This window comes from Hippopotamus amphibius, chromosome 2, assembly GCF_030028045.1.
Source record: "Hippopotamus amphibius kiboko isolate mHipAmp2 chromosome 2, mHipAmp2.hap2, whole genome shotgun sequence".
Classification (NCBI taxonomy): Eukaryota; Metazoa; Chordata; class Mammalia; order Artiodactyla; family Hippopotamidae; genus Hippopotamus; species Hippopotamus amphibius.
In genome coordinates, this window is record NC_080187.1 from 217,599,649 (window position 1) to 217,888,006 (window position 288,358).

Genomic DNA, 288,358 nt, shown 5'->3' on the forward strand with positions numbered 1-288,358 from the left:
TTTCTCTCAGTATTTATTTGACTGTTTTCTCCCATTTGCCAGTGATATTTAGAATGGATTTATCAAGTTCACTACCACTCTCCTCCCCACAAGCAATCCCTTTAGGATCTAGCTTGGAACTTATAAATTACGTTGAAGATAATTTCCCATTCAGAGATATTGTTCTCTCTCTGACTTTGACGCTCCACATTAGAACATGTTGACAATAAACAAGGTTAAAGGTGGTGCATCCAGCAGGCTCCCGGTCTTGCTGGGAAGCCCAGCTTCTCCCTCCTCCCTGCCCGCAGGCCTTGAAAGGTCCATTAGGCCATCCTCTGTCTTCATTAACTCCTGTGCCCTGCAGGCCAGGCAGAAGCCGTAGGAAGTAGGAAGGGCCTCTCCTCAGCTCTCCCCACCGGCTGCCCGCTTCCTCTAAGTGATGGGCTTGCTGGGGAGCAGCTGCAGAGTCACGGCAACCTCGTCCCCACCCAAGCGCAGGCACCTGGGGTTAGAATCACGGGGCTGCAGGGAGAGGGAGGGAGCTTGCCTGCCAGCACCCTGGGGTCCTGACTGGGGGGTGGACTCCCCTGGGCAGGACAAGGATACAAAAATCCTGATGCTCAGCTACCTCTACTTATACTATTGATGGGGGGGGAGAGAGAGTTGGAGAGGTTTCTAAGGACAATTTACAAGAGTAGAAGAGAATGACAGGAGTGAGGATGAGCTGCTTTCCCTGCAAAGATGCCACACTACAGCTACCCAGACCTCAGCCCCTCGCCCCACTCCCACCTCCACTGCCCTGTATAAAGTGTAGCAGGTAGACCAGCAGCATCCACATCACCTGGGAGATTGTTAGAAAGCAGAAACCTGGACCCACAGGCGTCCTGCTGAGTCAGAGTCTTCAGTTTAGCAGCATCTCCAGGTGATTCACATACACGTTACAGGTTGGGAGACACCCTAAAGGACCAGGGAGGTGTGCGGCCAGGATCCCGAGACTCACCTGAGCTGGAAGGCGCTCTCAGTCACTGCTGAGATGAGGACCCACCCCAGCAGCCTCTCTCCTGAGCCAAGCCTGATCTCAGGATCAGCGCCTGGGCCCGGGTCACAGCTGACAAACAAACGAACCAAACCTCTCAGACACCAGTTTCATCAGGAACCAGCCCATTGCTGCACTGATCGCTGTGTGGGGTGAGGAACAGGTGTGAGGTCAGCATGACACACGCCGGGGTTCCGGGTGCAATGCCTCCCCTTACAGGGACTGTGACACGAGGCCCCTTTCTGAGTCTCAGGGGACTCACCTATAAAATGGCAATAACCATGGCCACCTCGCTTTCTCAATAGGCAGACAGAGGGAATGCCTAGGAGAATGCTGTTCCCCACTGGGTGTTTATTAGAAAAAAATGTTTGTACAAATACTGCCAACAGGTGTTTTTCCAAGCCAGGAGGTTACTATGTTTACTTAAGTATAAGTCACTAATTCATTCATTCAATATATTTATTGAGCATTTCTCTCTGTCTGGCACTGTGCTAGGTGCTGTGAATGTATATGGTGCTAACTATACCTGTTTCTGCCAGGATTAGTTTCCCAGGGCTTTCATAACAAAGTACCAGAAACTGGGTGCCTTTGTCACCGAGCAGGACTCTCTGGGGCCTTCCCAGGACAGACCCCTCTTCCATATCCTCTGCTTAGCTCCTTTCTGAAGAACCTAGATGACAGTATCTGATGCACATTCCTGAGTTGTTTTACAGAGGCTAAAACCACCACCAAATGGAAGAAATGAACTACTTGATGAGCATGAGCATGTAGCCCCCAGACCTGCTGGTGCACAAGGATTGATAATATAACCCCCATGACACAGCCCTGTACCTCACCATCAACAAATCAGAGAGTAGTCCTCGAGGTGATCACATACCCTGCGACTCCCATCCCTCACCTGGTCTTTAGAAATGCTTTCCTGGAACCCATCTGGTGGTTTGAGCATTAGCTGCCTGGATTCCTTGTTTGGCACCCTGCAATTAATGCTGTACTTTCCTTCACCACAACCTGGTGTTGTTGAAGGAATCGGTAGAGGTAAGCAGGACACTGAGGCTTGTAATACAGGAAGCAATGTTTATTGTACCGGTACAGGCCCAGTGGACTCACATCCAAAGACTGAGCCCCGAAACAAAGAAAAGTTTCCCCTTTTATAAACCAGTTCCCGTGCTTTTTGGGAGCCTATAGCTATGTTTATCTAGGCAGGGGCAAGGTACAGAGACCAGAGTGCAGAAGTTAGGTTTTCCGTTATCTCCTTGACTCAGATGTCTGGGCTGTTTATGGCAGGATCTCTGTAAAAGAGGCCATAAGTTACTTATTCCTTGAGGCTTGCATTCTCTTCTGTTTGCCTCTTCCTTCCCTGCTTTTATTATTAACCTGCCTCAGTGTCAGTAGATTGGATTTACTGCCCACAGGCGAGCAGATCCAAGTTTGGCTTGGTAATAGCTTAAAGCAACAGGAACATACATTGTTTCATCTTTGAAGGCTAGAAGTCCAGAGTCAAGCTGTCATGGGGAACAGGTTTCTTCTTGAAGTTCTGAGGGAGAACCTGTTCCATGCCTCTCACCTGGCCTCTGTGGTTGCTGGTGGTAGCATAACCCACTGTCTGCCTCTGTCATCACACAGAACTCTCCTTGTGCCTGTATCAGCATCTCTAGTACCCTCTTCTTATCAGGACACTGGTCACTGGATTAGGGTCTGCTCTAATTCAGTATGACCTCATCTTAACAAGATGACATCTATAAAGACTCCATTTCCTCAAAAGGTCACATTCACAGGTCCTGGGTAGTGCCAAACATAAAGCCAGACACCAGCTAAAGTGGGAAAGGTAGACTTTGTTCAGTGCTAACCATCACAGTGGGGGAAAGTGCCCACAAACTCAACTTCGATTTGTGCAGAGGTGAGTGAGTATTTTAAAGGGAGCAGGAGAGGGGGGGAAGGGGAATGAACTGGGATTCCAGCAAAGACTAGGCTTGTTGATCGTGCTTCTCTGGATGAGAAGCAAACCTCTCTAACTTTATGGTGGGTGGTAGTAGCACAAGTTAGAATGAGGTGCCCACTGGGCTAGGAGGGAGTTGTTTCTCTGAATGTTTGCATTTCAGAGATAGCTCTTGGGTCCTTGAGAAAACAGTTCTGGGTGGTGGAAGAACTGTGTTCCAAAAAGGGAGAGAAAAGGTTTGCAACTGCAAGCTTTCTAAAGTAGCTGCTTTGTGTGTGTGTGTGTGGGGGGGGGGGGTGTTTAGGGGACATATCTTTTTCTTTTTTTCTTTTTTTCTTTGCCATGTGGCATGTAGGATCTTAGTTTCCCAACAGGGATGGAACCTCGCCCCCTGCAATAGAAGCAGGGAGTCCTAATCACTGGACTTCCAGGGAAGTCTCTACGGGACTATCTTTTACTAAGTCTTAACTGGGAACAGAGATTCTCCTGGCAGCCTTGCACTATCTCAGGCAGATACTTTAAGGGGGACTGGGGTCATTCTACGGATGTGGTCTTGAGCTGTTAGGAACTTTGTTAGTGTTTGTTCAGGGCCTTTGGTGTGGAGCTGAGGGAGTGGAAAAATCATTTGTGTGGAGTCTGCCATTTTTACAGACCAAAGGTGAGTCCTAGTTGAAGAGGGCTCAGAGGAGCCTGTCTAAACTTCAACAAGAAGAAAGCCTTTGTCAGTGAACGTGAATTTGGGGGAGACACTTTTCAACCCAGCACACTCCCTCAGCACTCCCATTTCAGTAAGTGGTTCATCATCCACCCAGTTACCCGAGTCCACACCCTCGAGCCATCCTTGATCATCCCTGTCCTCACCACCCTCCCCACACACCCAAAATCCAGCACCACTGGCAGAGTCTCCTGGCCACTGTATTTCTAGTTTGTCCATTTCTCTCCATCTGCACATTCCCATCCAGGCCTCAGCTGCCATCATCTCTAGATTGAATTCCCAAGAGCCCCTAACTGGTTCCCAGCTACCGCTCTGGACCCCTAGACTCTTGTCTTCATCCAGCAGCCAGAGCAAGTCAATTAAAACAGTCCTATCACATCACTACCTCTTAAAACCCTCTGGAAGAAAATCTAGACCTTCTGCTTAAATGATATGTGTCCTGCCTTTCTCTGTCTAACCACATTTTCAACTCTTCTCCCCCTTGGTCACACCCTGTCAGACACACATGCCAAACCTGCCCCTCTGTAAAGACTCGGCCGTCTCCAATACCCTTTGCCCAGAGCTCTGTACAGTTGGCTCCTTCTGTCACTCAGGTCTCAGCATAAACATCACCTCCTCTGAGAGCTAGAGTACCCATTCCTGGTTCCTCCGCGTCCCACCACTCCGTCTCCTTTCTCCAGTGCACTCAGCACCACAACCAGAGTCTACCCTGTCTGTTCATTTCTTTACTTGCTCATCATCTCCCCCTTATTCTTTTTCTCCCGTATAGGACTTTGTTTTGTTCATTACTGTATCCCTAAGACTTAGAACAGTAACTGTGACATACAAAGTGCTCAGTAAATGTTTGCAAACAAAAGAAGAAAGACAGGCTTCCTCTCTGCCTTTGTGAGGCTTCTGTCTGCAACCTTCCTACTGGGCCATTTCCAAGACTGGCTATACTCTACATCAACCCAAAGCAGTGGTTAAAATATTGATTCCCAGGCATCATCTGCACATGAGTGAATTGGAATTTCCAAAGGAGAGCCCTGGAAATCTTTATTTGGGGACCACTGCTTTAGATGATCAAGAATTGATTCAGGTCAGGGTCCTGGGAGAAAGGCTCTTGCGTGTGTGTATCAAAATCTTGTGGCTAACCGTACGTGCTCTCAGGAGGACATTAATAGCTTCATCTAATCTTGATTCATCCGGTTATCAATGCTCGGCATGCAGGAAGCACTTAAGAACTATTAGTTGGAAGGAAAATGAAATGGAATCTGTACTTGGTTGTCACAACTTTCCTGATGCAGTGGAGGATCAGTGCTCTGGGAACCAGGCTGACTGGGATTGCACCCCAATTTTTCTGCCTCCTAGTTGGGCAGCCTCTGAGCCTATTTCCTCATCTATAAAAAGAGAAATAGTACCTAGACCATGGAGTTGTTTCATTCATTCATTCATCCATTTACTCCCTCATTTATTCATTCCTTCAAAACATTTATTATCTTCTGCTTTCCAGGATTGAGCCAAGGTACAGGGGATATAGAAATGAATGAGAGGCATTCATTGCAAGGAATAATGATTTTTGTGTCCCCAGGACCAGAAATGTCCCACCCCTCTTCTTGCTTGTAGCTATGGTCTCAGCGAGGCCCAGAGTAACACAGGAGAAAGAACCAATTCTGGCATGCAGAGTCTCATGGAACTTTGTTTAAATCTGGAGGTTTCCAGCATTATGGGAACAGGCATGGGACTTCCCAAGCCAGCTCAAAGGCAGTAACTTTCCTCAAAACTTATTTAGGATAAGATCACTTTCTATACTGCAAATCTTCTTCCACTCCACAGAACTAGTATTTGCTGGGTATTTACTTACTACTATTCCTACTGGGTATGTGCAACTGGTGGAGGTTGCCAGTTGCAATAAAAGAAATATGGAGGGACTTCCCTGGTGGCACAGTGGGTGGGAATGCGCCTGCCAATGCAGGGGACACGGGTTCAAGCCCTGGTCTGGGAAGATCCCTCATGCTGCAGAGCACCTAGGTCCATGCGCTACAACTACTGAGCCTGCGCTCTAGAGCCCAGGAGCCACGACTACTGAAGCCCAAGCACCAGAACTACTGAAGCCCACGCACCTAGGGCCCGTGCTCTGCAGCGGGAGATGCCACTGCAGTGAAAGGCCCGCACACCACAACGAAGAGCAGCACCCACTCGCTGCAGCTAAAGAAAGCCCATGCAGCAACGATGACCAAATACAGCCCAAAATAAAATTAATTAATTAATTTAAAAAAATAAAGTGAATGGGAATGTGAGGCATCCCATTGGAAAAAAAAAAAGGAAATATGGAATAAGAAACTGGTTTGAATACTTTCACCACCCTCCCCCCACCAAAGTAAATGTGGTAATAAATATAGGAATGCACGCAGAAAGTCATTTAATTATGACCTTGACCCAGATATAGCCTCTTATTTTAGGTACAACTCTCTGAAATGGGTATCATTCACAGATTATATATTCCATGTGTATCTTTTAATGTGAAAAAAAAACCCTAACTGATCATTCACATGTAATTTTTTTTTTTAGGTTGTATTCCTTCACATGTAACTTTTTTTTAACTTTTTAAAAAAAGTTTTAAATTTTTATTTTATGTTTTTATAAATTTATTTATTTATTTTATTGGCTGTGTTGGGTCTTCACTCCTACACACGCGCTTTCTCTAGTTGTGGTGAGCGGGGGCTACTCTTCATTGTGGTGCACAGGCTTCTCATTGTGGTGGCTTCTCTTGTTGCGGAGCACAGGCTCTAGGTGCGTGGGCTTCGGTAGTTGTGGCACATGGCCTCAGTAATTGTGGCTCATGGGCTTAGCTGCTCTGTGGCATGTGGGATCTTCCTGGAGCAGGGATCAAACCTGTGTCCCCTACACTGGCAGGTGGATTCTCAACCACTGCACCACCTAGGAAGTCCCTTCACACAACTTTTGAAAGGTGCAATGTGAATGAAGTGCCGTAGAACCTGCTACAGATACAAGTGCCTTTATATCAATGACTTTTGGACCTTTATTTTTACCGTACTCCATATTATACACTACACTGATTGTACTTAGAGCCTATGCATGTCTAACTGAAATAATGTTTCGTGAAACAGTATTTACTTGTATCACATGTATTGATTTCACATTTTTATTCTGCGTATTAAAAGTTAAGATGCTATTTGCTAACCACTAAATTGTCAGAGTACACAGTCTAATAAAACCACACCAAGTAATAGCAATGTATGAATATGAACAGGAACAAAATCTTCAGATTTCTAGATGGATCAGATTTTTAGAACTTATTAAATTTAGCTAGTTGCCAAAAAAAAAAAGAAAAGAAACTGGTTTGAGGGGAGATTGTAAGTTCAGTTATGGGGATGCTGAGGCAAAGAAACAAGACTCCTCTCCTTATCCCCCCCACCCCCACCCAAAAGCATACATACTGTGTAATTCCATTTACATAAGATTCTAGAAAGTACAAACTAATCTATGGGACAGAAAGCAGATCAGTGGTTTCCTGGGGGAGGAGTGGAGGGAGTGATGGATTACCAAGGGGCAAAGGAAACTTTTGACACTTATGGAAATGTTTGCCCTCTGAATGTTGGTTTGATGAGTATACATATAAATATTAAAACTGACCAAATTGCACATCTGAAATATCTGCAGGTTATTGTACTTCAACTAAACCTCCATAAATTTGGAATTTTTTTAAAACATGTGAAACTAATCTATACCATTAGAAGCCAGAATAGTAGCTCCATTTAGGAAGGGTAGTGACTGGAAATGGGCACAGGGCATCTTTGGGGGGCTGGTAATACCCTGTGTCTTGCATCTCCCCCAGTGCCACAGCTTCCCCTGGTGGGGCCATCACTTCCCAGGACTCCATCGATGGGCTGCATGGCTTTACCCACATTGTGTCATTTAATCATCAGGACGGCCCTAGAGCGGAGGAAAAGGAGAAAGTAACTTTTCCAAGGTCCCAAGTGGCAGAGCAGGATGGGAACCCTGTCTGCGGACTTTGCAGCCCTAACTGCCACCCTAAGGTTTGAAAGCCATGGAATCTAGGGGCTGGAAGGATGACGGGGAAAACTCACTCTGACCTGCCGTGTAACAGAGGAGGGTTCTTTGAGACCAGGCAAAGTGTTGGGCACTGAGATGGCAGCAGCCCAGATGGTGAGCCCTTGGAAATGCCTGGGGTGGGGCTGCCCAGAGGGGAGGGGTCCAGCTGCTCCTCGTCTCCATCCCCTCAGGTTGGGTGGTTGCAATTGCAAGATTTCAGCTCTGAGTCATCCCGACTGGTGTCCCTGAGCCCAGCTGCAGAGCCACCAACACGGCTTTGTGGCCTCAGCTGCTGCGGGCCCCAGATGCCATTAGCATAGTGAAGAGTGCAGATTGCCTGCAGGAGAGAGGGAGCAGGTGGAGGAGGAGTTGGGGGGCAGAGAGCGGCAGAGCCAGGGAGCAAGGGATCCATCAGAGGCCAGACATGGATGGAAATTGCAGCTTCACTTACCGCCCCAGCCATGGGCAAGTGGAAGGGCCGTGGGCTCTGGTACCTAGTAGTCCTAGGTTCAAACACCAATACCACTGATGGACTTTCCCTTCATTTATAAAATGGGACAATAAATTCTTGTGATGACAAAATGAGAGAATTAATTATGACGTATCTGGCATCTCGTAGAAGCCTGGCACATGGTGGCTTCCTCCCACCGGCCCCAAGAAATGAGGACCAAAGACTTCATCCTGTCCCTGGAGCCCTTTCAGACTAGTATGGAGCAGACCCTTTTAAAAACCACTCTGCTAAGAGGCTGAATGAAGCAAATCTCACTAGAGCTGCCAAGGGATAGAAGGGAAGGCTTCTTGGAGGAGGAGGGAGCATCCTGGTAGAGTGCTTGTCACATCAAGCCCGCCCTGAAGGAACTGTCAGGGTTCAATCAGGGAAGAAGCAGTTATGAGCTGAAGGATTTATTACAGGAATTAGACCCCACTTGATCGTGGGAGGAGCTGGGGAAGTAGAGGTGCTGGAGAATCAGAGAGGGGTCACCAAGCGTTCAGTCTGAGAAGCCATGTACAGCCACCTAAGCGGACTGCCAAGCGGATGCTCCTGGAGAGGACTCTGGGCAGCTGTGCCAACCCGGATCTCCCACATCAGTGGGTTTGCCGCTCAGCATTGAGGGGTGGGCTTGGGGCCAGTATTGGCCAGCAGGGTCAAAAGCCGGGAAGAAGAGCTGGATGCAAAGCAGAGCTGGACCCCGCAGGTACTGCTGCGTCTATCACTGCATATAACCACAGCAGCCTTCAGACAGTAATGGCTGCCTCTTCACTTCTGCCTTCCAAATCTCATGCAAATTCTTCTTTTGGCTGACTCAACCCCAAACCAAACACAGAAGGGGATTCTGGGAAATGTAGTTCCAGCTTAACCAAGTTAACACAGTTTAAGCCACCGCAAAGGATGAGTGGGGGAAGCAAAGACAAGGAAGGGCATCCAGGCAGAGGGAACTGCACTTGCAAAAGCTCTGAGGCATGAACACTCCAAGCTGTACCCACCTTAGTTTCCACCCACATTCTATACATATCCTGTTGTTCCCTCCTGGAGTATTCAGTAGTTTTCCTTGTAATTTGTCAATCTTCTTTTCCTTATGTCGTTTGTTTAATGTGTGTCTTTTCTGCTAGACTGTTAATTCTATGAGGGCAGAGACTCTGCTTAGCCATCAATTTATTTCCAGCACCAAGAACAGATCCTGGTACAAAGTAGATGCTTGGAGCATAGTCTGTTATTGTACCCTAATATCCATTTCCCCCTACTTCCACCATGGTAGAATCCCTGATTATTTGCTGGACTATAGCCACCCAGAACAAAGACTACATTTCCCAAGCTCCTTTGGAGCCTAGGGTGACTAAGATCTGCTCAGAGGGATGTAAACAGAAGTGTTAAGTGGCAGTTTTCCAAGAAGTTTCCTTAAAAGACAGTTGGCCTGTGCTCTTAGCTTTTTCTTCTTGACTCCTTACTCCTCTGGTTACCTGGAGTGCACATGTGATGGCTGGAGCTCTAGCAGCCATCTTGAAACATACAGACAAGGAGTATCATCTTAGAGCAGAAAGCTAGAAGGACCATGTGTCCTCAGGAAGTTTGTGAAATAAAGTTATTATATTAGTCCTGTATTGCCAACCCTCAGGTATCTATGTGAGAAAGAAGTAGATTTCTATCTTACTTACACCACTATTACTTTCAGTTTTTATTCTTTACAACCAACCCAAATGGAACTGTTATAATGCTCAATAAATGTCTGCAGTGTGAATGAAGGAAGGAAATAGGTTCATGGCATGTCTGGGTAGTGTTTAGAGTGAGGAGGCTTAGGAGGCTAAGCCTGCTAAGGAAGGCAGACCTTGAACCTTGGAAGGAGTCAGTGCTGAGCCAGAAGGGTTAGAACTGCCATGCCATGATCTGGAGCCTGAAAATCTGAGATCTTCCCAAGATCCAGAACCTAGCCTGTTGCACCCTGGGACCCTCCAAAGCTCAGAGTGTCAGGAGCAAGTAGAACTGCTGCTGCAGGAGCGCAGTCCTGGCTCCAGTGTCACAGTGAAAGGGTGACATTTACCAAAATGGTTTGAATGCTTGGGAAGAAAACAAAACAAAACAAAACAAGTCTCTTCACCCAGACCCAGCTCCTGGCTCCTGGAGTGTTCGGGTGGGATGCAGAAGCTCAGGGAGGCATCTGGGAAAAGGGGCTCTACCCATCCCCACAGCCCTCTTCTGCTCAGTCCTCTTCCTGCTCCCCTGGATCATTGCCACAGCCCCCCACCCCCACCCCAGCCTGGCCTCTCCACCTCCAACCCATGCAGTCTCCAAAGTTGTATTTATAAAAGTGCAAAGTGCAAATATGAGCACAATTACATCACTCCCAGACCTTCTGTGGCTCCCAGCAGACTATGCCACTGCAACTACCTCTCTTCGGCCTCCAGTTCTCACCAATGCCCCTTACACTCCATATCAAATCACAGTGAACGCCTTGGGGTTCCCTCACTGTGTCATTTTCTCCAAGTCAAACCCCCTCTTGTCAACTTTGCTTCCAAAGTTGGGCTGGAGTCCCCTACCTGCCCATCCCTTCACCAAGCTTGACAACTGCAGCCTTTTCTTTCAAGACTCTGCTTGAGGATCACCTCTTCCAGGAAGCCTTCCCTGACTCCTCCTGCAGAGTCAGTCTCTCTCTCCTCTGTGCTCCCAGGTCCTCTGTGCTTTCATCGATTGCACATTGCAGCACTCACATCACTGCACCACCTCGAACAGACAGCGAGGTCCTCAGAGCCAGGAACCACAATTATTTAAAATAACAAAACTTTTTTCTTTTTTTGAGGTGAAATTCACATAAAATTAACCACTTAAAGTGTACAATTCAGAGGTATTTATCACAGTCACAATATTGTGCAGCTACCACCTCTGTTTCCAAACCACTCCAGAAGAAAACTGCATACCCATTAAGCAGTGATTATTATAAACATTCATAGAACATTTTAAAACAGAGGTAAAATACAGGTGGTATTAAAGTGCTTATAATATTTTAAATTTTTAAAAAGGGTCCAAAATCTCTATTTCTCTGTACTTCCAAAGAGGAACTTGAAAACAGCATTCTTAAAAGTACTTATTTAAAATTTCAGCCCAAAATCTCTCCCTTAGAATGCAAGAAGAGTAGGGTAGAGAGGAAGTTGATTTATTTATCTGATTACTTGTCAGACAGTTAGAGAAGCATCAGAACCCTGCCTTGAGATAGGGTTGTCAGATAAAACACAATAGGCTGTCAGATAAAACTGGTGGAATCTGAATTTCAAATGAACAATAGTTTTTTAGTTTAAGTATGTCCCATGAAATATTTGGGACATATTTCATTAAATCTGGCAACCTTACTTGGGAGTTGTTCTGAGAACTGCAGGAGATGCCAGGAAGGACAGTGTTTAGAAGTACTAGTGCTTGTGGGGAGGCAGTTCCTACCAAGGCAGCCTTTGAGGGTGTTCCTGTGCCCTAAAAACAGCACCCTCCTCCCTCTCCTAAGACTGGACCAGCTCTAGATTCCCACCTTCCCCCTTCCCCCAGCTCAGGGGACTATGTGAAAGTCACAAAGGCAAGAGAAAGCTTTAAGGCGCTACTTGGTCTTCCCAAAGTGTGTCAACTTCTGACCTCACCTTTCACAGCTCTTGCCCAGTTCCTTTTACACATTTTCAGCAGAGGACGATATGGTTTGGTTTGAGGAGAGTTTTTGTCTTTTTTTTTCCTTTCTTTAATCTGTCCGGGATATTTAAAAACATTTTCCCTGACATTTTATTATGAACAATTTTAAACAAAGTTGAAACAACTTCCAGTTTCAAAAGAAGATGGAATTGAAGCACTTCTCCTGACCCTTTCACTGACGCAGCCAAACCCCCTGTATGTTATATACAAACAAAAGATAAAAGGACTCTGAAAGGTGGAGAGAAGATGGCAGATTGGCCAGGAACCTCAGGACCTGAGGAATGACAAGGCAGGTAGTTCCTGGGTTTTCTTTTTTACCTAATATATGCCCAACTTGGAGCTAGAGAAGCCAGCAACCTAAAAACACCAAGAGGCACAGACAAAAAAATGCCTTAACCTAGGCTACTCTTTAACCAATGGACCAAGGAGCAGCCCAGCAAGATAGAAAGCTCTAGACAATAACTGTTCCCCTCCAGCCAAACACCCTTGAAAAAACAGTGGTCCCAGCCACATCCTATCAGCAAAGACTTCCATCCTTACCCCACTGTAGCAAGGAGTCCCTACCTCCCCACCAGGGTGTCAACGGGGAGTGGTAATAAGATGCCTCTCCCCTTCCCAGCCAGACTGGTGTCAACCAAGGACACCGAGGAGGGAGCCTGGACTTTTACCCACATAGAGCACTAAAACACAAGATTGAAATAAGATCTGGAGTCTCAAAACATCGTATCTAAAATGTCTAGGACACAACCTAAAATCACTTGTCATACCAAGAAGCAGGAAAAATTCAACTTGAATGACAAAAGACAATCAATAGACACCAATACCAAGCTGATACAGATGCAGGAATTATCTCACAAGGATTTAAAAGCAGCTATCATAAAAATGTTTCAACAGGCAATTGCAAGCATGTTTGAAACAAATAAAAAAAAGAAAATTTAAGAGAAATTAACAGTAATCTCTAAAATACCTGTCACCTAGATTCTATAATTAACTTTTTACTATACTTGCTTCCTCACCTATCAATCCATCCCTCTATCCATCCATCACTCCATCTTATTTTTTTATACATTTCAAAGTCAGTAGCAGACTTCACTACACTTCTGCTCATGTGGGCTATGTTCAAAGCTGAGCCCAAAGACCTCTGGCACTATGCTAGCCTGCAACCTCACAGAGTTCTGGGCTCCTTGGAGGCCAGAATAAGGGGAGAGTTACATGTCTTGTGGCTGAGTGATACATAAGAGTGTGTGTGTGTGTGTGTGTGTGTGTGTGTGTGTGTGTGTATCTCCAGTATTTGTTTCTTCTTAAGAGGGAAGCACTAACAGGAAAAAGCAGTCCAGGATGTGGATTAAACAACAGGAATTTGGATGTGGACCTCTGCTCAGCCCTTATCACTTTGGTTAGAGAGGCTGGAGCCCAGAGGATCAGCCGCAGGCCTCAGGACCAACCCTGGACACAAAAAAATAGAGCTCAGTGAATCCTTGGAGAGCACACAATCTATCATTTCACTACAGGTGGAGAAACCAGGTGCTGAGTCTGCTGTAGATTTGTGGCAGATTCCAGGCTGGTACTCTTTCTCTTTAGCCAGAACCACTGCAGCCTGGGCCTCAGCTGGTGAGCCAGCTGGCCCTGCCCACTGCCAAGGCAACTACAAAAAGAGCATGCACCAGTCGTGGGCAAAGCCCAAGGGCCACGACATCAGCCTGTCTCTCTGGCCCTTGGAGAACTGCTTAGCCTGCAGCTGGGGCCAAGGGACCCAGAACACAGCAGGGAGGGTGCTTCTCATCTCACAGCCATCGTCCTCCTGGGCCTACTCACCAAAGGCACTCTTTTTTTATTAAAAAAATTTTTAATTACAAAATATCTCAAACCTACATAAATCAGTAGGAAATCATATCATAAACACCTGGTTACCAGTATCCAGCTTTCTCAGACTTAATAACATTTAGTCATATTTGCTTTAGAGCTCCTTTTCTTGTTTTAAGAAATAAAAGCATTTTCAATACAAGTGAAACCCCCAGAACCTCTCCCCAAGCTTAATCCTCTTCCTGTCCTCAGAAGTAACCACTACTCTGAACTTAAAGTTTATCACTCCTGTAATTCTTACACTTCTGCTACTTATGTGGGTATCTTTAAATATATATATATATATTTAAAATATATTTTTAAATGTTAGTGAATGTGTATATATCCATATATAATATGTGTGATTTGTAAAAATGGTTCAAAATTTACTTTTTTGCTTAACAGTATTTTTTAAAGATTTATTTAAGGTTAATTAACATGACTCTAGGTCAGGGGTTAGCAAACTTAAGAAGCCAGATGGTAAATATTTTAGCTTTGCAGGCCACATGTGGTCTCTCTTGCACATTCTTTGTTTTGCTTGTGGTGGTGTTGTTTTGTTTCTTACAGCCCTTTAATAATGTGAAAACCATTCTTCTGAGCTCCCCAGCTGTACACAAACAGGACATGGGCCAGATTTGGTTCTAGGTCATATTCTATTGTATGAATACCCCATAGTTCATTCCTCCATGTTCCTATTACTGGACATTTCAGTGCTTTCCAGTTTTTCACTGTTACATGCTGGGCAAGTATGAACATCATTGTGTAAATGTGTGAGTACACACCAAGATGTGGAAGGGCTGGGCATTGGACATAAGTATCTTTGACTTCACGACACAGTGCCAATTTCTCTCTGTAATCAGTACCATTTTTCATCCCCAGCAGCAGCATATAAGCATCCCTTGTTGTTCTGTATCCCTGCTATAGGGCTTTCAAAATCATATGAAATAGTATCTCATTGTTGTTTCTATTTTCATCCTCCCACTCCTATTGAGGTTAAATATCTTTTCCTATGTTATTTTCCCACAGAATTAGAACAAATAATCCTAAAATTTATATGGAATCACAAAATACCAAGAATTGCTAAAGCAATTCTGAGGAAAAGAGAACAAAGCTGGAGGCATAACCCTCCCAGACTTCAGACAATACTACAAAGCTACAGTAATCAAAACAGCATGGTATTGGCACAAAAACAGACAGATGGATCAATGAAACAGAATAGAGAGCCCAGAAATAAATCCACATACTTATGGTCAATTAATCTTCAACAAAGGAGCCAAGAATATACAATGGAGATAAGATAGTCTCTTCAGCAAGTGATGCTGGGAAAGCTGGATAGCTGCATGTAAATCAATGAAGTTAGAACACACCCTCACACCATACACAAAATAAACTCAAAATGGCTTAAAGACTTAAATACAAGACATCATAAAACTCCTGGTAGAGAACAGGCAAAACACTCTGACATAAATCATAGCAATGTTATCTTAGTTCAGTCTCCTAAAGCAATAGGAATAAAAGCAAAAATAAACAAATAGAACCTAATCAAACATATAAGTTTTGTACAGCAAAGGAAATCATAAACAAAATGAAAACAGTGCACAGATTGGTAGAAAATATTTGCAAACGATGCAACTGACAGGGCTTAATTTCCAAAATATACAAACCGCTCATATAACTCAATAACAAAAAATGAACAACCCAATCCAAAAATAGGCAGAAGATCTAAACAGGCATTTCTCCAAAAAAGAATACAGGTGGCCAATAGGCACATGAAAAGATGCTCAACATCTCTAATTATCAGAGAAATTCAAATCAAAACTATAATGAGGTACCACCTCACACCAGTCAGAATGGCCATCATCAAAAAGTCTACAAATAATAAATGGTGGAGGGGGTTTGGAAAAAAGGGCTTTGGGGAAAAAATGTGGAAATGTAAATTGGTGCATCCACTATGGAGAACAGTATGGAGGTTCCTTCAAAAACTAAAGATAGAGTTACTATATGATCCTGCAATCCCACTCCTGGGCATATATCCAGAGAAAACTCTAATTTGAAAAGATATATGTACTCCAATGTTCATAGCAGCACTATTTTACAATAGCCAGGACATGAAATAGATCATCAGATGAACAGATAAAGAAGATGTGGTGTATATATATACAGTGGAATGTTACTCAGCCATAAAAAAAAGAATGAAATAATGACACTTGCAACAATACGGATGGACCTAGAGATTATCATACTAAGTGAAGTATGTCAGACAGAGAAGGACAGATATCATATGATATCACTTATATGTGAAATCTAAAAAAAATGATACAAATGAACTTATTTATAAAACAGAAACAGACTCACAGACATAGAAAACAAACTTATGGTTACCAAAGGGGAAAGGGTGGGGAGGGATAAATTAAGAGTTTGGGATTAACAGATATACACTACTATGTACAACACAGATAAACGACAAGAACCTACTGTATAACACAGGGAACTATATTTGATATCTTGTAATAAACTATAATGGGAAAGAATCTGAAATATATATATATATATATTTGACTGAAATATATATATATATACACACACACATAGCTGAATCACTTTGCTGTACACCAGAAACCAACCCAACATTGTAAATCAACTATACTTCAATTAAAAAACAATGAGAACAAAAAGCCATGTCTTTTCCTATGTTTATGGGCCATTTAAGTTTCCTCTACTGTGAATTACATGTTCGTGGCTTTTGCCCATTTTCTCTTTGGTTGGCTGCCTTTTTAAAATATTAATGTTTATAGGAAATCCTTAAATATTCTGGAATGTATCCTTTGCTGATTATATGAATTGCAAAGACCTTCTCTCAGTCTGTGGTTTCTCTTGACACCAAATTTGAGGTATGTTTGGTTGGGTAGAAGTTTAAATAGTTTAGTCAAGTCAGATCTAATAACATTTTTCTTTTAGGCTTATGTTTCTAGCATTTTGTTTAAGAAGTTACTTTCTACCTGTTATGCACTGAATGTTTGTGCCAACCCCCAAATTCATGTGTTGAGATCCTAACCGCTAATGTGATAGTATTAGGAGATGGGGCCTTTGGGAGGTGATTAGGTCATGAGGGTAAAGACCTTATGAAGGGGATTAGTGCCTTCATAAGAAGATACAGGAGACCACTTGCTTCCTTTCTTTCTCTGCTCCCTGCCATGTGAGGATAGGATACAAGGAAAAGGCAGCTGTCTGTGAACCAGGAAACGGGCCCTCACTAAGAACTCAACCATGTGGCAGATCTGATCTCAGACTTCCAGCCTCCAGAGCTGTGAGAAATAAATGTTTATTATTTAAGCCACCCAGTCTATAGTTTTCTGTTATAGCAGCCCAAACTAAGACAATTCCTTAGTCATCATATCTTCCTAAATTTCCTTCTAAAAGTTTTTAAAGTTTTTCATTTCACCACTAGATCTTTAATAAACCTGGAATTTGGGACTTCCCTGGTGGTCTAGTGGTTAAGAATCCATCTTCCAATGCAGGGGATGTGGGTTCGATCCCTGGTGGGGGAACTAAGATCCCACATGCCATGGGGCAACTGAGCCTGCAGGCCACAACTAGGGAGTCTGTGTGCCTGCAACTAATAAGCCCGTGCACTCTGGAGCCCATGCGCCACAACTAGAGAGAAACACGTGCACTGCAACAAAGAGTCCTCACACCACAGTGAAAGATCCTGCATGCCACAACTAAGATCCAATATAGCCAAAAAATAAATTAATTAAAAAAAAAACACCTGGAATTTAGTTTTGGTATGATGGGAACTAGGAATCTAATGGTATTTACTTTCCATGTGGATAATCCATTGTCCCAACACCGTTTATAGAACATTCCATCCTTTCCTCATTGATCTCCAAGGCAACATCTGTCTCATTTCACATTTCCATGTGTCATGGGTTTCTTGTTGGGTTCTCATTCTCTTATTTCACTCTTAATTTCTATGGCATTATTGTATGTCTAAATATCTTAAATAGTTCCATTACCACCACCCCATATGTCATTCTTATTCTTTAAAAATGTATTCATTTGGGGGACTTCCCTGGTGACACAATGGTTAAGAATTCTCCTGCCAATGCAGGGGACACGAGTTCAATCCCTGGTCCAGGAAGATCCCACATGCCACAAAGCAATTAAACCTGTGTGCTGCAGCTACTGAGCCTACACTCTGGAGCCTGCAAGCCACAACTACTGAGCCCACACACTGCAACTACTGAAGCTACACGCCTAGAGCCCAATCTCTGCCAAGAGAAGCCACCGCAATGAGAAGTCCACACACTGCAACGAAGAGTAGCCCCCACTCACTGCAGCTAGAGAAAGCCCATGCATGCAACAAAGACCCAATGCAGCCAAAAATAAAATTCATTAATTAATTAATTTTAAAAATTAAAAATGTATTCATTTGGGTTGCCCTAGAAGCAGAGCCTGAGACAAGGATTTGGATGCAAGAATTTTCTTTAGAAAGCAGTTCCAGGAAAAACAGGTAAGAAAGTGAGGAAGCAAGATAGAAAAGGGAAGAAAGTCAAAGGAGGTGCATTAAAGAGCAAGATGGAAGTTCACCTGAGCTCAGTCTCACTGGGCACTTCAGCGTTACTCCAAATGAGGGGCAAAGCAACTGAAGTATTTATCTACTAACTCTCATTCCTCATTGGCTATTTTTAAAATGTACCCAGGATTAGTTTTAATCAGGTATGGAAAGATATACAGACATAGAAATGACTGTCACAAAGGAAGAAGTTTTCTATACCCACAGATCTCTAGAAACAGGAGGCATGGCATGGCATGTAGGGCCACAAGGGGAAGAACCAAGATCAGTCAGGAGGCAGAGGGAGTGAGAGGAAACATGACATGAGCCTTTATTGTGGTTTCTGCAGGAGAGGCAAGGCAAGATAAGCAGGCTTAGGATTGGCTAGTTTGAATAATTTCAGTTGCCTCTGGGGCATATCAGCTGTCTGTAGTTGTCTAGTACTTGCCCCTAGGATGACTAGGGAAGATGGATAGTAGCTTGGAGTATAAGAGCCTGATAAGGAGGTGGTTGAGGGCTATGGGCTTTGGATGGTTGGTTTGCATATGAAAGTTGCACTTGCAGGTGAGTCCTTTATTATCTCTAGAAATTGGCTAACCCCTGGGAGGGGGAATCTCTCCAGGATCAGCAAAGCCTCAGATGTCAAAACATCAGAAAATAAAAAGGCATGATTAACACATCAAGGCTGCTCTTGGAGGCATCAACTCCCTGGCATGTATAGGGTTGGTGATGCTGAGGGATAGGAGCAGGGCACCAATGGTGTCTGCTACACTGTTCTTGGCCCCTTGGTTTCTACATGGACTTTGCAATCTACCCATTAAGTTCCACGAAAAATTCTATTAGGTTTGTGCGGGAATCACATCATATTTATATGTTAATTTGGTAATAAGTGATATAATTATAAAATAGGTCCTCCTGCTTATAAGTATTTCCATTTTATAATTTGAGTTCTTACATGCATAAACATGTTATACATTTCCATTTTATCAATTCTTCCTTTAAGTCCTGGAGTAATTTTTATAATACTCTACATGAAAGGTCTTGTGTCATCTTTTGCTTGATGCTTTCTCAGATTTTTGTTGCTGTTGTGAATAGAATCTCTTTTTCTATTACATGTTATAATTTGGTATTACTCATGCATACGAATGCTAATAATTTTTAAAAGATGATCTTGAATTCAGCAACCTACTCTCTTACTGGTCTTAGTAATTTATCTGTATATTCTCTTGGAGTTTCTACAGAGACAATATACTGTCTTCATACACAGGTAGTTTTCCTTTCCAATTTTTAAATTCCTTTCTTTCTTTCTTTTATAGGTTGAATTATAAAGGTTACTGCTGTTGTGCAGCCTGTGACCTAAAAAAAAAAAGGCAATTTCATATAATTTAAGCTAACACATGAAGGCCTAGGACTGCCAATGTTGTGTTGAATACTACATGATAGAAACCATGATAGAAGGCATCCTTGCCTAAGTCCTGACTTTTTGATGGAAATTGCTTTTAAAGTTTTACCATTAAGTCTGATCATTGCTACATGTTTATTAGGTGAAGGAAGCTAGTTTGCTAATAGTTTGCATTGCATGAGTAATCTGTTAAGGTACATTAGTGAGTTACCTAATGTTGACTCACTTGTATTCTTGGAATAAACTCTACTTTGCCATGATGTATTATTTTTGTGTGTACACTGCTGTTTTCAACTTGGTGTGTTTTTTTTTTTGTATCCAACAGTATGCATTTTATGACAATAACATGTACAGATTGAGCACCCTAGGGCTCTCTTTATATCCTAAAGAAAATGAGCATTTACATTATTCATGGGCTGTACTGAATTAAAAAAAGATCAGTTGTACACTCACCCCTTAGATAGGATAAACTGCCCTGGGGTATACAGCTTTAATACCATGATTAAAGTTGTTTGCAAAAGGAACAGAGAACTAAACAAAACAAATCATTTTTCCTTGGGAGTGGAGAGTCTTTCATTTGCTGTTATAACCAGCAAATACCATTCATTAAGTCAAAAATGGAAGGGGGGCCCACAAACACCATTTGAGCAAGCTGACCAATACACACCACAGTTTTAAAAATGAAGGTTATATACTGTATGTTATAAGTTCCCACTAGGCAGTGTCAACATGACATCTATTTCTTTGCTTGCTTTGTGATCATACCCCTTGGAGGTGTTACGGGTCTCGTGGCATTCGGCTTCTTTTTCTCTGCAGGCTTTAAAATCTGAAAAGAACACAATAGTGTTTTGTCCACATTGATCATGGCACCTGCATTGTCAAATTCTCCACAATAATTGGGTGCAGAAAACAGAGTGACCAACTGCCTCTTTGCAAAAAATTCATATCCATCTTCAACCACCTGATGGGCTCTACATATAAGATCCAAATCATGCTTATGGAGAAATTTTGCAACCACTTCTGCACTAAATGTGAAGGACATGCCTCTGTCATTTTCACCCCAGCCTAAGACATCTTTATCGGGGTCAGACCACAAAAGATCACAAAGAAGACCTTGATCTGGTACATCAGTTGGTCGCATAATTCACCGTATCTACTCCATAGAGTTAAGATCAGGTGATAAACCTCCATGACAGCAGAATATTTTCTCATCCACCGTGGCTGCTATCGGTAAACAGTTAAAGCAGTCTGTGAAAATTTTCCATAGTTTAATGTTATATCTTCTTTTACATTCATCATAAAATCCATAAATTCGATTGATGCTGACACATTCGTGGTTTCCTCCGAGAAGAAAAAAATTCTCGGGATATTTGATTTTGTAAGCCAATCACAGGCAGATAGTCTCCAATGACTGCTTTCATCTGTCCACAGAGTCCCCAAGAAACAGGTAATTGCTTTCTGGCGGGAAACCACTGTACTCAAAAAGTCGAAGCAAATCATAGTATTGCCCATGGATATCACCACATATTTTGAGTGGTGCTTCAAATTCTAGTAGGATAGGCTGACTGAGAAAGACTTCTCGGGACTTTAAGCACAGTCCTCTGATTTCATTCCCCTGTAGCTGGATATTCTTACCAGGCTTGGACCCTCTCACTTCCAGCAGCCGTTGGGTGATGCTGTCGATGTTGAGCTTATCTACATCCGCCACCGCCTTCCACCGCCGACCCTCCCGCAGCGGCGCCGCCGCTGGCTCGCGCCCTGGATTCACACCTCCTTTCCCAGGCCACAAGCACAGAGATGGTGGTGGCGGCGGTGGCAGAAGCCGCGGCGGGTCCCCCCGCCAACCGCCCCGCTCCCTGCTTCCTCCTTCTCTCCCCACTGGAACCACAACTTGGTGTTATTTTACTTAGAATTTTTAATCTACATTCATGAAGACTAAAAATAGCTAACATTTATTAGGTGCTTTCTGTGTTCCAGGCAGCATTAAGGCATGTTCCATTAATTATTTCATTTCATCCTAGAAGGCCTATTGTTTTGAAGGTTAATTCCTCCTCTGAAATATGAGAGAACTGAGGCACAGGGAAGTCAAGTCACCTCCCCAAGGTCACAGAGAATATTAGTACTGACACCAGAATACAAATCCAGACTGCCTTGCTCCAGAGGCCACGCACTAACCACTAATTCGTGCCATCTCCCTGTGACAATACCCATAAATCATATTGGTCTATAATTCTCTTGTATGTCTTTGGTTTGGTACCACAATTATACTATCCTCAACAAATAAGTTGGATAGCTTTTCCTCTTTTTCTTTCCTTTCTAAAAATTATTTGTCATACTTCTATGAAAATTTATTTCATCTGGAGTGAATTCACCTATTTATTGTGTTTGCTATCTTTCTTAGCCTTTGATTGCTTACATTTTCAAATCTTGGTTTGCAGGCTCACTTCGCTTTTTTTTTTTTAATCTCAAATTTACAGAAGAGTTGCAAGCACCATACAAAGAACCTTTTCCCCTTGCATCATTTTGAATACATTTGTAACACAGGCTTCTGAACACTTTTATGTGCATTATCTACAAAGATATCTCCTATATAGCCAAAATTATCACTGACACAGTACTACCATCTGATCCCCAGATCCCATTCAAATTTTGCCAGTTGTCCCCATGAAGTCCTGTATAGCAAAAAGATCCGTTTCAGAATCATGTGTTGCATTTAGTTGTGGTGTCACATGAGTCTCCTTCTATCTGAAACAGTTGCTCAGTCTCTCCTTGACTTTCATAGCCTTGACACTTTTGATGATAACAGACTAGTTATTTTATAGAATGTCACATAATCTGGGTTTGTCTGATATATTCTCATGACTAGATTCAAGTCATACATCTTTGGTAGGAATATCACAGAAGCAATTCTGTGCACTGCACCCTATTGGGTAATGTACAATTTTGATTTGCCCCATTATTCATGATGTTAACTTTGATCACTTGGTTAAGGCAATATATTGCTTTCCTAATGATGCTATAAGAAAGTACCAAACATGTAGTGCCTTGAAACAACATGATTTTTTTTTCTCTTACAAGTCGAAAGGTCAGAAGTCCAAAATCAGTCTTACCGGGCTAAATCAAGGTATTGGCAGGACTGGTTCCTTCTGAAGCTTCCGAAGGTGAATCTGTTCCTTGCCTCTTCCAGCTCTGGAGGTTGTCTTGGCATACCTTAACTCATATCTACATCACTCCAATCTCTGCAATCTCCGCTTCTATTTTCACACGCATTCTCTCACTCTGATCCTCTGTCTCCCTTTATAAGGACCTCTGTGACTACATCAGTCCCACCAGGCAAATCTCCCCATCCCAAGACCTTTAATTTAATCACATCTGCCAAGTTCCCTTCACCATATAAAGTGACATCCACAGCTTCCAAGAATAGGATGTGGACATCCTGGGGGGTCATTATTCAGCCTACCACAGGTGGTATCTGTAAAGCTCCTCTGTCAACTCTTATCCCCCTTATAATTAATAAGTATTTTGTGGGGAGGTACTTTGAAACTATGTAATTTCCTCATTTCTCATCAAACTTTCATCATTTATTTACTTCAATACAGTCTTAAAGTTTCTAATTTTATTTGATGAGTACTCACTATCATTATTTATTTTAATGCTATAATTGTCCCAGATCTTTCCCTATCTCTCTCTGAGCACTTCACTTACCTTCCAGTAAAAGTTAGGCTATTTTGAATGGACATTACATCCTCTCCCTCTCTCTCTCCCTTCCTACCCTCCCACCTTTGCTTACCTAACCTAAGGTTTCACACTTGCTTCCAAGTTTTATGGCATTTTCAAGCTCCCATACTGCGGTATAATAGGAATAATACACTTCCTATGAAGTTAGGGCCTCGGACAACAGATCAGCGGCAGCACCCCTACCCCAGCATCCTTTCAGGTACTGGGGGACATCTCAGCCCCCAAGAGTCTTTTAGCCCCCTTTTATTCCTAAGGACCTGCCACTGCCTTTGGCTTCCAGAGCCCAGCAGGCTCCAGGCTTCAGCCCCCCATCACTTTGCATTTCTTTTCTGATTTTAGTTCATGGAGATCTTATTTTTTCAGCCTGGCTATGTCTTTTTGGTTTGCTTTATATATTTCACCTATTTATTGCCGCCGTTTGGAGAAGAGAGGATGCATTCAAACCCAAGTTCTCCAAGCCATCTTAAAGGGAAACATTTCAACAGTGTTCTTTTTAAAAGAACATATGTCAACATGTCAGACTGCAGCAAAAAAGACATTGGGGGAAGCAATATGATAGCAAGACTGAGTGCCCTGGAGAGAATGTGGCAAAGTCGCCGTTTTTCGGTGATCACCCCCCCAGACCCTGCCCTTCCCACCTGGTCCCTCCAGTTGTTAGGTTTGCCTGTTGGGGCCCAGACAGGGGAGGAGGTGGGGGGCTGGAGCGAGAGAGAGGAGGGCCACGGGCTACAGGAATACGCCTAATGCCCTTTTGGATCCTGGACTGAGGCACCACTTCTGGCCAGGTCCAAAAGTAAGGCTGCCCTGGCGCTGATGCCTATCTTGTGAGGTCCTCCAACTCCCAAGGGAATGATACTGATTCCAACACTTAGTGAGGACCACCTGGCTGGAGGAGGGGGTGCTTGCTCCCTTCAGTCACCTGAGCCGCCTGTGGTCAGCACAGGTTGTAAGGCTCAAGGGGAGGACACAGCCGGCCCACTCTGGCTCCATCCCGTCCCTTCCTCAGTCACCCAATCTAGGTAAGGGGCCCCTGAACTATGCCACCCTCCCAAATTCCACCCCCTTTTCTAAGCGCCCTTTCCCCAGTGTCTGCAGATAGCTGCGCCCCACTCTAGCTGGCTTACTCTCCACTCCCTGCAGTGCTCCATTTTTCTTCAGCAAACCCCATGGGCACAGACTCGAGGTCTTTTCCTGAAAGACCTCCCCCCGAGTCCTGACGGCAGGCAAAGCCCAGGCACCTCTCGGCTGGAGTACAACCACTTTCCCCAGCAGTAGAGGGATCCAGAGCCACTGTCTGCCTCAGTCTCCCCAACTGTAAAAAGGGTGCACACGCTTTCCGCCGGCCTCCCTTCAAGGAAAGTTGGAGGCGGGAGTAGGTCGGGAAGTACAGAGGCCAGCCCCCGGGGGACGACCCTAGGCGGTTGGCGGAGACGAGCCAGTCCCGCCCCGATGGTGCCGGCCCCGCCCCTGGGGTCTCAGCGCCCCGCCCCATCCCCGAGTGGGCGTAGCTCACAGCTGCCGCCCCCAGCGGGGCTCGGCTGGGCTCTCCGCGGGGTCCTAGTGCCCGCCGTTACCACGACTTCAGACCTCCGAGGCCGCGGGCACGGCTCTCACTCGCCTGCTCGAGGCTGCCAGTGCCCGAGTGGTCCGACCGCTGAACTCGCCTGGGCTGCCTCTCCAGCCCCCGCCCCCGTCATGAGAAGTGCGCTCCCCCTGCTCCTTTTCTTCCTGATTGTCCTTTGCGGGCAAGGTGAGTTCTCTTCGGGGAAGGAGGGAGGGGCGCCTGGGTCGGGCAGAGCCCGGCTGGGCTGGCCACAGGTGGGAGGGAAGGGAGCGTGCCCTGCACCCGGGGGAGTGGCCCGAGATCGTCCGGGACGAATGGGGGCGTGGGCGGGGCTAAGCCCACTCGCGGCAGCAGGGGCGGGCCAGGATGAGTGGGTCTGCGAGGTTTGGGGTGGGGACCGCCTGTCCTCTGCACGGCCGCCAGGGCCACCCTCCGTATAGAGCGCCTTTGGGCTGGGCAGCGGGGCTGAGTGGTACCCGCTTGACGAGCAGCTCTGCTCAATCCCAGCGCTATTGTAGACGTAGGGAAACTTAGCTTGGGGGTGAGGAGGGGTACCCAACTCCCCAGCCCAGATGCGTTTGGGGGTGGATCTCCTACACACTTTTACGGTACCTCTGCCTCTGGTCACTCACCCCTAGGGGTTGGCCGGCGGGGAGAGCCAGCTTGACTGAGTGTGGGGCTGGTGAAGTGCAGCCTGCCACTCAGGAACCTGCAGATTCTGACACCTGGAAGGGAAATCCAGTCAGCCCTTCCCAGGCAGAGTCCAGATACGGTGAGGATTGCCTGCTCCCCGCCTCAGTCTCCCCACCTGAGTTCCAAGGACTCTTCAGCTCCTACCCTGCAGCCCAAGCTTGTCCTCACAGCCTTCGTCAACCTAGAGGACCAGGGCTATATCTTCCTTGGACAGAGACACACCATCGGGGGTTTTGGAGGTAGGAGTCGGGGGACGTACAAAGTTCCTACAGGCAAGCAGAGATCTTACCAAAGACTGTGTCTACACTCCACATGTGCGTCTTGCCTCTGTCACCACTTGCTCAGTGACCCTCTCTGGGCCTCGGTTTCTCTGTCTGTTCAATGGGGATGATATGCCCTGACTACATACTTGGGGACTCAGATGTGAGTCAGCTGCACTGTTTCTTAAGTACAGTCCCGGGCCCACCTGCATCAGAAACACCCAGTACACATCCCCGGGCCCCATCCTAGGCTCACAGGATGAGAATCTCTGGAAACGGAGCCTGGGAATCTGCACTTACACAAGCATGCAGGTGATTCTTCCACGTGATCAGAGAAGCTGCTGACCATATATCATGAGCTCTCTGTGAAACGTAAAAACCTCAACTTCTTGAAAAAACTCCGTAGCTGCCCTTTAATAAATACAAATCTCTTCTTCCTTTCCTCAGTTAAGGACACACATCCCCAACTGAAAATCGCTCAGCCTTTCAGGTGCCCACTTGCCAAGATTCCACTGACCCTTTACTTTCTGTGGTTTGTATTCCAAACCAATAGGTATTGCCTTTCCATTTTACCCATACGGATTTTACCGTCAGCTCTGCTCTTCTCAAACTGTACACACACTCACACATTTTAGAATTCCATCTGTGGCCTCCTCTCAGACTCTTAACCCCTTACCGGTGGGGAGCAGCTGTTCCAGAGGAGGCCTCCGAAGGCAAGCCCTGGACAGAGGCAGGGCGGGCCCAGTCCGCCTCCGAACCACTGGGTCATGACTGACCCCTAGTGGTGGCCTCTTTGTGTAACTGTGCCGGCCCCAGGGCTGGGAGGTGACCCCAACTGTGCCCCCGAAGCTCCCACCTGTTCTGGGCCACCCCTGTCACCTGGGAGTGAGAGGCCTGTTCCTCGTCTTTTGAACCTGGCAGGCCTCAAAGGCATAAAGCAGCAGATTGCAAAGCCTTAATGTGTATCGTCTGCAAGTCCGGCTGCACCCCGTGCACATATACAAGTACAGACACAGGCACAGGCACGAGTACACACTTGGCTCTGGACGCCAACGTGGCTGCTTCAGGGACAGGCTCCTCACGGGGAAGTCAGCAAGGGCACAAAAGAAGGCACAGGGATCAGGGCAGGGCCTCTACCTGAAAGAGCATCCTAGACCTGGCTCTGCCTCTGACTTGCTACGGCTCCTTGAGTAAGTTCCTCCCCCTCTTTGGTCTCAGTTTCCCCAGGTAAGAAATAGAGAGTGGGCTAAATGGCCTAAGGTCTTCAGAACCTCTTTCTCTGGATCCCACAGCTGGTCCTCAAGATGGGTGAGGGTCTCTAGGGGCCAGCTGAACGCCTGAGAGGCAGGACAGGCCCAAAGGTGAGCAACCTGAGCATCTCAGGTGGGCTCAGAGCTGGAACGCAAGCCCCCACAGCCTGCAGAGCAGCCCTGGCCTCTGAGATACCCAGGTAAACAGCCTCCTGGGGGCTGCAGAGATGTGGGATCCAGCCTCCCCCAGCGCTGCAGGGCTGGGGGGCCGGGAGCCTCAGACTCTGACCCGAGCTGTCCCAGACATGCCAGATGGACTTGGGCAAGTCACACCCTGCTGAAATGATGGGTCAACTCAAATATATATAATAAAGAGGGGCTGTGGGAGACACCCAGCTATAGCCTGTGGCTACAGACTGGCTTCCAGGGTATTCAAGCAGCTGGCCTCTGGGAGGGGGTCTGGGGTATGAGAGGCAGGGCTCAGAATGTAGGCCAAGCATCCACAGGACCCCCTCTGGACAGCCTGGGGCAGTCGGGGGGAGGGAGAGTGGGCAGCAGGTATGCTGGGAGCATCTTCACAGGCACTGAATATTGCATCTGCTCCAGTTAGGCAACGAGTTGGAAAGTGCATGGAGCAGGCAGGGTGGTGGCTGCTCCCTGTGGCCTTGTGTCCAGCCCAGCTCCCACCCAGGAGTCCACCTCAGACTTCCTTTGTCGGGCAAGTCACACTCTGGGCCCTCTGGCCTCATCCAGAGGGAGGGATTTGGTAGGACAGAGTGAACTGGCCCCTCCGGGGAGGATGCCATCCCAGGCCTGGGCCTGGTGAGCCGGCAGACCCACCCCCAGCTCGTCAGCCTCCCTTATTTCCTTATCCTTTTCCCACTTTCTTGCCTGCCCCCACACTATTTCCTCTGCACATCCTCATCTCTTCCCCCATTCCTGGGGTCTCCTGTTCAGGTGTCCTTGACCTTTCTCTGAGGCTCCCTCTTCCCAAGGCCCCTCCCTGACCTGCGCGTACCTGAAGTCACCAGAGTGAACAAGATGAGCTCCTGAACCTCACCTTCACTCCAAGACGTGTGAGGGAGATGGAACGAAGACCCAAATACCATGTGGCAAGAGATCTGGGCTGTGAAAAGGGGCAGATCTGGGACTGTGGCAGCTCAGTGGGGCTCCCGGCCAGGTCAGGCTCCTTGCAGGAGACTGCATTTGCTGGTTAAGAGTATGATTCTGAGTCCAGACCTCTCCTTTAAGCTCCAGACCAGGAGCCAACTGCCAGCTGGACCCCTCCATTTGGTGTCTCGAAGTGCACCTTGCACTCTGTAGGGCCGAGTCTGAACCCAGGAAACTTCCCCTAGCCCAGGCCTTTTCTCTTTTAGTGAAAAGCATCATCATCTCCCCAGCTCTGAACACAAACCCACGTTTGAGTAGCACCTCTCCTGCTCTACATGGAAGGCTCTCTGAGGGCAGGAGCCATTTCTAGGCTCGTGCTGTTATCCTCAGCACATAATGCAGTGTCTGGCACAAGAAAGACTTCGGATATTTGATGGCTGGTGGCCCAGGGGCTGTCCCGGCAGAAGAAAGAGTGTGCTTGAAGATTTAGAAGTGAGACAGTGAAGGCCACATGGAGAAAGGAAAACAGTATATGTGGCCAAAATATAGAGTACCTGGGCATAGAGGTGGAGAGGTAAGAAAAGATCAGGTTGAGGAAGAAATGCTGATGCCAGGGACTTTGGATGCTAAGCTGAAATATTTGGATTTGAACTCTACCTGCAGCTCTGAGAGGTTACGGGCAGGGATGGGCTCTGGTCTAGTAGCTGTAGGAAGACCACTCTAGCATTGTATGGGACATGATGGCAGGGGCAGAGTCGGGGTGGGGAGACCAGCAAGAAGGCTATTGGAAGAGCCCGGCGCAGGGTGGTTAGCTAGGACCAGGAGGGATGGATAGGGAAGGACAGACTAAGAGATTTGGAAAGTAGAATAGACAAAACTGGGTGGCCACTTAGATGAACCAAGGGAGGGGTCAGAAAGAGATGCCCAGGCTTTGGACTAGACGTCTAGAGCGTGGGGTGCCATTCATTGCTAGAGGGAACGGGAAGAGGAAGATGTAGGGCGTGGGAGAAGACAGCTGAGCTCTGGCTTGAATAGATTTAATTTGAAGTCCCCAAGGAGAGGTAGGCCTGCCAGCACCTTAGCTGCTCCAGCTGGCCTGAGGGCACCTGTACTCTCTGGCCCTCACAGCTCTCCCTTTCAGTGCCATCAGCTGGGTGAGGACCCAGAAGATCTGACTGTGTGTTTTCCCAGGGGACTGCCGCATGGCCAACGCAGAGGAGAAGCTCATGGACGATCTCCTGAACAAAACCCGCTACAACAACCTGATCCGCCCAGCCACCAGCTCCTCCCAGCTCATCTCCATCCAGCTGCAGCTCTCCCTGGCGCAGCTCATCAGCGTGGTAGGTAGAGGGGACAGCTGTGCCTTCCCCATGGCTGGACACTGTACGCTACATGCTCCTCGTGTGAATGCTCCCCTCAGAGCTGCTTCCAGGGCCAGGGTTTCACACCTGTGCGTGGGGAGAGGAAAGGACCACAGGGAAGATTAACGGTGGGCATGGTCACCTTGGGCACCCCCAACTCAGGGACAGCAGAGGGGAGAAGGGGAACTCCCTAGTAGCCTTCCTCAGCACCCCCCACCAGGCTCCACATCCACACATCAAGACCTGACAACCCACCTTGTGGACTCTGTAATCCATTCTTCGTTTCCATACCTGCAGTGACTGCCCTCATTTATCCAGACCTTCACCCAGTTGGCTAGACCGATGCAGCAGCTGCCTCTGGTCCCGTCCCTACACCTGCACCCATCAGTTTCTATACCCTAGTTCCTATCTCCCACCCAACAGGTAGGGGGTATGTGAAGCCATCCGTTGAGGAGACTGGGGGAGATGATAGGGTAGAAGGAGGAGAAGCTTAGGGCCATGTTGGAGACCCACCTGTCTATGGCAGGCCCACTGGCTGCCTACCCAGTGGCCATTCCCCCCTCACAACTTCTTTGTTAATGAAACTATGACTTCATTAGATACTGGATACTCATGAGCTTCATGGGTCCTTCTCTGGCTTCCTTGCCGCATATTATTAAGTCTTAGCTAACCACTGTAATTCTATTCCTCCAGCCAATAATCAGTTAAGCGTCGGGCATGAGCTGTAGCCCTGGCATTGGGATGTAGGGGCTGCCTAGAGGGGTGGGCGTCTCTGGGAAAGTTTTCCTCAAATTCAGAAAGGGACCCAAGAAGAGATTTGCCATTTCCTGCCACAGACATTGTCATGTGAAGATTTTATATTTCGAACCATGGCCACCATCTCATGATCATGGGGGAAAAAACAAGAAAGTCATAGAGTCCTGACATCACTGTTAACAGCCTAGAATCCTGACATCATTGAATTACTGCATTAACCAACACTGAAATGATTGGCCTGCTCTCTTGTTATGTGATGTAATAGACGTCTCTATTGTTTTAGCCACTCGTAGTTGGATGTTTTATCGAACATTCAGCTATGCTTAAAGCCAAAGCATTTTAATTGGTTCTGGGATCATGGATTTGCAGGTGACTCCAAACTGGGAAACTAGAGTGCACAAAGTGGGCAGGACATCCCTAGCAAAAAGAAGAGCACATGCAAAGGCACACACAGCATTTTTGGAATGAACGAATCATAACTTAGAGGCAGAGTCAGGGGTCTCAAAGTTTAGGCAGATTCCTTAATTTATGCATATGGAAAAAGATCAGATGGGAACAATCTAGGACCTTGTCTGGGAGTTCTGGCAATACCAGAGTAGATCCAAAATTGCCTGACTCCCAGCTCTGTACACTGACTGGCCACTCCTTTTCTCAAGACCTTGCCAGGGCACTGGAAACCCACTGTGCCTCTCCTCCTGAGCCTTGGGAAGCCAACCAAGGGGGCTGAACCTCCCTTGGTCTGGCGGCTGCCTTCTTACCGTCAGCCTCTCTCTCTAGCACACTCGGCTCTCACAAGCCCAGCGCCTCCAACCTATAGCTCTCATGAAGGCTTTGGCCAAATTAATGGCTGGCTTCCTCCCCTGGGACGCAGCACAGCCCAAGAATGGGGGAAGGGTGAAAAGCCTGTGCTCTCTGTCCCTCTCCCCTTCACAGGCCAACTGGAAGGAATAAGCACTTCCATCCAGGCTGCTCCCAGGCTGGTGTCTGAATGTTATTGTCCAGCCAAAGGCTTTTTGCTTAATGGGGTGAGCCGAGCTGCTGCCCTGCAGCTGCTGCCCTGGTGAGGATGAACAGGAAGGCAGCTCTAGCCACGCTTCCAGGCTAATTCTGCCCCTGCCAGATCTGCTCTGTGGTCCCTGTGGGATAATAGAAGTTACCAAAGGAGGAGGGCACACAGCCTCCAGCCCCCACGCCTGTGAGTGTAGCACAGTGAACCGTCATAATCCTGAAAGCTGTGTATAGAGCACATATGAGGTCTGGGGGGTTCTTTTTCCTTCTGTATTTCAGGGTTTGGTTTTCAAGGAGGGAGAGTTATGGGCATAACCAGTTTAAAGGTGGAAGTTTCTAGGGAGCAGGCAGGGAATTTGTGACGTGTAAGGCCAGCAGGCTTTCAGAAGCAGCTCTTTGGGAAGGCCGGGGCTGCCTTTGGGAAGGCAGCTGCTGTGGGAGTAAAGGGGGCTGAGGCATAGGACTAAGGAACAAGAGAACTTTCTGGGTGGTAGAAATGTTCTATAGGAGGTGGGTTACCTGGATAATGCATTTGTTAAAACTGAGCAAACGATACCCTTAAGATCTATGCATTTCGTGGTGTGTAAATTGTACCTCAATCTCACTGTATGTAAATTGTGCCTCAACTTAAAAAAAATTTTTTTAAGACAGATGAAGGTTTTCAACTTTCAGTAAAGACAGTGTAACTGTTGCAGATTAACATTTCCACAAGAACAATTAGAAAAGCCAGACAAAAATGCCTCTCCTCTCCCAAACCTGTTTGAAGGTCTTGGAGGGCTTAGCCAGGATAAGGGACCAGGATCCAGGAGGTGACCCTGACGGTCTCTGGTGCTTTTCCCATCGTTTGATGATTGGTAAACAGTATAGAGCAGGGGCAAGGGAGCTGAATACAAAGTGGTGGCTAAGAGGTTGGGAAGCCTAGCTGAATGCTTGGCACTCTTATGGGGCTGGGATGACACAAATTGGAATTGAGCCCCACTAAGGAGATGGGACCTTGGTGAGGACCTTGAGGACCATCCCTCAGAGTCAAAATGAATCAAGAACAAAATGAATCAAAAACAGACCAGACCTCACAAAAACTAAAACCTGCTTTGAACCAGCTTAGTCACAGACTAGATGAAGGTGATCTGCCCTCCTCTAACTGCCTGCCATAAAGCCAAAGTCAGTCCTCCCTGGAGGCAGATAAAGTCAGAGAAAAACTTATTAGGCAGGCAATAAGACAAGACAAAACAAGAAAAATCCAAGACAGAAAAGAAAGAAACAGACGCACAGATGATTCACATATTGGAGTCATCAGACATAGACTTTAAAATAACCGCCATTAAGATGGTAAAATTTATGTTATGTGTATTTTACCATTATTAAAAATAAACAAAATAAATAAATGTTCTTAAAAAGAAATGCCATGTATTAATATGTTCAAGAAACTTACAATGATGGAGAATTTAAAATTTACTAGATGGGTTTAATAGTAGATTGGTCATAGCAGAAGAGAAAGTTAATGAACAGGAAAAGAGGTCAATCAAAAATATATAGACAAATGATAGAAAAAAAGGAAGGAAGATACTGAAAAGAAGATAATATGATATGTGGTTTAAAAAATGTCAGGTCTAATGTGTATTTGGAGTTCCAGAAAGAGTGACAATAAAAATAAGGCAGAAGCAGTCTGAAGTGATTCTGATGGAGAATTTTCCAAAACTGACTAAAGACATTAAGCTACAGATGCAAGAAGCTCCATGAACACTATGAAAGGTAAATACAAAGAAAATCATACCCAGGTACATCATACGCAAACTCCTGGCAACCAAAGACAAAGAAAATCTTAAAAGTAGTCAGGTGGAAATAAAAGTCAGAAGCAACAATAAAACTAACAGCTAAAAATGGAAGCCAGAAAATTGAATGACATTTTTAAAATGCTGCAAGAAAGAAACCACAAACCTAGAAGTATACAACCAGTAAAAATATAATTTAAAATTGAAGTTTAAATAAAGATGTTTTCAGACAAAATAGAGAGAAAGAGGGAGGAAGGGAGGGAGAAAGAGAGAGAGAGAGAATGTAATACAAGAAGATCCAATACTAAAGGATATTCTTTAACCATAAGGAAAATGATCCCAGATGGAGATGGAAATACAGAAATATAGGAAAGAATTAAGCACAACAGAAAGGGTAAATATATAGGTGAATTTGAATTGATATTGACAGTATAAAACAAAAAAAATCTTGCAATGTTTTAATTATATGTAGAATTAAATACATGTCAATAGCCTAAAAGTAAGTAGGCAGGTAGATGAAATTGAAATGTTCTAAAGTTCTTGTCTTGTTCTGGAAGTGATAAAAGTACTAATTTATATTAGAGGCTAAAAAGTCAAGTATATGCATATTGCAGGCTCCAGAGTAACTACTAAAAGAAGAGTCACGTTAGTATGGGGAGAAATGGATAATAAAATAGTTAATCCAAAATAAGACAAGAAAAGAGAGAAAGGGAATAAACAGAAAACAGATGGTAGGTTTAAACCCAACTATATCAGTAACTACACTAAATGTAAATGGCCTAAATACTCTAATTAAAACAAGACATTGGCTATTTACAATAGCCAGGACATGGACGCAACCTAAACGTCCATCAACAGATGAATGGATAAAGAAGATGTGGTACATATATACAATGGAGTATTACTCAGCCATGAAAAGGAATGAAATTGGGACATTTGTAGAGACATAGATGGACCTAGAGACTGTCATACAGAGTGAAGTGAGTCAGAAAGAGAAAAACAAATATCGTATATTAACACATATATGCGGAATATAGAAAAATGGTACAAATCAACTGGTTTGCAAGTCAGAAATAGAGACACAGATGTAGAGAACAAACATATGGACACCAAGTGGGGAAAGCGGGCTGGGGTGGGGGTTGGGGTGGGATGAATTGGGAGATTTGGATTACCATATATACATTACTAATAAGAAAAAAAAAGGTCAAATTTTACACTTTAAATATATGCAGTTTATTGTGTGTCAAATGTATCTCAATAAAAGTTCTTTAAAAAAAACAAAAAACGAAACAAAACAAAAAAAAACCAAGACATTGGGATGGGGGAAAAGACAATTTGCATGCATCCCTTTCTCCTCTTCCCATCTACCCCTCAACAGCCTGGAATGTGGGTATAATGGCTGGAGCTGCAGCAGCCACTGTGGACCATGCAGGTGAGGGCCACACTCTAGGTGTAGTAGAGAAGAAATCTGGGAGGAACCTGGGTCCCTAAGGACTTTGCAGAACAAACCCGCCATATTACAGGCATACCTCAGAGATATTGCATAAGAAAGGTATGACTGTATGTCCAAACTGTTACATGAGAGAGAAATAAACTTTATTTAAGCCAGTGTTACTCTGGCTTCCAGTTACTGGCAACTGAACCTTTTTCTACTGACACACTTACCAAGTTTAGGATTCAGGACAGGTTCCTAGAGGAAGTGACTCCCAAGCTGAGATGAAGATGTTGAAAATTATCTTGGCGAAGAGGAGGCAGGGAAAATGGTATAGAGTGAGAGCACTACACACATTCAGAGAACTGAAGAAGGCCAGAGTGAGGGCAGGGGTGAAGGGAAGAGCACAGAATAAAGTTGGCAAGACCTTACAGACCCTGTGAAGGAGCTGGATTTTTATTTTACATGTGAAGGAAGCCACAGAAGTGACCTAAATAAAGATAGGATTAAGGTGGAAATGGCAGGAACTTTTGAAGTTTCCTCTGGCTGCAGAGGCAGAATAGATGTGTGTCTGTAGGGGGTACGTGTGCAGGGTGGTCATAGACCAGTTGGGAGGGTCTTGCAGTGGTCCAGGTGAGAGATGGATTATGGTGGCCTGGACTATTAGGATTCTTGTATTCTTCAGAAAATATTTATTGCATATCTGATACATCCCAGATACCCTGATACTCTTCCAGGTGCTATCTGCCCTCAAGGAACTTAGATTCTAGTAGGAGGTGGCATACAATACACTAATAGAGGTGTCCAGTGGCAATAAAAGCTGTGAAAAAAAATGAAGCAGGGTGAGAGGGAGAGAGGTGCTATTTTATGTAGAAAGGTCAAGGAAGACCTGAAGAAAGTGAGGAAGTCAGCTCTGTGGATTTCCAGGAAGAGGGAGTAGCATGTGCAAAGGCAGAAGCAAAGAGACAAGTGCAGCCGAAGTGGGATGAACAAACGGGAGAGTGCTGAGATAGGAGGATCTAGATCTAATGGGGAGGGAAGTGAGGAGGGGGCAGATCATGGTTGGCCTTGTAGGCCCCAGCCAGGACTTTGGCTTTCACTTTAGATGAGCTAGGAGGGGAGTGGAGGGTTTCAGCAGAGCAACCCAGTCTTAGGAGCTGAAATTTTAAAAGAATCACCCTGGGTGCTCTATAGAGAATAGACTAAAGGCAGGCCAAGGCAGAGCAGGAGGGCCATTTAGGAGGCTACTGCAATAGTCCAGACAATGATGATGGTGGCAGAGGAGACGGGGAGAAGCAGACAAATTTGAGACTCATGTAGGAGATAGAATCTATAGGACTTACTGATGGATCAGAGAGCAAGGGATCAGGGACAACTGGCAGGTTTCTGACTTGTGGAATTGTATGGCTGGGGGGTGCCATTCACTGAGATGGCAACGCCAGTGGAGGCCCAGGTCTGGGTGAAAATCATGAGCTTTGTCTCAGGCACGCTGGGTGTGAAATACCTCTGAGCTGTCCCAGAATGTTAGGTGGGCAGTTGGTCACAGGGCCCTGGAGCCCAGAGTGATAAATTGGGGTCCATCACCTCCTACCTGGTGAACTGATAGCCTCATTTCCCTCCCCAGAATGAGCGAGAACAGATCATGACCACCAATGTCTGGCTGAAACAGGTAAGTGCCCTGCAGGGTCCCCAGCCCAAGGAGGAGTTTTCTCCAGGGCTGCCCCTTGGCGGTGAGGGACCTGCAAGTGATGGGGCCTTGCCTGTCTGCTCAGGAATGGACAGACTACCGCCTGGTCTGGAACAGCTCCTGCTATGAGGGTGTGAACATCCTGAGGATCCCTGCAAATCGAGTCTGGCTGCCTGACATCGTGCTTTATAACAAGTAAGTGGCAAGGCTGGCCAAGGTGGTGAGGGCCAGCCCAGCGGGTCCTCTAGTCCTGTGCTTCACCCAGACTTCCAGGCTGTCAGGCTGCAAGAGGAATTAGAGATAAGCAGAGCCAGCACCTTCAGTTACAGATGGGAATCAGAGGCCCAGAGATGGGGAGAGACTTGTGTCTCACTCAGGCACAGCTGGGACCCGGGCCAGCATCCTGACCCCAAGTCTGGTGCTCTTCTGTCCTCGATACTGTCTTTTTGACCTTCAGTTGCTTTGTCAGTGTTGGGCGTTGGTAGCACTGACTTGATATGCATAAATATCTCAGGGAGGTGGAGAGGGATAAAGAGACTTCCCAGGTTGTAGTTGTACCTGCAGAAGCATGAAATGAAATGGTCTAAGGACAGAAAGACCTGACTTCAAATCTTAGCTGTACTGCTTACTGGTTTTCTGACCTTGAAGAAAACAACTAGCTTCTCTGAGCCTGGGTTTTCCCATCTGTAAAATGGGGATGATTGATGATGATACCTACTTCATTGGACTGTTGTGAGGCTTAAGTGAGCTAATCCACATGAAGCCTTCAGGCTGCTTCTTGGCAGGACTCTCTCCACTACGCAGTTGCCAAGTAAAGCAGGCCTTTCCAGTGAGGGCATGGGGGTTTGGGAGAGTGATTGGTGAGAATCCTGCCGGGCTCCCTGGCGAGTTCTAAGAACAGCCAGGCATCATCTATGGATTTCATGATGTTTTCCTCCATGCCCTGCCCCCACCCCCAGCGCCGACGGGACCTACGAGGTGTCTGTCTATACGAACGTGGTGGTCCGCTCCAACGGCAGCATCCTGTGGCTGCCCCCTGCCATCTACAAGAGCGCCTGCAAGATCGAGGTGAAGCACTTCCCCTTCGACCAGCAGAACTGCACCCTCAAGTTCCGCTCTTGGACCTACGACCACACGGAGATCGACATGGTCCTCAAGTCGCCCACGGCCAGCATGGATGACTTCACCCCCAGTGGTGAATGGGACATAGTTGCCCTTCCCGGGCGAAGGACGGTGAACCCGCAGGACCCCAGCTACGTGGATGTGACTTACGACTTTATCATCAAGCGCAAGCCACTCTTCTACACCATCAACCTCATCATCCCCTGCGTGCTCATCACCTCCCTGGCCATCCTCGTCTTCTACCTGCCCTCCGACTGCGGTGAGAAGATGACGCTGTGCATCTCTGTGCTTCTGGCGCTCACCGTCTTCCTGCTGCTCATCTCCAAGATCGTGCCGCCCACCTCCCTCGACGTGCCGCTCATCGGCAAGTACCTCATGTTCACCATGGTGCTGGTCACCTTCTCCATCGTCACCAGCGTCTGTGTGCTCAACGTGCACCACCGCTCACCCAGCACGCACACCATGGCACCCTGGGTCAGGCGCTGCTTCCTACACAAGCTGCCCACTTTCCTCTTCATGAAGCGCCCCTACAGCAGCCCCTCCAGGGCCCCCCAGCCCAGCCAGGCTCACCTGACCAAGTCTGAGGCCACTGCCACCTCCTCTGCCATGGGCCCCGCCCGCTCCTCCAACCTCTACAGGAACTCCATGTACTTTGTGAACCCCACCTCTGCAGCTCCCAAGTCTCCAGCCGGCTCTGACTCCGTGGGTATCCCCAGGGATTTCCGGCTGAGGTCTTCTGGGAGGTTCAAGCAGGATGTGCAGGAGGCTTTAGAGGGGGTCAGCTTCATCGCCCAGCACATGAAGAGTGAGGACCAGGACCAGAGTGTAAGTTGCCAGCCCAGCCCCCAACATAACATAGTCAGTTTCCCGTTTCCTGAAGTTAGTTCACGAGACAATGGCTCTCGAATTCTTTGTTTAAATAAGGAATCCAAGACTGAAATGAGTTTTAGTCTAGTTTCATGCCTCGGGAGAGAGGAAGGAAGTACCAGTGATCCTTTTTGTTCGTTTTGGTTTCCCCCAAAGCAGAGCCTGATATAAGGACCTGGGCAGAGAGAGTTTTTTGAGACGTGATCCCAGGAAGCAAAGTGAGAAAGTGAGAGAGGGAAAGGAGGAAAGCCAGTGTGGGTACCAGTGAGCAGGATATGCCAGGGGCTCTGGGGACTAGTCCAGTCAGAGACCCTCTGTGGAAGCCTCAGAGTCATCCTCCGGGAGGGAAAAGGGTATTTGCCCCTCAGGTCCCATCCCCCTTGGCTCGAGTAGCCTTGGGGCATTAACTCCCCTGCACTTCCTGGTTATGCCAGCTGGTTGTGGAGCAAGCAGTTTTGGTGCTGGAGAAAGCCCTGGGGCAGAGAAGAGAGAAGAAGCACAGGAAGTGGGAGGCTGTCGTGGGCTGGAAAATGATTCAGCAGCCTTTACGGACATAGGTGAGCCAGGACACCGAGGGCATCTGCTCCCATCCTCGTCAGGCTTGCCAAGAAGCCACACAAACATTTATAGCTCTTAGGAGTATAGACCCAGCCATTTAAATATTATTGCTACCAGAGTAATAAGTTATCAAGAAGTTATCAATATCTACTACTATTAGAGATTTCTAAAAAGAGGTTACATTGACGGTCACAGGACAGAGCAGTGAGTTCTGGAGTTTAGGTGTCTTGACTGACTCCTTTGAACAAGTAATGCTTCAAAGGACAACTTTATAATAACTAAACACAGAACGTGATGGTAACGGTTAGAAATGTTCACATACGCTTCCAAACTGGGCAGGAGAACAAGTTTCAGAGTCTTGTGAATGTTCGCATTTTAACACCTTATCAGATCAGATTCTCTGAACAGGTTTTTCTGATACAACATGCAGCTGCATGGGAGAAAGAGGGCATCGCCTTGTTCTTACCTTTCTGCGATTCCTCTTCACCAGCCGCATTCTCAAGGGAAAGCATGGGGATTCCATTAGTTAGTGTCGAGAGAAAAGAGCGAGGCAGAAAAGCTCCAAAAGTACACTGTGAGAAAAGAAAGAAGAGAGTTGTTAACAAGCAGAATATAGGACACAAGCTCCTCTAGACCCTTGTCCTTGGAGTATGGTCCTTGAACCAGCAGCACCCGCCTTGGCTGGGAGCTGGTTTTTAGAAATAGAGCATCTCAGGTCCCACCCCAGACCTGCTGGCTCAGCAGCTACATGTTCACCACATTCCCAGGGGATTCCTAGGCTCGGTCCAGTTTGAGAAGCACAGCTCTACAAAATTAACAGATATCAGTTTCTAAAAAATTAATTTAATTATGCTTGCTTTAGTTCAGAACCATTCGGTAGCTCAGCATCCATCCCCTAATTCCCTGACTCCCACATGCAGCCTGGGGTCCTGCTGGCTAATTAGGAACCACTTGGGCAACTTTTCAAAATACAGCTTTGGGGCCACCTGTTCAGATTGAGCTGGGATCTCTGTGGGAGGCGGTCCAGGAGCTGCATTTTTAACCAGACCCCTGCTGGCTCCCATGTACATGCAGGTTGAAAAGCTGGTCTCCTGCACCCCTGGCTGAGCCGGCCCCTACCCTGAGCCCCCTCTTCTAAAGCGCTCACCAACCCCTAGGCACGCACAGGCCTCCTCCTGTTTCTAACTCAGTTAATTAAAAGCATCTTGTGGGAGGGAGCCAGGCAGGACCCACGGTTATTTTCATTGCCTTTGTTCATTGAGCTCCAACCACACACCAGGCGCTCTGCCAGGACCTGACATACGTTACTGCCAACTCTCCCAGGAACCAGTGAAGGGGCATTTACTCGAACCCCCATTTTACGATAGAGAAAGCTAGGCCCAGAGAGGCTCATTGACTTGCCCAAGGTCACACAGCTGGCACAGAGCCGAGCCAAGCTCCGTACTCAGATCTTTCTAATGTCATTAGCATTTCTTGCCCTTCCCAGTGCCTTGCCCTGAACTGACACATGGGGGCCTTATTGGTTGATTGACTTTCTCATGTCTAGCTGGAGAGAAGAGGTTTTCTTCCCTTCCAGAGCATGCCCGCCCGCCCCTAAGCCAGCCCAGGCTGTTTCTCATCTTCAGCACTTTCACCCTCCCTGGTGATTAACTGGTCACTTTAAATAGCACAAAAATATAAAAAGAGGGGAAAAGGCGCGCGCACGCACCCTCGCGCGCGCGCACACACACAGTTGTTTGCAGTTAGGGCTGTCAAGAAGAAACCCAAGAGCGCCGTGTGGAGAGTGTGCAGTGCCTGCTGTGTCTAGGAAACAGGCAGCAGTTGTGTTTGGCTGCGGTGTGGGGCTGGTTGACCAGGGATCATCCTGGAAGGTAGAGGCACACCACTGACCAGGGCTCTGACAAATTGGGTCACTGACATCAGCTTGCCCATTGCTGCCCGCATTTGCAACTCCAGAGCCTCTGCTGAGTTCTGCTGATCCAGCCACTCTCCACCAGGGCAAGTGCGCACGCAGAAGGATCCAGGCGGGCTGGGGTGTGAAAGTGGGCATGGGAGCAGGAGACCAGGGTGCTGGGTCTCTCTGGCATCTCCCCCAGGCCAAGGAGGCAGGCACACCTGTGGTGGCACCGGAGGAGGCCAGCCATGTGTGTGCCAATCCTATACCCACACCTGGGTCTGAGAAGACCAGAGAGAGCCTGTGGCAGGGGGTAGGGGTGGGGGGGATGGGGGGGGATGCAGTGGGGAGGGCAGAGAAACCCAGATGATGTGGAAGGAGGCTGGGTCTTAATTATAGGAATTAGCAGACACTGCTGTTAACAGAATTGAGCGAAATAAATAGCAGGATTTCCGGGTGTCCTGCAGGCCCCGTTGCCCAGCCATCACTCAGCTTGGTGCACTTCCAGTCTTTCTTTGGGTGAAGCCAGCTCAGGCAGGGGGCTTGGAGTGAAAATGAGAGCAGGGGTCTTGTGATCATCAGGTCTCATCCCCTTTATTTATAATCCAGTTTGGTTTTGAATCACATATGTGGCATTAACAACCCCTTCCGTTCCTAACCTTCCTGTATAGCCCAGTTCCCAGTGGCTCCGTCAGGCCACGCGCGGCGGGTAGGGGTGGATTGAGGATCTGAGAGGCACACAGGTTCCCGGATGAGAAACCAGTCTCAGACTCAGAACTTGCCACTCCAAGTTCTAAGTGGCCTGCAGAGTTCCTGGCCAGATACGAAAGCCACAACTCAGGGGCAGGAGGGAAAGCAGGGAGGACCCCCTCACTCGGCCCCTGTAACCGGCCCCTCTATCTGCCCACAGGTCACTGAGGACTGGAAGTACGTGGCTATGGTGGTGGACCGGCTGTTCCTGTGGGTGTTCGTGGTTGTGTGTGTGCTTGGCACTGTGGGGCTCTTCCTACCTCCCCTCTTCCAGACCCACACACCTTCTGAAGGGCCCTAGGCTGCCCCGCATGTCTGAGGCCCCCAGGATGTGGGGTGAGATGATGTGAGTGGCCAGGTGGACAGTTTGCTGCTTCCTTCTGGGTCACAGCTGAGAGGCCCTAAAAAATTAGTCTATCAGCCATCATCCCCATCAAACAGCCATGGCCTTGGGAGGGGCAAGGATGGGGGGGCCCGGACCATCCTCTCTGAAGGCCTTGGAGAAACGCCAGGAAACCCCCTGCAGGAGGGTCTTTGGACACCTTAATTCCAGCCTGTCTTCCTTCCCTGCAGCGGGCAGCGGGGATAAAGATGAGCTATAAGAGCGGCACCCATGGTGCGCCAGGCATCTTGCCTGCATCCCCGCCTATCTCTCACTCCCTCTCCCTCCACTCCTCCTTGTCCACTAAGTTCACTGGCCTTATTTTAGTTGCTCACAAGCTTCAAGATCTTCCCAGCTTAGAGCTCTGCATCTGCTGTACATTCAACCCAAACCTTCTTCCCCATATGTCTCCTGAGCTCTTCCCACGGCTACATCATTCAGGGCTCTGCTCCAATCCATCGTTTGTCCAATGTCACCACCTCCAGAGGCCTTCCCCAGTCACTCATTCCAAAGCGTTATCTCCCACAGCCATGTTACCTGACACCTTCCTCCAGCGCCCCTCGGTACCCGAGGCTCTCATTTGGCAACATGTTTATTGTCCACCTCTCACCCACTAGAGTGTGAGCTCCATGAGAGCAGGGGCCTGGCCCTTCATGTTTGCTGCAGTATCCCCAGGGCTTAGGACAGAGCTCGGCACACGGTAGGTGCTCAATAAATGTTTGTTGAATGAATACAAGGCTCCTATTCCTCCTTCAAGCTCAGATGCCTCCCCCCCTCAGCAGCCTTCCCTGGTTCCCCACCCAAAAGGATGACTCTGTCCCCCACAGCCCCCATCACGTTCTGCTTTTTATCCCGGCTGGGTCAGGTGTGTCTCCCTCACAGATGCTCTGATTGGTTTCCCCAACATACTATCTTTTGCACAGTGCCTGGCATGTGGTAGGCACTCAAAATATTTGTGGAATGGAAGAGGATTTTTTAAAAAAAATCTATTTTAAAAATTATTATACAATAAAACTGACTTTTTATGTACTGTTCTATTAATTTTAACACATGTATAGATGCATATAATCAGGATATAGGAGATATTCATCACCCAAAACAGCTCCCACCTGCTACTCCTTTCTGGTCACGTGTCCCTCCACCCATAACCCCTGGCAACCACTGAGCTTTTCTCCATCACTATAGTTTAATCTCTTCAAGAATAACCTTTAGTGAATCGTATAGCATGGAACCTCTGGAGAGCGGCTTCTTTCATTCAGCATAATGCTTTGGAGATTCATCCAAGTTGATGCGGGTACCAATAGTTTGTCCTTTTGCATCCATCATACGGATGTTGAAGCACATGAAGGTTGTTACCAGTTTGGGGCAATTATCAATAGCATTGCTATAAACATTCACTTATAGGATTTTGTGTGAACAAAACTTTTCATTTTTCTAGATAAATCCTCATGAATGTGACTGCATTTATATATACTTTATATAAAACTATCAAGCTGTTTTCTGGAGTGATCATACTGTTTTGCATTCCCACCAGCAAAGTGTGAGAGGCCCAGTTGCTCTGCCTCCTCATCTGCACTTGGTACTGACATTTTTTAAAAAAAATTTAGCCATCCCAGTGGCTGTTAAGTAGTATATCACCCTTGTTTTAATTTGCTTTCTCTAATGGCTAGTGATGTTGGCCATCTTTTTGTCAGCTTTTTGCCTTGTTTGGTCAAGTGCCTGTTTAACTCTTTTGCTCATTTTTAAAACTGGGTTTTAGTTTTCTTACTGCTGAGATCTTAAAAATAGCTATTTAGGTATAATTTACATATCATAAAATTCACCCATTTTAAGTGTACAATTCAATGAGTTTAGTAAGTTTATCGCTATAACCCCGTTTTAGTGCACTGGCATCACCCCAATAATATCCCTCATGTACATCTATTCTTACTTTTGAGTTTTGAGGGTTCTTTATATGTTCTGGATTCAAGTCCTTGGTTGGATATCTGATTTGCAATATTTTCCAAAAAAAGGGCTTCTTGTCAGGAGAACAAGAATGCTCTAAATGGGGGCCTGACAGTAAGCCCCAATTCTTACGAACATGTTCTGAATCCTGCAAAACGTCTCCTTTTGTTTGGTTTTAATGTGGGTAGGTTACCTATTCTGGAAATAATAAAGGTGATTGACATGTCCTGTGATAAAGGGCTCCAAGGAGGCCTGCAGGTGCCTGGCCCCACTTCTCGTAGGTGGTGGGAGAAGCCAAGGGGCCACAGGATGGTTTGTTCCCTCACAGAACATCCTGGAGGACCCTGGGGTGCAGACGGTTGAGTGGGCAGAGGAGGTTCTGCAGGGCTTAGGGGCCAAGAAGTGCAGTGCTCTCTCTTGATGGCTCCATCTCCAAGACTTATTTTTAATTTTATTTCTTTCGTTTTACTTTTTATCAAGAGACATTGCAAACAGATTCTATGGGCTAACAAACCTCCAGGTGCTTCTCATCTGGCCTCAACAATTACCAACACAAAGGCCAATATTGTTTAGACTGACTCCAACCCTCCCCCTCGTGGTAAATCACCAGGACTCTTAAAAACACAAATACCATTATCACGCCTAAAATATTTAACAACTACTTAATAGTGTCAAAATCTTGAGTCCTCGTCCTGAGACTGTGTTAGAACCTTACAAGCAGACCGGCGACCGTGGTCCAGCCCGGTGGGCCCTAAGCCCGGGGATAGGGGAGACTCGCACTCACCCAGGAAGCCAGGGACAGAGATTCGGCGCCTATTCTTCCCCGCGGTCTGCAAGCACCTTCTCCGATTGGCCCGGCGCCGAGCCGTCCGTGGGCTGCATGGACCACAGAGGGAGGGACGAGACCGCCCAGCGCCGCGCACCACAGGGCTCGCGCATCCCTCCTTTCTGGCGCGAGCGCACCTCTCTCCCCGGGAGAGGCTCGGAAAGCGCTCGGCGGCGGGCGGGGCGGCGCCCGGGACTGTGGGTGGGGCCGGGGCAGCCGGGGCTCCGCGCGCCGCGCCCTGGTCCCGCTCCGAGTGGGCGGGCAGCGCCGGGAGCCCGGCGGCGCGAGGCTGTCTCCGCGACTGCCCCGCCGGCTGCCCACCGTGCGGCGCTGCTCCCGACCGTGCGGCTCTGCTCCCGACCGTGCGGCTCTGCTCGGCCTGCCGTCCGCCCGACGCCGCCCGTCCCGTCCGCGCGGAGCCTCTGGCCCGCGGGCCGACCAGCCATGGGCGCCCACCCGCGCGGCACCCACGTCGCGAAGCTCTGGCCGCTCCGGGCGCTGCTGCTGCTGCTGCTGCCGCTGCTGCCAGGTACGGGCGCGAGGCGAGGGGGACCGGAGGGACGGGCGCCCCGCCCGGAATGCGGCCCCGAGCGCCGCGCGAGGAGCTGGGGAGAAGGGCGCCGTGGCTGGGGACCCGGATGCCGCGTGGACTGGCTCCGGCCCAGTGGCGAGTTACGGGGGAGGGGGTGCACGTTTCTCCCTTAGCTCCTCCATCATTGGGGCGCTGTCAGGAGGCGCGTGGAGGGCCCGCACGGGGACCCTTCCTTCCCCAGCCCGGGGTTACAGATTCGAGTCCCGGCCCTGCCCATCGTCCTGCTCAGCTGCGGGTTCCACTGTCTGCATCCCGCCCACCTCCTCGTTTTACAAATAGATGGGGGAACTGAGGCCAGAGAGGGCTAAAGACTTGACCAAGGCCACCTGGGGCAGAGGGGTTTCGTTTAGGGGCGCTAGCCTCGCCTCCTTGTCCTCGCTTCTCCGCGCTGCTGGCACCTGCCCGCCTTCTGTCTGGTCTCTAGCAGGAGCCTGTTAGGGAGAAGCCGACCCTGAGCGCCGCCAGAAAGCCTTCTGAGCGTCCTGGAAAGGGTGGTAGATACCAAGGGGCGAGGCATTTGGCAGGGCGGCAGGCGATCCCTGCAGCTGGGCGGGTAGTGGGTTGGGAGACCACGTTGTGACCGTGCACTCAGAGCGCTGTTCCTGTCCCCCGCCCCCGGTGCTGAGGTCCCCACTACTCAGAGCGCTGAACACTCCCCACGGAGCTCCTGAATGTGGCCCCTTCTTTATTTGGCACGGGGGTCGGCAGTCAAAATCCCTGGAGAAGTTGGGTTGGATTTTACCAATTATTCCCCTCATCCCCTCCCCAGATTTTCCCCAGATCTGTGAGAAGCAACAGACAGCAGACTCTAGATGCCTGGGGTGTGGTTTATAAACAAAGAGGGTCCCCAAGGGTTTCAGAGAGGGAAGGGTCTTTGATCAGGATGTGAAGACAGCATTAGCAGAAACTATGGGTCACACTCTGAGATCATAGGAGCCATATAGGCACCTGCTTCTAAGAGGGTTGGTGGCTTAACCCCTACAGGGTCCTGGGTGGGAAGAAGGAGGGCCCTAGTCCTGGGCCACAGTCTCCCTCTGGGGTGCCCCTACCCTGGGAGTGGACTGGTCATCTCTCCATTGTGGCTGTACCCAGGCAGATTGCATTGTATGACACCCATGCCCTGCAGTAACAAAGATGGTAAGGATGGTTCTCGAGCTCTTACAATATGCCTGCATTAAGCTAAGCACTTCACACATAACAACACTACGAGGTGGATACATTTATAATCTTTCACAAGTGAATAAAATGAAGTTTAGAGAGGTTAAGCCACTTGCCTAAGCTCACACAGCTCACAAGCAGTCTATCAGGGTTTGTACCAGATCTATCCAAATTCAGAGCCCAGGCTTGTAACCATTGTGTTACTGAATGTGTGTGACCTGACGGAATCCCTCTCTCTTGGGCTTCAGTCTCCCAGTCTGTAACTTGAAGGACTAGTCAGAAAGTCTGGAGTTCCAGAGAGTACCCCCAGCAGGTGGAGAGGAGGCTGAAGGTGGGTGGTGTCCCTGGTGAGGGGGAAAGTGATGACTTCCCCAGGATCTGATGGAGCTACTTCCCTCAGCGGCCAACGCCTCCGACGCCGAGCATCGTCTGTTTGAGCGGCTATTTGAAGATTACAATGAGATCATCCGGCCAGTGGCCAATGTGTCTGACCCCGTCATCATCCAGTTTGAGGTGTCCATGTCTCAGCTGGTGAAGGTGGTGAGTGTCCGAGCCACAAGCTGTGGCCATGGGGCATAGAGCTTCTGGAATAGCCTTTCCCATAACCAGCCTTGTTTTTGTAATTCACCATCTAACTTAATCTCTGTTTCTAGGATGAGGTAAACCAGATCATGGAGACCAACCTGTGGCTCAAGCAAGTAAGTGACCAGACCCTGAACACTGCTGCCCCCTGGTGGTAACTTCTTTATTTGCTGTTCGTGAATTAAGGGCCAAAGCCCCAACTTCCCTCGGGTGGACCCAGATTGGGGTCCTCTGACTGGCTGGTCTGTCTCTTCCTGGGCTTAGGGGTCACATGCAGTGCTCTACACGCCTCTGGAAGGATTTCAGGGCCCAGCGACTCAAGTCACAGACTGTAGACTGCATCCTGGAAAGAGAGACCTCCATGCTCACACAAAATGGGGCGGACCCAGGCCCGGAGCCCTGCCCCCACTGGGGTGGTACCTCTTCCCCTTTCTCTTGCTAAAAACTCATCCTTAAGTCAGAATCCTTTGCTGTTGTTGTTGTTGGGAGGGTGAGAGCAGGGGTTCTGGGTTTTCCTGTTCAGATTGGGACCAAAGACATCGGCTTCCACATGTCCTCCCCCAGGAGGCTTTGTGCAGACATGGACCGATAACTCACTGGCCTAAGGGTGACCCTTCCACCAGCCCAGCCAGCTGGCCGCTCGACTCACGCAGCCTTCATTCCCGGGAGGCTGGAAAGCCGGATGGGCACGGTGCCCACTCAGCGCTCTGTGGTACACGTTCCCTCTGGCCACAGCCACATGTCTCTCCCCTCAGGTGCTCAGGACTCAGCTCTCCCAGCCTCTACACCCAAACACTTCCTGGGCCCTGGTGGGATCATGGCTCCTTCCCCAGACCCTTCAGAGGCCAACCCTGCTTAACCTGGAGATGGAAGAGGGTTCTGTGTGTCCTTAGCGCCCTGTTATGGGGGCTTAATGGCATGTCTGAGCCATTTCAGGAATGTAAACAGCAGGAGCTTAAGGCAGGGACTCGGACCTGGCACTGGAAGTGCCTGGAGAAAGCCCTAGTGGTCCTAAGTGATTGATGGGGACTAGGCTTGCCCCATCCACGGAGGAAGCGGCTGCCAGCAGCCAGGAGGCAGCCTGCACACTCAGCCCAGTGCTGTCTCCCCACGAGCACCCACATGAGGAATTGGGCCAGTGTGGTCTGCATCACCGAGGCGGCTCTGGGATGTGCAGCAGAGCTGGGGAGGTCACCAAGATGGGTGGTGTCAAAAGGAGTAGAACCATGCTGGTCCTTCTGCTGCCTCCTCCCCCCAGATCTGGAATGACTACAAGCTGAAGTGGAACCCCTCCGACTACGATGGGGCAGAGTTCATGCGTGTCCCTGCGCAGAAGATCTGGAAGCCAGACATTGTGCTGTATAACAAGTAAGGTGCTGGGTGGCCCCCACCCTCTCAGGGCTGTCAGCCTGGACCTGGGTCCTCGGCCTGCTGTGCTTTACAGCCTAGCCTTCCTGAGACCTTTTCCGAGAGGGCTTCATTCATTTGATTGATTCTGCAGGTATTTATTGAGCATCTGCTATATGCCAGGTGCTGGAGATACAGTGGCACAAAACAGATAACCGCCCCCCGTGCCCCCCGCCCCCAGCCTCTAGGAGTTTACCAGACACCGGGGAAGACAGGCATGAGTTACAGTATCCGAATATACAATTAGAGACTGGAGGAAGGACAAGGAAGGAAATACACGGGAGTGGGCATCTGTCACCAAGGTGGGACCTGACCCTCCCTGAAGATCAGGTCCCAGCTCTGCCCCATGTTAGGCTACAGGAAAGCTTCATTCTTCTCCTCACCTGACGAACGCTCCCTGCCCCTGCCTGACGCTGAATGTGCACGTGTGCCCACCAGCTGCAGGAAGCCTTGCCTCTCTCTTTCAAAAGTTCTGCCTCTGCTGGTCTGAATCTGTCCATCATGGTACCACCGAAACCTGCCTCTCTTTCCTAAGCCCATACAAACCTGACACCTCCCACACTGAACCTCTGTTATTAGGCAAATATAATTTTAATTGACATTTTACAGTATGTACTAGTTTGTTCTCCAGATACTGATAAACTTCAATTTTGCAACTGTGCTTTATCTCTGGAGTTATAATGTCTTAAAAAACCACTGATCAGTTTTTAGCAAAACACTTCGTATTAGAATTAGTCTAATCTGATTTTAAAGCACGCTGTGTTTAGGTTTGTATGCTGTATTAGTACAAATTAACATGTTTTACTATTAGTATTGGGACTAGAGAAGCTACATTTTTGGCTGAATCCCACTTTCTAGTCATGGGCGAAAAGAAGGTTTTCTTTAACCACTCCAAAGGTGGTCCATGTTTTGTTTACTGCTTTCCCAAGAAAACATAGCATTCATAAATACGTTTTTTTCATGCAACTTATAAACTGGTCTTTAAAGAACTGGGACAGGAGATAAATTAACTGGTTTGCAGAATGTGAGGCATCCTAGAAATCTGGTCCAAAGGCTCTTAGGGAGCTGAGCAGGGTAGTGAGATTTTTTGCTACGCCAGAATTAAGAAAGCGGGCCCAAGACGAGCAAGCAGCAAAGTCCGCATCATCAGTGGTGTTTGCTGCAGGTCCTGTCCTCAGCTAAAGAGCCCTACCTATGAAGTGCACTATCCTTCAGGCACAGGGTTGAAGGGAGGGCATCTACGGATTTGGGTTTTGCTGACCTAAAGAGTTACATTTTCCTTAGGAAACTTCTGACTTAATGTTTGGTATATTTCACTTCCAATTACAAGTTACATTTCTATTGAGATAATTCTGCTTAAAAAAAAAAGAGTGGGCCCAGATTTTAATCTTATGATTTGAATTTCATAGCTGTTTTCTTGCTGGCAATCTTGGGTGAACAGCTGGGGCACTTTAGGGATGCCTGCTTTTAACAATACCGAGAGACGCAGTGAAAAGCTTCAAATCGGATGTGGAGAGGAGCAGATGTCATAAGGAATTTCCTTGGACTCTGAAGCTGAAAATGAGATTTAGAAAAAATCAGCCAGCTCCTCTCTCCTAACTAAAACTTCAATTTCTCTCAACCTCTGGTGAGAGTTTCTTTTCAACACACTAGAAACACCTCTTACATTCTTATGGCAGTTCCTCCTATGAGTTTTTGTTTTTTGAAGTTCTTTCTCTAGAGAGTGTTCATGGACACAATACACCCTAAGTTCTCACAAGTCCATAATTCATTGTGGCCTTTTTAGGTGATACTTTTAGGCCATTTTGCTCATATAAAATCCTTGGCTCATATTTAACTTCCCTGAAAATCTTAAAAATGCTGACTCATGTTCTGGTATGAAGTGTTGCTGTCACAAACTATCACCAATCTACTTGTCTTTCTCTCGTAAAATCTGATAACTTTGGGGAGAGAAAGGGGACTCTATTAATAAGTGTGCCAGGACCACAGGTGTAAACCAGAACCGTCCTGGACGAATTGGGATGCATAGTCAGCTTGTTTACAAAGGGCTTACTCTTTTTCTTGGGTAACCCAAAGATATTTTATCCTTTATCTTTCAAATCTAGTTGTTTTACTCTATGTATATGTACCATATACATAATAAGCTTTATTTTATTCCAGTAAATTTTTTGTGAATTAGAGGTTTTTTTTTAATTATTTATTTATTGGCTGCATTTGGTCTTTGTTGCTGCGTGCACCTTAATCTAGTTGCAGCGAGCAGGGGCTACTCTTTGTTGTGGTGCGTGGGTTTCTCATTGCAGTGGCTTCTCCTGTAGCAGAGCACGGGCTCTAGGTGCACGGGCTTCAGTAGTTGTGGCATGTGGGCTCAATAGTTGTGACTCGTAGGCTCTAGAGCACAGGCTCAGTAGTTGTGGCGCACAGGCTTAGCTGCTCCGCGGCATGTGGAATCTTCCTGGACCAGGGATCGAACCCATATTCCCTGCATTGGCAGGCAGATTTTTAACTACTGCACCACCAGGGAAGTCCTGAATTAGAGTTTTAAGATTTGTTCTGCTCTATTGCTTTATCTCTCCAGGAACTCCATTTTCACATATAGTTGAACTTCTTTACCTATATTCTCTCTATATTATTTTCTCTCAAATTATTTTTCTTTGTTTTCCATTTTGAAGAATGTTTTTTCGGACTTCCTAGGTGGCGCAGTGGTAAAGAATCTGCCTGCCAATGCAGGGGACATGGGTTTGAGCTCTGCCCTGGGAAGATTCCACATGCCACGGAGCAACTAAGCCCGTGCGCCACAACTATTGAGCCTGTGCTCTAGAGCCCATGAGCCACAACTACTGGGCCCATGTGCCACAACTATTGAAGCCCACGTGCCTAGGGCCCGTGCTCCACAACGAGAGAAGCCACTACAATGAGGAGCCTGCGCACCACAATGAAGAGTAGCCCCCACTCACCGCAACTAGACAAAGCCTGTGTGCAGCAACGAAGACCCAACGCAGCCAATAAATAAATAAAATAAATAAATTTATTAAAAAAAAAATGTTTTTTCTTCTTTCTGCTCTTTATTTCCATCACTACACTTCCCATGGTGTCTGCTTGTTGCTATGTTCTAGTTTAGTCTTTATTTCTAAAATGATTATTTATTTATTTGGCTGCATTGCGTCTTAGTTGCAGCACACGGGCTCTTCATTGGGGCATGTGGGCTTCTCTAGTTGTGGTGCGTGGGCTTCTCTAGTTGTGGTGTGCAGGTTCCAGAATGCGTGGGCTCAGTAGCTGGGGAGCGAGAGCTTCATTGCCCCACGGCATGTGGGATCTTAGTTCCCCAACCAGGGATCGAACCTGCATCCCTTGCATTGGGAGGCGGATTCTTAACCCCTGGACCACCAGAGAAGTCCCTAAAGTGATTTTTTAAATTTCTTTTCCCTGTTCTTTGCTAAGGTCTGTCAGTTCTTTACTCACCCTCCTGTGGCTTACCCAGATTCTTAGCTTTATTTCTAATCCATGCTGCTCTTTCAGAGTTTCTAAAGATTGCTCTTTTAGCTTAATTTGTAACATCAGATGATCAGTTTCGTCTGCTCTGTGGCTATAGTTTTGTGGCAGGCACTTATCTGCTTCTGTGTTATTCAAGTAATTTTCATATTTTTCTTACAGTATGTTAATATGGGGTTCAGTCTAATCCTTTTTTGTTGCTCTTGTTTAAATAGATGGCCTCTGCCGTACTTTCAGGACAGGTTCCCAGAGGGGATGGGAGTGGCTAAGGGTGGGTCTCTTGTGTCTCCTGCCTGGGAGTTCCCTTGAAGCATTAAAATGCTCTGTGTAGCCACCTCCACAGCCTGAGAGCTGCCACTTCCAGAAAATCTACTTCTCTAGTTTCTGAACCATCTTCTTCTTTTCTCACCCCCAGTTTCTCGCCCTGTTCAATTTGGATCCTACCCTTTGCCGCTTTTTTCTGGATGGGTCTCTGTCCTTCTGGAAGGCAGGTTTAGGGGCGGTAGGGGGGTCGTATTTCTGAGATCGAGAGCCCACACCTGCCTGGACTCCTCTGCAGACCTGCGTGGGCCCGTCTTTTTGTCCTCTCTCCCAAACTGGAACCTGCGGTGTCCTCTGTGTGTCACTGCTCCCCTTGCTGAGGCTGCAGGGCAGAGTGGGGTCCTCTTTTTTGAGGGGCGGATAGTCCTTAGTGATTTCTGCCCGGGGCTCTCAGGACAGGAGAACTCCCCTTCCCCTTCCCTCGGCCACCTCCACAGCAGCTAACCCCACCCAAATCCTGCACAGGTCCCGCTGGTGGTGGTGGTCCGACCCCACACTCTCACATCTGAGGTTCCTGGAGTTCCACGTAAGCGAATTTTGTTGACCGTGTGGGCAGTGGGGTTTTTCTTTTGCTGTCTCATTGCCCTCTTTTTCGGAGGAAATTTGGAGAGATGACAGGAACGGCTGCCATCATGATCTTTCTCATCCGGCTCACCACCCTCGCCCCACTTAAGCTCTTACTCTTTCCTTCTATTAATGCGTCATGTGCCCCCGCCCTGCGTTTTCTTTTTTTAATCAGCTCACGTGGTTCAGCAACACACTGGCTCAGACCTTTCCCCCCACTGCTGATACTTGCTGCCAGCCATCTCTTGGGTACCCGGAGGGTGGTGGTGGTGGGGTGAGATCTTCATTTATTTTTTGGTCCTTCATTCAGTCAACTAGTACTTACCGAGTGCCCTCTGCGTGGCCGGGGCTGTGCCAGACCCTGGTCCCCAGCGAGGTCTTCCTCTTCGGTCTCCTGGTGGCAGAGCTAGGCTGCGGCCACTGTCAGCAAGCAAGCTTCCTGGTCTGGGCAGACCCAGCCGGAGGGTCCCGTGGGCAGCAGCCACCATGACCAGGATCCCTGGAAAAGAGCAGACATGCGCACCAGCAACCGAGGGAAGCTGATCTCTGGGGTCTGGCCTTTGGGGCACTACAGCTGAGGACTCAAGTTCGGACGGGTCAAGGCTCTGCCACAAACTCTCTGTGGGACCCTGAGCTAGCGAGTCCTGCTCTCGGACCTTCAGTTTCCTCTTCAGTAAAATGAGGGGATGAGACTAGAGCAGGGATCATGAAGCTTTTCTGTGAAGGGCCAGGTATCAATAGTAAGTAAGGCTTCGTGGGCCTCACAGTCTCTGGCACAGCTACTCAGCCCTGCCCTTGTAGCTCAAAAGTAGCTGCAGGCAGTAGACCACAAATGGGCGTGGGTGTGTGCTCCAATAAAAATGTATTTACAGGCACTTCCCTGGTGGTCCCAGTGGTTAGGACTCCACGCTTCCACGGCAGGGGGCACGGGTTCGATCCCTGGTCGGGGAACGAAGATCCCACACGCTGCGTGGTGCAGCCAAAAAAAAAAAATTATGTACAGAAATAGGGGGCAGGCCAGTGGGCCATCATTTGCCCTGGACTAGACCCTGGGCTCTGAAGGTCCATTCTGTTGACCCAGCATGCCCTAAGGAAAGTTGTTGTGGAGGCATCTGCCTTCCCAGGGGTCCTCTCAGCCCTCTGCGTAGTATAGGCCAGCCTCCCAGGGCTCCTCGGTGCCCAACATGGTCAAGTCCACAGAGTCCTCACCCCACTTCTCATACGCCTCCTTTCCTCCTGGAGCCACGATTCATCTTCTTGTGGGGAACTGAGGGCCCCGTAGGAGTAAAGTGGGGCTAAGAACATACACATGCAGCAGAGAGCACCTTTAGGACAACCCAGCCGGCTGGAGTAAAGGCAGGTAGTGGATCCGACATCAAGTCTTCACGTGTAATGACTGTCCCTCTAGATAGACTCATGTAAGGGTGGGAAGGCCAAAGACCAGCAAGGAGACAGGCCCGGACACACCCCCTTCTGTCTTCACACGGTGCTGTCCAGTAACAACCAGACAGGATACCCCTGAATGTTTCGGTTTGTCATTTTTTTTCAGCTCTTTGGGCGAAAGGGTATGGCAGTTGTTCCCTTTAGAAGGACATGAATGCCTTCAAATACAGAAGTCTAAGAAATCAACGGGGCTGACCCAGGGAAATGTCAAGAGCCTTCACTGGGCAAGGCCATTGTCCTGAGAACCAGCTGGCTTCCCTCTCAGATGCAAGACTGGACAGGGTGTTGAGCTGCTCATCAGCAAATCTTCCACTGCACAAACAATTCTTTTTTTTTTTTAAAGTTAATTTTATTTATTTCTTGGCTGTGTTGGGTCTTCGTTGTTGTGTGCAGGCTTTCTCTAGTTGCGGCAAGTGGGGGCTACTCTTCATTGTGGTGCACGGGCTTCTCAGTGTGGTGGCTTCTTTTGTTGCAGAGCGTGGGCTCTAGGCGCACGGGATTCAGTAGTTGCAGCACGTGGGCTCAGTAGCTGTGGCTCGAGGGCTCTAGAGTGCAGGCTCAGTAGTTGTGGTACACAGTCTTAGTTGCTCTGCGGCATGTGGGATCTTCCTGGACCAGGGTTCAAACCCATTTCCCCTGCATCGGCAGGCAGATTCTTAACCACTGTGCCACCAGGGAAGTCCCCAGCAATTCTAAGAATAATGTATATCTCTGCATAGAAAGGAAGTCAGGGTGCATGTAAGCTATGAAAGGGAGAAGGGACATGGGGAGAAAATGGGGAAGGATAGGGATACAGAAGGCAAAGGAACCTGTCCTGCTGGATTTGAAAGACAAGGAATCAGAAAACACGATTATGCATTCTAAAACAGTACAGTGAAGAATGGGGAGTGTGGTGAATGGGAGAACCAGGGTCTAGAGATTGGGCCTGATAACAGACCCATCTAACAGGGCTCAGTATAATGGGAGTGGGCTCCCACGGTGGTCTCTGCAGCCCCTTCCAGGTCCACAGTCTGGTTTTACATACAGGTGTGTACGCACATTGGGTGCTCAATGGAGACAGAATGAGGAGGCATTACAAGGGCCAAAGCATAGGGACATCGAGTGGCAAATATCCCCGAAGATCACCTAAACACCTGCCTCCAGAGAAGCAATTTCATTAATTTATTTCTTTAATTAAAGAAGAAAATCCCTGGCATTTGGGAGTGTCTCAGTAAATATCCAGTTGGGAGCTGTATGGTGTGGCATGAACCAGTATGTCAGATTGTTGGGGGTTGGAGGGTCCTGGGCCTCAGTATCCCCATTGGTAAATGGGAAGGTGACCTGCAAGACCTTCTACAGCACTTTGAGCTCTCATATTTTGCAGTTTTACAAATCATTACTTGCCGTTTACCTGCTGGCAGTGTGAGAAGCTGCACTAGATGACCATGTGGTGATGACCTAGGTGCCACTCATCTCCTCTTTGTCTTTGCAGTGCTGTTGGGGATTTCCAGGTGGATGACAAGACCAAAGCTTTGCTCAAGTACACGGGGGAGGTGACTTGGATCCCCCCGGCCATCTTTAAGAGCTCTTGCAAAATCGATGTGACCTACTTCCCGTTTGATTACCAGAACTGCACCATGAAGTTCGGTTCCTGGTCCTACGACAAGGCCAAAATCGACCTGGTCCTGATCGGCTCCTCCATGAACCTCAAGGACTACTGGGAGAGCGGCGAGTGGGCCATCATCAAAGCCCCCGGCTACAAGCACGACATCAAGTACAACTGCTGCGAGGAGATCTACCCGGATATCACATACTCACTGTACATCCGGCGCCTGCCCCTGTTCTACACCATCAACCTCATCATCCCCTGCCTGCTCATCTCCTTCCTGACAGTGCTTGTCTTCTACCTGCCCTCCGACTGCGGCGAGAAGGTGACCCTCTGCATCTCGGTCCTCCTCTCCTTGACTGTGTTCCTCCTGGTGATCACCGAGACCATCCCGTCCACCTCGCTGGTGATCCCCCTAATTGGCGAGTACCTCCTGTTCACCATGATTTTTGTAACCTTGTCCATCGTCATCACCGTCTTCGTGCTCAATGTGCACTACAGGACCCCGACCACGCACACAATGCCCACGTGGGTGAAGACCATATTCTTGAACTTGCTTCCCAGGGTCATGTTCATGACCAGGCCAGCAAGCAACGAGGGTAACACTCAGAGGCCAAGACCCTTCTACAGCGCTGAGCTCTCAAACCTGAATTGCTTCAGCCGCATAGAGTCCAAGGGCTGCAAGGAAGGCTCCCCCTGCCAGGATGGGCTGTGTGGCTACTGCCACCACCGCAGGGTAAAAATCTCAAATTTCAGTGCCAACCTCACGAGAAGCTCCAGTTCTGAATCTGTCGACGCCGTGCTGTCCCTCTCCGCTCTGTCACCAGAAATCAAAGAAGCCATCCAAAGTGTCAAGTATATTGCTGAAAATATGAAAGCACAAAATGAAGCCAAAGAGGTAAGGATATGTCTGTTATTACATTGGTCATTCATTCATTCAACAAACATTTTATTGGCTCCTTGTGGGCAAGGCTTAGGGTAGGGTTAAGGAATTAGACTCTGGTGTCAGTGGCCTGTTCAGACCAGATCCTTCATTTCCCAGTTACGTATGCTTGGATATGTAACCTCTGTGAGCCTGTCTTCTGTAAAATGGGATGATAAAGGTTGTGAGTGTGTGGTGCCCTGCATTTAGCTGCTGGGTTGCCAGCAGTCTGGGCCATTAGAACACCTGATGCTAAGAGAGTGGATTAGGAGGTAGGCTGGAAGAGGGCATGAGGGGTATTGATCAGCTGAGCTGACATTTTAAACTTTACTAATTGTGTCTCCCACCCCCCTTAAAGAGTAATTTACATAAAGTACATGCATCTTAAGTGTAGAGCTCAGTGAATTTTTACATTATGTTTACACCCATGTAACCTCGAGCTAGGCAAAGATATAGAACATTCCCAGTGCCCCAGACAGTTCCCTCATGCCCTCCCCAGTCACTACCTCCCTTTCCTGCCTCAGTAACCACTGACCCCAACCTTTTTTACATTGATTAGTTTTACCTATTCTTGAACTTCATGTAAGTGGAATCACATAGTATAAACTCTTTCATATCTGACTTCTTTCATTCAACAAAATGTCCAAAATGTCTGAGGTTTATCCTTTTGGTTCGTTATTGGTGTGTAAGATTCTACAATATGACACCACCACCTTCTGTTTATTCATTCTACAGTTGTCGGACATTTGTTTTTTTCCAGTTTGGGGCTCTATGAATAAAGCTGCTATAAAGTTATACATATCTTTTTTTTTTAATTTTATTTATTTATTATTTTTTGGGGGGTACACCAAGTTCAAAAGTTATACATATCTTTTGATGAATACATACATTCTTTTCTCCTGGATACATACCTAGGGGTGGAATTGCTGGATCATCGGAGAGATGTATTTTTCACTTTAGTGGATACTGTCAGGTTTCCAAAGGGTTTGCACCAATTGACACACACCCCTGGCAATGTTTTATAGTCCCAGCTGCTGCATGTCCTCGCCAACTGGGGTGGAGTGGCATCTCTTGCTGTTTTAATTAGCATGTCCCTGTTGAGTAATGATTAGGGCTCTTTTTCATATGCTTATTGGCCATTTGGATATCTTCTTTTGTGAAATATCTATTCACACTCCTGCCCATGTTTTTTTAATTGCGTGAACTTCTATTTCCTCCAAAAATCTTACGCTAGAACTAGTGATAGGTGTCAGTAATGGGGAAGCTTTGCACTTATGTGTTTGCCTGTTCCCACTCTGGGTACCCCCAAGGTCACCAGAATCACGTTCAATAATTTTTTTAAGAAGCTCTGCTTTAAAATTAACTGGCTCTGCCTTAAGTTGCTTATTGGCAAAGAGCTAATTACCAGATAATTTCAGCTCCTAATGCACGGTAGGTAATTGATGTTGGTAGGGAATGTCTGCAGCTTCTTTTATTCAGCTGTGAATGGCATATTGAAGTCGATGAGACAGGCGGGAGAGAGCAACAGCGGCCCCATCTCTGCACCCCACCCCTCTGAGCAACTCTGAGCCCGTCTTGTGACTGGAACAATGCAAAACCTCCCGCTGATGCCAGAAATTTCGCCCCAAAGTCGGGCCCTGCTCTAAATTCAGTTGGAGCAGTTGGGTTTCGTTTTGGTTTTTAAGTCTTTGTTAAATTCGTTACAACATTGCTTCTGTTTTATGTTTTGGTTTTTTGGCCACTAGGCACGTGGGACCTTAGCTCCCCCGAGACCGGGGATCGAACCGGCACCCCCTGCGGTGGAAGCCGAAGTGTTAACCACTGGACCGCCTGGGATGTCCCTGAAGCAGTTGTTGGACATTAAGTACATGATTAGTGAAAGTCTCATTTGTCCAACACTAATACTTTTGCACATATTCCCTACCCTTTCTTTACCCACTTTTAAAATAATCACTTTTCAGTGATAATTTACTAAAGAGTGAGATCTAAGTACCCATTGTCTTTGTCAGGCTATGAGAAACCATCTTTCTTCCAAAAATTATTTACGAGGCACCATACAAGGTGTTAAGAGTTTCACGAGGGTTTTGGTTAGCATTCGCGTTTCCACAAGACGTGCGATGGAAGCAGACATCTTTAAAAAAACCTTGCTGAAAGGGAAGTCACAGCTGAAATGCCAGGAAGGCAAATGAGTGAAATAGCCTGAATGCGGCCACAGCTAAGGGCATGGGGTTCATCTCAAGGGGCAGCCACTGCTCACCTCTGGGCATCTGTGACCACAGGGCAATGTGGTCCCGTTGTTTTTTCCAAAGAAGCAGAAATCTGGACCACAGGCCAGGGAACTGCAACCTGTTTATTAAAGGGTGGCAAACGTTAGAGTAAAGATGCCTACTCAGTGCTCTGAGGAGTCGGGCTGTCTGACTTCTCTCTCTCACTGTGTGACTGATGCTGCTGTTTACATCGTTTTCTAGAGAGATTTTAATTTCCTAATTCCCTGGCTCCAACTTGGCTGGTGTTAACTGTCCTGGGCTCCTAGGAACTTGGACTGAACAGGCTCAGTTCTCCCAGAGCCCTCTCATGACTGTCCCTAGACACACCAGGTTCCAAAGGGACAGGAGTGTCACCATGTCACCTGCCTTGGCTGTTCTCCTTTCACGTTGTATTGGTCACTCCCACTTGTGAGGGGGTTAATACCCTAAATTCAGAGTTAGGGCCAGGATTAGGTTACAAGTTAGAAGACTAGTTAGGGAGCTTGTGGTCTCATGTTCATACTCTGTTGACAGTTCTGACGGCTGATCATTCGAAGTTGGTTCCACTGTGTGAGTTGCTTTTGAGGCCTTGGACGTGTGCACAGATCACAGCCGTGATCTTCGGAGCTAATCATCCTGAGACAGCTTGTTTTGTTTGGTTGTTTTGTTTGATAGAGAGATATATCTATATATCTATATGTCTGTCTGTCTGTTATTTCATTCATTCCAACCAGAGTCTGACTTTTGATCAGTGATTTATTTACACGTGTTGCAGTGACGGTTTTGTGAGGGTTAAATTTTGGCCATCTTATTTCATGTTTTCCATTTACTTTTTTTGCTTCAGTTTTTGCTGTGCATTAGATAATTTGAATCTTTTTTTGCTGGTTGAAAGCCATGTGCTCTATTTTTATTCTTCTGCTAGTTCTTACTAACTGATTTAAACCCATGCTCAAGTTCTCTTTTCCATATCAGTCTTTTGTTTTTCAATATCTGTATCTTGGCCCCCACCCCAATGTCTGTCCCCTCTGACCTTCCACACAGATATTACTAGACCTTTAGCTGTGAATTTTTATAAATATATGTTTTTGGTTTTTGACCTTCCTTTTTTTTTTCAGTCTACAGTCAACTTCACTAAATCACTCACTTACCCCTCACATACGTCTGTGGTGTCCTCCTGGATTTCTTTGTGTTGGCACGCCTTCTCAAGAGTGTTTATGGGTAAACGCTCTGGGGCCTGTAGGCTTAAAAATGCACTGTGCCCTCACCTTTAAGTGAGAGTTTAGCTGGATACAGAATTCTAGTGTTGAAGCTCTTTTCCTTAAATACTTAAAAAATAATACTCCGTGGCCTTTTTAACTCAGTGTCATTTCTGAAAGGTTTTAAGTTAACCTGAATGTTATTCCTTTGCAAGTAATCAATTCTATCTGGAAGCTATTAGAATTTTCTATTTGTAGAGAAAGCAGCAAACACAGTGTGTCGGTGTGGGTCTCTCCTATTCTGTTTGGCATTCCTAGGAGCTATTTCATTCTGAGGTTTTTCCTCTTTCTTTAACTCTGGGGAAATCAAGGTTGTTTCTATAAAGATCTCCTCCTCATCCTTCTTTTCTCTTTCCCTGAACTGCTGCTGTACAGACTGGACACCTCTGCTGCCAGCCTCTCCATCTCCCAGCTTTTCTTTGACTTCACTGCCCCAGGAGATGTTCTTACTCTCCTCTCTGTTTCTTTCCAGGGCTACAGTTAACCCCGCCAGTCATCCCAGCTCTTGAGCTCTTTATTGCAACCTGCCTATTGTTCATACTCGTATTTCCACTTGGTTCTTCTGTAACACTGCTTCTTCCTAAATTCATGTTTCCAATATCCTCTCCTGCCTCTGAGCATATCATGTTTTGTTTACATCCTTAACCTATGTGTTCCATGAATTTTCTTTCAGATACCTGTTTGTCTGTTGGGGGCCTGTAAACTCACTTTTTCTAGGGATGGCCAGCCATCCTTCCTGAACTGCTTTTAAGGGAGGGGCCCAAATCTAGGCTTCCCGAGGCAGAGGACCCACATGGCCACAGACTGGGCTAGACCCCCCCCTTCAGGGGCGCTTCTCTCCAGGTGACTTTGTCCCTCAAGATCTCCTCCATGTCTCTTTCACTCAACTACAATTGTTCTTCTTGGATGTGGGGAGCGAGGAGGGAAGCCTCGGGCCCCACCAGTCAGTGGGCACCTTCTCTGCTCTGCTCTTCCCCTCAGCCAGGCTCTACTTTGCCGACAGGTGGCCCCGCCTGCATCTCTGGACTGGGAATGGCAGGCTGGAAAGAGGCACAGGGTTGGGGGAGAAAAGAGCACAGCCAAGCTCTCCCCAGTCCTTCCCTCCACCGAGACCCTCCTCCTCCAACTCCACGCTTACACTCAGCAGGCCACACCTGGCCAAGTTTCTGACAGCCTTTAAGGCACAGTCCCCGCTTGGTTCTGGGACATCTCCAGGGTTGGGCTGGGAGAGGGAGCTAGTTCTCCATTCTGCCTAACACTCACCTTACCTGTTCATGTAGCATTAATGCCAAAGTTTCCAGAGAATGGCCAATATCACTGTGCCTTAAAGACCCAGAGTTAGACATAAAATTAATTTGCACCCAGCTGTATCTGCAGCACTATTTGTGTTCATGTGTAAGACCCGAGTCCCCTCTTTCTTCACCAGGCTAAACCATGTGAAATGTTGTCAGAGGGAGATTCATACTTGGTTAATGGTCATTTTTAAAAGCAGCATTAATATCAGTAGGTATTATTCATTAAAGACCCTGTGCCAAGCACGTATTTCATTTAATCCTCGTAACAACTCTCTGAAGTAGGTACTGTTCTTATCCCCGATTTACCAGTGAGGAAATTGAGGCTAAGGGGGGTCACATAATTTACCCAGATTCTCATGCTAGAAAGGAGCAGGGCTGGGATTATAACAAGTCTTGGTTTTTCCACCCCACTGCCTCCTAGAGCCTTAGGCGGTTTAGCCAGTACAGGGGTCGGTAGGAATCACAGAGTCTATTGTATATTAGAAGCTTTTACAAACCAAAGTCTTAGGAATTCAAATAAAGTACCTTGTGGCAGATAGAGCATTATAGTTCTAATCCATTGACTTCTCAGTGTCATCGAGAGGACACATTTGCTCAAGCTCATAATGGTAAAAAAAAATCCTTGTCTCCCAGCCCCATTTCAGTGCACTTAATTAAATTACTAAATCACATGCTGCCTCTTTATTATGTGATTATTTCTTAAAAATCAGTTGATTCATGGGTTCTCTTTTTCTCAATCCAATTATGGTTTCCTTGCTTTCTGAGTTGTCTAGGAGTATAATTAATGTACAATTCTTTCTATTTCAAGCCTAAATTGAAACTGTATTATCTACAATTAGTCTTGTTCTTTCTTCCATCCTTTACTTTGTCAGCAATTATTTCTGATTTTCAGTCTGTTCTATAACTATACAGAAGTCCATGATACTTTAGCCTTATAATTGAAGATGGTGGTTGGCCAGCTGGGCATTGTGGTGGGGGGGGTGGTGGGAGAGAGAGGGATGATGGGTTTGCCCTGATGTGCTTATTTCATTTTTTTTTCTTATTTCATTTTTGAAACAGATGTTAAAAGGAAATTAGTATCTAAAACTGGAGAAGAGCTAGTACTTTGAAATAACGGTAAATGACGTTGGATTGTATTAGCTATTCTAACAAAGGCCCAGCCTCCTCCTACAGAGGTGTAAATCAAGTAACTGGTTTTAACTAACTTTATAAATTGGAATTCAATATGGGGATAAAAATGGGTTATATACATGTTAATAAATTTCTGATTTAAAACACATTTAGGGCTTCCCTGGTGGCGCAGTGGGTAAGAATCTGCATGCCGATGCAGGGGACATGGGTTCGATCCCTGGGCCGGGAAGATTCCCACATGCCACAGAGCAACTAAGCCTGTGCGCCACAACTACGGAGCCTGCACTCTAGAGCCTGTAAGCCACAACTGTTGAGCCTACTTGCCACAACTACTGAAGCCCGTGTGCCTAGAGCCCGTGCTCTTGCAGGGGAGCCACCACAATGAGAAGTCCGCTCACTGCGACAGAGGAGCCCCCACTCACCACAGCTAGAGAAAGGCCGTGTGCAGCAGCGAGGACCCAACGCAGCCAAAAATGAAATAAAATAAAACAGATTTAATATGACAGATATTTTATTCCTGTCTCTCTAGTGCACAAAGAGAAACTTGAGAATGGTAGATTTCTTCAGACTACATCGATTAGAAAAAAAAAGTTTCTTGCATGTTGGCAGCTTCTACTGAAACACATTTATTAAATAATCAATATTGAAATGTGTTCACTTTGCCTTTTCCTTCCTGCTTTATTTTCTCCTCTTTCATGATTTTTGTTTTTGTCTTTCAGATTCAAGATGATTGGAAGTATGTTGCCATGGTGATTGATCGTATTTTTCTGTGGGTTTTCATCCTGGTGTGTATTTTAGGGACAGCAGGATTGTTTCTGCAACCTTTGATGACCAGGGATGATGCATAAGCACTAAACTGTGTGTTACCTATGAGGTTACTTATGTGTGTTGGGGAAGGGGGCCCACTTTTAAAAATTTTATTTTTTATTGTGGTAAAATACACTTAGCATAAAATTTATCATCTCAACCATGTTTAAGTGCAGCGTTCAGTGGTATTAAATATATTCACATTGTTGTGTAACCATCACCACCATCCATCCCCATAACTCTTCATCTTGTAAAACTAAAACTTTGGATCTGTTAAACAATAACTCCCCATTCCCCTCTCCCCCCAGCAACCATCATTATACTCTGTCTTTATGATTTTGACTACTCTAAGTATCTCTTATAAGTAGAATCATACAGTGTGTGTCTTTTTTTGTGACTGGCCTGTTTCACTTCCCAGAATGTCCCTGAGGTTCATCCATGTTGTAGCATATTGCAGAATTTCCTTACTTTTTAAGGCTGAATAACATTCAATTGTAAGTATATACGTTTTGCTTATCCATTCATCTGCTGATGGACACTTGGGTTGCTCCCATGTTTTAGCTGTTGTGGACGATGCTGCTATGAACATGGGTGTACTCTCTTCGATATCTTGCTTTCACTTCTTTTGGGGATATACTCAGAAGTGGAATTGCTTGATCATATGGTAATTCTATTTTAAATTTTTTGAGGAAGTGCCATACTGTTTTCCACCATGGATATTCCATTTTACATTCCCACTGATAATATACAAGGGTTTTTTTTTATTCTTAAGTTTTAGGAGTTCTCCATATATTCTACATGTTAATCCTCTATCAGATTAATGACTTGCAAATATTCTCTCCCATTCTGTGGGTTGCTTTTTTACTGTTGATAGTGTCTTTTGATGCACAAACTTTTAAAATTTTCATGAAGTCCAATCTGTCTGCTTTTTCTTTCATTACCTCTGCTTTTTGTGTCATATTCAAGAAATCATTGCCAAATCCAGTGTCATAAAGCATTTGTCCTGTTTTCTTCTAAGAGTTTTATTGTTTTAGGTCCTACATTTAAGCTCTTTCTTAATAGAGCTTCCTATCATCACTTCCTACTGGCTTTGCTTTTGGCATTTCAAGGTTTACTTATTATCCAGTTGTCTTGACTTTTGTAAAAAAAAAAAAAAAAAAAGATTCATGCAAAAAAAATGTCAAGAGTATTATAGCTAAATGAACATTTAACCAGCCTTTTGGGTAAGGTAAAGAAATGTCAAAATATAATTCTTCTACAGTAATAAGTAGCATGCTGTGCTAGGGACCATGTAAAAATGGACTAAATATGAAAACTGGTTTTTTTTTTAAAGTGGTCAAGGCATAATTGGATTAAAAAAAAACATGCTGTTCAGAAATGCAAAAAATCTTTTGGTTCAGTATCACAATAGATTTCCCAATGGTTTTTTTATCTAGCTCATAATCTCCTTGAAGTTTATATTATTTCAGCAAGACCTCACTATTATCACTTCTTACCATGCACTTTTTTTTTTACTGTTTTTTAAGAGTCTAAGGACCATACCCTCATTGTAGATGGCCTCAATTATTAATCTTGCATCATTCTAGATTATTATACTATGAGAAATTATACCTAGTCACACATTCATGGTTAATGAACCTTTGGAACAGGGTTTCTCAACCTTAGCACTAGTAACATTTTGGGCTGGATAATTCCATGTTGGGGGGGTGGGGTCTGTCCTGTACCTTGCAGAATCTTTAGCAGCAGCCTGGCCCCTACCCACGAGATGCCAATAACATAACCCTATCCCTTGCCAGCTGTGACAACCAAAAATGTCCCCCAGGGCAAAACTGCCCCTGGCTGAGAGCCATTGCTTTAGACAAATTATGAAGGACAGAATATCCCATGCTCCACTTCTGAATCTTAATAACCACTGGGAAGAGATGATGATTCACAGAGACCCTTTTAATCTTCTCAGTAGTCAGTTTGATGTTTTTCCTACGCGAAAATAAAGCCGACAAAATTGCAACCCACCGTGACTCGTGTTTCAATAAGCCAAAAGAAGACTTCTATAAAATATATTTACATGTAGATTTTTTACATGAGTAGTGGAGATATGAGAGGAATGGGGGATGTATATATACACGCTATGACAGCCAGCAGGCAATTTAAACTCATGGAGTGAGACTTTCACTCATTAAATACCATTAAACACCTGCCTACAATAAAATGCAAATTACACACGATCCCCTCTGCCTTGCAAAGAGTGTTGACTTGAACTTAGACCTGTTACTATAAATAAGGCATTTTTTCTCTCAAGAGCTAAGAGTTCTAAAGCGTATGCAGGATTTCTATCAGTATTTTCTTCCTGGTCATAGCTGACTCAGGGACATTTAGAGAAGAAATTTTAACTTGTCTACCTGCGATACTTGATACTGTACTGAATAAGTATAGTAGGCTAAGACCAGATTACATCTAAAGGCCCTTGCAACTCTAATATTCTAGTACTGTGGTTGTTGGAATGAAAGAGAGAAAATTGAAACATCACAGGTAACATAACATATGTTCTTATACATAATTAGAATACCATCTTTAATCGTAGAAGATGGTTTTCTCACAGAACAATTTAGTAGTATCCACAGACATGTTCTTATGATGGGATTCACTTAGTTGTGGAGACTTCTAAGATCAAGGATAAAAAGATGCTACCAGAATTTATACAGAAGGTAGTTCTATTAATTGTGGAAAAAAGTGGACAAAAGGATTGAAATGAATGTTAAGAATATGTTACTGCATGTCCATAGGAGTTGTCTAGTGTATGATTTCATGATGGAAGGTAAGCTGTAAAGTAGTTAATACAATAATTATTCAGTGTAAGCGTCTACAAAATAAAGAAAGCCTTAAAGGAGTTCCCAATTCCCATTTTCATTTTCTAAAAATGTTGGTTATAGAAAAGTAGCATCACATTCAATCACTGTCATACCAAGTAGCCAGATTATTTAATACAGCAATATGATACTAAAGATTAGCTGTTACCCAATTAATACAGGACAGAGAGAATTTTTGAATGTGTACCTTTACCAAATGAAATCAGTCTTCCAACACAACAGGAATTTTCCAGCACAGTCAAAAGATGAACTTCACTGTTGATTACAAAGTAGAATTATTTGCCAGCATACAAACATTAGATTTTTACTAGTACAGTTTAGATAATATTTTGTGCTGCCACTTTCAGAAGATCAAATGTTATTCAGCCAGTTATTACTTCAATCATGCAGGTAGATGTTCTAATGGGCAATCTATTAAGATAAACAGATGTTAGTATCTGTTAATCTGTTAAAGCTTGCATCAAATATTAAACACAGTTTACATTTTCATAGTTTTATAGGTGCCATAAGAAATATGTGCCTTTTAACTAAATTCCTACTACAACCCCTTGGGAAGTATCACTTATTTGCATTTCCAATATGAATTGGTACTATTATATTTGCCCATTTATAGATAACAGGAATAAAAAGCCCAAGAGATCCAACAATTGAAACCAGAAGAAAAGTCCACAGAAACATCCGATCAAGAACCTGGGCTATGAATTTCCAATCTTCAACAACCTGTATCCAAAACAAAAAAAACAAAAAAAAACCCCACATTAAATTATTAAGACACAACACAATTTGTAAATTTACACATCGACTTATAATACAAGTGGCTTATTTTGATAAAATTTTAATAAAATATAGTAATTAGATATTTTATAATAAACTTTAAAACATCTTTTTTATTCTTACTATATACATTTATTTCTATTATTCTGGCCCACTAGTGTTTACTTATTTTAATTTTTAGAGATAATCCAGCCTGAAGTTAATCTCATGACAAATTAAAAGTTGGTTCAGAATAATATATATTTAACAGCTGTTAATCTTCCTCACCTCACCTGTTTTATTTAGTTCTGGATTTCCTAGGAATCATTTTAACCTAAGCTCATGAGTTCAGATCTTCTGGCCTGGAGCTCATTCCCTCCCCATTTTTGAAGCCCAAGCTGGGAGCTGGCTCAGCAGGTGTGAGTGACCTCAAGGAAAAGGCAAAGACCAGGTCCTGATCACCAGAGGCTCCCTCCCACCAGGCCACTTCCTTGACCATGGGCTTCCCTAGCCCCTGCTCTCTACAGGAACTGTGCCCCAAGTTTCAGGATAATGTAGGATTTAGAGGATTATAAACACCCTACTGCTTCTCTACTTACAAGTCTTTCCCCTGAAAATAAACCCCATTTACTGGCCCTCTCGGAAGGAGCCCTGACCTTTTGCACAACACTTCACAGACATTCATTAAATCCCATCTCAATCCATATCATTAATATCTGTATTTTTTTAAAGACTCCATTGATAGCTTCACCTTATAAACTAATTTAATTTTACGTACACCAAATAGAACCTTTATGATCCACAAGCATTAAAAGTTTATTAGAGTAACACAACATTGTAAATCAACTCTACTTCAATAAAATTTTTTTGAAAGTGTATTAGAAACATATGTCAAACGTCCCTCTGGGGAGAGGGCTCTTATTTTACCAGATTCATTCCATCTGCTCCCACACCTGCTAGAAATTTTTCCATTTAAAAAAGTTTTAGAGATTAGAATTCATATACATTTTTTTGCTAGGTACTATTTATTTTTTGATTACATTATTAGTTTCAGGTGTACAACATAGTGATTCAAAATTTTTATAGATTATACTCCATTTAAGTTATTATAAAATACTGGGTCTATTCCCTGTGCTCTACAATATATCCTTATAGCTTTTTTATGTATAGTGGTTTGTACCTCAATCCCCTGCCGCTATCTTTCCCCCCATCCCTTTCACCACTGGTAACCACTAGTGTGTTCTCCATATCTGTGACAGAATCCATATAATTTTAATGTGACTATTCAAAGTAAATTCAATTATCAAAATAGTATTATAGTCATAGCTTTAAAAATATTACACAGTAGAAATAAAGAATAGTGACAAGACTAAAATATTACATTTTGAAAGAAGACTCCAGTTCAATATGATCACATTAATAAAATATATTCATAGTTCAATTCTTGCATTTTTAAATATGAATTAACCTTAAGTAAGGAGCCAATGAGTTATTTTCCTATAATAAAGTTTCTAGCAAATTTTTGTTTTTAAGCAAAGTAAGCATAAGATTAAGTACTACAGTAAGCGTCACTTGTTCACGTTGATGTATAATATATAACACCTGAGAATACCTTACTGCTTTTAATTTCACTAACATGCTCTTATAAGTGAACCACAAAAAGATTTATTCTAGAAAAATATCTTGGCTGTATTTACAAGGCCTACATTAGACTCATTCTTTAAAAAATGAAATCACTTTCGATAAATTATAATGCAGTTGTGCCTGCAGATTACCATAGAACCCAGAAACAAAGTTACTGAAGATCAAATTAAAACAGTGAATCACGCCAGAGCCAAAACCCAAAGGGAGGGATTACTGTGCCTTAGAATAACACAGCAATCTGCATAACACAAAGCATGTTTAAAAGTCACCCAAGATGCTGATGAGGGAAAAGGAGACGTGAGATTTGTGTACATGCCACGTTTTGCAGATGTTTTAACTGAAAGTTTAGTAAAGATCTTTTACAGAACGGTGTGTCAACATCTCTGGCCCTCAGTCTGTGCTTAATCTTACGGCTCACGCTGTTTGCCTGACTTAGAATCAAAACAGATCTGCGTTTGTAAATATATGTGGTCACAGACCTCACGGACATCATTCTCCTTCATGACGTGTCTTGTGATGTAGCGAATGGAATCAAGTGCACCTTCCAGTGTGTTTCTAGACGATTTTGGTCCACGGCTGCTCTCCGTTTCCTCCTTCTGACTGAAGTACCGATCTACGTGACGGCGCATGCAAAGCAGTTTGGGAAGCTTGTGCAGAAATATCTTGCGGACCCACGGAGCCATAGCGTTATGCGTTGAGGAAGAACGGTGATGGATGTTGATAGCAAAGACAGTGACCATGATGGATAGTGTCACAAAAATCATGGTAAACACCAGGTACTCTCCAATCAGAGGTATGACTTTGGAAGATGAGGGTATGATCTCTTCAATAACAAGAAGGAAGACAGTCAGAGACACGAGTACGGAAGTGCAGAGACAAATCTTTTCACCTTCGTTTGAAGGAAGGTAGAAGACAAGCACGGTTAAAAACGAGAGCCCAATACAGGGTATAATAAGGAACAAGGTATAAAAGAGAGGCAGACGCTTAATTACAAACGAGTACGTGATGTAAGGATACCAGCAACAGCTGTCGGTTCTGTTTCCTTTGCTTCCTGTCGCGCTCACAATTTCCCATTCTCCATTATCAAAAAAATCTCTCTTGTCAACATCTTGGTCCACCAAGATTATATCAACCTGTGATCCATCGTAAGTCCAAGAACCAAATTTCATGGAACAGTTTTGGAGATCAAATGGAAAAAACGTGACATCGATGGTACAGGAACTTTTATAGTTTGCAGGTGGAGACCACGTAACAGTGCCATCGTACCTGACGACAGTTTTTGTACTGGCCCCTTCAAAACGTCCATCTGCACTAAAATACACACACGCACAGTAACAACACAGTGATTAAACAACCCGGGCATACATTTTACAAGCCTAATGTATAAAAGAAAGCCTATACCATAGCGTGAAATGCTTTTTAAATTATTGCACTTGAGATATACCTGCTACACGTAGGGGAATCTAGTTTAAGGACATCACCCTTAAATATCTAACTCTGCTGAAACTGAACCCCTATTTCCACATCTGCTCCAGGACTGACAGATTTATATGCACAGAATCCTGAGATTCAAGTGGCTGAAATGATTTCATTTTGATTACACACAAAATGTAATTAGGCTATTTATAACAATGGTGTGCACAGAGCCAGGACCTGAATCCACATTCCTAAACCCTTCCACCTCCCCCTGTCCTCCTACCCCTGCATGACAGATACGGGCTACTTCCTACACTAACAGGAAAAGAACAATAGCCCCAAGATGGGCACAGCCCTGGAAAATAGCCTTTCCTCTCCAACTCTGCCACCACGTGAACGCACGCACTGGAGAAATCTAGCAGGAAGCATCACCACCAACTATCTTTGAAATATTGTTCTCGATCTTAAAATTCATGTGATTTTTGCACACTCCTATGTAATATATCCATATTAAATATAAAAATGTTTGCAATGACAGAGTAAAATGATGCTCCAGGAAGCTGCATCATGCTTTGTTTACTCCTTCCATGTTGAGAAGCATGGACGTAAAGGTTTGAAAAGTGAAAGATATTTTTACTTAGGATTTGCTCTGTCCTCATGCCAATGCATTCTTGTAAATAAGACAAAGTGCATTGGGATAAGCACAAATTCCCAGAAGTGTCCCAGAGTGGTTGGTCCTAGAAAAAAATGAAACTGGCATCCAGAAGTATCCTCGCCCCTACATTAAAAACCACCCTCAAAACACACTTGAGTTCATAATTAATCCAACATTCTTCACTGTGGGAAAATTATGATACAGTATTTAAGCAAAATTAGAAGGATGCACATTTAAACATAAAGTATGACCTTAACTATTTTTTAAAAATTACCGAAAAATCTGGAAGACAGTCTGCCAAATATATAGTCTAGAAAATAAGAGGGTAAATGGGGATGTCAGGCTACTCCCCCCTCCCATCACATGTGAGCTGTGTGATCTTGGACAAGCATAACTACCTTTGGCCTCCATTTTCTCATCTGTCAAAAAGATGCAATCATACCTAGTTCATGAAGTTATCTCAAGAATTGAATGAATAAAACATATAAGGTATTGTCAAGGTCAGTGCCAGGCACAGAATAAGTTCACTATACATGTAAGCTAATAACAGCAGTTGCCTCTAAGTAATGGGATAATGGGATTGATTATCTTCCCCCAACTTCCTCATGCCTTTCTGGACTTCCCAAACGTCTTACAAATTTTTGAAATCCAAGAACACTTTTATGTTCCGAAAACAATACATCAAAAAAGGGAGAGGATCCACAAAACCTATTTGTAGGTTCATGAAACAAAAAAACACAAGATTTAGTCATGTGACTTTATAGCTAAACAATTTTCAAAAGAAAAAATTACTAGTGCCTAATAGTAATACAATTTTTTAAAAAAAAAAACAGAAAATGGTATTTTGGATACAACTTACTTATCAAACAAAACGATGTCTGGGGTCCAGAGAGAGTCTGAAGGGACTCGTATGACTTTTATTCCACCGTAGTCATCAGGGTTCCATCTTAATTTTACATCTGTCCATTCCTTTAAAACAAAGAAACCTGACTCAATCTCAATAAAATTAATAGTCAAAAACAGTGAACACTACACTCTCTTTGCCAAATCCAGACATTTTAGACACGAGATCATCTCTGCTCCCAACAGAGAAAACTCACCTCCACGTCCTTCTTATGGGCACTGGAGGATGGCCCTGGCCCTCATGCGGTGGCTCTAGCCATGGTCCTCAGGAGACACAGGCAAGGACCAGAGTTGGGTGCGTTCATGCATCTGCTCAACACCTCTCCTCCCACCAGCTGAGCGTGCCCAGGAGCTGCAGCCATGGGAACCTAAGGTCCAGGTTCGAGGGAAACATTCTCTTTTCTAGCTGTCATGTGACTGATTGGCTGGACTGGTCCATGCAAAGAGCAGCTGGATTTATTACACATTCCACATAGTTAAACACCTTGCCCACTTCCACACAGTAACAATTCTGTGATCATGTCAACACTTGCACCCCAAGGAAAGCACACATGTCTTCTAGGAGTTCGGGGTTAGGAAACTGGCAGTAGGTATTAAAAATCAGGGGTAATAAAGAACAAACAAAGGGAAGTACTCAACAGCAGTTGGGGACATCTGGCCCAGAAAGAAAAGAAGTCCTTTATATAAGAGGGACTATGAACACAGAAATAAGTCATTGCATTCTGGCCTGTTCCCATCTCACTCAGAGTAAAAGCCAAAATCCTACAGTGGCCTCAGAGTCACTACTCACAATCTATGCTAGGAGCACCCATCAGCCTTCTGTTGCTTCACTGACCTCATCTCCTACCCCTGTCCCATGGCCACTCACCTCCAGCCTGCTGGCTTCTTTGCTGCTCCCTAAACAGGTACCCTGCAGCCTCAGGGCCTTTGCACATTTGGTCCCTCTGCCTGGAACACTCCTTCCCCAGATATGCACATGGCTTGCTTCTCCCCACCTTCAAGTCTTTGTTCAAACATCACCTTCTCAGTGGCCCTTCCCCTGCCCATCCTATTTAAAAGTACAGTTCCCAACACTCCCTATCCGTTTTCTCAGTGCATTTTTCTCCAAGCTTATCAGCTTGAAAGGTACCTTACAATATCCTGTTTACTCTCCCCATTGGAATGAAGTTCCTTGAGGACCTAGACTTTTGTCTGTTTTGTTCACTCCTGTTTCCCCAGTGCCCAGAACAGTGCCTGGCATAGAGTGGGCACTTAAATAATATTAACTGAATGAACACAAGACTCCATCTATCTCATCCTTCTGCCTCCTGCCAATCCGCCAAGACCAAATACTCATGTTCCTTCTGTGCTACACATCCTATAATCACAGTGGCACCAGTCAACTGTTGGGTGGGTCTTTGCATTTTATACATACCTGTTTCAACCAGACATTGGTTGTCATTAACTGATTTTTCTCATCCTATAAAATAAAAATTTAAATAAGTCTGATTATTTCAATTACAGAAACAATAATTCTTTAAATAAGAATTTTCTCAGCTTTATACAAACACTGCTCTCTACATAGTACTGACGTTCTGTTCATCAATTCGGCTCTCTAGAAGAGCAGGATCTTTTTTCCCAGCCTAATTTCACATTATTCCTTCCAATATACTTTGTGTTTCAGATAAGCTGCCCTAAAGGACACCGTTGGCATTTTTAGATTTAGTATTAATAGTCTCAACTACTACATTTCTTCAAATCTAAGATGCAATCTAAGAAGCACAGCATTATTTTATGTACTTAGCACAAAGAAAGAAAAAGGCTGATAATGAATTATAAGTTGTCATTAATTATAAGACGGCTTGATTTCAGAAGTGCTAAAATGTGGGAAAATGTGCATCTTACAATCGGTGAGATACAATGTATGCATCCTTGAGGGACTGTAACTTGTCGTCATTTGCTTCTGCTAAGGCAGAAAAAAAATGGAGGTCAGAGCCTTGAATGGCAACTTCATAAAGCTTTTACATCCTACTTTTCTAGAGAACCAGGGATCCTTGCCACTCATACCTTCCTGCTGTCTTATCTTCGCTTACGCCAGTCCTTCACTGAATTTTCAAGGCCTAATTAAAATGACAACTCTTCCATTAAATTTTACTGAAATATTATGGAGCCAGCTGAACTAGTAAAAATCATCATGACCATCAACCACAAACAGATCTTGTGTAGGATACAATGCTCAGAGCACAGAGGCCCACGGAAGCACGAGGCAGTCCCTATAGCTGGGGAGAGAGGACAGGCTATAAATAGCTTAGGTGACATCCCAACAACAGATGAATGACATAGGAGAAAGGAGGAGGCCAGAAGGAAGCACATCCCTAGGGACAAAGGCAGCTGTTATGTCCCTACATGGAAAGAATGGGTCCTAGGAAATACCGCATGGCCATCCCTCTCATAACAGTGTTTTCCAACCAGCAATTTTCCTTGATTAAAACACTAGAGCTGGAAAGGACCTAGAGATTTTATCTACTGTAATCCTTTTATTTTGCAAATGTGGAAACTGGCCCAGTGAGGCAACTTGCTTAAAATCACACCGCTAATTGGTGGTAAAACCGATTCTAGAACTCAAAACTCCTAAATTTAGACCCTACACCACCAGCTACTGTCCACCCCAAAATCACACACCACCTGGAATAACTGCTGAGGCCTGTATTAGAATATGCCTTTCAGGCAAAAGTTCTAAACAGAGGCATTAAAAATTAGCAAAGTTCTAGTAAACATATTACCTATGATGCTACATGGCAGTAGGTCATCTGTGAGAATCTAATGAAAATTATAGATTGTTTCCAGAAAAATGTGAACAAACATATAGATTTTGCTCTGTGAGCTAGGACCTAGTCCATACTTAGTATCTTCAACAGTAACAGATAAAAGAATAATCCATAAATTCACAGCTGGCCCCAAGGATGTGGGGTTAGCATTGCCTTAGGGGATAGAGCCTATTTTAAACCTCAAGTATCTCTTAAGCATCTATCATGTGTTCAACACTGCGGAGGATGCAACAAAAACCAAACTGAGGGAAGACAAGTGTAGGAAGACACTCAGGAGGAGACCACAAATAAATGAAGTGTTAACTACTCATAAGCATAGCAGAAAAGGTTTAGGGGTCATAGGTTTTTTTTTTTTTTAACCTGATCATAGAAATCAAATCAAAACAAGCTAGCACTGGGATTTTCAAAAGTGAGAGTGAGGACACATAAGAAATAAGACAGGAATCTGAGGAAACTTCAAGGAAGAGCCACTAAACAGAATCACGAGGTTGCAGGGCAAAGACCTTAGCGATTAAAAGGGACATAAACCCACTGAAAAGCAGTTCCGCGAGCCTTCCAGGGCCTGTGGCCCTCATCTTCCTTGACCCCAGTCCTCCTCCCCTCTCATTGGCACTGACCGCACATGCTCTGGGCTCTTTTCTCCAGGGGCAACGCTTCGTTAACTTCTCTGCTTGGCTAACCCTTGCTTCTACCGCTTTCTATGAATGTTCTTCAAGCGTCAGGCTCCTGCGCTCTCTGCTTTAAAAATGCATCCGTTCAAAGTTTTCAGGAATCCCCCCCAGGCCAGTAATTCCACACTGACATCCCCAGCCTCATCCCTCACCTCGGGGCCAGTCTTGACTATCCAAGGGCCTCGTGAACACTGTCTTTTGAACGTGCCACGAAGACCTCATACCAAGAGCAAACCCATCATCTTCTCTGCCCTGCCCCCATAACAACCAATTTTCTCTTTCAAATTGGTTACCCTTCTAACCACCTAGGCTTCAAAACTAGACACCTCTCTCCATATTCAGTGGCCAAGTCCTGTTCCTTCCTTTTTTTTTTTTTTTCAAGTCCTGTTCCTTCTCATATGTGGTCTTCTAACTTAACTCTCAAGTTTCTAATCTCTCACTCCTCAAAGCCACGTATTTAACTATCTTATTGATCTTCTTAAAGTATCGCTATTACCATGTCTGTTACCCATCAGATCTCTCATTCATTCAGCATTTACTGTGTGCCAGACGTCATGCTAGGATCTGGGACAGACACAAGGACTAAAGCTCACTCTGCTTTGAGGAGGCCCTGCCAGCACGTGAGTGCCAGTCAGTGCAAGTGGAACAGAAGAGAGACTGTCTTAGGAGGTTTGGATTTCAGAGTCTGACAAATGAATTTGGCCTTGAAGGATATAAATGGCTTGTGCTGAGAAGGAAAGTTCTCCAGACAGAAGCAACGACAGGAACAAAGGCACAGGGGCACGCAGGCATCACTCCTCACTCCTCCACCACCTAGTCAGACCACTGATCTAAACAGCCAAACAAAAAGGCTTAGCATCACTTACGTACCTGTCGTTATCCTGTTCCTTGTTATTAAAGCTTTCTCTCTGCATGCCAAATCCTACACTTAGCACAAGGCCAGCTCAAGGGCCACTTCTTCTACCCTGCCTTCTTTGATAATCTCAGTCCTCAAGATCTGAATTCCCAGATCTCTGTGACATCACGATTTAGTACTACAGCGTTGTACACTTACTCCCTGTACATGCTGGCAGTCCCAACGAGAAAGAAAGTCTGAAAGCAAGCCCTACTAACTTACTTCCTATTTTTAATTTATATTTAAAATCTTCCTGGATTGCCTAGCAAAAAATCAAGTACAGAGTCCATATTCGCTGATCTTTCTGGAAGCAATTAGGTGACATATATCAATCAACAGACTTCAAAAATGTATATCCTTTGAGAAACTTTGCAATACTGTAAAGCAATTATACTCCAATACAGAATAAAGATTTTAAAAAAATGTATATCCTTTGATTCACCACCTTTCTTAAGGAAAGGAGAAATTTAAACATTTATGTACAAATATTCATCATTGCCACTTATAATAGGAAAAAATGGGAATAAGCTTCTGCCAACAATAGGAGAATGTTTAAATAAATTATAAATGAAATAAAGCCATTAAAAATTACATTTGAAGATTACATAATAACATAAGAAAATGTTCATCATGTAACAATATGGGAAAAAGCAGCAATCGAAATTATATCTAAAATAATATTCCAATTTTGTAACATATCCACAAAGAAAAAACTGACAAGAAATACAACAAAATGTTACCAACGGTCATCTCTGGGTGGTAGAATTACGTCAATTTTTATTTTCTTATTTGTATTTTTTGAAGCTGAGACGAAGCGAGAGAGTAGCACAGACATATGTATACTACCAACTGTAAAATAGATAGCCAGTGGGAAGTTGTTGTATAACAAAGGGAGTTCAACTCGAGGATGGAAGATGCCTTAGAGGACTGGGACGGGGAGGGTGGGGGGGACTCGAGGGAGGGTGGAGGGGGAGTCAAGGGAGGGAGGGAATACGGGGATATGTGTATAAAAACAAGATGATTGAACTTGGTGTACCCCCAAAAAATAAAAAATAAATAAGTAAAAATTAAAAAAAAGAAAGAAAATAAATGCATACCTATAAATGGTATTTATATATATACATACACACACACACACATATATATACTCATTGACTACTCTGGGAACACAACAGGGAAATAATTATTGAATGACATGATCAGAGAAAGAAGAAACTAGTTTAAAAATTAGGGTGAACCTTTTAGTTTAAAATAGAAAGAATCTCCTGACAATAAGAACAAGTTATGATGGGAATTCACTTCCTGGTAAATGTCACATGGAAAAACCTCAGAAATGTTTTAAGTGTGACACTGAGGCAATGATCTGCCAAGATCCTTTTTGGTCCTAAAAATCTACAACTCTTAACTCCTGGGTTTTTTCTTCCAAAATTTTTGACTTTTTGGTCGTATTTTTTAACACATTTAAGGAGAAACATCCATATAAAATGTTTAATATCTTCGAATTGTATTAAAAAAATAGACCCATTTTAATTACCAAATGAGCTAAATTGATTTCTAAACTACACAAGATTATATAAACATACAGTATTCCTATGTCTGTGGGGTAATAATTGTTTTTCCCTGGTGAGTTCCTTGAGGAAAAGAACTACATTCATTCCCCTCTGTAATCTCTGCAGCCTAGCACGGTGCCTGGGCACACAATACACTCTCCATAAACCCGTGTGAAATTGAAGATGGAATGATATGCACACCTACCACATCCACTAATTGAGATATTGCAAGGCCAAACTTTATTTTTATTTTGTCATTCAGGTGTTCCACAGGACGAACCCATCTTTCGTAGTCTTGAAATAAGTCCTTAAACAAATTGTCTTCATGTTTTGCAACAAAGGATGGTTCAGCTAATCCTGTGTAACAAATTTGTAAAAGTTAGTGGGTTGGCTTCTCTCCCACCAAATACCTCTGCTTTTAAAAAGTTTGGCATTACTAACGAACCAAAGTATTATTTAGGCTACTGTCAAAGGAGATTTTAAAATGAAATTTTAATACAACTGTTTGTGATTCATAAGGAACAATCTGATTCGATATATTTCTTAGTTAAATCAGAGCATTCACATGGAAATATGCTGAGTTCCAGAAGAAGCACTCAGGACTTAATACAGAGTAATTTAAAATCTAAGTAACAAAGCTTTTAAGTTACCGGGGCTAGGGGGTTGCTTGTCATAAAATTCCAAACCTAGAAAACAGATATATTAAAGTTTATTGGTCAACTATACATGTAAAATAAACATGCTTTAATTTATATGCTTTTAATATACAAACAAATACTGAATAAATTATTCAGATTTGCCATACCTTTGTTTGCTATACATTTGTATACAATTACCTTAGGGCCTAAGACTTAAAAAAGTAAAAGACAAAATTTTGAAAGTTTTAGATGCCATAAGCCAAAGCCTGGTCAGATTTATGCATCACAGTTATGTTTATGCTTCTACTGAGCTTAAATTAAGCAAGCCTCTTGAAAGACATGAGTTTTCAGTGTTTTATGGACACTGGGGTCTCCATTAAGGAAACGTGGAATGTGTGAAATTCAAGGATGGCATTTACTCAAGACTCATGATTTAATAAAGAAAAAACATTTATTTAAAACAAAATGTCACAGGCTTATTTATCATAAAGTATATACATAGGGATTTAGAGTAGTAAGTGTTGGTCTTTCTCGTTAAACGATTTAACAGAAAATTAGTACTTTCACAAAACCTTCTCTTTTTGTTGTGATAGACCATGTTTTCTATATGGAGCTATTAAAAAGCATCTGATTACCCTAGCTAGAGGAAACCATTCCCTGATTTTCTTTCACTGCCTATTTCTTCACTAATAGAGCAGCTTATTCCTCAGAGTTTATGTCTTGCTTCCCTGGACAATTTAAGATATTTGATTTAACCTATAAACAGCATAAAGTTTGTGAAATGCGCAGCGCTGGAGATATTTCAATTCAATCAGAATATTATACACTAGAGAGTCATTCTTTTTAATGTTTAAAAGCTGTTAATTTCAGAGGTTCAAGCATTACTGAACAATTTCTGCTATTCTAATCCTATTTTAAAATGTTACAGTCTCTGAAACACCAAAAGTTTCAGGTTGTTAATAGACAGAGAAAACAATGTTTTTAAATAACATCTAAGGGAACTGTGCCTTAGGGAAAAAACTGTCACTGAAATTGCCACCTCAGATTTTGTTTGAAAGAAAGTAGATAGGGTATAAATGAATAAAATGATAAATTTATCCCAATATTCTGCTTAATGAGAACCCTTAAGATACTGCCTTGTGAATACCTTCTTAGTACATCCAATACTAGAAATATCATTTTCTTAGTACAACTTTACAAAACCGCCAGATGCAAAGGGCAGTAGTATTTTAGCACAAAACCTTATTATTTTAAAGAACTTTTATTGAGATATAATTGACATACAATACACTGCATGTATTTAAAGTGTACAATTTGATATTTTTTTTCTTATTAGTAATGTATATATGGCAATCCCAATCTCCCAATTCATCCCACTCCAACCCCCCTTGCTTTCCCCACTTGGTGTCCATATGTTTGTTCTCTACATCTGTGTCTCTATTTCTGCCTTGCAAATGGCTTGATTTGTACCATTTTTCTATATTCCGCATATATGTGCTAATATACGATATTTGTTTTTCTCTTTCTGACTCACTTCACTCTGTATGACAGTCTCTAGGTCCATACTTGACTCTACAAATGTCCCAATTTCATTCCTTTTTACAGCTGAGTAATATTCCATTGTATGTATGTACCACATCTTCTTTATCCATTCATCTGTTGATGGACATTTAGGTTGCTTCCACGTCCTGGCTATTGTAAATAGTGCTGCAATGAACATTGGGGTACATGTGTCTTTTTGAATGATGGTGTTCTCTGGGCATATGCCCAATAGTGGGATTGCTGGGTCATATGGTAACTCTAGTTTTTCAAGGAACCTCCATACTGTTCTCCATAGTGGCTGTATCAATTTACATTCCCACCAGCAGTGCAAGAGTGTTCCCTTTTCTCCACACCCTCTCCAGCATTTACTGTTTGTAGATTTTCTGATGATGCCCATTCTAACTGGTGTGTGAGGTGATACCTCATTGTAGTTTTGATTTGCATTTCTCTAATAATTAGTGATGTTGAGCAGCTTTTCATGTGTCTCTTGGCCATCTGTATGTCATCTTTGGGGAAATGCCTATTTAGGTCTTCTGCCCATCTTTTGATTGGGTTGTTTGTTTTTTTGATATTGAGCTGCATAAACTGTTTATATATTTTGGAGATTAATCCTTTGTCTGCTGATTTGTTTGCAAATATTTTCTCCCATTCTGAAGGCTGTCTTTTTGTCTTGCTTATAGTTTCCTTTGCTGTGCAGAACCTTTGAAGTTTTGTTAGGTCCCACTTATTTATTTTTGGTTTTATTTCCATTATTCTAGGAGGTAGGTCAAAAAAGATCTTGCTGTGATTTGTGTCAAAGTGTGTTCTTCCTATGTTTTCCTCTAGGAGTTTTATAGTGTCTGGCCTTACATTTAGGTCTTTTATCCAGTTTGAGTTTATTTTTGTGTATGGTGTTAGGGAGTGTTCTAATTTCATTCTTTTACATGTATCTGTCCAGTTTTCCCAGCACCACTTATTGAAGAGGCTGCCTTTTCTCCATTGTATATCCTTGCCTCCTTTGTCATAGATTAGTTGACCACAGTTTATCTCTGGGCTTTCTATCCTGTTCCATTGACCTATATTTCTGTTTTTGTGCCAGTACCATATTGTCTTAATTACTGTAGCTTTGTAGTATAATCTGAAGTCAGGGAGTCTGATTCCTCCAGCTCCTTTTTTTCCCTCAAGATTTCTTTGGCTATTCGGGGTCTTTTGTGTCTCCATATAAATTTTAGGATTTTTTGTTCTAGTTCTGTGAAAAATGGCACTGGTAATTTGATCGGGATTGCATTGAATCTATAGATTGCTTTGGGTAGTATAGTCATTTTCACAGTGTTGATTCTTCCAATCCAAGAACATGGTATATCTCTCCATCTGTCTGTGTTATCTTTGATTTCTTTCATTAGTGTCTTACAGTTTTCTGAGTATAGGTTTTTTACCTCCTTAGTTAGGTTTATTCCTAGGTATTTTATTCTTTTTGTTGCAATGGTGAATGGGATTGTTTACTTAATTTCTCTTTCTGATCTTTCATTGTTGGTGTGTAGAAATGCAAGAGATTTCTGTGTGTTAATTTTGTATCCTGCAACTTTACCAAATTCATTGATTAGCTCAAGTAGTTTTCTGGTGGCATCTTTAGGATTTTCTGTGTATAGTATCATGTCATCTGCAAACAGTAACAGTTTTACTTCTTTTCCAATTTGGATTCCTTTTATTTCTTTTACTTCTCTGATTGCTGTGGCAAGGACTTCCAGAACTATGTTGAATAGTAGTGGCAAGACTGGACATCTTTGTCTTGTTCCTGATCTTAGACGGGATGCTTTCAGTTTTTCATCATTGAGAATCATGTTTGCTGTGGGTTTGTCATATAGGGCCTTTATTGTGTTCAGGTAGATTCCCTCTATGCCCACCTTCTGGAGACTTTTTATCATAAATGGGTGTTGAATTTTGTCAAAAGCTTTTTCTGCATCTATTGAGATGGTCATGTGGTTTTTATCCTTCAATTTGTTAATATGGTATATGACATTGATTGATTTGCATATATTGAAGAATCCTTGCATTCTAGGGCTAAATGCCACTTGATCATGGTGTATGATCCTTTTAATGTGTTGTTGGATTCGGTTTGCTAGTATTTTGTTGAGGAATTTTGCATCTAAATTCATCAGTGATATAAGTCTATAATTTTCTTTTTTTGTAGTATCTTTGTCTGGTTTTGGTATCAGGGTGATGGTTGGCTCACATAATGAGTTTGGGAGTGTTCCTCTGCAATTTTTTGGAGAGTTTGAGAAGGATGGGTGTTAGCTCTTCTCTAAATGTTTGATAGAATTCACCTGTGAATCCATCTGGTCCTGGACTTTTGTTTGTTGGAAGATTTTTAATCACAGTTTCAATTTCATAACTTGTAGCACAAAACCTTAATGGTGCAAATTCTACTTAGAGGTCATGTTTCTTCAGCTGGTTCTAAATGTTTTAAGTTTATACTGCTCCTAAACCTCAAAATGTTAAGAAGGAGATCATCCAATACATTCTCTCACTTCACAAAGGAGGATATATGACCAGAAAGGCCATTGCTACAGAGATTGTCAGTGGCAGAGTTCTGAAGGCCTCCCCACAACCTCTTGCTCTTTCCACCCTAACATCTTCCACCTTGCGACAAATTTCTAAAAGAGCTTAATAATGGCACACCCTCCCCCCTCCCCTGAGAGCTCAAGCCCACACCAATGTTTGCTCATTTATTCATTCAACAAACATTTAACAGAATGTGCCTTGTATCAGGCACCATGCCATATGCTAGAAATACACTGGTAATCAAAGACAGCATCCACATTTACAGTGCAGTAATAAGGACTGACTCAGGAAATGTGGTACTATTTGTAAGCTAATTTCTATAGAAACTGAATCAAACTAAAAAATTCTTTTTTAAAAGTTGTTGTGAATAGTTAACATTTCCTCATCCTACTCAAAATAAGTAATTTAAATCAATCACTTTCAACCTAGGTTCCTTGGAATCCAAGGGGCATTTACACTACACTGTTCTCATTTATATTATACTGTTCTGCATTATTTTTCAATTATGTCACATTAGTCTTGGGTCGCCAAAGAAACCAATGTCCTGGAACCTAGGAATCATTTCTTTAGTTTGGCATTCCTACAGTATTATACTTAGTACTATCACAGCTAGTTACTTAAGAGTAGTTTTCCTTTCCTCACTACTTAAAGAGGGAACCAGAAAAAATTATTTGCAAATCATACATCTAACAGGGGACTTGTATAATAAAAGACCCAATAACCTAATCAACCCAATTTAAAAAACAGGTAAAGGATCTAAAAGAAGAAAGGCCATGAAAAGATGTTCAAAACCTTTAGCCATCAGGAAGATGCAAATCAAAACCATGAGATACCACATCATACACACTAAGATGGCTATAATATATAACACAGATAAAAACAAGTGTTGGTAAAAATGTGGAGAAATTGGGACCCTCATACACTGCTAGTGGGGATGTAGAGTGATACAGTTGCTTTGGAAAACAGCCTGGCAGTTCCTAAAAAAGTTAAACGAAGGGTTACCATAGACCTCCACTCCTAGGTGTATAGTCAGGAGAAATGAAAACAGATGTCCATACAAAAACTTGTATATGAATGTTCACAGCAGCATTATTTGTAATAGACAAAAAGTAGAAACAACCCAAATGCCCAGCAAATGATAAATAGACAAAATGTGGTATATCTAATGGAATATTATTTGGACATAAAAATGAATGAATTACTGATTCATGCTAGAACCTAGATGAACCTTGAAAACATCATGCTAATAAAAGAAGCCAGTCACAAAAGACCACATATTATATGATTCCATTTACACAAAATATCCAGAATAGGCAAATCTACAGAAAAGGAAAGCAGCTTGTGGTTGCCTGGAGAGGAGATGCTTGGGGGGTGGGGGGGAATGCAAATGTTCTGAAATCAGTTGTGGTGATGATTGCATCTGAATATACTAATATCCATTGAATTATACACTTTAAATAGGTGAATTATATGGTATGTGAATTATATCTCAATAAAGCTGTTATTAAAAGAGAATTTTATGAATGACTAATGACTGAGAAATAGATGTACAAACATAGTAATAAATCAGAAATGAGAAAATAAAACAAACAGTATAGATATAACCTTCAGAAAAACTACTTGAATAATTATACCATAAGTTTTCTTAATAAACACAAAACCTAACATGCAATGCCACTGCATTTATTTTCCTTAATTCTTTTTGATGTTTTATACCTTTCCCAGGAATAGTCTATTTTTTAAAAACTAAGATTTTGTACCTCCCAACAAACAAAAGTCCAGGACCAAACAAGCACTTCACTGGTGAATTCTACCAAACATTTAAAGAAGAATTAATACCAGTCCTTCTCAAACTCTTTCAAAAATAGGAAGGAACACTTCCAAACTCATTTTATAAGGCCAGAACTACCCTGATACCAAAATCAGACAAAGATGCCACAAGAAAAGAAAAATAACAGACTAATATCTCTGATGACCATAGATTCAAAATCCTCAACAAGATATTAGCAAACCAAATCCAAAATATATTTAAACAATCATACACTACAGTCAAGCAGAATTTATTCCAGGGATACAAGGATGGTTCAATATCCAGAAATCAATCAGTGTGATACACATTAACAAAATGAAGGATAAAAATCATATGGTCATCTCAATAGATGCAGAAAAAGCATTTAACAAAATTCAGCATTCATTTGTGATAAAAGCTCTCAACAAAGCAGAAATAGAGGATACATACTTCAACATAATAAAGGCCACGTACAACAAGCCCATAGCTAACATCATACTCAATGGTGAAAAGCTGAAAGCTTTCCTTCTAAGATCAGGAACAAGAAAAAGATGCCCATTCTCACCACTTTTATTCAACATAGTATTAGAAGTCCTAGCAAGAACAATTAAGCAAGAAAAAGAGATAAAAGGCATCCAAATAGGAAAGGAAGAAGTAAAACTGTCACTATTTGCAGATGACATGATATTATATATAGAGAAAACTCTAAAGACCCCATCAAACAACTTTTAGAACTAATAAAGGAATTCAGTATAAAGTTGCAGGATACAAAATGAATATACAAAAATTTGTTGCTTTTGTATACACTAATAAAAAACTATCAGAAGGAGAAGTTAAGAAAACAATCCCATTCACAACTGCATCAAAAAGAAAAAGAGGGACTTCCTTGGTGGCATGGTGGTTAAGAATCCGCCTGCCAATGCAGGGGACACAGGTTCCATCCCTGGTTCAGGAAGATAACAAATGCCGTGGAGCAACTAAGCCCATGAGCCACAACTACTGAGCCTGCATGCAACAACTACTGAGGCCTGTGTGCCCAACAGCCTATGCTCCACAACAAGAGAAGCCATCACAATGAAAAGCCCATGCGTTGCAACGAAGAGTAGCCCCTGCTCACTGCAACTAGAGAGAGCCCATGCACAGCAACAAAGACCCAATGCAGCCAAAAATAAATTTTTAAAAAAGTCTTCTATTTGAAATATATCAATGAAATTTTAAAAAAAGAAAGAAAAGAAAAAGATACATAGGAGTAAATTTAACTAAGGAGGTGAAAAACCTGTAGACTGAAAGCTCTAAGACATTGATGAAAGAAATTGAAGAAGACACAAATAAAGGGAGAGATATGCCATACTCATGGATTAGAAGAATTAGTATTGTTAAAATGTTCATACTGCCCAAAGCAATGTACAGATTCAATACAATCTCTATAAAAATTCCAATGGTGGGACTTCCCTGGTGGCACAGTGGTTAAGAATCCACCTGCCAATGCAGGGGACATGGGTTCGATCCCTGGTCCAGGAAGATCCCACATGCCGCAGAGCAACTAAACCTGTGCGCCACGACTACTGAAGTTCGTGCACCTAGAGCCCATGCTCCTCAATGAGAAGCCACCACAATGAGAAGCCTGCACACCACAAAGAAGAGTAGCTCCTGCTCTCTGCAATTAAAGAAAGCCCATGCACAGCAACGAAGACCAATGTAGCCAATAAATAAATAAATAAATACATAAATAAATTTATTTTAAAAAATTCCAATAGCATTTTTCACAGAAATAGAACACACAATCCTAAAATTTGCATCGAAACACCAAAGACTCCAAATAGCCAAAACAATCTTGAGAAAGAACGAAGCTTATGGCATCATATTCCCGGTTTAAAACTACATTACAAAGCTATAGTAACCAAAAGAGTATGGTATTGTCATAAAAACATAGATCAATGGTACAGAATAGAGAGCCCAGAAATAAACCTAAACGTACACGGTCAACTAATTTATGATCAAAGAGCCAAGAATATAAATGGGTTATAAAATAAATAAGTCACAGGGATGTAACAGACAGCACAGGGAACATAGTCAATATTTTATAATACCTTTATATGGTGTGCAATCTATAAAAATATTGAATCACTACATTGTATACCTGAAACTAAGATAATATTGTAAGTCAACTATACTTCAATTTTAAAATTGTATATATATAGATAGACAGACAGACAGACAGATAGAGATAGATAGATATACACAATGGGGAAAGGACAGCCTCTTCAATAAATGGTCCTGGGGAAACTGGAGAGACACATGCAAAAGAATGAAACTGGATCACTATCTTACACCATACACAAAAATTAACACAAAATGGATTAAAGACTTGAACATAAGACCTGAAACCATAAAACCAGAGGAAAACATAGTCAGTATGCTCCTTGACATTAGTCTTGGTGATGATTCTTTGGATTTGACACCAAAAGCAAAGCCAACAAAAGCAAAAATAAACAAGTGGAACTACATCAAACTAAAAAGCTTCTACACAGCAAAGAAAACTATCAAAATGAAAAGGCAACCTACAGAAAGGGAGAAATTATTTGCAAATTATATATCTGATGAGTTAATATCCAAAATATATAAAGAACACATACAATTCAATGGCAAAAAAGCAAACAATCCAATTAAAAAATGGGCAGAGGACCTGAATGGACACTTCTCCAAAGAAGACATACAGATGGCCAATAAGTACATGAAAAGGTACTGAGAAGCACAGATGAGGATGTAGAGAAAAGGGAATCCCATGCACTATTGGTGGGAATGTAAATTGGTGCAGCCACTATGAAAAACAGTATGGAGGTTCCTGAAAAAATTAAAAACAGAACTATCATATGACCCAGTGATTCTACTTCAGGGGCTTTACCTAAGGAAAACAAAAACACTAACTTGAAAAGATATATGTAATCCATGTTCATTGCAGCATTGCTTACAATAGCCAAGATATGGAAACAACTTAAGTGTCCACCAATGGATGAATAAAGAAAATGTGATACACACACACACACACACACACACACACACACACACAGACACAGGGACAGTGAAATGTTATTCAACCATCAAAAAGAAGGAAATCTTGCCATTATGCGACAACATGGATGGACCTTGAGGGCATTATGCTAAGTGAAATAAGTCAGACAGAGAAAGACAAATATATGATCTTACTTATATGTGGTATCTTTAAAAACACACACACACACAAGAAAAACAAAAAAAACCAGTTTATAGATACAGAGGAACAGATCAGTGGTTGCCAGAGGTGGGGTGGGGGGTAGGGAGGTGGGAGAAATGTGTGAAGAGGCTCAAAACGTAAAAAAAATTCCAGTTATAAAATGTCATGGGGATGTAATGTACAGCATAGTGATTGCAGTTACTAATACCATGTTGCATATTTAAAAGTTGCTAAGAGATTGAATCTTGAAAATTCTCATCACAAGAAAAAAAAAACTGTAACTGTGTATGATGACAGATGTTAACCAGACTTACTTAAAAAAAAAATAATACCCTTTAAAGCAGTGTGAGGTTCACAGCAAATCTGAGGGAAAGGTACAGAGATTTTTATATGCCCTGCCCCCTCCACATGCATAGCCTCCCCCATTATCAACATCCCCTACCAGAGTGGTACATTCCTTGCAACAGATGAACCTACACTGATACATCATTATCACCAAACTCAATAGTTTACCTCTCGATGTTATATATTCTATGGGTTTGGACAAACGTATAATGGCATAAACCCTTTGTTACGGCATCATACATAGTATTTTCACTGCCCTAAAACTCATCTGTGCTCTGCCTATTCATCCCTTCCCCTTCAACATTGCCCCCACCACCCTACAATCCCTGAATTTTTTACTGTCTCCATGGTTTTGCCTTTAATAGTCTATTTTTGATAACTATTTTAATAATAGATTATGGCATTTGCAATGGTCTGAATGTTTGTTTCCTCCCAAAATTCATGTTGAAATTCTAACCTCCGAAGGTTATAGTATTAGTCTAGGTAGGGCCTTTGGGAGGTGCTTAAGTTGTGAGGGTGGAATCCTCATGAATGGAGCTAAAGCCTTATAAAAGGGCTCCAGAGAGCTCCCTAGCACCTTCTGCCACGTGAGGACACGACAAGAAGTCTGAGACCTGGAAGAGGGCCCTCACCTGACCACACTGATCTCGGACTTCCAGCCCCAAGTGTGAGAAATAAATTCCTGTTGTGTATAAGCTACTCAGTGTGTGGCATGCTGCTATAGCAGCCCAAATGGACTAAGACAGCATTGGAGTAATACAAATATCAACTGCACATTTATTTTCTTTGTAAACCTCAACAGCACATTGCTAAATTGTCAACAGCAAGTGTGCGAACATCCTTTATAAGTGAAGAGACTAAAGTTCTGAGAGGTTGTCATTTGCCCAGGATCACACAGCAAAAGGCTGGGAAGCTGACTTGTCACAAGGCTTTGAAGCCAGGTTTGTCACCTAAGTCCATGTTTCTTCCACAAGTGATTCCACTTTTACAGGTTAAGTGCCATTGAATCACAGAACTCTAGTTGCAACCCAAATCAATCCTCTTTCCTCTTACTCAGTAGGCTGCTTCAGGTTATGGAAAATGAGAATAGGAGACTCTTTATGCATTTAAATGTTAAGCACTAACATATAAAATGATACAGAGAAACATCTTTATCTTTCTTTTCTTCTTTTTAAGAACTTTTATTGAGATACACGTGACATATAATAAACTGTATGTGTTTAAAGTCTACAATTTCATATTTTTTTCTTATTAGTAATGCATATATGGCAACCCCAATTTCCCAATTCATCCCACTCCAACCCGTCCCCAGCCCGGCCCCCGCTTTCCCCACTTGGTGTCCATATGTTTGTTCTCTACATCTGTGTCTCTATTTCTGCCTTGCAAATGGCTTGATTTGTACCATTTTTCTATATTCCGCGTATATGTGTTAATATACGATATTTGTTCTCTTTCTGACTCACTTCACTCTGTATGACAGTCTCTAGGTCCATCCATGTCTCTACAAATGTCCCAATTTTGTTCCTTTTTACAGCTGAGTAATATTCCTTTGTATATATGTACCACATCTTCTTCATCCATTCATCTGTTGATGGACATTTAGGTTGCCTCCACGTCCTGGCTATTGTAAATAGTGCTGCCATGAACATTGGGGTGCATGTGTCTTTTTGAATTATGGTGTTCTCTGGGCATATGCCCAGTAGTGGGATTGCTGGGTCATATGGTAATTCTAGTTTTTCAAGGAACCTCCATACTGTTCTCCACAGTGGCTGTATCAATTTACATTCCCACCAGCAGCGCAAGAGCGTTCCCTTTTCTCCACACCTTCTCCAGCATTTACTGTTTGTAGATTTTCTGATGATGCCCATTCTAACTGGTGTGTGAGGTGATACCTCATTGTAGTTTTGATTTGCATTTCTCTAATAATTAGTGATGTTGAGCAGCTTTTCATGTGTCTCTTGGCCATCTGTATGTCATCGTTGGAGAAATGCCTATTTAGGTCTTCTGCCCATCTTTTGACTGGGTTGTTTGTTTTTTTGATATTGAGCTGCATAAACTATTTATATATTTTGGAGATTAATCCTTTGTCTGCTGATTTGTTTGCAAATATTTTCTCCCATTCTGAAGGCTGTCTTTTTGTCTTACTTATAGTTTCCTTTGCCATGCAGAAGCTTTTAAGTTTCATTAGGTTCCACTTATTTATTTTTGTTTTTATTTCCATTACTCTAGGAGGTGGGTCAAAAAAGACCTTGCTGTAATTTATGTCAAAGAGTGTTCTTCCTATATTTTCCTCTAGGAGTTTTATAGTGTCTGGCCTTACATTTAGGTCTTTAATCCATTTTGAGTTTATTTTTGTGTATGGTGTTAGGAAGTGTTCTAATTTCATTCTTTTACATGTAGCTGTCCAGTTTTCCCAGCACCACTTATTGAAGAGGCTGTCTTTTCTCCATTGTATATCCTTGCCTCCTTTGTCATAGATTAGTTGACCATAGTTTATCTCTGGGCATTCTATCCTGTTCCATTGATCTATATTTCTGTTTTTGTGCCAGTACCATATTGTCTTGATTACTGCAGCTTTGTAGTATAGTCTGAAGTCAGGGAGTCTGATTCCTCCAGCTCCTTTTTTTCCCTCAAGATTTCTTTGGCTATTCGGGGTCTTTTGTGTCTCCATACAAATTTTAGGATTTTTTGTTCTAGAAGAAACATCTTTATTTTTCTTAGTCATATACGTGATCCCTCCCCTGGGAAAGGCCTTCCTGATGCCAGTGATCCTAGGATAAAAGAAGAATCCTGCTGTTCTCAAACACTGGTGGTAGAAATGTAAGGTGTTACTGCCTTTTTGATAAGTAACCATAATATTTTAATCTTGCAAAATTTATTAAAAAATAAAAGTATATATTCCCTTGATCTGGCAATCCCACACCTGACTCCCATAGCAATAAAGGCCCCAGTACATAAGGACATATGCACAAGAATGTTTACCACAATAAGCACTGTATCTGGAAACAAAACAAACAATGAGAATATAAATATCCATTACATGAAATATTATGCAGTCATTAAAAGGCTTACAGGACAATGGTGCCAGGACCACTCAATGTGGGAAAGGACAGTTTCTCCAACAAATAATGTTGGGAAAAATGGTTAGCCACATGCAAAAGAATGAACTTGGATCCTTACTTAACATCATATACCAAAATCAACTAAAAGTGGATTAAAGACCTAAATTTAAGACCAAAACCCATAAAACTCCTAGAAGAAAACATAGGGGAAAATATTCATGGCACTGGATTTGGCAATGATTTCTTGGAAATGACACCAAAAGCACCAGCAATACAAACAAATATAGACAAATGGGACTATATCTAACTTAAAAACTTCTGTGCATCAAAGGATGTAATCAATTTTCTAAACAAATATATACAGAATCTTTATAAATTCACATATTTCTCCAAAAGTGTACAAGTGGTCTCAATTTGTTCTCCACAGGGCACTGAATGTAGTCTTTGTACAGTTCAGAGAAGATATTGATAGAAACTGAACTAGAGTTGAAAACCAATACTGTGTCATGTAAAAATGACAATTCACAGCTGAATCGAAACATTGCGAATGCGTTAATACCTGACGTAAAACAACACTTTATCTAATAACAATATTAACCTGCTTGCTAAATAGGCTTCAATTTATAAGATGCATATATTTCCCAAACTGTTCAACATCTCTACTTATAAATTAATTCACAGGATTCATATAGTTGCTTTTTAGTTTCAACAGGGTGTTAGCAAATATAACATGAAATGGTCTCTTTGGAAAGGCAGCAAATATTTGCAAATCATGTATCTGATAAGGAGATAATATCCAGAATATGTAAAGAACTCCTACAACTCAACAACAAGAACCTCCCCAAATAACCCAATTAAAATATGGGCCAAGGACTTGAATACACATTTCTTCAAAGATGACATTAAAATGACTAACAAGCATATGAAAAGATGCTCAGCATCACTAATCACTAGAGAAACATAAACCAAAAACCACAAGATACCACCTCAAACATGGTAAGATAGCTACAATTAAAAAAAAAAAAACAGAAAATAACAAGTGTTGGCAAGGGTGTGGTGTGGAGAAACCTCGTACAGTGTTGGTAGGAATGTAAAATGGTGCAGCCACTTTGGAAAACAATATGGCAGTTCCTCAAGAAATTAAAAATAGAATTACCTATGATCCACAAATTCCACCTCTGGGTATATTTCCCAAAGAGTTGAAGTCAGGATTTTAAAGTGATACATTGGCACACCCACGTACGTAGCAACTTTCTTGCAAGAGCCATAAGCAACACGAATGTCCATCTATCCATCTATATATGAATGGATAAACAAAATGTGACATATACACAGAATGGAATATTATTCAGCCTTAAAAAGGAAGGAAATTCTGATACAGGCTACAACATGGGTGAACCTTGAGGACATTATGCTAAGTGAAATAGGCCAGTCACAAAAAGACAAATACTGCATGATTCCACTTACATTAGGTATCTAAAGTAGTCAAACTCATAGAAACAGAAAGTAGAATGTGGTTACCAGGGCCTGGGGGAAGAGGGAAATGGAGAGCTGTTGAATTTTGAGAGCTTCAGTTTTGCAAGATGAAAAAGTTCTGGTGATCTGTTGCACAACAAAGTGAATATACTTAACACTACTGAACCATACACTTAAAAATGGTTAAGATGGTAAATTTTATGCTATGTATTTTTTTAAACCACCATTGAAGTTTTCAATTATTAAAGAAAAAAAGCTGCTATTGAAACTGTCACCCACAGAAATGGCATCTGAAATTTGAATAACAAAAAAATGAGTTTGTAATAAAAAAATTTCACATCACATAAAAACTTGAACTGAACAAAACACAGCACAAGCCTTCAGGGTTTTCATGAGGTACTGTTAAAGGGGAAAAAGGGATAGAAAAGAGACTACAACGTAATCCTACTTTTGTAAAATAATCAGTTATTAAAATCTATATCTATCTAGCTAGATAATTATATATGCCTGAGGAAAATTATGGCAGTTTGCATACTAAACTAACAAGGGTAGTTAACAAGGGTTATCTGAGAGGATACTGATGTGAGTTAGGGAAGGAGGGAGAGCGAAGAGATGGGAAAGGGAGAGTACAAAAAAGGAAAAAGGGGTAACACCACACTCAATGAAAAAAATAATTCTCAAGGAGCCACACTCCTCAGATAGGCTACAAGTTTCTTACACTTCCCCACATCTCAGTGTGTATTCAGCACATAGGCAGACTGCCGACATTAGGTAAACGTTTGAAATTACTTAGTTACTGGAATAAAAGTGAAGTAATATTTTTACATAAGAACTGGACCTTAGTAACAAGCTGGGTGGTGCTATCATCTTTCACCATCAGCTCTATGGTTGGAGCTTGAGCCATAGGTCAGGCCCCTGGGTTAACGGATTTCTTATTTTTCATTTCTACTAATTAAGAAAACCCTAACTTACAACTACAGTGTCTCAGGAATGGCAGCAAGCATTGGTAGATCTGGAAATTCAGCTTAAACAGGGACCTGAAAATGACCTTGAGTGCTGCATCAGGCTTTATATGGGCTGCTATCCAAGTGTCCTTCAAGGCCAGTCCCTTCACCGAGTCCTGCTGACTTGACTTCTCTTGTCCATCTCCTCTGTGTTTTCCTCCTCCTCAAGCCCAGGGAGTTATTTCCTCCTGTCAAGGAGAAGCTGTGCTCTAACATTATGTAGCCTACGTTAAGTTGCCCTCTATGGTCCAGGTTTTTGAAACTGAAAAAGGCAAAAATGAACTCCTAGACCCACTGCCTGCTGTCACATCACATTCCTTCTCTGAAGTTTGAGCACAGAGCTAGCTAGCTCGAGCAGGTAGGGGGAAGAGCCAAAGGGAAAACCAGGGTCAACATAAAGAGGGCATTAATATTTCAAAAATATTATCCTGTCACATTGACATGCTCAAAACGAAAAATCATATTTGAGCGATTCTAATTATTCAAATGATTGATCAGTCCAAACTATTCAAGATATGACTGTTCCAAGAAGCTGTGCTACTTGAGAACATCTTGAAATCAGAACAAATGGCATTATTAATGGCATGAAAAAAAAGTTTCTCTCAAATCCCACCAGTTTAAGAACGCATGTGTGCACTTTTCCCCTTGAGAGCCAGGAGAGCGCAATGCAACAGAGAGTGCCCATTTCTTCAGGCACCAGGCTGAAAGACACACCTGGTGCCTGTGATCTGCTCTTATTCACAACTGTTTAATACCTCCTTCAACACTGAACCAAGATCAGGAAGCACGCTGTCCCCACCAGCTGCTCTCTGTGAATGAAAGCGCTGGGCCGGCAGCACCACTTACTTGCACAGCTACACCCTTCCCTGCTGCCCAGAGTTGATGCTGTCAGAGATGTTCTCAACACACTTTTCCAGTCTACACCAGGGATCACAAAAGGATCCTAACAAAATTTAAAATCTCTTCTTCTATATCCAGAGCCCTCAGAGATAAAAATAAAATGCCATCAGGCACACCTCCCTCACACCTCAGGTGTAAACCAGAGGGTGATTTGTGCTCTGCATTTAGTGGTTTTGTCTGACCAGAAAGCAAAATACTGGAACGCACACAAGAGATAGTAATAGCTCTTCCACATAGCATGCTATTAATACCATGAGACATCCTGCACTTGTCATTTAATAAAGGGACTTTGGTAATAGTCACTCTGCTTTCTCTACTAGCAGAATAACTTGTGCCTGGATTCACAAGCTTCTTACCAACAGCAGGCCTTAAACCCCTTTTGGGCACATGGAATTCATTCTATTCTGAATGTCGTCTCTGGGATCTTGGTCTCTTCTCTGACTTCCGCAACAAAATTCATCAATTTTGTACTGTAAATTTATCTTACATTTATTCAAGAAACTAACTGGAGACTTCCCTGGTGGTTCAGTGGTTAAGAATCCACCTGCCAATGCAGGGGACACTGGTTCGATCCCTGGTCTGGGAAGATCCCATATGCCACGGAACAACTAAGCCCGTGCACCACAACTACTGAACCTGCGATCTAGAGCCCAAGAGCCACAACTGCTGAGCCCACGTGCCGCAACTACTGAAGCCCACGCACCTAGAGCCCATGCTCCGCAACAAAAGCCACCACGAGAAGCCTGAGCACCACAAAGAAGACCCAACACAGCCAAAAATAAATAAATAAATCTAAAAAAAAAAAAGAATTAATATTTAAGAGAGAAAAAAAGAAAGAAAATAACTGGTTCACCAGAGAGGCTGCTGTCCTTTGAAAATGTCTCAAATGCTTTCCGGGCTGACATTATTTGACAAAGTTTCACAATCAAATAACCCCTGGGTATTGGGGAATGGATTACTGACAGGGTGAAATCTGATTGCCAGATAATCACTGGTTTGCTTTCCTTTGGGGGAGTATATGTGAAATCAACATATTTGCAGATACATTTGTCCCAACACCTACAGATATTTACTCTGTATGCTTTACTACATTATAGCAAAATTCTGAATCGTACATTACTCATCATTATCACTATTTTCAAGCCACTGATCCATTTTTATAAAAGGGAATAATGCAACAGCTAATGTCAATAACTACCCTTAAATTATATGAAGCCTGGCGAAACTCCACAACCTTAACATGCTACCAAGGACAATCTGTTACATATACATTCTTTAAAAACGCAAACATTGGGGCTTCCCTGGTGGCTCAGTGGTTAAGAATCCAATGCAGGGGACAAGGGTTCGAGCCCTAGTCCGGGAAGATCCCACATGCCATGGAGCAACTAAGCCCGTGCGCCACAACTACTGAAGCCCGTGCGCCACAGCTACTGAAGCCGGCGCGGCTAGAGCCTGTGCTCCACAACAAGAGAAGCCACTGCAATGAGAAGCCCGTGCACCTCAATGAAGAGTAGCCCCCACTCTCTGCAACTGCAGAAAACCTATGTGCAGCAACATAGACCCAACACAGCCAATAAATTAATTAAAAAAAACCAAAAAACAAAAAACACTGTGCTAATTAAAAAAAAAGAAAACAAACGCAAACACTAAGAACAGAACGGCACACACGTCTTTAAAAAACAATAATTAATCTTACATTTCAAGTTTGTAAAATATATGCAAAAATTATCATTCCAGTGCTGACCACCTGATAGACCTCAGGGATGCTTTGCGTTTTCGGGACGCACTTTCAGAAACATCAGTCAAGCAAAGTCTTTCAGAAACTACTGGCTTAAGCCCATTTAACCCTTACTTTGGCAGGGAATTTTTTTTAATGTACCCAACAATTACTTTTAGAAATTTTTCAGGAGGCTTGTAAAATTGCACTCAGCAATGCAGATGCTAGAAGTTCTACTCTAGCTCTCTGTGTACTTAAAAGAGAGAATCTCAAAAGGTCATTTTGAAGGGTACTACAACTAAAATAAACTTAAGGAAAAAGAAAGATTACTTTTATGGAATCTGGATCTCTTGTGCAGACTTCTCCTCTCAGCCCACACCCAAATAACCATTTCCCCAAAAAACTGCATCTCTTTTAGTGAAACCACATATAGTTTCAAAGAAATGTAACCTTGCTCCTTAATTTTAGTATGGTGAAGAGAAAGGGACATAGAACCACAAAGCTGAAAACACTAATTTGAACACTCAGCACCACTAATTATCTGTTAATCTCCATATGTCACAATTCTCTAATCTATATGAAATCAATACATATAAAACCAAATTCATGATCTCCCCCAAAACAGTCCCCTTAAGGGATTCTCCATCACAGTGAGTGGTCCCATTATCTGCCTAGTTCCACAACTTAAAAACCTAGAAGTCATCTTTCATACCACCTGCATTGCCAGTCCACGAGGAAGCTGTTGATTTTACCTCCTAAATATTTCTCAAATCCATCCATTTCTTAACAACCCCACAGCCACCATCCTAGCACAAGCTATCTGCATCTCTCATCAGAATGAGGGCAAGCCTACTACCCTAAGTGGTCTCCGTGAAGTTTCTTAGCCCTCTCCAATTAGTTCTCTGTACTGATACATAAGTGATCTTTTCAAAACACAAATCTGATGTTATTCCCTTGCTTAAAACCCTTCTGTAGCCTTCCATTAAGATAGATCAAAATCTTTAAGGTGAAACGCTGCCCAGTCTACCCCCCGCAGTCTCTCCCCTTTGCTCTCTCCAGATACACTGATAGTTCAGCTTCTCAAACACACCACACTATTCCCTCCTACAAGGAGTGCTCTCCTTCCCTTCTGAGATGTCCTCCTCCTTCTTCACCTAGTTAACTCCCACTGATCCTTCAGATCTCAACTTCTTCAGGACTCTGTTCTGCCCCTAAAGCCTCCATTAGGTTCCTCTGCAGAGAACCATGTTCCTTATCTGGAGTGTATTTATACAATCTTGGATGTATTTAATTAAAGTCTGTCTTCCCAACAGTGGTGGAAACTAATGGCATCAGGTACTGTGTTTTATTCACCATCTAATGCCAGCACCTAACAACATACTGGTACATAGTAGAAGCTCTGTTTGTTGAATGAATACATGAATGGATAAAGGAGTCAATACCATCTGACAATTCCCATTTATCTCTAATAATTCAGGATTTCATCATTGGTTGCGAGAGCAACTGTCACAAGAGCTACACGAATTTGCTGTTGAGGATTACAAATCATGGGACTTCCCTGGTGGTGGAGTGGTTAAGAATCTGCCTGCCAATGCAGGGGACACAGTTCGATCCCTGGTCCAGGAAGATCCCACATGCTGTGGAGCAACTAAGCCCATGTGCCACAACTACTGAGCCTGAGCTCTGGAGCTGGTGAGCCACAACTACTGAGCCTGTATGCCACAACTACTGAAGCCCACACACCTAGAGCCCGTGCTCCACAACAAGAGAAGCCACCACAATGAGAAGCCCGCACACCACAACAAAGAGTAGCCCCTGCTACTCTTTCTCTCACAACTACAGAAAGCCCACGCTCAGCAATAAAGACCTAATGCAGCCAAAAAATAAATTAATTAATTAATTTTAAAAAAAGGATTACAAGTCACTAGAGAGCTTCTTGAAGTTAGAGAGACCTTGTCTTACTCAGATTTGAATACGAAGAGAGGCAATATAACATATTGGCTAAGAACTCAGTGTTTTAAGTCCACAGGTTGGGTTCTATCTAGCCTCTAATACTTACTGTCTGACCTGAAGGCAAGTTACCTAACTTCTTTGCATATTAGTTTCTTCATCTGTAAAACTGATCTAAAACAATACCTACCTAATAAGGTTACTGTGAGGATTAAATAAAACTGTGCCTATAAGTGCCAGACCAGGGTCATTCTTTTTTTTTTTTTTTAATTTTATTTATTTATTTCAGGGTCATTCTTATCAGTACATAAATGATTGCTAAAGTAACAATAACGGATAGACCTCAAAAGGCAAACACATGAAAATATTACCACAAAGTCAATCACTGCCTGCAGAGCTACTGGTTTCTACCTAAAACTTCCACAATAGCCCAACAAAGATCATCTCCCTACAGATTACCCTAGGCAACGGAACCTTGCCAAAAAATGAAGGAAGAACACGTCTGTGGCATCGGGCACTCTCAACACAGTGCAATGACAGTTCAGTGAAAAGCTCTCCTCAAGTCTATATCCTTTACAGCTAATAATAATAATTAGAATACCAACCTACTAATAGCACATAAATCACATATCTCAGAAAAAACAAAGAGAACCAAGCTGCGAAGCACAATGAAAACAGGACAAGAAAAAAAAAAAAAAACCATTAACAGGAAATTCTTCTTATGTAGTTAGAAATACAAGAGAAAAACTAAATTGAATACGTAAAAGGTACAAATATGTATACTGTTATTAACTCTCTGAGAAATTTAAATTTGGGTTTTACAAATCCATTTGTAACTCCACGTATCATTACTCTGGTGTTGTCTCAAGTTTGAGGAATTAAAAGAATGACTTATTAAAGAAATTTCACTTTTAAATCACTTACTGAAACCACATATATTTTCAAAGAAATGTAACCTTGATCCTTAATTTTAGTATGGTGATTAAGAAAGGACGCAAAACTGCAATGCTCAAAACCATGATTTGAACACTTGGCACCACTAATTAGGTGTTAAATTCCACATTCCTCCATTTCCTAATTCACATAAATAAGGATATCTGTTGGCAAAATGTTGAAAACTGTTAAACGTGTACAGCAAGAACTCTTAGATTTGTTATACTTGAACATTTATGTTTGGATTTTTCCACTATAAAACATTAATAAAAAGGATACCTTCTGCTTTGCCACCTCACTGTTATACAGAAAAACTGAAAAAGTGCATTATCTTACTATGTCAGGTACTGTCTAAGGAAGTTTAAAATTCTTTTTAAAGTTTGTTCCACTAAATTCGGTAGGTAGCTAAATAGATAAGGATTTTAAAAACCAATTCTAGGAACTTAAGACACAATAGTGTCCTCTATTGGCATTCTTCCATGAAGAATCATGATTTTCTTATCAAAAAGTATTGAAAAAAGTAAAAAAGCCAAAAGGTGTTCTGCAGCTAAGTATGAATATTAGCAGTCCTTTGCCAATCCTCAGATAAAGATAAATGAACAGACAACTGCTATCATTTTGTTTCTTCCATAAATTCTTCTTAAGTCTTTAGCATCTGCCGCAACCTGGGTACATTAGAGCCTAATGTGTGATACCTAGTTTAGTTCATTCATTTATTCAACAATTGTTGAGTGGCTGCTTCCTGTGCCAGCCTCTGCTACGTGCTAGAGGTAAAGCAGAAAACTCTAGCACCTGCCTTCCTGGGGACAAATTTTCATATTTATTTACTTTCATCATATCATGATTATAAACTGTATGGCTCTGCAGAGAACACCCCACAATGTGAAAAGTACCCCCTGCATATGTGAACATGGCTGTAGCCCTGAAGTCTAACACAGAATTTCTCAACTCAACACTATTGACAGTTTGGGCTGGATAATTCTTTGTTATAAGGGGTTGTCCCGTGCACTACCGGATGTTTGGCAGTATCCCTGGTATATACCACCCCCTCAATGTGACAACCCAAAATGTTGCCAAACATTACCAAATATCCCCTGGCAGAGGGATGCACAAAACCCCCTCAGTGGTTGAGAGTCACTGGTCTAACAGTAGCTAGTAAGCAGCAGAGGTAAAACTAGGACCCAGATTTGTTTCTGTTCTTCTCAAAATAATACTTTAATTACAAAAGTAATGTATGATCATTGTCCAGAGTCCAACCAAAAGCATGTAAAGAGTAGTAATTCTCCCTCTTCCTCTCATCTCCCTTCCTCAAAGGCGAACCACTGTTAAGTTTGTTGTGCAGACATCTTAGAATGCACGTACACAAAGAGGAAGAACAAATGTTTTCTTTTCAACTTCTGCAACTTGCTTTTTTCATTCAATTCTCTATGTCAATGTACATCCATCCATCTCTACTCTTTCTTCATAAGCCGCAAAGTGGTCTGGGTTATGGGTGTGTCACAATTTATGTAAGCTTTCACCACTGGTGGGCATTTATAGTCTTTAGTTTTTGGTTATTTCTAACAATGCAACAATGGAAAAATGCTGTAGTTAACATCCTTGTGCAAGGACTTCTGTGACACTGACTCTCAGAAGTAGAGCCGCTGAGTCAAGGGTATACATGCTTTAAATTTTGCTGGTTACTGCCAACAGCCTTCCCTTTCTTCTTTACGGGCTGCCATAGAATAAGATAACATATCTAAATGGTTTGTAAGAGTGATATATATTATATATTCTCAATTCATAATTAAAGCCTTCCTGGAGTAATCTTCCCCTGTAAGTCTCCTCATATGTTTTTTAAGTTAACAAAAAGTGTCTTGTATACCTTTTTAAAAGATCCTCTCTGCAGCAGTGCTAGGAGGGCTATTTTAAGCAATAGCAAGATAAAAAAGTGGAAGTAATCAACCATCTTGTAAATGAGAAGAAATGCGTACTACATCCAACATTTTCAATGTGGCAAATAGGTATGCTCACCAATCATTATTTTCAGTGTTACAGATGAAATGCCGAGGGTTTTTTTTTTTCACTCTAGGATTTTCATTATATTTTCTATTGATTTTTATCACAGAATTATCGGATAAAATTTCTCTGTAACTGATATGCTTTAGTAAACCTAATTTAACATCTTGCCCTGACTCTCAGAACACTTGCAGTAAGAAAATGACCTTAGGCAGTGTTAAATTTAGGTCCAGTCAATAGTTTTCAAGAAGAGACAACGTGCACACTTTAAAAGTTTAAGCATCATCAGATTGAACAAATGCAGAGTTCACTGTCGTCATCTGACACCATAAACCTCTCAACAGGCAATAAATATGTATTATGAGCTAGTATATTTACAGTGTCATGAGCTAAAACACCCGATGGAACATGAAGTTGCCTCACTATAGCCTGTGTGACCTTGATAAGACTCTTGCAAAGTTCCTCCTTAGGACTGTCCAAATATGAATGAATAGTGGGGACTGGAAGGAAACATGGAAAGGGGAAGACAGCTCTGTTTGTTAGGCTGGTGGGATAGTGCTTAGCTTCTAGTGGTCTTATCCTGTTTGGGCTATAGTTCATTGTAAATTCTCTATTTCCATGGTTACTTTCATTAGATCCTCTTGAGAATCCAATTCATATGAAAGGGAAACTGACCAGCAGCGCCCATATCACCCAGGGGTCTGGTTAGAAATGCAGAATCTCAGGCCCCGCCTCTGAACCAGTGCCTGCACTCTAACAATACCCCGGAGGATTTCTGTGCACATTACAATTTGAGAAACCCTTGTCTACAAGACTTAGAGCAGTGATTCTCAAGGGTGGGGGAAGAGGGGGACAGTTTTGTCCCCAAAGGCTCATTTGACAATATCTGGGATATTTTTTGGTGGATGCTACTGGTGTCTCGTGGATAGAGGCCACGGTTCCTGCCAAACAATCTACAAGGCAAAGGACAATCTCTAGAAAAAAGAAATATCCAGCCCCAAATGTCAGAGACTGAGTAACGCTGATTGAGAGGAAAAGCAGTTTTGCCCAATTCCATATACACACTGTTGATTGTAAAATAAAAAGAAATATAATATTAAAAGTTCATATTGTCCTTTTTCTCAGAATTCAAATATTTAATTCCTATTTTTATTGGCAAAAGGCTATATTTTATAATTCTTCTTTAGAAGAAAAGAGCGGGAGGTCACTGAATTAAACACAGAAGAAATAACACCATGCTTCCCCAAAATGGAAAGAGAACATTTAAATTAAAATTTTAGTCACAGAGCAGAAAAGGATCATTAAAAATAATCTCTTCTATCATATTGTCATTATAAAACTATACCTATGCAGTTCTGGAGAGCAGTTTTATAAAGAAACAAATTGTAAACTTTTTTCCAAAACTATTCAAATATTTACCAACTCTCACTGTCAAGACATGCTTATTTAATATTAAAACTACATCAGAAAGAATTCCAATTCTTAGGGGAGAAAAATAATGCTATTAGAAGAAAAATGTTCTGTACTGAAATTAGTGTACTAAAAACTCATATCCTAATTATAAAAAATTACTTGCCAGATCTAATTTGTAGATTATAGGTTGAAGAAAACCCTATTCTGACAAACAATTGAAACCTTTTCAAAGTTCCATCGATAGGCTACATTTACAAACTCGGGCACATCTGAAACATATCGAGATACACAAATAAAACCCTCATCTGAAACATGTCCAGATACGCAAATAAAACCCTATCTTCCAGGTGCTCAACCTAGCTCATAGAGCATATGTAGTATCTGCAAGGGAACAAAAATAATTTTTAATTTCAAATTAAACTGTGTGAAAAGTTCGTGTCCTTACATAAGGCATCTAGATACTCTTTAGAATGTAATCATAACAAAAGCAGAGAAAACAGTCACTATATGTGTATTTCTATTAGCTTCTTAAAATGTTAATGAAAATGACAAAAGGTGAGAAGAAAAAAATCTTACATAGCTCTCATTTTCTATGAAATAATTATTTTATTTTCCTTTGAATGAAACAGAATTCAGCCACTACATACACTACTAATAAAGTTTCAGCCATTGAAAATGTCACACAATAGAGAACTCAGAGGTAAGCCCAAGCACATATGGGCACCTTATCTTTGACAAAGGAGGCAAGAATATACAATGGAAAAAAGACAGCCTCTTCAATAAGTGGTGCTGGGAAAATTGGACAGCAACATGTAAAAGAATGAAATTGGAACACTTCCTAACACTATACACAAAAATAAACTCAAAATGGATTAAAGACCTAAATGTAAGGCCAGACACTATAAAACTCCTAGAGGAAAACATAGGCAGAACACTCTATGACATCCATCAAAGCAAGATCCTTTTTGACCCATCTCCTAGAATCATGGAAATAAAATTAAGAATAAACAAATGGGACCTCATGAAACTTAAAAGCTCTTGCACAGCGAAAGAAACCATAAACAAGACAAGAAGGCAACCCTCAGAATGAGAGAAAATAGTTGCCTACGAAACAACGGACAAAGGATTAACCTCCAAAATATACAAGCAGCTCATGCAGCTTAATACCAAAAAAGCAAATAACCCAATCCACAAATGGGGGGACGACCTAAATAGACATTTCTCCAAAGAAGACATACAGATGGCCAACAAACACATGAAAAGATGCTCAACATCACTCATCATCAGAGAAATGCAAGTCAAAGCCACAATGAGGTATCACCTCACACCGGTCAGAATGGCCATCATCACAAAATCTGGAAACAACAAATGTTGGAGAGGGTGTGGAGAAAAGGGAACTCTCCTGCACTGTTGGTGGGAATGTAAGTTGGTACAGCCACTATGGAAAGCACTTTGGAGGTTCCTTAAAAAACTGAAAATAGAACTACCATATGATCCAGTCATCCCACTACTGGGCACATACCCAGAGAAAACCATAATCCCAAAAGAAACGTGTACCGTAATGTTCACTGCAGCACTATTTACAATAGCCAGGACATGGAAGCAACCTAAATGTCCATCAACAAATGAATGGATAAAGAAGATGTGGCATATATATACAATGGAATATTACTCAGCCATACAGAGGGATGAAATGGAGCTATATGTAATGAGGTGGATAGACCTAGATTCTGTCATACAGAGTGAAGTAAGCCAGAAAGAGAAAAACAAATATTGTATGCTAACTCATATATATGGAATCTTAAAAAAAAAAAAAAAAGGTACTGATGAACCCAGTGACAAGACAAGAATAAGGATGCAGATGCAGAGAATGGACTGGAGGACACGAGGTTGGGGGGGGGGGGGGCGGGGGGTGAAGGGGAAGCTGGGACGAAGTGAGAGAGTAGCATAGATGTATACATACTACCAACTGTAAAATAGATAACCAGTGGGAAGTTGCTGTATAACAAAGGGAGATCAACTTGATGATGGGTGACACCTTAGAGGGCCAGGACGGGGATGGTGGGGGGGAGTCACAGGAGGGAGTCGCAGGAGGGAGGGAACATGGGGATAGGTGTATAAATACATCTAACTGACTTTGGTGTACCTCAAAAACTGGTACAAGAGTGTAAAGCAATTATATTCCAATAAAGAGCTTAAACACACACACACACACACACACACTAATAAAAACAAAAACAGCAACAAGAAAAAAGTGGCACACAACTACACAGCTAAGAAACATAACTGACTAATGACTATCTAATTTCCATTAATCACTCTCCTAATCATGGTCAGGTCAGTTTAAGAGGCTTGTATTATCTTAATGTATTAGGTTAATTATCTACACTTTAATACAGACAAAATTGTGTCCTGAGTATCTTTCACAGCTCTGTGACCTTCCACCAGCCAAATAAGTATGGCTGCAGGCAGACTAGATATTTCCTTTTCCTAGAGATTGGCTCACATAAAGCCGTAAGGAAGAGTTATTAAGAGCCTAAGATGAATATGAAAACAATTAAATGTAAATGTAAAATTAGTTATGGTTGAAAGGACCTAAAATCCATCTACTACCACCTTCTAATTTTAAAGACGGATAAATCAAGGATCAGTAAGGTCAAGCAATACGCCCAAGGAAACACAGCAAATTAATGGCAGGTCTCCGGATTCCAGACAGTACTTCAGCAGTTTTACACGAAAGCATATGAACAATTAGGAGCAAGTGTGCAATTCCATCATTCTTTCAACGTCACTTTGTTCTTCAAATGCTCACTTACCAAGAGCAACAGAATCTTGGAATTTTAGAGTTGGAGAGGGAAGCCTTTCATGATCCCTCCTCTTATAGATGAGGAAACTAATATCCGGAGAGATCTTACTGTTCTGTTCATTCATCCACAAACATTTACTGGACTCCTATTATACAATCAGCTAGGTTTTAGAGATACAAAGCTACACAGGATAAGATCATAGTTCTTAAGAAGCTCATGTGGGACCAAGAGAAAAAATGTATGTAAATGTAATACAACATGATGATTATTATAAGAGAGGTATTCACTAAGAAGAGTGGGGGCAGAAAGGAATTAATCAGCTCTGATTGTTTGGATATCACACTGAACATCAAGCATGAACAGATAGCTATTTACACCATTTAATCTTGGCTACAATGTTTTATATTAAAACCGGTGAAAAAAGTTCCACTTTCACCAAAAGCAGTAGAGACTACTGTTTTCTAGAGTGTCAGGCAGAGTGCCTGGCATTTCATACATATTATTTAATCCTGAAAATAATTCAGAGGTAAGCACTATTATCCCCATTTTTCAAAGAAGAAGGACAGCTGAGTCAAGCTTGTCCAAGTCAAGATACACCAGAATCATAATTTGAACCCAGGTTTGCCTGGCTCCAAAATCACATTCTTTTCTTTCTGTTAAAGTATGACTCTCTCTGCACAGGATTTTCTTTATTTGTTTAAATCATCCTCCATGTTATTTCTCTACAGTCTTCATTAAGCAATACATCCTGCAATAAATAATTCCAGTCTTTCAAGATTATCACTTCCTAGAATCAGGAATCAGAGTTTAAAAACCTTAAGGAAGAAAAGACAAGAAAAGGTTCTCCTTATATCCAAATAAAGTTTCCTCACTCATAAAAACTGAAATACCAACGTAGTGAACTTCAGCTTTTATCACTTAGTTAAAGGATCCTTATCTTTTCTATGTTTAGATCACACCATAGGTGCTCCATAAGTGGTAGTATTTTTCTTCAAGGTATTGAGAGGGCTGACCCAAACTTTCTAAAGCTTTGAATTTGAAAAAGCATTAAGCATTTTCTGTTGTTGTTTCTATTCCTGTCCAGAACATTTTGAAATAGAGAGGGCTGGGGAAAAGCTCTATTCCAAGATGCTAAGGAGGAATTTAGGATGCAAACGGTTAGTCCGCTGCCCAGCCTTCCACAACTAACACGTTTCATCTTCGGGCAAGAGATTTCAAATGCTAAGGGGCGAGTTGGGGAGGAGGACGGAGCCAAGGGGTGGAAGATCAAATCCTAATCCCTAGTTTTAAACCCAAGGAGCCTTCATACTTTCCTGTGAATAAAGTATCAACGTGGGAAGCCCAGCTGAAACCAAGAAAGGAAAGCCCTGCTGGATAACGACGGCATCTTTTACTGAAAAAGTTGTATCGAAGTATACACCAAGTCAGCTAGCAGTCTCCAGTGATGCGGGTCATGGAGCAAAAATCAAAGTGGCCTTTTCTCTGCACTTAAATGAACATATTTTAACTGAAACCTCACACCAGGCCCCCAGGAGAAAAATAGGACCGCCCTCCGTATCAAGATTTTCGGCGCGGGCCGCAGCCTCGCGGCTCTCGGGGCACCTGCCGGGTAGCTGCCGCGGCCGCCCCGGGGTCCCCGGCCGCGCGGACCCCGCCGCCCGCTCCCCGAACGCCCGGAACCGCCCTCCGCCGCCCAGGCTCACCTCCGGGCACGCCGCCCCCTGCGCCCTCCGGGCCCCAGCGCCCGGCCACCAGCTGAAAAAGGAGGAGGAAGCGGAGCGGCCGGGGCCCGAGGCCGAGGACCGCGAGCCCCGACCCCCGCGCCGCCATCGCCCGGGACCCACGCGGAAACGCAGCGAGCCGCCCCGCGACGGCCGCGCGGGGAACGCCGCCTCGAGGAACCGAGCGGGGAGGGCAGGTCGCAGCCAAGGGCTAACAGCGGCTGCGGGGCAGCTGCTCCGCTCCTCAGCGGCGGCCGGGGCAGCGCCCTCCTCCCGGCGGATTTGGGCGGGCTCTGCGAGAGCGTGAAGAGGCTGGGGAGCCTGGCCCCGCCCAGACCCCGCCCCCAATCGCCTCTGGTTCTGCCCCAGCCCCGCCTCGTCCTCTCTGGCCCCGCCCCACCTGAGCATAGCCCCGCCTCCGCTCCGCCCCGTCGTTCCCCAGGCCCCGGTTTTGGCCCCACCTATCTGTCCTAGCTCCGCCTTTTCCACATCTGGCCCCGCCTCACCACTCTGGCCCCGCCTCCAGACCCGATACCTGGTGGGTGCGATCCTGGAGCTCTGAGTCCCAGGAAAGGCAAGGCCAGAGGATGGCATCACAGGCAGGTCCTTAGTCTAACCACCGAGTGACCTTGGGTAAGCCACTGCATACCTATGATAACTACCGTTAATTAATGTCTGCTCTGTGCCCAGCACCAAGAGGGGAACCAGACGGACAGACTGCTCTCAGCAGACAGGAAACTAGTAAGCATAAATAAAGTTACTGAGTTGTGACGAGAGATGCAAAGGAACCACGCAGGAGGCTGAAACATAGTGGAAGGGGGCTTACTCCCAGGCTCCCGGCTGAAGCTCTCTCCACTCAGTCCTGCTACTCACTGAATTCTTCCTTGCGACCAGTAGCAGCTTGCCGGCCTCAAAAGGCTGTTACGGGAGCCAAGTGATCCCCAACAGGAGACCAGCGAGGCGACCCTGGGCAAACCACCCTCCCTCTCTGGGCCTATATCTTCATCCTTAAAAGGAGGCGGATAAACTAGAGGACTCGGATGGTCCAGGTCTGACACTCATTCAAGCCATCCACAGAAATGATATGCAGGTGCCTCAAATGTGGACCATGCCCTCCGTGCTGCGATCAATTAAGATTAGTAAATATTAGTGACTCCATCTGCCACAGACACTTAGCAACTTCGATGGTGATTGATGATGACTGCTAGAATCCCATCTCAAATCCCACTAGATCCTACATTTCATCCCTTCTATTCATAATTGATTAGAAAGCTTCATTTGGCTGAAGAGATTCAGGCAAATCATCTTTAAACTTCAGTGGCAGTGCGTTTCGCTGATTCTTCACAGAAAGCTTTATGGAGTTGACACCTCTAAGACTCCTTGCTAGTGGAAATATCACTCCAAGCTCCAGATTCTGTGAATCTGTTTAAAAACTAAACCTGGTTGCAAAGAATCCAAATGGTGAAAATTAGTTAAGACCTTTTTCCCTCTCTCTAAATACAACCAGGAAAATGGAAACAATATCCATTGAAGCTAGTCTGCTTAAGCTGGATTTAAGGAAAGAAAGAGGCCACAGAAAATAACCAGGTTATTCACTAACTACACTTCTATGTAGGAAGGAAAGACAGTACTTATTGTCCCTTATTTCTCTTTTGCTCTGAAGAATTTATGGGGCTTGTAGACACTTACACAATTCACCCTAACAGTGTTTGGAGAAAGTAAAGTGTTATTCCGCTTCTACAGCTAGGGGATTTGAAACAGAGCGGTTGAATAACTGTTGAAGGTCACAGCACCTGTCAGTGGAAAAACTAGAATTAAATGGTTGTTAGCTCAGCCACAGCAAGCATAATTGGAACTCCTAGGGTTCCCCAGAGTGTTATATCAATAACCATGAGAACAATGGTTATTTACATAATCTGTGAAAAGAAATTAGTTGTTACTGTTTTTAAGTGAAAGACAAACTGTGTAATTTATTGGGCACTTTAAAATCCAAGCAAATAATTATAGAATATAATGTATGCATCTTGGATGGCTTTTTCTAGGAGGATACACCAATTCCTCTTGGTTGCTGGATGTGGTGGCAGAACTTGACTTGGGTAACAGGCATTTTCACACTGCTAGGAGACGCTGGCTGATCAGATGACAATGGAAACTGCTGCTGTTGCTGTGGCCACCACCTACAAAGGTCCCCTAAAGTAGCATCTGTTTAACCAACGTTCTGAGATTTGACCAAACGGACTGGCATACAGTCTACAGTGCACCCCCATCCCAGACACCACATCTCCTCTGAAGATTATGGAATTTTTATTACACTTTCCTGAATTCACCCATCCTATTCCTTCGCCCTTCCCCTGGATATCCAAACCCACCCTTTCTTCAAGACCCATTTCAAATGCCACTAGCCGCTTGAAGCCTAACCTCGTTCCCCTACCAGCCACACCTATCTCCCTTCTCTGAACTTCCCGAACACCTTTATTTCTCTCACAGCACTTACCACGTTCCATCTTTTGATCCATTTCTCTATAAATCTTATGTCCTTGGGACTTCCCTGGTGGTGCAATGGTTAAGAATCCGCCTGCCAATGCAGGGGACACGGGTTCAAGCCCTGGTCCGGGAAGATCCCACACGCCATAGAGCAACTAAGCCCATGTGCCATAACTACTGAGCCTGTGCTCTAGAGCCTGCAAGCCACAACTACTGAGCCCACGTGCCACAACTACTGAAACCCAAGCGCCCAGAGCCCGTGCTCCACAAGAGAAGCCACCACAATGAGAAACCTGCACACTGCAACCAAGAGTAGCCCCCACTCGCCACAACTAGAGAAAGCCCGCGTGCAGCAACGAAGACCCAATGCAGCCAATAAATAAATAAATAAATAGATAAATAAATCTTATGTCCTCTACTAGATAATGAGCTCCTAGGTTTAGAGTCTAGGTCTTATTCATCTTTATAATACCCACTAGCCAGTCAGTGCCTTGCCATAGAAAGTGGAATGTAACAATTATCATATTAACCTTGCTAGGTAGTGGGAGAATGTAATAATCTAAGTACTTTTTAACACACTAGCACATTTAAACTCCAGCAGTATTAGAAGGGTGGTACTTTTATTTCCCTTGTTTCATTTTGACCTCTCCTTCTCACAGCTCTTGGCAAGTTCCTCTTCTTCCACCCAGGACCTGCATGTTGGGAATTCCACAGGCTCAAATCTGGGACCTACCTCTTGTCTCTGTACACTCTGCCCCCACCTCCACATCCCCCTCCACTTCTGTGATCTTGTCCATTTCCTTGGCTTTAAATATCTTCCACACACTGTCAATGACCAGATTCACACCCAGGTGCTAATCTCAACTCTGTGTCTCTGTGTATATGACATCATCGTCACGTGGACATGTCAATTAATATGTCCCAAACCATTTTGTCCTCTTAGTCTTCCCATCTCAGTCCGTGTACCACCATCCAACTAATCACTCAAGCGAAAAACCTGGAGGTCATCCTTGGTTCTTCCCTCTGCTTCACCCACCAAGTCTAATTCAACCTTATGTGCTATTTACCTTGAATCTACCTGGAATCCACATCCTACTCCTCCTTTTCTAGTAGTATAGTCAAGTCCATGCTTATCTCTAGCTTAGACTCCTGACCTGCACTCCCCAGCACATTCTGAGGGCAGCCTGAATGATCGTCCTAAAACAGAAACCAAATCCCAAGTCCTTGCCACCCTGCTGCCTGCACTGACATGCACCCCCTAAACCACACGCACGCACGCACGCTGTGTTCCTGCGTCACTGGCCCCTTTCAGTCTCTGGAACCAGCCAGCAGCGTCCTGCCTTGACAAGAACTGCTCCGTCTGCCGGCCCTTATTCTCTCCCCACTCCTCCTCCTCCCCTGCTTTGCCTAATTCTTACTCCTCCTTCAGGACTGAGCTTATTTGTCACCTCTTGAGAGACAAACCAACCTAAGCTGGGTCTTCCACTCCCTCTGCCTATGACTCTCTATCACTGCCCCCGTCCCCTCCCATCACATGTCACCATTTTTAATGACATAACTTTAGTGTGCCTGATTCCCCCTATAGAAAATTAGCTCCCGATGGGCAGCAGCTGTGTCTGTTACCCACCCGTGTGAGCCCAGTATACTGAGCGCCCAGTACATGCTCAAAATGTTTGTTGGATGAATAAATGAATGTTAAGTAGTTTGTCCAAGATCTCCGAGCTAGTGATGTAGAAAATAATGAGCAGGGATTCAAACCCAGCTGGCCTGACTTCAAGCGAAACTGACTCTCTCTCTGTAGACCCCAGCCGTAATCTTTAAACCAGGGCCTTAAAACCTGCCTTGCAGGAGATAAAGCTGGTAAAGCAAGCGCTCAGCTGCAGGGCCCAAGTGTTCAATAGGTGGCAGTTATTATTTGTGTAGCAGTTATTCTCTGATGTGCTTTTGCACTTACAAAACCCTTAAGCAAAGGGCAGTTGGTGATTTGGAGTTAAAAGAGAGTGCATGAGAAGGGAATTAGGAGACCAAATAAATAGCAGGAATCAAAAATAAACATTGTCATTTGCGAGTGGTATGACCTAATGAGTTGTCTTTTATATCAATGTTGTTGTTGATCTTTCTGTTTTATAATGGGGTCAACTGAGCTAAATTCAGAGCCAGGCAGAGTCTCTGAATCTTCCATTCAGCATTTCCATTATGGCTTGGTGATAAATTCTGCTGTGAGCCTTGAAGATGAGAGCCAAACTGAAAAGTTAATTAAAGATAAAAATGGATGCTGTCAATTTTACTGCTGAAATTAAATGCATTTTCACAGATTAAATGGAAAAAAGCAAGTATTGATAGGATATTAAAATCCAATCCTTCAAAAGAAATGATATAAAAATAAAAGATCCCTTTCAGGGGCTATTTTAATGGCTGTAATCAAAATGTGAAAGTGCAGACATATTTTAATACAGAGAGCTTTAAAAGAAAATTAATTGGCCACATTTTTATTAGATTGTAATAACTAAGTAGTGGTACAGAAAGTCAAATATCACAAAAAGTATAAACCATGTATAAAACTGAGCTGTTTCAATAGTATTTAATAGTAGCATATATATACTACAATGTCACAGACCCAATTTCCAACAGAAAAACACAAGAGAACAAGGAAATGGCAATTTACTACAAAACAGAGTAAGTTTTAATGTGTACTGAACCAGCTCTTATTATAAATGAAGGTATTGTTTTCCACCTAAAAAAGCACACTACAATATCCCATACTCTCTAAATGTTGAAAACTTTTATATCTGGAAGGGATGAATCATATCATGAAAGAACTTTTTAAAAGACAAATATGAACAGTACTCTATTGTGTACTTGTAACTTGCGAAAGGATAGATCTTAAGTCTTCTCCACACACATACATAAAATGATAACTATGCAGAGGTAGTGGATATGCTAATTAGCTTGATTGCAGTGATCATTTCACAATGTGTATGTATATTACACATCAAGTTTGTGTATGTCAATGACAGCTCCATAAAGCTGCTAAAATATAAAAATAATTTCTACAGCAAAAAAAGAGAAATATGGATTTCTGTAAATTCCTTCAGCAGATTTGCAATTACTATGCAAAAGCTCAACATTTGTATACTAGATAAACACAATTTATTAAGAATATATAAATATTTATTGCATTAAGTGAAACGTTCTTCATAGGTGACATACATTTTTAAAAAGAAACTTATGCCCTTATTTAATGACTGCAAAACAATTTTGCACGATTCTGTGCAAAAGGTAGAATTTAAATATTCTTATCAAACATACAGCCTATATCTCACTCACTTTCTATTCTAGAAATGAAAGGTATTTATAGACACTGCCACATATGCCAAAAACAAATCCAAAGGACAAGTTATACTGCAGGTGTAGACTACAATTCTCCAGAAATTTGTAGCTATGCACCAAGAGAACTGCTGTGTTAGAACCTGAATTCATTGATTGCCAATTTAATTGTTCCCAGACTATTCCCACTTCAATCAGGGATATTAAGAAGTTCTGATCCTCAAAAGCACTCAAGAAATTTAAAAGTAAATATATTTCACTTCCATCTGTAATTTGTAAACTGCCATATAACGTTTTTAGGGATGTGAGGATAAATTAAAACCAAAATGGAGCTGTTTCCTGTGTTTGGGAACCTGCTCTAATGATCCGCTCCTCTATTTAGCAAGTTCACTTTCTCATCCAGCTTCATTTCCTGTGAATACTAATTGATGTCAAGTTTTCTATATGGATAAGAAGCAAGACCAGATGAGTAACCTTTCAGCAATACAAAAAAACTCCCTGTGAAGGTTAGAGTAATGTATGGCATTGATTGTTCCAGAGAATTGATTACCTTTAACCTAATTCTAAGCCACCTGATCCAAGTATCTCAAAATTGGAAATCATTTGCTAATTTCCTGTTCCACAGCTGTCTCACACGAGACACAATCTCTCCTTGCTCTTCTATAACAGGCCTGATTAATAATCTTGTTTATTTTCTGCCTTCCTCCCCTCGGCAGTAAGGTCCATGAAAGCAGGGACATTAGCTACCTTGTTCACTGCATCATCCTGAGAACTTGACAAATAGCTGATTCTCAAATAATTGTTGAATGAAAAGCTAGGAAGTGACAGAGCAAGGATTCACGCGAGTGTTTATCTGACATCAAAGACCAAAGACTGCACTTCCCAATATGTCAAGAACTTTCTGTATTTCCCAATGTATTATCCCACAGAGTGTTGGAGAGATCAGATGGCCATCAAAACTCTGCTTCACCAGTGACTGAGAAGATCTGATGTAATCAAGGATCAAACACATCCTTTTCCTTACAGGTGACTTCAAGGATTCTTTAATTTTCAACAAATTGAAAACACTCTAGCAGTTAAGGAGAGACGGGCTGGAGAAGGACAAGTGTGGGAGCTCCCATAGAAGCCCAGGCAGGGGTGATAGCAATGTCTTGCACCACAACGGTAGCACTGGAGCTGTGTAACTTGGCACAAGTGACTCCCCTTGTCTGAGCTTTGGTTTTCTCAACTACATAATAGAAAGGTTGCCTCTAAATCACTGAGCACATTGTAGGCCCTCGATGCCTGAGTGCTATAATTATACTAAAGGTTTTACACAGTTATGGTGAGAATTAGCACCAACGAATATAAACTGACACATTGATGTACTCAACAAATGACAGCTTCTACTCTGTTGTATTAAGAAACAGGGTTTTCTAAGGCTCCAAAAAGCTTTAGACGAGCAATGAGAAGGAAAAAACGTATTTTAAATTTTCCTTTAAGACCATTTAAAAGCAGCTTTTCTGTAATTTGCCAGAGTCGACCAGTACACTTATTCAGCAGATGAACTGGGCCAGTGCAATAAGTTAACAGTGGCTAACTCTGGGCAAGGTAATAAGGGCAATTTTTATTTAATTTGTTGTGTATTTTCCAAAGTGAGCATGTACAGCTTTTGTAATTGGGAAAAGTAAGTTGTTAGATTGTTTAGGACTCAGAAGATAATTTACCCTGGATTCTCTCATTCTGTGTGACTCAGTGTTTCAGAGAATGTTATTATATAAGGCTCTTGAGTACAGAATCAAAGACGTGGCCTTTCCTAGTGTTAGGCATAAAGGAACTTAGGGAAGAGATTCTTCCTGCCAGGATGAAAGGAAGCCCAAATCCTCTCCAACTGTGAGCCCTACTTCAATGATAACTAACGAATTCATGTATGTACATTTACTCAAAAAGTCAATCCAGTTCCCATTTTTTTGGGCTCTTATAGGAGAATATAGGGGAAAGTAGACTCCTTTTAAAATCTGTATTGCTAACATGAATATATAGTATAAAGATGGTTTAAAAATAAGCCAAGATATGACCCATCAATTCCACTACTAGATATACAGAAAAAAGAAATTAAAACCTACATCCACACAAAAACGAATACATGAGTATTCAAAGCAGCAATACTCATAACAACCAAAAATCAGAAACAACCGTAATGTCCCCAAACTGTTGAACAGATAAAATGTGGCATAATCACACAATGGAATACTATTCAGTAATAAAAAGAAATGAATTCATGCTACTATTTCTCTTATCTAGTAAACAAAGGAATGAATTACCAATACATGTTACAATGTGGATAACCTTTGAAAATGTTACATTAATAAGAGGCCAGTTACAAAGGACCACATAGTATATGATTCCATTTATATGAAATTTCCAGAATAGGCAACCCTGTACAGACAGAAAGTTGATTAGCAGCTGTATAGGGCTGAGGAAGGACCTGGGGGTGATGGTAAATTGGTACAGGATTTCTTTCCGGGGTGATGAAAATGTTCTAAGATCGTGGTGATAGCTGTACAACTCTGTGAATATACTAAGTCATTGACGTGTACCCTTTAAATGAGTGAATTGTATGATCTATTAATTATATCTCAGTGAAGCTGTTACCAAAAAATAAATATGCCAAAAAGGGCAAATAACTACCTTATTTCATATAATTCTGAATTCATTCATTTTCTTTTCCCCTATTAATCAGTTCATTAGAAATATTTTAAATTTAACTCTTTTGTGAAGATATGAGTTCCGGAAAGTAGAGATAACATCAAAGAATTATCAGAAACTATTTAAAGTAGCTATAAGATGGTCTCTCTCTCTCTCTCTGTTTTTTTCTCCAGTTAAGTCATACCTTCAAACTTTTTCTTTGAAAGGTTAGGGAAGACTCATTTTTTTTTTTTCAATACTGGAAAAAAAAATCAGGCTCTCCCCCTCCCCCCCAAATATCTTGGACAAATCACATATATTTAATATTTGTTCTAGTATTTATTCTAGGTTTTACAAAAGAAGGCATTGTCTTACACAGTATTTGTAATTAAAAGCAAATCATTTGTTTAAAAAAAGGACAGTTTGCAAAAAAATGGCTTTGGTCTTTTATAATTCTCATTAAAACAATATCTGGCCAAAAAGGAAAAAAAAAAAAAGGACAATTCCCAATTAGCCTGAACAATGGAATTAAAGTTGCATGATTAAATAGTGCCTTTTAAAAATAGATACCGATTATACATTTTAAATTGCGCACGATAAAAGTGATAAAACCACAGATTTATTAGAAGAGTGTTATATACTTTGGCACAGGGAATATCTTTATACACATGATACTAACAAGAACCATAAATGACTGATAGCTTTGCCTGCGTGAACACAAAAAGCCTTCAGTATGCCTGCATCAAAAATGAATTTTTTAGCTGTTAAATGCTCTGACAGAAAACTGAGCAAAGGAGATGGACAGTGCACAGAAGAGTACAAATGAACAATATCCGGAAGAAAAAGAAAAAGAAAGCATGTGACATGGTTTTACCTACTGTGTAATGTGCAATATTGTTTACAGAATTCTTTCCTCCCAGGGATATTAGTCTCCACTTGATTTCAAGCCAAAACAGCAACAAGAAAAAAGATGTTGGGAAATTTTAAGAGTAATTAATCATATTCACTTAACATCTTTTTAAATTAGAACGTAACTACTTACCTGAGTTAGAGACCCTAGTCATCCTCTACCCCCACCCTCTCATCCCTCACTGTGTGGGAGCCTCTCTCCTCTCTGTTCCCTTTCCCACCCTCTTAGACCCTCATCCTTCTTCCCCTATTTCGGTAGCCTCCTAACTGGTCTCCCCGCCTTGTGCCTCTTCCCACTTAATCCATCTTCTGGACTCCAAGAGTTAGAGTGTAGTTGTTTCTCTCATTTACTTAAGAATCTCAAGGGCCTCTGCACTGTGTCAGGCACAAATTCCAAGATCTGTGAAGCTGTCTTTTCTCCTTAGTGTACACGTCCCACCTCACCTCCCTGTGGCTACCCTCTTTCCCCCAACAAGCTATGGTGTAGCTCTGCTCAGCACTGACTTTCCGTAAAAATGTGACGCTTTCCCACTGCCAGGCCTTTACACCAGCAGTTCCTTCTGCCTTGACTCCCTAGCTTCAGTGTACAGCCGCCTGGAGTCTAGCACATCCTCCACATTGTTAGGTAGTTGATGACAGCCCTGCTTTTCCTGCAAGACTGCACATTAAGAACTGAGGGCTGGGGGAGGGGCAAACTGGGAATTTGAGATTAACATATACACACGACAGTATATAAAACTGATAAACAAGACCTAGTGTATAGCACTGCGAATTATATTCCATATCTTATAATAATCTATAATGGAAAAGAATGTGAAATAGAATATATATAATATGTAACTGAATCACTTTGCTGTATACCCGAGTCATTATAAATCAACTACACTTTAATCAAAAAAAAAGAACTGAGGACACGTCTTATTCACTCATGAATCCCTGCCACCTAAAATTACCAGGAAAATGGTAAATATAAAGAAATAAAGAAATGAATCTACGTTCTGATTTTTTTTTTCCAGAATGTGGCATATTTTGTACTGCTAAAACAAATACTTTCATGGAACTTTCAAAGTGCTAGACTGTAGAAATTCCAGAGTCTTATTTTCTGATTAAGAAAAACAGCAGCAGTTAAAATTATATGCAGGAACATACAATTTTTTTCCACATGAATTATTTTTAAAAACATGATTTGTACTCACCAAAATGAAATCAACTTTTTTTTTTTTAAAACTCATTATTATTTTTATTTTTATTTTTGGCTGTGTTGGGTTTTTGTTGCGCGCAGGCTTTCTCTAGTTGCGGGGAGCAGGGGCTACTCTTTGTTGTGGTGCACGGGCTCTAGGCACAAAGGCATCAGGAGTTGCAGCACTCAGGCTCAGTAGTTGTGGGTCGTGAGCTCTAGAGCACAGCCTCAGTAGTTGTGGCACATGGGCTTATGTGGGAAGACATTCTGGAACCTTTTTGAAGCATTGAAAGTGTTGAAGTATGTGGGCCGAGCGATGGGATTCAGAATGTCCTGCTTGAGCAGTGGAGGAGCTGAGGGTGCGGGGCGTGGAGACTAATATCACCCTGTTTGGTCCTGAGGGATGGCTGGTTAGCCAAAGACGGGTAAGATTCCTCAGAGGAGGAACAACCTAAGACAGGCACAGCCGCAGAGGGGCCAACAGGGGTGGTGCATAGAACCTTCCTTATATCACCGTGTTTGGCCCTGGAGGATGACTGGTTAGCCAGAGACGGGTAAGATTCCTCAAGGGAGGAACAACCTAAGACAGGCACAGTTGCAGAGGGGCCAACACGGGTGGGGCACAGACCCCCAATATCTGAGAGAGGTCTCCTGCCCCCAGGGCTGTTTTGCTCTCCACCCCCAGCTCAAATCCACACCTGCTCAACTCGGACCCAGGAAGTAAACAAAGATAATTGCCTCAGTCATGTGAGGCCTTTGATTGTTTATGAGTGTAACCCTGAGAATGTTAGCCCACGAACTCAATAAAAGCAACCTGGGATGAGTCAGCAGGGCTCTTGATCCGAGAGGTCTTGAGCCCCCCCGGTCCCACTTTTCTCTTCAGTCTGTGTCTGTGTCTTCTTCAAGCTTGCGGCACCGGTCACTCACCTCGAGTCGCCGAGCTGGTCTCGGCAGGCTTAGTTGCTCCATGGCATGTGGGATCTTCCCGGACCGGGGCTCGAACCTGTGTCCCCTGCATTGGCAGGCAGATTCTTAACCACTGTGCCACCAGGCAAGCCCCCAGCTCAAGTTTTTGATTTTAAAGTTTGACTCAAGATTTACAACTTTGAGTCTTTTGGTTTCCTATTTGTTTCTGTTAAGGTGCTCCGGTACCTAGTGCCCCATGAGCACCCTCGAGTTTTGCCCAGGTGAGAGGATGAAATGCCTGCGGTAGGTGGAGGTGCACCCATTCAGATGAGGATCGCTAAACTTACATTTGCGAGGCATCATCAGGAACCGGAGGGCTCTGCAATCTAGGGCTAAAAACATGCCACAGAACAGAGGAAAGAGAGGCTGGGTGAGAACCTAGGCTAGCAGTCAGCCCTAGAGGAGGAAAAAACCCAGTGAAAGAATAGCCCCTGCCACACCCCCACCTTCTGCGTTTCCCCCCCAGTATGAAATTATTTCAACAAAAGTGTGAAAATGTCAACATTTGTCCATCATTTGGGTGACGTTCTAAAGACTCGCTCCTCATGTGACAGTAACATATGCTAAAAACTCTCTTACTCACTACAATCTTTGAAGTTGTCACAACTTTAAAGCAAGGGTTAAAGGGGTGGTCAGAATATGGAAAATCCACCAGTTCTACTGACCCAGATGGAAAAGGAGTGTATTTTAGGATTTGACTCCACCATATCAAGAGCCACTATTCATCCCTTAATATTTGTTGCCTAATACGGATGAGTTTCTGTTCTAGATATTGGACCATAGCTGTTGGATGAAACAAAGTCGTTGCTCTGGAAGCTTATATTCCAGTGGGGTAGATGGACAATAAATAGGTCAGATGGTGTCAAGTGCTGTGGAGGAAACTCAGCAGGGAAAGGGAAAATGTGTGTGGGGGGAGTAGACTGCTCTTCTGCAGGAAGTAGCCAAATAAGGTGATGCTGAAAGACAGACCTGCAAGAGATGAGAGCCACACAGATGTTCCCGGGGGAAGAGTATTCCTAAGTCCCTGGGATGGAAGAGGAACAAGGGTGCTCATCTTATGAACAGAGTGAGGAAGGGAGCACAAGGTGGAAGAGAAGGTAGCAGGGGGGCCAGAGCATGGGACAGCTTGTAAACTAGTATCTGGCTTTTACTGAGCAAGAAGGGGAGTCACTGGAGAGTTCTGAGCAAAGCAGTAGCACAATCTCACATTTTGAAAGGCTGCTGCGTTGAGAATTGGCTGAAAGGAAGGAAATAGGCAGAGGCTGTAGTAATAGTCCAAGTGAGAGACTATGGTGGTGTGCACCCGTGTCCCTGCGGTGGTAAATGGTTGGATTCCAGATACCTTCTGGAGATAAAGCCAACAGGACTTATATATATACTTCTCCATCTACCTCTGCTTCTGTGTATAGCAAGACTGAAAGGTCATTTTAAGACATAGAGTCAACCCTTATTATGTACAGATTTTGCATTTGTCTAATAAGCCCACAACCAATACTTGCAGTGCTCTCCTGGTCACTGTGGACACACACAGAGCTATAGGAATATTTGTTGCCTGATGTGCATTTTTCCAGCTCAAGTCAAAACAAGGGGCCACTCTGCCTTCTTGCTCCAGCTCATACAGTAAACAAGTGTTCTTTTGGTCTATTTTGTGCTACGCTTTTTGAATTTTGTGCTTTTTGTTGGTGATTTCACTTTTTAGAATGTTTCCTCAGTATAGCGCTGGCTAGTGTTTCTAAACACAAGAAATTTGTGATGTGCCTTACGTAGAAACTATATGTTAGATAAGCTTCATTTAGGTATGAGTTACAGTGCTGTTGGCCATGAGTTCAATATTAATGAGTTACCAATGTATATTAAAACGTCTTTAAACAGAAACACACATAAAACAAAGTGATGTATAGATCTGTTGATAAAAGTGCTGCGACCAGAGGCTCTAAGGAACCTGTTACTTCATTAGGAACAATGGCTCAGAATTTGCTAATCCAGTGTTCATGGTGACTTTACAGAACATGGCTACCATAAACAAGAATCAACTGTACAGAGTAAAAGAGAAATTTAGAAGATTCAAAAAGCACTATGTCAAATGGGCTTGGAAATACCTCAGCGTGAACACCACGGGCAGAAAACTCCAAGACACTGCTAGTCCTTAAGAGCACTTAGGAAGGATTAGGCTGGGATCCCACATCTGACGGACAACACTGCTATGGCTCAGTGCACTGGTTCTCATCCCTGGCTGTCCATTAGATCACCTGGGGAGATTTAAAGCAATGGTAATGCCAGGGTCCACCAGAGGCTGATTTAATTGGTAAGGAGTACAGCCGGTACAAAGAAATTTAAAAGCTTTCCAGGTGATTCCAACATGCAGCAAAACCCCTCTCAAACTTCAGCATGCATTAAAAACACATGCAGAGCTTGTTGACAGATTGCTGGGCTCTACACCAAGCTTTTTATTCAGTAGGTCTGGGATGGGACACTAGAATTTCCATTTCTAGCAAACTCCCACGTGATGCTTGTTGGTCCACAGACTACAATGCCCTACAGCACTTCCATGAGGACTCTATTCCAAGTAACAGCATCCTAAGCAAAGCTCAGCGATGTAGCTCCCTTAGGCCAAACTGAACTACTCTCATTTTTTGGTTCCACTTTTCCTGTGTGACCTTAGTTTCCCTGCATAATCTTCCACGTGGCTTGGGCTGCTGACTGTGGGCAGCTGGTCCTACTGCAGGCTTCTCAGCATCCTTTCCTCAAATCCACATATGAAGTCTGGCTTAGCTCAGCCCATGTATTCATTCTCAAAACCATCCCAAGACACAGACACAGGTAATCTGTGTCTGAGGAATGTGCTCACCTTTGCAGAAGGAGTGGGGTTCTCTGATTGACAGACCTACCAGGACCAATTGGAGTAGAGGGGCAGAAAACCAGAGTGGAAAACCTGTAGCTTACAGGAATGATGAGCTCAAGGTACTGGTCATCTCTCGGGGGTAGAGGGGAAGAGAAGAATGAGACCTGAAAGGGACACACAGGGGGCTTCAAAAGTACTGATTAATTCATTTCTGAAACTGGGTAGTGGGTACACAGGGCTTTCATTTTAATTATGTCTTTCATGTTTTACTATAATTATGTTTGCATGTATGCACATGCGTGTGTGCATGCGCGCGCGCACACACACACACACACACACACACACACACACACACAAAGTCCAGTATGAACATCCATCAATATCAAAGGCTGGCAAACCTAGAAGAGGAATGTGACTCTTGTTTCCCAAGACAGGCTTCTGACAGGGTAATATCAGATGAGGCCTAGGAGGACTGCTCTCTGTTTTGCTTGAATTGGGCTACAGGTTCTCCTAGATGGTAGGGGAAACAACAGAATAGGAAATCTTCCCTGCACAGTTCCCATCTTTCTCTTTTTATGATGTTTACATTTTTGTCCATTTTAACATCTTACTTAAAAGTAACTGCAAGGGCAGCCAGAGTATACATAAAGCATGGAAAGACCATAGCCCTATTAATCCTGGTATCTTTAACAGCTATTGCTAGAGAATTTTTTCCTTCACCATTTCCAATATTTTGAAGTTTTATTCCAAAAAAAAAAAAAAAAAAAGAGGGAGAGTATGATTAAGATGCCCAAAAAGAGTAATCATTATTACAATATTCACATAGACAGCAATAATAAGGACCCAATTCAGTTGGTACCATCCTATTTTCCCACTGGACAAGTTAAAAAAAAAGTCAAAGCTTTCTCAATGTACAAGAGTAGGACAGCTTTTACACTGAAATGGTGCCCCAAATGAGTTATAAAATCTCTGATTTTGTCTTCTATTTTTCCTTTTCTTTCTGTTCTTTTTCTTTCTTCTCACGCTCAGCTTTAGCTTCTTCTTCCTCGTGTTTTTTGATCAACTGTTCCACTTCCTTTTGTTTGAGAACTCTGATGACTGTCTTTCCATTCTCTCTTGTTAGTGTGGCAATTTCCACTAGAAGCAAACACACACTTGTAATACAGGCAGCCATACTTAGCCAACACACTTAATAAGCAATCACAGTTTAATCTCTTCATGCCATCTGAGCCTTAGTATACCACTTTTCCAAGTTTTCTGCTTAATATAATCCATGGATACTTTTATGGAAACAAAATACCTTCAATCCTGTAATGTTTTTATGAATATTTTTACTTTAATATCGTCCTTATCTTCACCCATACTAACCTCGTAAGCTGCTGTTCTGTTACTTTTTTGGAAAAAGTACAACTAGCCAGTTGGTCTAGCTGGCCTGACCAGAAGGAACCATAGTTTCCTCGTTGGAACCTCTGAAGGTTCAAGCCAGAATGTTTAACCAGTACTTACACTTATTTTTCATGAACTTTTCAAATCTCTTTTCAAAACAAAGGCATGAAAAGCATGACTATGGATGAGAAAAGCAGACTAATACCAAAAGGAGAAGAAATTCTGAGTAGGGGAAACTGAGTTGTGCCTCCTTGAAATTAGGTAGAAATAGACAAGAGAGGACAATCTGGAAGGAAATGGCATTTTTAAAAGGAACACCAGGAGCTAAGTTACCCTAAACTAAATCAATACATTAATTTACCACAATTTTTGAAAAACGTTATTTAGAAATATTGTCTTACATGGTCATATAACTTTAGCTAAATAAAGCATTTACAATTGCAAACGTGGGCTTAACATAAGAGATCAGTAGATTCAGAAGAACAGAGGGTACCACAACTCATGCAAACATTATACCTCTGATAAGGTACGCCACACACATATATATAGACATGTAACTACTTTCACATTCTTTATTATATATATATAAATGAGCATAGATATCATCAACAAGAAGTCCATAAAATAAAATAGCATGGCTCAGATTTAACTGTGAATATGGAGAACATTCAGGCTCAAGTCCTTAAGCTTGGAATGTAGTGTGGATTGTGGTTCCAGAACTCGTCAGTGTTGACCTTGGTCAAGTCTTAGGAAATAGCTATAAGGCCACCTAACTTATAAGGCTGCTGTTTCAATGCACTATGATAACATGTTAAAGGCCTAACACAGGAGCCACTCAATCGATCCCCTCACTAAGCAAACAGATTAGAAGAGTGGATATAAATTACCTTTTTCAGCAGAGAGCTTACTGACATCCATGGTCTTATTCAGGACTTTGACAGCTAAAGCAAGCGCTGACTTCAAAGTCATTTCTCCTTCTTTGTAGTCTTGTTTTAACATCGACACAGCTGCCTACAAAACATACAAAGAATCAACATAAGAGAATTTCCTTCAAATATTTGCATTTTTTAGGAACGTGAATAATTCCTTAACTATTATTCGCATTATAACCAATATAAACTATTTTGATGGCAGGGAGGGTAGACATGGGATGTGGGTGTGAAGGAGGGATGCTGATCTATGAATGGATCCCAGGGATCCATGACAGAATTCAGGGGGTCTGTGAACTACTATGTGGGAAAATTAAAAAAAAAATACCAAAAACCAAAAAACTAGATCTTATATTCATAACTTCTAACTGAAAAATAGCACTTCCTTTCATTATTATCGTAGACAATAAGCCCTAGCAGTAGTAGTAGTACCTGTGACTTCATCACCAATAGAAATCACGGCTATTTTCATATCATATTAAGGCTGTTGCAGCTACCTTAAAAGCTGTTTACACTCATCACTACTTTAAAACTATGGCAGTTACTAGACCCTTTGCTAGATTTTATAGCAACACAAAAATACTCACAGCACTATTATTTCCAATGCATGTGGCTTTCCATCCTCCATAATTTCCGCTAGGGTCACTCTGATAGAGCTGAAAGCCATAGTGCTTGTCCCAGCCAATGTAAAGCAATGAAACACCAAAGGGACGTTTTCCTTTAACAGAGAAAACAAAAGCCAAACATACCACAATCTAAATTTAGTATCACTATGGTTACTTGAGCTCCGTGAACGTAGCTAACCCCTTTTCTGTGAAGTTAAGCATTCATAAACTGTTTCATGTTCTGGCCACCATAGATAAGCTCCATCAAAAATTCCACTTCTGTTTTTGGGATTTGGACGCAGTCAGAGGAGGAAAAAGACACAGAGGACCAGTGCTGAATTTCATTATTATGTAAAAAGCAATTTGTTTCCTGATTTGAAAATGTTATTTTGGCCTTTCAATAGTCTATTAATAAAATGTTTGATAATCTACATAGTGGAAGCCAGTTAGTTCATGAAGCGGGTATGTAGTGTCTACTTATTTCATTTTCCATTACTTTTTACCACCTCAAAAAAGGTTATTGCTCATAAATGTTTTAACTTTTGGGAATAAAATTTCCAAAAGTTTCAGTACCTCCAAACTGTGTATAAGCTTGTTTGATATCACACAGTGCTGTGACCAACTGCTCACAAGGAATTGGCTCCTGATACTGCAATAAATACCTAGGATAATGAAATTGCCAGATTAATAGTTTTCTCTACAACACTCAATCTACACACTCTAAACAAAAAAGCTCTGAAAAGAAATCTCTGCCATGGGGACAATATAATAGTCACTTACAAATAATCTGAAGGGGGAGGGTAAAAACATGGCAACATCTTAAAAATCATACAGTAAATAATATTTTACAAGTTTGATTAAAAGAAAAAAACACTCTAGTTTTCAGTTAATAGATTGTTAATGATTTTAATCTTTACAAAAATGAGTTCTTCTTAGCTATGTTGCAACTAATTTTACACATCATCAATTATACTACTTATGACCATACCTTTGAGCAATGAGCCTCAGTTCATTAGTCAGAACATTAGCATCAGAAGTTATGCCTGCCACACTGCAGGCCATATCCCTTGAGGAAAAGAAAGACATTTATCTGTTAGTAGGGAAGATGTTTGCCAGGCATATTTGACAAGTTTTAGAAAGTACTAAGTTCTATTAGAAATTCACCATGCTTGCTCACAGCTGCTACACCCTTCAGACAAAACCTACGTGAGTTTTATCTTTGTAGAAACTTTCAACTTCATGTCACTCAACACATAAGATAAACAAATGTCCCCTTAAGTTCTTCACAGCAGATGCATGTACCACCACCACTCTATGAACAGGGCAAGAGAATAAACACTGGAAAGCTAGGGCAAATCCCAAGAAGATTCAATCACAAAAAAGAAAAAGGTTTTGCCAGACAGGAAAACAGACTACCCCACACTCTTGGGTAGTAAGTACTCTCACCTCCTAAGGCCTAATTTGATGGGGATGAGGGTTAGGGTGAGGGGACCTGAAGGGCAGGATATTTTACAAGCCTGCCTAGGAAGCCCAGTGCTAGGCTTACAGGGAGGGTGCATTTCCTTTCTCTACCCCCTGGTTCCCTGAAGGTTGCCCTGGCTCTTACAACCTCGACACCCTCTGGCACTGCACCTAATCAAGCCTGCCAACTGCGAAGGGGCCCAACAGTGACTTTGTGGAGGGATGACACGTTCTTGGGTGAGCGTATCAAAAGGCCCTATAACTAGAATTCACCTGGCCCACCAGTGAAGGGGAAGTCTCCAATAAGCAAATCCAGCTCTCTGCTAGCTGCAAAGTCCTGCATACCCAACTGTAACACAAACTTCGCTAAGTGTCTAAACTTTTCTCAGACTTCCAGGAGACCTGTTCTTTGGTAAGATTTAGTACAATTCAAAATAACTTCTGAGTATTCTAAACAATACCTTCAGGGCCTCCTATATGCCAAACACGGTGCTAGTTTATTTTATTCATTTTAATTCATTAAACTGCCACAACCACTCTAGTAGGCTCTGAGGCCCAGAGAAGTTAAACAATGAGTGTGAAGTCACAGCTTGTATTGGTGGAGCCTAGATTTAACCCAAACCTGTGTGACTACCAAACTTGTACTCTTATCACTATACAATGCTGATTCTCCACTAAGTACTTGGCCCTGCACTTAAAAAGAATAACATATGGTCCTGGGCCTCAAGCAAATAAATTGAAAGCAAAAATTTTCAGAAGTTAAAAACACAACAAACTGTTCAATTCTACCATGTCACATGGAATAGCCCTCCCAAAGTATAATAACGTGTTTTAAACTCTCTTCCTTAAGATTTCACTCACTCATTCAGTTTATAAATTTTTTCAGAAAAAAAGACTTCATCAAGAAGCTTGTGGATGTTGCGTCTCTCTGCTGCAAGTAGAACACCATCGTTTGCTAAAATTCCCAAACAGGTGCCTGCATGTCCAATAGCTTCCATGGCATATTCAACTTGGTACAAACGACCTACAAGACACAAGCCGTGAGAAACCAAGACTCTCCTCCTTGTTCTTGCACCACTGGTTCAAGAGAAATTAGCAACAACACTGGAGAGCTACTAGCAAGAGTCCCATTTGTACTCGCAGTCCCTATGATGCACGTAATCAACCTGGTGATCATAATTACAAAAAGAAGTATCGAAGTACAAAAAAGATGAACAACTTAGTATTTAAAAAAGTTTGTAGGTTCCACTCCCCTCTAAAACTCAAACACTTAAAAAACTTTTTTTTTTATTTGAGACAGATCTAACAATTTGTATTTTACCTTCTGGGGAAAATATAGTGGTCCTGGAGTCATATCTTCGAGACTGCAAAGGAAAAACATACAAGTGATTCCTACCCACTAAAAGTAAGCCAACTCCTGCAAGCCCACAAATCATTTTACAGAACACATGCTGGTATACAAAATTCAGAGTGTGGGAGGAAACTGATAAGAAGACATCATTCCATTTCAATTTTCTCATGTAAGTCTGTAAGCTGAGTACAAGCAATACGTTTCATCAGGCAACAGCTTACTGGTATGTGTATCAACTCACCATGTTTTCTGAGCTTTATGATAATTCCTGTAAAACGAAAATAGGATAATTATTAAGGGGACACTTACAATTTAAGAAGCATTTCTTGACTTGGAAAAAAAAGTCTGTTTTGTTCACGCTCTTCATTCAGCCAACATTTACAGTGCACCAGGCATTATGCTAAACGCTAGAATACCTGGATGGGTAAGACCAATCCTTTTCCTAAAGAGCTTACAGTCTGGTTGTCAGGTAAGGGAGGAAAACACAGAAGGACAATTATAAAGCTATGTGGAAACAGAGGCGCTAAGGGTAGTGTGGGAAGAGGGTTGGAGAAAATCAAGAAAGTATATTTTGCAAAACAAATACAGAAAATGAGCGCGAGTTAGCGATGGGAGAGGCAGAAATAAGGCTGAGAACATTCAGGGCTAAGAGGAAGAACACGGGAAGAAAGCCTGAACAAAGGGCACTGAGGCACGATAGCTCAATGGGAGAGACAAATTGCAGAAGTCAAAAACGAAATATGAAGAAACTAAAGAACTAAGCAAGTATCCAGACCGTGTAGAGCTTTGAACGCCAAGCGACGAGGCTTAGGCTTTCTTCAGAGAATATTATCGGGTCCTGAACTATGAAGGGGAGGAGCGGGACGGTCATCTTTGACATCATTACTATTCCTGCAAAAGACAACACTGGGGCTTACTTAGCGTGATTTGGTGGAAAAGCCAAACTCAGGCCTCCAGAGCCCATTTCCCCAAACTCTGGAATACTGGGCATTCAGAATGGAAAGATAGGCAGGGATCAGATTCCGGAGGACAGCGTGCCCAGGTAAAAACTGTGAATTCTCTCTCTCAAAAAATGGGGCTCCAACGAATGATGCTGGGCCAAGGAGCCACAGGAGCTGATTGGCATTTAGAAAGATCACTCTGGCTGGTGAAGCCTTGGGCAGGGTAACCAGTTATGAGGTTGCTGCAACAGGCAGGTGAAAGGTAAGGCTGGCCCTGAACAGAGCGCCAGGAGCGCGCAGCGAGGAGACCCGCCGGAACACAACTCTTTCATCCCCACGCCTGACGCCGGACAGCGGCCCAAGGCGAGTCCACCCGCACCTCCTTTCCCGCAGGTTCACCTTCAGGGACGGAGGCAGCCCTATAACTCCGTCCTGCCCAGCGGCCCCGCGCCCGCCCCGCCGCTTGAGCGTCCCGGACCCCGCGGTGCCCGCTCCGTCCCGGAGCCAGTCCCGCGGCCGGTGCAGCACGGAGGAGCCGGTTGCAGAGTCATCGTGCCCACGGCTCCTCGACGGCCGCTGCAGGCCGCGAGCAGCTCTGCCGCGACGCTCACGACCCCCGCCCGCGGGGGGAGAGGCCAGGCTCCCCCGGGTGCGCAGGGGGCACAGGCTCACCGGAGGGAAGACGCTGAAGAGGCGAGACCTACACGGGGCGCCTTTCCTCGCGGTACAAAACCCGCCGCCACGGCCCGAGTGCCCGCTGCTAATATGGCCCCCGCGCGTGCGCAGAACCGCCGGGGGCGCGGCCGCCGAGGACGCGGAAGTCCTTCTGGGAGGCGGAGCGGGAGCCGGCGGAGCGGGAGCCGGCGGCCCCCGTGGGAGCTGGGGAGTTGGGGTTCGAAGGCTCTGGCGCGGCTTCTCAGCCCGATCAGGGGGCACTAGAGCGTGGGGAGGAGGGCAGGGAGACCCTGGCCAAGGAGGAAGTGGAATCATAGCTGCTGTCCCTTTCCCATGCCTCGCGCTCTGTTTTCACTTTCGCTTTCTCTTCAGCACTAAGTCATAGGCCCTGGAGAGAAATGGTGTGGGGCCGCCTATTAATTGCTTGCCTTTCCTGCCCTCTTCTCAAGATGGGCCCGAGCACGGCAGATGTTACCCTTCACCCTGCCTCTTCTCATCCTCTCCCTTCTTGAATCTGCCTTCCACTTTTAGTGCTGATACATGCACTTTTGGACACATAAAGCAAATGATGGTGGGGTTTACACCTTTGGGAGAACTTTCACCTTAGTCTCCTCCTCTGCCTTTCAGGTCGTTAGAAAGGATTCCCCTGACCAATTCAGTTAAAGCAATACCCTACCATCACCATACATACACATTATCTTCTATACGGAAATTGTCATGTTTATTTATGTGTTCACTATCCGTCTCTCCTTTCCACCCTTTTTTTCATCTGGCTTCAGTCCCTATGTAAACTACTAGTCATGCTTTAAGTTTCTTTGAGCTAGATGATTGACTAGGTCTGAATTAATGTGTAGTCACTTGTGGCTAGGTCTGAATTAATGTGTAGTCACTTGCTCAGTCTCCTCCAAGAAGAGGTCCACAGGGTACGGACTCTGTCCTCTTCACGTTGGGCAAAAATTATTATTGAGGGATCTGGGCTTTGAAAAGGAGGTAACCTGGGAATGAGTTATGCTTTGAGGTCTCTCCTTTCATTTCTGCTTCCCAGGCACACAGGGAGGTGAGTCAAGGCAAAATGGCAAGGACCACACTGAGACAGGTGGTGCATCCTTAGGTAGCAGTGTAACTTATGGAATCTCCGAGGATCCCTGCCATCTGAGTTCATTCAGCAAAATTAAGCATTAAGAGTTTTAAATAAGTAGAATTTATTAGGTTAAAAGAAGAGGGTTCAGTTGAGATAAAAGAGCAGAAGTAAAAATGAGTTTTTAACAAGTTTGGGTAACAGAGTAATTCAGTCTGGCCAGAGTGAAGAAGTCAATAAAGGGAGGAAAGGCAGAAAGGTATTTTAGGCCAAATAGTAGAATGCCTTCAATGCTGGATTTTTTCTCTGTAGGTAGTGGGAAAAGAGGATTAAAGTGATGTTTTAGGATGATGAAGCCTCATGACCTCCCATCCCACGTGTTCCTCCTACAGTGTGACAGGGATGCTTCCCATTGAGAGGTTCTGTGTCCCCTTGCCCTGAATCTGGGTGAGCCTGTGACTGAAATGGAAATAACATCATATGACTTCCAAAGGCAGGGCATAAAAAATATATTTCTGTCTTGTTCTCTTGGGAAAGTGTTTCTTAACACCCTGGCACCATGCCGTAAGGGAGTAGAGACCAAATGGAGAGATGCTTCATCAATCAGATGAGGTACCAGCATGATCCACCAGATTTGTGAGTGAGGGTTCCTGCAAATGATTTTAGTCCCCCATCACTGAATCTCCCCCAGCCATCAGATCTCCCCCAGTGTTCAAGTCTTCCCAGCCGAGGCCCCAGGCATTGTGGAGCAGAGACAAGCTGTCTCAGGGTCTATCTGAATTCATGACCTGAAGAATCCATAAGATAAAAAAAAAAAAAAATTGAGCTTTTAAGCTACTGTTTTTGGTTATCACACAGCAATATATTGTAATTAGAATTTTTATCTGCCCCTAATATGAAGGATGTAAGTTGGAGAGATTAAGGATAATAACACCAGAAAGTAAAGCTCTGTTGCAGTCTAGAGGGGATAAAAGCCTGGACAGAAAAAGATTCTTGCAAGAGTAGAGTCTTTGCCAGAGGTATGGTATTGATTTCCAAGTCTAGAACTGGGCTTTCTCCTCATTGGTGGAAAGAACCAGACTGGCACTTGTAGACGTGCAGTCATTTTAACAGTTCATCAGACAGATCTTTATTAAGGGTGTGCTAGAGACCTGGCACTGAGCTAGGTTCTGAAGATAATAAAATAAACATTATTCAGTTTATTGCCACCAAAGAGTTTATAAACTACATTGACCTGATTGATTGGAGATAAGCTAAGGCAAACACCAAATAGTAAAATATCAATGCAAGGCAGCCCGTAATTAAATACTGAAAGAGTTTGTCAGCAATATTTGCATTAAGAATTCAGTAAGGGCTTCCTAGGTGGCGCAGTGGTTAAGAATCCGCCTGCCAATGCAGGGGACACAGGTTCGATCCCTGCTCCAGGAAGACCCCACATGCCACGGAGCAACTAAGACCGTGTGCCAAAAAAAAAAAAAAAAAAAAAAAAAAGAATTCAGTAAAAGAGAATCCACGTTAGATGGAGCATGCAAGCAGGAAATCTGTAGAGTTTCATGGTATAAGAAAATGAACACTGGGGCTGGGAATGAAATACAAGTTTTGGTTAATTTTTCTAGTCCTCAATTTCCTGAATGGTCAAACCTGATAAAAATCACAATGCCTTAAATTTGAGAAGCATAAGTGCTTTCCTATGAATGATCTCATTTGATCCTGCTAACACAGGTGTGTATGTGAGCCCATAGGGAGGAGAGGAGGGGAGGGGAGAAGCGGGGAGAGGAGGAAGTGAAGTGGCTTGGGTCTCTGGCTCTCTTGGAGCAAATTGCTTCAACTTTTGAAGCACCTATTTCCTCATCTGAAAATGGGGATTAATCATAACAGTACTTCTCTCATGGGTTTATTGTGGAGATTAAGTGAGATAATGCATGTGAAGTACTGTGATATAGTATGAAATATATGTTTGGTCTTTGTCCTCAGTTCTGGCACAAAGCTTCTAAAACTCTCGTAATTTCCTGAGTGGTAGGGGAGAGAGGAGTGTCTTTTTTATTCATAATAAGCCCCTTTCAGCTACACCTGAATTTATGCTAATGAGGTGAGTTTTCAAGGATGAGGGCTGATTATTAGAGGAAACAACCAAGTGACTAGAGGGCTGGAACTTTCAGCCTCACCCCCTACACCTTCCAGGGAGGGGAGAGGGAAGGGTGACTGATTTAATCACCAGTGGTCAGTGATTTGATTAACCGTGCCTACATAATGAAGCCTCTGTAAAAGCCCTAACCAAAGAGGTTCAAGAGCTTCTGGGTTGGTAAGCAGATCCACATGCCAGGAGCATCGTGCATCCCCAACCCCACAGAGACAGAAGCTTCTATGCTCGGGACCCCTCTGGATCTCACCTTAATATAATTCTTACTCTGTCTGTCCATCTTTTATTATATCGTTTATAATAAACTAATAAACATAAATAAGCATTTCCCTGAGTTCTGTGAGCTGTATTAGCAAATTCTAGAACCTGAGGAGGGGGTCGTGGGAACCCCCAACTTACAGCCATTTGGCCAGAAGTACAACCTAGGACTTGAGGCTGGCATCTGAAGTGGAGGCAGTTTTGTGAGACTGAGCCCTTCATCTGGGGCCTGCTCTAGCTCCAAATAGTTAAGTGTCAGAATTGTTTAACGTGAGGGAAAACCCCACATGTTTAGTGTCAGAAGTGTTGTGAGAGTAGAGAGAAAGAGCTTTCTTTTAAATACTTAGAACTCAAATATTGTTTTTTTATTATATATTGTTAAACAGTAAAGCAGGACAGGGATTTGATCATCATTTACTAATCTAAAATTCTGATCCCTAAGAAGCAGATCACTGACAGAATATGAGAGAGGCAAAAAGAAAACTACTCCAGTATTTTGAGTTTGGGTAACCCGGCTCATTCATTTAGTAAACATTTATTAAGTCTTCTCTATGTGCCAAGCCCCATGCTAAGAACTTTGCATTGATTTCTAAGAAATCCCCAAAACTAACTCTATGAGATTGGTACTACAGGCACTATAAGATAGGTACTACTTTACCTTTACAAATAAGGAAATTGAGGTGCAGAGAAGTTAAAGATGAATATAAGAAAATGAGTGATACAAGAAAAGTCAGAGACTTAGTTTGGGGAGTATAGATAGCTCTGTAGGTAGGTCGTTAGATGGGGAGATATAGAATCATTGTGTTCTCATATATATTGTAGGAGATAACTGCTAAGAAGGTGTCTGAATGGCCAGGGTTCTAGACTTGAGTCATCTGTAGAGAATGGAGAATTAAAATGACAAGAATTAGTAAACAGCTATTTACTACATCCTACTAAGGGGAACATGAAGAGAACTTGGTGAAGGAAATACAGTGGTATGATTAAAGCCAAGTACATGTGAGCTATGTTCTCCAATATTATATATTCATATGAAAAGAAACATAAATGTTAGAGAATTTAAAAATATCTGCTCAGGGTCTTTCTTGGTATCGATTGAAAACTATTTAGGTACATCAGGAGTTAGTGGCTTTGTCTGGGTGTCGTATTTGCTCCCTTGCAGTTCCAGTGAGTTCTGGCATCTACCTCTGGAGTTTCAGTTTCAACTGCCCTTTCAAACAAGTTAACGCGTTCTCTCATGAATACTATCTGTGTTTCCTCCTAAAGCATCATATGTACCTTATTTTCTCCAGGCTTTCTTCTAGGATACATTAATTTTGCAAATATTTTTAAAGACCATGGGGAAGGCACTATACCAGGTATAAGAAGGGATGAAAGACCAAAAAAAAGTTTTACATAGTTTCTGCCTTCAAATAGCTCTTGGGCTAGATGACTACACAGCCATCATCCGTGATACCAAGTCATGTGCCATACAGAAGACAGGGCATAATGGGATTCTGGACAGTGAAGAGATAGGAGGAGGCTTCATAGAACTGATGATATGTTAACTAGCTCTGTATGTTATACCCACTTATATATAATATGTGAATATGTCTATACATATATATTCCTTTCAAAGTTTAAAAAAATCATGATCTCAGGGCTGGAACAGACCTCGAGAGATTATCTGATTCAAAATATCACTCTGCATGTTTGATACACTGGGCTAGTGAGACCCACAGAAAGACATGCTTGCTCATGTAGTACTTGCTTAGATTTAAATAATGGTCATGAAATTGCTAGAAGATCTTAGTGGTTTCATGTGTGTCGAAATGTTTCATCAATTCATCATTAACTGTGCAGGGAAACGCTTTATGGAATTAGATTTGGTCCTACTGGTTTTTAATTACCCAAGTTAATGTAAATTTTATCTAGTTACATGGAGATCCCAGATTTGTAGGACTTGGCAGTTTCAAACCAGATTTCTTCTACAGCTTTCTGGCCCATGTCAAACATTTGCTGTAAGTGCTTCCACCCGGTTTTTGCAGTAATCATGAGATATTCTTCGTTCTCTGGGTATAGCTGGCAAGAGTATGCAGCTAGGACAAGTGACTGACAAAAACGACTACATACAAGCAGAAACAAAGCACTCCTCTCCACAGGTGTCAGTGGGACTACACTTTCAAACCCTGCAAGGACATGACCTCCTACTTGTATAGGAGTCTTGCTTTCAATCATCATGTACATGATGGTGATCGCCACTTCAAACACATAGTAGCCATAGCTCATGTCATCAAAATCTAAGATCCCAGACACTTGATATACGGCATCTTCAAAGGCTGACTTGCTGGACTCTATTAAAATGTTATGGTCGTTAAGATCTCCATGATTGATACCTGAAAGGAGAAAAATCAAGCCAAGTAAAAACAGTTGTTTAATACCCTAGTTCATTCTTTTTCCTTTTCTCTTTCTCAGGTATGGACATTCAAATAATTTGATGAGCAATCAGAGATAAAGAGCTAAACCCTCTTTTTCTTGAAATAAAATAACTTTCTCTGAAAAGGATAAAAGCAGTTAATTTTGGTAGTTGTTTTTGCTTTTGCTTCTCATCTGTACAAGGCCAGAAGATAGAGACTGTGGTCATTGCAAAGACCTGACTTTGGCTATGAGACAAGTAAAAGGAAAAGAACTGTGTGTGTATACACACATACACCTACATGAGTGTGTATTTTTATATATATACACATACATATACATATTATTATAAGAAACAAAGAGTCCTAGAATGGACCAGATGTACCTTTATTTTAACCTAGGATTTCTAAAAGAAATTTCTGATGATGAGGTAATTCTGAATTTCCCTGGTCTTTTGATTACTGGAACAGGTGGTGTTATTTTAAGTCTGTACCACTCAAAGTGAGGGGCCTGTGGCTAGTGCTGGCCCACAAACTGTTATTAGTTTGCTTGAGATAAAAACAGAAATTGAGACTGTTTAATTTCATAGTGATTTTTCATCAAAGAGTATGACAGGGGCCTTATCTCATTAACAGTATAGACCAGTTTGGGTGTTGTCAAACTCGCATGATAAGTCATGTGTGGTGTGAGCCGTGAACTAATCTGGAACAGCAGGGCCACGCATCAGGCTGCAGAGGGTTGGGAGAAAAATCCAAACTAGTCTTTTACCATGGATAGTTTGAGATGCACTGATTTAACCTACTGAGTGAGGATTAGGAGGAGATGGGGATTCCATGCCTAATGAAGCAGTGAGTCATGTACTTTATAATAAGTACATGATATAAAGTCCATACTATTAGCTTATAAATATAATACTGATTTCTTCTATATGAATTAGGATTGTGTAAATCATGCCTAAGTGATGTAGCACAGTGGGTGGTCTGTAAAAACAATGAATATTACTGTAAACTACGTTTCTGATATTGGGATTCATCATACAATTGATGGCATGTCATAGTTTCACTGGCAATATTTTTTTTCCTTAGAGATTCACAAAGTAATTGGATATCTTGTATCAAATGATGTTTTAGAATCGATGAAATGTGTTACTTCATGAATGTAATCTGTATATGTGGGAAACTCTCTCATTTCGTTGCTTCTCTTCACATGTCCAATGGCCTATTAAGAAATGATACAGCTACTTAATCCTTAGAATAAAATGACAAAAGTTGTTGAATCTGAGAATCAACGAAAGAAAAGAAAGAGTTCTGATCAAGATGACAGAGTGAATTCATTCTTTGATAACCTCAATATACACAGCAATGATAAAAATAAAAAGAGAAAACAATAAGTATACAGCCAGCCTCAAAACCAAGATATATTTGTATACTAAAAACAGAATAGAAATGCCAAGCACAAGCAGCGCAGTGAGCAGGAATAAAGCCACAGGCTTTCTACTGCGTTCCAGATTAGCAATGTGCTTTCCCCCTTTGGGAGAAGGAACTTAAAGTGCTACCTGCTGGTTAGGAAACAGGCTCACCACATGAAGCTGGAGGCAGTGATGAGGCCCTCCCAACTCATAAAAGAATGACAAAATCTGCTACTAACCCACTGCTTAGACTACTCAGGTCCAAGGAGGCAGAAGGACAAAAATACAGCCTTGAAACCAAATGCCAAACCAGGCTTCTGTGTGAATATATTCTGTGCCTGATCATTCTAGTTACTGAAGTCTTTGGTTCAGTGTCTATAGTCAGTTTCTTGTTCTTGCTTATAGTACCTTATTTCCCTGTGTGCTAATATAGACTATATTCTCTGCCCACAAGGCAGTTACTCTAGAAAAATAATCAAGAAGAACTTTTAAAACTGAAAATATGAGTAAATTAAGAACACAGTGGTGGGTTTAAGAGATTAGACATAGCTAAAGAGAGAATCGATAAACTAGAGAATAGGTTAGAAAATTACCTCAAAGGCAGCATGTGCAGAGAAAACGATTAACACACACACACACACACACACACACACACACACGAGAATAATATACACAGAGGATTCAGTGACAAGGCCTAACATGAACTTAATTGGAATCTCAAAAGGAGAAGGAAGACAGAAAGGTTCAGAGGCAAGAATTTTCCATAAACGATGAAAGACAATGTCTGCACACAGATTTGAAAAACCTGAGTAGGTCAAGGAAAAATTTATTTTAAGAAAACATCTGAAAAGCATTTCAAAGGAGAAAAAGATAGATTGTCTTCAGAGAAGCAAGAGACTGACAGCTGGCCTCTCAGCAGCAATGGAAGCTAGAAGACAGTGGAATTCTAAAATTCTAAACCCATGAAATCTAAGATTCTATAGGCTGTGAAAATATCCTTCAGGAATGAAGACAAATTAAAACATTTTCGGCCAATCAGAGAGAGTTCACCATTAGAGAATTGCATTAAAGTAAATTCAGAAGGATGTATTTCAAGCAGGAAGAAAATAACTCCAGACAGAAGCTTTGGGGGGCTGGAAGATAAAAAGTGAATATATAAGTAAATCTAAATAAACTTGACTCTGAAACAAAAATAATAATGTCTTTTGTGGTGAAAATATAGAATTAAAATTTACTAAAACAGCAGCATATGAGTCAGGAAAGAGATAAATGGAATGAAATTATTTTGAAGTCTTTATATCAAACTTTGATAAGTTAAAGTTACATGTTAGAATTTCTAAGGTAATCATTCAAAGTATATAATTTTCAAACTCCTGGAGAGAGAGAAAAAAACACAAAAATAATTAGCACAAAAACAATTCACTTAAAAGAAGGGGGGGAGGAAAAGAAAAAATGGAAAAGATGAAAAAAAAAATCAAGAGAACAAAAATAAGATGGGATAGCTATATAATAGATGGAGTAGATATTAAGGCAAAAAACCAGAGAAATAAAGAGGGATTCTTTATATTGATAAAAGATTCAATTTCCTAGTAAGATAACAATTCTAATTTTATGCACATGTTGCCTTGAAATATACAAAGCAAAATTTGACAGAAATACAAATAAAATCAGGCAATCCGCAATCAGAGTGGGATATTTTACATACATTTTTCTTAATCATTGTTAGAACAAGCAGACAAAAGGATGTCAATAGTATAGAAAATTTAAACAACATGATTAACAAATTTGACCTACTGGACATATATATACCTTTGTACCCAACACCTACTGAATAAATTCTTTTTAGCACACAGGGACCACTTTTTAAAAAATCACCAAATGCTTCATTATAAAGTAAATCTTAACAAATTTCTAAGTACTGAAATCATATAGAGTTGCTCTGTACCACATGGTAGCCACTTGCCATAAGTTGCCTTTTAAATTAATTAAGATTAAGTAAAATTGAAAATCTAGTTCCTTAGTTGCACTACCCACATTTCAAGTGCCCAGTAGCCACACAAAAGCTATTATATTGGGCATCACAGATACAGAACATTTCCATCATTGAAGAAAATTCTACTGGACAGCACTATACAAAGTATGTTCTCTAACCATAATGCAACAGTAGATATCAACAGTAAAAGGATAACTAAACATTTCATCATACATATCTTCTATTGGTCTATATAGAGAGATAGACCAATGTTCATGGATTAGATTACTCAATCTTATAAATATAAATATACCCATTTTCTCCAAATGTATATATAGATTCAATCCAATCTAGCCAAAATCTCAATAAAATTTTTCTTTAAACATGACATGCTGATTCCAAAATTGATATGGAAATGTAAAGGACCAAAAAAATTCAAGACCCTCTTATAGAAGAACAAGAAGGTGGAAGGACGTGTTCTACAAGATACGAAGACTTAAAAAGTTAAAGAAATTAAGTGTGGTAATCTTTAGGGATGCTCACAAATATTCCAGTTATCTTCCTTCCAGGAACATGCTGGGTTGCAATGCCCTGCTTTCCCAAAAGTTGTATGTAGCTGTATGGCTTTTTTTTTTGGCCACTTACATATGAACAGCAGTAATATCACTTCAGGGAAGAAGCTTTAAGATCCAGCGTACATTCTCAGCATGCCCTGAGCTTTTGCAAAGGATATTAAGAAGGCCTCAGATATATGTACAAGCTCCAGAAACTCAAGCAACTTCAGTGCTCTACAATGACCTTGATTATTATGTGTCACTGAGCAAGAGTAGACACTAAGGCTTAGATAAAACTTTGGTTAAAATGTAAATTACGTGGACATATGTATGTGTTTCTCTTAACACAATACAAACTCTCTTTCAAGCCCTGATGGAGAACCAGAAAAACTCTTCAAGTCCTAGAGTAGTTCCTCCTATTTAACAGAAACATCAAGAACAAATTGTGACAACATTAAGAGACTCTACATTATGTAACAGTGAAAATCATAAGACAGAGAAAGAGGAGAAATTTAAAAACTAAAAATGCGATGTCCACACCTTATTTGCAGGCTTGTACATTTTCCATCATACTGCTCTTTGAAGTTCAAAAACATGCACAGAAATAGGCCCAGATAAAAAAGCACAGTAAAAGGAAATTCAACATGTCAACAAGGTTTCTTTTAAACAAATAGAAATGGGCAAATATCTTGGGCATTTTAGTTTCAATTACCCAACAAAATATCCAACCAACTTATTAGCTGAATTATCAAAAGGCCATATAGTAAGTTTTACTGGACGGCTTTCAGCCATCAGCTGAAAATAAAACGACAACATTAGGTTGTGTCAGATGTATCCATGTATGACATGATGACAAGAATGGACACAATTATTTTTACAAAACTAATGGCATAACAATGATTAGTATCAATTAGAAAGACAGACAAAATCCGGTCAGTTAGGCCAGGATCTCTTTCTACATTTATATATAAAAGGCATTAATATTTGTTCAAATTGTCCTGAAATTTCTAAACTTCCCTCCTCTTCATCCATTCCAGTTAAAGGAGTCTTTTTCTTGTATTTTCTCATCTGAGTTGAATTGGTCAGCCATGCCCTTGAAAGACTGGCTTCATGTCACTAAAGCTGTTAACTTGTTAGCACCAAAGGACAAAGAATGCTTTTGTCAGTGGTGGAGGAGACAAGATACCTTTCCATCATGCTTTGGAGTGTGAGAAGAGCTAAAGGTAACTGCTTCAAATGTGTATCCTTTCCAAGCTTCAAATGGAAGCTTATCCTCTCCCAGGGCTACCCAATAAAAATGTTTCAGAATGCTAATCCTGCACTAACAAGTTAAATCAGCTGAATAAAACAATAAAGAAGGGAAAACTTAAAAAAAAAAAAAGATCCAGTGTACAATTTACTACATTCTCTTTCTCCATAGCAATATTTCAGTTGGTGAAAGTTTCATCAGTCTAAATCCCAAAATGAGAATACACAGAGCCCCAGTCAATCCATGATAGACCTGCAGCTTGAGTTAGAACTAAACCTTTGTTATTCTAGTCCACAAGAATTGGGGAATTGTTACCGCAGCATGACGTAGCCTAGCTGATACACAGTGTGGTATGGGTGCAGAGACAGAGAAATAGACCAAGAGAGTAAAATAGAGTCCAAAAACATATTTGATTTACAACAGAGGTGGTACTAGAAAACAAAGGAAAAAACATGGCTTTTCAGTAAATGTTGGTGAGAAAATTTATCAGCCATAAGAAAAATTCACACCATATATAAAAATAAATTCCAGATGAATTATAGTCCAAAATGAAAGGCAGAAAACTAAAATGTTAGGAAGATAATAGGTAGGGAAATTTTTTTTTCACAAAACACTAACCATGCAGTAAAAGATTGATATATTTAAAACTAATAAATTAAGGATTATTCATCAAAATATATCATAAAGAGAGTGAAAAGACAAGCCACAGAATGAAACAAAATATTTGTAACACATATAACCAACCAAGGGCTTGTATCCAGAAAATATTTTGAACTTCTAAAATCGATGAGAAAAAAATCTCAATAGAAAAACAGACAAAAGACTTAAATAGGCACTTCACAAAATAATTTATGCAAATGAACAATAAATTGGGAAATGTATATTAAAACCACAATAAGTAATCATTACACACACAACAGATCAGCAAAAATTAAAATCTGATAGTACCAATGTTGTAGAGGCATAAAAATTTTATACTTGTTAGTAGCAGTACAAAGTCATACAACCACTTTGGAAAACTGTTTGGCATTATCTCGGAAGTTGAATATGCATGTGAACTCTGACCTAGCAATTCTACCCCTGAGCTCATGAAGTCACATACCCAAAGAACTCATGAACATGTATACCAAGAGACACGAGACTATTCATAGAGCACTGTTCTTAACAGACCAAACCTGGAAACAACTCAAATATCTTTGAAGAGTAGAATTGCTAAAGTGTGGTATATTTATGAATCACACACTCTACAGTAATAAAAGTTAAAATAAACTATAGCCACATGCAACAACACGGACAATCTTACAGACGTAATATTAAGAAAAAAAAAAAAAAAGGAAGACAGGTGAATATACTCTGTAGGGAGACAGAGAGTAGCAGGGAGACCAGTTAGGAGGCTACAGCAATAATCCATTTGAGAAATGATGGTATCCTGGACCAAGTGGTAGTAGTAAAGGTGGGAAAGTGGTTATAAATAGGATATTCTTTAGAACGTGACTGGATGTGAAGTGTGAGACAAAGAAAAGTCAAGCTGGTAACTTGTAGGTTTTTGGTCAGATCAACGAAGCGAATGGTGGATACCATTTCAACAGGATGAAGATGATTGGGGGGGGAAACAGCTTTGAGGGGGAAAAATATCAACTCTTTTTTTTCTTTTTTACCAAGTTACATTGTGTTTATACAAAGTGCTATTGGACTGAACCGTGTCTGCCCCCGCCCCTTGCCCTCGCTCCCTGCAGATCACATGTTGAAGCCCTAACCCTCAGTGTAACGGTATTTGGAGATGAGACCTTCGAGAAAGAATTAGGTTTAGAGGAGGTCCTGAGGGTGGGGTCTTCAGGACGGCATTGGTGTCTTCATGAGGAGAGGTACCAGAGAGCTTGCTGGATCCCTCTCTGCCATGTGAGGAGGACACAGAGAGGAGAGAGTCCTCACCAGAATCTGACCATGCTGGAACCCTGATCTCAGACATCAAATCTCTAAAGCTATAAGAAACACATTTTTGTTGTTTAAGCAGCCCAGTCTTTGGTGTTTTTTAATGGCAGCTTGAGCTCTATTATAGAAAGCAGAGGACAAAAAGGATGTGCACTACCTATCCTCGGTTTTGCTAGAAATGCCCCTCAGTTCCGTGCCCTCTGACCAGTACTTCATGCTGGGTCAGAAGGCTCGTTACACCCTAAAGAAATTGTTGTGCATGTACATAAGGAGATATGCCCTAGCATGTTCATTGCAGCATCATTTAAATAGGAAAAAAAAGAAGGAACGAACTAAAATTCCATTAACAAGAGAATAGACCCCCAAAATTACATTCAAATAAATTATGATACATGTACACACACACACACACACACACACAATGGAATATTATTCAGCAGTTAAAAACTAATCAACTAAATGAACTAGAGCTACACATATTAAATGGAACAATCTGAAAAACATAATGTTGAATAAAAAAAGCAGGTTGCAGAATGATAATATACAGTGTGATGCCATTTATCTAAAGTTTGAAAGTATGCAAAATACTACTATAGGTAACTTATGAATACATACATATGTAGTAATATTACAACATGTATGCAATTTTAGTAAGGAGGGTAGAGGTAGAATCATGTAAAGTTTAGAGGGGGCTTCAAATGTAGCAATTTTAAGGGAAATGAAAGTATTATTCTTTAAAAGCAACAGGAACAAATATGACACAGTTTTAAGATTTGGTAAAGCTAAGCTGTACCTCCATACTTTTGTGATGCTTTGAAATTTGACAATTTAAAAATCAAGAAAAATACTCATCTGATTGGGGGGATACTCACATTCTCGAAAATGACTTAATTTGGTCATTACTTCATCCTTGAACAGCTGAATGACCTGTTTGACAATCTCTCGATTCTGATTCTGGCCCAAGGCATACAGGTATTTCTCCAGAAGAGGAACATTTTTCAGATTCCAGATGAAGTTCTCCCGATGAAGACTACTTAACTTTGGGTGATGGAATTTCTATATCAAAAGCAAAGAAACTCTTAGACTCTTGACAGTGCAACCACTCTCGAGAGGTCTGGTCTGCACCCTCCAAAGGGTGGGCTGGGTGAGCCTTAGGGAGAGAGCTGGCATTCTCTCATGGTCACTGACGTACTCCATTTACCTTAATCCACAAAGTGGTAATAATGTCATATATCTCTACAGGATCTCACAGTTTTGAGAGCACATTCCCATCTCCCCCAATCCTCACAATTGGAAGAAGATAGGTATCACTATCTATGGCTTACCAAAGGAACAGAGGTAGCTCTAAAGAATTCTGCCCCGGGCCCCCATTCCTTCTCTGCCTTCATCTTCGATAACTTTTTCTCACTCTCCTCCAACCACACTGACACTGGCTTCCCTGCTGTTCAAGGAACAAGCCAAGCACGGTCCCACCCTTTTACATTTGCTGTTTCCTCCTCCTGGGGATCCCAGGGAGCCATATGGTTAGTGCCCTCATTCCCACCAGTTCTTTACTCAAAAATCACCTTCTGGGGGAGGACTCCCCGACCACTCCATCTAAAATTTCAACCTTCTTGGGACTTCCCTGGTGGCACAGTGGTTAAGAATCTGCCTGCCAACGCAGGGGACACGGGTTTGAGCCCTGGTCCGGGAAGATCCCACATGTTGCGGAGGAACTCAGCCCGTGCGCCCCAACTACTGAGTCTTTGCTCTAGAGCCCGCGAGCCACAACTATTGAAGCCTGTGTGCCTAGAGCCCGAGCTCCACAACAAGAGAAGCCACTGCAATGAGAAGCCCACGCACCACAACAAAGAATAGCCCCCACTCTCTGCAACTAGAGAAAGCCTGTGCACAGCAACAAAGACCCAATGCAGCCATAAATAAATATTTTTAAAAATGAAAAAAAATAAAATTTCAACCTTCTTTCCAATATTTCATATCCCTCTTCTCTGCTTATTTTTTTTCTTAAGCATTTAGCACAAATTGCTGTCTAACAGTCACCATGATTCCCTTACTAACCTTGCAATTCTTGCTAGAACATAAGCTCCACGAGGAGCAGGAGCTTGCTTTTGGTCTGTTTTGTTCACTACTGTATCCCCACATCTAGAACAGTGCCTGGCACATAGAGAGCACTGCTCAAGCAATATCTTCTGAATAAATGAATGTTCTTAGCATAGAAAATTCTAGAATTGGAACAGCCTTTAGACGTTGACCACTCTAAAGTTCTAAATGACTTTGACCATCAAAGCACACATGGGGAAAAGTTCAGAGATGGGTGACGAGTTGCCACTATGGGGCTGAGGGAGGACCTGGGTCTGTGGACTCCAGTCCAGACCTCTTTCATGCAGTGAGTGCCCGAAGGGGCCTTGGTGGCCACCCTGTGGATACCTTTCAAAATTTTTTGACCATGACTCACAGTAAGAAATACATTTTACATCACAACCTGGTATACAGGCAACGTACACCTAGGGAAAAAAAAGTTTCTATAACAATACTTACAGCCTTACATACAATGTATTCTGAGACTTTTCACTTTATTCTATTTCTTTAAAAATGTTCCTCTACATTGATTTTAACACCCATTCTCATGACCCAGAGTTTGAAAACCTCCCTGTTTTCAATGCTCCTGTTACCATTATCATGTCCCTTGCTAAGTGGTCATTTAGCCTCTGCTTGAATACTTCCTGCAGGAGGTACTTTTTACCCTTATTGAGATGGCTCTGTGTTCTTCCTTTTGCTGAGCTAAAATCTGCCTCTCCTGTAGTGTCCATGCTGCAGATTCCAACGGTGACCTCTGGGGCCACCTGGAACAGGATTAGTTCTCTCCCACATGACTGTCCTCCAGATATCTGAAGACAGCACTCCTGCCCCTCAGTCTCTTCTGCAGAGTATACCTTTCTAGTTCCTTCGATTCTTCCTCATATGACATGGTTTTGAATCTCTTGACCACTGATGTGTTAAATATCTCTGTGGATCATAAAAATACTCTGCATAGTAAGTACTGAAAACACTGTTAGGAGTTGTGACTTCTGGGGAGTACAACTGGAAAGGAACTAATAATGAAGACGATGGCAGAGAGAAAAAAGGTTCATTTTACACTTTTCAGTACTGCTTGATATTTTTACCATGTGCATATATAACTTTTATTCTTAAAGAAAGCAAAATATAACACTCCTGTTGGGTTTCCAATGGAGAAACAGTCCACTCAGGGAAGGCTCTGAGTCTGTTTCTAAAATGGTAGCACTGTTATCCTGTGCATCCCACTCTGGTATGGAGTAGTGGGAAGAATACTTGGGATCTGGACTTGGAATCAGACAGATCTAGGTTTCAAGTGGCTTAATCACTTAATATCTCAGATCTTAGTTTCCTTAACAGTAAGATCAGAGTATCAATACCAACCTCACAGGGAATGTAAATTGGTGCAGCCACTATGAAAAACAGTATGGCAGTTCCTCAGAAAACTAAAGAGTTGCCATACGATCCAGCAATCTCACTCCTGGGCACATACCCAGACAAAACTGTAACTTGAAAAGATACATGCACCCTTATGTTCATAGCAGCACTATTTACAATAGCCAAGACATGGAAGCAGCCTAATGTCCATCAACAGATGAATGAATAAGGAAGATGTGGTACATGTATACAATGGAATATTACTTAGCCATGAAAGGAATAAAATAATGCCATTTGCACCAACATGAATGGACCTAGATATTATCACACTAGGTGAAATAAGTCAGAAAGAGAAAGACAAATACCATGCGATATCACTTACATGTGGAATCTAACATATGACACAAGTGAACTTATTTACAAAACATAAACTGACTCACAAATACAGAGGACAGACTTGTGGTTGCCAAGGGGAAGGGGAGGTTGGGCAGAGAAGGATTGGGACTTTGGGATTAGCAGATGCAAACTATTACATAAACATCAAGGTCCTACTGTATAGCACAGGGAACTAACTATATTCAATATCCTGTAATAAACCATAATGGAAAAGAACATGAAAAAGAATATATATGTATATGTATAACTGAATCACGTTGCTATACAGCAGAAATTAACACAACATTGTAAATCAACTATACTTCAATAAAATAAATTAAAAAAAATACTAACTTCATAGTCATCTGTTGACAAACTAAGACATGAAATAAAGATTTCATATATAATAGGTTCTCAATAAATGTCTGTTGAATGTGAATATTGCAGCTGATGTGCCTGACTTCTCTGGCTTTTCTATCCTTTGGCTCCTTGGCACACCAACCTTTTTTCTTTTTTTAATTAATTAATTAATCTATTTATTTATTTTGGCTCCATTGCATCTTTGTTGCTGCGTGTGGGCTTTCTCTGTTGTGGCAAGCAGGGGCTACTCTTCATTGCCGTGCACTGGCTTCTCAGTGTGGTGACTTCTCTTGTCGTGGAGCACAGGCTCCAGATGCATGGGCTTCAGTAGTTGGGGCTTGTAGGCTCTAGAGTTCAGGCTCAGTAGTTGTGGCACACAAGCTTAGTTGTGGAATCTTCCTGTGGCATGTGGGATCTTCCTGGACCAGGGATGGAACCCATGTCCCCTGCATTGGAAGGTGGATTCTTAACCACTGCATCACCAGGGAAGTCCCCCAACCTGAGTTTCTGACAGTTTAATCATTACCCTTTATTAGTCTATCTAAGCCTACCTCTTGTCAGCTTCATCACTCTACCTCTCACCCCGATTCTCATTTCTCAAGCACCCTGTTCCTCTGCTACAAAGCTCTGACCACACACGTAGGCATGCCCTATATTTCCTTCTTTCCTATACTTAATTGAATCTCCTGAAATTGACCTTCAGCCCATCTGGGAACCAAGCAGCAACCAAATTCCAGTACAGATCAGTTGGCCCCTTCACTTGTGAACACCTCACTTCTGGCAACAACCACCCACAGGGCTCCTTGCACTGGGCCCCCAGGCCTGCCTGGATGCTGGAAGGTTCAGTGGCCCAGGGACATCCCCAGCAGAGCAGTCACAGCCTCTGCCGCACCTATGGGATTAAAGTTCTGCACCTGTGTGGTATCTTGTGCAGACTCTGTGGTTCCTAGCACTTATACAAAAGCTAAGCACTTACCACCTGCGAAGGCATGGGGTGAGGTTAGGTGAGGGGATGAGCAATGGGAATGAAGCATGATAAAATGCATCATAATACCTAGTGAGGGATGCTCCTCTTGGTTTCCTCTAGAACCCCCCTGTCCCCTGTGAGACAACAGGTGGTTAACTACACAGCAGAACCCACTGTCAGCAATGATGTGGTGCAATCTTCCCCTAAGAACTGTATGTGCCATTTCAGAATTTAGAGGTAAATGTTGGAATCTTAACGGCAACAGGCATTTTAATGAAGGCCACAGGTAACGAAGAAGGAAAGGTCAATGATAAAGAACGTTTATGTAACAGATGCTCATTTCAACGGCTCATTTCCTAGATTTGATTCTGAGGATGATAGACTTTCCTGAGCATCCCTATCAGTTCAAAGGTTTTTCTACATAAAAGTAACATGTGAAGAAAATTTCCTAAATGTACACTTAATTAGGAGAGCCTATTTTAATCCAAATTACATTAATATTCAGAAATTGATGTTCTTAATGAATGACCACAAATGGATTTGCCCCAAATTAATTGAAAACTATTACGACAGAAATGCTTAAACATTTACTACTCAAACCCTCAGTAAATATCTGTTGAATAAATAAATAGAGTGTGAGGTGAAATGGCAATTATTGTCAACATAGAGAAACGTCTGTCAGTTGACAAACATTTACTGAGCACTAACTATGGTACAGTGTGGTCTCGGACTCACAGAATGCATAGTTGAGTGACTCAGTTTGGGGTGATGGGATTACTATTAACTTTAAATATTTTTGTTTTTGTGTTTTTATCTGGCTTTAATGAGTCACTGAAAGGGCTTTTAATCACAAAAAAGGGCTATTTCTTTTTTTAAATTTAATTTATTTTTTGGCTGCGTTGGATTTTTCGTTGCTGCATGCAGGCTTTCTCTAATTGCTGTGAGCAGGGGCTACTCTTTGTTGTGGTGCGCTGGCTTTTCACTGTGGTGGCTTCTTATTGTGCAGCATGGGCTCTAGGTGTGCAGGCTTCAGTAGTTGTGGCATGTGGGCTCAGTAGTTGTGACACATGGGGCTTAGTTGCTCCGTGGCATGTGGCATCTTCCCGGACCAGGGATTGAACCCATGTTCCCTGCATTGGCAGGTGGATTCTTAACCACTGTGCCACCAGGGAGGTCCAAAAAAGGGTTATTTCTATTTGGGGATAAAAAGATAAATAAATACTAAATATCTCAAGTGTAATATAGATTTCAGTTTCTGGCCATGAGGGAGTAACAGGGTTTACCCTCCTGGTTGAAACACTGGACAAAATATATAAAACAGTAGTTTTAAAGTTACTAGACATCAGGCAATGAAGGACAGGGATCCCTGAGAGATGGAGAACAAGCGAGGTGGGTTTGTCCCGGATGGCAGCCTTGATAGAGGCGGAAGTGCAGGGAAGGAAGACCCAGGCAGACCCCAGGGAACTCTCTGAGTTCAGGAGGCAGAGCATCTAGGAAGACCAAAGCTTCTAGAGTTTGCAGGGTACAGACCAGAAAACAGGTTGCTACAAGAGAGAGAGAACTTTAGAGATCTGCAGAATGTCCCCCTAGAAATTTAGCAAATCAGTGTATGATCAGTGTATGAGTATGAAGAAGCTACTCAAAGCTGGGGAAAGAACCACCTGAAAGGATTAGAGGGAATAGTACCTGGATACACCGGGTCAGGAACAGTGCCTGTTCCTACCAGTCATACTCATAGTTCACGGGACACTGGATAGAGAACTCAGAAGCGTCTTGCATTAACAGTGGGGAATAACTGTCCTCAGACTGAACCCAGCCCTGGTCCCACCCATCAAGTATTAAAAGCGAGACGCGAAAGTACCAAACTGCTTCTAAGTAACTTAACTGCATCCACTCAAGGAAGCTCAATGAACACCAAGCATGAGAAACATGACCAAAACCATACCAAGACATATCATGATCAAATTGCTCAAAAGCAGAGAGAGAGGAAATCTTAAGGACACACACACACAGGACATAATTATGTTTAGAGGAACAATCTCATAGCAGGTTTCTTGTCAGAGACAATGCAAGAGAAGAAAGTAGTGCAATGTGTTTAAAGCACATTGGAAAAGACAGTCAACCTAGAAGTTTATGTCCAATGAAAATATCTTTCAAAAAACAAAGACATATGAAGGCTGAAAAAATTCACTGCCAGCAGCCCCACATGCAAGAAATGTTAAAGGAAGTCTTTAGGTAGAAGGAAATAATATGGATCTACAAAAAGTATGACAAGTACTGGAAAAGGTAACCACATAGGCAAATATTGGGTTGGCCAAAAAAGTTTGTTCTGGCCAACCCAATATATCATTTTTTTCCTAATTAAATCTTTTTAGAAGATAATTGAAAGTTTAAACAAAAATAATAACACTGTATAAGTAATAAGTATGACAACAATAGAATAAATACAGGAAGGAAGAAACAGAAGTATACTATACCAGGTGCATATAACCATACATGAAGTGATATAACTTGAAGATATGAAGATAGACCGTGGTAAGTTAAAGATGGAGTCTACAAACCCTAAAGTAACCATAAAATAAACAGTTATAGCTAATAAGCCAACAAAGGAGATTAAATGAAATCATAAAAAATATACAAAACAAAAGAAGGCAGAAAAAAAAGCAAATTAGAAGATAAAGAATAGATGTGACAAACAGAAAACATATCAAGATGATAGGCTTAAATGTAACCATATAAAAAATCATATTCGGGGCTTCTGAGGTGGCGCAGTGGTTGAGAATCTGCCTGCCAATGCAGGGGACACGAGTTCGATCCCTGCTCCAGGAAGATCCCACATGCCATGGAGCAACTAAGCCCGTGCGTCACAACTATTGAGACTGTGCTTTAGAGCCCATGAGCCACAACTACTGAGCCCATGTGCTGCAACTACTGAAGCCCACGTGCCTAGAGTCCGTGTTCCACAACAAGAGAAGCCACGGCAATGAGGAGCCCGTGCACCACAACGAAGAGTAGCCCCCACTCACCGCAACTAAAAGAAAGCCCGCACACAGCAAAAAAGACCAACACAGCCAGTAAAATAAATAAATAAATGAATTTATTAAAAAAAAATCATATTCAATGTAAATGGTCTATACATCCCAACTGGAGGGCACAGATGATCAGATTGGATAAAAAAGCAAGACATACATATGCTGCCTACAAGAAACACATTTCTACCATAAAGTAGCAAAGAGTTTATTTCCCTCACCCCAGATTATAGAGAATAAAAAAATCTTCTAAAGCTTATTGTTAAAGCGTTCTCAGCCCTGTCTCATCTCTCACTTAACTCTTCTTAAGGCTCTGCCTTACTCTTTTCTCTAAAGCACCAACCAGACAAAAAAGAAACTGGACAGAATCAAGGAGTGGGAGCAGGCAGGCAGATCTCATCGGGCACTAATAGAGCACGTGTGAAATGCATAGAGGCTGATCTGCTTTCCTGTAGGGCAGGAAGCCTTAGCTTCCACAGAGCTCAACACCTTCTAGACCCATCTCTATTGCCCCCCTTCCCGTCCCTCCAGTCCTTTGCTCGAGGCTGTGGAGGTGACCACATGCTTGCTACCAGGGGAGAACCCTGCCTACTTCAGAATGGAGTTGTGTCCCAGCAGACCCAGGTTAGAATCCATGTGCTGCTCAGCCCTTTCCTCTCCCACACCCTTCACATTAAATCAGTCCCCAAATTTGGGTGGCTCTGCCTCCTAAATATATCTTGAAACTTTTCTTGGTTCAAGCCCTCAATCAGCTTTTTCCTGATTACTGCATCAGCTTCCTACATGCATTCCCTGCCTCCATTCTGGCTTGCTGCCAATCTATCCATCATATTGGCCCGCAGAGGGCTATAAATTAGAATTTTTTTCCATTTAAAAACCCTCCAAGTCTCCCTACTGTCCAAGCAAATAAGACAAAGTCCAAACTCCTTAGTGTCATATATGATAACATATTTTATAACCTGACTCCACCCTATGTTTCCAACTTGATCCCCTGTCTCTCTCAGGTTTAACCCCTATACTCCAGCCACACTGACTTATTCGAGGTTCTGGAACATGGTGATTGTACTGCCATGACTTTTTGCATGCTCTTTCCTTTCACCAAACGCCCTTCCTCCTTTTCTCTGACTGACTGGATCGAAACTTTTAAGAACAAGCTCGTAAGTAATTTTTAAATTAAAAACAATTTTTTAATGAAGCCATCCTTGAATATCTACTATGAGTTTGACACTGCTAGAGACCAAGGATAAAAGACAAATAATAAAGATCTAGACAAATTTCTCATGAAGGTCATTGGTTCTTACGTAGCATATGCAACAGAAAGCACAAGCAACAAAATTACAATACCAAACGTGGCAGACTGTTACCCTGACAGCCCCCTATGAACCATGTCCCGCTGTTTGCATGCCCTGTGTAGCTTCTCCTGGTTGACTTTGAGATTAGACATGTCATTTGCTTTGGCCAATGGAACACGAGCTAGCATGATTCAAGCAGAGGCTCGATGAGCATCTGTACACTGGGGCTTGTCCTCTTGGCACTCTCTCGGAAGCCAGAAGCCGTGTTGTAAGGATGCTCAAGGCCATCCTGGAGGATGAGACACCATGCGAAGAGAAGAGGACACATGGAGAGGATCTGAAGCACCGCAGCTGAACTCCCAGCTGAATATAGCTGCATGAGTAACCCCAATTAACACCAAGAAGAGCAGAGGGGCCAGTCACCCACAGAATCATGTGGGTTGACAAGAATTCTGTGGGTTGACAAGATGTACAAGTTCTGATGGAGCAAAGAGAAAGAAGTGATCCTCTTTGTACAGCCTGGCAAGAGAAAGAAGGGGCCAGGGAAGATTTCACAGAGGAGGTGATGCCTGAGCTGTGTGTCGAAGGATAAGTAGGACTTTTGCAGAGCAGGGGAAAAGGTATTACAGTTGAGAAGATGGCATATGCAGAGGCACAGATGCATGAAACAGAAAGGCATATTCAGGGAATGACGGGAAATTCTATTCTGGTGGTGAGAGACGCATGAAAGGGGAGACACGGACAATGAGATTGAGGGGGCAGAGGCAGAGATGAGGCCACACAGGGCCTTGTCTGAAAGAAACACTGAGGACCTTGGCCTTTACTTTGAAAGCAGTGAGAAGCCACTGAAAGGTTTTCACTATGGAACTAACATGTTCAGATCCGTAATTTTAAAAAGTAACTCTGGACTGGTGTAATGAATAAATTGAAGGAGAAAAAGACCTGAATGCAGGAAGGGATAGTTGAGGCAGGAGTGGAAAGAAGAAGAGGGATTGTAGAGACATTTGAGGAGTAGACTGGCTAGGACTTAATGAGTAACTGGAAGTGTTTTGCTCAAAAAAACTGTTTACTTTGTCAAGTGTCTATCTGCCCCCCTCAAACACACTCCTCTAGGACAGGGGAATCCTTACCTTTCCCTCAGTGCCTGGCATAGAAGAGGTACTTAGTGAACGTTTGTTGATTAAATGAAGATGTTTTGAGGGTAGGTCTGGAAAAATATTTGTCAAACAAGGTATCATTTCTACAGGACAACAATATCCTCAACACAAATCATTTCAACCATTTGTGACATAGCTATTGCTTCATATAGAGGTCTGGCTGATTACGTCTTTTCTGGATGAAAACTTCAGGTTTTAATTTGTGAACACAGACTGTTTTCAGTGAGCAGTATACAGAATACCATGAATTTCTAAAGATGTAGGAAATCTCACCAGTACACTAGTAAAGTACAGACCTGGGCAGAAAGAAATCCTACTGTCATAAAATTTATGCATCTACTACCCTACTTGCTTCCTAACACATTAGAGGCACCATGTAAAAAGAGAGTCTGACCCTAGGTGTATTTAAAATAAAATAAATCAAAACCAACAAATTAGAAATTCTTATAAGCAAAATAAAACCCCAAATCTTACCTCCAGTATTTGATCCAATTTGGCAGCTACCCTTCCAATTTCATATAACAGCTGGGGGCTGATGGGAATCTCAGCTATGGGTCTTCCTGGGAGATAAGTCAGCAGCCTCACCAAGTAGCTTTTGATTTCGGAGCCGCTATCTAGATGGACGGAAGTACATATCCTGTCAACTATTCTTGAAAAAAAAAAAAAGATTAGGAGCTCTTCTGCCTTTCCAATTATTATCGCAAAGAATAATACAGAACAAGAGAAAAAAAGCGCTAACCGAGGACAAGTCAGCAGGATTCTATGAGGCAGGGCTGAATGAACCAAACAAGGGGGTAGAACAGACATTAGAACACTGGGACCAGGCATTTACATACTAACACAACTACAGCCCCAAGTCTGCCGGCCTTAGCTCTAAACATAAATTACCTACTCTGGTAAGTGAATGCCTAAAAAAACATTTTTTATAAATTTAAAATTGAGGAAGGTATGATAAAGAAATGACTGTTTCAGGATCACAGGCTTCTTTAGGGACAAATTGCTGCCTGGAGAACTCTGTTAGATATGTCTTAGTATTTAGAATTGAAAGTAACAATGCGGGCTCATTTCACAGATGAGGGCTCACAGCCTTAATAATTTAAGTTGTGTGCCCAAGGTCACATATATAGTAATTACAGAGCTGGGAGCTAAAATTCTGATTCTGTGTTCCTTCTATGAAATCACCGAAATATACAGCTGATCTGATGAATAAAAATATTTGTTTTTCTAATTAAAAATAAAAGTTCCCATAGTTTCCACATGTCCCCTAGTTGCTTATCCGTCGGATCCTTCCCAGGCAGAAGAGTTACACCAGGTCCTGGCTTTAACCACTTCTGAATCACAGCCCCAGTCTCCACTTTGGTGATGCTGTGGCTTTTCCCAATGCTGAAAAAATAACCATGTCTACACCTTGGAACGACGTACCTGTTTTTGATATTTCTACTTGTAGCCAAAATGCAGTAACGCACATGGACAGGCGATGACCGGCGGTGGTCTCTTACCTACCGACACGAGAGAGGTTATGTTGTCTCCTTTAGTACGGCACACAGAGGCTGTTGGAAATCCAGCCGCTCTCAGAAACATGATGATGTGACTCTGCACTTCAATCAGGTCTGGAGTTTTGCTAGACTCGCTGTTGCTTATTTTGAGGACATATTCATTTGGGTCATCTGTTGTGTTTTTGGTTCTTGAAATGCATACATGAAAGTTTTGGTCATCATAGCTAGGAAGTGGCTGGATCTTGGAAACTTTTAACCCAAATACCGATTCCACTAATGCAGAGGCTTGTACCTCACTGAAAGTGGGTTTGGTAAGAGTCCATGACTGCTGACCTCCTCCACTTGACATTATTTCTAAGGGGAAAAAAAAAACAACCCCAAACAAATAAACTAGACAGGGCACATATAATGAATACACTTATTTAAAAGAATTTTCTTAAGACAGACCAATAGTGTCTCCCAATACTGATTCTGTACTTCTCTAGATTATGAATTTTCACTCATAAAGTTAAAAAAAAAATCAAATGAGTATATGAGATAAAAGAGTAGATAAAAAAGTAGTGAATAAAAATTCTTGTACCATAAATGATTTCTAAACTCACCTCACAAGCAAAAGGTATGTTTCCAGAGACAGAATGAAGACCAGGAAAGCACCTTGGTATCACCAATTCCTCCACCCCTCCCAGCAACATCAACTTTATTTAAAGAGGGAAGTAAGGTCCTGAGAGGTTAAGCCTTGCCCAAAGTTACATATAAAGTTATAATGAGAACTCAGCATTCTAGACTCCTGACCCACAATTATGTCCTTTGGACTATATTACCATTAGTTTTGGTTTAAAATATAAATTCAAATACAGTTATCTTACAAAGGATTAATCTCCAAAATATATAAACAGTTCATCCAGCTCAATATCAAAAAAACAAACAACCCAATCAAAAGATGGGCAGAAGACCTAAACAGGCATTTCTCCAAAGAAGGCATATGGATGGCCAAGGGGCACATGAATAGCTGCTCAGCATCACTAATTATTAGAGAAATGCAAATCACAACTACAATGAGGTATCACCTCACACCGGTTAGAATGGGCAGCATCAGAAAATCTACAAACAGTAAATGCTGGAGAGGGTGTGGAGAAAAGGGAACCCTCTTGCACTGTTGGTGGGAACGTAAATTGATACAGTCACTATGGAGAATAGTATGGAGGTTCCTTGCAAAACTAAAAATAGAACTACCATATGACCCAGCAATCCCACTACTGGGCATATACCCAGAGAACACCATAATTCAAAAAGACACATGCACTCCAATGTTCATCGCAGCACTATTTACAATAGCCAGGACATGGAAGCAACGTAAATGTCCATCAACAGATGAATGGATAAAGAAGATGTGGTACATACATGCAATGGAATATTACTCAGCTGTAAAAAGGAACGAAATTGGGACATTTGTAGAGACATGGATGGATCTAGAGACTGTCATACTGAGCGAAGTGAGTCAGAAAAAGAAAGACAAATATCGTATATTAACACATATATGTGGACTATAGAAAAATGGTACGAATCAACCAGTTCGCAAGGTAGAAATACAGACACAGGTGTAGAGAACAAACATGTGGACACCAAGTGGGGAAAGCGGGGCAGGGGGGAGGGAATGAATTGGGAGATTGGGATTGCCATGTGTACATTACTAATAAGAAGAAAATTATCAAATTGTACACTTAAAAAAATACAGTCATCTTACTTTTCTGTGTTAAATTATAAAGATCATCATCTAGCTTACTGCACATACTTCAAAGAGTGGACTAATGTGCAAGTATTACGTGAGGCACTGTGAGAGAGAAAATGTGCTTAGAGAGTTCTGAAAAGTAAACTCATGGTCACAGATATCCCAAACAATAAAAAGCTTAAAAGCTGTTCGAAACAGGTATAAGGCAGTAAGTGATAAACTGATAGAATGCCAAAGAAAACACTGAATTAAGTATAAACCTGAAATGACTGATTTATACTGAAGTGACTGAGGTTACCTTAAATTGCAAGAATAAAATTTCTACGGCTAAGCAGAATAGGGGCTTAAAATAAAAATTAAGGTCGCTTACAAAAAGTAAAGGTGCTTCTGAGTTTATGACCTATGAAATTAATATCTACCAAAACTATGACAGAAATTCAGGGGAGAGAGAAAATACTACAGCCTAAGAATATTCTTGAGAAATTGCATTTGAACTGAGTTAGTAAATATGAGTTGGATAAAGAAGATGGGGGAGACTGTTTTCTTCCCTGGAAAATGCCACCCTCCGCTACACACTGGCATATTTCCTGAGTGTGCGTATGTGTAAAAGGCAATGTATGGCTTCTGAGTATCCTTTAGGAACCAAATACTTAAGATCCTTGCAATCTTACCTCCCCCTTTTCCCAAAATGGTTTTATTCCAGTCCTTTTTTCATACTAAATTGTAAATAATTCATAACATCTTGGGGACGGGTTGCATTTTAGTGTACAATTTTGACTGCTGTTCAAAGGATGTAGTGTTATATAAAAAGAATCTCATAAGCAGCTCGTTGCTAGAAATCAAAACAGCTGTTGCTTCTGGCAAGAAGGCGGGACAAGGGAAATTTCTGGGAGGAAACTGTTCTATATCTTGACTAGGTTTTGGTTACATGGGTGTAAACATTTGTCAAAACTTATCTTCAAACGTAAGTCAGCATAAGATCTGTGAATCTCACTGAATGTAAATTTTACCTTAAAAAAAAAAAAAAAGGCTTTGTGAGAAACTCGCTAGGACAGGTAGTGGGGGGTGGAGTCTTGGGATTTTCTCAGAGTTCCCCAAATCAGACCATATGCCCGTTAATATCTAATCACTTCAGATCTATGACAGCCAAAGTCCAACTTAGTCCAGTGAGGGGAAAGGGATAAAATTCAGGGAGGTACACTAAGGCTATCCTATGTAACCCCCTCCCTGACTCAGCCCCAAGCCTATAGCCTGATGACTCAAGTGATAAGAGTATAAACCCCAAATGCCAATCCCCTCCCCATTCCTCCTTCCCTGATCCTCCTAACCTAAGTGATTTCTCCTGCCTCTACACTTGCATAGCCCCTTGTGCTGATGGTAGGTTTCCACCACCTGTTATAGTTACTGCATTCTTGCCACTCACTTCTCATGTCTACTTTCTAACCAGGGCATTTGCTTTCAGAAGCAAATTAAGTCCTTCCGATTTTGTTTACTAAAGGCATGTTACAAAGCCTAAATGGAGTTTAAAAGAATCTTTGCACCTGAAACTTCTGGGAACCAGTAAATCCTGTCACATTGCATATGGGCTTAAGACTTTACATGGGTTTTAACATTCCTTCTGGAGATTTATAAACAGGTGTAAGGTCCATATTCAGAATGTAATATGAAGTAAAGCTTTAAATTCAAGATGAAATCCTGGAATAATTTTTCAAATCCTAAAGCATTAAAGATGTCAGGATAATTCTGAATTTGATATAAATTATAAATCCTTAAAGTTGGAAGGACTCTTAGAGGCAATTAGTGAAGGCCAATCTGCCTTCCAGTCTAGAAAATGTTTCTATAACATTCTTGAATAGGGTTTGTTAAACATCTACTTGAAGCGCCCTTGTTTGCCAAAAGCAATGTTGGCAGCTTTGGCCATCAAAAGACAGCCTGGTGTAACAAAAAGTTGGGCTCGTTAAGTGTATTTTACCAAGAGTTTTTAAAAATGAAGAAAAAAGTTGCAATGCTGGGAGAAATAAAACATATTTTATACCTAGCCTCTGAAACTTTGGACTATTCACATCTCCTCTAAAAGGGAATTGGATTAGATCATCCCTAAAAATCCCTTCTAGTGCTAACATTCTCTTTCTAAAGTTCTTTCTTTTTGATCTTAAATTTGCTCAAATTTGCCTTTTTTCTTTCTATACAAAGACTCCAAGTTATGGAACTAATGACACAGATCAAGTCAGATCCTGTAAGTAAGTAAATACAGAGAAAGAAATGTGTTAATTAGAGATGTCTGTCTTAACCAAATGTCTTTTGTATGGGTAGAGGGGGCAAGGAAGGGAACTCAAATTCTGTAGGTAGTTGATCTATATTTTCTGCCAACAGTGTTTTACTTGGCTTCTGAGAAAGTGCTCAGGAAGCAAATATTTTCCAACTTCAGGGCTTATGTCAGAATTTCAAAACCTTTGTTCTACAACCAGCGGGGGCTGGACCTTAAACTCTGCACTTTGTGTAAGGTATTCCAGGCATGAAACAGGAGTCATTCTTGATTCTTTCCTCTCCCTCACTCTCAAAGCAGTACCAAGTCTGGTAAATTCTACCTTAGCATACCTTCCAAAGCTGCCCTTCTTGTCCTGCAATTCTTTCTGCTATGTCCTTCCAAGGTTGGAGAGCAAGGATTATACCCAATAAATCGTTGTATCCCCGGCCCAGACTCTAGCCGAGAGTCTTACTAAATATTAGAGGAACTAACGAAAGAAGGATTGCCTTTACTCCATAAAGTCGGAGCCGTTTACCCTCAAAGCGGATCAGGAAACAGAAAGGCAGGGAAATCAGAACCTGTAGTTTTTCAAAGACAACAACACCGGGTGCTCTAGTGTCTTCCTCTGGGTGAGAGGGAAAGACTGGTGGGCGAGCGTGTTGCAGAGGGGTTGCTGACCCAAGAGGCAGGAAAATACTGGCGGAGGAGGGCACACTAGCCGGGTTCAGAGCGTTATTACGTTCGCGCGGTCCAGTCGAGCCCCAGACATTGTTCCCACCAGACACCTGGCCGTGAGTTCCAGGCGCCACACCTCCCCTCTGCCAGGGTCTACACACAGGTCTCGGCAGGGTTGGACCAGATAGCTTCTCAGGCGCCACTCCCCAATTTCGGGAATCTCAGCCCAGCCCGTCTGGGTTACAGGTGCGCTCCAGGGAGGAAGGTGACTTGCGCATCACCTACGCAGCGAGGTGGATCAGGGGCTGCAGGAGCCCGAGGCTCCTGACCCCTGGCCCGATTCGCATCGAACCTCCCTGCCCTCTGGGCCGGCCCCCCAGGGCGTTGTGGGGTTCCTCTCTGCTTTCCCCACGCAGCTCACCTTCAACGACCCGAGGTTCTGAGGTGACTCCCGCTCTCCAGCAGCCCTGGCCGCAGTCCTGCGCTCCCACTGCGAGGCCGCGCCTGCTGGGAGGTTGCGCCCGACTCGCAGCGCCTGGGTCCGCCCCTCCTCCGGGACCGGGAGTCCTGACTTCTGATTGGCTCCTCGAGATCCCCTGGCCGCCAATCAGCGCAGACTCTTGGAAGGCGAGGCCGGTCGGCGGCGACCTGGGCTATTCCCGCCCCGCCCCCAGCCTGAAGAAGAGCCCGAGAATAGAAATTCCGAGATCTGGCTTCGGATCTGCTTTCTGCAATCCTGCCCCGCCTTCTCTAGGTGGTCGCCCAATCAGAACTTGGCTACCTCACCACAAAACTGGACTTGTTTCTAATTGGCTCTTCGAGATTCCGCCCCGCCCCTTGATGAGTAGCCATTCAGCAGGCTTTCAGCTCTTGAGTGGCGTCTTGCAGTTCCTCCCAGTCCACGTATCTGTGCAGGCTTGGTAACAGGCTTTTCGCAGGGCTCTAGTTGTCTGGGGAGAATTCGCGTCCTTGTTTTTCTTCCCTCCTGCTGTAAACACGTATCCCCGAGGCTTCGCAAGCGTGGCCGAGGTGGCCTCAAACCCATCCCGTCCCCAAGAACTGCAAGAGTTCCGGTCGGAGGACCTGGGGGTTTCGGCTGGCAGCGTTCTGCACAGGACCTAACCCTCCCGCGACGCTGGAATGTTAGAACGTGAGATTGTCTAATTTGCCGAATATGTCCACACGTTCCTCGTACGGATGGGGAAACTGAAGTCTAGAGGGCACAGAGCCTCAGCCAGACCTGGTCACCCGACAGAGTTTTCTACTCTCAAGCCGTTAAATTCAATATAATAGATGTAAAGGAAGCATGAAGGTCGCCCTAACAGGGCCCCCCATCCCCCACCTCCGATGGTGGGGATGGGGGTCTGAGGTGACCACAGTTCATTTACACTGAGAAATAGAACTGGCAATTGGATCAGAATCCTTATTTAGGTAGTTCAATCAGTGGATTCTCCCCCTGCAGGGAAGTGCAGAACCACATGACTATCAGAAAGGCTGCCTTGGGAATCATGGCATAACAGCCAGGTTGGTTGGGTGATCTTAAATGTCAGGGACACCTGGCTCTGATAGCTAGTTTGTTGTGTCTGCAGGCAAGCAGAACCGCTGGTAGAACAGAGCGCTCTCTCTACTGGAGAGGAGTTCTCGACATCACTGTCTGCAACATGGTCTGTTTTTGTTCATGCATGTCTCGGTCCCCCCCCCCCCCCCCCCCCCCAGATATAGCGCACTCTGGATCTTGACTGACTTGTTTTCGAAACCCCTATCAACCACCTATTGCGAGAGCTCTTCTCTCTTTAGATATAGTTCTTATCTGCTTCACTTCTAATTTCTAAGGAGCTGGGCTTTTTTACAGCCCCAGAGCGACATTCTTAATGTCTCTTTCCCTTAGGGTGTCAAAGACCAGCTTTGATTTGGGTTATCTGTAACCAGAATCTGACTCCCACTGGCCTTGTCAGGCCCCTCTGCATTCTCGCCCCTCAGGCAGGTCTTGAATTCTCTCCACCCTCTCACTATTCCATCTCTATTGGTCTGGTTTTCGTTGTATTTTTCTTTCTACTTTTCTTGGTATGAAGCGATGGGAATGAAGACCAAATTTGGAAATTATGGTAAAAAACTGAAGACAGAGCTACTAGATCCACAATTTTCTCCTTTGGCAAGCCTCTTTCCACTCACAGCGCTTTCTTTAGAAATACCGTGCCCTTTTCACTTTAAACAAGCATTTCCTTGTCTTTAAGAATATCCTCATACACAAGTCTTTTGTGCATTTTTAATGTCTTTAAGGTACACTGCTCAGTCATATTACTGGATGAGAATGAATATTTCTAAGGCTCTTAATACATGCTACCAAATCATGTTTTTCCTCAATAATGCCAATACTGGATACCATGATAATGAAAAGAGCTCCACCAATCTGATAGACAAGAAATGTCATGTCACTGTTGTATTAACAATTTTTTTCCTTTTCCACCCAGCCACTAGGACACTTAGGTAGTGGCTCTCAAAGTATTTAGTAATCAAAAATTGGAAACAAAATGAACAATGTGCAAAGTGAGATTATAGATATGATTTTATATTACAAAACATCCTATAAAATGCAATAGCCCACTAGTTTTATGATACAACTATATACTGCAGGTTTAAAATGCTGAGAATTCACTGCCATTACTGCATGAACACAAAATTCACAGAGAACACAACTGTCATTATACAAGCAAATTCTGTGGGGATTACATACACATCTGCTTCTGCAATAAATGTTCCATTTGTGTATACAAAACACAAGCTTTATAATCTGATAATTTGGAAAATTTATCAGCTGAACAACTCACATCGAATCAAAACAAGCTGAAGCTAAACTAATTTATAATTAAAAAGCAGAACTGGCATCAAGTGAAAACCATAAACTAACAAAATGCAACAGTGGTGTTGCACTAGGCTTCCTCGAAAACTCTGGACATTCAAACTATCACCATGTACCTGTGTTGATATTGTAATATAAATTTCTCAGGATACTGGAGTCCTTAGAAAACCAATAATATACCAATTTTAGTTTATGAATACCAAATTTTAATAAACTTCAATTACCCGTTTAGGTTGCTATTAAGAGTGGGAGAAGGGGCAGATATTTTTAGATCAGTGGGCAGCTGACCATATTTACAAAACATTACTTTGGGGTAGAGGCTCATGGCCCTGGCTCCCAGCTCCAGATGACTTGCTTCAAGGGAGTGCTGATGAATAGCCAGTGGAAGGAGGAAGGGACAGCATCAGCTGGTCCCTAAAGCATAGAGGCTCATGAAAACATAGCACCTCCATCCTTTAACCATCAAGGCCCTTTCCTCCTGTAATATACAACTTTGTAGCATGAGATGAACTCAGTCCTAAACATTCTCTTTAATATAAATCACCTCCATAAAAAAAGAGCTATAGTATGCAGGTTATGTTCAGGGCCACCTGTGGAGGGTATAACTTATTAAATATGTATTTTATGTTTAGTTGTACCAAAGTGCTTTAAAAGGCATAGACAAATTAGGGAGAACCAGAATCAGTAGGTATAAGCTACATGGAGGCAGACTTCAGCTTGAAATAAAATCTATTGATATTTAACCATCAAAACTCAGTCAACAGAATGAACTGCCTAGCACAGTAGATAGTCTCCCATATCTTGAATGTTGAAGAAAAGGTTGCCCAGTTCAGATGTTACTTGGACAAGGGATCCTGCTTTGGGTGACAGAACAGTCTTTTCAACTCTAAAATGTGATTCCATGAATCTAAGTACCTATTGGAACAATCCTTTAATCAAGTTCTACTTACTGTTTCCTCGAGGCTGTTCCTACTGCAAACTTCATCTTGGTTTTCACTCTCATTTCGGCAGTTATATTGGGAATAACTAATGTCTGAACATTTAAATAACGTGTTTGAAGAGAAATTTCTGGATGGCATCCTATTTCTTTTTAAGTTATGGTATTTTATTTTTCAAGTGCCACAAAATATTTTATAGCAAGAGTCAAATATGTGATAATACAATTTTCTTTATTAAAAATAATTTACAGCATCAGTAACATATACACAATTGTCATCAACTGAACTTTGCCTCCAATATATTTCTATACAATACTTAACATTATTGAACTTAAAACTGTTATACTGTTTTGTTGGCTTTAAATAATAGACAATGATTTATATTTACTTGAGATATATGGTTTCATAATTACATACTATGTGTAAAATTGATAGAAACATCAGCACTATTACACTTTAGGGGAAAAGTCACTAAAGAAGACAAAGTCCACCTCCTTCCCCTCTCTTTTATTACTCCAAATCAAACTAAGATAGGGTCAACATCCAGTATCTTAGCACATTCTCCTAAACCTAAAGGTAAAAGAAAGGTGTCTTTTAATTCAACCACAGAAAAATGTCAGTCAAATAATTTCTCTGCATCCTGTCACTCAACACTGAGAAGGTGAATGCACACAACACTGTTAGCATATATGCAAACAACTAGAATTCTGATTTAGGTCTTAGCTGTACTTTTTTGTCCTTTAGTACCACTGAAGTTTGATTCCCAGTGAAAAACTGAGCAATTTACCTAAAGGGATTTTAATAGCCCGCATTCAAATGTCAGCTTGGAGATAAAACAGGAAATAATGACAACTGTCATCCTGGAAACTTTTTAGGCAATTCAGTGATTGGATGACATTTTCAGCAATTAGCAAAACCCAAAGGCATGAAATATGGCAATGGTATGTAGCATAATATTTCTAAAAAGATAAAAATGTTGCTGTTGATAATGACTTTTGAAATTGTACTAGAACTAAATTCATAACGCTAATTTGCTTCTCTCATGGGCCTATTATATTTCCTCCCACAATATTTGTGTATTTTTTTTAAAACACAAAATTATCCAGATATATTCAACAAACGAGATAAGTAAAACAATAAAAACCAACAGGTGCCACATTTTTTGCAAACAGAATTTGGCTGGAGGCAGAATTCTATGTATACTCTGGAGCATACATCCATGACTCTCCTCACCAATTGATAGCCACTGCTTATCAAACTTTTTGGTTCATTGTATACAAACAAGCGATTAAGAGAACCTTGATTTTGTTCCTGAAATACGAGATCTGCTTGTACTATTACTGGACTAGGTAGACTGGAAATGTAAATGCTTAATGCATAGCTGGCTAGCTTTATCATCTCTTCATCTCCCAGATGTGCTGTTTATGATTATGCCCAGGCCTCTGCCCGTAGGTTACATATTATATGATAGTATGGCTTAAAAATAATAGAGATGTTTCCCCCACACATAACAATCTGGACTATCATTTCTTCAAAGCCTGTAACAGATATTCTAATATTAAACTTGTAAATCCTCCACCCCTAATTCATGTTTTCATGTAAATTAAAACATATGCACGGACAAATACACAGCATAATAAAATATCAAGAACACAATATGATTTGAAAGTATCACAGAAAATATTTATAAACAATTTAAATAAAAGGGAAATCATTTTGCCAAACTCTAGTCCACCTAATTGTCTAACCACATATCTATAGAATATTTTCGAAAGACTGTATGATTGATTATGTGCAAAGTTCTCAGTGGTCTTTACCCACTGGTTTGGTAGTTTCAGCATTTTACCTTAAAACAATTCTTTATTCTGTGCAATGTGAGCTAACTCTGAACTGCAGTAACTTAACTAGGTCATATGATGATTTCCATGTGGGAAAAAAAATCACTACAATTAACCTGCTTGCTAAGTTTCTTAATTAAAAAAAAAGTATAGGACTTCCTGGAATTAATTATCCAACCTTTTTCTTAAAAGTTGCCAAACTTCTTATTGACAGAACATTTGATGTGGTAAACAGACATGCAAACAGAGAAAATATGGTATTCAGTCAGCAATAATTTAAGTGTTTTATCCTGACGGTTAGAAAAATTAATAGTATCATGCATCCCAGGTAAAATAATCCAAAATGACAGGAAATTGATTTAAATAATTAAGAAGTAACCAACATTTTAAAAATGTTTAGGGTTGAGCAACCATATAATTTAGGGTGGATAATTTAAAAATCTAGAGGAAATCATGTTAGTGTTTAATGATTAAATAAAGTTCTCTTTAGCAACTGTAAATGAGTGTGGAATTTTGGTTAACGATACCTAAAATATTAGGTTATAGGAAGTTATAGTATCATGTAAAGTGAACAAAATCTAATTCAATTAATATCTGAGGCTTGCCAGGGTCACTACTGTGACCTACTTTCAGTAATTTGCAGTAGCAAATCACTGAAAATTTAAGGGCTGCATATGTGATACATATTTTCACTGCTAATATGTGGTGCTACACAATCGATTGTATTCTATAACGGTCCACCTTCCGATGTGGAGGAAACCTTGGCTGGATTGGACAGAATGATTGTGTCTGGGGCAGGTTCTATCCCTTGCAGTTAGACTGAGACTTAGGATAACCCTGGCTTATATTATAAACTAAGAATGTCAACTCTGTCCAACTCAATTCTGAAAAGGAATGAACACATCTGAAAGTCCATTTATAAATCAGATTTCACCTTCCACAATTTTAGAGTTATCTGGCTTATATTTCAATCTGCTACTCTTAAACCAACAAACAGTAGTATACAGTTTTATAGGTGCAAAACTAAATGAAAGACTTCAGGAAGGTTATTCATATAAGAATCTTCAACACAAGTTCAAATTCTGCCTTTATTTACAAAATGGTCTGATAAAATATCCCCCCATACTTACAGGTCTCTTCCACAACACACTTCACATGTTGATTTTAGCAATGTTAATAGCACCATTCGTATATTATTTAAAATCAAGAAGATTTCATTTCAGTCACTACGTTGATTCATAATCATTTACATCCATGGATGAGATAAGTGAGCATACTGGGACTCTCTGCAGCTCCACGATAAGGATTCCTGGGTCCAGCACAAAAGGCTTGTTTGCAGTTACCAATTATGAAAGGTATCCATGGTGAGTAGATACTATGAGAATTTTCGTGCCACAAAGTTTAATAATCCTCCATGTTTGTACAATGTTACTTCCACATCATTTTCAAAGGAAGCAATCACGCTGAATACTTTTCCAGTGCTTGTCTTTAAACAAACAAAAACATCTCACATGAGTGGTAAAATCTACAAAGTGTTACTTAGTGGTTAAGACCATCTGTCTTCATACTCAATGACTATTCTTATCATATATTCTGTCTGAGGAACATTTCTCCTGCTTGAAAAACACCTAAGCTACCGAACCACAGGCTTCACAGCTAAGTAGAAAAACAAGTATTTTCGTCCCTAATTCTAAATAACATGCATCATATCACCTAAAACATGAAATCAAATGATTGATTTTGACTTAATAATTAGGGAAGTTATACTCATTACTCATGTTCATTTTATGTTAAATTAAATATTCATTGCATAGAATATCTGCTACTCTTTTTCCTCAGTTGTAACGTCTCTGTTACTCTAACCCTGAACACTCAACTTTGGCTTCTAAGGTGGTGTACATGCCTGGGATAAAATTAGATCAGGACAGAGAGAGCTGATAACAAGGAAAAAGAAGTTGACATATGTAACTGGAAGTCCATGTCTTCTTTTTTCTGGACTAAGTATACAGTGTTTTCTATTTTTCCTCAGAGAACATCAACTATATTAACATAAGTTTAAGTACACAGAAAACAAAACCTTCTTAAACTACAATTTGTTCACTGACATTAGTATGCAATCTACAGTAATTGTTTTTTTCACTCAATTTACAACCATCTGTTTAAATATACAGTACACAATCATATATTTGAGAATTTTAGATATACCTTTATATTTAATGTAACTCCAGGAGACAGTTCTTCAGGAAATGTTAAAGAAAATGTTTCTCTGCCAGAGAGGCCCAAAGAATCTGCATTTTCTCCAGGAAGGAACTGAAGTGGAGCTATGCCAATTCCAATCAAATGATCTTTGTGAATTTTTTCGTAACTTTCAGCCAAAACAGCTTTCACACCCTGTAACAAACATGCATTTTATTTCCTCTACTCATCTCTGAAAGTTGCTTTACTGAGCATTTTAAAGGGAAAAAAATTCTACTTTTGGCTTTTCAGTAAAAACTTCAAACCCAATACCCCATTCTAAAGGTCAATCTTCTATCAAGGTATTTACAGAAACCTTTTACAGATTATTTTTCTGTATCTCTAAGTAGCCCCTTAACTCCTCTAACTGCCTCTCGGCCACTCCAAGGTTAAGTGGTGCTAGTGCCTGCAACATAGTAAACACTCTCTACAACTGAGAGTGGCTGCTTGAAACTCAAAAAGGGCTCAGGAGGATTTCTGTTTAACTATGGTGTATCTAACATATGTGTTCATCAACATTCCCTTTTAAACTCCCACTAAAATAAAAGAATAAAGAAGTATAAACCCACAGCAACAAAGGGAATAGGATGTGCAAATTCTATAAATATTTATAAATAGAGATAGGTAACTGACTTAGCAGACAATGTTGAAACTACATACTAAGTTGAAATTAGGGTAATACCAATAAGATTTGAGTCAATTTGCAACAAAGAACCTAGAAAAGGCTTGAGACTCAGAGGAATGAGGTTCTCAGAACACTGGGATACTAGTTAGAAGTCTATAAAAAGCAGTAAGATCTCCAACTCAGTCCCTACTCAAGAGTGGAGGGTATTCTCTGGAGAAAATAAGCTAAGGACCCATGTTTCTCCATTTTTTTCATTATTATCCTCCTATGGAGAATTTTTTAGACATTTCCTTTCTAATTACATCTTCCTCCTCATTGCCCAGCCCCCAAAAATTTAATGTCACAAATATACTGTCTCTGTTTATGTATGTATATGTATATATGTACTTCATACATAAAAAGAGTAATAAGATTTTGTTGCACCGTGGGGAGTGCCATCACCCTGTAGAGGATGGATGCTCTAGATGGAGGAGGAACACTAGGCTCACGGAAAGGCTGGCTGAGAATACTGTCAGAAATGGTGGGAGTCAGTCTGTTTCTTCCAATGGGTCTCCTTCCATGAAGAAACTAATTGGCCCTGAGAAAATATTTATAGATACTGACATATAGGGCTCTCTCAATGAAAAAGGTAGCTTACCATCAGTAAGGCCCACTAACTAACAAAACCCAGCTCACAACTACAGCCTGTAATCAGTTTTTAAATGTCTAACTGAATGGACAGCCAAGGATCAACAGCTATATGAGGAAAGCCAACAACATTAAAAAGAAAAAAAAAGGCTAAAAAAACTTCAGAAAAAAATAGGGAACCTATACCTGTAATTAATGTTCACCATACAGGCATACCTCATTTTTACTGAGCTTTGCAGATAGTATGTTTTTTTAACAAATTGAAATTTTGTGGCAACTCTGTGTCAAGCAAGTCTACAGGCCCCATTTTTCGGACAGCATTTGCTCACTTTGTGTCTGTGTCACACTTTGGTAATTCTTGTAATACTTCAAACGTTTTCAAATTTTATTTGTTATGGTGATAAGTGATCTTTGATGTTACTAGATGATTTGCTGAAGGCTCAGACGATGGTTAGATTTTTTTAGCAATAAAGTACTTTTCAATTAAAGGATGTACTTTTTTTTAAAGATATGATGCTGTTGCACATTTAACAGACTACAGTACAGCGTAAACGTGACTTTTACATGCATTGGGAAACAGAAAACTTGTGCAACTCACTTTATGGCAATAATTACTTTACTGCAGTGGTCAAGAACAGAACCTGGGTATCTCTGAGGTATGCTGGTACTTAAAATCATTATCTTACAAAGATGAAAGAATTAGACTTATTCCTACAACTCCTTAGAGTATTTACATTTTAAGGTGTGTGTAGGGGGGATAAAGATTCAAAATAAGTGCCATCTGTATGCTTACGATAGCTATGAGGGCTGCATTTTGACCAGCCTTTTTACAACTACAACTGTAAAGAGAAGCACAGTGTGAGGATGAAATGGCAGAGGCATATGTCACATGACTGTTCTCTCCAGCAGATCCTCTATTTGCTCTTCAACAAGGAAACAGTCTCAAGAGAAATGTCTTCCTAGCAGACAGCCAGGGACCATCATCTCCTATCTGGAAAAAAGTCAAAGTAAAACGTGGCCTACTATCTCTGAGTCTGTTAACCTTTGATGGAGCAAATCAGAAAAAAATTAAATGAAAAAGGGTCAAATAAAACTAACAATGGGTATAAATAGTTATTATTATAAAGCAATAATTTAAGACAGAATATCCTTTCCCTCTACCATAATTATTTTCACAAATAAGACTGATGTAGGTTAAATTCAGAGTATTAAAATGCAACAAGATTAGTACAATGTATTATATAAGATCACTTAAAGAACCCACAGATGAGGGCCAAGTAGGCATACAAAGCCTAAATGAACAAAAGAAACTTTGATAGCATGTTACTGACAAAGGGAATAGTTAAAACTCTTTGAAGTTTAAGATAAAACTTAAGAATCAATACCAGCAGAGGAATCAAGATGGCGGAGTAGGAGGACATGCGCTCACTCCCTCTCGCAAGAGCACCGGAATTACAACTAACTGCTGAACAACCATCAACAGAAAGACACTGGAACTCACCAAAAAAACCCACCCCACATCCAGAGACAAAGGAGAAGCCACAATGAGATGGTAGGAGGGGCGCAATCGTGTTACAATCAAATCCCATAAATGCTGGGTGGGTGACTCACAAGCTGGAGAACAGTTATATCGCAGAAGCCCTGAGGGTTCTGAGCCCCATGTCAGGCTTACTACCCTGGCGGTCCAGCAAAGGGAGGCTGAATCCCCAGAGAATCAGACTTTGAAAGCCAGCGGGATTTGATTACAGGACCTCCACAGGACTGGGGGAAATGGAGACTCCACTTCTTGGAGGGCACACAAAAAAGTGTGCTCACCAGGACCCAGGGGGAAGGAGCAGTGATCCCATAGGAGACTGAACCAGACCTACCTGCTGGTGTTGGAGGGTTGCCTGCAGAGGTGGGGGGCAGCTGTGGCTCACCAAGGAGACAGGGGCACTGGCAGCAGGGGTTCTGAGAAGTGCTCACTGGCGTGAGCACTCCCAGAGTCCACCATTAGCTCCACCAAAGAGCCTGTAAGCTCCAGTGCTGGGTCCCCTCAGGCCAAACAACTACCAGGGTGGGAACACAGCCCCACCCATTGGCAGACAAGCAGATTAAAGTGTCACTGAGCTCCACCCACCAAATCGAATTAAAGTTTTACTGAGTACCACCCACCCAGCCCAGCCCACCATCAGTCTCTCCCATCAGGAAGCACCCACGAGCCTCCTAGACAGCTTCCTCCACAAGAGGGCAGACAGCAGAATCAAGCAGTATCAGCAGTGTTTCATCTTGTGGAACTGAAAATCACAGCCACAGAAAGACACAGAAAATGAAAAGGCAAAAGACTTTGTACCAGATGAAGGGACAAGATAAAACACCAGAAATACAACTAAATGAAGAGGAGATAGGCACTCTTCCGGAAAAAGAATTCAGAATAATGATGGTGAAGATGATCCAGAGCTTTGAAAAAAGATTGGATGCAAAGATGGAAAAGTTGCAAGAAAAGTTTACCAAAGACCTAGAAGAATTGAAGAACAAATAAACAGAGCTATGCAACACAATAACTGAAATGAAAAATACACTAGAAGGAACCAATAGCAGATTAACTGAGGCAGAAGGACGAATAAGTGACGTGGAAGACAGAATGGTGATCATCACTGATGCAGAAAAGAATAAGGAAAAAAGAATGAAAAGAACTGAAGACAGCCTAAGAGACCTCTGGGACAATGTTAAACGCACCAACATTTGCATTATAGGGGTCCCAGAAGGAGGAGAGACAGAGAAAGGCCCTGAGAAAATACTGGAAGAGAATATAGTTGAAAACTTTCCTAACATGGGAAAGGAAATAGCTACCCAAGTCCAGCAAGCACAGAGAGTCCCAGGCAGGATAAACCCAAGGAGAAACATGCCAAGACATAGTCAAGTCAAGTTGACAAAAATTAGAGACAGAGAAAAGTTATTAAATGCAACAGGAGAAAAACGACAAATAACATACAAGGGAACTCGCATAAGGTTAACAGCTGATTTCTCAGCAGAAACTCTACAAGCCAGAAGGGAGTGGCATGATATACTTAAAGTGATGAAAGGGAAGAACCTACAACCAAGAATACTCTAGCCAGCAAGGTTCTCACTCAGATTCAATGGAGAAATCAAAAGCTTTACAGACAAGCAACAGCTAAGAGAATTCAGCACCACCAAACCAGCCCTGCAACAAATGCTAAAGGAATTTCTCTAAGCAGGAAACATAAAAGAAAAGGACCTACAGAAACAAAAACAAAACAATTCAGAAAATGGTAATAGGAACATACATATCAGTAATTACTTTGAATGTAAATGGACTAAATGCACCAACCAAAAGACACAGACTGGCTGAATGGATACAAAAACAAGACCCATATATATGCTGTCTACAAGAGACTCACTTCAGACCTAGGGACACATAGAGACTGAAAGTGAGGGGATGGAAAAAGATATTCCATGCAAATGGAAATCAAAAGAAAGCTGGAGTAGCGATACTCATATCAGATAAAATAGACTTTAAAATAAAAAATGTTACAAGAGACAAGAAACGACACTACATAAAGATCGAGGGATCACTTCAAGAAGAGATAACAATTATAACTATATATGCACCCAATATAGGAGCACCTCAATACATAAGGCTAACAACTATGAAAGAGGAAATCGACAGTAACACAATCATACTGGGGGACTTTAACACCCCATTTACACCACTGGACAGATCATCCACACAGAAAATTAATAAGGAAACACAAGCTTTAAATGACACAATAAATCAGCTGGATTTAACAGATATCTATAGGACATTACATCCAAAAACAGCAGATTACACATTCTTCTCAAGTGCAAATGGAACATTCTCCAGAATAGATCACATTTTGGGTCATAAATCAAGCCTTGGTAAATTCAATAAAATTGAAATCGTATCAAGCATCTTTTCTGACCACAACGCTATGAGATTAGAAATCAATTACTGGAAAAAAACTGTAAAAAACACAAACACATGGAGGTTAAACAATACACTACTAAATAACCAACAGATCACTGAAGAAATCAAAGAGGAAATCAAAAAATACCTAGAGACAAATGACAATGAAAACACAACGATCCACAACCTATGGGATGCAGCAAAGGCAGTTCTAAGAGGGAAGTTTATAGCGATACAATCCTACCTCAAGAAACAAGAAAAATCCCAAATAAACAACCTAACCTTACACCTAACGAAACTAGAGAAAGAAAAGCAAACAAAACCCAAAGTGAGTAGACGGAGAGAAATCATAAAGATCAGAGCAGAAATAAATGAAAGAGAGACGAAGAAAACAATAGCAAAAATCAATAAAATTAAAAGTTGGTTCTTTGAGAAGATAAATAAAGTTGATAAACCTCTAGCAAGACTCATCAAGAAAAAGAGGGAGAGGACTTATCAATAAAATTAGAAATGAAACAGGAGAAGTTACAATGGACACTGCAGAAATTAAAAGCACCATAAGAGATTACTACAAGCAACTATATGCCAATAAAATGGACAACCTGGATGAAATGGACAGATTCTTAGAAAGGTATAACCTTCCAAGACTGAATGAGGAAGACAGAAAAAATATGAACAGACCAATCACAAGTAAGGAAATTGAAACTGTGATTAAAAATCTCCCAACAAACAAAAGTCCAAGACCAGATGGATTCACAGGTGAATTTTATCAAACATTTAGAGAAGAGCTAACACCCATACTTCTCAACCTCTCCAAAAAATTGCAGAGGAAGGAACACTCCCAAATTCATTTTATGAAGCCACCATCACCCTGATACCAAAACCAGACAAAGATACTCCAAAAAAAGAAAACTACAGACCAATATCACTGATGAATTTAGATGCAAAAATCCTCAACAAAATACAAGCCAACAGAATCCAACAACACGTTAAAAGGACCATACACCATGATCAAGTGGGGTTTATCCCTGGAATGCAAAGATTCTTCAATATACGCAAGTCAATCAATGTGATACACCATATTAACAAACTGAAGGAAAAAAAACCACATGATCATCTCAACAGATCCAGAAAAAGCTTTTGACAAAATTCAACACCCATTTATGACAAAAACTCTCCAGAAGGTGGGCATCGAGGGAACCTACCTCAACATAAGAAAGGCCATGTATCACAAACCCACAGCAAACATCATTCACAATGGTGAAAAACTGGAAGCATTCCCTCTAAGATCAGGAACAAGACAAAGATGTCCATTCTCGCCGCTACTACTCAACATAGTTTTGGAAGTCCTTGCCACAGCAATCAGAGAAGAAAAAGAAATAAAAGGAATCCAAATTGGAAAAGAAGAAGTAAAACTGTCACTGTTTGCAGATGACATGATACTATACATAGAAAATCCTAAAGATGCCACCAGAAAACTACTTGAGCTAATCAGTGAATTTGGTAAAGTTGCAGGATACAAAATTAACACACAGAAATCTCTTGCATTTCTACACACCAACAATGAAAGATAAGAAAGAGAAATTAAGGACACAGTCCCATTTACCATTGCAACAAAAAGAATAAAATACCTAGGAATAAACCTAACTAAGGGGGTAAAAGATCTGTACTCAGAAAACTGTAAGACACTAATGAAAGAAATCAAAGATAACACAGACAGATGGAGAGATATACCATGTTCTTGGATTGGAAGAATCAACATTGTGAAAATGACTATATCACCGAAAGCAATTTACAGATTCAATGCAATCCCGATCAAATTACCAATGGCGTTTTTCACAGAACTAGAACAAGAAATTTTACAATTTGTATGGAAACGCAAAACACCCCGAATAGCCAAAGCAATCTTGAGAAGGAAAGACAGAGTTGGGGGAATCAGGCTTCCTGACTTAAGGCTATACTGCAAGGCTACAGTGATCAAGACAGTATGGTACTGGCACGAAAACAGAAATATTGATCAGTGGAACAGGATAGAAAGCCCGGAGATAAACTACGGTCAACTAATCTATGACAAAGGAGGCAAGGATATACAATGGAGAAAAGGCAGCCTCTTCAATAAGTGGTGCTGGGAAAACTGGACAGCTACATGTAAAAGAATGAAATTAGAACACTTCTTAACACCATACCCAAAAATAAACTCAAAATGGATAAAAGACCTAAATGTAAGGCCAGACACTGTAAAACTCCTTGAGGAAAACATAGGAAGAACACTCTTCGACGTAAATAACAGCAAGATCTTTTTTGATCCACCCCCTAGAATAATGGAAATAAAAATAAAAATAAATAAGTGGGACCTAATGAAACTTCAAAGCTTCTGCACAGCAAAGGAAATGATAAGCAAGACGAAAAGACAACCCTCAGAATGGGAGAAAATATTTGCAAATGAATCAACAGACAAAGGATTAATCTCCAAAATATATAAACAGTTCATCCAGCTCAATATCAAAAAAACAAACAACCCAATCAAAAGATGGGCAGAAGACCTAAATAGGCATTTCTCCAAAGAAGACATACAGATGGCCAAGAGGTACATGAAAAGCTGCTCAACATCACTCATTATTAGAGAAATGCAAATCAAAACTACAATGAGGTCTCACCTCACACCAGTTAGAATGGGCATCATCAGAAAATCTACAAACAGTAAATGCTGGAGAGGGTGTGGAGAAAAAGGAATGCTCTTGCACTGCTGGTGGGAATGTAAATTGATACAGCCACTATGGAAAACAGTATGGAGGTTCCTTGTAAAACTAAAAATAGAACTACCACATGATCCAGCAATCCCACTGCTGGGCATATACCCAGAGAACACCATAATTCAAAAAGACACATGCACTCTAATATTCATGGCAGCACTATTTACAATAGCCAGGACGTGGAAGCAACCTAAATGTCCATCAACAGATGAATGGATAAAGAAGATGTGGTACATACATACAATGGAATATTACTCAGCTGTAAAAAGCAATGAAACTGGGACATCTGTAGATACATGGATGGACCTAGAGACTGTCATACAGAGTGAAGTGAGTCAGAAAGAGAAAAACAAATATCGTATATTAACACATATATGTGGACTATAGAAAAATGGTACAAATCAACCGGTTTGCAAGGCAGAAATAGAGACACAGATGTAGAGAACAAACATATGGACACCAAGTGGGGAAAGCAGGGAAGGCTGGGGGGGGATGAATTGGGAGACTGGGATACCAAATTGTACACTCTAAATATATGCAGTTTATTGTAAAAAAAAAAAAAAAAAAAAAAGAATCAATACCAGCAAGTATGGTCCTTTGGCAGCCCAATCTCTTGAATTTCCTGAACCATATTTCTTCCCTGCTAAAATAATCAGTGGGATACCTTCTTTCTGGTACAGCTCTGCAGCCTCAAATACATCTAGCTGTAGATTAAAACAAACATAAGAAATTTTAATAAAAATTTTGATCTAATTAGCAACTGCCTAAATACTCTGTATACATCCTTACCGTCTGTCCTGATGGAAAATGAACTGTTTTGGGAGCTGGTTTTCCAATGAACTTATTAAAAAGCTTGATATTTGCAAAAGTGCCTCTTGTCATCACAGCATCATTACCTCTTCGGGCTCCATAAGAGTTGAATTCACGAGGGGTAAGGCTGCAAGAAAGTTATGAAAGTTAGTTTTTATTTCAGATGGAAAATAATCACATTATTAAATTGTAAAACTTACTCATAAACACTTTTTTATTATGGAAAATTTCAAGCATGCAAAAACCTAGAGAAAACAGAACAGTGAATGCCCAGGAGCCTGTCACTAAACTACAATAATCAATTCATGGAATCTCCTTGTTTCTTCTATAATCGTCCTCTATTAGACTGTTCTGAAGAAATCTCAGATACCATATTTTAACTACACATTTCAGTATGTTTTCTCTAAAAGATATGGACTTAGAAATACTACCTTGATACAAACAAATAAAACCCTCCAAAACTTCTTAATACCAGCTAGCCGGTCAATATTCAAATGTCCCTGGTTTTCCTCCGACTTTAGTTGTGGTTTGCTCAAATCAGATCCAAATATGGTTTACAAATTCACCCACTTAAGTCTTTTTTAATCTATATGTTCCCTCTCCTTTTTTGTCCCTTCTTAAACTTTATCTAAAGAAATTAGGTCATTTGTAGTGTAGTTTCCTGTATCTAGACTGTGCTGACTGCACCTCCACAGTATCATTTCATATTTTGTTCTCCCTCTTGTATTTCTTGTTAACCAGATGTCAAATCTAGTGACTTGATAAGATTTGGGTTTTTAATTTTTGCAACAACGCTTCATAGGTCATACTTCCAATCAGGAGCACATGATATCCAGTTTTCTCTTTCTGGAATGCTACTAGCGATTATCATTGTCTAGACTGCATTAGGGACGGCGAAATGATGATACTCTATTATCCCTTCATTTTTTAGCTGAAAAACTTCTATAAAGACAAACTTTCCTTCATCAGTGATTTGGTTATAATGAAATACATCCCATACAGAAAAGACTTTATTGTTAAATAATGAGATGGTTTTCCATCATCTTCCAAAGGTAACTTGGAGTTTAAAATTTTTTTCTTTTAGTATTATTATGAACTCATGGATTTAAACATATTCATTATGTTTCAACCCATTCCAGTTATTATTCTTTATTGATGCTCAACATGTCCTGTCTTTGAGCAGTGACAGATTCAAGCTGGCTCCTGTGACCTTTTGACAGAAAGCCTGGTAGTCTCTACAGCTCTTTTGCTTTTGGTATAAGACATCTAGAATCATCTTGTACATTTTCCAGTGCCAAATCTGGAATCAACCATTTCTCCAAGAAGAACTGGTTACTTGTACTAAGAATTGGTATTTAGACACCATGATCTGTGTATTCAGAATAGGTAGCAATGGCTATTCATTGCTACCGTGTTGGTCACTACATAAATGACCTTTCAGGGACAAGAGAAAACTGAGCGTAAGCATCTCAACAATCAACGACCAACTTTCACCAGTCTCTAATTTGGTCTTTTATGTAAAGACAACAAATAGTTTTCTAATTTAAACATTCTTACTTCAGGATGTACATTTAAACACTGCATCTCAGGATGGAGGTGGTAGAGGGTTTGAGTGTTTTTAAAAAGAAAAATTCTGATGAAAACTACTGTATTAACTGTGCTAAGAAATCTGTATCAGAAATTACAATAAATATAAAAAGTGTGTATTTGAGAGAAATGGTGACTTGGGCGGGGGTGGGGGGGTGGGGGAGTGTGTGTGTGTGTGTGTGTGTGTGTGTGTGTGTGTGCAGGAATCTATGTCACAATTAGGACCAAGATGGAAATCACCTTTTAAAAAATATTTGGGAGAAAGAAAACATTTTATTTATCACCACTATAAACAAAAGCCATGTATAACACAAACAGATTCATCTTTTGTTTGAATGGAGTTGCTATTAGCAATTTCTACCTAAAAGTGTTTTAATTCACACCAAACTACAATTAACTAGAAAATAAATTCAAAAGATTTCACAATAACACTAATGAGTTTATAGTAAGAGCTATGTAGTATTATTACATGTCAAACCAAGCACTGATTTTTATAAGATATTTCAATGAAAAGTCTTGTCATTTGCATAGCTCAATCATCAAAAAGCTAATAAGGCAGCAATACCATAAAATCTACCTTCAGCAAAATTTTGTCTCTGGTGTCAAAATAGTTCTTTGATAACAGAGCAACTCTACATTATTAATCATGCAGAACGGAAACAAAATCTTTCTAGTTTTGGATTTATATATTCTATGTAGATGATCTCCTTTACATTCACATTGATTATTCCTGTGAAACTTTACGCTCAAGAAGCAGAAATTTATTGTCTTTTAATTTGATACAGATCAAGCCTAGCTTCATGCATATACATTTTACAGCCCCAAATATACACATTTAAATTGTGCAGTCCAACAACGGAAGATTGTTAGAACCATCAGGCTTTATTTGGTAGGTCAAACCAATCTGACTTTTCAATAAAGTGGCACTGAAAAAGAAAAATCTTGTTTCTAATCAGTTGTTTATTTAGAGGACAAGGGCTCAATTTAAAACTGCAACTTCAATTTCTAAAGTTACAAGCAAAAGTGGGTACAACAGGTATCGCAGTTATTGCTTAGGTCAAATACACTGACAATCAGACACCCATGAAAGCATGTAATTTACTGGATAAAGGAACATGGCCAGTAAAAGTCTCTTAATTAATGAGCAAGATAAAACAAAAGCAGCCTATAACCATGTACACATACCCTCTGTTTGTCAAATACTTAGCAGCAGCACTACTCCTAGCAATGCTTCCAGCAGGTGATATATGATCTGTCGTGACAGAGTCTCCCAGATATAATAAGACATGGGCATTTTCAATAGGCTGGAGTGCAACTGGCTCTTTGGTCTAAAAGGTAAAAAATGTTGAAGGCATTTAACTCTTCATCAGGTTTTTTAGACACCAAACAATGTTTTAAAAATCAGATAGTAAAGCAGTACTTACAAGCTTATCAAAAAATGAAGGACATCTGATATAAGCAGACTTTAAATCCCATGGAAACAAAACTGAATCCGGTGCTTCTAAAGAATTCCACCGTTTATTTCCCATCTGTGAATATAGTTTTGGTTGATAAACCAAAAGAAAGATAAAATGGAGTCAGAAAAAGGTTTATGAAAAAGATCGAGGAAATTAAAATAGTACTTAGGTTAGAATTAAAAAAAAAAGAAAATAGGTCTCATGCACTTGGAAAGAAGCCTAAGATAGTGCATTCTATAAAATTATGACATTTTTGGACAGAAAGGATAAAATCTGCTCATCAAATTCCAGCACACCAGATTCTCAGGAATACCCTGAGAGTTATGTTTCAATACAAACTGAATGTGGAAGGCTTTACAGAATCCCAGAAAAGCTAAAGAATTTCGAAAGATCTAAACATGCTGCTAAAGAGACTGTGTTTTGGGGGTATGCTTTTAACCTTTAAGAATATTATCATGGAGGGAAACTTTTGTTTTTTTCAGCATATTTGCCGTACATCACTGTATTATTAGTCTTGCCTTCCAACTATATTCAAAATCTCATATTACTCACCACCTCCCTGCTACCCCAAATGTTCCATGCTATTGCCATTTTTTACTTTGGAAGACTACATACAACAGGTCCTCCTGACTATCCTCATTACCCAACCCTCTGGCCCCAATATATTTTCAATTCAAAGCACAATCTTTTTGATTATGACACTCCTGTTCCACACCTTTCAATGGCTCCCCAACTCACTTCAAAGACTACATTTAATAATGGCCCAAAATTTCCTATGTAATTTGGACATCATTTCCTACCATCATTCTTCTTACTTCCTATGTTTTAATCACACTGCCTTCATTACGGTTCCCTCCTGAAGGTCACATTACACTGGTTCCTCTACCTAGTAAGCCCTGTTCTTTGTTTAGATACATGACTAACTTGTTTACCTCCTTCAAAACTTTGCTCAAATACCATGCTTTCGACTATCCTACACAAAACTGCAATCTACTCCCTAAATTTTACACAATTGTTTCTCTTTACCCTGTTCTATAATTTTCTGCAGCACTCATTACTTTTTAACATTATTGTATAATTTACCTAATTATTCTGTCTACAGTTTACTATCTCTCCCCTTGAGAACTTCGTGTTTTCTTCACTGATATATTCCAAACAGCTAGAAGAGTGCCTGGCACATAGCAGGGGCTCAGTAAATATTTGTTAAGTGAATTTGCTCTCATTTTTATATTCTAAGTTCTTTTAAAAAAGTGTGAATATATATATTTGCTTGTGGATGCACAAAACACCTCTGGAAAGATGCTTGAGAAACTGATATCACTGGTTGCCTTGAGGCGATAAGCAGATGGCTAAGGAATGGGTGGGAGGAGATTTCATTGTCTGCTCTTATTTCTTTTGAATTTTGAACCATGTGAATGGGAACAATAAACAAGGCAGTTTCTATGAAGTGTGTCCATGTTCAGGATGCCAAATATAAACGTTTGCTATACATTTCTAATAAGTAAAAAAGTCAATTCTGATACTCTAAATTAATTCTTAGATATTAGAGATTCCAGATACAAAATGGCTGTCACTCATTAAAAACTGTGTATTCAAAAATAATGTAATTTTTATTTTGATTCTATTCAGAAAGATACATAAAATAAAGAAACTGTCACTTCATTAAACTATTTAAGAAACAAATGAGTCTTACTTCTATCTTCTCTTTTAACTCTTTAAACATGGATAATACAACATGTTCTTCTTCTATCTGATGAACTTCTTCTCGACTAGGCCAAATATCATGTAGATAAATGCTCTTGCCAGTAGGGTCAGTACCTGGTGAAAAAATTTTACTATGAAATTAAGTAAAAAAAGTAACTCCCCCAAAATGTTCACATCTTTTCTAAGACATATCATAGAAACCAGGTATGTTAATCGACAACAGACTGCTTCGGGCATAAACAGCTGAATGAACTAATTACTTGCACATTTTATAGTCTTCATGTGAATCAAAAATTAATAATGTATTGTGATAGTATTTTCTGAAATAATTCAAAGAATGAATGGTCTAGGAAACATTTCAAAAATACAACTTTTGGGGAAAAAGTGTGTTCAGGTATACATGTACACGTATAAAGGCAAAGATACCTAGAGGCTCTGTCTGGAAATCTACGTTCACTGTGCCTGCTATGGCATAAGCTACCACTAAGGGTGGAGAGGCAAGATAACTGGCACGAACACAATCACAAAGACGACCTTCAAAACTTTTACTTCCAGATAAAACTCCACAAGTAACCAAATCACCCTGAAAAAAACCAAAAGACAAAACACGTAAGTGAATGTATTCAATTCAAGAGACGGTACAAATCTGGATAATCATATATAAGCAATCTCAAATATTATACTTCTGAGGGCAAGATAACCAAAAGCATATTTTCAATTGCTAGGTACAGAACTACCAATCTTGTAAATAAGCTAATTACTTACACTATTAAGGAATTAGTTCAAGGATCTAAAAATGATTTCAAAGGATCATTTTATGATTGATAGGTTACTCTTTCCAAGAGATGCAAGGACTATAGAAATATAAATACATTATTATATATTTTTGACAATTTAATAGTGATATATAGTTAAGAAAAACCATTTGGATGTCTTACTGATCCACACAGTTTACCTGTTTTACTGCATTTAAAACTGCTTCTGATAAGGGTGCTGTATTTCCCACACATGTTGAACATCCATAGCCAACTATTTCAAATCTGCGTTTAAAAAGATAAATGTGATCGGACAGAAAATCACAACATTTGTAAAGAAAGGGCAAGTCTTATCTTTCACTTCCCTCACTGTAATAAGATTGCTGAAGAGAATATTCACAACATGAACCTTCATCAACATGTTCATTTCACAGCTTTTGAGCAATCAAGTCTGACTTTCAGGCATGCTATCTGTACTGAACGCAAACCTCCAAAGATCCCTGAGACTCCGGACACTCCCTAGTTAAATCTGGTTAACTTAATCTGACACAGAAGTTACTACACTACACAAGAAAACTCCTCAAATACTACTTGCTAGGAATATAACATGACCATTCAAAAAAATGGATATTACACTTTCCTCCAAAGGGGTTTAAACTGTCAAATATCGACCTGGCTGCAACAATCTGGCCAAAGGCCCCCATAGAGGCACTGTAATTGGGTACCCTGATAGAAGTAATCTTTTAACTCTCAACCAACTAAACCCAAGAAAAGCCCCTGACAAAAATTCCAAAATGATGTAACTTAAAAATTACAGGCGAATCCTCCAAATTACTTTCAGCTGCTCTTCTAAACAAAGGAAAAAAACCTAAAACCTATCAGTTTTGCAAAAGAATTGATTTATGTAAGATAGCATGTTCCAAAACACACAGTGAAAACAGAGCTAGCATCAATTATTTTTTTGTGTACGTAAGAAATATAGAAGTTATTTTCTCCAAAGTTCAGGGACAACCTAATCTACATTTAATGGATCCAATAATCTCACAAAACCTCAATTGACAATTTACTCAGTTAATATTGCAACCTATAAGATTTCACTCTGTTCTGAAAACTGATCTACATGCCTCATGGAAATTATGCAGTGCTTGGTACCATCCCGTATCCTGTCTGTTACTTGGTTTTACTTGTTTGTCTTGTGTTTCCATTCTTAAACTAGAGATCATATCTCCTACTTCTTTGTAGTTTTTCAATGAGCAACGCACCGCCTTGCTCACTGAACATGCCCAGTAAATGTCTGCTGAGGGATACGGCCTCAAAGATTTTGGGGTAATGGCAAGGCAACAAGTAGAATTAAAGCGTTTTGGCCTTTCTCACCTTCTGAGTTAGCCCACGCTCTCTGTGGAGTGTGTTTCTCTCTAAATAAATCCACTTCTTACCCATAAAAAAAAAAAATTAAACCATTTTTTTTTCTATCTTCTTTTTGTACATGAAAGGTCCTAGCAAGTAGCTTCAATCATTGCTCAATACCAATGTTAATATAAACAGTGGTAACCATCACTTACCCGAGCTTACTAAGATATGGTAATACTCCACTTGAACTGAGGTAATGTGTAACCATTCCACTGCCTGGAGATAAACTTGTTCTTATATAAGGTTTAACACGCAGACCAGCTTCAACAGCTTTTTTAGCCAAAAGACCTACAACAGTAAACAAACAGTAATTTATTATGACAATATTTCTCTCCCTCTTTCCCTCACATAAAGTAGAAACTAAGAAAGGGTTTATTTTACAGGTCACCTCCAACACAAGTTAGGGTAAAAGTCCGAAATTCACAAATTTACTGTCATTATTTTGTCCATTTCATTCTACTGATTTGTTTCATTTAAAACAAATCAAAAATTGTGGTAGCTATACTAGGTTTTTTTTGGCTTTTTTTTTAAGATTTTTTTTTTTTTGATGCAGATCATTTTTAAAGTCCTTTTTGAATTTTTTGCAATATTGCCTCTGCTTCCTGCCTTGGTTTCTTGGCCTCCAGGAATGTGGGATCTTAACTCCCTGACCAGGAATTGAACCCACACCCCCTGCATTGGAAGGTGAAGTCCTAACCATCAGATCGCCAGGGAAGTCCCTAGATATACCAGCCTTTACATTATTAAGACACAGTCTGCTATCATGGCATCACGCACACAAATGGAAGAAAAGGATATATAACAATATAATATACACATATAATACATATCATTAAATGAACCATCTTAGATGCTATAATTATAATGAACTAATATGAACTTAACATTTATTATACTTAATTTTTTACAATTAATGAACTGTTCTATGTACATACAATTGATTTCATTTATATTCCTTGTCAATAATCTTTTACTTCCTTCATATCTCAACTGAATCTAGTATATTGCAATGGTAAACGTCTAGTAGATTTATCAAGAGATTTGCTAATTAACTAAACTTCTAAATTGACAGAAAAAACAGATACAACCTAAAACTCATAGATACATAAGTTATAATTTTAAAAATTTACCTTCTTTGTAATAAAAACAAAAATTAATAACAAAAGTCAAACTTTGGCTCCTTAAGACCTAATTAAAATCTCAGAAACGTTCTCAGTATCAAATATAGACACCAATACTTATGCATAATCTAAGAAACAGGATGTGAATATAACAGAAAATGTATGGCTATAAACCTACCTGCAGCGAGCATGACAGATGGATTGCAATTATTGGTACAGCTGATAACGGCAGCAATGACCACAGATCCATGAGACAGCTTATATTCACTTCCTTCATAATGAATAGAGATGATATCATTTTGCTTTTCAGCTGCAATTTGGAAGCCTTTAAATCCAACCTATACAAATTTGCACATAAATATAAATATTCTGGATACATATAGAAAAAAAGATTGGTAGAAAATATGGCAGATCCTTGACATTTCACAGAAGTTCTGACTATTTGTGAGTGATGCTGAAGGACCATGACATTCAGTAGTTAAATTCAGCTGAAGCATGAATTTGAATAATCATGACAGGAGTCTGGTGGTATTCCTAAGCTTTTATCTACTGAGTGAGTCCAGCCAACTACTGAGGACCCAGATCTTACTTGGCTTTGCTGTTCTTTATTCATTCCTACTTAATAGTACTTCTCAAGAGATGGCACAAACTTTTCCTTTGTTAAAAATGGCCTTGAAGATTTGCTTCAAAATGATCCTGTGTCTCTTTATTTGTGTAGAACAGAAGGAGCAAGATGGGCTATGAGTTCGTAATTGCTGATGTGAGGTACACAGGAATTCATTACACTACTTTATTCCTGTGTAAGTTTGACATTTTCCTTAAAGGAAAAAAAAAAAAAAGAAGACAAAAAACAACAAAACAAAACCCAAGAAATAATAAAAAGAAAGGCTCTGAAAAGAAAGCCAGCTACTAGTTCTCAGAATAAAGACAGTGACAAGGTTGAAGCCATGATTCTCAGGACAGAAAGTACAAACCGAAAGTCAAAGAGGCCACCTGGCATTCAGTTAATTTACCAGACTTTAAGAGAGTAATCACAAAAGTATAATGGTTTTTTCCTATTCTGGGGAATCACAAAAGTCTAGAGCAGTGCTGTCCAACAGAACTTTCTGTGATGATGTAAATATTCAATAGCTATGCTGTCCAATACAAGAGCCATAGCCACATGTACCTATTCAACGTGAAATGAGGCTATCATGACTAAGAAACTCAATTTTTAATTTTAATTAATTTAAAACTTTTAAAAAATATACCCAGTCAGCCTCTGGTCCTCACAGTGGATGTGGGAACAAGCTCATGAAATGTCTGACTTGCACTCTGGACAACAAAGGAGTTCCTGGTGTGTGCCTTAACATACAAAAATACAGCAGTCCATTGAGTTTGTGGGTCATCATGCTAGTTCTTTACTACTTACTTAGCACAAAGTGTATTGACAAATAAGGTAATCTACCTTTTCATTTAAGCAAGCTTGGAAATCACTTTTCATATCTGTCAAAGCAACTCTATCCTGAGGTCTTTTTGGACCACTGACAGATGGAACTATTGAATTCAGATTAATCTGGATCACCTAGGAAATGAGAGAGAAGAGGGAGAAAAGGAATTAGAATTCGTAAGTACAGATTCCAACTTGAGTACTACTTTCTGATGCAGAATGAATAATTTGTTTTAATGCAATTTGTTTTATGTTTTAATGGTGACATACACTCCCCAGAAATATTTTAAAACAGCCCCATTTAATTTATGAAACATAAAAATTTGCTAAAAGACTAGCAGACTAGTATGCAAACTACCACACCACCAGCCGTACAGTCTATATAAATTTTTCCCCAAACGTTTTTTTCCCACAAAGAAAACACTGTCTTCACAGATGCCTGATGATACGACGCAGACGCCTGTGCCAACTGTCAGTTTACTGCTTCTGAGCTCCAAATTCATCCTTCTTCGCCTGCTCTGTGATAACTAAGGTGGGATTAGTAAACATTTCTCCTTTCTCAGCTTGCATGATGTTAAGTCTGGTCAATAGAGGGTGCTGGGGGGACACAGCAGAAAAAGGGGTTTTCTATTCCTGGTTCTCGTGTGTCTAGCTAGCCAGGCCCTGCAGACCATGCTTTTATTCTTTGGTTTAAAAAAAAATCATATTTTACAAAAATTCCACCTCCCAGCTAGGTTCCCATTAATTTCTTTTGGTATTTCTACCATTTTCCTACGTACATTTTATCTGGGTATGATCAATTCAAATTAAGTTTTTCTTCACTGGCTTTCGTCATTATTTAACAGCCCTGTTTATTCTGGTTGATCACAACCGAAACACCTGCTTTTCTTAAAACTTTCATTTCGTGGATCCAGGTGATCCTAGCCCGTGTATTTAAGTATGTATGAGTTGCTCTTGAAATCAACATCCTGATGAATTTTAGTTTTATTTCTTATCATATGATCAGGTTTTTAATAGGCATAAATAAATGGAAATTTATTCCATTTCATTATACCACCAAAATTTTTCCATTTAATTTTTCTTATTCTTTTTCTTTTTTAAAAAATGTGGACAAAGCACTAAATTTGATAAATGGAGCTGAAAAGGACCAGAAAATAATCAGAGAAGTTAAAGGTTTGCCCAAAATATCACACAAATTCAGTTCCTATGCGTTCTACACGGCATTCAATATACTATATGCATTCACTTATTCACCTAGTGTTACTGAATATCCACTATGTGGCATGCACTCTTCTAAGACCTGGGGAAAGAGTGCCAAAGAAAACAGGTGAAGTTCCTGTCCTCATGCAACCTACTTGTATTCTAGTGAGGGAAAGACAGGCAGTTATACAAATTAATAGCTATCAGGCAGGGATACAAGCAATGAAGAAAAATAAAGCTGGGTGAGAAAATGGATTTCCCAGCAAAAAAGAGCTTAACAGCTAACCATACCAACGAAAACATCAAGTTGGCTTAGGTATCCTTGACACAATTTTAGAAAGTGAATTCTACCTACTTCAGCATAAATTTCCAACAGATAAAAATATTTGCTTAGACTGTAAAAATCTTTAACATTTAAGACCACATAACTGTATACCCCCTTCATAACAGTGGATTTTTTATAAAGTATAGACATTAACCAGATGCAGGTATCATCAAAATTGATATTTGGGGAGTATATTATAGCACACTTATCCAAAAATAGAAAAAAATTAGACTGATAAATTAGAGTCAATTTTATATTTTAAGTACTAAAAATTGAGAGTTAATAAAATGTCATAAAATTCACTGTAATATAAATCTATGCAAAATTAATGAATAAAATCAGATTTGGGTCACAAATAACATTAACTTGTTAAATAATAATAGCTATCATTTATTAAGTACTTACTATGTGCTTGAAACTGTTATAATGAATTTGTATTTAACCTCTTAAGAATCCTATGAGGTAGATATTATCTTCATATTTCAGAGATGAGGAAACTGAGGCAAAAAGGCTAAAATAAGTGCTCAGTGTGGTATAGCTGATAAGTTTTAGAGCTGGGATTCAAACCCAGGTGGTCAGGCTCCAGAATTTACAGTCTTAACTACTATTAGGTGGGTTATGTTGTATATACCTGGGAATATTCAGGTTCTCCTGAATTATCCTGGTCATTTCGAAACAATTTCACAGCTTTAAGGTATGTTTTCATTGACTTGAGTTTGGCTTTGTCAAAACCTAAAAAGAAGATTAACAAGAACAAAAATCCTGTCAGAAATTTTTAAATCTTTGGGCATAAGGATGCTGAATTTCAATGATGAGCAAGAAATAAATATTACTTATTACTAAGCACTCAGAAAAAGATTTCTTTACAAATTGATATTATTCCCAATAGTAAAAATTTTATCCTTCATGAAAACTCTACTGTATAAAAGACATACCAGAACCCACCATTTTTAACTTAATCACAGACAAGATCAGAAATACTGAGCCAGTTATATAAAACTCACAAAAATATTGTTTGCAAGAGAAAAACCAGGAACAAAACTGAACATAATAAATTAATACCCACAATGAAAGATGAAATTCATTACTTTCCCTAAACAATAAGCAACATTAATAGTCAAAAGGAAAGAATAAAGTAAATGAAAGTTAAGAATAGTTTTACAGAGCAAAAAGAGATTTAACAAGATCTTCCAGAAATTAAAAGAACTTAGATGTTAACAAGAAATGTTTCCAATTAAACATTTTGGTAGTTTTTTGTAAGCCTGATGAGAAGTAAATAACTGTAGCAGATTATACTTGCCAATGATGGCCACAACAATACATATCCCAAGTTATATGTTCTCTTACAGTGTGACACTGACATTCACCCACGAAGAGGTAAAATCTATGTTCATTCTCCTTAAACCTGAGCAACGTGATTTCTAGCTGGCTACCTAGCTAACTGGTATGCACCCTGCCCTGGGTTACTAACCCTTGAAAACCCACCACGGGGGAAGGCCCAGATTATACATGCAGAAACCACATATGGGTGTTCTGGCTGACAGTTCCAGCTGACAGCCAGCATTCACTACCAGACATGCAAGTGAACAGCCTTCAGAATTCCTGGCCCTAGCTTTTAAGTCTTGCAGTTGAGGCTCCAGACCTCATGAAGCAGAGACAAGCTGTCCTGGCTCTGCCCTGTCTGAATTACTGACCCACTGAAACTACGTGGCAATAAATGATTATCGCTGTTTTAAGCCACTAAGTTTTAGGACAATTTATTACACAGTGATAGATCATTACTACATTAACTCATATTAATATGGAATGAGGCATTTCTCTCTTGAACATTCTATTCTACCACCCAAAATCCAGTTTAGAGAAAGCTCTGCATTCTAGGAGGACCATTCCCTCCAAGGTTCCAAATGAGAAGTCATCCATTTTGCCATTTGACTTATAGTAACCTGCCCCCAAACTGAAAAATGTTAGAATATATCTCCCCAATATACTTATGATTAGAGATTAGCAGTTCAGTAATGATCTCTTAAAAAAAGAACTGGATCAAATAGAGACCCTGCTTTTTAAAGAACAGGGGACTTATAAAACCCACACATTCTGACTGTGCAGGTATTTGCTATATTAAATAGTCAACAGAAGAGTGGTCAAAGTTCCTAGTTAGTCAGGCTACAATAAGAATTTGGAAGCTCTAACCCTATGCTGCTTTTCACAAAATTATGTGCTTCTGGTTCTTTAGATAGAGCACTGGTTCCCAAACTCTCATCTCGTGGCTCCTCTCCCCTTGGATGTAGAAGAGAACAGCTGTGAACGTGCACAAGCCTGACTCCCATTAAACTGCAACCTCTGATCACTAACAGGGTGGAGGTATCCATTAATGTGGGGAAAAAGTGAGGCAAAGATCAGCAGTTTGAATAACTCCTCTAAACTGCTGTAAATGGGTCACAGTGGACTAGGGTTTGAGGACAACAGTCTTTAAACTCATATGATGCAGTTTATTTCAAAGCTGCTGTTTTAAAATAATTTCATAAATATTAAATAACATGTACAAGGTAATAATTTATTGTAAAGTATTTCAGACAGACACATTGGAAATGTGACACATTTATCTTAGTGATCTTATATCTTCTTACCTGTATGTTCTAAATGTTTTAATGTCACATTGTCAACAGGGAAAAAGCTGAGGATAGCACCATATTCTGGACACATGTTTGCTATTGTAGTTCGATCTACTATAGATAATTGTGAAACTCCACTTCCAAAAAACTCAACAAACTTTCCAGCCACTCCTACTTGCCTGAGGTGCTATATAAAGAGATACATAGAAATGCATACAAAATTAGCATGGATACTCTGAAAACTATAAAATCTAATTTTTAACCCATTACTAGTGACAGTGAAAGAGGTCCTCTATTACTTTTATGAAACATCAACTCATTCTGGTTTTCCAGGTATTTTAGGGTAAATGGTCAATAGAAGAGTGGCCCAATCTTACTGTTAGGGCAGAAAAGGGCTTGAAACTTCAAAATGGCTAAGATTCACATTTTAATGTCTCTGAAATCAGGGTATACCTTGGACTCTATGGTGTGTCTGTTAGCCGGCAGTCTTACTTCTTTCTTAGCAGCACATAAAACAGTGGTGCTTCTAACCAATGATGGTATCTTAGATATTGTGAAATACTAATATACTGATGAAACTGTATTTAAATTAAAAGAATTATATACTGCTATAAAAATACTTCATATTCCAAATACTGGTCCAAATATTTACAGCATTATTAATTATAGGCAAATTTCTTTTTTTTTTTTAAGATTTTTTTTTTTGATGTGGTCCGTTTTTAAAGTCTTTATTGAATTTGTTACAATATTACTTCTGTTTTATGTTTTTGGTTTAGGCATGTGGGATCTTAGCTCCCTGAGCAGGGATCAGACCCACACCCCCTGCACTGGAAGGCAAAGTCTTAACCACTGGACCGCCAGGGAAGTTCCCCTAGATAAATTTCCTTTTGATAGAATTTAACATGTGGCTTCAAACATAATTCCTTGTAAAATCATTTTTCTTATTACTCATTTTCAAGTAACCAAAGCAGTTACCCATGTTTTCTGAATTGCAAAACGGTCCCAGAATGGTACAGGGGGAGTGCCTAGGACAGTGACTAAGTATGAAACATTCAACCTATGTATAGTATTAAGCTCTAACATTTTAGAAGTGCTAGGGATCACTTAATCCAAACTTTTTATAGATGCAGAAATTCAACCCTAAAAGAAAGATGTTTCCTTATTTTCACTGTTCTCTTTTTGAGGATAAGAGCAATATAGATTAGATATAGCAAACCAAATGCTGCTTTCAGCAAATGAATGAGGTACCACAAAATACATTTCGAAAAACAATATATGATTAATCCTACAAAGATCATGAGTAGAACAGGACCTCAAAAATGGGACAAAATATTTAAAAAGGTATACATACATAATAGATTTAATTTCTGTATCAAGAAGCCAAAATGTTAAAAGTAGATGTATAACACTGTTAAGAAAAAATAAATATAGCCAGAGGAATCTAAAAAGCAGCATTAATTTTCAGGATGTATGAAGGAAAAGAATTGATTTTTCTAAAAACATAATGGGATATTCCTTTTCCTTTAGGAATAATCCTTCAATTCTCAATTTAACTTCTTGATCTTTTGGTACCGTACACTGAATCAATCATTTCTACAAGATGTCAATTTTTTTTCTAATTAGGGAAGGAGGATCAATACTAATTGGTGAGAGGGAAGCAATACCATTTTCTGTCCCTGTGGAGTATCTGAAAGCCTTCAGACCAGTAATCTAACCAAAAATGCTGAGACGCTGGGATCTAAACTGGAATTATATGTGGAACATTTCCCAGATTCATTCATTTAGCAAAATGGAACTTAATCATTACAATAAAGTTAGTGAAAACTAGAAATTTAGGGTGGAGAGTTACAAATTATTGTCTTTAGGAAACCCTAGAGTACATGATTAAATGCATGCAGCCAATATCTTAAAAATTCAGAGAAAAAGTTTCTATATAATACTTTTACTATTTATTTTTACTTTTAATTGAAGTACAGTGGATTTACAATGTTGTGGTAGTTTCAGGTGTACAGCAAACTGACTTTTTTTTTTTAAATGTTAAAGTAGCCAACAGAAAAATTTGACACTACTACATTTTCACAGCCCATGTTTTTTAAAGTACTTAGAGGGCCAGGACAGGGAGAGCGGGAGGGAGTCACGGGAGGGAGGGGATATGGGGATACATGTATAAATACAGCTGATTCACTTTGGTGTACCTCAAATGCTGATACAAGAGCGTAAAGCAATTATATTCCAATAAAGAGCTTAAAAAAAAAAGTACTATCTGATACACTAAGTTTCCAGAGGACAAATGATTCAATTAAGTATTAAAGGAGATGCAATTAGACAGTTCCTAAATATGATTTTGTTTTTAATCTACAAAGGCAACAAGTATTTACTGAGGCAATAAGACACAATAGTTAAGAGCATGGACTAAAGAAACTGACTGCCTGGGTCAGAATCCTTGTTCTACACTTACTATTCTATCCTGTGACCCTCTGGTTAAGTCATTAAACCTTACTGCGCCTCAGTTTTCTCAGAATGAAAGTGAGGACAGTAACAGTAACAATTTCATAGGCTTGTAATAGTAATGAGTTAACACGTCAAGTAAACAACAACACAACAAACTGTTCTGTACTTACTAGTATAAAGTAAGGGTTATATTTTGCTATTATTACTATGATGGTAACTACGATGACATAGCTAATAATAACATCAGAGTGCTGAGGATGAGGTGATGAACCCAACTCCCTGCTCTCATGGAGCCCTTCTACTTACAAAAAAGTCATGTCCGCTAAGTTACACAGCTAGCAAAATTTTAACTTACCTTTGTAATGCCAAGAACAACATCTATGGATGTAACAAAAGGATTCGATGAGCCAGTTAATTCACATCCAACCACCTCTGGTAAAGTAAGAGAAACTGGCAGACCAAGCATAACTGCTTCTGTTTCAATACCTCCAACCCCTAATGTAATAAAGACAGGTTTATGAGTATAGTGCATTTAAAGATAATTTAAGTTACCTTTGTAACATCTAAATCTCTAGGTGTTTCACAAGCTTGTCTTACAGAATTGCTACGCGTATAATGCTATTACTGTAGACATGGAACTCAAGTCTTCTCGAAAGAATGACTCCACTCAAATGGTTGGAAAAAACTGATTTTTACCTTTATTTTAAATTCAGAAAATATTTAGTATTTATTATGCTAGGTACTGTACTATGATCAAGATACAATATGAATAGAACCCAGCCCCTGTCAACCTCAAGAAACTCAGTCTAATGATGAAGACAAAAAGCCCACGATGAGAGCACCCTATAAAAGAGAAAATGCACTCTGCCAGAGGGAACAGCCGATGCAAAGCCAAGAGGTGTAAGAGCACAGCCCATTCAGGGAAATAAAAGATGTGTTTGGGTAAATGACTAAAGAGGCATCAGGTTGGAAGGGCCCTATTAAAAACATGAAGAAATGTGGATTTATAAAGAAGGCCAGGAGAGGCCACGGAAGGACTTTAGAAAAGGGAGTAACGACATCACCTTCATAGACATCATCATCATCACTAACCACTACACAAATGGTAGTGCTGTGCTGGGCACGGTTCACATTTCTTTTCATAAATTCTCTTATACCACACTGTCCACAAACACTTAAGATTTATTTTTGTTGCTGCTGCTGTAGGTGAAAAAACAGCCTCAAAGAGGATATAAAGACCCTACTATTCATGTTCTTTTATAATGTTCCTGACATCCTCTCCCCCCACCCCAAATTAAATATATTTAGTCATTTACTTACCCCACCCCAGAATCCCCAAACCATTCACCATGGTTATATGAGAATCTGTGCCAACGACACTGTCCGGAAAGAGGAGGTCCTCTTCTTGAAAAACCACTCTCGACAAATACTCTAAGTTTACTTGATGAGCCATTCCAGTTCCAGGAGGGATTACTGCCACATTCTTAAAAACTCTTGAACTCCACTATATTTTATTTAAATTTAAGAAATCCAACTGTTAGCATATATCTGAATTTGGTTCACAATCAACATATAAATAAATACTGGCAGAAAATATTTTATCAATATTCATTATGGTCGAAGTTTACAGTACATAAAAACAAATACACAGATACTAAACCTAAATATATTCATTTTGCAGATTATTAAAACAAAATTAAGTCAAAGAAAAATGTTTCAATAGTCCAGATAAACAGTAGCTTTCAACTATGTTCCAAGGATTTTCAGGGATGGGAAAAAAGGAAGGCCCAAGTAGAAGACCCTCCAAGCTCACTTGAATTAGAGCTACTGTTTTTAATATTTTGTTATACACTAGGGTTTCTGATTATTTTATTTGAAAGAAAAAAAGTAAAAAAGGGTTCTACTGCTAGTGTTTAAAAATTTCTAGTCTAAAGATATAAACTCCTATTAAAGAATTTCCCCCAAATCATTTATACCTTGAAAAACTGAAGCCTCTCTCGATTTCTGCCAAATTCTACTTCTTGATTTTTTAATACTGTTTCAGGTCTAAAAAGAAGAAGAACTGGCATTAAAGGTATGTATTACAGAAAAGACTTGCCTTGTTTCTAACTCTTCATATTTAAAAAATTCTAGGAATAGCAATTTACTAGACTTCTCAGAATCAGTTATTTTCTTTTTAACAAAGAAGCTCTGCTTTAAGTAACACTAGAAAGCTACTGCAAGGACTTATTATTGAAGCCGCATCCACACCAGTGTCTCAAACTGTACTTAACATGCGTGACTGTGATATCTGGCTAAAATATTAAGAGTAGCATGGTAAGCTTTGTTGGCTTTCCCACTGCAAGGAAAAAGGAACTTAATGAACAGTAAGCTTAATGAACAATAAGCACGTACATTTCTACCCACTTGTCTCCTGTGCCAAACTAGGAGATGTCTGTTGATTACTGCTATGTGGCAATGACAAACAACTCAACATCATTTTACAGTTTAAAAAGAGATTCTGGCAAAAATCTTGTATTCATCTCACCCAAAATAGAAGGTTCTATTTTATGTAAAGTAGCAGTTTACTTTACATGGACTATAAATATACCTTACATGAATTATTTAAACTAAGAGATAAAAACAATTCACTGCCAAGTAATAAACATAGTGCCATTTTTAGGAAGCTATTTTTATCTAATGGATATTTTTTAAAAAATTATTTCTAACAGCTTTAAGTTGTTTATTTCACCTGCCAGCTGGTGATTTACGTGTTGACTAGAATATCAATATAACTTAAATTATACATGCCCTCCAGGGTCCAGATAATTATAGTTGTTTAATTGCCAACTTTTTTTTAAAACAAAGATTAATAATTCATTGCTGAGTGATCATTTGAAGCCAAAGCACATCTTAATGAGATTTTTCTTAGGACCTCAGGGAACATAGCTTTCTAGAGCCACTCCAATTATTTTACCTTTTCACAGTGCATATAGCTACAAAGTACCATACAAACATTTATTAGTTCATAACCAGACTTCAAATTAGGCAGTGATTTCAAGTGCCAAATGTATGCTCTCAACTCTCTACCCCTGAATTTCTTGTTTTGAGTCTATAATTAAGACTTCACTGATGCATTAAAGCAAATGAAAGAGTTACTATTTTCATATAGCCAGGGACTATAATATATCACATCTTGAAACTTTGTAATTTAGAGTCAAAATTGAGAGGGAAATGTTACACCAGACTGGATTTTTAGAAATAAAAACACACCATCTTAGCACTTCATACCAGTTGTAAAAAGATAACCAAGAATATCAATGATTTTTTGAATCAATAAATCTTCCTGTTTAGGAAATTAATTTCTAAATAATAAGAGAAATTAATCTCAAAGGTCAACATGTCCCTAACAATCAGGGCAGCTGAGTAGGAGGAATAAGGAGTACTTACATAAATGTAAAACTGTCATAATTTGATGGCAAAGGACCCACAGATTATACTGAATTCTTAGAAACGAAGAGCACCTGAGGTCACTTATAATCTGAGGCTTTACAGCAATACTGAGCACAAAATTTAGAACTACCCACAACTTGAAAGATCCAGTTGAGGGACAAATGAACTAATATATTATTTGGAACTTATGATGAAATATGTTTTGATATTATTCTTAGATACCCTAAATCTTAAATGTCTTAAATTTTTTTAAACTTGAAAAGTGTGAATCATTTTTAGCTAATCTTTAAAAAATTTGACAGTCTAGTAATAATGGGCTAAACAACATAACTCTCTTAAAATAAGACTTGGGAAACTTCATAGCATATAAAAATTCAAATCATAGGATTTTTTCCCTTATTTTGAAAAATTACCTATTAGGAAATGTAACTAACGCTTAAGAATAAGATTCTTCTCTAGGCAGGTTTACGACTTGCCATGGTACCATATACAAAATCACTTATTAAGTTTGTAACATATGATAACAATAATGGTAGCAGCCTTAACAGAGAGGTCTCAATGCAGTAAGAAAGAATAAGAAATCTCTTAATAGGAAAATAAAGCTAAAAATATAAACAGGGATTTCACAAAAGAAATCTGAATGAATAATGAGCATGTGAATGGTAAATTCACTAAAATAAAAAATTTACAGTTTAAGATAATTTTCTGGCTACATTAGTTACAAAAATTAAATATATGTATAGAAAATTCCTAAGAAAAGTTTTCTTCTGAAGGAACAGAAATAGACTATGGTATTTATAGACTACCATTTTAATTAACTTTGCTTCTTGCAGTACAATAGGAAGCACAGTAAACATGAAGGCAATGCCATAAGAATCAGGAGGGGAAGAAGAAGAAATGTGACTTCCTTAACTGAAAAAAAACCTGGTACTAATAAATATTTTTAAAAACATCTCATACTCAGGCACTGGTTGCAAATGAAAAGGACATAGAATGGGTGTATTTTCAATCTGCGAAGAAAATTTTCCTGAGTTTCGGCCCAGTTCTCCAGAATCACATGATCCTCGGCAGGTAGTCTGGCCTCTGCAGGGAAGCTTCTTAGGCTGCACTCTAAGCGGAGAGAGCTTTCCTGCTTTCTGTAGGTCACCACCTCCAGGATTTGGAGCATTCTGTATTGCACTATCATTCCAAAAAAAGGAAACAAAATAAAACCATTTAAAAGTTACAGTAATTTAGCTCTTCAAAAAGCACACACCAGCTATTTGGAAGTAACAATTGAATGTTATCCAAAGGTTAATATATCATTTAATTCAAGTTTCAAAAGCAAGTCTCAGGTTACCAAAAAAAGGAGAGTTAATTTATTTAAATTTATGGAGATAAAAACAGTAATTCTAAGTGCCCATTAAAATCATTTTCATAATATTTTATTATTAATTTAGGATGTTTGTATTTATATTCTACAAGATATTGACTGACAGATCAGGAACAAAAATTCTTATTTTCTAAAACTATTCCAGAGAATAAAAAGTAGTGTTCTCTAGCTATGTGTGTATACACACTATGTGTGTATATAATAGTTTAGTTAGTCACTTATAAAACAATTTGGGTAGGATGAAAAGGCACAGATTCGTTAATTATCAGTAGTTTAGAATCCATATTTTTCTTAAGTACATGATAGGGTTTAAGTATTATAAAATTTCCTCATATGTCAATTTATCGCATGTCTGTGGTTATGTCATATTTCAAATAAATCTGTACTATTTCTTAAAAAAAATCATTTTCATATAATAACTTTTGGCAAGTAGCAAAATCGATGTTTTTTTCCATCTAAGAACTTACAATTAAGTGCAGAGCCATAGTTTAAACTAGAAGGCAAAAGCTCTCACAGGTTAAATAAACTGTAGTCTTATTCCATTACTCCAGGGAAAGTAAGAAGAAAGCTGGTGCATGAAAACAGAATCATGTCTTCTCTACTTGGACTCTGGTCAAAGGACCTTTTAAATATAAGAAATTTATTTCAGTGTGAGGAAAATACAGCTGTAGTAAGCTCAGTATTTTCAATGAACAGTTTAATATATTGTGAGCCATTCACATCTTTAGATTCTCTCTGGAAGGGAAGTTAAAAAACAAAAAGAAAATAAAGCCTTAATTCAGATATCCATTCCAAGAGGCAGGTTCTAGGCTTATACGTTTCTATAAAAAAATGGCAGCAGAAATATACAAACATGAAAATCACTTTAAATTTAGACTGAGTTTAAAGCAAATTCACCAATACATAAAGTTTTCACCAGTTTTTCTTTCTGTGTATTAGTCAATACTAAATGTAGCAAACTTTACTCTGGCACAAATTATCTCGATTCCCTTTCTTCTATACCATACACTCCCAGTGGGTGGGCTGGCAGTCAACTTGCATGGCTGTCTTTATAAATATCTGTATTAAAGTACCATTTGTTGAAGTCAATTTGTAAAGAATGGTCAACCGTGAGATCTGTTGGACAGGCAGGATGGACTTTCTTAGGGTCACCTCCAAGAGTTTTCACTGCCTCCCTCATAGCAGCAAAATCCACCATTGCCGGTATTCCACTAAAAAATAAAGAATGATCAACTTCTAATTTTTCTTTTATATATGCTCAGATGATCAATATGCACTTATCCATTTTTAAATTTAAAAAGTATCCCTTTTTAATTTGTATTCATGTTTGATAATGTACTGGTTATCCAAAGTTAGATGTATCTTGGTTTAATTAGAATTAATATTAAGTATTATCTGAGAACTTGAGTACTCAAAGGTAGATGTGCCAAAAATATACAAGAGATGATTTGTAGATGCATAAGAGAACTTCAAGAGAGCTGCCTATGGAATTCTTTCTCTTGCCTTAAATTTTAAGCTCCCCCCACCCCCTTTTCCCCAGCTCCAGTCCCTTCATTCCCAGTGCCTTCTTGTCTCCAAAGTTATCCATTAAATATAGATATAGACACAGATCTATATCTACATATCTGTATCTACATATATCTTTCCAGCCAACTATACAGTAAACATTTACCAAGTGCCTTCAATATGCTAGACACCAATGGTACAAAGCCAAATAAGGGAGAGTAACTATTCTCAAGGAATTGTAGGGAAGATAAAGTAGCAATTACAGAATAATATCATAAGTACTACAGTAGCAGCATATACAGGGTACACACAGTAGTAGCATACAAACCAGATTTAGGTGGGTGGGTTCTTATTTGTCTAGCTAACTCCTATACCTCCTTCAAAACTCAGCTAAAGGTTAACTCTTCCAATAAATAATCCCAGAACACCCAGATTAGGCAGAGTCTTTCAAGCTATGGTAAAAACTTCAGATTTTATTCCAAGTGTGATGGAAGCCAACTGGAGAATGGGGGAATGATATGACCTTGATTAACATTTTTTAACCAAGTCACTTCATCTACTATGAAAAGATAAAGACTATACATTCCAAGTGTGGAAGCAGGGATACCAGTTAAGAGACTATTATAGTTATAGTCCAAGTAAGTGAGAATGGGGCTAGAATCAGGATGACGGTGGTGGAGATGGCAAGAAGTATCTGGATTCAGGATATGCATATTTCAAAGGCAGAGCTGACAGAACCTGCTGATAAGACTGGATTATGTATGAAGGAGAGGAACCAAGATTAACTCCTAGATTTTCGCTCTAGCAAATAGTAGACTATAGTGCCATTCACTTGACAGGAAAAAATTTGGAAAGGAATAGGTGAGGGGGGCTGAGCAATGAAGTTTTGGATATGTTAAGTTTGAGAAGTCTATTGGCTATGTGGAGGTGACAAGTAGGCAGTTAGGTAAAAGTTTTAAAATAAATGGTACAAAAAAACAAGTGCCTAATTTTTAACAAACAGCTTCATCTTAGAAACAGCAACTTTTTAAATTTATAAACTAATCTTCATAATTAAAAAACAAGAGAGCCATCAGGAAGTCTGAATTTTAAAAAGGGAACACTGAAAATTTGATATGAAAAACCCATCACTCACGTAAAATCTTGAAGAAGAACACGGGCAGGGAAAAAGGGCACTTCAACATTGCTTTGTTTGGTTTTCCAGTCTAAAATGTTCATAACATCTTCCCTTTTCATTAAAAAGCCATCACAATTTCGCACAGCAGCTTCCAACAGGACCCGTATTGAGTAAGGCAGAACATCTGATTTGAGAGAAAATATTACTATTAATAAGGGAATAATCATAACTACATATTGTAAAAATAACAATAGCAAAATGTTAAAGACACAGATGTATTGTTTTCTCAATTAAAAAATTTTTAGTCTAGTCAATAAGCAACAAGGATTTGCTATATATAGCCCAGGGAATTATAGTCAGTATCTTACAATAACCTATAATGAAATATAATCTGAAAAAATACATATAACTAAATCACTTTGTGTACACCTGAAACTAACATAGTATTCTAAATCAACTATACTTCAATATAAAAAAAATTTTTAGTCTAGCAAACGGGGAGTAAAACACCATTCTTGTTAATACCAGGCTTTCTATAAATTTGACTTTCCTATATGTAAGCTGAGGCCCTGAAAAAGCAGAGATAAAACCTTCACCTTATACTTTAATAAATGAAAAATTAATTAACTAATTAATTTAAAAAACTTCACACAAGAGCTGCAATGACGGGCATATGAGACTGACAAATACTTAACATTCAGGGAAGACAGAAAAACTGAAAAGCACAGATAATTAGAATTAAATACAATAATGAAAATTTCCCTATTATGGCAAAAATGGTTAAACTGTGTAAAATTTTGTAATAAATTGAAAAGAGTTCCATCAAAAATAGCTAAGGTTTAAAAATAAACCAGGTGCTCAGATGAGTAAAATCCATTTCATGGAAATTGTCATTAACTCTTGATGACCAGTTTAAGGATCCTATACAGAAATAGATTCCAATATTTAAAAAATTGTTGATCATATTAAATTCTCACACTGGATTTTGCCACATAAAAGTATTTCCTTAGGACTTAAAGGGAAGACTGAATCAGTATGAAATGAGCTTGAGTAAGTCACGGTAACCCACAGAATAGATTACTATGCAGCTGTTTAAAGGAGTGATGATCTCTGCATGCTGATAAAAAGTGATCTCCAGACTATATCATTAATAGAAAAAGCAACGTAAAACAATGTTCATAATACATACCTTTACAGTAAGGGAGTAAAAAAAAAAAGTATAAGAATATATATTATATATTAAATAAAAATTAAAGACTATAATTTTAAATATATTAAATATAAAACTTAAGATACTATATATTAAATACATAATAATATATACTTCCTCCCCTCCCCCTCAGAAAGAACAATGAAAGGATAAACTAAAAACTTAGTATATATTCCACACAGTATTTTGCTCGTATCTCCCTAGCGGGACATGTTCTACGGGCAAAAGATCCACAAAGAAAACAAATTATATTCAGTCATTAGTACTGATATTGTAATTTTGAAATTGTCATATATAATGAGAAGAACGCAAAAGTACTTTTGCTACCATGGTTGGGAACCAAGACTTAAGGGAGATGAAATACAAGTATAAAATCAGAGTAGCTGAGTTTAAAAAAAAAAAATCTTACATTTCAATTGGTATCTTCAGTACAAACTCATGATTTTTCTCTTTCTAAAAAATATGTATGTATTTCCTACCTCTGATCAGTGAAAATGCCTAAAATGATGACAATCCAATGGTAATGAACCGCTAGCAACTCAGCCTGCTGTTTCTAAATACCATTTCCCATTATAAAAAAAACAGAGTTCCTTTAAGAAATGGTTGGCTCCATACTTGGGAAAGGATACACACAAATGAGCCTGGAACATCTTGTGTCAGAAACCAGAGAAGTTATCAAAGACTAATGGGGACACTAATGGATCAATTTGAGTATCAAAATGAATAATGATGACTGTAATACACTGAAATATATCAAATATATAAATAGCCCTTAGTTCATAATGACTCTTTTGCTACAGAAACTCATTACTCTGCAAACTGACAAACAAAGGGGGAAAATCAATCGTTAATCTTGTCTTTCCAGATTTCAAGTAACAAAATAGTAAAGAAGAGAAAGTTCCTCGTAATAGAATTATAGCTAATAAATGTAGAAGAGCAGCAACATAATTAGAAAAATAACCAATGTGCAGCACTTAATGAAATAATGGATCTATACAATGATCATAATTGTATGCTAAAATCATGAGGTGATATATGAATGGGGAACTTATAATGGACGGATCAAGCTGAGAACAACTATACCCAAGTCAGCATCACCAAAAGTAGGACATCATAGAAATTATTTGCCTCCTGATGAAATAGGAAATACAAGCACCAACTATGAAATGTTCTGTGCAAAAATAAATACATACATAAATAAACCTGAATCTAATCAAACATTCAGCTCTAACTTGTAGTTAACAAGAAACATGAGGGGTAGTACAATAAAATGAAACCATGAAGAAGCAATCAAATCCAGAATGTAGTACATTTTACAGAACAAAGAACCTCGTTTCTTCAACATAAAAATGGCATGGAAAAAGGAGAGAGGATGAAATTATAGATTAAAAGAGATTTAAGAGACACAAAGACCAAATGCTATGTGTGGATCCTATTTGGATAGCGTGTGAACAAACCAACTGTATAAATATATTTTTGAGACAACCAGAGAAATCTGAATATGGACTGAGTTTTAGATCATATAATAAGTCCTTTTGTTTATCAGAAGCATATACTGGAGTATATTTACAGAGTTTAAAAATGGTGGAATATTTGAAACAAAAGATTGGCAAAATGTTGATAACTAGCTGACACACACGGTGGGTTATTATACTATTCTCTCCCTACTTTTATGCTTGAAAATTTTAACACACAAAAATTAAAGACTAATGAAGTTGTAAGTAAAGAGGATAAAGGACTACATAATCAGAAATACCAGATTCAAAGCCAGTATTTGCTATTTACAATAGGTATGACCTTTGGAAAGTGACTCAAGCTGATGCATTTTCTCATTTACAATGGGAATGCCAGCTACCTAACATATGTGAAGAATATCTTACCTCATCATCTATCTAGTATATGTAAAACCCTCAAACAAACATATTATGACAAACAGTAGGTACTTAACAAATATTAGTTTCCATTCTTACCTCAATTGGAAACATAATGAAGCCCCCCAAACCAAGAGGAATTACAGGGGGGACTTTTTTTTTAATAGAACATTTGGAAATAAGAAGAAGTAAAATCTCATCACAGAAGCAGACACAAAATTAACTTTGGTAAATTAATGTGGAAAACCAATCTCAGGAATATTTTTTGTTTTAAGTATCTTCATAAAAAGCATTTCATCAGATTTCTAGTAAAATATGGTAAAATAAACATCAGTAATTATCTCTACTCTCTCCTGAAACCCGCCAAGATAACAGTAAAGAAATAAAAAAAGTTATAAACCCACAAGAACAAAGAAACAGAGAGAAGCAAAACTAAGAAAATTTTGGAAAACAGTCCTTGGTTGACTGGTAATGGACTGAGCAGAATAGAGAAAGCTGAAACTAAATGTCTACATAGGAGAAAGGCAATCAGAAACAAAGACTAGTAATCAGGATAACCTGCAATTTCTTAAGAGGAATGCGAGAAACTAGAAGGCAATGTAACAATGCCTTCAAAATTCCAAGTGAAAATAATTTCCAATCTAAAAATTTGTAAATAGGTAAACTATCAATTAATCAGGCAAGGTTTCAAAAGTTTACTTCTCAGGCACCCTTTCTTAGGAAGCTACTGGGATATGTTCTATAAAACAAGGAAGAAAGTGGAAAATAAAAAAATCATGAAATCTAGGAAATAGTCTCTAACACAGGAAAGAGCAGAGACTCTTCTAGGGCAAAACTGTGTAAGCCACAGTGCAATCAGTCTCAAATGGAGCAGAGGATGAAGTCCAGATGGTATGCTGCCAAGAGAAGGGAAAAAAATTAACTGAAAGATTACCTGATTATACCAGGAGGAGTTTAGTAATTTTGGAGAGTTTGGAGATGAATTATTGATAAGCAAACAAAAAAAAGACAATCATTAATTTCAGAAAAAAAATTACAAAGTTGTAAGAGAAATGAGATGCAATCATCATTTACTACATGGATTGGCTGAGAATATTTACAGTCATAATATAAGCACTGAATATTGATTTAACCAAAAATTATAACTATACTAGGAAGAGGTACATGGGATATATGCAGAGAAGAAAAGTGCCAAATTCTCATTTTCCACGGTAAAAAGTCAGTAAAGTCTAAAATTGAAAAATCAAGAAACAGCTGTATAAGCAAGGCTATTTAATAATATGGAGGAAATTACCAAAAGAAATAGCCCAAAGAATTAAAAACAGTATTCTCTGCAGAGTGGAAATTTGGGGCAGGGCTACTCTTTTGGTTATAATTTCAAGGGTCTTACTGTTTTTTAACTCTATCATTTGAAAATTAATATTAAATTAAAAGCAATTATCAAATAAGAACGTGCTAAGAAAAAACAAATCACAAATGTTAACTGGACTTTTTGTCACTGAGGAGCACTAACTTGCATATCTGTCTGATTTCACAATAACTACTAGAGGCCTACAGCAAAGAAAGCTGCAAGTAAACACAGCCTCCCCCAAACAAAAACAATTTATATCTTATTTCTCTCTGTGGCAGCCAGCCTCCAAGGTAATACCAGTAATCTTCACCTCCTGGCATTCATGCTCTCACATAACGTACACTGAGCTGTTTGTGTGAGCAATAGTATGGCAGAGATACAGTAGGTGACTTCCTTCCTCCCTCCCTTCCACTGAAGTATAGTTTATTTCAGTGTGTTAATTTCTGGTGTACCGCAAAGTAACTCAGATATATATATATATATTTCATTGTGGTTTATTACAAGATACTGAATCTAGTTCCCTGTGCTATACAGTAGGTCCTTGTTGTTTATCTATTTTATACATAGGTGTTTATATCTGCTAATCCCAAACTCCTAATTTATCACCTCTCCCCTGCCCCTTTCCTCACTGGTAACGGTAAATTTGTTTTCTATGTCTGTGAGTCTATTTCTGTTATGTAAGCAAGTTCATTTGTATCATTCTTTTAGATTCCACATGTAAGGGATAACATCTGTATTTGTCTTTCTCCGTCTGACTTCACTTAGTATGATAATCTCTAGGTCCAGGACAGCGTGTGACTTCTAAGGCTGGGTTATGAAAAGTATTCCAGCACCAGCCTTCCCCTCTCAGACTGCTCACTCTGTTACAGGGGCAATCAAGCAGCACTGATGAGAGGCTCATGTGGAACAAAACTGAGGCCTCTGTGCCAACAGCAAGCACCGACTTGCCAGCCATGTGAATGAGCTGCATTAGAAGCAGATCCTTTAGCCCCAGTCAGGCCTTCAGATGACTGCAGCCCCAACTAATACCTGGCTATAACCTCATGAGAGATTCTGAGCCAGAACTATTCAACTAAGCCATTTTTGAATTCCTGACCCACAGAAACTGTGAGGTAATAAATGTTTACTGTTTCAACCACAAAGGTTTTGGTTTAATGTATTATGTAGTAACAGAAAATTAATATAATTCTCTTCCTCGACTTTTTAAACAGTAACATCTACAGTTATTTATTTAGTAGATATCAAGGTATTTTACCGACATTATCTCATTTAATCCTTAAAATAAATCTGTAGGTAGATACTCCAGAGCACTAACAGTAGAGAGTAAGCTAGCAGGAGTGGAAAAATGACCACAGGTGCTCTAGTTTGTTTTTCGCAACATTAATTCCACATCCCCACTTTGGATCAGGCAGGAAGTTCACCAAAGGCCCTTAATCTCTTTTTTCTTCCCTAATTCCTCTATGGCCCCACCCTATCTCATGCTCCAACTACACCTTCTTAAAAGTTCTTTCTTCCTCCAAACCTCTCTCATCCCCATTCTCACATCTGTTCTTCAACACCAGGAGGACTTACTCTCTCCCTTACCCATCAGCACCCACCTGTCTGCACTTACCCTTATGTAAGCAGTTTAGGTTCTATGTGGTCAAATCTCTCATTTCCCCAAACTGTACACTTTCTGCCCATTTGTTCTTTTCTCCTATCTGTCCGTCAAAACATCAATCTGTTTTGTTCTTTCAGCTGATAACCCCACATCATTTTCCACATACGAGAAACTGTTCTTTCTTTTTAAAAAGAACTTCATTGAGGCATATTTTGCACATCATATAATTCACCCTTTCCGAGTATAAATTCAATGATTTTTTTTTAGCAAATTTACCAAATTAGACAACCAGCACCATAAATCAGTTTTAGAACACTGTATCACTTCATTAGATTCCTTGTGCCCATATGCTGTTAACCCCTGGCCTCTCCTCTCCCACACCTGGAAACTACTAATCTACTCTGTCTCTGTAGCTTCCTCTTTTCTGTATATTTCATACAAATGGAATCATACAGTAAGGGGTCATGTGTCTGGCTTATTTCATTGAGCATGCTTTTGAGGTCTGTCCATGTTGTAGCATGTATCTATAGGTAATTTCTTTTTATTGCTGAAGAATATTCCATTGTATGGCTATACCAAATTTTGTCTATCCATTCACCCAGTGAAGGACATTTAGGTTGTTTCCAATTTTTAGCTATTATGAATAATGCTGCTGAGATGATTCATTTGCCAGTCTTTGGGTGGAGAATGTTTCTATTTCTCTTGGGTAGATCCCTAAGAGTGGCATTGCTGGATCATATGTTAAAATTTATGTTTAATGTTTTAAGAAACTGTCACACTATCTTCCAAAGTGGCCACACCACTTTACATTCCAACCAGCAGTGTATGAAGTGATCTCAATTCTCCATACTCTTCCTGACATTTGTTACTGTCTGTTTTTTATATAATACCCATTCTAGTTGTTGTGAAATAGTTCACCGCGGTTTTAATGGTGGTGATATGTAAAGAAGGAAGGGGAAAAAAAAATTCCTAAAACATCAACCAGAGGAACTGGTACCAATGTAAATAAATACATGATTACAACCTCAGGTGAGTCCTCACTATTCACTCAAAAATTCTACTTCGTTTCTCTGATCTGCTTGTTTTCCCACACTCCACAACAATTAATTCATACCTTCAAGTACTGTCCTTAAAATCTAACCTCTATTTGCCTCCTACGGGACCTGGCCCCACTTCCTACCTCCCAGATAAGTAAAAACTAATAGTTCCTATCTTGACTTCCTCCTACTTTACACACAAGCCTAGATACCTCTGGATTTATCCTTTTCCCAACTAAGAAGGCAGCTGTAAGGGGAAGCTGAGACGAAGCGAGAGAGTAGCACAGACATATATATACTACCAACTGTAGAATAGATAGTCAGTGGGAAGTTGTTGTATAACAAAGGGAGTCCAACTTGAGGATGGAAGATGCCTTAGAGGACTGGGGCGGGGAGGGTGGGGGGGACTCGAGGGGGGGGAGTCAAGGAAGGGAGGGAATACGGGGATATGTGTATAAAAACAGATGATTGAACTTGGTGTACCCCCCAAAAAATAATAAATAAATAAATAAAATTAAAAAAAAAAAAAAAAAAAAGAAGGCAGCTGTGGACCTCCTCCTAATAAATGACAACTTTCTATAGGAACTCTGCATCCAATTCCCAGTGATACATTTTAGGATCCATGAGTCATCAATTCTCTCTCCTTTCTGGGCAATCTACCCTTCAATTGTATTCTTCCCATCAGCACTTAAAGTCTCTAGCCCCAGCTTCACACACACGTACATACACGTACACACACACACAAGCTTCCAAGTACTGCTTTCTTCAAACTCTCAACCAAGTTTTTTGAAAGTTACCTATATTCCCAATGTCCACTTTTCTACACTTTTCATTTTATATGTCTGCACTTCCATCCATTCTTCAGCTCAACCCAATCTGATTTCTTAAAATATCTATGAAACAGCTCGAACTAGAGTTTCAGTATCCTCTCAACAATATTCAATGGAGCTAAAAATTTCCTCCTTGAAGCACTCTTTTTCTCCTGGCTTTCACAATACATTCTCATGTCTCCTATCACACATTTCCGCATTACCTGCAAGCAGAGGCAATGACTGCCTTTGTTCCAGACTATCTTGAAAAAGATGTTAATAAAAAGATGTTAATATAGTGAATAGCCTTGGAAGATAAAGATGGTGTCTCTTTTCTGGAGCAAAGGACAGGCATGCTTACTGTCTGTTATAAAAGACTTGGCTTCCCAAAGTCAGACTTCCTTTTCTGTGTGCAGGTATTACCTGACCCTCTTCAACAAATGTTGGTACCAGGCACACTGCTTTGCTATGGGTAATAAACTGTTCATTGTCTCTGACCCAAGAGGTTTGTATCTTTGGCCAGTATCTATGAAACTGTCAGTTTAACTTGCAAAGAGAGTGAAATTTTAGCGTTTTACAGTTCTTAACACTTTCTGGCAGCCCCGTTTCGGTTTCCTGGCTGACCTCTACTCCTTTACCTGATCTTTAAATGCAGGAGTTCCTCAGAGTTCATATTTCTTTTCTCACTCTGTACTGTCTCCTCTCCGGAGTTTTAATTGATCCTATGGCTTCAATGGACTACCTCTACACCAATAATTCCAAAATATTTTTCTGCAGTCCAGGTCTGTCTTCTGAACTCCAGAACCACGCAGCTAACTGCCTCACAAACAACTCTACTCAAATACTGATATGCTCCCAAACTCACTAGTACTAAACTGAACTCAGTAATTCCCCTCTGCCCCTGTTCCATATCACTACCATCTCCTGTGTTCCCTAGCTCAGTAAATAGCACGACTGTCCACCCAGATACTTATGCCAAAGCATCTAGGCATTATCCTTGACACCTCTCTCATACATCTTTTGAATTTGTCTACTTCTATCACTACCACCATTAAAACTAGCACAAGCCACCACTATATCATCTTTCACTCAGATTCTTTAGTTCATCTTTCTATCTCCATACTTGCCCCATACAAATGGTTTTCAAAGTGTGGTCCCTGGATTCCTGGTGGTGCTGAAACTCTTTCAGGGAATCTGCAAGGTCAACTAAGACATTATTTGCTTTTTCCACCATTTTGACATGTGCATTGACGGTTCAAAAACAATGGCGGATAAAACTGCTGGTTAAATTGTACTTGTACTCACTGTATCATTCATTTTCACACAAAATACCAGTTTCACTTAAGAATGTCCTTGATGAAGGAGAAAAAGTGTTCATTTTTTAAAATCTCAAATGCTGAGGTCAAGTCTCAATATTGTGTGTGACAACAATGAAGTGTACACAGCATTTCTGCTCAAAACCAAAGTACAATAGTTGCTCGAGGGAAAAACACTTGTATGGTTGTTTGAATTACAGGCTAAATTGGCCACTTTTTCCAAAGCACACCATTTTCATTTGAAAGAACAACTGACAAACTATGGTTATTCAAATATGGATATCTGGTGGACATTTTTTCAAATATGAATGAAGTAAGCCATCCGCTCATTATCTAATCCCACCACTGTCTGCTCACTGTGTTCACTGACGATCTTTGAGAAATAAAGGCTCACCAAGTTATACAGATTTTCCAAATACGTACATTTTGTTACACAATATATAAAAAATACAGACACGCACATTTGTTAGTATCACCACAGCCCGCTCAACATGTGAACCAGAGCCCCCAGGTAGCTGTGCACTCTGAAAGACTCCTCTTGCCTGTGCCAGTGCCTGGACCAAGACACTCCGTGCAGAAGACCCTTTTATCTTGCCACTGCCTGGACTTTCCCTGCAAGCTGCCTGGAGGGTCACACAATGAGTTGGTGCTGCTTCTGCAAGCCCCCATGTGTCCCATGCATTCTGAAGGGTTCTTGCCCCTGCCAGCGTCTGTTCTCTCAATACACGTCCACACCATCGGCTGCTGGTTGCCTAGCCCCCTGCCTGTACTTGAGAGGATGGCCTACTGCCTGCCCAGCAACTCCAGACCAGCTCCAGCCTGACCAAGCCAGCAAACTTCTCTGCTACATAATGAGCTGAACCACACCTTCACCAATGATATCTAACTCTCTTCCAATTTGTCCTACCTTGGGTATTCTCTGCCAGCCCTACAGTACCATATAGAATTTCCTTACATCTTATAATTACTCTTGTATCACAGTTAATATTTATACTAAACTTCCCCTACTCTATCTCCTGATTGGACTGAGACTGCTACACATACTAAAGCACTGTACTTACATTTTCCATTACTAAACTATATGCTCTTTTTAGCACCAATATGCTATCTTAGCCATCTTTTACTCGCCAGAAACATGTGAGTACTCAATGTTAGCTGAATGAGTTAAACAGCGTTGCTGAGAGATGCATGCACCGAGTATCAACAGAAAACTGGGCTGGATTAATACCACCTCTTCTAACAAGGAATTTCCAGAATCCTATGAATCTGGAAAGCTAATTCTATAAGGATAGGTAATCAAAAAGGACATGTGGGGAACCAAAAAAGCTTGCAACTTAAACCGAAAAAGTACGATAATGTGTGTTATCATACTTCTGAAATGAACTGATAACAACAGATATACTTCTGATCAATTACTCAGTGGAAGATCCAAGAGGTGGTTAATGCTTTAAAAAAAGATGCTGAGGGCTGCTATTTTACATGGGAAGCAGCTGATGAAGGGCATATCCAGGTTTCCAGGACTGCAGATCTTATCGCTCAAGGCTAAGTGGCTGCTACGAAGATTAAGCATTATAACGTATCTCTCAACGCAGAGGTCACAGACTGCTGGCCTACAGATGTGTTTTGTTTGTTCTACACAGAGTTTTAACATTTTAAAGTTTAATTGCCAACACTAAAAAACCAGAGATTTTTTACATGAAAATTCAAATTTCTGGCTTCTTAAAATAAACAGAAAATACTACAATACCAACCCCACATTTCTGCTGGAACTGAGTAGCACCTAGTCTTTTATATAAGGCATTTGTTCTCCTATTTGCCACAATTCCAGCCAGGGCCATTTCACTTGTTTATGGTGCCTCTATGGTCCTTATAAGCATGAGCATACAACCCCCAGTGTAAGCAGGTTTATAAGCATAGGCTTCGGAATCACAGATTTTTGTTCAAGTTTCTCCTTTATCATTTATTAGGTAATGGTACTCAGTAGTGGGACCCTGGCCAAGTGGATAATAACACAATTTATTTTATAGAATGGATACAGTAAATAATCATTAAACACTAGTACTTTATTACAGCCATTATTAAGCTGGGAAACAGAATGGTATTAAGGGGGGGAAAAGTGTTGGTCTGAAATCAGAAGATATGAGTCTAAGACCAAACATTCTCACTTAGAAGATATGTGACCTTAGGCAAATTACTCAGATTTTTAGCTTATTTTCCTCATCTGCATCAAACTATCTTTCCTACCTAACACAAAGCAATGTAGTGAAGACAGATAATGTAAAAGGGTTTTGTTATTTCTCAAAAGTGATAATTCCAGGTTTACACAGTAGATGGAGAAATTACCCATAGGAGATATCAATATTAACAACAGGCTTTAGATAAACTAAATATGAAAGAGAAATACACTGAAGACTGAAGGAAAGGGGAAACACTCCAACACTCTAGGCCTGCCTAAAGCCCCAAGGAGGGTATCTCTGGAGTCTAGACTAAGAGAGCAAGGCGACTGGTAAGAATCTGCCAGAGTAGCTTTAGGGTAAACCTAAAAACCCTGTTCAAGGCCAGGAGCCTGGAGAAAAGATTAAGAAACTGTTCTAGAAGGCCCTGTAACTCTGGACTTTGCAACAGGATTAACTCACGCTCATGTCTCATTAGCCAATGTATTGCTTCTATCTCTAACTGGTACCAGGCTGGATTGGAATTGATTTCCAATAAAGAACTCTGACCTTTGTTTTTGTTTTGTTTTGTTTTTTAATATTGCCATGGAGAGTCTAAGAAGGCAGAAAGAGAAAACAGATTCCTGCTTATTTAAGATTTTTTTTTCACTCATTGACAAAGGTAGAGAAAACCAGAAAAATCATATCTATTATTGATAAAGGTACAGACACACTCTCCTCATTTGCTCCTGGTAAGCATGTGATCTGGCACTGTCTGCTAACATAACAGGCATACTTCATGGTGCCTGTCCAAACTGCCACCCATGGAATGGACAGGGCTCAGTGTCCCATTACCTCCCTGGCTATAGTGCAGAAGCAAGAGCCAACCCCTTGGCAGGTCAATGACCAATAGCCTGGTGGAAAAACTATACTAGGACAATTAGATTCCTCTCTCAGGAATTTGCAATGAGGACACAGACTGAACCAGAAAGTTATTAAGAGCTAAGCTAGAGACAGAGGTTGCCATTTGTGGCCATGTATAAAGTTAGCAGGCAGAGGCAGCTTGTCTGCAGTGAAGTAGAGGGAGCAGAAGAGTGGAGGAGGGCCAGGAATCCGAAGCCCTGAGAGAAAAAATAAAGAGCTCCCTCAATTCTGGCCCCCTGCCCATTTTCTTGAGATACAGCCACCTTTTATTTGCCTGGGAGCTCTGTATCATTACAGTAAATCTTCTTCACTTGAGCTAGTGGCTGTCTGTTCTCTGCTACCAAAAGGACCTAATCTAGAACAGAAATTGTCTACAAAAGCACAGTTAAAACCAACAGACTGTTGAACAAAATGTGGAGGATTGGTGAGTGCATGGCTGTAGATGGAAAAGAATCACATTAGGTAAAGGTAATCCTTAGAAAGCTATGTATCAGGTGTAAACATTACAAGCAAGCTATTTCATTGCTTACCCAACTTACAGCCCCTTCCAGAGTCCATGGAAGAGACAAGATTAGAAAACGTGGACTTGTGTTCCTATCAGCAAGATAACTGACCAGCAACAGATGCCTGACTTGCCCAGCCAAACCATAGGTTAACTATAGGCTAAAACAATAGGTGAAAAAATCATGTAGAGATACAGTCTTAACCGGCTGGTAAGCCAATCATGACACACAAAGAATGGCTGGTAGTGGCTATATTGGGTATCACATAATACCAATAAGTAAAGTAGACTGGAGAATAGATATTCAAAAAAGAAACAGGGAGGGACTTCCCTAGTGGTGCAGTGGTTAAGAATCCGCCTACCAATGCAGGGAACACGGGTTCGATCCCTGCTCCAGGAAGATCCCACATGCCACAGAGCAACTAAGCCGTGCGCTTAGAGCCCATTCTCCTCAACAAGCCGCAGCATGGCAACAAAGAGTAGCTCCTGCTCTCCCAACTAGAGAAAGCAGCAACAATGTAGACCCAATGTAGCCAATAAAATAAATTAATTAACTTAAAAAAAAAAAAAGAAAAAAGAAACAGGGATAAAGAGAACAGGCAACCTCCAAGTGGCAGAAAGAACAGCCTCTCACTTAGAAACTTGAGTTCCCATGAGGCCTGACTGTGCTTTCTTCCTCTGCCTTTGGATGTCTGGAAACTGCAACAACATCTTCTTTCTTGAGTGCTGAGTTAAGTGAGTTTTTGTTCCTTGTATTCAAGGGTAAAGACTGGAAAAGACAGTACACATACAGTAAAAGTGAAAAAGAGAAGAGTTTGATGGGGGTGGAATGAACAATACTTTCAATCCAATATACAATATGCAACCTATACAATAAGGTTGCATTAAATTTTAACTGCCACACACACACAGCACCTTTATTTATAGATAGGGAAAAGTTGGTAACAACCTCAATATTCAAAGATCTGCTAACTAAACCGTGATGCATTCATACAGGCAAGAGTGTGCAGCCAGTACAGAAGAAGCTGTAGAAAAGTACAGGTATCCCTTTCTACTTAAACTCATGTTCCCTAACTCAGAAACCAAATAGATTCAGATAACAAGAGATACTTGTATTCAATGAAATGGAAAGATGGTCATGATACATTAAATAAAAAAAGGTTACAAAACTACATATACTGTATTTTCATTAAAGTAGCACATTTACATATGTTTGTATATGCACATAAAAATGAAACTGTTTCTACACTACTGTTTTTGTCTTTGATTCCCAACCCAACCTCATTTCTTATAATCAGTAAAAACCCTCCTAAAAAATTAAATACAGATTTTCTTTCCGAGATTGCAAGCTAGGATTTGGAAAACCAAGTCCTGAGTCTGCTCTAGGATGGAGCAGTAACATGGTTAAAAAACAAGCAGTTAGTCAGTTAAAAAGAAAGATGAATGAGATTACCTGAGATAAAGGGAGCCTGAGGCTTTATACCAGGCTGAAGGCCCTCTTGCCCAATACCAGCTACTTTCTAAAACATGTTTCACTAGAGCTAGTCCAGTCTCCTCACTGCCTTTCCCCTTACTCATTTTCATTTATGTTTTCAGTTATGCTTGCTGGTCATTCTAATCCCCAAGTGCTGACTGGCCTCTGTGATCCCTCTGTTCAACGTCAATTCAAGTCCTCCTTCCTTCAGAAAGCAGTCTCTGACTATTCCAGGCAACAGTGGTTTTTCTCTTCCTTGGAACCAGGTATATTTTCAAATTTAGAGATCTACTTAAGAGAGTCACTCAAAATCTCCAAGGCTGTATAGTCAATGCATTGGAGTGCCAGACAGGCAACTCCAGATCATTAAAAAGGCATTCTGCCACTAGTGAAATCATGAAAGTTTAAAATGTGGCTGATGTGCACAATGTGTCCACTTCCATAAAGATACCTTGAGTATAAACTTGGGAAGCAAAAAGATAAAATGGCGATAGAAAAGCAGAAATTAAAGAATTTGTGTTGTATTTTATCTAAAGATACTTAATAAGGGAAGGTATTGTTAGTGAGTCAGATAGTCAAGGCTAGTTCACTCACCACCCACTCTCAACCACTTCAACCACTTCTCCCTTGTCTCTCTCCTGCAAAAGCCAGAAAGCTAAATAATTCATCTTTCGGCCTTTAAAGCTAAGAGTGGCGATGACATTTTGGCCAAGGAGATATAGGCAAAAGCTGCTGGGGGGGCTTTTCTTCCTGTTTTGCTCTTCCAGCTGCCTAGAACATGGACCTAATGCCTGGAGGTACATCAGCAATTTGCAACCCCCCAAATGAAAGCAAAACAGAAAAAAGGGAGAAGCCCAGGTCCTTGTTGATATTAGCGCTATACAGTCCCAGTATGCTCACATCCAGACTTCCTGTTAGATGAGAAAAATAAATCCCTGTTTGTTGGAGTCACTGAACAGTAGATTTTCGGTTCCTTGAAGCTGCAGGCATTCCTGGTACAGTTAGCAGGAAGCTTAGAAGAGTGTTCTGAACTATCTTTCGTCCCCAACATATAAGAGAGCTAGAATACTTTCCCTTCATTAAGTTACTCACTACAACTGTGATTCTCAGCCTGGTAGGCATCCGAATGTGGGAAGCAAGAGAGTATAGTGGTTCAGAACTTGAGTGATTACCAATGTAATGTCTCCCAAGCACGTGTCTGGGAGGCCATTCAATCTGGTCCCTCCAAAAATGCAACAAGGATTTTTTGTTTTTCTACTCAAGTTGCTCCTTTCTTTCAAAGTCAATAATTCTTCCAATTTTATTCCCCACTAATTAAGTACTAAGAAATTATTTAGGTAATTACTTAATAAACCTCTCATAATAACCACTCTATTAAAAAATGTTTTAACCCCACAGAAATAAAAACCAAATTTCTGTTTTAAAGGCATCTATATTTACTGGTGTTCTACTATTTATCATGGTTATAAATACCCTGGTACTCTGGAACTCACTTATGTACAGATGCCCATGACAGCTTATTTTCCAGAGAGAATATAGTTCTTATATTATTAATCACTCTTTCAATACATTTTATGGTTGTTTTGATAGTTTCCTACTGATTTCCTGCATTTGGGAAATATAGGCTATCTTCAAGTAGGCACATTTCCACAAATTATCCATAGAAAGAACTTACGCTCATATTAAAAAACATCCTCATGTATGTTCTTTTACTTTACTAAGCTATAAAATGTGGGTTAAGAAACTTCCAGGCCAGGATCACTAGATATTTGAGAGAAGTAAAGGGAAATAAAAACTCTTTCTTGTATATAATCAACTTAGCTGTTCCCTTTTAAAAATTAATACAAAGTTATCATCAATGAAGAAATAAAATGTGAATGAAAGACACATGGCACTAAGAAAAGACCAACCTCTCAATACAAATCACAGCAGCTAAACACATAAGGTAAAGGATGTTGGTGAACTGTTTATTTTTAAATGGCAAACTAATTTTAAGATAGGGATCTTCTCCAAAACACACTCTGAAATATCGAAATCTTCTCACAATGTACAAGAAAATACTGCTAGTCTAGAACATTTAAACCCACCAAAATCTACAAAAAAAAATCACAAATGCAATCTTCTTAAATAACACAAGAAGGAAAAACAAAAACAAAAACCCCAAGGTTAAAGCTCCCTCCGAAACTGCAATAGATGTGGCATTTAATTTCTCTTTTCACTGAAAAGTCAGAAAAGAGTAATCTAAATCACTCTTCCAAACAGGTATTCCCTTCACTGGCCTGGCTGAGAAAATTACTCAGTTGTCAATTAAGTCAAGACTTCCATCTAATACGCTGAGTTTCTGCCAAGTTCACTCTTCTGAGACCTCAGTGAAAGGTTTGATCCTGATCAGGTGCCTGCAAAGGTCTGCCAAGAGTGTTGGTGCACAAGCCAGGGCAAACCATGCCCTACTCAACAACTCAAACCAGTGGGCCCTGCTGATGATTCCTATTCAAAGGAGAGCAGATAAAGAATTGTGGGCACTGTTCACTTGAAAAAGTAAATTATACATTTGATAGCTCTAGAATATCATCAGGCAGGTTTTTGTTATTTTTAAAAATTGTAGTAGTAGTTTCTTTGAGGGAGAAAAATCATTACTAAACTAACTCAGATTTTAAAATGAGAAGCTACGGTAGGGGCTTACATCCTCCTGTCCCAAGAAGAGTTATTAAAATGTTCGATATATGTAGGTGTACCTGCTAAGACATGATAGGAATAAATTCAAAATTTCTTCAACTCAGTTTGACAAATACATTTTTATTATTAGAAACTAAACAAACCCAAGAAAATTTAAGCAACATTACCATACTTGGTGCCTCCAAGTCTAGGTACATTGAAGAACTTCTTATGTGAACTGTCATTTAATGTTTCAATAAGGTACTCAAAGGCATATCCTGAAAAAGAAAAGTTATACTTTCATTAAACACTGCTACAAAGTACCTTATTCAAAGTGAAATTACCTAGAAACCAGCTTTGTCCAAAAGAATTTTCTGCAATGGCGCAAATTTTCTGCATTTACACTGTCCAATAAGGTAGCCATTAGCCACATATGGCCATTGAGCACTTGAAATGTGGTTAAAGCAACTGAGGAACTGAGTTTTTAATTTTATTTAATTTTAATTAATTTAAAATGTGGCTAGTGTCCACTGTATTGGACAGTAAAACTCTAAACCATGACTCTTGTCAAATAGAAACTGGTAAAATAATTAACTCCTGAAAAGTGGTAATACAGAATACCTGGAAAGGGACAATAGGAAATGACTTAAATGATGAATAGGCATGTTTTGTGAAGACATGTCCTGAAAATTGTATAAATACAGAGAGCACAATGTGAGAACGCCACAATTACGTTAGAACAACTGATTTTTTAAAAGTAACCAAAAGACAGGCTTTTACACAGCATTCAACAACATGAACAAAATCAAAACCAAACCAAAACAAACAACTGATCAGGTAAGACCTTAACAGGCCTTAAAACTAAAGGTAAAAGTGAACAACAAAATACCTGGGTAAATTAGCAGAGTCTCCCTAAAAGACACGTCTTTCTGGTTTTGCATGAATTGAAGCTTAACTACAAAGTCAAAGACCCAGAGGTCTGATTTGAATGTGCCCCAGCTTCTAAGGTTCTTGGGGGAAGTGGCAGGGAGGCAGCCTTGAGATTAAAGAACCTTCAGATCTTTTGTGCAGATTCAGTGCGGTGGGTGGTCAGGACCCCCAACATTGTCAGGACCTTAGTCCGAAATGAGAAGCGATAAGCACTGCCCACTTTTTGAGAACAGATGTTTTTCCTTTTTTTATTGAGGGGCAAGCGAGGGAGGGTGGATGGGGAGAAGAGACCCAGCGCTGCAATAAATGGTCCGAGAACTGGCTGACCAGCGTTCGGCCTTGACCGCCCCCCACCCTGCTTCTAGAGGCAAAGAGGAGGAGGGGCTCAAGGCCGGACAGCGGAATAAACAACTAGCTGCGAGAGACCCAAGCAGAGAGACACAGACCCCCCTCCCTTTACATCTTACAAATGGGGGGCGGGGAGAAGAAGATGGTGGGCCTTTCCTCGACCCTAGTGCTACTGAGTACCGGGAAGCCGCTGGCAGCCAGCAGTGGCCAACAGGCCGAGGCCCGCCCGGGTCAAGGCCAGCGGCGGAGCGGACGGCGCCAGTGGGGTCACGCTGAGGGGCGAGGGCGGCCAGGCCGGGCCCTCGAGGCCTGGGCGCAGAGAGTGCGGCCCAGCAGGCAGGGCCCGAGGGAGCGCGACCTGAGCCCGGAGGGCCCCGGCGCCGGCCAAGCGACTCCAGGCGAGAGGAGCAAAGACGTCGGAGCCCAGGCAGCGCGCGTCTCCAGCTGCCAGATCCAGTCGGTGGACTAAAACTAACCTGCACTTGGGGCGTCCATCGCCGGAGACCATATTATCCCTGCGGGGAGGGGGCCCGCGGGGGAAGTAGGGGGAGGTCGGGCGGGGAAGAGGGGGAGGAAGGCAGGCAGACCGGCAAGGGAGGAAGGAGAGGAGCAATCTCGCGCAAACACCGCGAGAGCCGCAGACCCGGCCCCGGGTCTCAGCTCGCGGGATTTGCTGCCCAACTCTCGCGGGATCCTCAGACGTGGAAACAAAGAAAGAGAAGGGGCGGAGCCAGCCAGAAGGCAGTTCCCTGCGCAATCCCTACTGTTCTCGCGAGCCCGGGTGAAACGGGGGGGGAGGGGGGGAGGCTGTGGCGTTGGCGTCACTCGCTTGTCCCTCTTAGAGACCCGTTACTTACTTGTGGCCTCAAGTGTCCAGTTGCAGTTGTGAGACTGAGCGGTGTAGGGGCTTTTTCGGGGGATATCCGGCCGGCTGTGTGTGCGTGTTTCGAGGGGTATCCGGCGGGGTGTGTGTGTGTGTGTGTGTTTCGGGGGGTATCCGGCGGGGTGTGTGTGTGTGTGTTTCGGGGGGTATCGGGCGGGGGTGTGTGTGTTTCGGGGGGTATCCGGTGTGTGTGTGTGTGTGTGTGTGTTGGGGGGCGAGCGAGGGTCGGAATTGGAAGTCCTACGAAAAACAGTTTAAGGAGAACCGCTTTACCGTGAAGATAAAGCCTTCAGTTAACCTGTCATATGTGTAGCCTACACGCGTGTTCTCTGGAGAGGGTGGCAGGACCGATCTGGCACGTAGGAAGAGCTCAACTATTTGTTGAGTGAATTTTCCTCACACTCCTGTAGCTTCAGCCTCTCCCTTTCTCCTGACTCCTTCACCAGTGGCAGTTGATCATGCTTAAGTCTCCATCCCTCCTCTGCCTAAGCTCAAGTCCCTACGTTCTTCTCTACCGTCTTATCTCCCGTTGGCAGCCAACTCTGCAGAAAGGGCTGCTTGTGTCTCCCTTCCCCTCCCACTCCTTATCCCTCTCCAATCTGCCTTCCACCCCCTAGAAACGCCTCTGGTCAAGATCAGCCATAACTCCGTTTGCTGATCTCACGTTTCTCAATGCTTACTCTGTTTGATCTCTCCCCTTGTTGAGAAATATTCTTTCATCAGATTTTGTGATCTCAGACGCTAGTTCTTACTGTTGTTTTTTCTTCCTATCCGTCAGAGTGCTCCATCTAAGTCTCCTCTGCAGGCCCCTCTTCTGCCTGGCCATGAGATGTCCTTTGTACAAAATATTCCCCAGGGCTCTGGCCTTGCAACTCCTCTCACCATTTTCCCTGGCACATCCCACCTTCTCCTTTGGCTTCAGTTACTTGTTACATGCTGTTGCTTCCCTGTCTACCTGCATCCCAAACACATCTTCTAAGCCCAGAGAGGTATATTCTAGTACCTATTTGGATGCCTCCACATCCCACAGGCACCTGAGACTCAAAATCTCCAAAATGGAACTCATCATTTCCCCCTTAAAACCCACTACTCCTTTTGCATTGCCTGTATCCGTGAATGGCACCTCAGCCACTCAGTTACCCATGCCAGAAACCAACACATCATGCGCAATCCTGCACCCGCTACCTTTAATCACTGACCCAACAAGCCCTGTCGAAGCAAACCCCATTATGCTTCCTCTATTTATGTACCTTGCTAACCAGTCCTCCTACCATCACCCAGGTCTCGATTTGAACATTCCTGTGACAATCTTCTTCTCAAAAAGACCCTAGGACATGAGTACTACCATAATCGTCATCCTAACGATGATGAAACGGAAACTCAGCGAGGTTAAGTAACTTACAGTTACCAAGTGACTGAGTCAGGATTTCATCTGGTATCTCATACCTATTGTTGATACCCTCTTCGGGAAACTTCCTTTAGGCAGAATCACTTCTCTGTTGTAGTATCTCACTTGCTGTTCTCTCTTCATTAAACACTCTGCTGTGCCCTTTTCTACTAACCCCTACTCATTCTTCAGGCCTTAGGCCAGATATTTCCTACAGGAAATATTCACTGACAACCCCTCAACCCTAAGTTTGGGTTGGGAATGTGATGAAAATGCTTCCCTATCTTCCTCTATTTCAACTAGAGCACTTTATCACACTTGATTATAATTGCCCATTTACTGTATTCTCCATATCTTGGTTAGATACTTTTTAGCTCCATGCGATACCCAATTAACAATGGCTGAAACAATACAGACCTGTAATTGTCCACAGTCAGCAGTAACAGATCAATGACACCATCAAAAACCCAGGCTCGTTCCATATTTTGGCCCCACACTCCTCAGCATTTTAGGAGGAGGCAACAATTCTCAGACTTGTTGCCTCCTGGTTGCAAGATGACTGCATCATACAGAGGCATTATGTTGTCCTACAACTTCCAAAAGAGAAAGGGAAGGTGGTGCAGAGCCCCTCTCTTTTTTTATCAGAGAAAAAAATATTTTTCTGAACAACCTCTGCAGACCTCTCATTGACCAGAAATTAGACCAGTAGCTCTCTGTTCTATCAAACCCAACACCTCTTTTCAAGACATGTGTTTTGTAATGTCTCCTTTGCTATCCTGACATGAAATTCATAGATAATATAACCTATACAAAGCAACAAAATAATCTATATAGTGCCCTAACTGTAATATAAAGGAGAAATAAAAGGAATTTATTAGAAAATAATGTGTATTACGATATGCAGGCACACAGGTACGTCCACACTGCACAACATAATAATGTAGTCAGATGCTTGCATGTACTTATGATTTTACAGAACGTAAGATATTTAACCAAATGTAGTCAATGCTTTTTATTTATATTTGACATTTCAAATTAAGGACTAAATACATATGTCTTGCAAAAATATATATCATGAATTCATGTATATAATAAAAACATTTATATAATAAATTATATATGTGCATATATATCATGAATGACTAGCTTAAATGGAGGCTAATGAAATGTATGGGTGACAAATATTATTGGAAATATTGTCACTGCTGATTTTCCGGAGTGATGAACAATTCCTGGCAAAGTTCCAAACAAAACAAACTAGCAACCTTTCCTCTTTTTACATGATATTTGCATCCCTGGAAAATTCAGAGTCTGTTAAAACCATACACAAATTACTTTTACATTTGTTTGTAAATGGGATTAAGTTCTAGGTTCAGGTAAGTATAAACATGTATGTTGTTATTGTTTTTATGTTTGTGTGTGTGTTGTCTACCTGAATATCTGGCAGCATGTTCAGTCAGGGAGAGTGCCTGATTCTTTGTTGTGAAATTATGTCCTATGGAATATCGTAGTCTCACATCCATTAAATGCTAAAAGTGCTTTCCTCCCATGGCGACAGTAAAAAACACCCTCCAATTTTCTGTTGTGTGGTTTTTTTTTTTAAACAGCTTTATTGAAATTTAATTCACCCATTAAAAGAAACTTTATATGTTTTGATAATTGTAGATTCACGTGCAGTTAAAAGAAGTAAGAGAGACTCCATACAACTCTTCACCAAGTCTTACCCCTTTCTTAAGCAGATTTCAGTAGTTTTATAAGCACTCTTTTGTTGGGAGTGTGTGTGTATTTAATTCTATGTGATTTTATCATGTGTTGATTTGTGTGACCACCACCACAGTGAAGACACAGAACATTTCCAAGGATCCCTCATGTTGCCTTTTATAACCGCATCCACATTCCTTCTAGGCTGCACTCCATCATCCCCTAACCCCTGGTAACTGCTAATCTGTTCTCCATTTCCATAATTTGACATTTCAAGAATGTTATACAAATGGAATCACACTGTATAAAACCTTTTGGGACTGGCTTTTTCTCACACAGCATCATTCCCTGGGGATCCATCCATGTTGTATCACTAGGTGGCTCCTTTTCATTGCTGAGTGTATTCCATGATGTGGTTGTACCACAGTTTGTTCAACCATCGCTGGAAAACGTTTGGGTTGACTTGAATTTGGGGCTATGTGAATAAAGCTGCTATGAACATTCATGTACAGGTTTTTGTGTAAACATAAATGTTTGCTTCTCTGTAATAAATGCCCAAGAGTGCAGTTTTTGAGTTGTATGGTAGTTGCATATTTAGTGCTTAAAAAAACTACCAAACCGTTCCACAGTGACTGCACCATCATTTTACATTCCCACTAGCAACATATGAGTGGTCCATTGATCCAGTTTTTCCATACCCTTACCAGCATTTGGTGATGTTACTATTTTTTTATTTTAGCTATTCTTTTTAATTAATTAATTAATTAATTGGCTGCACTGGGTTTTCATTGCTGCACACAGGCTTTCTCTATTTGCAGCGCGTGGGGGCTGCTCTTCATTGTGGTGGCTTCTCTTGTTGTGGAGCATGGGCGCTAGGTGCATAGGCTTCAGTAGTTGCGGCACATGGGCTCAATAGTTGTGGCACACAGGCTTAGTTGCTCCGTGGCATGTGGGATCTTCCCGGAGCAGGGATGAAATATATGTCCCCTGCATTGGCAGGTGGATTCTTAACCACTGCGCCACCTAGGAAATCCCTATTTTAGCTATTCTGATAAGGATGAAGTGATATCTCGTGGTTTTAATTTCCAGTTCCCTAATAACTAATGAGATTGAACACCTTTTCGTGTATTTATTTGCCATCTCTAAATCCACTTTGGTGAGATGTGTTCATGTCTTTTGCCCAATTTCTAACTGGAGTGATTTTTCTTTCTTTTTTTTTATTATTACTTTTGAGAGTGCCTTATACATTCTAGATACTAGTCCCTTGTCAGATGTGTGGTTTGCAAATATTTTCTCCCAGTCTGTAGCACACATGGCTCCCCACCCCCCCCAACACACACACATTGCCTTTTGCACAAAATTGGAGTTTTATTAGCCAGGAAAAAGAGGAGATTCCTGTAATGTTGGCAACCCCTTGTGTCTGCCACACATCACTGCTCTGTAAACTCCATGAGGGCACGTGCCGTATCTGTGTGATTCCTTGCCAAGTCTCCAGCATCTAAACAGTACCTGGCACAGAGCGGGTACTAAATAAACATTTGTTGAATGGATGAAGTGACTTGTTCAAGGTTGTACAACTGGCAGAACCAGATTAAAAATAGAGGCTAGTAATTTGTTTTTCAACATTAAAAAAAATGTAATTAGTTTTTATTTAGAAGAGAGACTGAGAACTTCCCAGGGGAAGGTCAGAGAAGGAGGACCTTCCCTAAGAAACCAAAAATGACAGTAACTGTCTACTGACTCTTCCCTTGGCCCTTAGGAACCTCATCTCTTGACCACAAGTGAGTTGTCTAAGCACTTTTTCCTGGCCACATTTGTATTCTCCAAAGAGAAGTTTTCACAATACATTTGTTTTTCAAGTTACATTTCCAGTTAGATTTTTAACACTCCAGTGGTATTTTAGCACTTTTTTAGCCTGGCAATGTCCAGGCTGGTTCATCTCTTCTTTTTTAAACTATTTTGTAAAAATTCAAGGATACAGAAAAATTGTGAGAAACTTAAATTTTCTAATACACTTCATCTAGATTTATTTAATGTTACCACTTTGCCACATTTGCTTTCTCTCTCTCTATATATATATATATTACATAATAAGATCCTCATTATTTTGGGGGGGGTCATTTATTTATTTTTCAGCTTAGCTGAGATACAACTGACATACAACACTGTGTAAGTTTAAGGTGCACAATGTGAAGACTTGATAATACATAGCGCTGTAAAATGATTACTACAATACAGTTAGTTCACACATTCATCACCTCACAGTTACCTTTTTTTTCCAGTAGTGAGAACCTTTAAGATTTACTCTCTTAGTGACTTACAACCCTTCAACCCTAAATACATTATGTATCTCTCCCAAACAAGGACAATCTCTTATACAACCACAGCACAACGATCAAACTCAGGAGACAACATTGCTACAATACTAGTATCTCATTTATAATCCATATTCAAATTTTGCCAATTATCCCAGCTCTTTAAAGAAACTTTTCCCCCAGTCCAGAATCTAATTCAGGGTCAAGCACTGCATTAGATGTCACGTCTCTTTAGTCACCTATAATCTGGAACAGTTCCTCTGCCTTTCATTTTCTTTTATGACGTTGACATTTTTGAAGAATATTGGCCTCTTGTTTTGCAGCATGGCCTTTAATTTGGGCTTGCCTGGTTGTTTCTTTATGATGAAATTTAGATTTGCTCCTTTGGCAGGGGCACTATATAAGCAATGTTTTGTCCTTTTCAGTGCATCTTATCAGGAGGCACCTGATTTTACTTAGTTTCCTTTTTGGTAACTGAGCCAACTCAGTGTTAAATCGGCAGAGTTTCGAACCCAAATCTGTGGGACTCTAGAGCCCATGCTTTTACCCTTCCATAGCTTTGTGGTTAAACATGGTCTCAGTTACTGGGAGTGGTGGGGTGGAGGCTCCCACACCTTTCCAACTCTTCTCAGTAAGGCCTCTCAATAGCTAAGCCCTGAGTGTCCTTCTAATCTATGTTTTAATTCTATACAAAGTCTATTTGATTATTGATGTTCCAAAATAAAGGCCATGTCTTAAAAAAACCAACATCAGGATAAATATGAACACCTGCCATTCTGCAGCTCACCTTGGAAGCCACTGCTGAGCCTGATCACAGGTAAAGTAAGAGCAGTTGGCTGCCCGCCCTTGGCATATGAAATCAAAGGGAGCCATTGTACACCCAAAGCAGGTAACCACGTGTTCTGCCCATCTAGTCAAATGGAACGCAGTTAAGAGTTTTTTCTTTCAGTTGATAAGAGTAGACCACACAGTGAAAGTTTTTAGAAACTCACCAAAATCCCTGTCTCTTGCCAGCAGGTGGTTAAGAATGTCAATGCAGGCTGGCAGGGTAGAACACTATCCTTGGAATTATGATAAGATAAAAAAGGAATAGAAAAGATTCTTATTCCTCATATCTGCATGTCCTTTTCCAAGGGGAAAGACGGAATTACCACCAGTAAAATGACATAGGACCTTGAGAAGTAGTGTTGAATTGTGCCCCCCTCCAAATTCATATGCTGAAGTCCTAATCCCCAGTACCTCAGAATGCGACCTTATTTGGAAATAGGGTTGTTGACGATGTAATTAGTTAAGATGATGTCATACTGGAGTGGGGTGCGTCTTAGGACTGTGTCCTTATGACTATATCTCCTAAGGGGACACCAATGACTGGTGTCCTTGTAAGAGAAAACAGGGACATGGATGCACAAAGCGGTGGCAGTCATGTGAAGAGATGGACACACACACACACACACACACGGAGAACACCATGTGAACATGAAGGCAGAAATCAGGGTGATGTGCCTACAACTTAAGGAGAAAGACCTGGAACAGAGTTTCCCTCACTGTCCTCTGAAGGAACCAACCCTATCAACATCTTGTTTTCAGGTTTCCAGCCTCCAAAACTGTGAGACAATAAGTTTCTTTTGTTTAAGCCACCGAGTCTGTTGTATTTTGTTATGGTAGCCCCAGGAAACTAATACAAATACCTTCTCAGAATATCCAAGGTGCTGTGAAGCTAGTATTAGTAGAAGAGTTGGGAGACCTAGGTTTCAATCCCAGCTTAGCCCCAAACACACCGTGTTGTCATATCCAAATGTATGAATCTTATCAGGCATCAGCTGTAAAACTAATTGGTTGAAGTATATGTTCTTCTAGGGTCAAGAATTATTTTATATAGTCCATGATTGTATATTTCCATTGTAGGACATATACCCTTTCCTTTGTCCCTCTCACCAAAGCAGTCGTGGTGTCCTATCAAATTAGACTTCCTGAGTGTCTCTTGGTTTCATTTCCTCTGCTGCTGCCTTCATTTGGGCTCTGATTATTTCTTACGTGGGCCATCGCATTAGGTTGAACCATATGGAATTGATGACATTTAACCATTTTCTAAAAAAACAAACCCACAATTTTATTATCTTACAGTTCTGGAGACCAGAAGTCTGAAATGGGTCTCCCGCTAGGTTAAAGTCAAGGAGTCAGCAGGGCTGCATTCCTGCTGGAGGCTCTAGGGGAGAATCTGTTTTCTTACCTTTTACCGTTTCTGGAGGCTGTTCTCATTCTTTGGCTCAGGGCTCCCATTCATTGTCAGTGCCAGCAATGGTCTCACTCAGACCTCTGCTTCTGTCATCACATCCCTTTCTCTGACTCTCCTGCCTCCCTCTTTCACTTTTTAAGGAGATTTGTGATTATGTTGGGCCAACTGGATGATCCGGGATAATCTCCCCATCTTAAGGTCAGCTGATTAGCAAACGATCCCATCTGCAGCTTTAATTCTCTCTTGCCACGTAATGTAGCATATTCACAGGTTCCAGGGATTAGGACCTGCACATCTTGGGCGGTGGGATGGACAGGATTAGTCTGCTGACCACAGGGGGTCTAGCCTGCTGAGGATATGTATTCAGTACTCAACGAATTATTTCCATAGACTTTGAAGCACAGATGACAAACATTTAACCCCACTTGGTGGGAATCGAAGAAGATTTCTTAGAGATGATGTCTAAATTGAGTCCATTCTAGACTAATGTCTGCCATTTATCGAATACCTCAGATACTCTACCAGAGAGTTTGCATGAAGAATTTGTAATCCTCATCACAACCCTGATGATAAATATTATTATTAGCCCTGTTATACAGATTTAAAAACCGGTGTTCCAGAGATGTGGAAAAATATGATCCCTCATTAGCACTCACTAGCTAATGGAACCAGGAGCGGTCAGTTTTGATGCGAGCAAAAGAAGAAAAAGAGCTCCAAAAATCTTGGGGCACAGGCAGGAAAGGCAGGCCCAGAAGGAGCCCTGCAGGGTGGTTTTCCAGGTTTCCTTGGGTGCCAGGAGCGATGTTTGGGGAGAGAGAGAAGGGTGCAGGAATCTAAAAGGAATTGGGGGTAATATGGATTAATGTATAGATTCCATAAGCTCTTTTAAAATGTCAGAGCAAGAAAGGAAAATGAGAAACTGTACAGTTTAAGGGCTTGCTATTTGAGTGTGGGTCTTGCTTGAGTTCCACAGTGAGTTATCCAGTGATGAGAGCTGAGCAGGAATGGGAAACCAGATTCTGGGCCCACTGTCCCATATCCCTTACGGGAATGCAGGCCAGATGCCCCGGGGCTGGGCATCTTAGAGTTACCCCTCTGTTCTCAGTTCTCTGAGGGCTCTGTTATGCTGCTCTGCACATCGAGCCCATGGTTTGTGCCCAGAAAACACATGGTGAAGTTCGGGAGGTACATCTTGGGCTGCAATTAGGCGAGTAGCCTCTGGGGGGCAGCAGCATGAGGCATTGTCCCTTCGAATGATATAGCGACATTAGGGACTGAGTGACCTTGGCACCAATGGTAAATGAAACACTGAGGGAACAATCAGGGAATGAAGTTCCCAATTGTGTCCTCTAACGTGGCAATGAAAACTGACTTTATTATTTTACACTTGGGATACCCAAATGGCCCTCTCAAAGCAGCCATCCTACTCAGCTTGACATCTATTCTAAAAGAGTCCGTCCCTACTCAAAACACCGCAGCAACTCTTCTTTCAGAATGGCCTTCAGAGCCCAGGGCTGGACCAGAAGGGTCAGGCTTGAGGGTGAGCACTGGTTTGGGGGTTGTTCATCTGAAGCTCATACTGTTAAAATCTGACATTTCCTCCCCAAATTCCAGGTGCCCTGGGCCTTACTCCTACAACTGTCTGCTCTTCCCCCACTGATAAGATCACCCTGATCTGAACTACCACCAGATTATTGTAGTGGCCTGCTGACTGGTCTCAAAACAACAGCCGGAGGGATTCCGTCCAGATGGGAACCAGCTCTCGTCATCCTCTGCTCAGAAGTCCACGTGGTGGGACTTCTGTGGTGGTGCAGTGGTTAAGAATCCGCCTACCTATGCAGGGGACATGGGTTCAAACCCTGGTCTGGGAATATCCCACATGCCCCGGAGCAACTAAGCCCATACGCCAGAACTACTGAGCCTGTGCTCTAGAGCCCATGAGCCACAACTACTGAGCCCAAGTGCTGCAGCTACTGAAGCCTGTCTGCCTAGAGTCCGTGCTCCGCAAACAAGAGAAGCCACCGCACTGCGAAGCCTGAGCACTGCAACGAAGAGTAGTCCCTGCTCACCTCAACTAGAGAAAGCCTGTGCACAGCAACAAAAGACCCAATGCAGCCGATAAATAAATAAATTAATAAATAAATTAAAAAAAAAAAAAGTCTACACCGGCTCTCATCTCACTCGGACTAAAAGCCAAAGTCCTTACTGTGGCCTCCAAGGCCCTTTGCGATTGGCTTCCCTCCTCCTTGACCTCACCTCCCCGCCCTCCATAAGCCTCACTGGCCTCTTCACTATTCCTCAAGCACCCAGCACAATCCATTTGCCAGGTCTCTGCACTTGCAGGTCTCTCTGCCTGGAACACTCCCCCCAGACACCCTCGTGACTTGCCCTTCACTTTCTCTGGGTCCCTGCTCCAATTCCACCTGCTCAGCGAGGCCCTTCCTGACCACCCAACACGTGAGGCAAATCCCAGCACTGCTTATACCCAGGACTCTCTTCATTCCCCTCTGTGGCGCTTATGATCTCACACGCGCACTGATTGCCGTCTATCCCCTACTAGAACGTGGGCTCCTTGAGGGCAGGGACTTGATTGTTTTGTTCCCTCTTGCGTCCCCCGTGCCTGGAACTGGCACACGGTAAGTGTTCAATTCACATTTGTTGAGTGGATGCGTGAATCGTAGTCGCCCCATAGGCAAGCTCAAAGAGAGTACTTAACTCGTTTTTCTGAGCACAGAGTGGAGAACATCAGAAGCAGGGATTTTTAAAAAATAAATTTATTTATTTATTGGCTGCCTTGGGTCTTCATCGCTGGCATGGGCTTTCTCTAGTTGCGGCGAGTGGGGACTACTCTTCACTGCAGTGCATAGGCTTCTCAGTGCGGTGGCTTCTCTTGTTGTGGAGCATGGGGTCTAGGAGAGTAGGCTTCAGTAGTTGTGGCACACCGGCTCAGTAGTTGTGGCTTGCAGGCTCTAGAGCGCAGGCTCAGTAGTCGTGGAGTATGGGCTTAGTTGCTCCATGGCATGTGGGATCTTCCTGGACCAGGGATCGAACCCGTGTCCCCTGCATTGGTAGGCAGATTCCTAACCACTGCACCACTAGGGAAGTCCCGGAAGCAGGGATTTTCTTCTCTGGTCAAATCCATCTCTGTGACTTTAGTTAACTGAGCACTTAAAGTTTCAAACTGAAAAGGTTTTTCTCAGTTGAGGGTATACCTATGGTGTTGGCAGCAGTGATGGTGGGAAATTGTTTAAAAGCAGAAGCCAGACACGCTGAGACTCCTCAAAGCCATGCAATAGAGAACCCCACAGTTCTAGGGAAGATGTCTCAGTCCTTGGCCAGAGGTCACAAAAGCTCACACACTCTCTCTTAGTTTTAGGATCCATAATACATTTGTGTGTTTCTAAAGCAAGAAGCTTTGTCTCTGGAAATGGAGTGACTTGGTCCTGACATTAAGAAAGAACCCTAGGGGACAATATAGTGTTGCATAGAAAGAATGGAAGTTTGGCTCCCAGGTGCCTGAGCTCAGAGCATGCAGCATCCTTCTACCTTCCCCCCTCCATGCTCTCACCACTACCCTGTCTGGGACCTGGATTATCTCTAGCCTGAGCTCCTGCCTGACCTCCTAACTGGCATCCACCTGCACCCCGCCGCCCAGCTGGGCTTCCAGGAGAATCAACTTGGATTACAGTAAATTTCCTGCTCAAAACCCCTAGTCCCTACACAAAGGCCAAAGTCCAAAGTCTCTAGCTTGATATTTGAGCCCTCTGGTACCTGGCTCGGGACACCTGTTTCCATTCTTGCTAATGTCTCACCTTGCCGGCTGCATCATCTCACCTGGCCAACAGGTCCCGAGCTTCCCCACCTCAGCATTTCTGCTTTTGCTCTTTTTGCCCCACCTGCCACTTGTCTCCCATGCCAGAATGCTGCCCTCAACCTCCCCGGCCATGCAGACCCACACAGCACCCTTGTTTTCCCTGAAGTCTTCCCAATCTTCCACATCTCGGTAGGAGCTCTTCTCTCCCAACGTAGATAGCATCATTATCTGAGCCTTTTCTGAAGAGCTCTTTGCAGACCTAGGGAAAGGGCCCTTTAAGAGCAAGCAGTGCTCAGCAGGAGGGTGGCTGGGTTGGGCGGCTCTCGGCAGGGTTGCTGAGCATCCCTTCAGCACCACTGCTTCACTTTGGCCTGCTCTCTGGAGCCCCTCCCCCAACCTGCTGGCCTTTGACCTTTTGGAGTCCCACCTTACACATTCCCCCTGCTTCTGGTGTCAAGAACCGTTCCCTGTCCTTCCCCTGGTCTTTGCTTTGCCTGCCCTGCCCCTGCATCTCTCCCCTCAGTGGAACTCAACCTTCGATAATGTGAGCATCTATCTCCCAGCACTGGGTGTGTCTGTAGCATGGAACATTTTCTATTTTCATACAACACAGCTCCCAGGCACAAGCCCACCACCATATCTGGTGTTCAAATATCCCAAACTAGAGGAAAAACTGGCTGTATTGATCTTATTGAAAGATGATATTGTCATGCAATGCAGATACAACCTTGTGGATTTTCAAGGGTAATTTTGACTAAAGAGGATTTTTACTTTAAGTTCTGACTTTAGAAACTAGCCCTGTATAAGCTGTGAGTCCAGTGTGTATATTTCCTGAGATCACTAGGGATTAAGACTCTATTTGGACAAATAGCTGCTCTGCATAGGTAGAGACCTTTGTATACTATCTCCTGAGTCCCAGGAGGCTTCTCCTCTAGGGGGTGAGCCCACCATTAAGCCTTGGAATCACAAACCTGAGCACTGGGAAGGAGGTGGGGACTGGCACGGGGATGTAATAGTCTTCTAGCCTTTTTTTTTTGGTGCTTGGCATGCAGGACCTTAGTTCCCAATCAGGGATCGAACCCGTGCCGCCTGCAGTGGAAGCATGGAGTCATCCACTGGACCACCAGCAAGTCCCTCTAGCCCTTTTTGTTCGGTGAAGCAACTGAGGACCAGAGAGAGAGAAAAGGGGAGGCGAGATCCAGCTTTCCAGTGATTCCTGGGGTACAACTCTTTCCTCTGAACCTCACCAGTTGCCTGAAAAGAATAAGAGAGAAGACAGGATTGGGAGAGCCCGTGTTCCCTGTGGGAAGCCTCAAGCTGCCCTAAGTTGAAGGCTTCCTTCAGTTCCGCCCCAAGTCATAGATCTTAAGAACAGTTCTCAGCCAGTGTGTGGTCCTGCAACAGGTCCTAATGCGCCTCCCTTCTGCTTCATAATGAATAAACACCAAATTTATGGAAGGCACTAAACTTTCCCAGTAACACTCACCTTAGATATAGCTTACACTGGGGCATTTGCCTGAAAAATTGTCAGCATAAGAATGGGCCTGGGGATGTTTGCAGGCTTATGTGGCAACTCAAGGGTTAAGTTTCCATGGCAAATTCTGAGAATTCTAAATTCTGTTGCTCTTTTAGGAAATATCTTCATGTTGCATAAAATATAACTACTTGTTGACTGAATATCAAAGAGTTGGGAATCACAGGAGTAACTTTTATTGAGCACTTAATATGTGTCAGATGCTTTTGACATTTCATTCTTTGCAAAACCCCATTAAAACAGGCATTCCAATTGCCCACTTTGCTCAAGAGGAAACTGAAGCTCAGAGATGGTAAGTGACTTGTCTAAGGCCACACAGACAACATGTAGCAGTCAGGATTTGAAACCAGGTTAGCCTAACTCAGAGGAAAGAAGTTTTCCAAATCCCACAGTGTTTCCTTTTGGAGCAACATTATGGATCCCTGGACACCGCGTGTATGTGGTCTAACCTGCCAACAAATTCAGGAATTCCTTCCGGAACCCGTCAGAGTTTCAGAGGGAGAAAGTAGAGCAGGCAGACAGGGCCAAATGTTTGTACTCATGGATTTTGTCTCTAACCAGCTGTGATTTTGACTCTAACTTGGACAACCCAACTTCATCTGTCTCTGAAGGCTGAACTAGTCTCCTCTCTAAAATCTCTCCCAGGCCTAAAAGTCAGTGATTCTGTAGTAAATACTGTGGAGTGGCTCACATGATTCCTTTCTGAACTACAGAGGCTGGCCCACTAATGACGACATTTCCAAGGCTCCTTTTGCAGGTCAGGATCTGGTTGTGATTTATATTCTTCTGGTCAAGTGCATCCATGTGAGACTCTATTTTAGAATTGAATTATGTGGAGAAAGAGGTAGGGCACGGACATATGTTTTGCTGGCACAGAACGGGGTAGAGTTGGCGTGATTCTGGGGTGAGCAGGTGAGGACAGCATCCTGATTGTCACATAATAACAGCTCCCTCGGTAGCTCAGATCTGCAGTGTAGCTTTGTGAATTGTTCCCATAGACTCAGCCTAGACAGAATCCCAGTGATTCATTAGGCTCTATGTATCTCTTTGTATCTGCTAGGGCTCTATAACAGAGGACAGAATCCATTCCAGTTCATTTAAGCAGAAAATGATTCACTAAAGGGTACAAAAGGGCTTAGAGTTGACAGCAGAGCTGAAGACACAACTCTAGGTTGAAATCACATGAATGACCCTCAGAGGGGCCAAGGGAGCTGTTACCCCGTCTATGATGAGGACGACACTGGCTCCAGCACCACACTGATGCTGCCACGATCCAGAAGCCTCTGTGGTTATCAAACTGTCACAATCAGGACGCCACCATGATCGGAAACCATGACCACCTCTGCAGCTCCAGAGTCACACTGTGTCTGTCAGTCTATACCAGTGAATTCCTTGTGTCCTGCCTCCCAGTACTCATAAAGCTAGTGATTAGACACTGGAATTTCTTCAAGGGCCACTGAAAAAATCAGTAGACCCAGCAGAACTGTGGCTTCCTCCTCACCTCTACCTTCTGTGCCAGCCCATCTGCAAGCCTGGGAAACACAGACTCGGTTTCCAGCTTCGTCATTAGGGGAAGGCACACAAGAAGTCAGGCGGGAGTTGACACTAAGCACAGCCCACCTTTATAAACTCTTTCCTGTTAAAACTCACTGGAGGGGGACTTCCCTCATGGCGCAGTGGATAAGAATCCACATGCTAATGTAGGGGACATGGGTTCAATCCCTGGTCCCGGAAGATTCCACATACCATGGAGCAAGTAAGCCTGTGTGCCACAACTACTGAGCCTGCATGCTGCAAGTACTGAAGCCCACATACGCCTAGATCCCATGCTCCGCAACAAAAGAAGCCACCAACTGCACTGAGAAACCTGCTCACCTCAACTAGAGAAAGCCCGTGCACATCAATGAAGACCCAACACAGCCAAAAATAAATAAATTAATTAATAAAAAAAAAAAAAAACTCACTGGAGGACATTCAGATGTCTACAAACCAAGAACCCTCACCAAACAGACTCTGTCTCTGGTGACAGGGCACTGACGACAAGATGCCTATTGAATATGCGAGTGTGACTATGAAAACGTTTTCTGTGTTGGGCTGAAATCTGCGCTCCCCACCTGTCCCAGTTTTGCTTTCTGGCACCAAACAGAATGAGTCAGCTCCTGTGTCCATGTCCAGAGATCTAAGGATGGTGATGATGATGTCCCCAAAACTGCACAGCAGCCCTGAAAAGCCTGGCTTTTAAATGAAAAACTGTTGAGAAGCAAGAAAGCAAAGGTGGAAATGGCCCGGGATGAAAGAGATGGCAGGGCTAACCACCAAGAGAAGGATGTATTCATGGCATCTCCACGAAGGCAAAACCACAGTCATTTGGCAACTCCCAGTCTACTGAGAGGCTGTAGAAACCAATTAATTCAAAATGTATTATATACAGTATGTTAAATTGGTCACCAGAGGGAGTCTAGATATAATAGGATCTTTGGCTAAAACCATCATTATAACAGTTAGTATCTGGAGAGCTTTTTCCTCCTGCTTTCATCCAAAGTGCTCCAAGCACCTTACCACCACTGGTCTCATTAATGAACAAGTGCCTCCGTGAGCTAGGCAGGTGGCCAGTCTCATTATCCCACTTTTTAAAGAAGGGCACCTAGCGGTCAAGTGACTTTTTTTTCACATCATACTAATTAAAACCTTCTGTAGCTGTTATTTGCAAGTTCATGGGCTCCTTAAAAGCTTTGTCAGTGATTTTAAAAGCCCAATTCACTCACTCACTGCTTTGATACTCTCATTAAGGAGAGGAGTCAAAAATGAAGAGAAAAGAGGTCGTTTTCCCCACATTTTGGTTATGTATGAAGGTGAAAGGATTTGGTAAGATAAATTAACTGCCTCTAGTTCCAAATGTATTTATTCATAACATGTCTTGTTTTCCTCTGTTGAGTAAATATTACAGATTATATAGAGACCGAGAACTTGACCCCCAAGAAACAAAATCCAGCTGGGAAGGGCTGCATGTGTGGGCCACTTCTGTCTGGGGTGATATGGAAACGCTACACAAAGAGATGGCAGAGGACAGGGAAAACGACGCAAAACAAAGCAGTAGACATTCACTCCTTGCTCTGGGAGCATTCTGAGGAAGCGACCAAGGAGTTCTGGATGCCCTGGTCCTTTCCTGGCTCCTGCTGCGCCTCCCAGTCTTGTCACAGATTCTGGTGCAGTTCAGTGTCTTTCCAGTAATTCCATTTGGCTTAAGCTCGCCTGAGTCTCTGGCTGATAAACAATACTTTCTGGGCAGAAGCAGCGAGTGAACAACGTCCTGGAGAAAGGAAAGACCAGGCCTTTCAGGGAGGGATGGAACAGAAGATTTGCAATGACAAGTTCTGAACCACTAAATCTTCTTTTCATACTAGATCCTTGCCCAGATGGTACAAGTACCAAACACATATTTCAGAAGTGTACTGCTGACATGTAAAATGTTACCATAGGGGGAAGCTGGGTGGAGGGCACATAGGACCTCTGTATTATTTTTGCAACTTTCTGCGAGATTAGAATTATTTTTAAAATAAAAGGGTCTGTTTGTTTTTCACGTGCATTGTTTTTGATATGACTAGTGGAAACAGTGTCTGAATTCCCACCTCCTCTCCTAAGGTGTGTGGCTGGGGGAGATTCCACAGTCAGAGAAAGGAAGAAGCTGACACCAGCGGTGTAAGCTAAACCAAAACCACACTGGGGAGCTGACTAGGGGCCGTGTCAGGAAGTGGAGGACATCCAGGCGCCTAAGGCAAGGATCAAGCCAACGCAGTGTAGCAGGCATTCAGGACCCCAGGGGGAGGGAGGGAGGGAGGGCAGAACAGGTTGGAGCTTCAGGCTGAGACATGAGCAGTTGCCTCCTGGGTCCACTACTGTCTGAAATTTCCTCTTCTAAGCTGCTAGTGTGTGATCCAGGGGTGTGTTGCCACAACTGAAAAAAAAAGGCATGGGACTTCCCTGGCAGTCCAGTGGTTAAGACCGCACCTTCCAATGCTGGGGGTGCGGGTCCGATCCCTGGTGGGGGAGCTGAGATCCCACATGCCTCACGGCCAAAAACCAGAACATAAAACAGAAGCAATAGTGTAAGAAATTCAATAAAGATTTTAAAAATGGTCCACATCAAAAAAAAATCTTTAAAATAAAAATAAGAAAAGGCAGCAGAGAGGTGAAGAGACAAAGATAGGAAGAGGGATACACGGATAAACTGGAGAAGAGAAAACCTTCACTGCCTGCCAGCCAGACGCTATACACTGAGCCAGGTCCTCCCAGTGGATTTCATTTGATCCTCACATCAACTCTTTTTTTTTTTTCCATTGCAGTATGTTTTTATTTTTTTAAGGACTTTGAAATAAAATTGACATACAATAAATTTCACATATTTAAAGTGTACAATTTGATATATTTTTTCTTACTAGTAATGTATATATGGCAATCGCAATCTCCCAATTCATCCCACCCTCCCCTTCCCCCGCTGTGTCCACATGTCTGTTCTCTACATCTGTGTCTCTATTCCTGCCCTAGAAATAGGTTCATCTGTACCATTTTTCTAGATTCCACATATATGCGTTAAATTGTTTTTCTGATTTCCTTCACTCTGTATGCCCACATCAACTCTTCATGGAAGGTGGTACCATCTTCAGTGAATAGATGGAGAAAAGCAACTCAAAGTGACTTGTGTTAGACCATACAGCTAGTAGGCAGCAGAGCAGGGATGAAGGGGCAGGTCTGCCAGATTCCAAGCCCTCCCGGAGTGGTCCCCTCGCTGCCAGGAGCTGCTCCCCACCACCAGCCCCCTCTGCGACTCTAGTGGCACAGAACTGTTTCCCCTCAAGGTACTAACAATGCCCATCACCTCACCCACACCCCAACTGGTTCTAAGCGACGCTGCCTCTGCCCATTCCGCCCTCAAGTGTGAGTGGTGTGTTTTATACTGAAGGACCCAGGGTCGTTACTGCACTGGAGGGTGGGCCGTCTACAACCAGCTACCACTAGTGCACTGCTGCACCCAATGGCACGCACCTTACTGATGTGGATGAATCTTGCCAAGTTGCCCTCCTCAGAGGTTGTGTTGGATGCCCCCACTTCCCCACACCCTTGATACCCATCTGTTACCAGGATTTTTGATGTTTACCAATTTCAAGGTGTTTTTTTTTTTTTCCCCAATCAGCTTTATTAAGGTATATTTTATGTGTGATATCCAGGGTAGTTTTGATTCACACTTCCACCTTTAACAAGTGAGGCTCGCGTCTCTTCATATGCTTAAGTGATGGGGAGTGTTTAAGGTCCTTGAAGTAAAAAGAGTTCTGTCCTGCTAGATATCTTACCTGAGTCCAAATTCCCCATTTGTACGGGGCAATAACAGTCCCTCTCTATCCCCATTAAAGTGTCAGCAGTTGTCACTTGGGTTTTTTCTGGTTTTAAGCCCAAGACTGTGTGAGCTCCATTGTCCTGTCTGATACTCACAGTTCTATGAGGTGGTTATTCTTTCCATTTCAGGGATAAGGAAGTGGAGGAGACACAGTGAGCCAGTGGCAATGCTGGGTTTAAATTCTGGTCAGTTTGAATTCACAGCCCAGACTCTTCTGGCTCTCTCACTCCGATTGTTGGACCTGGAGTCAGACCACCAGGACTTGCATCCCAGTTCAGCCATCAGTTGCTGTGAGACACTAGGAAAATCTCGTCCCCTCTCTAAGCCTCTATGCAAATAGTAGTTGGAGTTGCCAACTTCCACGACCTGAGTGGGAGAACAGGGCAGGAAATAACCCAAGATTGTCTAGACCCCCAATCTTTTCATCGCTCATCAGAGTGTGTGACTTACAAAGCAGGGGAAAAGCCAAACTTCTGCTCCTGCAATGCAAACAGCAGCACTTATTGATGCATTCAGACCTGAACCCAGGGAACGGGTGGGTGAGGGGGGAGAAGGTCCATATTTCAACCATTTATCCAACACATGCGAGGCAGCCCAGCCTTGTCAAGAGGCTTTTCTTGTCCCAGGAACCAATTACAAAGGCAGGTGGAAGTAGTTATCCTCGTTGAGAGAAACAGGGCACAGGAACTTGCTCAGGGGCCCTGAAAGATGATGAGAATGAAAACCAGATTCCACAGGGTTATGGGAGAGAGTAAAATAGAGCTGCCATTTAGTTTTAGAACCTGGGGTAGAGAGGGGGGAGGCACACAATTTCAAGGAGGGGAGAATGAGGCATAAACAGTCAAGTGTCTTGCTCAAGGTCACACAAGCTTTACGACTTGAACACAAGTCTCTTGATTCCCAGTGCAATGCTTACCATCTCCCCTCACCCCCTGCAACCAGCCGATCTACTTTTCCACCAACCCACAGGGAGACCTGGGAAGGCCTATACTGCTGGAAAGGAGACACAGATTGGAGTTAAGTCTTGGTGATGTTAATAGGATACATCTGCTAGGCTTCACAATTCAGCTTTTATGATTTGCACATTGGTGGTGCCGTATAATTACCTTTGCATGTTTGGTTACAATGACTGTGTTTTTGCTCCACAATTTGCTGGAATCTGCAGGGACAGAACTTTGCTATAAAGGAGATGCATGAAAAATTCCAAAGATGTGGTTCAGCCTAGGACCACATGATTTTTACCCAAAGCTTGTAAAACATCTCCGTCCTTTTAAGCCCCTCTCAGCTGTGCAGCACATGAATTTTGCTTCCTAAGGGAAGCTTGGAGATCAGCAAGCACTCCGAAATGTGGTGCTCCACATTGATCACAGTTTGGTTGTATTCTGCCATTGGACTGGGTCGGGCAGCTATGCTGAGAAACAGTCTGCTGGTGCTGAGAAACGGGGGTATGGAGGGAGAAATGGCAACAGAAAGACCAGCCCGCAGGTTGCTGAACGTTGGCTCAGCCACCTTCTGTTGTTACTAGGTTGCCAACACCTGGAAAAAAAGATACACCCTTTGACTGTAGTTCTGAACCAGGATACTAAGGTTGAGCCCCAAGACTTTGTCCTCTCAGTTCTGCTTATCAGCTGTTGACCGTGGGCAAGTTACTTCATTTCTGAATCTCAGTTTATTTACTAGCAAAAAATGAACAGTAATAGTATATACGTTATAGGGCTGTTAAGAGGATTAAATGAGGTAATATATGTAGTCTGATTAACATATTATAAAGACAGTAAATGACAGTACGGTTATTACAGATTTCATCAAATCTACGGTCATCAATTGTAAGATGCACTGTTATTTTATGTACCATTAAAAAAAGAAGAAACATTACCTATTAAACTACAGCACAAGGCTTTCTCATGTAGAATTTTTAAATATGTCCTTATTCAAAAATCTCATTTATTTAGACATGGATGTTTGATAATATATCACTTTTGCACATACAAAAGAAGAAAAATGTAAGCAAAATGAATTCCCTTCAGAAGAGTGCAGCCCCTCAGAGTCACCTTCTCATTCAGCATCACTGATGACCATATTTTCACATGATGGTATCCTCTGAGCCATCGACAGTGAGTTCTTAAAGACCCATTTCTTAAAAGGGGGTCTTCTCTACTGTCTCCAGAATTCCCTTCCAAGCCGCTGACCCCACGCCCGAGGTTTAGGCACAAGTGCAGACAGGGAAGCCGTGTGTGCTGGCCACCAGCCAACCAGGATTGTACAATGCATCCTGAGTGCAGAGAGGTCCAAGTGTGGGAAAAGTGTGCATTTAAGAATTCACAACACCTGGTATCACCAATGTGTTACAGTCAGTTGCGAAGTATATTATGAAATATGTGTAACTATTGAAGCTTGAAGCTTGAAGCTTGAAGTTTGTGAATGGCTTCCTTAAAAAATATAACTGTTAGGGACTTCCCTGGCGGTCCAGGGATTAGGACTCTGCATTGCCAGTGTGGGGGGTGCAGGTTGGATCGCTGATCGGGGAACTAGGATTCCACATACTGTGTGATGGGGCCAAAAACTAAATAAAAAAAAAACTACTGTGTTCCATGTTACTGTTCTTCATGGCACAGTTACTACTGCTATAATTACTATTACATGTACATCACATTCTCTAAGTGCCATTTCATTGATGTAAATTATTAATGTATTTAATTATTAGTACATTAATTCTCACAACCATGTGAGGTAGATACAATTATTATGCTCTCTTTACAGATGAGGAAACTGAAGCACAGAGAGGCGAAGTAACTTGCCTGAGGTCACACAGCTTGTCTTCCTAGAATCTTTGTTCTTAACCACTATACCGGGGTTTCTCAGCTTTAACACTATGGACATTGGATCAGATGAATCTTTATCTGTCCTGTGCCTTGTAGGCTGTTTAACAGCATCCTTGGCCTCTTTTCTCTGGTTACCAGTAGTACCCCTCCCCTCCCACAGGTATAATGACTAAAAATGTCTCTAGACATTGTCAAATATCCCCTGGGACAAAATCACCCCAGTTGAGAACCACTGTATTATGCCTGGCCCCTTTGGGTGGCCACTGAGAAAGCCAGACCCTAGGCCCTGCTGCAGATCCCAGGTCCTGTTTCATTCAAGCCCTGAAATGATGGGAGAACCCAAGATCCTGGGCATGTGGCCAATCGGCCTCAGGTGGAACTGGGTGGGCGTGTAGAGGGTCGGTTTGCTGTGTAGTGGTGGGGGCAGAGCAAGTGGTCAAGGGTTCAGGAGACAGGGAAAGTCAAGAGACTCTGAGAGATGAATCAATTGCAACTGACATGATAGCCTTCCAGAGAAAGTCAAGTTCCCTTTGTCCTTCAGACCATCCCACTCCATTCCCCCTTCTCGGGGACAATCACTATCATGAATGTGGTATGTTCCTTTCAGTCTGTTTTTTTTTCACTTTTACATTTATAAATTTGTGTACATCCATGATAAATATGTAGTACTGATTTTTCTATTTGAGAATTTATATAAATAGAATTTAAATTTTGTATCAAACAGCAATTTTCTGTTTTAGCTTAACAATATATTTTGGGGATCTATCCAAAATGATACCTATAGATTGAATTCATTTCTTTTAACTGTGGTGAAATATTCTATTATGTGACTGTACCATATTTTGCTTAGTCTCTCGCCTATTGATGGACATTTGCATTGTTTTCAGTTCTGCATGAATGCCAACATCCTGTAGTGAATATCCTTGGAGGTGTTTCCTGTGTACATGCTCAACTCCTCTCTGGCAGATCCTTAAAGATGGAATTGCAGGCTTATAGGGAATACAGTCAAAATTACATGTTTTGTTTCGTAAAGTGCAGCCAAGTTGTTCTCTGTTGGGTCTATATCAACGTACACTCTCACTAGCAATGTATAAAAGTTAATCTCGCCCACCAGCCCTTGGTGAGGCCATTCTTTCCCATTTTTGCTGATCCGAGGGAGTCTTTTCCCACTGGGGGTGGGTCAAGCATGTGCATAGACATCATCCATCATGTGTGTCTCAAAGGGGAAAAGGTTGGGAGTCACTCGGTCTGTGAGAATAGTCGTGTTTGACCACAAACATCAAATTGAGGTTTAAAAGTTGATGAATTGCTTAAGAACTCCTAAGAGCAATTCACCTTAGCCAGTGAAACACAAACTGCTCTTAAAACAAAGCAGTCATCAAATTAACTGCTGTGCTGAAAAGAACTTCCCGGTGGACTTCATAAACGTGGTCTGAAGTCTGCCCAGTGAGTCCCTGTGGCTGTTCCTTGGCAAGGGAATAACATTGAACCTGGAGGTCTACCCTCCATTCCACAGGGATCTGTGCGGGGGCAGGTGTGAAACAGGGGGTCCCCGGCAGTACCTCAGGTACCTCCTCCCAGCTGCCACCCCCACTGCTTGACCAAGATTGGTGGGGCAGATGGTTGATGGCCTGCATCTCAGCCCACTAGGGGAGAGGCCAGGATCGGCCCAGCAGTACTGCTCCGGGAAGGGAGGTCTGCCCGGCTTGGAGCCTGTCTGGACTGAGACCACCTCCTGCCCCAGGTCTTTCAGACCTCCCTTACTCCCCTCACTCCCCTCTCCTCCAGACTCACAGTTTTTAGGGTGTTAAGAAAATACAGCAGGAAGCCAAGGCATCGGATCTGGGTTCCGCTTCTACCCATCCCCCAGTGGCCAGGGAACTGTGTCTGTACAATGGGGAGGATCTCTTCCCTTCAGACCTCTCAGGGTTAGTGTGAGGGAGTGACAGGTTAAGTGGGGAAGTGTGTGGGGGGTACAGTTGGTGTAGCAGAGGAGGCTCCAGCTGGGCTGTTCAGTGACCTAGGCTTCACCACTTAACCAGCTGAGTAACTTCAGGAAGCCTCCCCTGTTCTCTGGGCCTCAGTTTCCCCATCTATGACATTAGAGCATAGGGCTAGGTCAGCACTTCCAAAACTGTATTCCACAGAATTCTCTCTATGCTCCATGGAAAAGGGGTTTCGTTGTCTACTAAGTCTAGGAAATACTGAATGTCATAAATACCCTGGAAATCACATTGGAAGCCAACGTTTACAGGTTCAGAGACAGCTGGCAGGAAAGAAACACCTTTTCCTGTTGAATGAATAATACTACTTTAACATGTCCGAAATTACGGATGTCTCACAATTGATGTATCTTAAGAGACTTTGAAATATGTTTTAATAAATAATAGCTATTGGGTGTCAACTAAATGCTGGCACTAAGTATTTAACATGTATTTTATTTACTATTCCCAGTAATTCTGTAATTAGCGACTATTATTTTTAAGGACATAAGGCACGGTCATCAAAGGCCTTGAAAGACCTCGCTCCATGAGGGAGAGCAGAATAATAAATTGTCAGATGCTATTTTTGTGCCAGTATCAGGAGAGAGAAAACTGGTCCAGGAATGCCCTCAAGTTAGTGTGAGGAGCAGAGGGGAGGGGGGGTAGCACTGAGATCTGGCCTTTGGCAAACAATTTTATGATGCAGCTCTGCAGGGCAGAGGGATCAGGCACCTGGTCGACCTAATAACAAGGCTTGTGCCCCAGACGTGTGTTCTGCTCTGAACCCTGCAAACATTTCCCACACTAGCAGGCCCTAAATCACACCTGTGACGGAGGTGGGCGGGATTATGACCCTCACCAGATAAGGTTGCTGAGGCCCAAGGAAAATGACACTCAGAATGCTTTCTTGCAGCTTTTTTCTCACTGGTGTCTGCAGGAGCTGTCAGTTCTCCAGATGTTGCAACATGCAGAAAACAATGCAGACAGAACTTCACCTGGGAAGGCAGATTTCTAGGCCCATGTGTTTCTAAAGAAGACATACACTTTCTCTCTCTCTCTGTCTCTGCCCCCCCACTTCCTTGCGTCCCTCTAGAACCTGGTGCCCCCTCTGGGTTCCTAACGTCCTGCTCCTCAAAGACAAGCTGAAACTCATCCCTGTTGAAGTGTCTCAGCTGTGCTCCTCATGCAAGGGGGATTTGCATCGTTACAAGGGAAGGGAGCACTTACAACCAGCCATGTTTCTGAAACTGTAATGTGTGTACTAATCCTGGGGGATCTTGTTAAAATGCAGAGTCTTGAGTTTCTAAGTCTAGGTCACGCATAACAAGCTTCTAAATGGATGCTAAGCTGCTGGCCCAAGGACCACACTCTGAGTAGCAAAGACAGTGGTTTGGTGGAGAACCTGGTGTCAGGATGTCTGGCCACCTTTCTACCCAGCTGGCTTTTGGAAAGCTACTTAACGTCTCCTAGTCTCAATTTCCCCATCTGCAGAGTAGTAAATACCTAATAGTATTTAGTAAATGTCTAATTATTAGTGAAAACTCACAACAGTGCTATCTACTTAATGGAATTGTTGAAAGGATCAAGTGAAAAAAGTAGATAGTACTTAATCCAGAGCCTGGCTCGTAGTAAACTCTCACTAAATAATAACTAACAGCTATTATTAATGGGTATGGAAAGGCTAATCTGATAGAATCAGGCACCAGGAAGCCAGCAGGGATATGGGGAAGAAAGGGATTCTTCCTGGTGTCATGAGGATAAAGCCATTCATATTCTGGCTTAGAGCCATCAGAGGCAAGCTCCTCTCCTATAACTCGTCACTGCTGTTGCCCTGCTGGTTTCCCTGGAAAGAATGAGAACCTGGGTCACCCTGGGGAGACAGGATGACAGGTCACGGATCCAGCCTCCTGTCTCAGCAGCTTTGTCTTCTCAGGAGTGTCTCTGCGGGTCTTTCACGTGCTTGCAGCCACTCAGCTGCTTCTCCTTAAATCATCTCCACATCACGGAGGACTGGAGCCTGCCTGCGTCTCAGGGGCTCCAGCTGTCTCCTGTGGAATATGAATATTCCCATCAGGCTGTTTGTCTTGTTGCCTTTGCAATCTGCTTTCTGCACAATGTCTGGGTGGGGCATGTTGCAGGCTTAGTGGAACCATTATTTTTCTTGGTGACATTTTCTGGGAGAAGCATGGATTCATAAAGAGACGAGGACAGTCCTTGCTTATGATGGAAATTGTGTGACCCACTTGTCACCTGTATCTGTTTGTCCTATTGACCTGTCCACACTCAGATCAAAGAATCCTAGAGCTGGAGCTCAGGTGTCAAACTGTAAGATACATGGGAATCCCCTGGGGATCTTATTAAACTGCAGCGTCTGATTCAGTAGGTCTGGGACCAGGCCTGAGATTTTACATTTCTAACAAGCTTACAGGTGATCTGATGATGCTGGCGTGGACCACACTTTGAGTAGCCAAGTGGTTCTCAAACTTTATCATGCATCTGAATCACCTGTAGATTGGTGTAGAACAGATTACTGGGCCCCACTTCCAGATTTTCTGATTCTCTAGACCTAGGGCGGGACCTGATAATTTGCATGTCTAAGAAGTTCTTAGGCGACCCTAACACTGCAGATTCGGGGACTGCACTGTTCTAGTCTTCCAGTCTTTTCATTACCTTTGTTCATAGTCTTTGAGTTCTGTGGCTTTTCTTAGAGGTCTGTGGTCCTAACTGCTTGTGACAATTCATTGCTGCTAATGTCTCTAGTCTGTCATATGCATAGTTGGCAATGTCCCAAACTTGGCCAATGACACCCTTGCATTCCTTATGACCGTCTTGAACTGGTTGCCTTGACTTGCCTTACACTCTGCAAGCTCTCTGGCCTCATTTTCCCACCGACAGCCTCTCCTGGTCCTTTTGACCTGAGCCCTACCAACAGCACCTCCAGCCTTGGTCTTTGCATAACTGCTCTGCCACCCCCAGACTCCCTGCCCTGGCTGCCTGGGCAAGCAATCCACTCCTTTCTGCACCCTGCCTACTGCCCTCGGGTATCCCCCTCTTCTCCTGGCTCCTCTAAGGATGCCAAGCAGCTGCCAGGGGTCTGGCATGCGAGGCTGTGCCCAAGGGAAACAGAAATCATGGAGCTAATTAAACCAACATGGACACACTGCCCCGGAACCCAGGAGGCTGCCCTCTCCCACCCCCTCCAACCAGAGCCTCACAGAGCTGGAATGAGTTAGTTCGACCTTCTCAATTGATGTAGTTAACGAGGTGGTTGTGCAGTGCTTCAACAGGACTGGTTTCTGGGCCTGGCCCAAGGCTAAGCTGGACTCTGGCGGGCTTCCACGTCCCCAGCCCTGCCTGCTCCCTTGAACTTCCCCCTGGCCCGTGCCCTCTAGGTACCCAGGCTGGTGTTATCTTGTTGCCAGCCTCCCTGGAGGAACCTGAGGGCAATTTCTCTGCCCTTTCCCTCAAGCCCCATCTCTGTGAAGCTTTCTGTTTTATGAGCTGGGCTTTCTTGCCTGGAGAATCTGTGTTTTCGTGTTTGTAGTCAGAGAAGAAAAAAGCTGCCCAGAGAGGTTACATGACCGCCTGGGGGCCTGGTAGCCATACTTCTGTGATGAAGAATCTCTGGCCTCAAAGATGCAATTTTCTCTCTTCTTTGCTATAGTTCCCAAAGTTCTTCCTAATCTTATATGACAGCTTCTGCCTCAATTGTACCAAGTTATCTTCCCTTAGCTTAGCGCGCTGGAAGGGCGAAGGCTTGGTGTCACATTGGCCTGGGTTCGAATCACATCTTCACTACTTTCCAGCTATATGATCTTGGGCAAGTGACAACCTCTTTGAGCCATCGTTCATCTGTAAAATAAAGAACACGCGTTCCATCACCTCCTAGGAGTCTAGGGAGTAAGTGAGAGGATGTGGTAAGGCACCTGGCACAGTGACCAGCATACATATAGGGTTGTCGTTGGTCCCCTCAACCCAACCCTAGCACCCATCAAGGGGCTGGGCTTGCGATGGCTCAGCTCCTCAGACAAGGAATGAGTGCGTGGGATTCCAGGCTGGCTTGGTTCCCTCTTGGCTTTCAACTGGGTGAGGATGGCTGGGTGAGCTAACAGCACCAGGACAGGGGGCCTGAGATCAAGGCCTGGCTGAGCTCCTCCCAGCCTGTATGATGCCAGGCAACCTACCTTCTCTCTCTCTCTGCCATGGTGGTCTCCTCTGTAAATGAGGCAGCTTGACTACGAAACCCAAATTCTCTCCTGCTCCATGATTTTAAAATAGGTACTCAATAAACACATCCGGGCGGGTAGATGGGACGTGCACAAGATGTGGTGTTGCCAGGGTGCCTTCTGGGCCCTCCTTAAGCCTTGCCTCTTGGAGAATGCTGAAAACCAAGACCCAATCCCTCTTCTGCTGGGCTCACCCTTCAGTGTCCCGCCTCCAACACAGAATTCTCCAGCCCTGCCCTGCTGCCCTGCGCTGTTCTGGAGTCTGTGTTTTGCATCTTTCGCATCTAAGTGCAGTTTCCTGGTGAGCCCGACATCCATTGAGCCACATGTGGGAGAGCGGTGAGAGGTTCCAGGACCTGTAGGTGGTCCCTCCCCAGTGGGCTTGTAATCGCTTCCTGGATTCCAGAGGCTCATTATGTGAAATCCAAGCTGGAAGCCCCAGCCGGGGGTTGCCTCTGCCATCTCCGCTGTCAGCGGGTGTTTGAATTGTTTAGAATTGTGCTGGGGCGAGACGGAGGACTGAGGCCCAGGAAGGTCTGTTTGCACACCCCCCTCCTTCATCCCTTCCCTGTTGATGCTGGCCCCACTGGAGTCTCCCCAAGAGCCATGGTCCCACCCTCAGGGTGCACCTGCCGTGGGCCTGCAAGCCCTGCTGGGCTCGGGGGCGGAGCATTTGACTTGGGCCTGACTCTCCGGGGGGGGGGGGGGGGGGGAGGGCTGCAGGGCAAAGCAGAGGGTTCATCAGGAAAGAGCCGTTTGACAGCGCATTCACAATAGCGGACGTGAGTTTGAAGTGGATCTGACCCCATTCTACCATTCCTTCCGTTTTTCCTTTCCTAAAGAGGGCTAAACGCCTCTTACAAACCCAGAGGCAGGTACTACGGGGGGCTTCGAGGAATTACCACACACAAATCCTGCCCATGAGGAAAGAACAATCTGGAGAGAGGTCCGAGAGAGTCATCCCTCCGTTTATTCTTTTATATTCCGGGTCAGTAATCTGTGACCAAGGCCCTCTCCTTCTCTCAAGTCTCGAGCTCTCAGGTAGAAGTGGATGTGTGGGGGCAGATGTGGAAGCTGAAGCGGAAGAGGGTCTGTTTTCATACTTCCACGCCCTTCCCGGGGGGGCTGGTGCAGATGGGAGATCCTGAGATGGGAAGTGCAGCCCCTGCCTCAGGTTGCACAAGGCCCAGTAAGTACACAAACAACTATAATACAAGGCTGACTCAGGAAGTGCCTTCATGAGGCAGAGAAAGAGAACCAGGAGTTCCCAGGAGGGAAGGGTCACTCCCAACAAGGGCACCCAGGAAGGCTTCCTGGAGAAGGCCATGAGCTGTGCCTGGAAGGATGAGGGGTTTCTGCAGACAGAGCTGGAAAGGAGCGAATTGCAGGTTCTGGCAGTGTGTGAGAAACCCTCAAGAAGGCTGGAAAAAGCAGGATGTGCTCAGGGAACAAGTTCACCAGAAATTAACTAGGAGAGATTCCTCTTCTCTTCTTAATGACTGTGTGGTCTTGAACAAGTCACCTAACCTCTCTGGGCTTTATTGCTTTGTATACACAATACAGAGAAGGCAGAGAGCTCCTGTGAGGCCCTTTCATCTCATCTTTCTTTCAGAAAGCAGTGAATAAGACCGACAAAGTCCCCGCCCTCATTGGGTGGGAGAAAGAAAATAAACAATAAACAGAACATGGGACTTCCCTGGTGGTGCAGTGGTTAAGAATCTGCCTGCCAATGTAGGGGACATGGGTTTGATCCCTAGTCTGGGAAGATCCCACATACTGCACACCCTGGAGCCCATGTGCCACAACTACTGAGCCCACATGCTGCAACTACTGAAGCCCACATGCTTAGAGGCCGTGCTCCACAACAAGAGGAGCCACAGCAATGAGAAGCCCCGTGCATCGCAAGGAAGAGTAGCCCCTGCTCACCACAACTAGAGAAAGCCCGCACTAAATGCCATGGAGAACAATAAATTAGGGAAGGGGGTGGAGAATGGGGAGGGGTAGGAAAACAATACGAAACAGAGTGATGAGGGAAAGCCTCACTGATAAGATGAAAATTGATTAAAGATCTGAAGGTGATGAAGGAGCCAGCATGTGGATATCTGTTCTATCAGAACAGAAGGAACAGCTAGTGCAAAGGCCCTGGGGTGGTTGCAAGTTTGGTGTATTCAAGGCCCAGTAAGGAGGACAGTATGGCTAGAAAGGAAAGGAAGAGAGCAGTAGGTTTCCATAGAAACTGGCTCTAGAAAGATGTATATAGCTGGTCCTTTCTCTCTCTGCCAAGGGTAAGTACCAATGTGTAATCAGAATCAACTTGATAGGGCTGGTTAGCAGGAAGCACGTGCAATGCTGGCACCGGCAGCTGGCACAGTGCCCATTGCACCTGGGGGCAATCATTGGCTGGACCAACTGGCTGTGCTGAGAACACACTTCCTGACACACTGAATGCAGGGATTCTCAAGTGCTCCCGCCTTTGACCTAAAGGGCTCTGCAGCTCCTTTTGGAGTGTATAGAGATCCCACAGCACCAGGCCTCCAGCACTAACACCGCTGTTCCAACAGCCAGACGCTAGCCCTGAGCAGAATCCTCAATAAGGTGACAACACATGGGGGGAGAAAACATTTGAGATCTTAACTGGGTCCTGTTTCCCAACCCCCAACATTTCCTCCGGCCTCTTGACCCTTCCGCTTTCCACCAGCCAAAGGATTCCTCCCTTGCTCCTTGATGGAAGAGATGACAGCAGAACCCCCTGTGTTTTTGGCTATGAGTCACAAATGTCAAGGTCCTGGGGATATTTATGGGACTAAGACATGAGGATGAGTGAGGAGAAGCAAGTTTATGGCTGGGAGGTGGGAGGGGAGGCAGAGGCAAGTGAAGACTGTGGATACTGGGGGCAGGGGTGGGGGCATTGAAAGGGGTCTGCACTCTGCCCTCTTTTAGATCAAGTGCCTAGTGTGGAATGGACACAGAAGGGATGGCTGTGGGGTGTGTCCAGGCCAACTGGGGTTGGAGAGAGTCTTCCCCAAGCTCTCTGGGTCCAGCTTGATGCTGGTACTGCATTTAGTCCTGTGTGATGAAAAATGGCCTGGATGGGGTCCTGGGAATGCAGAGAGGATGGGCCACTGGGAATGGGGGAGGATAATGATGTTGAACCCCCATATAAAGAGGGGTAAATATTCATTATGCGCAGCCTTTATTCTAAAGCACCTCACATGCATTAACTCACTCAGTCCTCACAACAACCCAGTAAGGTGGGTACTATTATTATCCCCAGTTTCACAGATGAGGAAACTGGAAGGATAAATAACCCAGCTAAGGTTCCCAGTCCAGGAAAAGACATGGCTAGGTTTTGAACCCAGGCAGTCTGGCTCTGGAATCTCTTCCTTTAACCACTCGACTATGTTGCTAAGGTCAGGCCACCTTGAAGAGGATGCGGATGATGCTCACATGGACCCTGGACCACACTGAGGATCAGATTCCATACGGAACCCCCCGCTCCCCTCCCCCCACCCCTGGTTCTCCATAAACCTCCCCCAAGATCAGGCATGATCCAGATAAAATAGGGAGGGAAACTTCCAAATTGACTGAGATTAAATTTCTACCACCTGCTAGAAGGGGGCTTACCAGTGAAATTCAGTCCAGTTATAGATTAATGAAGTCTTTGTGGACTAACATTTATTCCCATTACAATAGCTAAGAGTACTATAGTGCTACTCCCTGCCATTGCTGCTTCTCCCGGCACTGTCACCACCATTAGGCTGCCTGCCATGGAGGAGGAAAGGGTGCCATCACACCTAGGGTAAGAACAAAGATATACCTACTACTGAGAACGCGGTTTCCTCTTCACCAGTCAAGGGTTTCTGGTTCTCAGGTTGAGCCATTCCAAGTGAGCTGGGTTGGGTTCCCTTGACTCCAGCAGAAAGCTCCCTCTGATTGGCTGGAGGCCTCAATCACCCCACTCACTCATCCAGTTATACCTGCAGTTCTACCCTCATCTGGAAAGAATGAAGGCAGCAAAGCACTATGGTCACCTAATGCAAACCATTTGTGTAGTCAGAAGGAAAATGGGACGTGATTCACATGGACTTTCCAGCTTCTCTTTCAAGAAGCCAGTGGTCGGTATGGAGAGGGCATGGCATTTTGCAGAAAAGGGACATTTCTGGTCAGGCTGGGTTCATTCTCCCGTAACCATCCCTGGACATCTTTGAGAAGCTGGGTCTGATCCATTCTCGGTTCCCTGCAGATGAACTATGTGTGTGCAAAAGAGGTCAGCGGTTTTAGAAATTCCAAGTGGGTGAATTTGACATCATCTTAATCTCTTACAGGCCATCGGCCAAGATGCAAGATGCGATAATGTATTTGATACACCAAAGAACATTGAAAGGAAACTTTTAACAGTTATCATCCTGTTTTAATAGATTGTAAGCCTTTTGAGGGCAGACGTTTATAACTGGCTTGACCTCCAAGACCTAGCATATGCCCCTAGGAGGGAGATGCAGAGTTTTATCCCAACACCCTTTCTAGTCTCTCTTCCCTCTATGTATCCTCTGACTCACCAATCCTTGGGCTGCCAAGTACCTTCCTGCCACAGGACTTTTGCACGTATCTTCCCTAAGCCCAGAGTGTCATTCCCTCCCTCTATAACTTCTGCGCTCTCAGCTCAGTCATCACATCCTCAGAGAAGTCAGCCTCCCTGAGTAGGTCAGTTTCCCGAAGACATATTCTCATTGCAGGTTGTCGCTTTCCTTGTTGCATCTGCCACAGTTATTTTACTTTTTCTTGTGCCTCTTTGATGAGTGTCTATCTCCCTCTCCAATGAGTCTCCCATAAGTCTATGAGGACAGGGACTGCATCACCATCATCTCCCCACTGTCTTGCCTAGCAGCTGGCACTTAGTAAATATGGAATGTGTAGGTCAGTCTTCACTGAGCACCTGGTCCTGTGGACCAAATGCCATAACCCCGAAAAAAGGGTATTAGCCTCCCTTTACAAAGAAGTAAACTGAGGTCCAGGGAGGAAAGGAGAAGTCCTCAAATTCCCATGCTTTGTAAGGGCCAGAGGCGGGCTTTGATTCCAGTTCTTCTGACTCAGGCACCAGCATGCTTTCTGCTACATCTCAAAGGGTTGTTTGAAGGATTAACCTGACTATTTGGGATGGACGGCATCAACCTTGCTTGTGAATCTATAGACTTAAGGCTGCGGTTCCAGTGCAAATTAACAGAGTCCTTGCCCAAGGAAGGAGGCTGCTTAGGTTCAGCTCCAGGACAGCCTTTCACTGCTTAGCTGGGGACAACAGTTCCCCAGCCAGACAGCAAGGCGGCCCCGTTCTCTGGTCCTTTCCAACCCTTCTGGGCCATGAACTCTGAGCGCGGTGAGGCAGGCATTTCCGGGGCCGTGGGCTATGCGCCTCTTGGGGTGATTGCTACAGCTGGCCGCATGTTCACCAACTGCACTTTGGGCCGTTGCCCCAGGTCCTGGTTCACAGAATTGCCGGGAAAATGACAGCTCTGGGTCCACATGAAAGGCATTCTTGAAAAATCTCTCCACCCTCCCTCCTTCCCCTGCTGGAGAATTTTGTGCTGTGAATTATTGCAGCAATTGGCAGCCCAGATCGGTTTGAGTGGAGGGGGCTGGGTCTCGTTGCTTTATTGCTCCAATGTGTGCAGAATCAACTCAATTCTCTGGCAATCTTTTCTCCCCACTTCTCTGTGGAATGAAGATGCTCAGAGAAGTGGAAGCAGTAGACAAAGAAGTGGAAGGAGTAGACAAAGGGCCTCAGTTTCTTTGCAGTGTGTCCTGTAAAGCTCCCCTCCACATTCAAGACCCTCTAAGCAAATAAAGAGGGTGAGGGGAAGGGACGGGGTGGGGTGGGGGGCGCAGGGGGCTGCTTCTCTCTGCACTGAATCACTGCTCCATGTCTCCCAGTAGTGACGCCCACGGTCACCTATAGTGGTGGGCCTGGCCGTGAGGAAGGGGAAAAATGCAACGTAAGACCAAGGACTTCACCTGGACAGAATGAAACCTTATGCTTATGCATTTGATCTCAAGTAGATTTTTGTCTGCCCGTGGCCACTCCAGGGGTGTCAGGGAATGTCACACATCACACTTTGGGGCTTATATTTCCAACTCCTTCAGCTCTGGAGAGCAGTGCTGTCCAGTGGGACTTCCTGCAATGATGGAAATGTTCACTCTGTGTGTTGTCCAGCATTGTAGCCCCTGGCCACATGTGGCCACTGACCACTTGAAACGTGGCTTGAGCGACCGAGGAACTAAATGTTGAATTTCATTTAATTTTAATTAGTTTTAATTTAAATAGCCGCATATGGCTAGTGGCTCTCATATTGGAATGCGTGTTTGCAGACTTTTGCTACTCGAAGTGTGGTCCAGTGACCAGCAACATCAGCATCACCTGAGAGCTTATTAGAACTAAGTCCCACCCAGACCTATTGAATCAGACGCGCACTGTAACAAGATCCCAGGTGATGCTTATTAACAATTGAGCAGCATTTCTCTGGAGCAGTCAAGAACAAAGGAGGTGAAAGGAAAAGAGAGAGAAAGAGAAAGAAAGAAAGAGAGAGAGAGAGAGAAAGAAAGAAAGAAAGAAAGAAAGAAAGAAAGAAAGAAAGAAAGAAAGAAAGGAAGGAAGGAAGGAAGGAAGGAAGGAAGGAAGGAAGGAAGGAAGGAAGGAAAAAGGCTAGTGGACAGAAAGAACAGCTATCATGACATCTTTGTGTCTTTCACATAGAATTCTCAGCACTCATTTGGGGGGTATTGATGCTTACTTTGGAGTTCATTCAAACAGTGTTGGCTGTCAGATTTTTTTTCCAGCCTGTAATAGTTTGGAAGCAGCAGTAGATAGAAGCAGCTAAAGACACCATGGGGGCATCTTTACTGCCTCTAATGCCACATGTTTAATCAGCACAAAGTACCCTGTGAATGTAAGAATCACGATGACCAGTGCCATTTGGGAAGGTGAGGTCTGGAGCATCTCTTCAAGATCACAGTGGAGCCTCTTTGCTAGAATTCTGCAAGCCAGGGCAGCATTTCAGAATTTCATTTTTAAGTACATGTTAGTGTCTGCTGTAATGAAACACATGCTGCAGACCAATGAAATTTAATGTTCAAGCTAAATAATAAAATCTTTTATTTATGGGCAAATTTTATGTCTCCCGGTGGGGAGATAAGTTAGTGTAGAAGTCTTTCCCGCTTCTCCTGGGTCTGATGCGAAGCCAGCTTGTTTCCCCTTGACATCACAGGGGAAATATGGGGAGAGAGGGAGGCAAAGGGTGGGGGGAGAGGAGGCTTTATATTTACAAGCCTGTGGTACGATGCAGCCAGATGCAGATCCTACTGGGTTCGTGGGTGTGAGGACAGTGGGGGAAGGAGTTAAATCAGACTACCCTTTTGACCTCTGCCAAGTCTCTGGTGGGACTGATGGGGAAGGTTGCACTCGAGAACCTTTTTTAATGCTAGAGGCCATGGATGATCTGACATGCTAGGAAGGGCTCCCAGCCCTTACAGACCCTACCCTTCACTGATAAGCTTGCTTTTTCATTTCAGGAGTCAATCAGCAAACATGGACAGAGCTCCTTCCGTGTGCCAGGCACTGTTCTAGGTGGTGGGGGCTTAAAAAGTAATAAACAAATCAGAGACACTGTACTCAATGTTTGCATTCAAGTGGGGCACAGACATGTACACAAGTAATTTCAGGAACTGAGAAGGGGTGTAAAGAAGATAAAACAAGTAGAGAGGCATGATAGCAGTCCAAGAGGGCTTCCTGGAGGGAGTGACACTTGAGTTGCACCCTTAGAGGTATTGAGAAGAAGGCAGCGCCTGAAGGTCTAAGAGAAAGGTATTCCAAGTAGAAGGACAAGGGACAGGGGTTAGAGGTTGGGGAGGTGGGATGGGGAATGGGGTGGATCATGCAGGGCTACAGTAAGGTGGTGGGATTTTATTCTAAGCAAAATAGGAAACCATTAGAAGGCTTGTGTCTCAAGCAGAGGAGTGATATTTTCCAAGCTCACTGTGGCTGCTTTATGGAGAAAGGACTGTAACTTTGAGGGGAAGAGCAGAAACAGGGAACACAGGGAAGAGGCTGTTGTGTTCCAGGTGACTGATGATGGAGACTTGGGTTAGGAGGTCATAGTAGAGGTGTAGGAAGAGGCTGGATTCGAGATATATCCTGAAAAGGGGGCAGACAGGTCTTCCTATGAATTGGATGCTTGTGGGAAGGTCAAGCTCAGTTGTCTGAACAAATGGGTGAATGATGCCATCACTTCCTGAAAGGAAAATATTTGAATTTAGTGGAGGAAATCAGTATTTCTCTAAGTCTGAGATGCCATTCAGATATTCAAGAGGATTAACATTTAGAAATCTGGAGCTCCAGCTCTTGGGCTGGAGATTTTTAAAATGTGGTCAGCATATAGAAAAGATCCCGAGCTATAGGACCACTTGAGAACAGAGAATGCCTAGGGAGGGATAAGATTAAAAACTGAGCCTGTGGCACACCAGCACCTAGAGAACTTTAGTTGATGAAGGAGCCAGCAAAAGAGACTGGGAAAAAATGGTCAGAGAGAGAAAGGAGGAAAAGATAGTGGAAATGCTGGACCATGTCTAATGCTGCTGAGAACTTGAGTAAGATGGAGACAGAGAACTTGTCTTCGGCTCTGGCCTGAGGGAGGTCACTGGTATGGGTGGAGACAAAAGTAGATTTAGAGTGGATTGAGGTTTTTACTTCTGTATGGAATAAGAAACAAGGACTGTTAATTGCCTCTGAGGAGGGAAACTGGTTTGCAGTGAGCAGGGGAAGGGGATAAACTTCCTTCTTTACTACATATTTTGTGTTTTTTTTAATACCCTGTTACAAGCACCTATTCAAAATGTCCCAATGGGTTGAGGAAAGAATGGGCAGTAAAACAAGAGTGGGGATATCAAATATAGACAACACTTGGGAGATGTTTTGCTGCGAAAAGGAAGAGAAAAATGGGTTGCTGTGGGGTGAAGGAAAGGTTTCTTTAAAGGATGTGGTTGGGCAGAAAAGGGGAGATGGGTCATACAGGAAGGGGAGAGGATGCCAGCAGGAGCAAGATCTTTAAAGAAGTCCCAGCGCTGGGATGGGATCTCAAGCGAGGGGTGAGTAGGGGGTGTGGGGGCTGGCAGTTCGGATGACTGACAGATGACTGACAGTTCATCTCATGTAACAGGAAGGAAAGCGGGATGATGAATCGGTGGTGGGATGATGAGAGCATCAGTTAAGGGTGACTGGGTGTGGGAGAAGATACTGGAGATGCAAGATGAATGTATGAAATGGTTATTCTAGAGAATGGAAAAGTAAATTCCCTAGGGCAGCAGTGATAGGTTTGTTCAGCAATATTGAGTACCCACTTGAAGTCTGCGGTCATAAAATCGAAGTGTAGTAGTTGAGGGGAGGGTGTCTCTGGGAGCAAGGAGGTGGAATTACTTCCTTTTCATTTGGGTCCCTCTGCATTTAGAGGTCTTTGCTTCTTCTTTGTCAGAGAAGTCTTTCATCTATGCTCTTTTGGCTCCTTGGATACTTTTTGGTGGTGAGAGGCTGTCAGAAAGTGGGGTGGCATGGAAACACATGAGTGGGACAGAGCTGGAATTACCAGGCATTTAGAAGAGTGCCTGGCAGCAAAGGACTGGCTAGTGCTTGGAAGAGCTGTTGGTGATGGGGTAATGGGATGGATGTATGGATTTGGGGTGCTGGCTTTGGATACTGGCGCTGAGTTGGCGGCGATGGCGTGTGGGCAAAGGGGTGTCGGCGTTGGGCTGTTGGCACTGGGGGGTTAAAGGGCCAAGGATTGCTGTGGATGCCCTGAGGGACACCAAGAAGGGCTGCCGCTGTGAGGTGCAACCCAAACTGTGCAACTGAACAGATCAGAATGAAGCTAAATCTATAGAGACTGAAGAACTTAGAGATTGATCGTAAGTGGGCATGAGGGATCTTACTGGGGGTGATGAAAATGTTCTAAAGCTGGATTATGGAGATAATTATATAACTCATTAACTCTACTAAATATCATTGAATTGTCTACTTGAAATGTTAACAATATGTAAATTATACCTCAATGAAGTTGGAAAAAAAAAAAAAGAATGACCTAGCACCAAGCCCAGCACGTAGCAGGTCCTCAGTAAATAATTATTGAATGAATACACAATCTCTTCACCAACAAGAGGGATGCCAAAAAACTGGCCATATTTTTTATAATGAGCATATATGACTCTTACAAACAGAAGAAAACAGAGGTTTTTAAAGTGGTGGTGGCCCTTGGTGTTCTGCCTCAGTCCTCTGTTCTCATACAAGATACCCTTCCTGTGCTGAGTCCTTCACACCTGGGTTTCTACTCACACCTGTCTGCTGTCTACTGGGCCTCTCCTCCTGAGATCCCATGTTCCCAGGCACCGTGTTTCAAACATACCCATCATCTCCATCCTGCTCCTTTTCCTCTTCCCCGCCTCAGTGACTAGCCCTACCCTCCACCCTGAGGTCAAGCCAGCCTCCTGGAGGCCTCCTGGACTCCCCCCAGCACCTCCAATCTGCCACCATGCCCTGACCACCACCCCATGCCCTCCCCCATCCCCTCCCCCCGTCACCCTTGATCTGGGGCACCCGCTGTCTCACCCCCTTCTCCCTGTCTCTGCCTCAGCTGCCTCTGTCTCTATTCCTGCCTTGGCCAAGCTCTCCTCCACATTTCAGCCAGAGGGACCATCCCCAAGTGTAAGTATGGCCACCTGACCGTCCTTCCTAAATGTCTCCGATCCTCATCGTTCGCAGGATAAAGTCCAAATTCCACAGCAGGGCAGGCAGCATTCTCCGCCTACCCACCTCTCTATTTACCGCTCTCCAGACCCTCCCCTGCACGGACCACCTCCAGGCCTTTGTGCCTGTGTTACCTCTGCCTGGAACTCCCTTTCCCTCTCCCACTGGAAGACCACCCAACCTTCAGGGCTCAGCTCTGTGAACCTTCCACAGCCCATTCACGTGGAGGCGTGATTCTCTCCTCTGGGTTCCCTGTCACTGTGCACCCTTGTGTATACACCCCCACCCCCACCCCAACTCTGAGCATCTCCAGGGCAGGGGCCCTGCCTCCTACCTGAGCAGGCTTGGCCTCTGATGCTGGGCCTGGCACAGAGTTGAATCCCAATTTCCTGGGAACCTGCATTCGCTGCCCATGGCCAGGCCTGCCCAGTGGCGGTGAAAAGGAGAGCATGGTAGCACCTTGGAGGGGGGCCTTGTCTGGATCCTGTGGGTAAAGATCATATCCTCCTTGTTCTTGGCCATGTGCCACTGCCCAGCACAGGGCCTGGCCATAGTAGGGGCTCAATAACCACTCGCTGAAGGGACAGAGGTTTGCAGGCATGAACAAAACAAACCCCCATGTCTGGAAAGACTCAAGGATTGTCTGGTCTAACCTGTACCACCCACACATGCCCCAACATTTCATGAAGGAAGATCTGAAGTCCCCCATGGGGCAGGGGCTTGCTCAAGGACTCACAGTGGCCTTTTCGCCCACAAAAAGACGAAAACCCAGGCATCCTTTGGCTGTAAGATGGTTTCCTCTCCAAAATTTATGAAAGCGAAGGCTTCCCGGAGCAGGTGGGGCTTGTCACTAACGCTCTCCGCTATGCCTGAGCACGTGCTGTGTGTCAGCGTGGCGCTGGGTGTCTTCATACATCAACTCACATAATCCCATGTGAGCCCTGCAGGGGAGGCACTGCTGTTACCCCCATTTTACAGTGGAGGAACTCACAACTCAGGCAGCGGAAGTTGGCAAGAAAGTGCTGGAGGCAGAATTTGAGTCCTGATTTATCTGCCCCCAAGAGTGGTATTCTCAGAAACCATGCCCTGCACCAGGATGGTTTCGAAAGGAGTACCCGAGGGGTGGCGTTGGCTGAGCAGTGTGTCTTCCATGAAGGAAAAGGCCCAGCAGGGTGACGGCTCCTCGAGGACCTGCCCCCTGACCCCCCTGCTCCTGGGGGCAAAGTTGGGAGCAGGTAGCACTTAGAAGCCCGACGAATAGGCCTCCCTTTCTGAAGTGCTAATTACATAGGATGCAGCCCCTTCTCCTCTCTGGCCTCTGATGGTCTTAAAAGTGGGGTGGATTTCCAGGGAGATGAAACCTGAAGGACTTCCGTTTGAGTGCAGAAGAGATAGATTCCAAATAAGGAGTCAGGTCATGCCCAAAGCTGACACCCCAAAACCATGACATTTAAAACCTTTGTCAGGGGCAGTGGGGCTCTTCCCTCCATGCCCTGTACGTCCATCCAGTTCCTTCTTCACAAGCTAGACATGCCCACCTCTGTCCCCAAACCAGGCATGGCTGTTGGTTGTCAACTAGATAAAGTCCAAATCCCTTAATTTGGCATCCATGCTGCTCTTTGGTCCCAGCCTTGACTATTTGTGGTAGCTGGTCTGTCTCACTGATCTCCTAAGCAAGCTCTTTGCAAACTTACACTGCTTACTATTCCTCTAAAGGTTCCTGCTGTTTTCCTGCCTCAGGGCCTTTGTTCATGCTGTTTCCTCTGCCTGGAATGCCTTTCTTTCCCAGCTTCTCCTATGGAAATTCTACCCACTCTTCAAAGTCCGGTTTTATTGGCACCATCTCCTTCCTTGGATTTTCCCTCCATCTCTCAAACCTGAAGGGCTGTTTTTTTCTGTTAAATCCCGGGGCGCTTTGTACAGACCTTCTAAAGACCCTTAAATTGCTGCCTCGGGTTTGGGTTATCTGTGCTTATGTGTCCTTGTCTTTATGGACAGTGTTTGTGTGAGGGTTCCACCCATCTCCATACCCCCAAGGGCCACACACACAGCAAGTGCTCCATAATTGCATGTTGGCCTAATAAAGGCATGAATGGACTCCTAAAATCAGGGCAAAGTATTCCTGGCCCAGGGGCATTTATTTGCATTTTAACAGGACCACTTGCCCTAAGGCAGAGAAATCATCCAAAACTTGGAAATAAGACAGAAATGTACCATTTAAAAGTCCACCTCAGAGCATTTTCTAAGGGTTGCCTAAGGGTTACTGAGTCTAGGGATGTAACTTTGATTTACTATTTATCATTAATTAGGGCCCAGACTTTGTAAAAACTGATGTTAAGTATAGAAAATTGATAAGCTACAAATGATTTCCAGACATTCAGAAAAGGATAGCCCTAAAGGTTATGATTTGATTGTCCTGTAGGACATTAACCAGTTTTATATCTAATTTAGCAATTTTATTCCAGCATTTTTATTTCAGTAACTATATATACTCCAGTGTCTCGCACCCTCCTTTGAACCAGCTTTGCCGTTCTGCTGGGTTCCCTCATTAATGAGTTAAACAAATTTTTGACATGTGTTCATTATATGTTTGTATGGAAGCTATGTTTTATAAGTTTTTGTTATAAGTTTTGTGTACGTTGAAACAACCCTTAGAGCATATGAGAATCATCTGTGGAGCAATTAAAACTAGATACCTAGGCTGCACCTCTGTATTCTGATTCAGAAAGTCTTGGATGAGGTCCTCATGCCTATTTTTTTAATATTCTAAGGGAATTCTAATTAATATTCAGAGCTGAGGACTGCTCTACCAAAGGGTGACAGGCTTTATGTTAAAGCACTTAACCACAAGCCTAGCACATTGTAAGTGCTCATTAAAGTTAGCCATTATTCCTGGTAGCCTAGAGAGTGAAGGTTTGGTGTAGCGCCACTCTGGGTGTTTCTGAAGTCATACCAGCTCCCTGCTGGGCCTTTTAGATCCTGAGATGCAGCTGTATACCAGTTCATTGCTGTATTCATTTCTTATTGCAGCTGTAACAAATTGCCACAAACAGTGGCTTAAAACGACACAAATTTATTCTCTTACAGCTCTGAAGTTCAGAAGTTTAAAATGAGTCTTAGGAAGCTAAAATCAAGATGTCACCAGGGCTGGTTCCTCCTGCAGGCCAGGGGAGAATGAGTTCCTGGCCTCTTTCCCTTTCTGGTGGCTGCCAGCATTTCTTTGCTCAAGGCCTCATCACTCTAATCTCTGCTTCTGTGGTCACATGGCCTTCTTCTACCACCCACTCTGATCTCCTGCCTCTTCCTCCTATAAGGACCCTTAGGATTACATCAGGTGCATCTGAATAATCCAGGATAATTTTCCCTTCTCAAAATCCTAAATGTAATCACATCTTCAAATTCCTTTTGCCATAAAAGGTAACATTCACAGTTTCTGGGGATTAAGACATAGATATCTGGGGCTGTGGGGGGGGGGGGGGGGGCGGGGAGGACATCATTCAGTCTAACACAGTTCCCATTCCCCTCAGCCCCTGGGACCCAAGGTATCACCCTTTGCTGAGAGCTGGCTGTCCTTTCCCCCAACCACCACATCCCTTGTGATTACAGGGGACCGACTCTGCTCTGTGTCAGGGATCAGAGAAAGCAAGTGGAAGTTTTGTAAACTTCTCAAACTTGGATTTTTTTTGGGGGGGGGGGTGTACACCAAGTTCAATCATCTGTTTTTATACACATATCCCCGTATTCCCTCCCTCCCTTGACTCCCCCCCCCTTGAGTCCCCCCGACCCTCCCCGCCCCAGTCCTCTAAGGCATCTTCCATCCTCGAGTTGGACTCCCTTTGTTATACAACCACTTCCCACTGACTATCTATTTTACAGTTGGTAGTATATGTATGTCTGTGCTACTCTCTCGCTGCGTCTCAGCTTCCCCTTCACCCCCTGCCCCCTCCCAAACCTCAAGTTCTCCAGTCCATTCTCTGTATCTGCGTCCTTGTTCTTGTCACTGAGTTCATCAGTACCATTTTTAGATTCCGTATATGTGAGTTAGCATACAATATTTGTCTTTCTCTTTCTGACTTACTTCACTCTGTATGACAGACTCTAGGTCTATCCACCTCATTACATATAGCTCCATCTCATCCCTTTTTATAGCTGAGTAATGTTCCATTGTATATATATGCCACATCTTCTTTATCCATTCATTTGTTGATGGGCATTTAGGTTGCTTCCATGTCCTGGCTATTGTAAATAGCGCTGCAATAAACATTATGGTACAAGTTTCTTTTGGGATTATGGTTTTCTTTGGCTATATGCCCAGTAATGGGATTACTGGATCATATGGTAGTTCTATGTGTAGTTTTTTAAGGAACCTCCAAATTGTTTTCCATAGTGGCTGTATCAACTTACATTCCCACCAACAGTGCAGGAGAGTTCCCTTTTCTCCACACCCTCTCCAACATTTGTTGTTTCCAGATTTTGTGATGATGGCCATTCTGATCGGTGTGAGGTGATACCTCATTGTGGCTTTGACTTGCATTTCTCTGAAGATTAGTGATGTTGAGCATCTTTTCATGTGTTTGTTGGCCATCTGTATCTCTTCTTTGGAGAAATGTCTATTTAGGTCTTCTGCCCATTTGTGGATTGGGTTATTTGCTTTTTTGGTATTAAGCTGCATGAGCTGCTTGTGTATTTTGGAGATTAATCCTTTGTCCGTTGTTTCATAGGCAATTATTTTTTCCCACTCTGAGGGCTGCCTTTTAGTCTTGTTTATGGTTTCTTTCGCTGTGCAAAAGCTTTTAATTTTCATGAGGTCCCATTTGTTTATTCTTAATTTTATTTCCATGATTCTAGGAGGTGGGTCAAAAAGGATCTTGCTTTGATGGATGTCATAGAGTGTTCTGCCTATGTTTTTCTCTAGGAGTTTTATAGTGTCTGGCCTTACACGTAGGTCTTTAATCCATTTGGAGTTTATTTTTGTGTATGGTGTTAGGAAGTGTTCTAATTTCATTCTTTTACATGTTGCTGTCCAATTTTCCCAGCACCACTTATTGAAGAGGCTGTCTTTTTTCCATTGTATATTCGTGCTTCCTTTGTCAAAGATAAGGTGCCCATATGTTCAAACTTGGATTTTTATACTGAAAACAGTAATATATTTGGGACTCAGAGAGTCAGGAGGGAGAATTTAAAGGCAACTCTGATGATCTGGTTGCCTGTGGGTAGTCCACAAAGCAAATGTGACATCTGCCTGCCACACAGCCAGGTCACGGCCACCTCTCTTCAGTACCGGACAGTCTGCCCTCTGGGCTACAGCTGCATTTACTGTGTAACAAGCTGTTAAAAAAAAAAAAAAAAACCCAACAAGTCCTACCTACTGTTTTAAAAAATTATCTCTGTAGATAACAGAAACAACTTGAAATTGTTGCGGATGTGTCTCCATTAAATAATTATGGTGTAAGAGCTCCACAAAAGCCCATTAGAGAAAAGGCAGAGGTTCATTTCCCTCCCTCCAGCTGCATGTGGCCTGGGTGTGCAAGGGCAGGCAGGGACACTCTATGCACCATAAAAAGGCATGCCCTCCACGGTCCTGTGCTAGGGTGAAAGGCTTGGCAGGTAGGGTAGTCGCTGGATGTCTGGCAAGCAGAAGAGTGAGGCCAGATTCCCTTGAACAGTCAACAACACATAGATGTGGATACAGCAGCCCCACTCACCCAGCTGCATTCCCCCTGCCTCCACCAACACATGAACTATTTCACAGAAGCCCAGTGTTTACAAACCCTCAAAGCATTCCCCCACATTCTCTCACTCAATCCTCACAACAGCCCTGAGAGATTGGCCATGTTGGTATTACTGTCCCATTTTAGAGATGAGAAAACTGAAGCTAAAAGACGTGAATGACGTGCCAATGTCAGCTGGCTAGTACGCGATGGGGCTGGATGTAGAAGTGCCACCTTTGTGACCTCACTCAGTGCAAGGTGGCCCTGGGGCACGGAGTGGGGCATGCATTTTAGCAGGCAAGGTTTCCATCTTGTCACCTGCTGCCAGAGGCCCAGACTTCAGGAGGCTCCTCTTTGGAAAGCTACCTGCTTTTCCCACCCCTCCCTGCCCCCTTCAGCATTCTCACTTTCTCCTCTTCTTCTGACAGTTCACACCTCTAAGATACTCAGCAAACCCCGCACCTCTGTCCCCAGCATCGTTACATCAGCTTCCACGATACAGGTTTCAGGGCAGATAAATCACAATTATTTATTCGAAAGAGTGAGGGAATTAACATGCCCTGAATGGATTTTGCTCTTAATTAAACAAGCCAGTGGCTTTGCTGTGGGTCCAGACTAAGGGCTGTCCCACCAGGGCAGAAGCTGGCTGGCATTTCATGGGGCATCAGGGCCAAAAGCAGATGAAGCTCAACCCCTGCTCACAGGAGGCACAAGCAGCCTGGTTGGAGGACTTGGAAAACAATTTGGTGCCTTGTTCTGGGTGTAACCAGAAACCTGCTCTAACTGGGAGACGTGGGTTCCCCTGCACTGCTGAGCCACGATGCTCTAGGCTCAGCTTTCTCTGCCTGCTGAGGCATCCCACCCACCCTTTGTTTAAAAATCATCAACAAATGAATGGATAAAGAAGATGTGGCATATATATACAATGGAATATTACTCAGCTATAAAAAGGGATAAGATGGAGCTATATGTAATGAGGTGGATAGACCTAGAGTCTGTCATACAGAGTGAAGTAAGTCAGAAAGAGAAAGACAAATATTGTATGCTAACTCACATATACGGAATCTAAAAATGGTACTGATGAACTCAGTGACAAGAACAAGGACGCAGATGCAGAGAATGGACTGGAGAACTCGAGGTTTGGGGGGGAGGCGGGCAGTGAAGGGGAAGCTGAGACGAAGTGAGAGAGTAGCACAGACATATATATACTACCAACTGTAAAATAGATAGCCAGTGGGAAGTGGTTGTATAACAAAGGGAGTTCAACTCGAGGATGGAAGATGCCTTAGAGGACTGGGACGGGGAGGGTGGGGGGGACTCGAGGGAGGGTGTGGGGGGGACTCGAGGGAGGGAGGGAATACGGGGATATGTGTATAAAAACAGATGATTGAACTTGGTGTATCCCCCCAAAATAATAAATAAATAAATAAAATTTTAAAAAAAATCTTCTGCCCTCAGGTTGGCAGTAGATCCTACCTGGAGATTTACAGTGAGCACAGCCACTAGACCAGGGAACCCACTAGATCAAGGGGCCCACTGGAGCAGGTCACCCACTGGAGCAGAAATTTGCAGATAGATTTCAGAGGGGTCTGTGGACCTAGACACACAAAAATGACACCTATATTTTCCCTAACTTCTAAATGTAATTCAGCATTTCATCCCATTGTGAATGCAAGCAACAAACCCCAGTAACATTACCAGCACTTGGGATTCTGTCCCCACAGAAATCACCGATATTTTCACATCACGTGACAGTCGTTGCGGGTATCTTGAGATAGAGTTTATGCTCCTCACTGCTTCAAAATCAGGTTGTTAAATGCGCTGCTGGATCCTAATTGATGGGTTAATAAATAAACATACATGACTACATCAGAAATCAAAAAATATTTTGATTACCATATTTCAATGTAATTGATTTTCATGTACAATCCTATGTAATTTATTTTACATATTTAAAAACATTATTCTGAGAAGGGGTCTGTGGCACCAAGAAAATAAAAAAACATTAAGGTCTCATGCATCCAAAGGAAACTTCACAGAGGGCAGAAGCAACAGGTCATATCACTTTGGGGGGGGGGGGGGGCGGTTAAAATACAGATTCCAGGGCCTTGTCACAGGTTGGGTTCTCTGGGAAGCTAACTCTGAGATGGGGTTTGGAGTTCAGAGGGTTTATTAGGAAGTGCTTTTAGGATCCACACCTGTGGAAGGGAGAGGACGGAAGCGGGACTGGGCAGAGGGAAAAGATGTAGTCTCCACAGAAGCCTCAGCTGGCCCTATGTGCAGTTCTAAGGCTGGGATGGCTCTTCAAATTTGTCATGAGTTGAGATATTAGGGCCAGGCTTTTACATCCCCATGTTGACCAGTTATTAGATGCCAGTACCACAGAAAGGGATATGACCTTGGACAAGTCTGCTCTTCCAGCCAAGACATTTTCCAAAGAGCTGGCAGCTGAGGACTCCCTGCCAGCAGCACTCCCAGCAGCTGGGGGAGAAAGCCATTCATTCCTGAGAGGGGTCTGGGTGACGGCTCACAGTCCCCCAGAGGCTCCACCCGAGGCCCATGGCAGGTGAATCCCTGCATGGAGTCCAGAACCTTTCATTTTTAAAGCTCTCCCAATGATTCTGGTGCATGCTAGGTCTGGAAGCCCTCCGGCCCAGAGCTGGAGGGGGCTCTGAGATTACGGCATCCAAGGGACTTTGTTCAAGGCCCGGAGGCTGCTGACTTGGCCTTGACCATAGCACCTTTCCATGTACTAATCTCATGCAACAATATCTACTGAGAGTCTTTCACCATGCTGGGTACTGGAGGTGCACTAGTGAGCAGAAGAGACACAGTCTCTGCCCTCAGGACACTTATAGTCCAGGGTTTCACAAGCCTCTCAATGCAGGATGCTGTACAGGGGACCGAGTTGGCATAACTTCTCTGCAGCACAAGTTGGCAACACTATCAAAATTATAAAGGTACCTACTCAGCATGTCTACTTCTAGGTATTTATCCTGCAGATAGATCTCCATATGGGTGAAGTAACATAAGTAAAGGATATTCACCAAGAAATTATTTATACTAGTAAACACCTGAAAAAGCCTGTGTTCATCAATAGGGACTGGTTGAATAAATTGTAGTGCACACAAAGGAATCCTATGTGGCTATTAAAAAAAAAAAAAGAGGGGTAGCTCTATGTATGTTTATATATGAAAAAAAAAAATCCTACAAGGCATATAAGTAAACAAAAAAAGGGGGGGGGAGGGAGATGCAGAACCATATATAACATGTCAAAATTTGGCTGAAAAAAAGGGAAATATTTATGTGAATTCGTGAGTTTTCAGCTGCCCAAGAGTTTTTTTTTTTAAAATGAGGGAATCAGTCTGTCCAGTTAGAAAAACAGAAATCACCCAAGGTTTTTCAGACAGAGGGAATTTAATTCAGGAAATTGATTAGACAAGTGATGCAAGAGCTGAGAAGCCAAACAGGGGAAGGCAAGGCAGCTCAGAAACTAGCAGCTCCAGGAAGCTGATGGACCTCTCCACTGGAAGGACAAAGGGATGAGGCTGTTCCTGGGGCTAAGAGGATGGAGTCCCAGTGGATCTGGAACCCTGGAAGACCTGTCCCCAGTCCATGGAGGAGACACTGTGGAGAAGCCACCCAAGGTAGAGAGGGAGGGGAAGAGAGTACCTTTTTTCTTCCCCTTGTGCCCTTTATCTCCTGCTGGGTGCCTCCCCTTGTCTTGGGCTCAACCTGAAGCCCGCTGACCCAGTACCATGGAAACAGTAGCCCGTGAGAGGCAGCCTCTTCAGGTACAAAGAAGAGCAAGGGAGAGTGAGGCATGGACCTCTGGGCTAGCGTAACAGCGGTAAGCATAACAGTACGTGCTTATAAAATGCAAAATATCTCCTGGAGGCCACATAAGAAGTAGTAATGCTATGGTCTCTAGGAGTTGGGGACTGGGAGGGAGACCTAGTTTATATTAAGTTCCTCCTGGTACCTTTAAATTTTGTACCATGAGCATACATTGCTTATTTGAAACAAGATGTCTGCCTGACATTCGTATTTAGTACATCAGAAAGGGCAAAGCTGTTAAATTTTTTCATTGGAAAACATCCTGGAAAAAAAGTGCTAGCAAAATCTCCCCCCAAACCCCCTGTGATTACATTCCCTCCCCCCTCCCCAACAGCACAGCACTTTTTCTGTGGGTCTTTTTCACAAGGGTCCTCTTCCAATCCCTCCTTTCACTGTCCCATCCCTAAGAGGAGGAAGCGCAGCCCTGAGTGGAAGCAGAGGGGTGGTGGAGTGCGAGCTGGAGGAGCTTTTCCTATCATCAGCAGCTGGCCTGCCGGGTGATCTCACACCACATCTGTAGCCACTTAGAAAACTGCCTGCCGGAAGGCCTCAGCTTACGGCCCGGAGCGGCGCCCGCCTGCCAGAGCACCAGGCTTACCACCTCCCTGGAGGGATGGCTGCTCCGTGATGTGGGGCTCTTACCCTCCCCCGGAGAACAGCTCATGCTGGCTGCCACAGCCAGAGCCCCAGATGCCCACGGGGAGGATGCTGTGGGTGCCTGTACTCTTGGGCTCTGCCCTTGACGGATGCCACGTCCTATAGTCAATATTCCACAGAGATGGGGAGTGGAAGAAGGGAGGGGGCACCTCTTCTATTTGAAAATTAACCCTTGTTGAACTCTATGAAGAGAAAGCAGAGGCACGGGACGTGTAAGTGACTTGCCCAAGGTCACACTGCTTGTGAGTGGCAGAGGTGGGATGCAACCCAGATCTGGGTGGAATCGAGTCCAGCCCTCTCACTGTGCAGACAGGAACTCCAAGGCCACCAAGGGGGTCACAGAGACATCGGCCCAGGGATCTGTGCCCTTCTGTGCTGCCTCCCTTGTCACTTAGGGGATCCCAAATCAGACTGCAGCAACTCCTCACTGAATCTCAGTTTTCTGGCTCTAAGGCGGGACCACCAAAACCCATCTCAAAGCTTATGACGGGGATCATTTGCCAATGACGGTGATGCTTCTGGCACATGTGTCTCAACAAATATGAGTCCCCTTCTTCCTTCTCTTTAGTATCTTTGTTCTGAAACCTCACAGGTTGCTGGAAGCTCAAATGAGAACACTGCCCTCTCTCCAGAAGCCTGGGGCTGTGCCAAAAAGTCTCATGGGCAGGCCTGAGAGCTGGGCTCTGCATCCTGGATCCTTCTGCCCTGAAATCCAGGCCCAGATTCGCTCGGCATGCTGTGTGTCCTAACTCAAGGCAGCGAGTGCACGTTGGGTTAACTTTCCCTGCTATAACATTTCCAGGACTGCGTTCCCAAGTAAATTCTGAACAATTTTCCTAAGAAGAAGAAATTTTCCTAAGAAGAAGAAGAAGAAGAAGAAGAGAAGCATTTCCTAAGAAAACACTCTCTCAGCTTGAGGCTCCCACCCTTCAAAGGCAGGGCTAAGTGGGTTCTCTGGCAGATGACCTCCTGTCGGCACATCTGGGGCTCTGCTCAGCTCCCCCACACCTGCCCCTCCACCCCCACCCCCCAGATCGTGATGATCTAAATAAGCACGCAGGTCTGTTACTGAACGGGGCTGGTCGTAACCTTCGTGTCTAAAGATGAGTCTCCCTAGCAAATATCCCAGGCCTGGGTCCTGGCCCCAGAGCTCTCCTTTCTGTGCGACAGAGGCCACTTCACCCTCGTCGTGGGCTCAGCCCCTCTTTAGCCTCTGAGATGGATGCTGTCAATGGCTGGTACCAATGGAAGGAGCCTGAGGCTGCCAGTGGCTTGATTTCAGGCCATCCTTGCTGTGGGTGTCACTGTTGCCTCCAGCCTAGAGTGTTGCCTCTGCTGTGTCAGTTCCCATGAGGTCCTGCGGCTGCTCACCTGGCTAGACTTCCCTGTTGCCTGTAACAGCTGGGCCTGCCACAGGCTTCCCCAAGCCATCCTCATTCTACTCCCCCCCCCACCCCACCCCATCTCTCTCTCTCTCTCTCTCTCTCTCTCTCTCTCTCTCTCTCTCTCATATGTGCTGTCTGCTAAGTGCAACTCCTGGACATGGAAATACAGAGATGAAGCAGATACAGCCCCTGGTCCTCTGTCTCCACAGTACTTCATAGTGGAGCAGAAGAGACAGGCATGTAATGAGACAACTACAGCCCAGTAGGCCAGGATTCTGTTGGAGCGATGCACGAGAAACTATGAAAAAAAACAGTAAGGGAAGAAGCATTGAAGTTTGCCTAGGGGAGTCAAGGGCAGTGTTCCAGTTATCTCTTGCTCCAAAACAAACCACCCCCAAACTTAGTGGCACAAAACAACCATGAGTGCTTGCAGATTCTACGGGTCAGGAGTTTGGACGGGGCACTGTGGGGCTGTGCCTTCCCTGCTCAATGATGCCTAGGGCCTCAGTGGGGGTGGCTCTAATGGCTGCAGGTGACCTGAAGACTGGGTGTCTGGGCTGAAGAATGGGCTCAGCTGGGAGTGTCAACCAAAATGTCTACTTGTGGCCTCTCCAGCATGGTGGTCTCAGGGTAGTTAGACTTTTTACGTGGTGTCTCAGGGGTTCAAGAGCGCGTGTTCCCAGTGAACAAGGCAGAAGCTGCATGGCCTTTTATGACTTAGCCTCAGAAGATATGCAGTATTACTTCCAACATGCTCTATGGGTCAAGCAGTCATAAGACCAACCAGATTCAAGGGATGGGGTCATAGATCCACCTTTTGATGGGAGGAGAAGCAAAAACAAAACAAAACAAAATAAAACAAAACAAAACCTTGCAGCCATGTTTTCAAACTGCCACATAAGTTTTTTTGGAAGAGATACTCTTTGAGCTAAATTTTGAAGGCAAACTAGAAATTTACCAGATGGACAAAGTGGGGAGGGTGTCCCAGGCTGAGGGACCAGCATATGCAAAGGCCCAAGGACATGAGTCGATTGTCTTACCTGAAATAAGTCCTATCAGATTTCCTAGGGGTGCGGCGAAGATATCCTTCCTGCCTCTCAACAGGCAGCCATCCTCTGCTGGTCCTCCCCACACTGCCAGCTCCCAGAGCTCAGACACCAGCTCCTCAACGGAGAGTTCATCCCAGTCGGGGGTTAAGTGGCAAATCCACGTCCCAGCGGTCCCACTTGGCTCCCCAGGCTGTGGTGAGCACACAGGGAGATGCCATCTGAGAGAGGCTTGAATAGAGTCTAGCTATTCCCCACACCCATGTTCTCATCTTCAACTCTTGATTTAGAAGCCACTCAGACCCAGCCAACACTTTCTCGGTTTGGTTTCTCAAAGCACTGAAGGCTCTGTGTCTGTTGGCTCGAATCCCAGCAATTCTTTCCATAATGGTTAGTTCTTTTGATTGCAGGCAAAAAAACTCAGACTAGATTAAACCAAAAAAAAAAAAGGGGGGGGGGATTATTGGTTCTTGCAACTAGAATGTTCCAGAAGTGAATCGTGGAGTTTAAACAATACCAGAATTTTATCTCTTCCTCTCAGTTTCTCAGCTGTGCATTTTTCTGTGTTGACATCATATTTAGGCAGCATCTCCTCAAAAGTAACAGCCTGTAGCTTGAAACCTCTATGCTTAACTACTTAATATTGAGAGCCAGCAAACCCAGCCAAAAGAGGGTACCTCTTCCCCAAATGCTCGAGCTTCCTTCCCAAAGAGGGTTCTGATTGACCCGGCTCCAATCACATGCCCTTCCGCGAACCAATCACCAGGGCCATGAACATGTATTATTCTGACTGGCTATGACTGAATCAGGCTAACCCCTAGCAGGGGTTACGGGTTATTTATCCCTGCAGTAACCTCGTGGAATCACTTCAAGAAATAAGAGTCCTGGGACTTCCTAGGTGGCACAGTGGTTAAGAATCTGCCTGCCAATGCAGTAGACACCAGTTCAATCCCTGCTCCAGGAATATCCCACATGCCACGGAGCAACTAAGCCCCTGCAGCACAACTGTTGAGCCTGTGTGCTGCAACTACTGAAGCCCGTGCACCTAGAGCCCATACTCCACAACAAGAGAAGCCACCACAATGAGAAGCCTGCACACCACAATGAAGAGTAGCTCCTGCTCGCTGTAACTACAGAGAGCCCATGTACAGCAGCAAAGACCCAACACAGCCAATAAATAAATAAATAAATAAATAAATTTATTTTAAAAAAAAAGAAATAGGAGTTCTGTAACTAGAATGGAAAAGGAAAATGAGAAGGGCAGACAAAACAGCTGCCACAGTGCTGGGCCACTAGAACAGTTGCACAGTTTGTACACTGTGCAAGGGAAGATGGGGTGCCTTCTGTATTTGCCCACAGGGCATTCCTTTTTCTAATCCACACAAAGAAAGCCATGTGGACTACTGCTGGGCTTTGCCAAGTTGACCACATTCTCCTTTCCCCAGTGTTTCAATACTGCCTGGAAAATCCCTCCACATTCTTCACGTCCTTGTTCAAATGTCTACTCCTTCATAAACTGGCTGGGATGAATCATGAGTTCCCCAGAGGCCCTCAGAATTATGACTTCTGTCTCAGTCATGGACACACAATTGAACAGTTGTGATTCCTCATCTGTGTCTCCTCATCTGGCCAAAGACAGACTCCATGAGGACAGGGAGTGGGTCTGAGCTCCCCTTCCTGGATGGCAGGAGGGATGCCCAGGTGGGATCTGTTCAGTGATGGGAAGAGAACAGAATCGTCCTCCTTGCGGCCACAGCCTCTCTCCTAGCTGTGGCTGCAGAAGTCAAGCACAGGGGAACATGAGCCCTGCACTTCGGTCACAAAAGACTGTTGGCCTAATCCATGCATCTTCTATCTCCCCTCACCCAGCCTCTGGAGACATTGCCCAAAGGAACAATGCATCCACAGGGCCACCACCCAAGGCGGGGGCTCTAGAAATCAAGCACCTTTCTCCAGGAGGGCTCTGGGGAAGAGAAGGTGGCTGGGCTCCATCGGGGCCTCACTGAGGACTGCCAGGCAACTGCTCTAGGGCTCAGCTCTAGCTCCTGATTAAAACCAGATCCAGGAGCTTGGAGCCTTTGGTGAAACTGGATACCTATCAGTGTAGGCAAAGGAAATATACTGTGGGAGGGAGGGAGGCTGGCCGGCAGCCCGGCAGTGCTAGGCTGGGCAGTAGGTTGAGCTTTCCTTCTGAAAGGTCCCCAGGAGCCCTTGCTATGTGGGATGATGACAGCTCTGAGAAACAGGAGACCAGAAGAACACACCCATTGTTCTGTCACTTTCTTCCTGCCTCCCTTCTCTTTGTCTGCTTCTTTTCTTCAGATAGAAGACCTGGGGTTCAATCCCACTACCAATTTTTATCCATTTGGGGTAAAGTCTCTGAGCCTCAGTTTTATCATCTGTAAAATGGGAGTGAAAACAGTACCTACTTGATTGGCTTATTGTAGAATTAAAGGTGATACTGTGCAAAAAGTGCTTAGCGCAGGACCTAGAACAGAGTAAGCCCTTATTAAATGTCAGTTATTGCTATGCTTTCTCCCTCTTTTTTTTTCTGTGAAAAGCTATGTGGTACCATTAAACTATAAATACAATCTTTGATGATCACAGTAAGGAAAACATTTCATGTCCCCAGTGGCAGAAAAAGCATCGGCTCTGGGGTCAGACAGCCCAGGATTATAATCCCAGCTCTGCCATTTACAAAGTGGGTAAGTCACTCCAAGGACTTAACCTCTCTGAACCTCAGTGCCACCATCTGTAAAATGGGATACTGATAATACCTGACCTGCCTACGCCTCAGGATTGCTGTGCATGTCACACGGGATACATGTGTGAAGGGGCACTGGAAACTGTACAGAGCCATATACCTTGGTAATCATTATTTATGCTTCCAATAAGGTGCCTTGCTTTTGGCTGTCTTCTTTTCTCTCCTTTGGTCCTTCTCTTCCTTTTCCCAAGGTCTTGAGTCAAAAATCTTTGTGAGGTCATAGAGCGTTAGAGCTGGGAGACCTTTGTGACCATGGGTTCAGTTGTTCTATTAGAAATCACCTGGGGAAACACAAAGAAATTCAGATTCCTGGGCTCTAACCCAAAGCTCAAGAATCAGAATCTCTTACTTTTTAAATGAAAATTTGTTTTAAGTTACAAAAGAAATACATGCTCATTCTAAATGAATTCCTGCAATACAGAAGTAATTAGAGTAAAAACAGCCCATTCTCAGAGGTAACTGCTGTTAACAGTTTGGTGCGTGTCCTCGAGGGTTTTGTGATTTTCGTGGAAAGAGCTGACCATGTATTTTTTTATTTTTCCCATTAAACAAGATCATCACTCATTTTTTAAAAATGTAATATAGCTCGGACATCTTTCCACATCAGTACACATATGTCTGCCTCATTCTGCTTGACAGCTGCAGAGAATGCCATGATGTGGCTTATTGTGGTTGATTGAACCATTTCCCCATTGGTGGACATTTTGGATTCTCCCTGGTGATTCGTATGCAGCTGGTCCAGCCTCTGTCCACATCTGGCAACCTTTGCTTTGCACAGACGGGGAGTCAGAGGCCCAGGGAGGGGATGCAAGCAGGCCAATGTCAAAGCACAAGTTAGTGGCAGAACCAGGTTACACTTCTGGTCTCCTGATGTGCTCTTTGCACTGAACTATATCATTAAAAAAAATTTTTTTTTAATGGTCAAGGGAACGGAATATTTTTCCGACCCTTTCCTGACAGGAAGAGAAAAAAACCTCAGGGTTAATTTTATTTTGTATATTTCTGAGAATTGGATTTTCCCCCAAACTTTCTCAGTGTTTTCACTTTTCATTATATTCTTTGTAAGAGTTCATGATCCAATATATTTTTTTTCTTGCACGTTGTTTCTGAAGCCAACGTTTCTTTATGCTAGAATCCCAAAATCCCACTTCCCCTGAGTATGACTATTCTTGGAGACCCTGATCAAATTCCACTTTAGGGATGCCCCCAACCTCTCCCCTTCATTCACCATAATTGATGAGTTTTCCTCTCGTGGAAACAAATGGAATTATAAAATTGTGACTGTCATCTATTTTCTTATTAAGTTAATTTTTCTCCAAGTCCTGTAGGTAACTTTCCCAGAAAGATAAATTACCCAGTTCTAACAAATATAACATGTAATGTTTGCAGGACGCTTGTAAGAATTTGCTCTTTGCCCAGAAATTATGCTTAACTTTCCTACTAAAGGAAGGAACATTAAGCCCGCCTCCCATGGGGTAAGAGAGGTTTGGTTGGAAGTGACCACTGCCCATCAAGTCACATCTGCTTTAAAGCAGATGCCTTCAGAGCTTGGTGCTGAGTTGCAGACAAATGTTTCCACGTCTACTGCCTCTACCACAAAGGGGATGGTCAGAAACTGCTCAGATTTCTAAGTTAAAAGGAAGAGATGTCATTCTCAGAAAACTGACCACGGTGTTGGTAACATCTGAATGTTGTTTAGCATTGTCTTGGACAAAAGATAAAGGGATCACAGGACTACAGAGTAACTCTTTTGTCTGGTACCTGCCTTTTGGGTCCTAGAACTCTGGCTTCTGTCTCAGAATGAAAAGTAGACTCCTTTCCTGGTTCTTAGGTTGTGGCTTCTAAATATCATTGTCTCCTATAAGGACTGGAATCCTTGGAGAAATGGCTGATTCCAGGTCTGGAGCGGGAAATGTACAAAATGAGCCTGGAGCATCTTGTCATTTCAAATGGCAGGGAATTTATCAAAAATGACTAGGATCCTACTGAAGGACTTGAGCCAATTTGAAGAGGCTTCCTCTGGCCAAAGAAGGGCCACTATTAGCATCTATAAGGATAGCAACTGCAATGAATTATTAAAACCCATCAAATATGTCTTGATCCACAAATTCATAGTGACTTTCCAAAAGAAAAAAAAAACAAAAATGAAAACACAACAAAAATACATTGGTCATCTTTAAAGAATGCCAGGAGGACCAATTCATTACTTTGAAAACTAGTAAATACAGGGAAAGAATCATTCATTCTGTCTTTCCTATATAAACTGTACCTCATGAAAACCGCATAGTAGATGAAAGAAAGTATCTTTTAACGGAAATATTCCAGCTTGTAAGTGAAGAAAGAATGATAGAATTAGAATAGCCCCACGTTTCAACCCCTAGTGAAACCATGGATCTAGGCAATGGGTGCTAACATCACAAAGAGGCAAACAGACATCACAAGTCCTCTAAGGGAAGTACAGCAGACCCGCCACCTCTGCAGTATTTTTCCCAAGAAAATCAAACCTGAATCTAAATGAGCTTCTAGATCTAACTACCAATTTGCAAGAAATACAGGAAACAGAAAACATGTTAAACAACACCATGGAAACGTAACCATCAAAATTCAGACTATGGGAAACTTTTTGAGACAAACAACCTGTACCCCACCCCCCTGCCCCAAATATACTATAAAAAATAAAATTAAGTATAGGGGAACTTACATATTCAAAGAGACTTAAGAGGTGTGTTAACCAGTCACAAAGTATGGTTATTTCAATCCTGATTTGAACAAATAGGAAAAAGAAGTTATGAGACAGCCAGGAAAATTTGAACACTGACAGGATATTTGATCATATTAGGAATTATGTTTAATATATAAACCGTGATACTAATATTGCAGTTATTTTTTAAAGGTAATCATTAACTTCTAGAGACAATATACTGAAACACTTCTAGGTGAAATCTTAAAATGTCTAGAATCTGCTTCAAAATAATGCAGGAGTGGGGAGAGCAGATGGAAAAAGATTGGCCACAATGGTTGTTGAAGCTGGGTAGTGGGTACATGGGGAATCATTATACAATTGTCTCTACTTTATGTATGCTTGACATTTTCCATAATAAAGAGTTAAAAAAAACAACCACCCTCAATCCAGAGAAGGAAGTCTCCCTGATCTTGACAAGCACCTAAAATGACGACCCTGGGCAAACCACTTCCCCTCTCTGAGTTCTGTCTCCTCATGGTTGAGAACGTTTACAAGCGATGGGGCTCTGATGGGTTGGGGGAAGCACAACTGTCCATCCAATTTCAGGGTTTTCAGTCCGAGAAGGTGTCAAGTCTACTCTGACCTACATTTATCTGACCCTTGGGGACTTTGTAAAGATTACTTTTTCACCCAGTGACATACTGCATTTCTTTTATCTTAGAGCAGAGTGTTTGCTGGACGTCAGGGAGAGCAGATATAGATGCAAGGGATGTTTTTGACAAGATGTGAGGACTTTCCTGATACAAATGGCGACTTACAGTAAAGGAGGGAAGAACCCTGAGTGTATTCCCAGAGGACGGATGTCTCTGAAAGCAGTGGGTGGGGTTAGGTTGCTGGTGCGAAGGCTGCTTTTGCAGGTTGGCTGCCCTACATTTTCTCAGATAACATGCTCTGTTTACTTGGAAATGTTGGCTGTCATGACCAGGAGAAGGGGCTGAAGTCAAAGGTGATTGAGAAAGATGTTACAATATGCATGGGGTCGTAATTTCCACAGAATATTTTAACATTATTTTTTCCTTTGAGCAAGATGGCACGTTGTCTAGTTCCATTGCGCTGGCAGTCATCACCAAGACAAGGCATCCTAGAAACCCACAAGCCAAACAGGCCCCTGTCCTTCTTTCCATCACGTCAGTGTATCAGTTAGCCAAGCTTTTACTTATAAGTATGGAAGCTACTGAATAACCAGCTTAAACAAACAGGGGCTTTTTTCTTTCCTTTTTTTTTTTTTTTTTTTCCATCACATAGCAATACATCCAAAGAGAGGTAGGGTCTGTATTAGCTCAATGACTCCGAGCAGTCATCTCCTTTCCTCGTGGTTGTAAGATGGTTGCACCAACTCCGGGCATCACAATCTCACACCCTATTTAGAAGCAGTAAGGAGAAGTTACCTTCTCAGGCGCTCCTCTCTTATCAAGAAGAAAAAGTCTTCCCCAGAAGCCACCTAGAAGACTTCCCTTTATGTTTCATTGGCTAGAACTGGGTCGCATGCTCAACTCTAGTTACAATGCAGGCTGGGAGAACAAGCATTGACTTTCCCAGCCTCTACTGTGGGAGGTGGGCAAGGGAGAGGGGGGTTGGGGGAGAGCTGCTGAGACAGGCAATCAGTAAGTTTGCTTCTTCCAAGTTTTCTTGCCCCTGAGCAGAGTTTTCTGCACCATTCACTCTTTTCTTTTAAATGGGTCTTGCAATCTCTGCCTCCCTGCCTATGGTATGTGTATTATACTATCTACCTGAGGGGTTACACTCGCTGTTGGATGGAGTTTGAGTTGAGCACTGCTGTTTGCTCCCTCATGTCTGCCTTTCCTTGTGGACATCCATTTGGGAAGGCTTGGATCTTGTAAAAAATGTTGGCCCTCCATCAGTCAGATAATCAGCACATGTTTACTGAGTAATCCCCACTTGCCAAGCCCTGTGGTGCAGCAGGGGCAGAGGGGAGGGGGGAGCAGAGATGTTGAAGCAGCCATTCCTGGACTCAGGGACCACACAGGCTGGTTGGTGGAAAATGTCAGAAACCTAGGAGATGTGGAATGACAACACAGGACCACAATAGAAGGCCTGCCTGCACAAGGCAGGCTGTAATTGTGAGCCTGATGTGGGGGCAAGGGACAAAGAGGGAAGATGCCCTAAAGGAGGTGGGTGCTGGCCTTGAAAATATAAAAGATCTGAGAGGCTCAGAGGAGTGGGATCAAGGTCTGGACCCATGTGGCTGGAAGGCAAGGATTATGTAGGTGGCTATAAAGTTCTTAATACTTTAAAAAACTTAACTCCTTTAATCTCCACACCAACCAGGCCAAGTGGGTTTTATTGTCCTCATTTTACATAGCAAGGGGCCAAGGCCCAAAGTGGTTAAATAATTTACCCAAGGGTTTGCCAGCCTGCATGAAGGGTGGCTTAATCACAGTTCCTGCCTACCCAGTTTGTTTTCCCCTTTTCTCCCTTTTCTAACAGGTCCTGCCCACTAGCCCAGGGGAGGTCACATGACTCAGGTCTGGCCAATCGTTGTACCCTATCCCCCTCAGTTGTGATTGGTCCAGGGGCGGTCATGTGACCTGAACTAGTTCTGTAAGGAAATCAAAATGGAGTAAGAAATGGAGGGAGAGAGGGATTTAAGGGGGGGCTCTGCCTCAGATTCTAGGCCCTAAGCCCAGCTCCTGCAGCTTTTGCTTGAGTCCTGAGAGCTTCCCCAGCATTCCTCATAGCAGGGGGGTCAGCACATTCCTTAGAAAGAAAAAAAACAATAGCTTTAATAAGGTATAATTTGCATACAATTCATCCATTTAAAATGCATAATTCAGTGGTTTTTTAGTGTATTTGTAGAGTTGTGCAACTATCACCACATGATTTTAGAACATTTTCATTACCCCCCAAAGAAACTCTTTACTCGCATTTTCCCCTAACACCCTCAGCCTTAGGCAACCACCAATCTCCTTGCTGTCTCTATGGATTTGTTGGTTCTGGACGTTTCATATAAATGGGATCACACACTACATGGTCCGTTAAGACTGGCTTTTTACACTTACAGCAATATTCTCAAGGTTGTCCCAATATTCCCAATATTCCCAAGGTTGTCTGAGTTGTCCCAGAGTACATTCCTCTTTGCTGGGGCTGATTGGGGTTGGGTTTCTAGCACTTGCACCCTAAAGGTGTGGCCAGGATCTGAAGCCAGGCTGACAGACACCAAAGCCCTCTTTCTTTCTGTTTTACCTGGTGAGGCCAGTTCAGGGAGGACTTGAAGAGCTTGACCTTTCTGCTGCAGACCTTGGGCATTGCTGAGCAGGAGAGTGACATGTTTAGAGCAGCATTTTAGTGGGGTTATTCTGATGACAGTGATATTTTGTGTAGGTGTTCAGCCTACGTGTAGGTGTTCAGCCTACGTGTAGGTGTATATTATATACCATATGCAATGTGTGTACACACAGATATTTTAAGGCTGAAGATTATAGCAGCAATTCCCACACTGGGTTCCATGGAACGTGACTGTCCTGTGAGCAGTGTTCCAAGAGGGAATGAGAAACACTGTGCCTTTTTCTCTGGAAAGTGAAGAAGGAACAAGATTCAAGAGGAATGGGCTACAGCCTGTGTTCTGAGTCTAAGCGAACCAGTAGTGTTGCACAGCAGGCCAGGTTCTCCCTTCCTTAGAAGCCCCACTCCAGCCCCCTTCCTCTAAGAAGCCATCAGGCAACTCCTCCTAGATGTGAGTAGTAGAGTCTTCGAGAGGGGGGTTGAGGTCCCCCATGAACAAAGTAGGGCTCTGGGCTGCGGAGGTGTGACGAGTCAGGTAAAGGTGTCTTCACTGACACTCAGGTGGTGGCACCTGGGCCTCATGTGTCTGCCCCATCAGGGTGTGAGCTCTTTGAGGGTCACCTTAAACCCACCATCTAAGTTGGGCCTCACCCATGCCCAAACACTGTTGGTAAGCCAACTCTGGCCTGGCTTTGCCAAGAACATTTGTGCCTAGAATGGCAAGGAGAGATGCCCAGGCAGGCAATTAAATGAGGAGAGGGCAATGGTGTGGCCCATGGGGAGGCAGAGGGTGTAAGTTCCATTAGAAAGGGGGAAGCTGCTAAGCCAGCTGGTCCCCTGTGAGAGATGCCGGATTTTCCCAATTTTTCTCTCAAGGAAATAGAAATCCAGATGTTCATGTGAAATCTCCTGATTTCCAGATGTTAAAGCTGGTGACTGTGGCTTATTACTCTGTTGCATGTGGGGATGCATTCTCCTCCTGGCTATGTCCTGGGAGGGTGACTTTTGTGGGCCGCGCCCTCCCCTCCCCCCACCTCCCCACTCTCTTGCCCCCTGGATTCCAGATGGGTTTGGCCAGTGGGCAGAATAGGTAGATCCGAGATGGGAAAGTTGGGAGGTCAGGATATTTAGTGCCCTTGTTCCAAGCCCAAAAGACTCTCCCCTACCCTCTGAACCTCCATCTACCCACATACTGGAGCGATGGTTTTGGCAGTGACCACATTCCTCTGTGCACCGCCACAGCTCCTGCACAGTGGTGGTCTCTCTCCCAGGCTACAGCTCTTGTGGTCTGGTGACCCCTCTGTCCCTCTGTCTAGGGGAGTTCCCGCTGCCCTGCTGCTGGTCCCTGAGCACCTCACCATCCTCTGTCCCTTCTGTTCATCCTACCCATGCACATGCCTGTGTAAATAGCCCCTTCATTCTGAGCTCTCCTCAATTAATCCTTTTGGATGTGCCCTCCGTTTCCTGCTGGAACCACCAATAAAGCAACGAATTCAATTAAAAAGACAACACTGCGAGGTCCACACACACCTGGATCTGCAGTGAGTCCTGTCAGAGGGAGCCCAGCTCGCAACCCCTGCTGTATGCTCCAAGCATGGACCCTGGGCAGCAGGCCGAAGCCAAAACACTACACAGACCAACGCACTGCTAGGGTCAGCAGGTCCACCATGACCTTGTGTGGAAACTGAAGAGGCGGTCCAAAAAAGGAGAAAGTCTTGAGGCGGGTACAACCAGTTTAATGACTGATGAAACCATACAGATGCCAAACTATGGAGCTCCAGGGACACAGAGGCACGAAGCCTTGGGGGGAACACTACAGCACTACGGTGGGGATCACCTAATGTTGATACGATACCGGGGCAGAGGAGGTCCACTGGCAGCTCAGAACTATGACACTCCTTGGGGGAACATGCATCCCACCCCCAAAGCAGGAGCAAGCCGGCAGTCTTCACTCCCGAACATAAATCCTCGTGCAGACCACGTCATCGGCGCCGAACGTCTGCAGAGAAGGAAAACCAATCAGTGCAGATGCCTGTGCAAAAATGTTTAAAGCATATCGCTAATAAGGCCACTTACTGCCCTGTTAAAAACTCTTTGTAACAGACATTCAGTTTCCTGTGCCGTGTGCTCCTGCTCAGTGCTAAGGGGTTTTTTTGTTTGTTTGTTTTTTTGGGTTTTTTTAACCTCTTTTAAGCTCTGCATCGGCAGAGAGGCAACTAGGGTATAGAATTATGTTGTGTGCAGTTTTCCTTTGCTTCTGGAATCTGGGAATGCTGACATAAAAAATGCAAGTTTCCTGGCTTTGGTTGTTTTAATTAAATTGAAGTGGGGGGTGGGGAAGTATGTCATATTGGACTTTTCTGAAGTGGTTCTGTCTCTTTTCAAGTGACTACAAGAGAGCAAGGGGCTTGGGCAGCTGGAGCCTGGGGTCCAGCGCTGACCAGCCAGGTGAGACAGCTTCAGAGAGGGTATAGAAGTACCTTCCAGGAAGCAATTGTCCAGCCTTGTTGACGCCTGAGATGTTGTATAAGTAATACTCAAGTTACCTCCAAGCTAGAAACGTGGTCTCAGCTACAAAAGCACAGCGTCATAGGCATCCAGACCCAGCTCTGCAACTCACAGCTGGGTGAGCTGGGGCACCACGCTGGTCTCTTGGGCAGTTTGGGGATGGAGCGGGGAGGGAGTTGAGGGGAGGGGTGCAATTGAACAAGATGATCCCACAGTTCTTTCCAGCTACAATTCTATGACTGTTTGTTTGCTTGCTGTGGGGAGGACACAAATCATTCCACGAACCGGGGGGAACCGTTTACTTCTGGCCTCTAAAATGATGTCACTGTAAGTAAGCAGTCTCAACTCTTCGAGAAACTTAATAATTACTCGCAGCCCTGCTCTGCTAGGTCTCTCACGGGCAATTGGAACAGAGAAAGCAATATGTATGTTAAAAATAAAAAATAAAAAAACAAACAAACAGAATATCCCCAGTCTGTAGACTGATGTAGGTGTGCTTGTTTGCAGACGTACGTTTTTCTGTGGGAGGGTCCCTATCTTTCAGATTGTCAATAGGCCTGAGGTTAAAAGCCCTGAACTAAGAGCTTGAAGATACTTGGATCTTCCCCTAGGTCCCTCAGTTGGTCATGAGATGCTCTCAAAGAACATGAGTTGGGACCTTATTCTAACGTGTATTTCAGGGAAATACTAGTCATTGGTGATTATGAAGGAAGCAAATGCTCATCCCCCGCCTCTTTTCTAAGTAGGGAACTTCTGATCACACCCGGGCAGTTGTACCTCCGGTAGACACCTTCTTTGTCCTACTCCATTTCCTCATTAGTGAGGAATGCAGACAATTCTGGGTGCGGGGGGAGGGGGAGGCGGGGGTTCCCGTGGAGATTCACCTCTCAGATGTCCAGACCTCTCAGAACCATGGCAGTTTTCCAAAACTCTTCCAGCTCTACGGCCACAGAGTGGCACCTGGAAGGCCAGCGTTTGGGGACTGGACTCTCTATTTGTGCTGGAATGACTGACACCTCACCCAGGCCAACAAATGGCTTCACAACACAAGAAGAAATCGCTACATTTCCAACCACATTTGACATGTCCTTCTCAGCCCATAAGCTATGCTGAGAGGTTCCTGAAAGAAATTCTCTGCATAATGTTTCCAAGTGTTTTAAGGGACTATACTCAATTTTCAAAAGAAGGCAACTTACAGCCCAGGGGTGCTGGGAGAGCTTATTTAAGTTAACAGGAATAGATTTCCTCTTTTAGTACAGAGGCAGCATCTCCCTACATTTGGATTTATTAAAGATAATAACCCTTGGAACAAAAGCCCACATTTTAGATCCCAAATGCCAAGAATTAATGCTCCCTTTGAGGCTCATATGTCCGTCTGCTGAGCCAGGGAAGGCTGCTCGGGTGGAGCTGTAGCGGGAGATTTGGAAGTGGTGGAGTTCTCCTAGCAGAACTGGGCCTACGCACTGGCTGCTCAGATACTACGGAGATTAATAAAATCACGCTTTCTCACTGAGCACACCAAGCCTGCTTAGCCCTCAGCTACACTCAAGAACTCTAAAATCATCTCCCTATCTGCTATCCCTGGTACTAACGAACCACATGGGCCTTTTCCTCCTAAATTTCCGTGTCTCAGCCTCAAATGGCTCCTCCAACCCCATCAACTATTCTCGCCCTCGAAACAACATTAGCCAGATTGCAAATGAAGCCAGTCCTTTCTCTAGGAAAGTACGTGAAATCATCGCAGGGAAACACAAGAGGAGAGGGCGAGTGAGATCAAGCTCAATTTAGGGTCTTCTTGCAGAATAAACATATAATTTCAGGGCTGAGAGAGACCTCGGGGATCAGGCTTTAGCCCAACCCCTCATTTTATAGCTTGGGGAGGGAAAGGCCATGCCCAGGTCACACAGTGAGTCCTGTTCTAGCATTCCTCGCCACCTCCTTTCCCGACATTTCAGGGTGACAGGCAGGCAGTGTTTGAGGGGAGATGTTAACAACAGGCCTGACGGAGAACAAAGGATATCATTTCCTGGGTACCCACAGCAGCTTTGCCCTTTCCTAGTGGGGGGGCTGGGGGGGGGGTTGGGGAAGGCTTGTTGCAAGGAAAGCTTGGTCCACTCGGAAACACAAAGGGAGAGTGACAGGGAGCTGTCCTTTCCTCCCTCTTCCTTTGCCCCCATAGCTAAATAAAGGGGGAGGAGGTGTGGGATTAAACTATAGAGGTTTCTAACTTGGCCTCACCAGGTATATTTTGTGCGGCCAGGAATGTTTAAAATGTCTCAGTCTGATTAGCTTTAAGGTAGAGCCCACCCTCTTCAGTTCTAAAGGCCCCGCCCTCCACACTGTGTTAACACTCAGACTGTCCCAAATGAGCATTACTTGTCTGGCTCCTAAAGGCCACTGGAGTTTGTAAGTCCAAGGGTAAAAATGTTCTTTTAAGGCTCCCCGATCAGGAGTACTAAAATTTCTGAAATCTTTCCCAGGCAGCAAAATGGGGAATGAGGAAGGGGGAAAAAATCCCTTCTGCAGAGTGAACCCTGAGACCTCACAGAGCCCAAGCATTCTGAGCCAGGCTGGAGGGGAGGCTGGCTTAAGCAAGACAGCAGGTCACTACAGGGATGCATGGGTTTGGATAGGTGCCGGCACGGCAGCCGGTCTCTAGCCCCTACTCTGCCTTCTGAGCCACTCCTCTCTCCTGCCAACCATCGAACAATGATTTCCTCTGACCGAAACTGTCATCTTGAGCTTTCTGCTCACATTTTTAACCCAAGGCAAAGAGTGTCTCTCCCTGAATGGGTGAATGAGGGGGACATTTGGGGGGCCCGCCACAGGCAGCATCTAGGGATCTGCGGGCTTGTTTCAGGGTCAAGGGGCTTCACTCACCAGGATGAGCTCGTCGTTGGCCAGCTCACGGGTCCAGTAGGTTTTGGGGCCGTCCCCCTCGAGGAGAGTTTGTGTGCAGTGGATCTTGTTCTCATTCTCCCAAGTGGCTAAACTCTGCGGGCAGGAAAACCATTAGGGACATTAATTACAGCCCTGGCAGCGGGAGCAGAGACAAGAGTGAGCACGGGAGAGTAATTGCTGTGCAGAGAAGCAACACATGGTCCCTGTCCGCAGGGCACAGAACCTGCTCTGCTGCACCTTATCAAGTCCAAATTCAGAGGGCTGACCACAGATTTTATGGGGTATAAATATACCTTGTATTACACACGTACACACACACACTCACCGAAGCAGCAAAGCCTCAGGCACATTTTACATCTCCGGGAATAAAACTGAGAGCATGTAATGATTCATTTATGTCAACATGGACTACCCTTTCAAGCCATTTGGCTCTTCAAGGCAAGAAGCTTCACATATCAGAAGTACAAAATCTTAGAATGGTTAAGACATGGTATTTGTAAACACATCTGTAGTCCGCAGATCAGGAGCTCTGTTTCTTGCATGGGGATAACGCCTTCCTTTCTGTTTGCACTCATCAGACGCAGCACACAGCCTGCTCTGATAAACCTGATGTCTCTGGCTTTGAGGATAAAAACGCTGCCACTTCCCAGGTTACCTGTCTCTAGAAAAAAAAATTTGTTTTTAATCTGAAGGGTCTTCATGCTCTTGGAGGTGGGAGGCAAAAGGAGAGGTTCCCTGCAGTTTTCCCCAGTGTCTGCACAAAGCAAAATGCTGTATAGCTGGATTCTGAGGCTGTACTGATGTGCACATACTTGCTTTTTAACTAGCACAAGGGACACGTTCACTAGGCTTGGCAGGGATAAAGGTTCGTGTAAACCTTTGATTTTTTTTAAAATCAGAACTACTGTCTCTGGCAGTAGTCACCATTGGATGTCCCCCAATTGAGTCTTGCCTATCACCAGGCCTTCTACCTTAGACTCCCAGACCTTCCCTCTATGCTGGCCTCCTCTTTTGTTTTTACTAACGATGCAGTGGCTGGGGCCTCCAATCCTGCCAGCTCCGAGCCCAGACACATTTTCAGGCTGTGCCAAGTCTGGGGGCCAAATATTGCTTTGTGGGACAGCTTGCTCCTGGGATGCTGTGTCTCTGTGTCCTCCCAAACCCAGTGCCCAGAGAGCCCCACTCTAGATCAGACAGGCACCCCTCAGGAAAGGCACGAAACAATTTCTCACTCTCTGGAATGTTATTAGTTTTTCTTTTTTTAAACTTTGGGGAGAGGAGGGAGACATTTTGTCGCTCTTTAAATAAGTGGTAGCAGTAGTGATTGTTATTCCATCTGTCTTCAAAATAAGTGAGTCGCCAACCCTCCATTCTAGTCCAGAGACCAACCAAAGGCAATTTTTGCCCATCTAAAAAAGGAATTTGCAACCCCTTCCTTCAGTCCACCCATTCATCCCTGGGACCCATATACGGAGAAATATAGAATTCTTGCCCTTGAGGTCTAAGAGAGAGCACTTAGTTCATTTTCCAGGCAGAATCTGCCTTGCTTGTGGAAGGTTTCCGTCTTTTCCTTTACGGAACCAAACCGAGGGCGGGCGGGAGAGGTACCGGGGCCATCAAGACTGTGGAAACTGGATCCAGAACATTCTCAGGGGGCCCAGGGACCCGGGAGGGCGGGACGCGAGAGCTGCCGCTCCACCTGCGACAGGAAACGTGGCAGCCGAGCGGCCGGGGAACCTGGCGGCCCTGCAACCTCCTCCTCCCCCGCCTCCTGCGCCCGCGCTGAGAATCGCCGCAACGCTCTGCAGAAGCCCCTGCAAGGAACGCGGTGCAACCCAGAGCCCGCGCTTCAAGCGCGGCTGCTAGCACCTCGGGAGGCGACTTGAGGATAAGGTTGGGGAGGGGTGGGGGGTAGGACTTTCTCTTGAGCCCAGGGCAACGCATTGCACAGATCCTCTCTGCAGACAGCCGATGCACACGCCTCGCAAGGAAAGCGCGCCACAGGCTGCAAAAGGAGATGGGGATTCGTCTGGCTGCAGCGATTCACTGGGAGGGAGCGGAGACCCGGGAACGCTGCCCAGACTCTGGAGCCTCACCCTGCATTTGCGTCCGTCTACTGTCTCCTCCTCAAAGCCTTCTCCGACCTTGAAGTTGATCTCGGTCGTGCGCACCGTGGTGGATGTCTTGATGTAGAACTGATCCCCGTCCTGGCGGATCTCCACGTGCGGCTTGGACGCAGCCGCCACTGCCACTTTCCTCAGCATGGCGTTCACACCTGCGCGGGGAAGAATGGGTGCGACATGGGTTCTGATTACGGGGCCTCGCCACCCGCCCATAGTCCCAGGACTGGCCGGGCACGTCCCAAACCCTCCGACTATAGACGGGGACCTTAAAACTGATTGATTCCTTCCCCTGTCCTCGCGCCGATTTTCTAGGTGAGAAACTGAGGCTCAGAGAGGGTAAGTGGCTTTCCCTGAGTAGCACAGTAAATTCGTGGTAGGGCCTGGTCTTGAGCTGGGTCCCCAGATTTAAAGTCCCGTACCCTCCTAGGACTTCAGTAATTATCTCTCTTCGCGATGATCTCGCACGAGATAAAGGCCGAATCGTCGGGGAAAGCGCCAAGCGTCCAGCAAGCGTTCGCTGGATGCGCGGATCCCAGACTCTACTCGCCACTTCTAGATGCGGTGCGCCTTGGAATTCGCCCCGATCTATCGCACCGGGGACTCCCTTTGGCCCGGTGTTGGTCCCTAAAGGCCACCCTCTGCCGGCCCGGGGCACCTCCGACCGTCGGGGAGCGCCGTCCCTGCCAGCTTACCCAGCGCCTTGAGCAGCTCGTCGAAGTTCTCGCTGCTGCGCATCTTCCAGGTGCCGGCGAAGTTGGGCATGGTGGCAGTGGTGGCGGCGGGAAGGCGGCGGCAGGCACGGACAGCTGCGACGCAGCGGGCACACGCCAAGCTGCAAGGCGCAGACTGCCGCTCTGCGCCCAGCTCCGCGCGCCTTGAGTCACCGGGAGAGCGCCCCCAGCCCCCGCGCGGCTCCAAGCCCCGCCTGCCAGCCCCGCCCCCGTCCCCCGCGGCCCCTACCCGGTGTGAGCTCAGCTCCCAGCCCTCCTGTGCCCCCGCTCTGCCCCTTGGCGTTCCAGCCTCCAGTGGCGCAGACTTGGCACCGGCTCCCCTACAACTCCAGGTGGAGGGTGCCTCTGCCACCCCCAGGCCACCCACATCCTTCTTTAAAGTGGGTGGTGGGAGAGGGTTAGATGAAACAAGATTGACCAAGAGGGGCAAATTGTGGAAGCTAGGCGGTGGGGACTTGGGGAAATCATTATACCATTCTCTCTACTTTTGTATATAGTTGAGAATATACGTATTATAAAGTTAAAATAAGTGGGTAGTAGGTCTACCAGGGAGCCACTCTTTCCTTTCTCATCCCAGTCGTGCCTTCTGGGTGTGACCAGTCAGTCGCCTCCACTCCCAGTCTGGGATTCTATTCCGCAACCCCCCACACCCCACCTCCCAACCTCCGCACCACCACCAGGAGCAGGACCACGGGAGCGAGTGGTGGAAAAGCCTCAAACCACTCCAACACCGCCTTGGCACTGCTGCGCGGAACCCAGGATCTCGCGAGATTGTGGGTCCTCCACGTTGGTAGGGCGGGAGGCAGCCCAGGCCGCGGCATCCTTGTGGGTAGCTCAGACATACTGCGGGTCGAGAGGGGTGGACTGAATGAGCTCCAGAACCCTAGGTGGGAGCAGCCTGTTTTGCAGAAAAGTAAGGCTTTGCACTTGCAGGCAGTCTGGGAGGGCCGAGTGGGGGAAATCTCCTCTCTTTTCCCTTTGATCCCAAATATGCACCATACCGAAAGCCCCCTCAGTGTCTCTACTACGGGAGTACAGGAGTACAAACACTTCACCGCAGCTCTTAGAGCTGCCCACAGCAGACCCTAAAATTCCCTTCCAGTCTTTCCACTATTGGCCATCAGTATGCCTCAGCAAACTGCACAACTCAGGCTTCTAGAGCCTGCCATGCATCTTCTCATCTCTAAGCTTTTGCCTATGCTGTGCCCTCTCCCTTTCCTTGTTGGGCTAATAAAATCTTGCCCATTCATCAAAGTCCATCTTTGTGCTGTCTTTTTCTGAAATTCAGTTTCCTAATCAAATATGATTATTTTTCTCTGAACCCACAGAATCTGTGTTTGGTCCTGTCCTTTAAGTTTTAATCCTGCTGTAAACGGAACTCCTGGAGGGCAGTGATTGAGTGTTTATCAACTTGTCCTCTCTTCCACAGGCTTAGCCAGGTGGGGCTCAATCAATAAGCATTGATTTGAGAAGGGTGTATGTATCCTGTAGCCCAGAGGTAGTGTGGGGGTGAAGATTCCCGGAGGGACTGCGGGAATCTGCGTTGAGTGCCTGCAGCACAGGGCTCTGGACCTCTGGAGGGTGTCTGGGGCTGGGCTCCTACCCTGAGGCCCTGAGGAGCTGCCCTAGAAAGCAGCTGAGGACAGAAAAGGAGAGAGGGGCCATCACCAGCTGGAAAGGGTTGTGGGCAGGGCCAGCTTTATGGATGTGAGGCCTGTGTAATCACATGAGTCCATGCGCTTAGAAGGGCCTGGTGGTTGGTTCGATGCTCTGCTACTGCCATCTTGAAATTCTTAATCATTTTTGAGCAAGGGGTCCTGTATTTTCATCTTGCACTGGATCCACAAATAATGTACCTGATCCTGAATGTGGGAAGCAGAGCACAGGGCTGCCACAGAGTCAAACCCGCTTTACAGAGGGTCTGATGTCTGTACAGTGAGGGGGCAAAACAGGGGTGCCATCCAGCTAATGCAAGCCTCCGCCCCCATCCAACTCTCCTCCCCAACATGGCCTCTGTCATCTTCTGACCAGGCTGGGGAGGGGCTGGAGCAGGCCAGTAAGGCAGAAAGTTGGGAGTCAAGACATAGGGAAAGCCATAGACATGACTGGCAGGTCTTGCAGCCAAGGTGCTGGGTGGGCAAAGGGGGAAGGAGGAAAAGAGGCAGGAGGGGGAAGTCTTGGTAAAGGAACTGAGAGGATGGGGCCAGAGGGGTCCAGTGAAGGGGTCCACCCCCAGGTTGGGGCTGCCATGACAGAGGACGTTGGTGCATTGGCCAGGCACTGAGCAAGGGTGGGAGGAGGATCCAGGAAGGGGAGGGCACAGCCAGTTCAGAGCCTGAGATGGTCCTGGGGTCCTGTGAACCCACTGTCCTTGTTAATGACGTTCAGAGGCGGCCAGGGCAGACAGCAGCGGCTAAGACTCCTCAGATGCTTCAAACCTTATGAGGGGTCACGTGGAACGGGGGGGCAGCTCCCAGCACCAGCCTGGCTCCTAGCGGAACCCCCGAGGCAAGGGGGCAGCACAGACCCCACCACTGTGGTATTTCTGCAGACCCAGCCTCGGATCCAGAGCAGGGTCCCTGCTGGGGAGAGATCTGACTCTTGGCCTGGGCCTCAGGACGGATCTGCCGAATCACCCCAAATCCTCCCAGCCTCCCTGCCCGCTCTGGTTCCTTCTCTTATTTCACCCTTCTATTCACTAATCTTGCCAACCAGCTCTCTGAGCTGGGAACTGGGCTGGGCCCTGGGGATTGTGACCACTCAAAACCCACGTCCTGTCTTGAGGGTCCGTCATTTAACTGGGGCGGGAAACCTAAAAAATCTGTGATCTCCAGGGGGGCTGATAGTGCCTATGAGGCAGGCTTTTGGCCCAGTCTCTGTTGAGCCTTAAGAGTCTATCCCAGGAATTCCCTGACAGTCCAGTGATTAGGACTCCGTGCTTCCACTGCAGGGGGCCCAGGTTCAATCCCTGGTGGGGAACTAACATCCTGCAAGCCTCACATGCACCCCCCCCCCCAAAAAAAGAGTCTATCCAGAGGGGGCTAAGGGAGTGAAGGGGTCTGATCAGAAAGAACATGTGCAAAGCCGGGAACTGTAGAACAGGGCTGCGTGTTTGGGGACCACATGCCCTTTGGCGTGGCTGGAGTGCATCGTCTAAGGGGCGTGAGGCCTGAAGTGACATAGGAGGTGAACAGAAGTCACTCCACTAAGGGCACACGGCTGCGAAGCAGT

General features: G+C 42.6%; 7 protein-coding genes and 1 pseudogene across 9 annotated transcripts; 2 read left to right on the forward strand and 6 right to left on the reverse strand.

Moving 5' to 3' along the window:
- Positions 1-20,357: 20,357 nt before the first annotated feature.
- Positions 20,358-21,874, reverse strand: LOC130844716 (serine/threonine-protein phosphatase PP1-gamma catalytic subunit-like; annotated as a pseudogene).
- A 3,242-nt stretch (positions 21,875-25,116) lies between these two features.
- CHRNB4 (cholinergic receptor nicotinic beta 4 subunit) lies at positions 25,117-42,557 on the forward strand. The gene is made up of 6 exons (XM_057722168.1): positions 25,117-25,171; positions 29,490-29,638; positions 36,252-36,296; positions 36,400-36,509; positions 37,274-38,261; positions 41,666-42,557. The coding sequence occupies exons 1-6, from the start codon at positions 25,117-25,119 to the stop codon at positions 41,804-41,806; spliced, it is 1,488 nt and encodes a 495-aa protein (XP_057578151.1). The 3' UTR covers positions 41,807-42,557.
- A 2,478-nt stretch (positions 42,558-45,035) lies between these two features.
- On the forward strand, positions 45,036-65,455 carry CHRNA3 (cholinergic receptor nicotinic alpha 3 subunit). Its single transcript, XM_057724663.1, has 6 exons — positions 45,036-45,186; positions 46,808-46,947; positions 47,061-47,105; positions 48,248-48,357; positions 55,685-56,696; positions 63,368-65,455. The coding sequence occupies exons 1-6, from the start codon at positions 45,102-45,104 to the stop codon at positions 63,494-63,496; spliced, it is 1,521 nt and encodes a 506-aa protein (XP_057580646.1). The 5' UTR covers positions 45,036-45,101; the 3' UTR covers positions 63,497-65,455.
- Positions 65,456-66,317: 862 nt separating this feature from the next.
- Positions 66,318-106,950, reverse strand: CHRNA5 (cholinergic receptor nicotinic alpha 5 subunit). Its single transcript, XM_057724664.1, has 6 exons — positions 106,649-106,950; positions 77,822-77,973; positions 73,108-73,152; positions 71,650-71,759; positions 69,199-70,030; positions 66,318-67,042 (listed from the first exon to the last, which is right to left on the reverse strand). Exons 1-6 carry the CDS (start codon positions 106,773-106,775, stop codon positions 66,881-66,883), a joined length of 1,428 nt encoding a protein of 475 aa, XP_057580647.1. The 5' UTR covers positions 106,776-106,950; the 3' UTR covers positions 66,318-66,880.
- A 14,813-nt stretch (positions 106,951-121,763) lies between these two features.
- On the reverse strand, positions 121,764-128,494 carry PSMA4 (proteasome 20S subunit alpha 4). Its single transcript, XM_057724274.1, has 9 exons — positions 128,387-128,494; positions 127,015-127,041; positions 126,744-126,786; positions 126,284-126,446; positions 124,950-125,027; positions 124,535-124,623; positions 123,944-124,074; positions 123,315-123,438; positions 121,764-122,178 (listed from the first exon to the last, which is right to left on the reverse strand). The coding sequence occupies exons 2-9, from the start codon at positions 127,015-127,017 to the stop codon at positions 122,024-122,026; spliced, it is 786 nt and encodes a 261-aa protein (XP_057580257.1). The 5' UTR covers positions 127,018-127,041; positions 128,387-128,494; the 3' UTR covers positions 121,764-122,023.
- Positions 128,495-133,640: 5,146 nt separating this feature from the next.
- Positions 133,641-158,625, reverse strand: HYKK (hydroxylysine kinase). Its single transcript, XM_057722640.1, has 5 exons — positions 158,556-158,625; positions 153,486-153,836; positions 152,461-152,600; positions 142,247-142,430; positions 133,641-134,240 (listed from the first exon to the last, which is right to left on the reverse strand). The coding sequence occupies exons 2-5, from the start codon at positions 153,829-153,831 to the stop codon at positions 133,780-133,782; spliced, it is 1,131 nt and encodes a 376-aa protein (XP_057578623.1). The 5' UTR covers positions 153,832-153,836; positions 158,556-158,625; the 3' UTR covers positions 133,641-133,779.
- A 3,527-nt stretch (positions 158,626-162,152) lies between these two features.
- On the reverse strand, positions 162,153-217,013 carry IREB2 (iron responsive element binding protein 2). Of its 3 annotated transcripts, none has more exons than XM_057723539.1 (22): positions 216,883-217,013; positions 215,317-215,406; positions 198,245-198,410; positions 196,677-196,814; positions 195,192-195,410; positions 192,776-192,845; positions 192,120-192,303; positions 191,155-191,294; positions 188,364-188,535; positions 186,368-186,468; positions 184,230-184,346; positions 182,961-183,120; positions 181,814-181,949; positions 180,452-180,536; positions 179,923-180,079; positions 179,486-179,610; positions 177,760-177,864; positions 177,521-177,663; positions 174,728-174,875; positions 174,520-174,642; positions 165,976-166,161; positions 162,153-165,256 (listed from the first exon to the last, which is right to left on the reverse strand). In XM_057723539.1, the coding sequence occupies exons 1-22, from the start codon at positions 216,899-216,901 to the stop codon at positions 165,146-165,148; spliced, it is 2,895 nt and encodes a 964-aa protein (XP_057579522.1). In that variant the 5' UTR covers positions 216,902-217,013; the 3' UTR covers positions 162,153-165,145. The 3 variants fall into 3 exon arrangements, with proteins under 3 accessions (XP_057579522.1, XP_057579521.1, XP_057579523.1); XM_057723538.1 differs by lacking the exon at positions 216,883-217,013 and adding an exon at positions 216,018-216,855; XM_057723540.1 differs by lacking the exons at positions 192,776-192,845; positions 196,677-196,814; positions 198,245-198,410; positions 215,317-215,406; positions 216,883-217,013 and having other exon boundaries at positions 195,192-195,328.
- A 61,566-nt stretch (positions 217,014-278,579) lies between these two features.
- On the reverse strand, positions 278,580-285,434 carry CRABP1 (cellular retinoic acid binding protein 1). The gene is made up of 4 exons (XM_057723374.1): positions 285,089-285,434; positions 284,370-284,548; positions 282,253-282,366; positions 278,580-278,863 (listed from the first exon to the last, which is right to left on the reverse strand). Exons 1-4 carry the CDS (start codon positions 285,156-285,158, stop codon positions 278,813-278,815), a joined length of 414 nt encoding a protein of 137 aa, XP_057579357.1. The 5' UTR covers positions 285,159-285,434; the 3' UTR covers positions 278,580-278,812.
- Between the last annotated feature and the right edge of the window lie 2,924 nt (positions 285,435-288,358).

Excerpts from the sequence above, each read along its gene's own strand:
- CHRNB4 (XM_057722168.1), top strand. The coding sequence starts at position 25,117 with ATGAGAAGTGCGCTCCCCCTGCTCCTTTTCTTCCTGATTGTCCTTTGC. Across the intron at positions 36,297-36,399 it reads CCAATGTCTGGCTGAAACAG|GAATGGACAGACTACCGCCT; the intron begins GTAAGTGCCCTG and ends CTGTCTGCTCAG. Across the intron at positions 36,510-37,273 it reads GACATCGTGCTTTATAACAA|CGCCGACGGGACCTACGAGG; the intron begins GTAAGTGGCAAG and ends CCCCACCCCCAG.
- CHRNA3 (XM_057724663.1), top strand. The coding sequence starts at position 45,102 with ATGGGCGCCCACCCGCGCGGCACCCACGTCGCGAAGCTCTGGCCGCTC. Across the intron at positions 45,187-46,807 it reads GCTGCTGCCGCTGCTGCCAG|CGGCCAACGCCTCCGACGCC; the intron begins GTACGGGCGCGA and ends TACTTCCCTCAG. Across the intron at positions 47,106-48,247 it reads CCAACCTGTGGCTCAAGCAA|ATCTGGAATGACTACAAGCT; the intron begins GTAAGTGACCAG and ends TCCTCCCCCCAG.
- CHRNA5 (XM_057724664.1), bottom strand. The coding sequence starts at position 106,775 with ATGGCGGCGCGGGGGTCGGGGCTCGCGGTCCTCGGCCTCGGGCCCCGG. Across the intron at positions 77,974-106,648 it reads AGGGGGCGGCGTGCCCGGAG|GATTAGCTGAACCATCCTTT; the intron begins GTGAGCCTGGGC and ends TTTGTTACACAG. Across the intron at positions 70,031-71,649 it reads GACATCGTTTTGTTTGATAA|TGCAGATGGACGTTTTGAAG; the intron begins GTAAGTTGTATC and ends TGTGTATTTTAG.
- PSMA4 (XM_057724274.1), bottom strand. Across the intron at positions 124,075-124,534 it reads AGCTTATACACAGTTTGGAG|GAAAACGTCCCTTTGGTGTT; the intron begins GTACTGAAACTT and ends TCTCTGTTAAAG. Across the intron at positions 122,179-123,314 it reads TAAGCTCTCTGCTGAAAAAG|TGGAAATTGCCACACTAACA; the intron begins GTAATTTATATC and ends GTTTGCTTCTAG.
- HYKK (XM_057722640.1), bottom strand. The coding sequence starts at position 153,831 with ATGTCAAGTGGAGGAGGTCAGCAGTCATGGACTCTTACCAAACCCACT. Across the intron at positions 142,431-152,460 it reads AATTGGATCAAATACTGGAG|AAATTCCATCACCCAAAGTT; the intron begins GTAAGATTTGGG and ends CTTTTGATATAG. Across the intron at positions 134,241-142,246 it reads ATTAAGTCATTTTCGAGAAT|GTATCAATCATGGAGATCTT; the intron begins GTGAGTATCCCC and ends TTCTCCTTTCAG.
- IREB2 (XM_057723538.1), bottom strand. The coding sequence starts at position 216,069 with ATGCAAAACCAGAAAGACGTGTCTTTTAGGGAGACTCTGCTAATTTAC. Across the intron at positions 215,407-216,017 it reads GACTCTGCTAATTTACCCAG|GATATGCCTTTGAGTACCTT; the intron begins GTATTTTGTTGT and ends TTTCTTTTTCAG. Across the intron at positions 195,411-196,676 it reads CAAATTGACTTCAACAAATG|TGCAATACAGAATGCTCCAA; the intron begins GTACTTTAATAC and ends TTGGAATGATAG.
- CRABP1 (XM_057723374.1), bottom strand. The coding sequence starts at position 285,158 with ATGCCCAACTTCGCCGGCACCTGGAAGATGCGCAGCAGCGAGAACTTC. Across the intron at positions 284,549-285,088 it reads CGAGCTGCTCAAGGCGCTGG|GTGTGAACGCCATGCTGAGG; the intron begins GTAAGCTGGCAG and ends TTCCCCGCGCAG. Across the intron at positions 278,864-282,252 it reads CCAACGACGAGCTCATCCTG|ACGTTCGGCGCCGATGACGT; the intron begins GTGAGTGAAGCC and ends CCTTCTCTGCAG.